Genomic DNA, 228,708 nt, shown 5'->3' with positions numbered 1-228,708 from the left:
GCTGGCAAACAACAATTACTATTGGTTCCCAGGCTGACTGTCCCAAATTTCTAAGAGCATCCTTGTGACTCTAGCTGTTTCTTTTTTATTATTTGTGTTTTTCTTCATTTGCAACATATATCAGCCATAAACAGTGATTCATACACACCTGGTTTTTGTTTGGTTTTTACAATCCACACCCCCCCACACACACACACAAGCACCAGGTGTCTATTAAATTACATTTAACTTTTAAGTAATTTCAGTTTTAAACTAATGTACCATTCTGCAAATCGCCATGTGTTCTCAGAGGCCTATAGCTGATTGTGGCTGTGTCATGATTTCAGGGAACTTTTAAAGGTTTGTGATTATAAGCTTTTGATTAGATCAGGGGGGAGTCATTTCCTTCCATTCTCTTACTGTTTTAGAGGGTTCTGTGACACCTGACATTTTAATTAATAAATAAACCAGCTGCTCTGAGCACAGAAAAGGTAGGGGAGGAGGCATTTAACCCTTACCCACTTTCTGCTTTAGAAAACCTCTCCTACACACAAGCTGTTTTTCTCCACTTAACAGAAAGTATATATCTTTTCCAATTCAGGTGGCAAGAAAGCTGAAGGGGGTTTTGAGTTGTAGAAAAACAGTCAGAGGCAAAATTTAATGTTGTTGTTGTTTCACTGATCACGCCACAAGAGTTCCAGCCTTTTCTAAAGACTGAATTCCCTTAAAGTCCTGAGGGGGCTTCGCCATTTTTTCATTGCAAACACAGTTTTTTAAAAAAATGTGCAAGAGAATTTGCAAAACCTCTGTGTTTGAGACGTTAAGCTGGGCACCTGTTATGCCCCCAAAGAGAGATCAAAGGCAAAGAAATCAGGGACAAAGAGAATACTGAAGAGTGACCCACACAGGTTGAAAATGGCACAACCCTTCAAGCTGGCAGGCCAATTATTTGAAAGAAATCTTGCCAAGCGGATAGTACCCTGACCCTGTGGGATTACATGAGTGTGACCAGGGCCATAACATATGTTAGAATCCAGGTTGGTAGCCTTTTCCTTGGCACTGGCACCACATTCAGCAACCCAACAGCTGAGAATCCTGGCATGACTCAGTGTGTTTACAATGCACCATGTTGTGTGGGACAGAACCCAACGCATGTCTCACATTCGGCAGCTTAGTTATCATTCCAAAGAGCTGGGTCTGTATGAGGGGAGGGTCAGGGATGCAGCTGCCTCATGAGAAGAAATTGGCTGAATGGATAAGGAAAGGTTGTGGAGAAAAGAGAAAGACAAGGCTCCTCCTTTCTCCTTTTGGAATCAGCTGGGTTTCAGTTCTCATCTCTGAGGAGCACGCAAGAGACCAAAATGATCAAGGGGCTGAGGCAACTACAGCGGAACCTCAGTTTTCGAACGTAATCCATTCCAGAAGACCATTCGACTTCTGAAACATAAGAAAACAGAGGATCAATGGGCGGACGGCAAAATCCATTGAAAAAATGGAAAAATATACAGCGGAAGCCGTTAGACTTCCGAGAAACGTTCAGAAATGGAAGCAATTACTTGCGGGTTTTCGGCATTTAGGTTCCAAATCGTTCAGCTTTTGAGACTCTCGAAAACCGAGGTTCCAACATTTGGGTTCCAGCATTTGGGACTTTCTAGGTAAGGAAAAAAGGCAATTAAGCGGTGGATATAATAGAAGTATATAAGATTATACACAGTATGGAGAAAATGAACAGAGAGAAGTTACTCTTCCTCTCTCATAATACTAGAATTCAATGAAGCCAAATGTTGCAAGTTTCAGCAGAGACAAAAGGAAACACTTCTTCATCCATTCACAGTAAAACTATGGAACTTTGGAACTTGCTATCACAAAATGTAGTGGCAGAGGATTAGACAAAGTCTGCGCTAGGGCCACTTCAAAAGACCTGGCCTAAAACACAGGCCTCACGGTATGGCTGCATGGCGTCGTAGGGTGCTATGGCAAGTGGGGAGCAACTGTGAAGTGATGCGGCCAAATTAAACACGCAGGAACAGGTTTGTGGGCTAAGCACCACCTCTTTCGTGTGTGCAGTAAAGTAAGTGCTAAAAACATAAATTTTGAAGTGGCTTCTAAACTTGGCTTGTTTGATCCTTACAGGCCATTTTCAAGCTCTCCTTCTTTCCTTAGATCATCCCCATTCCTTAGATCATTTCAATGCTCAGACAGCTGTCATTCCTTTGGTTTCTGGTTGCTGCTGCCTATCGCTCAGAATCCATCTCCTTCAGAGCTCTGCCCCAGAACAGCCACCTGTCTCATCACCCACTGCCTTCTCCAGATGAGAAAGAAATCTGTGTCATCACTGTTTTTCCACATATACAGAAAGAGCCAAACTGTTGGGGGAGGGGGTTTGCACCGGCACAGAAAGTGCAAAAGAATATGGAACCCATCTTATATAATCAGGTAGACAACAGTTCTGTGAAACTGTTTAGCCTTTGGCCAGTTCCAGTAACAGCAAGCAAAGCAAGTCATTTTAAGAACATAAAATGTGGGCCTATCTGGAGCACATCCACACCATACATTTAAAGCGCTATGATACCACTTTAAACAGTCATGGCTTCCCCTCAAAAATTCTGGCATCTGCAGTTTGTTAAGCATGCTGGGAGCTGTTAAGGAGGCTCCCAGAGCTACAATTCCCAGAGTGATTGACCAATAAATTTCTCTTCACAGGGAATGCACATCTGATCGACATTTATTGGTTTCAATACATTTCAGGTGTGTCTTTCAAGGCACATTACAGAACTGTTCTCTTCAACCATCAAAACACAACAATACTATAAAATATAATTTTCATAATTAAAAACCAGCAGAAGTGAAAGTTTCCCTGTACACCTAGGCTATCCACAAAAGGCTGATCACAGGTGATAATCATAGAATCATAGAATCATAGAGTTGGAAGAGACCACAAGGGCCATCGAGTCCAACCCCCTGCCAAGCAGGAAACACCATCAGAGCACTCCTGACATATGGTTGTCAAGCCTCTGCTTAAAGACCTCCAAAGAAGGAGACTCCACCACACTCCTTGGCAGCAAATTCCACTGTCAAACAGCTCTTACTGTCAGGAAGTTCTTCCTAATGTTTAGGTGGAATCTTTTTTCTTGTAGTTTGGATCCATTGCTCCGTGACCGCTTCTCTGGAGCAGCAGAAAACAACCTTTCTCCCTCCTCTATGCCTCCTCTATGTGACATCCTTTTATATATTTGAACATGGCTATCATATCACCCCTTAACCTCCTCTTCTCCAGGCTAAACATGCCCAGCTCCCTTAGCCGTTCCTCATAAGGCATCGTTTCCAGGCCTTTGACCATTTTGGTTGCCCTCCTCTGGACACATTCCAGTTTGCCAGTGTCCTTCTTGAACTGTGGTGCACAGAACTGGACACAGTACTCCAGGTGAGGTCTGACCAGAGCAGAATACAGTGGCACTATTACTTCCCTTGATCTAGATGCTATACTCCTATTGATGCAGCCCAGAATTGCATTGGCTTTTTTAGCTGCCGCGTCACACTGTTGGCTCATGTCAAGTTTGTGGTCAACCAAGACTCCTAGATCCTTTTCACATGTACTGCTCTCAAGCCAGGTGTCACCCATCTTGTATTTGTGCCTCTCATTTTTTTTGCCCAAGTGCAATACTTTACATTTCTCCCTGTTAAAATTCATCTTGTTTGTTTTGGCCCAGTTCTCTAATCTGTCAAGGTCGTTTTGAAGTGTGATCCTGTCCTCTGGGGTGTTAGCCACCCCTCCCAGTTTGGTGTCATCTGCAAATTTGATCAGCATGCCCTTGAGTCCATCATCCAAGTCGTTGATAAAGATGTTGAATAAGATAAGTTGCAGAGGCTGTTATTGTGTGCATTTTGGGAGGTGACTACAGGTTTTTACCCTGTCCCCTGCTGTGTAACTCCATGTAGATTTTAAACGTTGTCATCTGGGACCAATGGCACCCAGGAAGAGGTAGTTGCTCCAACCGTATTTTGGCAGAGCATCTGTTCCCTTCACTTCAGGCTCCATTGAGGCTTCCCCTTGAACCAGCACAGTTAGAAATATTGTATGTCAGCACAGGGGAAGGGGCCTGTTCCACATTCCGCAAGAGGGGGGCTGAGGGTGGGTGGAGTCAGCCTAGCAAATTGGGGAAGGCTAAGAGCAGCTGCTCCAAAATATGTTACAACTTGTCATTGTCAAAGGAGCAATAATATATGCTAAGTGGGTGGAACGATGAGGGGACCTGGATCTTCAGAAGAAGAGAAGGGAGGTAAATGAAAGCCCAGGTGGGGAGAGGCTGAGTGATTCTTTGAAGACTGGGAGAAGTAGGAAGGGTACAGTCGGTGATCCGTTTGATAGACTAAAAGCAATAGGCCTTTCAGTCAGGAAGACAGATGCAATTATTCCAGAGCAGTGGGGGCAATTTTGAAGGGATTTGAGTGGTAAATATACCTTTCAAGGGGTTTTTTAGCACAAGAAGAAGTTGGGTTTATGCTGCTGCTACTGCTGCAGGATGTATTTTTTTATTTTTTATTATTATTATTATTATTATTATTATTATTATTATTATTATTAGATTTTATATACCGCCCTATACCCAGGGGTCTCAGGGTTCTTCACAGAATAAAATCAAGATATAAAACCACAAAATACCTAATAAAAATAAAAATAACAACTCAATAGCCCCCCCCCACAACAAAACACATTTTAAAAGGGCATAGGATGTAAATCGGATCAACCAAAGGCCTGGTTAAAAAGGAAAGTTTTTGCCTGGTGCTTAAAGGTGTATAATGAAGGCACCAGGCAAACTTTCCTGAGGAGAGCATTCCACAGATGGGGAGCCACTGCAGAGAAGGCCCGTTCTCATGTTGCCATCCTCCGGACCTCTCGAGGAGGAGGCAGGTGAAGGAGGGCCTCAGAAGATGATGTAAATTGTCCCCTGCCATGTCCGGGTAGGTTCCTATGGAAAGAGGTGGTCCTTGAGGCACTGCAGTCCTGAGCCGTTTTCACCTCATATTACCTCTGAGACTGGAGTCCTTGCCAAGAACAGCCTGTTGGATCAGGCCAACAGCCCATCTAATTCAGCACCCTCTTCTCACAGTGGCCAACCAGAGGCCTGTGGGAAACCACACAAACACAGCTTTATTGCGGTCCATAGACCCAAAATGCACAGTACAACAATAGGATATGGGTAACCTGGAAGCAGGACCTGAGCGCAAGAATCCTCTCTGCTCCTGCGGTTTTCAGCCTCTGGTATTCAGAAGCATGGCTGCCTCTGACCACGGAGGGAATGCATTGCCTCCATCATGACTTGCAGCCGTAGTTAGATTTATCCTCCATGAATTTGTCAAACCCCTTTTAAAAGGCCATCCAAGCTAGTGGCCATCACTGCCTCCTGTGTGAGAGAGTTCCACACTGTGTGTTGCAGGAAATCTCAGTCCAGGCCAGGGTTAAAGGTTTGAGATCCCAGTCTTCGTTTGTATCTGGTCTCATTATAAAGACTTCTGTCAATCCTGGCTCCGGAGGTTATTTAAGACATGACTGGCCACAGATGAAATTCACATGTAAATCATTTGGATTGTACTGTATTTAATTAGCAGGGACACAAAGGAAGAGATTGATGAAAGGTTTGTGGGCCCATTGTATATACTTTTAAGTAGCAGATTGAATCACATTATGCTAGGTTTTGTTTTATGTCAACTTCAATAAGTTTCTGGGCTCAAAGTGCCAAGATTATTATTTGTTTATTTATTAAGGGGGGTGGGGATTACTCAGTTTCTGAGGCCGTCTTGCTATCCCCTCCTCTGACCAAAGTTCAGCTGATAAAGATGTGGTACTCAGATTTTGAGAAAATCTACAGAGAGATGGTTGGCCTCTGGATACTGAAGACTATATTTGTCCAGGATGCATTTTTAAAGTTAATTCTCTTCTAATTGTTTGTTTTATTTTTGCTCTTCTGCTCTGCTGTTTTTAGTGTTGCTTTATTTTATTGTCTGACTGAATCTTTGCTTACTTTGTTAGATTTTACGACATCTTAAACTATGCTGAGTCATAGCTGTCAATTTTTCCCTTTTCTTGCGAGGAATCCTATTCGGAATAAGGGAATTTCCCTTAAAAAAAAAAGGAAACATTGAGAGCTATGCCCTGAGTGGGCTGGCTGCAAATGGCTGCATTGCCTCTCTGGGGAATCCGTCCTCCTCCCCTTTCCCAATTAACTTCCATCTCCAGGGCTCAGGTTGCCGGTTTATTAGACTTTGTGTTTTTTATTTGAAGGACATGCTCCCAGTGACTGTTGTCAATGATTAATGAGTCATTATTGATGACATCACAGGGGTCCACCTTGCAACATCACTTGGGCCAACCTTAGATCTCAGGTTTGGTACCTGAAATCTCAGATTCTGGGATACTCCAGACCTGACAACCCTAATGCTGCTTGTAACTATGATGGAGTGTTGTGTCCTGCGGCAGCCAAGGAAATTTAGTGTGAAGCTTGTTAAATCTCCCACTGTCTCCTGTTAAGGTGATAACTTGACATAGAAAGACAGTGTTGCGAATGACGCTAAGGCTTTTGATTTACAGTAGGGAATGAGTGGAACGGAATGGTTCTGCTCTAGAATCATCCTGAGTTTTCAGCGCCTGGAGGATTCCCAATTCAGTTGAAACCATGCAAAAATCCATCTTTCCTAATTTCAGGAAGATGGAACATATGCATTGCCCATTTTTGAAGGTTAGAAATTTAAACAGCAATGAAGCAACTGCACATCTGTGAAATATGATGCAACAGGGGTAGATTGATAGTATGAAACCCAGTTCTCCCCCAAAAAGAACCCCCCCCCCCAGTTAGGAACAAACAACACCAGCAACTGCAAAGCCTAGAGCCGGGGGGGGGGCGGTCACAGTAGTGGAATGTTGTTTCTCTATCACCTTACAAAATCTCCCTATATATATATTTATATGGGAGTTGCCCACAGCAATATTGCACTACTGCGACATTTTGCAAAATGGGAGGGGGGTTAAAGTGTGTGTTTAAAGTTTTAGCAACTCCAAAAACATTTCCCTCCTAGTTCCACCATAGTGGAAATACAGAACTTGTCATGACCTGGCAGGACAATGGTGGGAGGGAGGAAAAGGATCCCAGCGAGGGGTGTAGCTGAGACTGGGGTAAACTGGAGAAGGGGAAGGAGAGGTTGGGGTAAGAAGTACTTGTGGGGTGATGGAGGGCAATGAGGGGATGGGAGTCAGTGCACAGGAACCAGAGCTGCAGGACCAGAGCCAAAGTGGCGCCTGTCTCCATGAACACAGGCTCTGAGGCAGGCATAGGCAAACTCTGGCCCTCCAGATGTTTGGGACTACAGTTCCCATCATCCCTGACCACTGGTCCATCTGGAGGGCAGGAGTTTGCCTAGGCCTGCTCTGAGGCATAGAGAGCAGTGGACAGGCTTCTCCAGGAGGCTGAGGCAGGCAAACGCCCACAGCCCAGCTCATTAGCTGGCCAGGTGGGGTTCTCTGGGAGAAGGTGTGTGATTCCTCACCTGGAGTAGGCTTAGAACAGGGGAGGTCACATGCCTCATCAAGCCCAAATGCTGCAACCAGCAGGCAAAATATAAAAGGTCAACTACCTCTGTTGATGGACCTCAGCTTGGATGCTCCAGAATCTCTGCAGGACTGTGCTTTGGACTTTGACCGTGTGGGTTCACTCTAGACTGGGGATTTATCATACTGACTTGCTGCCAGGTAGGCCAGGGGTTCAGGACAGAACTTTTCTTCCTGTGGTTTCCTCAAAAAGTTTTCCAGTGGGTTTTCGTTGTGTTTTTTTAAAGTCAGGGCTCATCTCTGCCCTGCAACTCCTTTTCCTCCTTGATTGTGAGCTGCCCCCACTAAGGGCCTTCCCCCCACCCTCCTCCTTTTAACACAAAAATGTCAGCCCATGACGGATTGGAACACGTTCGCCTCTTGCACACACAGTGTTGCCTTTGTGCTGTTACCATCAGTGACCATCCATCATGGTTTAACCTGACAGCCGGCAGCAGAACCCTAATCCCTCAGGCCAGTTTGGAATTACGCGGCCACAGAAGCCACCTCCACACAGCAGCCTCCTCCCAATGTTGAGGGAGAGCTGAAAGAGCACCAGCCCCTCGGTCAGGAAGCTTTGCTAGTCCCCGGGCTGCACTCAGTGCAATTGCTTTCAGACAAGTTGAGGGCTGGACAGCCCTGCCAAGTGGACAAATGAAGGAGACTGCTACACATAAGGCACAGGTCTGCACAAGCGTTGGCAGGTTTGTGTGTTGCCATGTGCACATAGGAAGGCAGTTATGAGTGCTGAAGTATGGGATCATGTGACTGCTTGGCTTAAATTGTCTCGGTCACATTGTCCTCAAAGAACAAGAGATTGTTGGTGGCGCTGTGGTCTAAACCACTGAACCTCTTGGGCTTGCTGATCGGAAGGTCGGCAGTTCGAATCCCTGCGACAAGGTGAGCTCCTGTTGCCCTGTCCCACCTCCTGCCAACCTAGCAGTTCAAAAGCACACCAGTGCAAGTAGATAAATAGGTACCACTGTGGCAGGACGGTAAATGGCATTTCCATGCGCCCTGGCTTCCGTCACGGTGTCCTGTTGTGCCAGAAGCGGTTTAGTCATGCTGGCCACATGACCTGGAAAGCCGTCTATGGACAAACACCTCCCCCCTCAGCCTGAAGTGAGACGAGCGCCACACCTCAGTCACCTTTGACTGGAATTAACCATCCAGGGGCCCTTTACTTTTACCTTTTTACTTGTCATTATCATCATCATCAATAATAATAATAATAATAATAATAATAATTAATAATATTTCAGGAAATTTGTACACTGCTTGATTGTTAAAAAAAATTACGTGGTTTATAAAATATGGTTATCACAAAGTAAAATTAACAATAATTAAAAACCTTTGAAATGTTAAAATGTCAATAAACAAAATTTTTTTTATCAGGTGCCAAAAAGAGTACCACCTGCCACGTATCAATAGGCAGGGAGTTCCAAAGTGTGGTGAGAAAGAAAGAATAATGTTCTGTAAAATTTGAAAGCTATCCCTGCTTCTCATTGAGAGAGGTAGTTAGGCAGGCACCATTGGTGGACTGCAAAGTTGCCAGGAGTTGTGCAAGTTCAGAAAGAGTATTTGTTGAAATGAGAGAATGGTGGATGTGTACAAAACCTGGTTTGTTTATTTATAAAGGGAGGAATGCTGTCATTGCGGAGTGCAGGACAAGGTCAATATGACAGAACAATGGTGGAATAAGAAACAAAATGTGAGGTTTTAGTCACCCCAAGTGCAGGAAACATTGCCGGAAGATTAGCATCCATTTTAAGAAGTTCTAACTTTAATGATAAGAAACTCAGGAGGCCCATGCTGATCAAGACTGGCAACGAGGTGTAGACAGCATGAGCTACTTAGATTTTCTCAAGTACAAATAATTTGCAATTAGCCGTATCCCCAGGGAGGTGTGATGTTACATGACTGATTCAAGATGGTATAGGTAAGACTGATTTGTGGCGTAGGGTAATGCAGTCGAGAGCCATGAATGGAAGGCGCAATGAGCAAGAAAGGAAAGCTCTGCCTGGAAAATTCAGACAGGCTAATGGCAAGATGCCATGCTGAGACTGCCATCCTATACACACTTACTTAGGATTAAGTCCCATTGAACTCAGTTGAACTTCCTTCTGAATAGGCATACATAGGATTTTTGTCTATCACCCCACCCTTCAGGCCAGCTCAAAATGTGCAAACTTAGATTTCACAAAAGTTATATACAGTGGTACCTTGGGTTAAGTACTTAATTTGTTCGGGAGGTCCATACTTAACCTGAAACTGTTCTTAAGCTGAAGCACCACTTTAGCTAATGGGGCCTCCTGCTGCTGCCACACCGCCGGAGCCTGATTTCTGTTCTCATCCTGAAGCAAAGTTCTTAACCTGAAGCACTATTTCTGGGTTAGCAGAATCTGTAACCTGAAGCATATGTAACCTAATGCGTATGTAACCCGAGGTACCACTGTAAAACAATCAAGCAATGAGACAGGATGGGGATGCAGTTAATAGAAACATAGGAAGCTGCCTTATATGGAATCAGAGCTGTGGTCCATCTAGCTCCATACTGTTTACACAAACTGGCAACAGAAGCTGCATTGCCTTACCCTGACTGGCAGCAGTTTTCCCGGGTTTCAGAACAGCTCAATCTCAGGGTTGTGGGTTTGAGCCCCACCTTGGACAAAAAGGTTCCTGCATCGCAGGGTGTTGCACTAGATGACTCTCACAATGCCTTCTAACACTACAAACCTATGATTCTATTACCTGTTTCTCTCCCAGTCCTACCTTGAGATGGTGGGGGTTGATCTGGGACCTTTTACAGGCAAAGCAGATCCTCCGTCACTGAATTAAGGACCTACCAGGGATTATTGGGAATTAAATCCCATTGGACACAGTTACCAGGATTAAACTCCACTGGATTTAGTGAGGCTTACTCTGTGTAAACAGTCACCTCACTGAAATTAATGAACATGATTAATTTAGCTCCACCAATGGGTCTACTCTGAGCAAAACTTAGCTGGCTACAAGCCAGTAAGACCCATTCAATGCAATGGGGCTTGTTTCCAAAGAAACATGTGTAGGACTGAGCTACAAACTAGCCCTGGCTTCTGCGCTTTTACATATTTATTTATACGAACTATATTTATACCCTGCCATCTCACGCCAAAGCACTAAAAAAAGTGGTTTATGACTAAATAACAGGAGCAATGTTTTTAAAATGAGCTAAAACAATAAAATAGGCACAGGTGCAAAAACATTACTGGGGTGACACGTTGCCAAAAGAGGTCAGATTTGCATATGTATAGAGGCGAATTTAGAAATATCCTAATTTAAATAGAAACGCAATAAATCTCACCACAGTAGGGAAGAGTGGGGCTAGGGGACCTGTGTGCTTGCTCCATCTGCTGCCCAAGTGCTCGCTGTGGATGGGCAACTTCAAGGCCCTCTTGCACCCCCTTCTTGGGGGTCCTATATTTATAGATGCTGTGCATGGTTCTAGACAAAAGCTAACGGTGCTGAGATTATGGAGTAAATGGTTGGGAAAGAGGTCCTTAAGGAAATTCACATACCTCACCTCCTGATCCCTTGCTGGTTTAGCCAGACCAAGCCGCACTGTAACCTTTTAAAAAGGAAAAAGAAGTGTGCATGCACGTGAAAGCTCATACCAATAACAAACTTGGTCTCTAAGGTGCTACTGGAAGGATTTATATTTTTTTTACTTTTAAAAACAGTAGTTAAAGGGGCTGCCATGCAGGAAAAGCTCCTCCCTTGAAACACTGGAGCTGCAGTCAGTCTCAATTTTATATGGTTTTCTAGAGAGCAGATACTGATCCTAAATAAAAAGAAAGAACAGGGTCTTAATAGGGAACCTATAGATAACCTTCCATTGGACCTTATGCACAATTTAACATATGCTGTCATACAACCCAATATTTTCATATTCAATTCTGAACCACAAAATTTTAGCTTCGTTACTAAATTTTCTAAGCAGACTTATCACAATGCACCAAAGGTACAAATTTCACATCTGTGAAGTCGTCCCACTGAGTTTAGCAGAACTGCTTAAGAACGTTGAGTTGAGCGTTCTTCCTGCACAGACTGTGGTGTTGGCTTTTAAAATTTATATTGTCCTTCCAGTGGTTTTCGCATACCTTGTAAAACAGTCTGTCTTGAGATATCAGACAGTGCTGCTTTTTCAGCAGACAGAGGATTTCAGTTTGAGGATTGGGTTACAAAGGCCCTAGACAAAAGGTTTGTTCCCGTTCCATGGCTAAACCCTAGTGAATCTTCTGTGTTCTTCAGCCCACTGGGATCCACAATCCACTAAAAGGATGAGAGATAGCAGGGGCAGAGTTTGGTAACGGCGCCCTGAGCGAGGACAAAATTGGGGAGGGGGCTAAATATTTCTTAATTTCATAATTCCTTTGGGTAAAGTTGCTTTTTATAGATCTTCTTAGTAGGTAACTGTATAAGATAGTAGTATCTTGCACCCCCTTGGTTTGATGCCCACTGTAGGGGAACCACCTGCACCACTGTAAAGCTGGCACCTTGAATGTTAGGGTGGTAGCATAGTATGGTTTACATTGCAGCCATGCCAAAGTAAGAGATTTCTATGCACGCACATCTCCATCCTCAATCCAGGCAAGCAAGTAGCACCAGCACAGTTCAAGGACACATTTCAGCCAGGCAAAAGTATTCTAGGAGGATGTGGGACAGAACTAGTGAAAGATGTAGCCCTCCTGAGAGGCCTGGAGGACTATATTTGACCTACAGATCTGAGGTTCCTCCCCACTGGTTCAGATGACTGTCCAAACCCAGCCTGTGAATTGTGGCAGAAGAAGAGATGACTAGCCAAGATATTTTGCTGCCAAAGGCAAAGGACAAGATCAGGGCTGGATTTAGGTTTGATGAGGCCTTAAGCTACTGAAGGTAATGGGGCCCTTTATATGTCCAGCTGTCCTTTGTCAACAACAAATTGTCGCTTTTTTGTGTTGAATATATGCTACATGGTAATTTATGGACCTAATAGGTATCTAAAGCCATTTGCACATAACAAAATATGTATTTTATCAAAGTAATTGTTGAACTGAAATACAATTAAGAAGAAGTATATTAATAGTGAAATTTGGGGGGGGGGCAAGAGAGTGGGGCCCTAAGCTATAGCATGTTTAAAGGTAAAGGGTAAAGGGACCCCTGACCGTTAGGTCCAGTCGTGGATGACTCTGGGGTTGCAGTGCTCATCTCGCTTTATTGGCCGAGGGAGCCGGTGTACAGCTTCCGGGTTACGTGGCCAGCATGACTGAGCTGCTTTTGGCGAACCAGAGCAGCGCACGGAAATGCCATTTACCTTCCTGCCGGAGCGGTACCCATTTATCTACTTGCACTTTGACGGGCTTTCAAACTGCTAGGTTGGCAGGAGCTGGGACTGAACAATGGGAACTCACCCCGTCGCAGGGATTTGAACCTCTAACCTTCTGATCGGCAAGCCCAAGGCTCTGTGGTTTAGACCACAGCGCCACCCGCATCCCTTTATACGTAAATCCGGCACTGGCCAAGATGCATCTCTCATAGCTACTTCAATAGCTACTTCTCTCATCTCTCATAGCTACTTCATAGCTACTGGGACCGCTTCCCCCACCCTACCTCAGGGCAGCAGGCTAGTTTAGAGAGTGTTCAAAGCTCTGTCGGGGTGATATATGCAACTCTGCCCTCCAGTAGAGGTGAGCGGCTGTGTGTGTTCAGTGGAAGAACCATAGCTCAGTGGCGGGACATCTGCTTTGCGTACAGAAGGTCCCAGGTTCAATCCCCAGCATCTCCAGGTAGTAATAATAATAATAATAATAATAATAATAATAATAATAATAATTTATTATTTGTACCCCGCCCATCTGGCTGGGTTTCCCCAGCCACTCTGGGCGGCTTCCAACAAAGATGAAAAATACACTAAAATGTCACATATTAAAAACTTCCCTGAACAGGGCTGCCTTCAGATGTCTTCTGAATGTCAGGTAGTTGTTTATCGCTTTGACATCTGACGGGAGGGCATTCCACAGGGTGGGCGCCACTACCGAGAAGGCCCTCTGCCTGGTTCCCTGTAACTTGGCCTCTCGCAGTGAGGGAACCGCCAGAAGGCCCTCGGAGCTGGACCTCAGCATCCCGGCAGAACGATGGGGGAGGAGACGCTCCTTCAGATATACTGGACCGAGGCCATTTAGGGCTTTAAAGGTCAGCACCAACACTTTGAATTGTGCTCGGAAACGTACTGGGAGCCAATGTAGGTCTTTCAAGACCGGCGTTATATGGTCTCGGCGGCCGCTCCCAGTCACCAGTCTAGCTGCCGCATTCTGGATTAGTTGTAGTTTCCGGGTCACCTTCAAAGGTAGCCCCACGTAGAGCGCATTGCAGTAGTCCAAGCGGGAGATAACCAGAGCATGTACCACTCTGGCGAGACAGTCTGCAGGCAGATAGGGTCTCAGCCTACGTACCAGATGGAGCTGGTAAACAGCTGCCCTGGATACAGATTTGACCTGTGCCTCCATGGACAGCTGTGAGTCCAAAATGACTCCCAGGCTGTGCACCAGAAAGGTAGGGCCAGAAAATATCTCAGCCTCAAATCCTGGAGGGTTGCTGCCAGTCAGTGTGGTCAGTGTCTTCAAACTCTGCCCTCCAGATGTTTTGGGACTACAATTCCCATCATCCCTGACCACTGGTCCAGCTAGCTAGGGATCATGGGAGTTGTAGGCCAAAAACATCTGGAGGACCGAGTTGAGGAAGCCTGGTTAAAAGGTATGTTGCTTTGTTCCTATGGACAATATGAAGGGGGGACTGCTGCCACTCTTCCTCCAACCCTAGACATCTGCCTCACTCTCCCTTACTATCCAGGCTGGCCCTGAGACGACAGCAAAGTCCAGTGAATTACACACACAAGATGATGATGACTTGTAGGGAAGGCCAAAGCTCCCATATTTGTATAGAAGAGAGAATTTTGACAGGTTGCCACTATTGTCACCCTGCAGCGCGATGACATGAATAGGTTGCACTTGTTGAAATTCCTTGGTTGAATACAGCCAAAATTTCAAGCGAGGGAGAGGAACGCATTCTCAAACCAAGGATATTTGTGCTTTGTTTAAAATTAAACCTAAGATTCTGGTCTTGTTCGGCAGCTCAGCTATGAACTTCCAAAAGGGGCCCAGACTTATCAGATGAATCATAGGCAGGTTTGATGTCTAACTGTGAAGAGGCAAACTTGAAACATGCGAGCCATCTGCCCAAAGTCCCTCCCCATTGAGCTTGTGGGCTGAGAAATGTGAATAAAATAGAAAGTCCCTCCCTACTGGTAGGGGGATGTTGAAAGGGAAAATATTATCACATTTTTGGCTGACATTCTTTCCATTGACCAGTCCCTTGGCTGGTATTTGGCCTAAGGGAAGTCTGTACCCAGATGTATGAGCAGACAGGAGAGACTCTGACAGTTCACTCCAATGCATGTTGACTCAGACGTTAAGTCCCACAGAGTTCAATGGCACAGACTTCCTAGTAGGCATGCCTAGGCTTGCAGCCACAGACCTTGAAAGTGGCCAATGGAATTATGTGGGGAACAACTGAAAAATAAAAGCTTGCTTGGTATTGTAGTATAGCAGCTAGAATTCTGGGCTTTTGAAAGAGGGCGGAGACTTGGGTTCAAATTCCTGCATGGCTGTGAAGGTCACTGAGTGGTTTTTGTGCAACTTCTTGCCTTGTAGGCTAAGGGTTATATCCAAAAGTTAAAGTCATTGACTAGTATACTTATTTGCACCAGCGGAACATTCTTGTGCAAGAGAATGCATAAGCAGTTTGCTGGCAGCTTAATTGCGCAATGGATTGCACTATCATTGCACAATGAGTTTCTGCTAGTGCTAGTGTTGTGTTGGATTCCTCTGTTGTGGCACATAAAAACTCACCTATTCACTAAACCTTGCACTAGTGCACAAAGATCCCTAATCTACCTCTCACAGGGTAAAATGATAGAACCACACACATTCTTTCTGAAGCCCAGCTGGCACTGCCATTGACATTATTCCAGCACCAAGGTAAAAGGTAAAGGTACCCCTGCCCGTACGGGCCAGTCTTGACAGACTCTAGGGTTGTGCGCCCATCTCACTCAAGAGGCCGGGGGCCAGCGCTGTCCGGAGACACTTCCGGGTCACGTGGCCAGCGTGACAAAGCTGCATCTGGCGAGCCAGCGCAGCACACGGAAACACAGTTTACCTTCCCACCAGTAAGTGGTCCCTATTTATCTACTTGCACCCGGGGGTGCTTTCGAACTGCTAGGTTGGCAGGCACCGGGACCGAGCAGCGGGAGCGCACCCCGCCGCGGGGATTCGAACCGCCGACCTTTCGATCGGCAAGCCCTAGGCGCTGAGGCTTTAACCCACAGCGCCTATTGACTTAAGCATTTGGGTGGCATTGACTTCCATTGTATTTGTTCTGCTTATGTTTATTCTTACTGCTGAGGACTGGGATTTCAATTTATAATCTAATCACCATCACAAATATGCAGTATGAATGTTTGTGATGGTAAGGTTGTATGTTGTCATTTTATGGATTGTAACTCTCCCTAAGATCATTCCATATAAATAACAGCAATGTCTAGAGTCGTGGAGGCAAGGGAAGGGTCAAATGATGCTGAAACACATAACCCTGTTCCCAGCCACATAAGGCAACTACTTAAAAACAACAGAAACCAATCACAATGTAGTCAAACAAATGCCAATATGAAATACAAGCTGGCACCAATATAAACCACCAGAATGAAGTATTAGTGCTTTTCCTGCAAACATCTACCGCCTACCATGAGGTGATACTGACTCAGGCATACTTCCCCACAGAGCCTATTCTGTCATCTAGCTGCCACTACTGAGGAGGGTCCTCTTCCATATATCTGTTCAGTGAAGCTGAAGTTTCTGGGCCACATCCATGGGCAGCCCCACAGAGAACACATGACAGGATCCCAACCCTGGTAGTGACAAGGGCGTTAATAACTTCTTGCCTTGGGTTGCTGTTCATCACCTTTTTTCAGTGGACACAGGCACCTCAATCTTTGACCCAGGTATCATGGTTAGGGTGGCCATCTCTAGAGGCAGAAATTCCATGCCCCTCACAGTTACCTGCGAGACAGAAAACCAACTCCTCCAGAAGCGTTAAGAAAGGGACTTCACCTGTTGACTTTCAGCCTCTCACACCGCTGTGTTAAGGACACATGGTTTCTATTCATAAACAGGTGGTGCAATGCTAATTATGCCACCTGAGCCAAGGCAGAAGCAGAAGTGTTTGGCAGGCAAATGGCTCTTCAGCTCAGGAACAGCTTTGGAGCTGCCTTTGTGCCTGTCCCTGCATTGCTGCTGTTCAGGAGGGCCAAGAGGCCTTGGGACTGGCAGGGAGCAGTAATTGAAAGCAGCAGATGAGGCAGGAATGCTGTGCAGAGCTGCCAGCTCAGGGAGCCGACTGATCATCAAGATCATTGTAGGAGAGCAAGTGAAAATAAATCCAATGGGGCCGTTGTTTGAGAGGCGGCTGGGCTTCTCTGGAGCACATGCCAGCTCTCCCCCCCCCCACCCCCTTCAGCCACACAGCACTACCCCAACCAACAGACTAATCCCCACAGGGAGAGTACATGAAATCAGATGGACAAGTTTTGATGCGAAGCAGCAGCTTAGGGCAAGCTCAGGTTTCCTGGAGGTTTGCTATATTTATCTCCATGATTTAATGCCCGCACGGGGTTTAAATGCCACCAAGCAGTTGGTGCGAGGAGCCAGAGTTTCACTCCCTGACGCAGGCTCTGCCTTGCCAGACGCTCACCATGGAACTCCTCGAGACCAACCCTTACTTTTTTGCAGACCAGAGGTTTTACGACGGGGAAAACTACCTGAGCCCTCGCTTGCACGGCTACGAGCAGACGGCCTACCAAGACCGAGCAGCCATGACCCTGTGCCCCGAAGTCAGGGCTGGCTTAGAGGAGAAGGCCTCATCCCTGCCAGACCACAGTCCCGGCCAGTGCCTGCCCTGGGCGTGCAAAGTGTGCAAGAGGAAAAGCGTCTCCATCGACAGGCGCCGGGCTGCCACCCTGAGGGAGAAGCGCCGGCTGAAGAAAGTCAACGAGGCCTTTGAAGCTCTGAAGCGGAGCACTTTATTGAACCCCAACCAGCGGCTTCCCAAGGTGGAGATCTTGCGCAGCGCCATCCAGTACATTGAGCGCTTGCAAGCTCTGCTCAGCACTCTCAATCAGCAGGAGAGGGACCAGCGAGAACTGCGCTACTGCAACTCCAGCACCCAAGCAGTGGTAAGTGCCAGGGGAAGGGTATGAACAAGCTGTTGCCATCAAGCGTAAGAGCACCCACACCACTGTCCGACTGTAGGAGTCAAATGACTACTCTACTGGTCGCTCTTACCGAATGACTATTTTGGCCCATGGACATAGGAATATAGGAGTTATACCAAGGCAGGTAAATTATCCATTTAGCTCAGTATTGTCTACACTGACAGTCAGCATTTCATGCAGGGGGCATCTCCATCCCTACCGAGAAAACTTGGGGACCTTCTGCATGCAAAGCAGAACTGAACTATGGCCCTTCCACAACAGCACCCAGCAAGATGTTTCTAATTTCTAAGTTGGCAGTGAACACCAGCTTTTCTAGTTTCAGTCATTGGCTCCTACACCATACCTATCTTGCATAGAATACATATATTTTGAGTTAGCTGTATCTTCGCAGGGAATAGCATGCATCATGTTTCCTTACGTGTTCTCACAAGGGTTTTTTTCACCGGAATTCAGTTCCAGCACCTCTCAGGTGGGCACTATTGCCATTATAAAGAGAACAAAGGAGGTGTCCGTGGTGAGTTCTGGAACCTTTTTTCCTACAAAAATCGCACTGGTTCTCACCATTTATGCAGCCTAAGGCAACTGTAAAGCCAGCCTGAGAATTGATGCAGAAAAGTCAGCATGGACTGGAGGATTCCCCCCCCCCCAAGTGAATTTATCACAGTGAGGGAAAGTTATTTTAGTATTATATTGCCATATAGCATTGGTTGAGTTACAGCCTTCATGTTCTCAGCATGTAGTGCTAGTGGATAACCTGCAGGAATATATTATATTTCTTCATTGCGTTTCTCCAAAGTGCAATTGTGGCTACTTTGCTACCTCCCACTTACAATTAAGTACCATTCAGCTATTTAAAAGGCTGCAATAGAACTGTGGTAGTCAAAGCTGGGTTGAATTAAAAAAAAAATCAATTTTGAAATATACTTAAAGTGCATTAGATGCTTTTCATACCAACAGGATGTTCCCTTTATTGTCTACATAGAAGATGGGAATAAACAGCAGAACCATGACTGGCACACCCCTTGTAACCAAAGTGACCAGCATACAGGACTTTATTCAACAGATGACAATTCAGAAGCGAGTTCTAGCATATGTGCCAATGAGAAAGTATGGCCGGGGGGGGGGGGCTTTGATAGCTGGACACCTGTCGAGTTCAGATGGGTTACTGGGTCTCCGTTTAAAGATGCACAAGGGCATTTGGGTACAAACCTGGACCTACAGTCCAAAGGGGAAGAAGAGGTGCTTAAAAGGTGAACAAATGCTTTAGAAACATTACTGAGTTTCTCTTCTGAAGCTTCCCTGTAGCCGAGGGACTTGCATAGCTCCACCTTTCAGGGCATCCTTTTCAGGATATAGATCTTGTTACACATTTTGTTTCATGGTTTTCTTGACATTGACATGTAAACATCAATAATGATGGAATGCATAGGTGGAGAATATTTTTATAGCTTTATTATTTGTAAATGTGATCTTTGCATGAGTTAACACTATTATTCATTTGGAGCTGCACTGTACTTTCCAGGCTGTGACACTTTATGGTTTACATTTTTTATTTTTGCTATGTCTGCACTTAAAAAATAATAATACAGAAATCAGGAAGACAGCTGTTGATAAAAGAAAGAAATGTGTGAAAGCAATTGTTCTTCCTGTCTTCTGAAAGCTGTTTCACACTAGCTGCTGTCTGAACCAAAACTGTAAACTTCAGGGCTGGTTGCACTTATACTGATCTTCTCCTTCCATTGTGTTGAGCAGCAACAAGTGTTTTGATGTCTGTTGATCAATTTCAAAAAGGGTTTGGGAGGAACAGCACTAGAGAATTTTTGAGGTATTTTGCAACATCTAACAGTTCTATTTAAAAAGCAGGGTGAAGTCTTCCTTTTTAAATAGGAAACTCCCATTTCCTCTACATTGTCTTTAAGAATAAGAAAACTAGTGTTTTGCATGGTCACTTTTTAGCCCAGGAAATTCCCAGCTGTTAATTAGTTGCAAACAGAGGATAGCTACACTTCTGTTTACTAGCCCTGAAGGATTCCTTATGTTTCATACCTGGAAAATTTTCCACACATCCAAATGTATCCTCCTTACTGCAACACAAAGAATGTGGTGGCCAGGTATAACTTGATTGTTGTGGGGGATATTTTGTGAAAATCAACAGAACTCCCCCTTTCATATCTGCCTCACTTTGCAAAACTTGCCCTCTGGCTCTGCTGGACTAAATTAAAAACTCATCCACGAGCAGGGGTTTCCTTTATTTTTAAGGTCAAAGAGCAGCATGGTTACCCCATCTTCTTTCCAGCTACCTTATCATTTCAGGAGTCTTTACTTTTTGTAGGCTGCATACTCCCATATAGCACAAAGCCGGCTCTGGAATGCTCATCCAGACTGATTTTTTTTTTAAGAGAGAGTAATGAACAGCTGCATGCTACCCACCTGCCCCCCCCCCCAACTCACATGCACACAGCATGGCTGTACACACATTGCCATTGAGTGAGGATAGGTTACTGTACTACTGGCTCGGAATTCAGCTTACAGGAATTCCCCCCCCCCCAACACACATTTATGGCACTTCTTTAATTATGCAGACATAAAGCAAAAAGAACAGTGGGAACATCAATACCACATGCTATAAACTAAATCATCATCTCTCTCACACACAAACACCCACACCCACAAAAACAATAAGCTCATGCACACACGCCAATCTAAATTCCAGGGTGATCCTGCATACAATGCCATTTCACTGCCTTTAGGACTTTGTCAGTATTTTCAATCAGACAGCTGAGAGACCATTCTTGGCAAAATAACAAATAAATTCCATACAGGATGCTAAAAGGACAAAAATAACTTTTGAGAGTTAGTGAAGGAACAAATGCAAGGGCACATTCCTAATGGAGATCCTTAAATGTAACCAATCCTAACAGCCTCCATCTTCCAATTTCAGGTGACTAGTGACCATGGATCCAGCAGCACCTCATGCAGCCCTGAATGGAGCACCCAGCTAGACTTCAGCACTCATCCTGGAGGTAAGCAGGAAGCCTTGTCCAATGACCAATTCCTCTTTGGAGGTTCCGCCCTGTCATCAGCCAGCACCATCACTCTCAAGAGCTCCTTCCAGGCTTTTCTGCTCTCTCCCCTCCACCTCTCTAGGCATGTTCCTGCTGCCTGCTTCCAAGGTCCTAGAGGCAGGAAAGCCATGCACAGTCATGAAGCTTCTGGGTTTCTAAGCACAGGCATCCCAAAATGTTGGTTGATCATTAAACCATTGTTTTTCCATAAGCAGTTGACATCCAATATAAAAATCCATTGGTCTATCAAGATGTCTCTTTCTCCCTCTGATCTGAATCAGCTTTGATTTTAAAAAATCAGAATTGAGAGACCATTTGATTAGGAAGAGACAAGCTGATGGGCTTGACTCCATTTGTCCCCTGATAGAGCACATATTTTTTTTGGAACCTGTCTGTTCCATATTAAAATATGCCATATCATTCTGACGGACTTTCAAAGGTGTCTACCAACAGTTTGATGGGATAAAAAGCTCTGCAAAAGTATCAATACAGTTGTACGGCATTGTTAAAGTGCAACAGGAAATTAAAAAACCAGAGCAATAGCCCAAACCAAAAGTCCCAGGATTCATTTTTGTAACCATGCAGTGGAATGTCATCAAGGGCAAAGGATCTTCCGCACCTTATATTAAAATTAAAAACATTTTAACTTAAAATGCATTTTTTAATAACCATGTTTAATAACATGCTTCTTAAATTCCTGTCATTGTACAAATGAATAGAGTTTCCTCTGTAATTAGAAACCAGAGGAAATTCAAATGAACTGGAACAGAATCCTTTCTTGCAGGTGCAATGGATACTGAGTTGTACAAAAAATGGGGTTGGTGTGCTTTAGCCTGCAATCAAGTATCATTAAATTTAGTATGAAGGTTGTGGGGTGGAGTAAGGGGGAGAGAACACATCCTTCAGACAGAGAGAGGCATACACAGCACTAAGCTACATTCCACAAATAGTCTGAGCCTTTATTTCCCCCCACCTAGGATTCCCTCTACCCTTGTTCAGCAGCAACCAAATTCTCAGAGAAAGCCACCTGCTTAAGGTCACTCTCTTGTTCTCCGCAGATCATTTGCTGAGTGATGATTCTTCCGAAGACCACAATCTTCACTCGCTGTCTTCGATTGTGGACAGTATTGCTGTGGAGGATGTGGCCGTTGCGTTCCAAGAGGAGAGGGCTCAGAACTGAGGATCCAGAAAGTGATGTCCATCTCAGTCTTTCTTTATTCAAATAAAACCCAAAGTCATTACCCCCAGATTGTAGGGTAGAAGAAACATGATACTAGGACTTTACAATTAAGAGAAGTTTCTCTGCTCTCCTCACTAACACTGGATGATGTTCCAAAGGGGGGAAAGTTCTCCTTCCCAACTAACACTGGATTTTTTTTTTTAATTTCCCATGCCAAAGTCATAGACTTTAACCACTGAAGCCACTTATCCAATTCCATACACTTGAAAAGTGGTTCTTTTTTCTTCTGCTTTCCCCCAGTCAGAAGCAAGCTAATGAGAGAGGGGCCTAGTAATTTTCATAGTCTGCTTGCTTTCTAGAAAGGAAGGGTATCGTGGCTTTACTGATAAGCTTATGGATCTCATTTCCTCTGGAAATTGGGCTGGAGTTGACTGATCAAAGCATTCTGATGTATTACTGGGAACACTAAGTGTGTGAGAAATTACACTCCTGTGTAAAGGAAGGATTCCAGTGTGGCCTTTATTCTTTCTTCCGTTTTTGTAGAAGTTTTGTTTCTTTTGGGGGCCAATGGTCTTTTTTCTAAAGAAATGTGGGTGTGTGCAAGTGTGTATTTTTTTTATTTTACTTTAAAAATACTGTCTGACCAACTTCTTTTGGCAGTCTGCAATTTCCAGGCCCAGAAGCCATATAAAATGCTGCCTCTGAAGTCTTTTCTACTGTGTGAAGTTGCAATTTTTTTTGTATTTTTGCTAACTTATTGTGGGATTTCTTTTTTTAAAAAAAATAAAGAATTTTTTTGTTTGAATTTCTTTTGAGATTGTGTGGAAAAGTTTTGGTTTCCTATGGAAGTCTTGAATCAAACTAACTGAAATGTATTGGGCAATATAACTTTGTGGTCTTTGCCCCCTTCTTACTATAATTGATGCCTGCCCTCATTCATTCCATCAGAACAAAGCAAAATATGCTGTGTCGTACCAAAGGGGCAGTACACATATATCCCAAGTGTCAGACACCCAGCTAACACCAAGAATTAGCTACTGTCATGGACCCTGTGACAAACTGCTCAAGGTTTACTTTACCTGAACAGACAGCAGGAGGAGAACATAGTCATGGAAATTTCCCTTTTTCCAGCAACCATTCTGAATTTTGTTGTTCCTCTGCATTCATAAAATGGAACTCTCAAGAACTTCCAGGGACATAAAAGCTGATCCCTGCAAAAGGAGGGAAGTCCAGCCACAATTTCCAGTGCTACCTCTTGCAAGAGCATAAATGCTCAAGCATACCCTGGTTCAATGAGAGAAGGTAGTGATTGGACTTTGGGGTGGCTCTGTGCATTCGTCTACCAAAAAATCACCCTCTTTAATCCTATTTCATTTTATACTTTGTCATTCAACCTGTGTTGTAACTGATAATTATCTCATATCTCTGTACTGGATACGATTAGATCCATCAAAACCCAGTGTAAAAAAAACAAAACAGCAAAATTGCCCACCCTCAAATAAACCTGTCATTTGTTTCTCTGCATGAATTATAAATTAAAGAGCTATACTGTATCAGATCAAAGGCCCACCTAGTACAGCAGTCTCTTTTCCACAGTAGCCAATCTGATGTGCATGGGAGCCCTGTAACTCATACACATTCCTCAAGTAAATCTTTTTTTTGAGAGTATCCCTGTATTTAAATGTGCTTCAGCTATTGGATGTCTAGGGATCAACTGCCCATGTCTGTTATGTGTACTGCTACGGGATCTACATATGTAAGATCAGCGCAAAGGATGTGCGCCTTGTGAAATCCCAAAAAAGGAATCGGTGCACCCAAGGCCCCAAAATGTTTTGTGCACACAGGCCCTTGAAACACCCCTGATGCAGATGCCAAAAGAATAGCATCATTACATCTTCACTCCCTGGGCCTGCCAAGGGACTCCTAGATGACTGGTCTAAAACCTTCTGAATGACATGTCTTGTTGAAGTAAGGAGACTACAATGAAAAGGTGGGTGGCTTTGGGCTTTTCCTTACTTCTCATCCCACCCAGCGATAAGGATGTAAGATGGTGCTAAAATGCTCCATCAAGCCATAGGAAGTGTTCAGTCAACTAGTGGGCCAATTAAGCATCATCATTATCGGGCCAGATATGGCTCACATGCCACCAGTTACCACAAACATCGTGCCCAGAGAATCCGTATTAATGCAGAAGAGAATTATGAATCCACCGAGCCTTGCTTTAAAATCAGATTTATTGGAACACACATACACCCATTCCTGACTTTTTTTGCAGGGTTTGGAATCCATGCAGTACCAATAATATGACAAAAGAAAGAGGTTGTTGATATAAAGGGATCACTTACTCTTTAAATTAAAAAAATATTTAATACTGTATTAGGCAAGTCGTACACCAAAAAGACATTGCAACTGTACAGTCTCTTGGATATTGCACTTCCAAACAGCACGGTATGAGTATAGGGCATTCCAGCCACCAAGAAATACCACGTCAGTAATAAGAGGGCCACACTAGGCAAAAGGCAGCATGAGGAGACAAACGGATCCTACCCTAGAAGGAAGAAACAGCTAGGAACCTTTTTGGATCACAGGCTATCTGTAAATGTAAAGAGAAGAAAGGGGAGATTTTCTGTTTGTCTACAGGGAAAGATAAGAGCATTTACTGTTTACCCAACAGAGATCTGAGGACATCACTTGAACTCCCAGCGTCAGATTTCATTTCATACATGACAAAGGGACCTGGAAGACATACAAACTTGTTTGGTAGCTACTCTCTCCTTCCCACCAAGCACCTCCATGCCCTGCTTTCAGCCCTGGCCCTTTCACATCAGAGGAACAATACTGCCCATTGGCAGACGTTCCTTGTTGCCTGTGGCATGGTGGGCAGTCCCAGCAGAAATGCCTGCTGCTGCGCTTGTGGGAGAGTTCAGAGCTGGAGTCTCCCATAGTCTCATCATTGCCTTTGTCTCCTTAGCGATTGTCTTATGGGGTCCGAGCTGTATGGTGGGAACAAGCAGCTACTGCTGCTCTCAGGCATATTGGCAAAATGAAACACAGGCAGATAATGGTGCAGGGACTGCTGCAGACCAGTATTAAGGTGCTTCCATGTCTTACCAGACCTACATCAAGATCACTGCATCACACACAGTGGGGAGAGAGATGTCTGTTCTCTTTCTCAGTGAGAGCATGTCTAAAGCCAAGGGAACGGGGGAGATAAATGGGAAGCCACAGATATAATTGGGGTTTAAGGACACCAAACAGGAGATCAGGGGTTGTGTACAAGCAGGAGGAAGAATCTTCTTTTGGCCATGTGGCCTGAAATGGTTGGCCTGTAGCTTCTGTTCTTTGGAGCCAAGGAGCAGGCACAGTCTGGTCTCTGGCCTAATCTCGGAAAGCAGCCAGTGTATAACCATACAAGTAGTGGGAATGTGCTGCAAAACAAAAGGGTACAATGTCTACATTAAACATGAAGGATGTGATGCTGTGGAAAATCTGCTCTGTGCCTGTGCTCCTCCTACGACTATTCACTAGGGACCGAGTGAAAGATTAGGCATTCAACAAAGCCCCAACAGATACAACAAGGCCCAATGCTCCAAGCACCTGTTTGCATGGAGTACCTAAGAGGGTCAGAGAAAGGTTGAGAGAATCCGCAGTTTGCACACCCCACCTCTGCCAGGTTAGGAGATCCCACTGAAGCTGCCTTGCTCAAGAATCCTCAGAATCCTGATGCTGGCAAACTGCTGTTCACCAGCCTTTAGCACAGATTTAGAGTCCACACGGATCAGCATAGAAATAGCAGAAGCTAGACACAAGCACAGTCATGGCTGATCCATGGATTTTGACTGTGAGACCCACAACATGGCCAAGTCTGTTCTTGTCACTGGAAGCGTCAGTGCTGATGTTGCCTTGGGGAGAAAGGGATAAACTTTGCTATCTTTATCCAACAGCTGTCCCCTTCATTTCTATAGATGACTCTCCAGCCCCTATTCAGCACATTCCTCCTTCCTCCTCCTCTTTGTTAGTATGATACATTAAGATTTTGCCGACACTTCAGTCCCCGGAATTTCTTGGTTATTGAGCTTACAGCATGCAACTTGACTAGAAAGTTTCCTACTAGGCAGGAAACAGCTTCTATAATAATCTGAAGGAGAAGGTATCCAAATGGCTCAATTGTAGCAATGGGCCCTGCCTACAAACACCGTAACTATTAAACCAGTCTTGGAGGACAGCTTTATAAAAGGGTAGCAGTTTCATCAAAATGAAGCTTCTGTTGGAATAACAGCTTGATAGTCAGGCTGAATATATTGACCTAAAATTCATATGTAGGCAACTTGTGGCTCTGTAAATAGTGTTGGATTACAACTCTCATTATCCCTGACCACCTGCCATGTTGGCTGGGGCTGATGGCAATTTGGGTTTAATAATACTGACAGAGCCACAGGTTGCTCGTCCCTGGTAGGTAGGTAGGTGCATCTGCTAGGCAAGATCCAAGATGTTTTGTCATGTACTATCAGTTCTACTATATATTCATGTTATAATCCTATTCTTCCTTTCTTCCAAGAAACTCAGAACGACATTTTAACTTCACAGTAAACCTGTAAGGCAGATTAGCTTGAGGGAGAGTGACTTCCCCAAAATCATTCAGAGAGCTTCAGAGCTGAGCACAGAATTACAGACAGGTTTTCCAGATCATAGCCCAACAATATATGGTTCTCTGCTGAATCAAACACATCTAAAAGTAATGTGTGAACTCCATTAAAGTTTAAGAAACTGTGCACAATATTTTTTCAGAAGCTATACCCTCTACCATCAGGAATATCAGCAGTTCTTCTTCGTAGAGAACCCAGGTGGCCAACAATTAAGCCAAGAGTGAACTGCACTCAATCAAGTATAATAAAAGAACAGCTACTATGGCAATTAAGTTCTTTCCTGCACTGTGCTATATAGAATTGGGTGATAACCAACTCTGGAAAACAGCTTGTCAATATGTTTTAGATGATTATTCTCTTCCTGAACTGAGCTCTGCACTGACCTTAAATAAGTATCAACTAAGGCTCTTCTGGCAGAAAATGTTTGGTTTCTTTTCTGGCTCTTCTGGCAGAAAATGTTTGGTTTCTTTTGAGAGACAATAATAGCTTCATAACACACTGAGTGGCCCTCTATGTACTGGCTGCAATATATATATATTACAAATCAGGAAAAAGGAGTTAGATAAAATTGCTATAAGTTGTTTTGGTAATTCAGAGGTTTAATCTGAAATCAAGCTAGATTTAAGCTTCTTGGTGTCTCTCCTCTCTTTCTTCATGGATGTTGGCTTATTTTATGGGCTCCATGGCTTTGTCCACTTGTCTTTGCTTTCTATTATTTAAATGTTGGATTGCAATATCTCTGAAGAAAAATGTGCCTGTGCCTTATTGCCCTATAAAGAGAGGCCACTGAAGCAGTACTGGATGTTTGGTGTGCACTGAGAAATCACCTATAACACATGCTAGATATTGCTGTGCTAACAACTGCTCCTGCAAACACCAAGACAGAGCTAAAGTGTTGAAGCCCATGTTTGTTGTTGTTGAGACTAGGGTTGTTGAATGAATAAATCTGGCACCCATCAGATATATAACAACTGTGCTGGGTCCTCTGGTCTGACATGGACTAGAGAAATTGTGAGGCCACTGGGGTGCTGAAGTTCAAACATGGGAATACAGCACAATCCCCTGTGCAACTTCTTTTGTCATGATACTGACTCTCACACATATAGCACAAAAAGCTGAACTGGTGATACAGGAAACTTCCCTGCAAGTGAATTAAGGCAGACAACAAAAATTGTGTTTAGAAGCCTGAAGACAAAGAAATTGATTTCTGGTTTATTTCATTAGTTTCTAGAAGTTATCTAGACTACTTAGAATATAGCTGCTCTACCCTAATTTCTACACTTACCTGGGCCCTGGGCCAATGGTCCCATTGGAAACTGAATCTCAGCAGGAATATGTGCGAACTGTGGATGTCTCCAGCCTTTGGGACCCAGATGCACCAACTGCAAACCATTTAGCAACAACACATAAAAAGCATGCAATTAGTGAGATCAGAGCTCTCATGCAAAGCACACCTTTAACCCTTGGTTCCCTGTTGCCTGACTGCCTAGCTTGGCTTATTACAAAGGTCAGGAGCAATTAAAGTCAATTAAGCAAGTTTAGTCAGTTAAAAAGTACTAACTAATGCTTTTTAAAAGGCATGAAAGTGTAGCTGCCTAGCACCAGAGGTATATGGCTTCAGAGCTCAATAAGAAATAAAATGTCAGACCACTGAATGACTAAAGCAGCCAAGGGTGCTATTCATGGAGCAGAACTGGAGGGAGAGGAGTTGTTCTATTACATGAGGGTGTAAATTCACATCAGTTGGACACCACAGAACAACATACCCGATTTGCAAGGTCAGATCCTTGAAAGGTCCTTTCTTCCAGACTGATTAGAAACTCATCAAAATATACAAAATAGCTTTCTCATTTATCTTTTCATACCTTCATCCCTGGGCTAAAGCAACTAAGCAAATCCCCTGCATGGGATTCAGAGAGGGATAATCTTGGCTAGATCAAATGGGACATCAACTGTTCTCAGAATTTTCTGTGCCTATCTAAACTCTCTGATACCAGCATCAGATGCAGGGAGTACAAGAACCAAAAGTAAGTTCCATATGTAGTCTGGGCAGCCAAACCATGTTAGAAATCCAATTAGTAGTTACAATCTTATTCAGGAAAACAGAGTGTTGGGCTTCTTATCATCAAAGATCACACACCATGCAGCACCCAAACACTTGGCGGTTTGAAACTGTCTTATTCATCTCTCATGAACAAGAGCAAAGCTGGACCTTACCTTCTGGCGGCATTTTCTTCGGTGGTGCTGAAGGAGGTGGAAGGGGCACCAAGGAGGTCACTCGGAACCCTGCTGGGAGCGTCTCTGCTGATCCGCTGAGCATGCTGATGCTGTGAAAGTCTCGGGGGCGGAAGCGCTTTCGCCAGGAGGGAGTTCGCCGAAAAGTCTTGTCATCACCCTGTAAGGAAAGAGAAAATTATACCACATACCAAGCAAAGCAATCAGGTAGGCCTTCCTCAGGGAAAAGTAGTAAGTACTGGCATTTGTGGAAAGGAAAAGACTCGTGCAGGTCTCTTATGCTACAGGAAGATCAGCAAAGTCTGAAAAACATTGACAGAGAACTCACTGAAGGGCGTTGGGCTGGTTCAGACCAGCTAGTTTTCCTGGGTTTGGGGCATGCCTCTGAGGCAACATCTCTCTGAATCTTAGCTAGCAGCACTGTGCACTGTGAGCTGTCCAAGGTACTGACAAGCTGCCTTTTGCTCTGTCCTGCTTTTCTGGCTGGAAACAAGCAGAATTGACTCTGACTGGATTACCCATTTTGCCATGATCCTGCTCTTTGGCACACAACTTCTGTGCTATCAGTGAGCACCCTGGCATCAAACTGGCCTCCCCTGAAACTTTAAGACAAGACTCCACAGTGCACATTTTGTTTCCTGCAATTAGTCTTCCACATACTGGTGTATATCTGTTCTTAATTTGCTCAGTGCGCCATGACAAAACCCATGTTTCTTCTACATTTTGTCCACTGGCTGAATCTTCATTACCAAATAGGCATGTTGATAAAGTAGGTTGTGTGATTGCTTCATTATATATCCACCTCAACTCACATAGACTACACTGATGCAAAGATTTTGAAAGTGGGTTAAAATGTGGTACAGTGGTGCCCCGCAAGATGAACGCCTCGCAAGACGGAAAACCCACTAGATGAAAGGGTTTTCCGTTTTGGAGGCGCTTCGCAAAACGAATTTCCCTATGGGCTTGCTTCGCAAGACGAAAATGTCTTGCGAGTTCCTGCAGGGTTTTTTCCCTCCCCCCCCCCCTTTTCCTAAGCCCTAAGCCGCTGATCCGCTGATAAGCCGCTTATCAGCTGATCCGCTAAAAGCCGCTGAACCGCTAATAGCGCTAATCCGCTAAGCTGTCAATGGGCTTGCTTCCCAAGACGAAAAAACCGCTATACGAAGAGCCTCATGGAACGGATTAATTTCGTCTTGCGAGGCACCACTGTATTGTAATAAATTTGGATTCAGTTGCAAGCTAGGATTTGGATGAAATAATCTATATTTCATGCTGAACACAGCACAAATCAGCTCAATAAAATTGTGAATAGGCCTTCAATCTCCTTTTTATGGGGTCAAATAGTACAAAAACCTCAACATTCAGTAAGAAATCTCTCAAGGATTATATTCTAATTTTCTAACTGAGTCGCATACTTTTCAGAAATTGTCTCTCTTTCCCTATGGAAACAATCTAGAAATTTGGCCATCCTACAAAGTGGGATAATGAAGATAACAATATACCAAGAGTGCTTTAAACCAGCATTTGTCTTGGTCAAGTGATAATTCTATCTCAGATACAAGGAAACTTAAGCAGAACACAGTTTTGGAAAATTAATAAGAAGCCCTTGGGGGCTTTATTCTTTATACTCACTGACAAATACTGAGATGCTGATGGCGATTAACAGAAATGTGAAAGAATTCAAATTTACTTCAATTTGCTTCAAGTAGAAATAAGAGTTGACTTGCCAGAATAACAACAGTAGATGTTGTTTACTTGAAATGACCAAATCCCTTTCTTAAGTACTTTCTAATCCGGTGTCAAAATTTCTGATTCAGTATCAGTTTTTTAAAAATGTTTGCCTTGAGTTTTCTAAAGCCAGCCTCCTTGCCTTGAACCCTCAGATGTTTCCCTCTTAAAATTTTAAAAATTCATCACAAAAGATGATTTCAGAGTGTGATAACCCAAAGAAGATTGCCCAGTGTCATCATTCCTCATAGCCCCTTATTTTCTTCCTTTTGAAGTTTCCTCATTGTGACCTCTAAAACAAAAATATTGCATATTGCTAATGGTAAATAGGTTGTTTAAGCACATAGATAGCTGCTGAAGATTCAAATTCAGAGGTAAAATTAAAACACCTCATTAAAAGAGATATATTCATTTTTAAGGCAATCAAAGCAATTGGAACGCAGTACACAAAATGGAAAAAAAATTCTAAAAATCTCTTCATCCTAATGGGATGGGGCCAATAACTGGGCTTTGAATTAGTCCATTTCTAAAATCATTTAGAGTCTAGGAAACAGACCGCTAGCCTCTCTAGACTCCAAGCACATGACACTAGTTCCATGTTTGCATTGATGGCTTCCAAAATGCATTTTTACAAAAGAAGCCAATAATGTTAAGCTGGTGAAATCTTAGCAATTATGACCAATATTCACTCACATAAATTGTACAGGTTTCACAGTTCAGCATCCAGAGCTATTCTCTCTGGCCTGTCACTAGCCAATTTCTGACTGCTGAATACCAATGGTGATGCCACACCTGTGGAATTCTCCCTCTAGAGAGATCAGAGGTGTTCCCATCTTTTAAGGCACAAGAACATGTTTATTCTAGAAGGCATTCAACGATTAACTCTATTTTTATTGCCTTCTGTTGGTTCTTAAAGCTACTGGGTATTCTTAGTGTTTTATTTGATTTTTAATATTCTATTCTATTGCTGTAAGTAGCTTTGGGAAACTTGGCCAGAAAAGCCAAGTATATAATAGCTTAAATAAATAAATACAGGCCAGGATCTTCACAAGTTCAGAGCAAAATTACCATTTCCTTATCGTTCTTTATTTGCTGAAAATCAAAGACCTGCCTTTCCCAATATAAGCGTCCTCGAGTATTATGATCATCAACAGAGGCCCTTCTGCTCTCTGTGAGGAGGGGGCGGACTTTTTTGGTGGCTGAGTCCGGGCTCTGACACTCCCTGCCCAGATAAGTCTGCCTCGTTGCTTCTTTGATGGCCTTCCACCGCAGTGTGAAAGCCTTCTTTCTTATATCTTTAGTGGCTTAAATGAAACCTGCTTTACTAATTTCAGTGGTTATTCTTATGGTTTTACCAGCTCATCATTGGCTGCTTTTCTTTTTAATAACAATGCATTCCATGTTTTCATTGTATTTGTAACTTTTTTTACTGCGTGTGTATTCTCTTTTTAGTTAGCTGCCTTAGAATAAATGTTTTAAAATTTAAATGCATCTCCAGTTGAAAATACCACAAAATTGGTTGTTATTATGGGATGGACTAGTACTATGAGATGCAATATTACGCGAGATACATTCACTCCCTCTTCCAAAAGGGAGGAAGTCCCCGTAATGTACTCTCTCTAGCTACTTAAACATTTAAAAACACTTAAAAACTTTAAACCAAACTCTGTATATGGCATTGCCATACTCCCTTCAAAATTTCCATGCTCATTTTTTTCAGCTGTATTCAAAATGGCAACAGCAGAACAGCTTTCCGGGTGGCTTGACCAAACAAAATGCAATGCCCACTCCTTCACTAAATCATTCCTTTAAGTTATGGGTGCTCAGCTTTGAATATGGTAGAACTCATGTTCTACACCTTAAAAACCTTGAAGGAGATCAGAAGTGGGCAATCATAGGCCTAGTTTCAAAAACCCTGTGCAAGTGACTTGTTCAGGCCTCTGGAAAGTGTGATCTGTCTCTCCGCAGCAGCCTACTGAGTAGAAAGGGGAGAGAGGAGTGTGTGTCAGAAAAAGAGGGAAAGGGTGGCCTTGTCCACTTTTGGCTCTGGTCTCACTCATCTCTGGCTTTATCCCTGTCCAGAGAGTCAGCATGCAGTCCCCCCAAATTATCCCCACGTGAATGCAGCTTCTGACAGAAAAAAGTTTGCCCATCCCTTAAGTAGATTAATAAATGCCCCTCAAGGTACAGAATACATTTCTTCTCCCCAGACAGACATTTCAGTCAAGAGTTGGGGAGAGAAGTATTAGTGCCTTAGGAAGCCACAAGGTTGGTAACTAGATTTTGAAGACAGATGAGGGACATTTACTGCCTAGGCAGAGTCCTTTATGGATAAGCAGAGTAGTCTGCAGCTCCAGTGCTGCAAAAGAGAGAACTATTCCGTGCCAGCAGAGTCTCCTAGGTATGCCCTTGAGAAGGAAACACAATACAGCAGTGTGCTAAGTGGGCTAGAGCAGGGGTTTTATTCCTCCAAAGTAGCACATATACATGCTACAGGATCATCTCTATGGGATGGGAATTGGGGCACAGTGTTACAATGGCTCCAGCACTATCTACAAGACCAGCATTGGAAGAGTCCTTTTTAGACGCCAGGCAGTTATGCTAAGGAGTGCTGCAGGGTACTATTTTAGCTCTAATACTAGAGGATGAGGCTATGTGGAGCATGATGCTATCAGTATGCTGATGATACTAAGCACAGTTTCTTTATATCAGAATTAGGGGATTCTGTGCCTGAATGCTGCTGTGGGCTAGCTGCGGAAAATAAACTGAATTTGAGTCCCAGAAAGATGAAGGCGCTCTGGGGACGTGGTCCCGGTTTCTGAGAAACTAGTCAACTGCCTGCTGTAGAGAGGGTTGTACTCTGAAACTACGTAGTCTAATAGGGATCTAAGCTTTGTCACTAGAGGCGTAGGCAGCCTCAGTGCACCTTTTATCAGCTCCAGCTGGTACAACAGCTGTTGCCATTGCTGGACTGGGATAGCTTGACCACATTTGTCCAGGCACTGGTAATTTCAAGACTGGATGACTGCAATGCACTCTACATGGGGCTTCCTTTGTCCTTGAATTTGGAAGCCACAGTTAGCAAAGAACATTGCATCATGATTACTGACAGGAGACCTTATCAGTATATTATAACCCTGGTCAAAGATCTGCACTGGTTGCCTATTTGTTAGCAGAACAAATTCAAGATATTACTGGCAATATATCAAGCTGCCAACAGCTTAGGACCAGTTTGCTTGAAGCATCGCCTAACCCCATTTGTGCCCATTTGACCACCCAACATTTATATGTGCTATATAATGTCTGTTCCACACTTGCGATGAATTAGTCTTTTACTGAGGCAGTACCTAAGCTCTGGAACTGACTGCTTATTAATATCAGGCAAGCAACTCAGTGATACTGTTTTCAAGACAAGCTAAAATCTTTTTTCTTTAGGAAAACCTACCCAAGCATGTACATATTTTCATTATGTGAACTCAGATCTTATTTATATAGTTTGATCATTTTATTATGTCTACTTGTTTTTAAAGTCTGCTGATATTTTCAGCAGTTTCTTATGAGTATTTTATACTATTTGATGCAAACCTCTGAGAGATTTATTTAATGTTTAATTGAATGGTCTATAAACCTTGCTGAATATGAACTGACGGGGACCCTGTGATCATGATCTTCATGTGCCACCTCCACCAGAGGTCCAGAGGGTGGCAACACAAAAATGGGCTTTTTCTGTGGTTCTTCATTTGTGGAATGCTTTCCTCATGGAGGCTCACCTGGCACCATCATTATCTATCTTTAAGTGCCAGGCAAAACCTTTCCTCTATAACCTGGCCTTTGGCCTGTAACTATCACTTCACCTCAGTAAAAATTGGGTATATGAGATCAGAGTATCTGGGGGATCTCTCCCCTCTATCCCATTCCCATTGTAGCACAGAGGACTGAATGTTGGATGTGATGTGGTCAGACCTAGGTTCAAATTCCAGCTCAGCCGCGAAAACCACAGAGTAACTTTGAACCAGTCACAAATTCTCTGTCTAATCCACTGCAAAGAGATAAAGTGGGATAATTCCCATATATGCTGCCTGAGACACTCGGGGAAGGCTTGTTGGTTTATACACCACCCTTCAGCAATGATGCTCAATGACAAAAATGAGATAAAATGCAAGATCAAAGTGACAGCATACTAAACTAACAATACATTTAAAAGCCTGGGATTTTATTTTATTTTATTTTTTATTTTTTGAAACTTCCTTCTGGGGTCAAAAAGATAATGGGTGGAGTTCACCTAACCATGTGCAAGGGGCTTTTCCTCCATAGTCCCCCCAAAATTGGTTCTGGAGGGCAGTCAAGAGAACCTCTGAAACAGCATGGGAGGGGAGAGGCTATTGTTCCATCTGGCAAACTGAAACGCTTGCATAGACAGAAAGTTCGTAAAAAAATACTGTGATATTGAATTCCTCCCAATTGCAGAATTCGGGCTGGGCTACAAATATTGCATACAAAGCACATGCTCCTATTCTGGGCTAAAGTGTATTAGTTATGCTGTGATAGCCATATTATTTGATTTCATTTCTGAAGTGGAGATTATGGGTCTCTATACAGTTATTTGCAACATACTTACCAGTACTGAAGCTCACAGAGATCTGTGTGCTTACCTGTATATCACTTAGAAACTTCCTCCATCTCCAAAGATTTGAAGGTACAGAATCCATTGTATCTGATTGACAGAACCTTCCCTATATTGTGGAAAGCTGAACATACCATCCTATGTGTCCTCTCTTCTCCTAGAGAATGTTGCTTCTTACTTTATGATCTGCTTAACATCACCTGCCTTACCATTAGGCTGTACCCAACCTCAGGTAGTAGATTGTGCAATTTCATTAAATGGTTGTAAATTCTTGATGATATAGTTTATTATACATCTACCCACTAGAGGAAGTTTGGATTTTCTGCCTTCAAAACTGACACTTTGGTGAAAATAAAAGTGTGCATAGTAATGATGTCTGAAAGTGGCACAGTACTCAATTTTGCTTCAGTTACATGAACATTGAATCTGATCTGTACACCAGTTTCCATCATGAGTAACTGTGACAAAATAAAGCTATTGCCTTCCAAAATTGTAGTGTACATGGTGTAAATATTACCTGCACAGAGATTATCTCTCTGTAGAAAAAGGTTGCTTTAAAGATTAAGCCACTGGTATTTCTTCACTCTGTAAACAGTGGATCACCCCTTTAGAATGAGTAGATCCTCACAAGGGTTTTTATTTTTGACCCACAATTTGCACATTATGAGTGCTTTAGAAGTATCAGCAACACATATATATTCCTCAGGGCATGTTTTATGGATAGTCTATGTGATAATCTTAATGTCAAGATGACTCTGCATAAGAAAGTAGAATAGGTTGCAAAATCTTATGAGTGTAAATGTTGAAGTGGAATAACAGAACCACTTGAAAAATAACTCCAAAGTACTCCAGAATATTCAGCCCATGCAGAAAGTGGTACACTGCAACTAGTGCTACTGCTTTTTATGAGGACTAAGTCACAAAATGATATATTGCCTAACTCACATACAGATAACTGAGCGTATCTCAGATTTTATCCTAAAGCAGCCGAATGCAGTTATGGATAATAAGGATGCACCATCAAGAGAAACAGGTTGACATAATACTAGGTAACCAGTACGTATATATACCAGATTTTTCTTCTTGAACAGAAAATAGAATTTTCAGCTTTGGAGAACCATTTGAATAATTTCTATTCCACTTTGAAATTTTAGGTGGTAATATTCATCATCTAAACCGGTGGTCTTCAACCTTGGGTCCCCAGATGTTTGTATGTTTGTTTCTTTATCTATAATAGTATTCCTATACAGCCAACATTTCAGTGAGGTAATGCACATGCAATGCTCAGGTGTGTGCCAGTTCTTTTCACTTGATACATTCCCTTCCTGAAAATGCAACAGATTGCTGGTGATATCCATACCTTACCCTTGTCCTTGAATAATGCTTCATTTCAGAGTTTCTTCTCATGAATGGATCATTTCATGCATTACACTGAGGAAAACCCTCAGGCTTATACTCAACAAGCAGCTGCAATCAACCCAAGTTCCGTAAGGAGGATACCTGTGCACTACTCACGCTTTCCCCATGAAATAGCTAATTTCTGGCCAAAAGTAACTCCTCTTGGTAGAAAAACTGCTGGGGAGAAGATGTGAGGGGAGGGCAAGTAAGTGTTTGGCTCTCCCTCCTGCCTCCCCATGCTGCACTTTAAAACTCCCCCTACTGCCCTTTGCTTTAGAAGAATTTTGTATGACCTGTGTTAGGATGCGCTACTGTCACCTACAGCTTTGCGCTAGGATCACTGAGGGAACAATTAGTGTCTTCTATTGTTGCACTAAGCATTCCAAAAGATACTCCATCCTCCCTCCCATATCCCTCCCTCAACTATGTCTGCAAGATGTGTGTTGATATGATCTCATAATGATTATTTAAAAGGCTCAGCCAGAACTGGCAACTACATCAAGATGTTCCCAGATCCCCAAGTTTAAAGAAACCCTTCAATATATTTCCAGTCCAGTGTTTATAATTTATTGACTGACCAATACAGATAACTTTGGTACACCAAGCAGTGTGACAGTGATTCACAAAGCATACAAAAAGGTTGTACTCCACAGAGCAGTGTGCCTGTGTAAACTCACTTCTGTTACAATAGTACGAGATCATGCTGTTGACAGGGAGAGCAGCTTCTCGCCTCATGGGGTTTGGTTCACAAGAAGTTAGGACAAAGGAGGGCTAGGAGGTCCCAGCTGAAGGTAGGAGTGTTTTCAACATCACTGGTCTTCAGAGCTTTGTCCAGAGCAGTATGAAAACATGATTCCTACTACTTAAGGGAGTAGATTTCAGATAGTCCACAGGCTGAGCTTTTGTCTATCAACATACTTACACCATTTTGACTAGTGGAATGAATTTAAAATGTATGCAACCATGTTACTGCTCAGATTTTAGTTTATAGTCCTATTCAACTGAAAATGGTTTATGGTAAACTAAAATAGGAACATTCATGTGGGGATGGTATTACATTTCCTAAAGGAAAGAAGAGCAGGTTTGTTGGAGCCAATGCACAAATGAATGGCAAGCAGAATTTCCTTGCAGATTTACAAAAAAAAAGTAAACAGCATAGGCTCTACTAACACCAATCCTTTCTCACATAAGAAGTGAGAAGGCAGCCTGGGTTCCAGCTCTTCTCACAGCAGACAATTTCATAACAGGGGATCCTATACCTGTCTGCAAGTTGAAATCTCTCTGGCTTACCAAATCCACTTGCTCTCTTCATGAACAGAATTTCAGCCCTTACAATGTTCCTTCATGGAAGATAACTGAACTGCCAGTCCTACTTGCAACACTTCTCTTGCTTCATCAGTTTCTTAGCCAACAGTATGGGCCCAAAATTTCTCAAATTCCCAGCATGTTTTAGTCAGAGGATAGTACTTTGTACTCACATCGTCAAGCCTCCTATCAGTGCCCAAGGCAAGCAGATTGTTGAATTCTCTCTCCATCACTTGTCGTGCCTGCAAAAAGCATTAGATAAGCCAATAATAGTTGTCTATCAAAACAAAAACAACACTAACAGTGCTGCCAAATTTCCAGGCACAGTAAATGAAATATTTCTTGAAAGTTGCTTTCTCTCCATGGAAAGGGCTATTGCCTTTATGTCCTGTTTGTGGTCTTCCCAAAGCAGCTGGTTAACCACTGTGGGGAAAAGGATGGTGAACTAGATAGATTTTCTGCCTTGTATGCAGTATGCACTTTGGGGAAAGTCATTCATTTCTCAGCTTCACTAGTGTGCCTTCAGTGAAACAGATGTTGAAATAGATTGCTGCACAATTGTAGGGCCAAACAAGTGGTTGATATTTGCTACTTCAATCCCAGCTCTGTAACTTAGTTTGTGGCCTAGGACAAATCACTTGTCTCTATCTATTCCAGAAATTTGTTTTTAACAGTGCCCAGACAAATGCCTTTGGGAAACTCATAAACAGGGAATGAAGACAACAGCACTATGTCATTCTGCCTGGCCAATAAGCTGGGTGGCCGGGGTCTTCCATAGGTGAAGTCAGTAGGAACAGTGTTGGGGAGAATCAACCAAATGAGGCACGTAGGGGAAGTAACTTAGCAGGGAAAGTTGTAGACTCCTTATTTTTTGGAGATGCCAGCTGCCACTAATAAAAACACATCCAACTCAGATCTCTTTAAAAAGAAACATATAATGGTCATCCTAAAAACATCAGTTTCCTACCTGAGTATTCTGAGTGGGTATTTGTAACACAAGTGCCAGACTATTATAATCAAAATTTTCATCCAATGCTATGAGGGCTCCATGGACACCACTCTCAACAATATTGTTTGCATACTCTCTAAGTCCAATAGACTGAATCCAGTGAATTACTTGATCATTGGTCCAAACCAACACATCTAGAAGGAAGTGAAGCCATACATTCAGGACAAAACACAACAATATTTAAGTCCACATAAATTGGTTAAGAAAAAACAGAAAAAAGCACAATGACTGATATATTGTTTAAAGTTTGCAATGGAAGCCACAAGATTAAAAACAGACAGGTGAGAGCATTTTCCTAAGCTTGCACCTATCAGTCACATTGCCCAAAGTGTAGCAGTCTCATTTGTTCACATTATCATACACCAAAAACAGAACGGTCAGAGCTCTAGCATTGAAGGAAGAAATCCCAGGAGGACAAAATTAAAATGCAGAACATAGAAGGCTGGTGCCCCAACCACGTAGTAAACATGAGCCAATGGATAAAGATAAATCCACAGAAAACTATAATGAACAAATGCAGGTACCATCTGACTGCAACAGTTTTTCAGTAGCTGAAAAGCCTCTAGAAGTAATAGAAGTAGAGGAGATGCCAGCTTCCCCTTCTCTGCAACTGACAAATGTTGAGTTTGTAAAACAGCACTGATGATGCCTCAAGAAAGGGAAAGCAAAATGGCATCAAGAGCTCAGTCTCATTGTCTTGTTCCTTTGAAGCCTGCCACAAGCAGATCTCTTCATTGTTACCTACCTTTGATTTCGTGCTGACTTTCCTCCCGCCTCCTCTCCAGCTCTTTTCTATCATAGTTTAGTCTTTTCAGGCACATGATACCATATTGCAGGCTTGTGCTGCAATGAATTAATACAGCACTTACTTCAATGCATTTCACACCAAAACCTTACTATTTGAAACATCATTTATTATATTTAATTGCAGCAATTATAACACACTGTGAGGAGGTTGCAGCACTTGTGCCATGCCTCTGTGAGTCCTTGAAGGCTCAACCAGTGATAAACAAGGTCTGTCTCCTCTCCCAGTGGACAGAGATAAAGCACAACTGTTGAGGGAGAGGTGTGGAATTGAGGGGGGAAGGAAGGAAGAAAGGAAGGAAGGAAGGAAGGAAGGAAGGAAGGAAGGAAGGAAGGGGAAAAGAAGCAGCTGCAGGGAAAGCCCCAAAGCATCTGGCCCTATTAAGAGCACAGTCATGCATAGACAGGCAAAGAAGAGAGTAGCTCCTTCTGTGTGAGTGTTGCAGATTTCCAACAGCCTGACAGGTTTAAGGAGGGTGGCAACCACAAATCCTAAGAACTAAAAGAAAGCCTAAGAAAGTGCTCTGGACTATTCAGCAAGGCTAATCCTAACTGTGTCATCTAATTCCACACAAATAAAACTTGAGAATGCATTGTAACCATCTCAGATTGCTGTATAAACCACACAATCCAAAATGTGTTTCTGTCCCCCCCCCCAATTACTTATGCTAACAGAGGAAACTCTTCACATCTATTTCCAAAGGTTTTGTTGCTGTTTTTTAAGTCTGTGGCAAATATGCATAGCAATATATTGTAGTTTCATTGCAAATGATAACCACTGCACTCATCTCCTCTTCTGCTTTAAGTATATTGTTGTTGTTGTTTAGTCATTTAGTCGTGTCCGACTCTTCGTGACCCCATGGACCAGAGCACGCCAGGCACGCCTGTCTTCCACTGCCTCCCACAGTTTGGTCAGACTCATGTTTGTAGCTTCGAGTATATTATAACATGCAATTTCTAATACATATAGTAAACACACAAATCAACCTCAACTTCATCAGTGTGCTTCACTCCAAAAGAATAAACTGAATGAAGGACTTTAGGTGAGATAAATTCAGATGGGGGCGGGGCGGGAAATGAGCACATTAAACTCCTCTTAAATTGGTTGCAAGAAATTCTAGTTTCCTGCAATGAAACAATAACCCTCCAAAAATTTGCTTACCGGTGGAAACTGTCCACCATCTTGAGGTGCACTCGAAGATCTTTCTTAGTCAGATGATCCAGCATTCGTGCATCCACAAGACACTCCATGAAATAGCTGCGATATTGTGGGAGACCCAGACTAGGAAGCCATTCATTCCCTATCCACTCATGATTCATGTCCCCATAAGCCAATGTCTTTGAAAGTAAAGAAGAAGAATGTAAGAGCAGGTCCCGCAGAAGCATTAACAGAATCCTATTGGGAAGTCTCAGAAATGTAATTTAGAATAATTTAATAAAGGTACAGTAATCTCATGTCTTGGATTTATCTTGATTGTTTATTGATGCCTTGATAATATATATACACTATTGTGTGTGATTATCACAAAGATGAAAGATTCTCATATTGTTGGTGATACCACATTGGCAAGTTAAGTGGATCAACCAGTGTCCTAAATATTGCATATCTTGAAAACCTTAATCATGAATAAAACATACATAATCTGTGCTCCATTTTCAGCCCCTTGGGCAGAAATATACCACAAAATATAAGGAACAAAGCTGCAAAGTACTGTGCAGGGATCCTTCCTTACAAGCTCATTTGGATGCAGTGGCTTCTGGGTCCTGCTATTAAGTCTAAAGAGCTAGGGCAGTGGGCTCTATTATACATACTTCCCACTGAAGCCAGTTAAGATCAGCCATTCTCACTGAAGGGTTTGGATAAACTGAAGGGTCTGAATCTATCTCTACCCTGTATCTACTTTCAGACTTTCCAGTGATTGGGAAGAAACATTTGAAAAGAAAGGAAGCAGTGATGGTCTAGTCATGCATGCCAGAATTTTATTATGTCTGCCTTCTATTGGCAAAATGAGGACACATCTGGTAAGGAAGCAAAAGGCCACAGGTATTTGCTCCCTTTGCATAGGAATTTAGAGGTGTTCCAAATCTGGCTGAGAACAAGGAATACTAAAATTAATGTGGGAAACAGCAGTAAATCAGTAGAGTAGATCTGTATGGTTTGAAAAACTATAGCTGTAATGGAACTAGGTGAGGGGGTAAGAAATGAGAGCTCTCTTATATTATGGAAACTTTTTCTGTTTGGAGAAAACTGTATGGCATTAGTAATCAGAAAGTGTAAGCAGGGTTAAGAGCATTCTGCATCTGTCTTCATTGAGAAAAGTCTTCCCAGCTTATTGAAACAAAACCAAACCAAAGCAAGGTGATATAATCAGATTGTAAGTGTCATTGTGGAATCAATTTTGATGTGTTCTGACCATTCACATAATTTTGTGTGTCTAAGCACAGTGGAAAAAGGCAAGATAATATACAAGTCTCACCTGTGCCCAACTGCCCTCCTCAGTGTCCTAAATGTAACAATGCAGCATGTCAACAAAACAACAGGCAAAGTAAGTTATCACCATATGGGGGCTGACAATATTTAAGATACAAGCAGAGACTCCTTTATTTTATTTTTATTTACTACATTTACATACCACCTTTTCCTCCAAAAAGCTCAAGGTGCAGTACATGCTCGTTCCCTTTCCATTTTAACCTCACAACTTTGTGAGGTAGGGTACGCTGAGAGAAAGTGACTGATCCAAGGTTACCCCAGTGGGTGGGAATTTGAACTCTGGTCTCCCAGGTCATAATCCAACACTCCAACCATTACACCACAGTGGTTCTCCAATGAGTGTAAAACAAAATAATCAGGATACTTTCACACACAGACCACACACATGGCACAAGCACAAAATATGATTTCACTTTCAGGCTCTCATTCTTCAGCACACATAACATGAGGGATCTGACTGTAGGCAATATTTTGAATCTCTCAGTAATGAGCAAAAGAGTCATATTATACTGCACATGCCACCATAATGTTACATGACTCAAACAGAGAAGCATATTCAAAACTCTAGAGATAAATAACAGATGCTGCACTAAAGGAAGGAGCAGGTGAAACTTCCTGGGGATTGACTGATTGTTTATTAAATTTCTATATCACCATTCACATAGGGCAGTTTACAAAATAAAAACACAAAAATGCACTGCATAGTAACAAAAACATTAACATCCATTCCTAAAAGACTTATTAAAATGGGCAGTGTGAACATAAGCACTGTTAGTAGATGGTTCCCTAAACCGGATGGAGGGGTGGTGGCCTGTTCTTGATGAAGCTACACTCCCTCTAAAGTACTGGGTACACAGGTTGAGGGTACTTCTGGATCCATTGTCACTTGATGCTCATGTGGCCTTGGTGGCATGGAGTGCCTTCCATCAGCTTTGGCTGGTGGCCCAGCCGCACCCCTATCTGGACAGATAACCTAACTTCTGTTGTCTATGCTCTGGTAACCTCTGGGTTAAATTACTGCAATGCATGTGACGTGAGGCTGCCTTTGAAGACAGCTCGGAAACTTCATCTGGTACAAATTTCTGCTGCCAGGTTGCTCACCAGGGCAAGAGGGTTTGAGCATGTAATACCAATCCTGGTATGACTGCACTGACTGCCAATTAGTTTCCTGGTCCAATTCAAAGTGCTAGTTTTGACCTTTAAAAGGCTTGGGACCAAAATACCTTAGGACCACCTCTCTCCATATTAACCGACACCATCCCTGCAATCATCATCTGAGTCCCTCCTTCATGTGCTTCCTTCCACAAGAGGTCTGGAGGGTGGCAGCACAAAAATGGGCCTTTTCTGGGATGGCTCCCCATTTCTGGAATGCTCTCCACAGGGAGACTTGCCTCGCACATTCGTTATATATCTTTAGGTGCCAGACAAAAATTCTCCTCTTCTCCCAGGCTGACGTGGGTGAACAGTAGCCACAATATGTCAATAGCCACAAATTAATTTGTTTTCCTGATAAATGTATACCTTTCATCTTCAACCGCTAGTGCTCGCAAGCAGTAAATACAAAAAAGGAAATGATGCTGACATGTGCTGGTGAACAACTGCTAGCTACCTATGGCTGCGGTCACCACACAAATAGGTGAACAGCAAGTTGCCAACTACATGAGACAGATAAATGTGCTTCTTGTTAGGCATAACCCACATACATTACACTTGTATCTGCTTAATTAAGAGCAAGAAACCTGCCAGTCACCTTACATAAATATTGGCTGGGCAAAGGCACAGCTGCCAGCCACCCTTTAGGGATACATCTCAAAAGAGACCCTTTACTGTTATTTATTATTAATAATCTACAGGATTCATAACCTGCCAAACCAAAAAGGCTCTCAAAGCAACTTTCAAAAATCAGTTCTAAGATGGTCCCTGCCCTCAGGCTCACTATCTAAAAAGACATGACACACAAGAGAAAGGGAATGGGAGGGAAGAAAAATAATCAAGCTTAAGCATACGTTCTTAAAAGTTACAGTTAACTAGAATAAGTCAGTTACAATGCATACTGAGGGGGTTCCTAAATATTGTGGGTCATGGTTACGCGATAGAAAAGAATAATATATTTAGTTATAGCTCACATTTCCAATGGAGTAAACACCAAAGATGGCTCAAAGATTGTTGAACCCTCAACAATACGAACAGTGTCCTGAACAATACATTTTGTATTTTTATCAAAGAAATGAATCACCTGGCCAAAATTGAACCAACCTCTTATCATGAGTAAAGTACAGTGGTACCTCTGGTTGCGGACACAATTTGTTCCAGGGTGCCATTCGCACCCCGAAAAGTCTGCAACCAGAGCAGTGCTTCTGTGCATGTGTGAAGCACAATAGAGCGCTTCTGCGCATGCGCGAACTGTGCAGAATGCTTCTGCGCATGCGCAAACCATGTAGAATGCTTCTGCGCATGCGGCAAAACCCGGAAGTAAACACTTCCAGGTTTGCTACGTTCTTAACCCGAAAAAACGCAACATGAAGCATTTGCAAGAAGAGGTATGACTGTATGCTGAAATAGGTATACTGTAGTATTAGTCCTGAAAAAGCCTTACATTTTGACTAGATGCAAAATTATTTCCCTGCCTGTTTTTATGAGGATGAGATGGCAGGGATCTCAGACACTAAAGGACAAATTATACAAAGGAAACTATCACACAGAAGAAACTTACCGTTTTGGTTGAAGTTGCCATAGTTTCCATCTCTTCGTGTGTCACCCAAACATTTCCAGATGACTAGGGGGAAAGATGAAATAAATTAATGAGAGGGGAACGAACAACTGTGATCTTGTCAGTAAAGCATTTTAAGTTGAAGTCAACTTAAATTAAACCATGGCTAATGTATGGATGAAGATAGTTTTCAGTGGCTGTGGAAATGACAATAATGCTGTGAAAAATCATGCTCAACTTACATTAAGATCCTGATTTTTTTGTACATTAAGTTCATTCAGAAAAATATTTGAGGCTTTTAAAGAACAAGACCTCCTTTCTTCCCAAATGGTAGACATTGTACCAAGCCATCTGAATGAATATGCAGTTCTCTTTAGAGTTTTCAACAATATTAGAAGACCTGTAATTGCAGCCCCGTATTTCCTGTGCCTCACTGCCCCACTTACTGTCTGCTCTGCCCCATTTCCTTCCACCTCCCCTTATTGTGCCAAATTCTTGCATTAAGTCACCATGCCCTTTGCTTCTTCAGGAAAAAAGAAGGGGGAAGGCGAGATCTCTCAGCATATGTTAGTTAGTCCTTATATTTCTACCTATTGCTACTTCTCACCCAGTAAGCAGGGAAGTCAAAGCAAGAATATGATTTGAGTTTCTGAGAGAGCCAAGCACTCTTCAAATACAACCAATCCAGCTAGTGCCCTGGAAATAATGTTTGTTTGTTTGTTTGTTTGTTTGTTTGTTTGTTTGATTGATTGATTGATTGATTTTTTTTATCTGGCCCTTCCTTCCAAAAGGAGCTCAGGGCAGCAAACAAGAAAATAAAAAGTCAATTTTAATATTTTTAAACAGAACCTAAAATAATCACAACTAATATATCAAAGGTTGCCAAAAACAATAAGTTTTAGTATTCTTCAGCCCTCCAAAACCTGGGTGAACAGGAACAGGTCACTGTCACTAATTACAGGGACAAGTCTAGAACACCTAGCACTAGAACAGCTACAAGCCAGAGAGAAGGTTGTTTTGAACTGTCTACTGGCAATGGCAAAACAGGTGGGCAAGGTACAATACCTTTGAGCAATTTTACCTGCCATCTTGACAGAAAGGCTACAGGCTCCCACTACAGCCAACAAATAAGTATGTTAAGTTAAATGATCCCCTAGTAAAAGCCACTGGCTCTCACAAGGTGAAGAAAGGGCCAAGCCTTCTTGGATCATTTTTACCAGTTACACCCGAGGCACAAGATTTACCAAACTCTGACTACAAATGTTACCAGAATACAATATGCTAGCAACAGCCTGCACTACACTGCCTCTCACTAAAAGGCTTTAAGGCTTGGGTTTTATCCCTTTACGTTGGCTACAGAATGAGCAACTGCAGTTTTCTAGGCCAGTTTGTAAATCTCAAGAATGCAATATGAAGCACTTACTGTCCTTGAAGTAGGTGGAGCTGAAGGGCTTGTTAGTGATACCATTTCCTGAATGGCCAAACGCAGTTTTAATCGGTGAAGAGCATTACTAATGCCAATCTCCCTCTGGATCTCTGTATCCGACAAGGCAGACATGATAGCACCACTCTTTACATTGGCTCTGCAGGCTGCAACATACCAGGCAGGCATGCCTACCCAAAGCTACAACACAGAAGGTCACAGGTGAGCTTATGTTTACATCTCTACTCAGATACTCATCCTTCCCCACAGCAGAATTATTGTTACATAGATGAGAGACAGAAATTGGTTCAAGTTTCTTAAACCACTTTGTTAGTCTGAGAGTACTGATAGGGAGCAATAGGAGTGATTTCTCACTATTGTGACAGTAGCTTTGGTCCAGTATTGGCAGCTTAATAAACAAAACCGAGAAAGAGGGAAGGGCAGATTTTCTGCAAGAGAAAAAAAAGTTTTCCATTCCATCTTTCTAATTGTGGCTGCTTTTCCTAGTTCAATACAAACAAAGTGATAAAATTGACTCAAGCGGTTTCTGGTCTAGTCAATTTCACCACTCTAGAGTGAGCTTCAGGTGCTTTTTTCTGTTTTAAAAGACTATACATCTATGCTTTCATGAAACAAATGGACTTTCTATGTCTCAGAAAAGATCTACAGCCCTGACCTGTGACACATGGTAGCATTAAATTGTTCACTTGCTTTGAAGAACAAATACAATAAGGCTGCAATCCTATACCAACTTACTTAGGAGCAAGCTCTCATTGGGAATTCTGCATAGACATGTTTAAGAATGCATTGCAAATCTAATTAAAATTTTCTCAGCAACACACCTGCTGAAACTGGCAGAGGCAAATACAACAAATAAATAGATGAATAATTGGGAGGCTGAAGCCATTATTGAAGATAGGAACCAGGCTGCAATTTATCTCCTGGTGGGAAATTAAAAGGCAGCTTCTTTAAATTAACCACACAATACTGTACCATTGATATGCAACTTCAAATAGGTTAGCTAAAAATATATTCTAATTTAGGGACACAATTTTAAAGAAGATGCGAGAATTCATTTCAATGTGTGGTAGAGAGTCTGGTTGTTTGAAAAAACACTAAGTCAAATAATTGAAATAAATGGTAAATAACCTGTCTACAAAGAGCCAGTCATCTACTAGATACCATTAATCATCTGCAGAGCTTGAGGCAGGCTTACCTCCAGCCAGGAGACTACAGTTGGGCCATCCCACTGAGCAAAGGGAATGCCCCTTCTTCGAGCATCTTCCAAAAGTTCATGTCTGGAAGGAGAAGCAGTAAGCAGTAATACAACCATTTCCTTGCTAGCTAGCTATGCACTCAACAGTTCACAGCCAGTAATTTATAAACTGATATTAAAAAATTATACTGTTTTCAGTCCTAACAAGTGGTTTACATTTTTTTTAAATCAAGTAGCAAACAATAAAGCTAAAACCTTGAAATAAAAACGAGAAGAATGAAAACCTCCAGTCATATATTAGACACCATTAGAAACCACATAGAGTGTGTTCACTGCCCATTTAAATGCCACCTGGAATGGGGCTAGTTTCACCTCCCTTGGGAGAGAATTCCATGAGCTACTCTAATAAACCATAGATTTAAAAAGATAAACAATACTCTCTTGCAGAGTGTAGCTGCAAGAAAGTAACTAGAGTCACTTACAGACCAAGTGTGATAGTTCTACTAGGGCTGGCTGGTGCCCCACATAAGAATTTACCCTGGCATACCTCCCAGAATCCTCTGCACTACACAAAGATTCTGTGTTCAATGTACAAAAGGTACATTTTATTTGGCAGCCAAATAAATGTTCTCTGAAGGTAGTATGTTTAAACAACATATCTGAAGGGAATACTAAAGAAGCATTCTCACTTTTTTTTGAGCCGTCGGTCTTTTTCTGCTTGAGCTCCTAGTTTGCCAAGACCAAGAGAGTCCTGTATGTTTATCTCTGAATCTGTCAACATAACTGAGAAACACAATAGATAAAGAATTAGATTAGATTGTGACTCACAAGTGCTAGGGCCCCCAAAAACTAAAAATAAGCCAATTTATCTACCCAACAAATATTTTGCATCATTTTCCCAGTTGTTGCATTTCCTTTGCTACCAAGAACTTAACTATGACTTAGTGTTACATGTGAATACAGGCAGTTTCAACTGATCATGAAGCCATCAACTTTATTATCTGCTCTGCATCTCCAGAATCCACTTTGGCTACAAACCTACACACAGTTGGACTGCGAAAATCACATTGATTTCCATATGCTTTAAGCAGCCCAAATTCAGATAGGCTGCAGTGTTTGCTTTTAGTGCCTTGTATGGATCTCCACCAGTTTTTGTGCTGCCTGCTCCTCATCCCCTCTGAGTCACCTGTCCTTATTTCCTCCCTTATTTGCACTGTGCTACTTACTTACATGGGCACCATATAAAGATGATCCACACCAGTACTAAAGGGAAATATAATCTGAGTCTTACAATAATTCAGGGAAAAGGTATAACTGGCATAGAATCCCGATCTTATCACTTAAAATCATGGAATCATAGAATTGTAGTGTTGGAACAGATGCTGAGGATCATCTAGTCCAACCCCCTGCAATGCAGGAATATGTAGCTGTCCCATATGGGGATCAAACCTGCAACCTTGGTGTTATCAGCCCTGCACTCTAACCAACTGAGCTATCCAGGCTGACATCTATTTTTCCTTTTTACTAAGGGTGGGTGAGAGAAAAAAGGAATGCACCCTATCTAAAATGATCAGCTGCCCCAGAAACCTTTCTTTAAAAGGAGTGAAGAGAGTCAAAGACCTTGCCCAGTAGCGCCTTCTCTGCTGAGCTGGATCAAGCGTCCTTTCTCTTTCTTTCCAAACAAGCGCCCAATAGAAGATTTGATGCCTTTCCTTTTGGAACCTTTGTGCAGAGAATCCTGGCTGCTGTTACTGCTGCTGGGATTACTTGCTTGGTCCTCTAAAAAGCTAAAGGATGTGAAAGAAACAGCAAGATATTCAGTCTGTCAGCATCTACAATGAAGCAAATGCCATTGCCCTCTTGGAGTCAGTCCCATTTCTTCTTTTTACAAAAAACATCCCTAATACATTTCACAGTGAACTGTTCAATCACTCCCTGTTTAGGAGGACAGCAGTCAGCATCCACATGTGCCAAATGACTGGGGATAAGAAAACGAGAGAAAGACAGAAAATAGAGTTCTGTCTATGGAAGGGTGGTGAACCTCCATGGACCTAATTAGACCTGACACATGTCCCTATTTGGCCATGAAGCCATTCCCCATGGCCACTTACCCCACACCTGATATTGTATGTGACATCAGGTGTGGGTCGGATCTAGACATGCCTACAAAAGAAGTATCAGAAATTTAAAGTGAGCTCCCAACTGTTCCTCTGCAATCAGGGCTGAACGGCTCTGACAGGGAGCCCTGTTAGGTTGGCTACACTAGAGAGTTCCCTATTGGAAATTCCCTAGCATAACCAAGGGAGGAAACAGTTTTCATTCAAATTGCTTCCTCCAAATATAGCATTTTTTCCTCTGCTTCCTCCAAATGGGGCTTCCAGAATCTGCCGGCTACAGCATCCTCCTCTGAACACTGACAGCTGTCAACCACCAGACATCATTATGTCCAACTGTCAAAGTTGGCCTGCACGGGTATGGGAATTAGGAATCTGGCTCACTAGTTGGATCCAGTCCCCTATCCCTAGTGTAAAGGGATGTGTTATTCTTTCAATACAGGGAATGATAGTTATCAGAAAGACCCTAGAAATTCCCTATGGACAAGTCTTAGAAAACATCAGTCTTCCATTTCCGAACAACTTTGCCTTCATGGGAAGGAGAGGTACTGTTAGAAAGTTAAGAGGAACAATGAGAAGATAACAGCCAACAGTCTGGAGAAGAGCCAACCTATCACCTGGCAGAGATCCCCACCCTTCTTAGGAATTAAACAGAGACTCTTACTGCCTTAGGGAGCCTCACTGCCTTTGTGACATCCGCAGTCATTAAAACAATCACCACACACATCTCAAATTCACACCTATTTGCATGCCATGCAATCAAGGAGCAAAGAATGTCATACTTACAGGCCAGAAAGCAAAGGGCCAAGAACAAAGTTGTGGGCATATAAGGGTGAGATACATCACTGACCCAACCACTCAACTACAGCTGATGTTATAGCCACATTTTCATGACCATTCCTGTCATTTAATGGACATTTCAGTGATTAGATGTAATGATCCAATTTGTTGTTGTTTAGCCGTTTAGTCGTGTCCGACTCTTCGTGACCCCATGGACCAGAGCACTCCAGGCACTCCTGTCTTCCACTGCCTCCCACAATTTGGTCAAACACATGTTGGTAGCTTCGAGAACACTGTCCAACCATCTCGTCCTCTGTCGTCCCCTTCTCCTTGTGCCCTCAATGTTCCAATTATGCCTCATCAATCCTTTACTAGGAGTTTTCTCCACAAAGGAAAGGTCAGATCATCTACAGGACATTCTGAAGAGCTATTGCCATCTATCTTTGAAGGAGCTCAAAGGAATGAAAAGTGCATGCTTGGGTTTCTAACAGCTAGTTGCAGACTGCAGTACACATTTAATTCTGGTACCTTTCTCATCAGAATTGGGACACAAAATCAGCTTTAGACACAGGAAACTTTTGTAGATTTTGATCAAGTACTTTATTCTGCAGGAAACTTTTGTAGATGTTGATCAAGTATGTACTTTATTCTGCAACACCAATGTGACACTCTCCTAACTGAATTGGAAAAGATTTCAGATTACTTTTCCATAACCTCTGATCCACCTGTCAGTGTAACTGAACATACAGTACGCTACTGGCTACCTACAGTAGGCAGAGCCCCTCCTCCCCTCTCTTGTCAGCCCCCTATACCTCTTGCCTTCCTCCTGGCTCAGAGCAGGATGTCCAAGCTTCTCCAGCCGCAGTGTCCTGGGTGAGGAAGGAGGAGAAGTCTCACATTTTATGGTGGTTTTATCTTCTCGACTCTCATCTCGACCAGCTGGTGACTGAACAAATAAGGGGAGGTCAGAGTGCAGATCCCTGTCCAAGCACCTCCCTCCCATCTCTATCTCACTCACCATCAGCATAGCTCACCTGCCAGTTCAATTAAAGGAGAAGGTGGAACAGGGTCACATGCATTTTCGGGGGCTGCTGCTCACTGCATGCCCTAATCCAAAGGCCTGGATGACTGAGTGACAATTATCAGTGTCACTTGGAGTGATGTAGCCCTAATGGGAGGGAATGGAGCCCAATAACAGCAGGAAGGAGGAGACAGGTTGCGACCCATCACCATCGTAGCAACAAGGAAAGCAGCCTCTGCCTTCCCAAGGCCTATGCTCTAACTTAGAAGCAACACATATACAGAGCTGCTTTTGAGTCTGACCATTCAAACTGCACAGATCTCTCAAGAAGGTAAGTGTTGTCATCATTTAGATGAGCATATTTCCATCTGGTACCATCAGGTCCAAAGTAGCTTCCCACTGTTATAAGGGTCATCCTTGAAGTATCCTTCCATAGTATGTTGTCCACAACTGGGAGCAGGCAATTTACTGCCTAAGCCAAGGAACAATCCTCAATCAGCACTATCCAAAGATTGACAGGAGGGTGAACATGTACCCTGCTTATGCCTCCTTTGCAACAGCAATTGAAGGGGCAGGCTTAAAGAGCACTGCATGCACTAAGTCAAGATGAGAGAAAAGTGGTAAACATAAGCTAAGCATGTGCCAAAATAATGTATTGTTCTCACAGACAAGAGCCTCTTACGGTCTCTTATAAATATGACACGATTCTCAGTGTTATGATTATCTTAGGACTTCCATTTCTGTCATGCTGAACTATAAACAGGAAGTCAAGGGAAACTGCTTTGGCTTCCCCAAAGCATTCTCCTTAAAGTAAATAGAATCTGACACTACAAGCAAGATCTAAGCACCCAAACAGAGGAAGTAAACATGCTTCTAGAGACATAAGGCATAGCCACTGGGACAGGAGGTAGGTGGAGAGAATACACGCTACTGTTTAAACAGGAGTCATCTCCAAACTCATTTGCACTGAACAAATCACAGGCAGGCACTGAAGCTGAACACAAAGACAGATAAAAATGAAGAAGCGGGCGGAAGCATGCAGGGAATGGTAGGGGTATGCTGCTGCACACTACCATAGCCAGCCAGGCTGCAATTATGCTATTCATCATGTAGAGTGGGTTTTGAATGCAAAATTGGTAGGGTTTTTTTGTTTTTTTAAGAATCCTAAAACTGTGTATGGAGGTAATTTTTCAGAAGCAAACGGAACACTTCCTTGTGTTAAGGGCACTCATAGATAGAGCCCCAATCCTGCACCAATAGTGGAAGATAATTGGCCAAACTAGATGGGTGTGGAGGGGTCACTATGAGGAAGAGCCACTTTGCCACCATTTAAAAAGGTTAAACAGGGCAAGCACATCCTGCCAAAATAAAATGGGTTTGTAGATTTCTCCCACCAAAACGTTTTTTACTTGATGGAGAATTGGTTCTTTTTTCTTGGTTCTCCATGTTTTAAGCTCTACACAAGGACTGCAACACTGCAGTGAAGAAGTGCTTCCTGAGAAGAATTATTTTTAAAGAACTAAATTCAACACACATTCCCCCGCAAGTTCCTTGTCATCAATAATGCCATAGCTACTGTATACTAAGGATTATGAGGCTTAGAATTGGGAACTTCAGGGTCCAAGGCTGGAGACTGGTCCAGTGAAGTTCCATGGGTTGTGCTAAGGCTACAGAGGGAAACAGGGGTGTGCATCAGTCTCTGCCCAGGCATGGCATAGATCAGGCATAGGCAAACTCGGCCCTCCAGATGTTTTGAGACTACAATTCACATCATCCCTGACCACTGGTCCTGTTAGCTAGGGATGATGGGAGGACTTCTGCCTTTGCTTGAACAAAATAGTATATTCCATTTACTGCACCTCAGGCTTCAATTCTCTTCTTCTTCTCAGACTACTGATGTCTGGGACCCCTGAGCCAGAGAATACATTCTCCAGGTTTAGTTATGGCCACAAACCAGTTCTAGCCTCAACCTGACAATCTCTAATCTAGTGCTTCTGACAGCCATACAACCAGCACAGCAGTTTCAGGGAACTGTCTGAAGTGCCCAGTTTAGGTATTGGGGAAATGGCAACAAAGCTTGAATGAAAATGTTTGTATCCACTGTAATTAAAAGATGGCAAGGTTTTCTTCCTTTCTCACTGAAGATGTTGCCTATGCACAGCCCAGAGATCACATTTTTAATCTATCATATGTTAACCATTATGTACTTTGAGGAGATGCACAGACTTGAGAAAACTACATTGGCAATGTATGCGTAGCACAGCATAGTGACTTATCATAGATTAAGGTCCTCTTATGCACTTTATTTTTAAAATAAATAATGGCACAGTCATGGTGGGTAGAGTTATGTTTGTCAGTGATGTTACAGACACTGACCAATATGAATCTACAATAATATTTGCATAGCTACACCACTCTATAAACTGCAATATCTGTTCCAGCAGAAAAGTACATTCAATAGATCTTGGTTTGAGTGCAGGGTATCTTGGTTAAAGACCACTGGATCCTCAGCAACCAACTCAGTAATAGCAGTGTATTTACTGCTTGACATATAATTATCTATATAGCATTTACATGGAGAACCAAATAGTACCTGTGACTACAGCTACAGGATAAACTTTCATCAGCATCTTGAATGTCTCACCTTAAGCCAACTATAACAACAAATAATTGAAATTTCCTATGCAAAGATTCTTGTTTAAAGCATTTTCAGTGTAACTATCTTTTACAGATGAATACAGTTGCTAGGTTGCAATCTAAAAAATTTGATTTTACATTTATCATTAACAGCATTAGCAGAGGGAAACTGTCCTGCAGCCCTGCTTCTGACGATTCCTCCTCTGATCTTCCTGTTGCAGAAGATTGTAATATTCCATTACAGCACACAAAGGAAGAAGGTACACAGAAGACAAAAGTGAAATCAGATTCTCCAGGTTGCAACTTGGGAGCCCTAAGGAAGAATTTAGCCAATTCTCTGCTTTTTGTGTGCAAACGTAACATGAAGGCTGTCAACATCAACCCTGCTGTGTGGGAATCCCTTGCAGAAGACCACAGTGCCTGGAGACAGGTTATTGTGTCATGCAGCCACAGCAGTGACTAGAAGGAGAATGATGGCTGCGAGGAGCACAGAGAGAAGAAACACCATGGTGCATCTGCAGCACAGCAGCAAAACTGGATGCCTTCATCTGCCCCAGCTGCAACAAAATAGGTCTCTCCCATATTGGTCTCTGCAGCCATAAGAGGCACAGTAACTCTCCAATGGTTTGACTTCACCCCCAAAGGCGCACTCCTTCACTGTCTCCTGAAACAGATGCCAACAACATTTTGTGGAAGCAATGAAGGTAGTATAAGCAAGTTAAGAGTCCCTACCTAAAACAAATCAATATTTTGCAACCTCCACCACTTCTCTTTTCAGCATACAGAGGTTTTCCAGAATAAAGCCAGCTCCACTATGCTAGTGCACTAGACCTGCTTGACAATAGTTATGACAGGGTTAGCGAGGGAGCAGAAGGGCAACGAGGTTACAGAAGTGGAACAAGAATACAAATAAAAGAGAAAATAAACAAATAGACTCACAAGTAGCTTCCTCCTGTGTTTCCTCAAGTCACTGGGCTGCGAAAAACAAGACACAAGAGTAGAGAAATTAATTTAAAATAACAGTATGAAGGAGAAAGCAAACTGTTGATGCTGTAAAAGGCCTGCTACAACTTGGACTGAAGAGAACATCACGAGATTGTGGGCATCAGCCAGAATAGACAAGGCCTCCTGAAGACAAACAAAATGGCATATAATTTTGTCATTGAAGTAAATGCCTATGCACGATAAATAGAACCCAAGTGGAAATGCTAAAGACCAGAAGTCCTGCAGTCTGCACAAACAATATTTGGAAGCAACAAGACAATTCTATGGAGAGCATATATAATCAAACAGCCGACCTGTCTATCTGCATTATCACCCCTCCTCTTGCCCTGCTTACCAGGGTCATGCTGCATATCCGATCAAGATCCTGAGCTGCGCTGCGAGAGGTGAGCTTGGGAGTAGAGCGCCCACTGACAGGAGGAGATGAGCTGGCCAAGGATAAGGCAGTAAGGGAGGTGGGGATAGATGCTCTTTTGCGTAGCTGTGTTAGATTCAGGGCCTCCATGCTACCACTGGTGACACGGCTCTCCAACTGCTCAGCCCGCAGCTCAGTTGATTCTTTCTCCTCCTGGATCATTCTAAAGGAAAACAGGCATTTCAGCTCCGCTTGCAATGCATTTTAAAACATTTATTTAGACAAACACCACTTGGAATTCTTATCCGCTTACTCGTATTATGCAGAAAAATATAAAGGTATTCAATGGCTCCAACTCAGAACCATGTCACCCAGAGGGCAGCAATCTACCCCACTTCTCCTTGATGTGTTAGTTACCTCCATCTCCCCAAGGGCCTCCCTCAAGACTTACTCCATGGTTTATGCATCTACATGATTCAACAAGCTATAGCAGAGTTATTCAACCTGGGATCTCCAGATGTTGCTGAACTACAACTCCAGTCATCTCCCACCATCTTAGCCAATGGATAGGGATTATGGGAGTTGCAGCAGTGCTTTTTCCTGTGGGTACTCAAAGATACGCAGCACCTACACCTTTTTTCTGGAAGAAAAACCCTGATTAAAGGTGTGGCACTTACTGTAACAACTTCATGCTGAGTACTGTCACCTTTTATCTAGCAGAAAAGTACTGAGCTGCAGTATAACCTTGGGCACCCAAGGCTGAAGAACTCTGAGCTAGAACACAGCTTCTGATATTTCACTAAAGGACTCTATTTCCTAAGAACTGTTTTGCCAGGCTCTCAAGCTCATACTCTGTAAACTTACATATGCATCACATTTGTAATACTTTCAAAATCCATAGGGCTAACAAACTAATATTTTTATTAAAAGTTAAGCTTCGCCTCCCTATGCTCCATAAGCTCCTTTGGCATATTTATTGACAAATGATAAATGCAAGGTAACTTGGGGTAGGATTCACCTAACAAGTTCCATCAGTAGAAGTCCTGCATGAAGACTTCTGTTTGTGCAAGAGAGCTGTCCCCTCCTCTTCTCCCTTAGCACACACCCTGGCTTTTGGAGTGGAGTGGTGAGAACCCCCAGAACAGTGCATGTGGGAAGAGTGGAGGGAGGGCGTGTTCTGTCTGGCAAACATGTTGAATTCTTCCCTTAAATGAGAAAATTAAAGCAGGAACTAGAAGCCACCCTGTTCCTATTTTATCACTTTGCAGAATCTAGGAAAATATTTGATGGAAATCACCAAGCTTCCTGCACATTAGTTTCCTCAACCTTAAAAAATAAACAAAAAACTTCACAGTTGCACTTGAAGGCATTAGAATCACAACAAAATGTTTTCTGTGGACTTGCAACTATGATGTTGAGTTGGGGACAGATGGAAGATTACTCATTTTTCTTTAATTAATATAGCAATGTTGTTTTCTTAGAGCACTTGATGAGAATATGCTTCTATTCAGTACTACATTCAAACCAGTGCTGAGACAACATTAGCAACTAATCATGTGCCTTTATGTGGCTAGGTTACTCTGCAGCAACCAAAATTGGTTGTTTCAAGTCTTCATCTCCCTCCCAGGTTCAGCTCTTCCTCCCATCTTATTTTGTTAAGGTTTCCAGAGAGAATGCTACAAGGTATGTCTTCAGGCTTTATGGATTATGCAGACTACTGTATCTTTTTTTTATTTCATCTATACTATGCTTTGAGATCTTCAGAAGGTTGAGATTAGAGATGACTGAAAGCAGTTCACTTTTTCTGAGAGGTAGTCCAAACAAAATTATTTAGATTTTTTTCAGAGTCACTGTGAAAATATAGATTCAAGTCAATATCATGAGATAGACTGCTCCATTCCATACCTGATCTCCTCATTGATGGCATCAAGCTGTTCCTGCAGCATCATAGCAAGGGTCTGGGCATCAGAGTGACCGCTTGGAGACAGCATGTCCATGGAACTAAACACAGTCTCCCGATCATCCTCATCAACATCAGAGATCTCTGGGTCACTATCAAACGTGTGAGATGTAGCGGCAAGGACCCCACCTGGCTGAGCAAGGTCCCAGTCCTGAACACATAAAACCACAAAATAACTCATGCAACCAACACAGTGTTAAAACTCCAATAAGAAGGAGCCAAAGGGAAGAATGCCATTTCACATAGCTGTACTCTGAAATGAAGTACCTTCATTTATCCTGCTCTATGGGTGATTTCACCTAGCCAACCTTGACAGAAGTATGCTGAGACTAGAACTTATGGGAGTTTGGATTTGTTCCTCTGAAAAGCTCCAACTTTTGAAAGGTATAGCAGCATCAGGAGGACTTAAGGAAATTATTTTGTGGATTAAGCAGCCTTCATTGGCATTCACTTGGCTACAATAGAGCAAAGTGTAAATGGAAGGCCAGAGAAATGGCTAAGAGAAACATAGTTTATTTTGTTTAATGCAGTCTGGGAATGGCTTGCTATAGCATTGGAGTTGCCATATTTGATACAGGTCAGCAGCATGCCTTTAAATAACTGTGTAGAAAGACGTTCAGTAGGCTTACTAAACCATCTCAAAGTAAGCAAGCAGTACCGGTATGTTGCTTTGTCTGGACCACATATTGTTAAAGCACAAAAACACAATTTATAGTCTGCCAGAACATCAAGCAAAACAAGGTTTTAAGTGTCAATAACACATTTTGATATACAGTACACATAACAGTCTACTATTTATATCTCAGCATAAATATGACAGTTTGCTCCCAAAAGAATAAGCAACTAATTTTTCTACAGTATCCATGTCTCTGCTATTAATTTCATAGTTGCCCATTGTCTAACTGTATTTGTGAGCTCCATACAGAGCTGTAAATTCATTACACTAGAGTAGTCTTCCCATATTTGGTTTACTATATGATGTAGGACTACAACTCCCATCATCTCTGACCATTGGATATACTGGGCTGGAGTTGAAATTGAACATCTAGAGATCCAAATTTGAGGAAAGATGCACTAGAGCTTAACAAGAAAATCCTTGTTCCCTGCAACTACGGTAATTGGTACTTTGAACTCTTCCAATAATACACTCACTACCTTGAGTTTCCTGATGGAAAAAAGGCAGATACTACATCTATCCACCCTTGAAACAAACAAACAAAATTCACCAAGGTGTTCACACTTTGACTTTTGCCTGTTTTAAATGGACTGAATTGAGCGACGTCCACTAAAGCAAAACTTAAGTGAATTCAAGTTACATTTAGGCTTGGAAAGTGGGCCTTAAAGGGATGATATGCAACACATTCTCATTCTTCTCAACATGTAGCTACATCTATAGTATTCAAGCAAGTCCTGTGGCTTCTAAGAGTAATTACTGTATAACAATACAAGTAAACGCTCAAACTAAGCAGTAAGGCATAAGGCTTCTTTCTTGCCCAGATTTCACAGCATAGCAAAGACCTTTGAAACTTCATCTCACCATCCTCTGCAGAAGCCCATCAAATAAGTACTATCCTGGCCACCATCCAGTGGCCTTTCTGCACAACAGGGAGTCTCTTTCCTTCAGAAGGGGTTTAGGTCTGCAGCTGTTACTGCCGAGTGAAAGGCCAAAGCCCCTCGTTTAAAGGCACAGGACAGCTGCTGCAGCTGCTGCCATCACAAAGATTTTGTGATATGCTCCAAGATACAGGCGTAACTGGAGCTGCCCGCTAAAGATTAGCTGGAGCAAGGCAAACATCAGGAGCTTTACCTTGGAGGGGTCTTCCCGCAGAGTTGTAAATCGGCTCTTTGGTGCCCGGTGAAGACTGGAGGGTGTTCCAAAGGGCTCGGCTGGTGCATGGACAATAGTACTCAGGGGATACCTGAGGTCTGGAGTGCTTCCAACAAGCGACCTACAAAAAAAAAAAAAAAGAGCATGAGAGGAGAAAAGTCCTAAGTAAATAAATCGCATAATTTAGTTTTGTTTAATGGGAATAATCCATGATAAATAGTTTTAATATTTTTTACTTATCTTTTTAACCACTAGTCTAAAAATAGATAGTAATTTCAGATACTGACAGTATAACACAACACACAATGAGAAACACAGTATGCTATCATTGTCTCACAGCCAAAATATTCAACTAATTGTAAGTCTGGAAAAGCAGGAAGTCCATACAAGGATGAACAGTGAATGTAGTTTTGGATAACTGAGATTCAGACAGCAATGTGGGTCCATAGCCAGTATCAGGGAAGTCCAAACTGGGTGGGGAACAGGGTACAGCTCTGGCCAACACAGGTCCATCCCTTGGTAAATGAAACACCTTGAATTTAGTTCTACTTTAAAAAAACCAAAAACCAGTGACCTTCCCTCAGTAAAATCAGGAAAGCAAGCTATTCAGTAGCGCCCTGATTCCCAAGGGTGAAAAGAACAGGAGTTTATTTTTTTTACAATGCTTTTTACTCTATAACAAAATAATTTAAAGTAGCCACAAGAAGCTTAAAACAATAAAAACATAAATGCCACAACAGACTTTAAATAGTAATCACTAAGTTGGAGTTAGAGTGCTGCCAATCATCAGTCAAGGAAGGAAACCTCCATTTCCTACAAATAGATGATCAGTGGTATTCAAGATCTTGCTCCAGAATCTCTTCATTGCTGGGAAACACATGTGCAACACCCATTTCCATGTCCCTTCTTGTTGGACAGAGGCCAATATATATAGCTAAACAAGCACTTAAGAGTGCAGGATGTGACAATCCAAACTTTGAAGAACTTGACCCTGAATATTAAAGAAGCATTCTGTTGATTAGCAAGTAATAAGCAGCTCATAATTTTCTACTTAAAGTTTAATGCAAGCCCACCAGGTCAATTGAAAGGGTATTAAGTTTCAGTTCTTTAGAAGCAAGCTTGAAATGCAGGGTCTCTTATTAAAGTACATGTGTGTGACAGTGCACAAACACACACTTTTGAAATTTAAAATCATACTCAAGTAATATTTTAAATGTTTATATGCCAAGCTTATCACATGCCACACCAGGCTCACATACAGGCTACCAACCCATCTCTCATCACACTGGCTGAGCCTAAGAGCCTCATTTCAGTCTGGAGAGAAGGAGATCAAAGTGAAAGTGACAGCTGAGATCCCCAGTGGGTGCAGCACTTTCCAGCCCTATCATTTGAGCACTCCAGTGTTCCAGGATATCTGGGGGTGAGGGAGAATCCAACACAATTATCTGCCTCTGAAATACAAAGACACATCCTGTAGCAAAACCTACAGAGCCAGTTTCAGTCCCATCTACTCTTCCATTCACTCTTTGGATCAAAAAGACTGCTAAGGTTTATTTTGCAGCATATCCCTAAACAAGAAGTTATTCTAGATTGCTAAGGTTAATAGCAGAATATGAAAATCATCACTGAAACCCCAGGTATTCAAACAATGGTGTTTGAAGAAGTTAGGGGCCTGTGAGAAACTGGGGGGGGGGGAGAGAAAAATTATTGTAAAATCCCCTCGTAGTACAATACATGTAATGTTAAGACTGCAGACCCCTGTGGCTAAATGAATAATTTACAGAGTGTATGGAACCTGAACACAAAAACGGACCATTAGTAGGAACATATTCAAGAGTAATTGATGTGAGAAGGTGAAAGACAATAGCGTTTCACTTTCCCCCTTCAAACTCCAGTATCTATAGTACATGCACCTTCTTGTTCTGCTTGGAGACAGCAGTAGGGGGACATAGTATCCACCTCTGCAAAGCAGGGGAAAGAAAAAGCTGTCAGGTGTTCCTTAAACTAGGCATGATTCAGACAAAAGAGGCTGAATTCAATCCATAATGGCTGAACAGTGTAGAGAATTCAGGCTGCAATCCTACACAATATTTACCTGGAAGCAAGCCCCAATTACCTCAGTGGGGCTTACTTCTGAATAGATATGCAAAGGATTATGCTGTCAGGGATCTGTCAGTAGGCTGTTTGAACAAGCAATGATAAGTGAACATGGAAGGGATATCATCTCTTTTCTTCCAATGAAGAGACTGCCACAAGTGATGGATTAGGAGTGAAGTGACATTATTTCATATTTCATATTTCATCTTACTTTTCTTCCTTATCTCATAAAAAAGCAGAACATGTCATTATATATGAACATAACAGCCACATATTCAACTGTATGCCTCTTATTACCAGAAACTGTGATCAGACAACACGGCACATTACAAGGCTTGGGGTTTTTCTCTGAAGATTACAGTTTCACAGATTACGGATTACAAGGGTTAGCAAGACTCGGCACGACAGTTCCAATGGCTTCCCTTTACAATACGGCTTCAACTTTCTTTTCTCACCATCATCCCTTTTTTCCTGACTTGTAAGTCAATTTGCATGAATAGTCATGGTTAAACACAGCACTCGCAGAAGTAATGCTGATTTGATTCCACAGTGAAGCTACTTTAAAAATGGGTTACATACTAGCAGGGTAAATGTGGGCTGAACTGCAATAACGTGTTCACTGTAGCAATCACATGACTGCCAAAGACAGAACAAATTCCATTCAGAGCTGCATTATTCCAAATCATACCAATAGTCCATCTAGCCCAATACTACTTTATCTTCAGCATCTCAGGAAGAGTTCTCTCAACAGCTTGCTTACTGGAGAATCTTTAATTGGGCATGCCAAGGATGGAAGGAGCTATGGGCCACCACAAAAGGTGCAGAGTGGGCAATTATATTGTCTACTAAGAGCAGGATTAGCACAATGGCGTAGACAACCTACTAAAGGTTACTGTGTCCACTAAACCTATTAAAGGTTGCAATCAAAAGACAATACCTGAGGATCAATATTTATTTTAGATTAAATTACAGAGGTTTAAGAGAGGTAACATTTAAGACCACAATGTACTGACTAAATAAACTTTAGCAAGATAATCAGGTACAAAATGAAACACACCAAAGTTCCCTGTTAAAAATACAGGTTTGAATTTCACCCTGTTTTATAAACTGAAGTACTATCAACATATGAAACATGTAATGTGTGAAGACAACAGATAATAATAATAATAATAATAATAATAATAATAATAATAATTTTTTATTTATATCCCGCCCTCCCCAGCCAAAGCCAGGCTCAGGGCGGCTAACAACAATAAAACAGTATAAATGTACAGCACAAACAACACTCTAAAATCATTCATTATAAAATTAATTAAATTCAAGCCACTGGCCACCATTGGGCCAGAGCTCCGTGAAGATTGCCGAGGGAGGGAGTCAGGCTGTGCCCTGGCCAAAGGCCTGGCGGAACAGCTCTGTCTTGCAGGCCCTGCGGAAAGATGTCAAGTCCCGCAGGGCCCTAGTCTCTTGTGACAGTGTGTTCCACCAGGTCGGAGCCACAGCCGAAAAAGCCCTGGCTCTAGTTGAGGCCAGCCTAACTTCTCTGTGGCCCATTGGAGAGGTCATCCTTCCTATTTACCAGTGAGGCTCCAAAACAAAAGCAAAACACTGGTAGCTAGAGCACTCCAGGTGCTTGCTGTCTTATCTATTTTGCTGGCATGTTGTGTAACTGCACCCTCTACTGGATCACACAGTGATAGCAAAGAGTCAGATTTTGCTTTCAGATAAATTTTATTAGGCCAGTTTAGCATTTGAAGAGGCAGAAGAGAGTGGGAAAGCTTCTTTTGTGTTATTTGCAAGAAGGACTTGCAACAAAACATAGCAGTCTGCAGTGTTCCTGTTCAGATCTCCAGGATGCCCAAAAGCATGAGACTTTTAATCTCAGGTTGTAGGTTTGAGCCAGATGTCAGGCAAAAGATTCCTGCATGGCAGGCAGTTGTACTAGATTACCCTCAGGGTCCCATCCAATTCTACAATTCTATTCTATGAACCGTGCAGCTAAAACCCAGTTGGACCACCAGAAATCAGGCTCTGCTATGATACAACAGTCAGGTATGCAGAAGACCTATGTTTTAGTTGTCATTAAGATGAAAACAATTTGTGACACAGCCACTTGGGCTCTGATAGCCCTTCCATTTCAGCACCATCTATCAAAGTTACAGAGGCCAAAACTAAAATTTTGCCAAGAACATTTTTACAAGTTTCAATAAATGCAGCCCACCTGATTGCACATTCTGCCTCAATGTGAAGAACTCTGGGATGTGAGAAACATCAATGAAAAGTCTGCAGATACAGCAACACAGGCTGAGGCATTGGTTCAGAGAGACAACCCCCCTCCCATCAGTATTCATTGGTTTGTGTTTGTTTTACTATGTATTTTGTATTTTTCTGTTATGAACTGGCCTGGGATCTTCAGATGAAGGGAGGTATACAAATTTAATAAATGATTAGGATGATGATGACGATGACGATGACAACAAAACAACAACAACAACAACAACAACAACAACAACAACAACAACAACAACAACAACAAATTTTCACAGAGGTATTTGCCATGAAAAATAAATAATATTCTCACCTTGTATGTACACTGTCAAGAAAAGATCCACTTCTTGTCTTTAACTGGTCAATTTCTAATCTCAATTTGTCAATTTCATCTGACAGCCTTCTCTGTTTACAACAAAATAAGAAATAGTTTCTCTATAGCCAGTACAACTATGGTAACACACACATTTCATACCATCTGTGATGTCAAAAGTCATGCAGCAATTGTAGATTATCATGCTGAAGGGAAAGCAGGGGAGAATAAGGGGACAAAGAGGCAGGCAAAAGGGTGTGGGAAAAGCAGGCACTTATTGGTTGTTGGCTGTTACATGCAGCAAGTGAATGCTACTTGGACACTAATTGTATTCCTGTTGTTGCTCAGAGAATGTATTTGGTCATGCTAGCAAACAGTGAGAAATCTATAGCTGTAGACAGAAGTGATCAAAAAGCCATGGCTTATCCTAAAAATCATTGAATGCAAGCATCAATACCATAAACAAGAAGATCATGCAATATAGTGCCATTTTTGTCCACATATTAAAGGTAGGGGAGTGAAGTAGTCCTGCTACATCTATACAAAGGGTGGGAGTCAATTACTGCGCCCTGCCAGCAGAAGCCTGCACAAGAACTTTGGCGAGGGCAATGTGGTTGGATAGGTCTCCAGTTAAAATGTTGAGATGACACTAGACAGGATTCCAAAGGGAGTTATTTGCAGCTTACTTTAATACCTTTTAGCTAAGATCCTATCCCTACTAAAATCCTGCCCCAAATGCAGTGTTTGTGGGCAGAACAGAACCACTTCAGTCCTCTATGAGGACATCCTGCTCACTGGAAATGAACAGTTTGATCAGCTTCTCTTCTAAAAGAGAACCCAGCAGGGAAGCAAAAAACTATTTATAGTGATCTATAAAACTATTTATAGTGATCATGATACAACCATTTGACAGTTTCTGATCATGCAATTTCAAGGCAACAAAAATGCACTTAACAAATATATTTGCCACTCCTTCCTCAGTTCCCCGGAGTGGCATTTACCTTGTCATGCTGCTGCTCCTCTATTTGTTTTTGGGTATTTTCCAGTTCTTGTAATAATGTGTTCTTAAAAAGCAAAGGTGAGTAATTACAAGAGAGAGAAAGGGTGCTTCAAATTTGATTTAAAATTGGAGCTCTTGGAAAACAAATCTACTTCCCCAAATGATCAAACTTTTGCGGTAAGGAATATGACAGAAAAATGCACTGGAAAGTGTGGGCTAACACTTTCTTGATGCAATTCATCTAATCTCCCCACAAACAAATCAGACTGAACACTCATTAAGAAACCAACGTTGTCTCATCTCTCCACAAACCAATCAGGCTGAATGCTCATTTAGCAAGGGACCAAAGATATAGGTCTCTAAGTAAAGCTGTTCAAGTGGCTTTCTGGAGAACTCTGAGTATTGAGATTGAAAGCCATATATCAGAACAGACATCTGCATTGTCCAAAAGATAATTGTAGAAGTGATCCCTCCACAAGAGTTCACATGAGCCTCTAGGGAGGATGCCAAAAATTAACTTCCAAAGGCAGCAGTATGCCAATTTACAAAACAAATTAATATATTTATTAGCATTCATAAAGGCAAATGGTATTGGGGAACCTACAAGGCTACTTAGATTTGACAGTGACAAATCTGAGCCAATGAAAGTTCTTTATGCCAAGTTTCTAAACTTGAGACCAGTAGAACAGGAGGGGTTCCCAGATGGTCAAACAATTAGGATTTCAGCCCACAGCATTACTCCCTAAACTCACATAAAATCACTTACACCTGGATGCAGAGCATGCAAAATGCTACTATTATTATTCTTCAGCACCAGTATAAACGAGATAATGGAAGAGGTAATGACCCATTGGTGCCCTAAATTCTGGGCTCATTAGCTACAGAGGAAGAATTTGCTATAAATGGCAATGAGTGCTATCCTTGTTGATAGGAAGAAAAGCTGGCTCCCATAGAGCAGATCCCTACATGGTGGAACTTTTTGCAATTCAGAGAGGAGATGAGCTCAGCCTAATGGTTGCTTTGTGTGTTACCTGCCCATACACCTAACTCCTTGTATGGGAGTTTCCTCTGTTCCCTTTTCCATGGGGGGAGGGGGGGAGAAAGAGAATAAGTGTATCCTTAAAAAAATATGAAGAGGTGTGAGTCAGGTCCAGAGCCGTCTTTCCCATATGACTTAGTGGTGTGTTGTGCCAGGGCCCCGGCCTCTCAGGGGCACCCCAGTCAGTGGGGGAGCTGTGCAGCTTTGCCGGCAGCCTCCCCTTTCCCTGCACGCCCACCAGCTGCGCCCCATCAATCATATGGCTGGTGGGCATACAGCTTGCTTCCCAAGCCTCTGTGGGAGGAGAGCAACCCCTGCAGAGGCTTAGGATGGAAGCTGCGCCCCGCTAACTATATGGCTGGCGGCTGCGCAGCTTCTCTCCCAAACCTCTGCGGGGATTGCTCTCCTGCAGCAGCATGGGGGAGAGTTGCGCACCCCTCCCATGGCTGGCAATGCGCAGCTTCGCAACCCCCCCCCATCCATGGTTAATTTGGGGGCGCTGAGCGAATATTTGCACCCCGGCACCACATCTGCTAAAGACGGCCTTGGTCAGGTCTCTATCATACTGGCAACATAGCAGAGCTAGGGCTGAAAATGGGTAGGCTTCAAAAATGCATTCCACCCCTGAAAATGTACTGTACTGAAGAAGTCCCTGTCTTTCCCTAGCAGATTTCAGCCAGGCAATTGTGCCTCACTGACTGCTGTTATGGCTCCCTTTTGTGCAATTTGGAACTTGTCACACCCCAAAACCAATACTACAGAGCTGACTTTCTATGATAAGCATAAGGTTGTCCAGAGTGGCTGTCTCTGTTATGCCCCTCCTCATGGCATCCATTTTGCATTATGCCGCACCACACACAGAAGGCAAGTTTTGACTGGTGCCCCCAGAACACTCTCAAAATTCTAAATGTGCCTGTGGGTACAAAAAGGTTTGCAGCCCCTGGCCTAACACAATCAGAGCTCAACAGACAACTAGACCAAACGAAGATTATTTTCTTTATGACATTCTTTTTATCACATTTTTGACATGTCCAATACAGCTGATCATCATTGCACATTGTACATGATAATAATTAGAAGAGAATGGAGTGATTGATTCTTACGGAGCTTATTCTCATTGAAGTTGACACAGTGAAGATCCAACTTCACACAGTATAGATATTATCATTGCTACACACTAGCAGAAGAAAAAGAAAGTGGTAGGGACACTTAAGACGGTTCAGCTGAGGTATGAGGTAGTAAGTGAATTGACATCTGTGCCATCCAAATTACTAACAAATATTTATAGACCCTTTGCCATTACAGCAGTATTTATCTCAAAAGTTCAGGCTAGACTGCCCCTTCAAAACCATGCACATGAGGTAACAATTTGGCAAAGTAAAGTAACAAAAACATTTTAAAAATCCCCCCCCATCCAACCAATTACCCATCCATCCTCAATGAACAATGGTTTTTTGATACCACTACAAATACTAGATGCCAATACATGATGATGTAGGTAGATGTGACTTGATCTCACACAAGAGAATCCTAAAAGCCAAAATTTTATTCCACATTTATTGCAGCAGCCAGTTAAATTGTACCAACAAATCATTCAAGAAGCCATCAGTGCAATCCTCTATCCCTTAGAATTAGTTAGAATACACTAAGTCCAAAGGAAGATGCAAAGGGACCAGCAGAGCCCAAGGCAACAAAGAAGGAGGCCTTCTCTGCAAAACCACTCTCTAAGATCCTCTACTTGTGGCTTCCAGTTAGCTAAGCCAAACCATGGACCCCCTACTTTTGAAATTTTTGTTATCTCTATGGTAATTTTTGTTACACATGAGTAGTGTCACAGACTCTCTGGATGGGTTATGCGGACCCCTTGGGGTCAGAAACCACCACTTGAGAACCACTGCTCTACTCCATAGCAATAGTATTTTGCTAACATTCATTTTTAAAAGAATATTGGGCCTGACTCAATAGTTGGAATTAATTGATCAAGAATAGCTATGATCTCAGTTTCTTTTTAGGATGGCCCCAACATTCCAGTCAAACCCTGACTGTCAGCAAAATTATCTTTTCGATCTTAAACATAGCATGGCAAAAAAGCCACTTGTGTCTGACACCCATAGAGCTAATTTTATGAGGTGTCTAATACATACATACCTTTTCTTCAAGGGCTGCCATCCGTTCTTTCAAATGAAGCTGAAGCCGCTCATTGGACTCACTCAGCAGTCTATCCACAGTATCAGACAACCGCTTGTTGTGTTCCTCATTCATTTTCTCCCTCTGGCGGGCCTGTTTGGGAGTTGAGGGGGAATCATGATCAACCAAGTAATTCAAAGAAGATTGGCCTTGAAATTGCTGTAAAATTAGCCCTAATCATTGAAAAATCTCCTCCAAAATAACCTTCTTTCTAACAACCTAATGTAGTAAAGTTTTCACAAGCATACTATGTCCACCATATTGATTGGAAGATTTGAGAATCCACTTTCCAAACTGTTATTGGTTCCACTACATCAGCTTATACCAGTGGGGAGCCCAATTCCTATGAATATTATTTACACTGCAAATTAAGAAGTGATTTTATATCATTCAGTGGTACAGATTTATTCTTGTGTACAATAATGACCAAAAAACCTTTCCTTGCAACTATTGTGAAACTGCTTACTGAAATTAGTATTAAAAGTCTTTGAAATGGCAACCCAAAACAAAATAAATGTTTTGTTAGTATACATTATAGGGCTATCAGGAAGGAAGATGAATAGATTTTGGTAGGAGTGAAATTATAAGAAGTCCCATTTTATTTCAGAACTTGGATTGAATTCAGAAGTGCTGACCACCATCTGTGATACAACTATTCCACTACGCAGAGCTGAATTATAAAGGAATTATAAAGGAGTTTCCTGTGTGCCTGGGTGTCACAACTTTAACCATGCCATCAAAACTCAGCCTTAAAGAAGCAGGCTATAACAGCGTGGTCAAAGACTTGCAGAAACCATGTGATGCAACACTTGTGAATAAGACACTGAAATCCTAGTAGTAAATGTAGAAGCTAACTCCAAATCATCTTTCTCCCTCCCACAACAGGATCCTGACCTAAACTGTGGTGCTGTAAATAAGGTGTTAAAAATGATAAAAAGCAGTGCTATATACTCTACAGAAGTCAACCTACCCTTGCTAGTTCTTGGTTCTTCTCCTCCAACTGAGTCTCCAGCTGCCGCAGTCGCTCTTCAATACTTCCATGCCTTTCTTCTGCCTACACAGAACAAGACAGTCCCAAAGGAATGAGCAATTCTTACAAGCTCTGGGAATTTGGATAGGGAGCAGAGATAAGAGATACCTGTTCTTACATAAGAACATACTGACACAGCAATCAGGCAGAGTGCAGTACTACACAAAAATATAGGAATGTGACCATAGTGGATTTGTTCTCATGAGATATTTGGGTGGGTGTTAAACATAAGCTGAGGGATGCTGGGAAAGGTCTCTCTCAAGCACTAGCACATTAATACACTGGAGATTCTTACTGAGCTCAGCTCTAAAATAACCTTGCATCAAGCTAAGCTTGAGGAAGTGTCATATGGACCTTCTGAATTTTGCTGTACAAACTTCACAGCAACTTCCTGGTCCATATCACTCCTCGCAATGCCTATTTCATTTAACAGCTGCACAATTAGTTTAACAGAGATTTATGCTCCTGTCCCATTTTTTAATGCCTGTATAAAAGTAGCAATCTCTGAGGTAAAAGACTCAGGAATGGTAAAGGGACCTCAAGCCCTTGTTCTAAGTTTGCCTAGCCCAATGCTGTGCTTGGCTTCTTGGTTGAAAAGAATGCACTTTAGGTTATTCTTGAGAAGCAAGCCCTGCCTTCAGATTCTGGGTGCCTAAAACATACCTATGAAAAAACCCAGCATGACCTGCTAGAGCATCATTTAAAAACAAACAAACAAAACCCTCCTTAGGAGAGGCCACCATCCAAAGAGGTGACTCATGATACCCAGCTACTGCAGAAGAGACAATACAGAGCAGAAAGGAAAAAGTAACACTTGTAGCATGAATTAAAAAGCTCCTCTTTCTTCCACCTTTCTCCTCCATCCCAGGAAAGTTCTGAGTTCTGGAGAAACACTAAACCCTTTCTGTACCCTGGGCTTTGAAGCCAGCTTCTGGTTGCATACTTACCTTGGTGAGTGCTGCTATCCTTTGGGCCAGCTCAGCTTCCACCTCAGGCAGCGTCTCAGCTTTCCTCATTGTCTGTTGCAGTTTCTGCTCTGCCAGTTCGAGAAGCTCCTGGAGATGCCGTGCTTTCTCCTCACACTGTAGAACAATGCAGAATGGCAGTCATGAAAAAGGGGGTGACCAAACACAGCTTCAGCCTGCATCCGTTCCTGGACAGGAATAGTCTGGTTACAGTAGTCCATATTCTAGTAAGTTACTCACAGGCTTAATGTAACAAGTTGTACATGGGGGCCGTCCTTAAAGATGACCAAAGCTTCAACTAGTGCAGAATGTGGCTGCCAGAATGTTAATGGGCATTGACTAAGGGGATGCTATTGCACCAATTCCAAGAGAACAACTTGGGCTGCCTATTTGCTTCTTGCCTCAATTAAATGTGTTGGTTTTAATCTTTAAAACTTTAAAAGGATTGGAACCTGGGTATCTTGAATATTTCTTCCTATATAGCTTGCCTGTATCTTAAGATCTACACACAAGTGTATCAACCAAGCTAAGCCTTTTCCATCATGGCACCCTCAACACAGAGATACAGTGGTGCCTCGCAAGACGAAAAGAATCCGTTCCGCGAGTCTCTTCGTCTAGCGGTTTTTTCGTCTTGCGAAGCAAGCCCATTAGCGGCTTAGCGGCTTAGCGCTATTAGCTGCTTAGCGGCTTTTAGCGGCTTAGCGGATAAGTGGATAAGTGGCTTAGCGGCTTAGAAAAAGGGGGGGGAAGGGGAAAAAAGTCGGAAAAACTCGCAAGACATTTTCGTCTTGCGAAGCAAGCCCATACGGAAATTCGTCTTGCGAATCACCTCCAAAACGGAAAACCCTTTCGTCTAGCGGGTTTTTCGTCTTGCGAGGCATTCGTCTTGCAGGGCACCACTGTACAACTGGTGCAAACTTATTGGTGTCAAGTGAAAACGTTTCTGTTTCCCCAGGCATTTTATTTGTGTATTTTGACTGTATTTTATTGTTTTTCATTTCATGGTTGCACTTTTGGTTGTATGACCTTTTTGGCCTTATACTGTACACCATGCTGATACCTACTTGTGGTTGATTAGTGTTAAAATCATCAAAAAATTAAAAATTAAATATATATATATTCAAGAGAGTATGTCAAAGGAGGGCCTTGAAGTACCTATGTCTATAGCCACACATGCCCTTGACTCAGGGAAAGGAAGCTGGCTTTTCAGACTGCATGCCATTAAAGCCTGTTACCTGGCGATGGAGAGACTCTTTATTGGCCAGCTCATTCTCTAGTTTATCATTGAGGTCATGAATGGAGGTGGCTTCTCTTTGGGCTGCCAAATAGCGCTTCTCCAAGGTGGTGATCCTCTCCTCCATGTCTTCTTTCTGTGCCAAAGCCTGGTAGGATGAGCCATGAAGAAAGTCACGAACTTTGTGGTTGTATGGCCCTCATGATGATAGAAAAATCTGCCTGAACCACAGCATGAGAAGGGCTTGTTATGACTATTGAGGTACTACACTGAAGCTCAAAATGCAAATTCTCTCCGCATTAATAAGCTGTCCCCATTTTGAAAGGTTGTATTGGAACCATTTAAGCTGATTCCAAATGAAAGTTGGGCTCACACTTGCCTCCACCACTCTCCAGCCCTGCCCAACAGCCTCATCCATCTTTTCCCCTCTAAACAACCATAACTTGAGGGACAAGGCAAATGGTGGTGGAGGCTCCCACCAGTCAAACCTCATGATTGCAAGAAATAATGCTCTATGCACCATTTGCAGCCACAAGGCCTTTCCTGTGTTGTTGAGAACCCTCCCACTATCTGTCATGTCTTTCTCTTCCTCAGGGTTTTTGGCTTGATGAAGTAGAGAGCTGGCAAGGAAGGGAAAGTGGCAAGAAAATGGTAATTGTACTTTTAGAGTACAGTGGTACCCCTGGTTACGTACTTAATTCGCTCCAGAGGTCCATTCTTAACCTGAAACTGTTCTTAACCTGAAGCACCACTTTAGCTAATGGGGCCTCCTGATGCTGCCGCTGCGTGATTTCTGTTCTCATCCTGAAGCAAAGTTCTTAACCCGAGGTACTATTTCTTGGTTAGCGGAGTCTGTAACCTGAAGCGTATGTAACCTGAAGTGTATGTAACCCAAGGTACCACTGTACTCACAGGGAACACCTGAAAAACTGGTCCCCCCACCCCAAAGTATTCTACTAGAACACTGAAAGCCCAATTAATTGTCTGGGCAAACTGGGAGGAGGCAGGGTCGCAAATCTCTAGTTAAGATTTTAAAAAAATACTTTGACACTGAATAACTAAGCTCACTGCTAGAAACAGCAATAACTTTCTGCAAGCAGATGCTCAGACTATTTTATTTTTGCCTGGAAAAAATAAGATGGATTTTAAAGTTGCTTCAGAGATTCTCTCGATAACATAGTTTATGCTGCTGGAACAGAACTCTCTCACCTCTCTTAGGTCCCTCTGGTACTTGCCGCTCATTTCTTCTGATTTGATTAGGTCCCTCCTGGCCGTACTTAGATCTTCTTCTAGCTCAGCAACACTGGCAGCCAAAGCAGCTATTCGTTCTTTAGCTTGCGCCACCTCAAAGTTTTGCTTCTCTAGAAGTTCCTGCAGTTCCACAGTCCGGCTTGCCTCATCATCCGGATGTATAGAGCCGTTAGGAAGTCTCTGTGAAAGTCATATAACACAGAACTATGTTTCCAAGGAATATGCACTACCCAGTCAAACACAGTACCAAACAAAGGCCACTGAGCGACATTTCAATAAATTAGCTCACCAAATGAACTATCGGTTTTTCTTCTTTCTAACAGTATGCAAGAGATGCTAGATTGCTACTGTAACACTGGTCTTTTCTGAAAAGGAGGCATTTTGAGGTAGCTGTAACTTGCCACTGGACATTTATTCAACGGGGCTATTATTGCAGAGTTTAAAAATAGTAAGGGAACATAAAATTTATCAGTAAGCAAAGGGTTCCCATTTTGTACCTCTGGTTGAATGACCCACAGCTGTAAACACATAGTACTTCAATATTACATTAGATACTCTCCACTTCCAAGAAAGATGGCTCTCACCTTCCAAAGTAGCTTCTGCCCAGATTCTTTTCCCTCAGTCCTTTTATCATCTTCTCCTACAGGTGCTTCCCTCTGGGAGGGGCCTTGCTGAAGAGCACTTACCTGAAAAATACATTTTAAATAAACACTTGTACTTAAGGTTTCCTTAAGTGTGAAAAATAAGAATGCAGAACATGCTGAGCTTCTTGTCCACCTTCTATTGTTGCTGTCACTGTTAAGAAGCTGTCATTGCACACACTTATGAAGGAGAGTTCTGTAAAAGCCAGGATTTTTACTATGCAAAGTGATTCAATAACTTAGTGTGGGAGCATAGGTAACTGGCACTGTAACAGGTAATTTGACTTCTTTTTGTGTAAGACCAGCCTGGAAATTAAGGGCCCAACCACACAATATTGTAAAAGCATGAATACATTTAATGTGTCCAATTATTGTTTTTCAAGTAGAAGCCGTGAGGTATGAGCTGATCAGGTCTGTGACATGCAGGGGTGTATCCTGTATCTTCCTTTCACCTTTAATCTTGTAATATATTTTTTTCTTTCTGCTACCTAGTCACATTACTTACCGCAATTATTTTTGGTCCCCACCCCCCTTTGCAATATTCTCTTGACATAAGTTTGTTGCTGCAATGTGTGCTTCTTAGCAACTGGTCCTTCCTCCCCCTTCCTGTACATTTTTTGTTTTTTCCATTTATGAAACCCCATGTAGCTTTCCACAATTATTTTAATTATCTCTCATAACAATGGCTTCAAGTTTACCTTGGTTGTTACCAAAATTCCTTATATAAGTATAAAATAGCTTTAGAGGAGTATTTAAAAAGGGATTCTTGTCTAAAAAAAAATAAGAGAGGAAATATACAGGAGTTTGTGTCACAAGTCCAACAACTGAAGCAAAAATATAAAGATCGCATGTCACATAGTGCTGCAGATAATTTTTTTCTGCAATCAACAGTCTTAGTTTCTTTTATTTCACCTCCCTGAAATCCACAGTACAATCTAAAACCCAGTATTTACCTGTTGGTGAGCACTAGAAAGCTGTTCTTCTAGTGTAGCTACTCGTTCCAGTGCTGCCCGTAAGCGCTCTCTCACCTGAAAGGAAAAAAATAGATTTTCAAAGGCAGAGTTGACCCTTAGAGGTGCTTCAGGCAGTTTAGTGGCCTACCACCACCACCCCTGCTCCCAACCATCAGGAAATCTAGTTCATAACATAGATAATTCAATTAAGCCACGCTCCCCTCATCACAAGAAAGGGCACAAAAGAACAGTACGTGGCTCCAGAAGCCCAGCATCTCAGCTAGATTTGCAAGCAATAAGAAACACTAGGTATGATGAAGAGGGCTAAAGCCTGGAATCTTGAGTTAACCTGCCAATTAGAATAAACGTAAAAGGATCTCAGCAGAGATCTGCCTGACTTGGAAGAGCTACTACACTAACACCATATAGCAATATCACTGGGTGTAGAGCTGAACTTGGGTTGGGAGAGTGGAAGGCCAGAATACTCCTTCAAAGGAGAATTGGCACAGATTGAATCCTGCTAACATATTTCTAGGATGCAAAGCAGTAATTTTGGGGACCATTCTTCAAGGGGCAAATGACTGGCTCAGGCTGGAAATTACTCATAAGCAGAAAGTTGATAGGAGATCTGCACGATAGCACTGACCAAAAGCAATACTTTGGGCCATTAGAGACCAGTAACTTAAAGGTTGTGGGTTATAAATAGCTGGTTTTGCTGAAGCTATGCAGTCACGTCCCAAAACAGCCTTACCTTCTCATCCAATGCTTTATGATGTTCAAACAAAGATTTCAATGCTTTTAGAACTTCAACTTCACTGGAGACACCAGATGGAGACTGAGCTTGCCGCTTCACCACAGTCATCCTCAGGGAGCGTTCGTGTCTTGAGACCAGGCACTCCAGGTGCTCTAACAAAAGCTGCAAGGCAAGGAACAGCTCTAGACATTTCTCATTCAAAGTCAATGTGAGGTAAGAAAAGGCTTTATCTGTCCTCTTGTTGATTTCAGAGTATAGCAAAAATAAATATTACTAGTTTTACTAGCAGGCAATTTCTGCCATGAGCATGACTTGAAATAACTTTGCCAGGATCTCTAACAAAAAGCACTCATAAACACATTGCTCAAACAAAACTATGATGACACAAATGACTTTTTTTTCCAGAGCTGAAAGCATTTTGAAAGAGACTCCCTTGTCACTTTTGCCTCAGGTTTTTGTAATAATAATAAAAAAACACCGTGTTGTACCACAAGCAAAAGTTGGACCAAAAAATGTATGTACACATCATAGGAAGCAATGCATTCTCAAGTCATTTTCATATCTCTTAAAAACAGCTATCTCCAGCTAACATCAGTAGCAAGCTGCTTTAAACTAAATTAATGATGTACATTCGGAACAAGTGTGATGTATGTCATTAAAGAATATCAGCATGCAAAATATGTTACATAGATCATTTTGTTAAGTAACAAAACATTATTTCTGCCAGTGTCCGATGAGCAAGATTCCATGTCTTGGGTTACTACAGCTAAATTAATAAATGTTATGTGGTAGATGCATACAATATCTACTGGCTTACAGGTAACCAACTTCTTCTTTCAAGAATGTGTGTGTGTGTGTGTGTGTGTGTGTGTGTGTGTGTGTGTATTTTCCAGTAGCACCTTAGAGACCAACTAAGTTTGTTCTTGGTATAAGCTTTCGAGCGCATGCGCACTTCTCCAAGAACAAACTTAGTTGGTCTCTAAGGTGCCACTGGACAATTTTTTTGTTTTTTTATATATTTTGACTGTGTCAGACCAACACAGCTACATACCTGCTTCAAGAATCTAATCAGTGATGTTCACATTTGTTAAAAAAAAAAAAGGTGATGCAGTGAGATGTGGGTTCAGCAAGCAAAAATAGTCGAATATAGCAATCAGCAGGGGCTTTTTGCGAGTCAAGGATTTGCCCTTCCCTTATAAGCCCAGACCTAGGGCTATCACAAAACTTGATTTCTGCAGCACTTCAAGAGCATGCCAGAAAAAGCATCTGAACAGTAAAGGGTGGGTGCTAGGCAGAAATGGTCCAGTAACAGGCATATTCTGGAAGTGTACACAAAGCTATTTCCCTAGAAGGGGCAAGTTTAAATCTGCACACTAGTAATGGATGCTGCAGGTTGAGGTTTCTTAGCACACCTGGAGGCTCAGGATTATTGAGATGTAGGGCAAAGATAGTTGTGACAGAGGACTGAATCGTCTCTGCAGGCATAAACATAAGCTGTACTGGAATAAGAATAAAAAAACAGCAACATTCTATAGAAATTAAATTGGATTTTACAGAGATTATGCTAAACCCTCCCCATTCAATCAAGAATACAAGTCTCCTATCAAACTCTATTCACTGGGTGGGAAATTCCATAAAAAGCCTTCTATCCTGTTAAACTTTATCCAGAGGGCAAATTGGATACCTCTGGCACAACCAAGAGAACTTGAACTATGCTGGCATACCTTGAGCCTAGGTCAAACCAAGTATTTTTATCTATTTGTGTTTGTTTCATAAAATTTATACATAGCTTGATTGTTTTAAAAAACGTTGTCTTTGAAGGTGGAGGGGGTGTTTCTTTCAAACCAGGCAGCCAACTGGGCTTCTCTACTCACCCTTGTATTATTACGCTCTGCTTTCAGTTCAGATATTTCCTCTTCCCTTTCCAACAGCTGCTCTCGGCATGCATTGAGTTCCCTAGTCAGTGTTGCAAATTCCTGCAAAGAAATCACATTTTTACAATCATGCGGAGCCAGGTTTCCTCAGATTCCCCAGCTTTAAATTAGCTTTTTTATGAAGAAAAAGAAGCATCTGCATGAAAAAACATGGTTGCATCACATGCACCCAAGAGGATCCCCTTGTATTACCAAAAATGGGCTGTCACACAAAAGAGGACGAAAGTCATCAAAACAATAATCAGAATTAACAACAACAGAAAAGTAATACAACTTTTCATTCTGGGACTCCTTGGTGGGTTTTTGTGACACTTCAAAGGTAAGCAAAGGCTCTGTTTAGTGAATTACAGTACTTTGACATACAGTGGTACCTTGAGTTTCAAACTTAATTCATTCCGGAGGTCCGTTCTTAACCCGAAACTGTTCTTAACCTGAGGCGCGCTCTCGCTAATGGGGCCTCCTGCTGCCACACTATTTCCGTTCTCATCCTGGGGCAAAGTTCGCAACCAGAGGTACTACTTCCAGGTTAGTGAAGTTTGTAACCCAAAGTGTTTGTAACCCGAAGCCTTTGTAACCCAAGGTACCACTGTATAATAAATGATATTCAGACTAATCTGTCACCCAGCCAGCTTATGTATCTGCAAAGCCAATATCAAAACTGCCACCCCAATGCATTCTAATAAGGCAGTACTGGTTCCACCAGAACTTCTCCCCTGGGTAAGAGCTTCTCACCTGCTCCCCTTTGTACCAATTAAGGAAAGTAGAAACAGCAGGTAAAGCATTTCATTCCAATCAGTTAAGGCAGTGCAACATGCCAGCAATCAAGTGTATCTTCTGGACAGAAAACAGCTTGAGACTTACATGCCAGCTGCTGCCACATGTGAATCACAGTAGTGCAGATATACAGTTTTTTGTTTTGTTTTTCTCCCACATCCAGCAAAATTCAGAATACCCTCTTTAAAAATAAGCAATGTGGGCATCTACTTTTTTAGCAGTAGAAATCAGACATCATAAAACTAAACAGTTTTATGTAAGTCAAAGTATTGTTGTCCCAGCCAGGGAGCAATGTCAAAGGTGCCCGTCAATGCAATCTTCACAATGAGCATGAAGTATGTTTCCCACAAAAGTATTCAATAACTACTGTTTTGCTTTTTATAACAGGGACATATATGGACTCATTTGTTACAGAAGCTGCTGTGATTATGTCTGTGCTAGGGGTGTAGAACCTCCCTGGCAACACAAAGATATGCACAACTGTCAGGGGCTCAGGAGCAGAGGCACAGGGAAGAGAGGAGATGGAGAGCGAAGGGGAAGAATCCGAGGGGAGCGTAGGAGAAGAGGACAGTGGACCGAGGGATTCCATGAGCCTCTCCAGCGAATCGGAAGATTCACAGAAGGGGGCGCCAGTGGCCAGGGGTAGGGGGTTCCCAAGGGGAACGCCCCAGGAGCAAGGGGGCAGCAGGGACTCCATCAGAAAGTCGGACAACGGAGGAGAGGTCAGATCCGGCCAGTGTCCCGGAAGAGGGAAGCAGTGACCGAAGTAGTGTAACGGTTAGGAGAAAGGTCACTGGGTTGGCGCGAGAGGCAAGTTCAAATGTACAGGAGCGCGGGACAGCAGAGAATGAGGATTGGGAACCGGGTCCTAAAGCCCGCCGGAGGGAGGGGGAGGAGCTAAGCGACTCAGCGTCGGAAGAGTCCAGAAAGGGCAATGACCCAGCGGGCAGGAGGACCCAGAGGAGGAGAGAGCAGCGTAAAAGGTGGAGCAGGGCTAGGATCTTAAACTGGTGTCATAGGGGAGGAGACTCAGACGGGACTTCGCCGATCTAGGGTTTAAGACGTAGGGCTGCACGCTGTGGCTTTGAAATGGAAACTGAACTTCAATAAAGACTTTTGTACATTACCACAGCCTAGCGTTGGTCCTCTGTGAGCTGGGACCTAGAGGCAGCTCTGACAACAACAAAGCAGGTAGTTAAGGAAGGCGGCTAGGGAAATTAAAATAACAGCAGACACTTCCCAGCCAGCCAGCCCTTCCTCATTGTCCCTTCTCTAAACTGGAGGCCTTACAAAAGTAAATTCCAATTGGTAAATTCTAACAGCTGCAGGGATTACTTCTGAAAGGGCAAGGCTGAACCAAGTAGAGTTCAAAACAGGCAACCAAAATAAGAACTGTGCCGGGAGCCCACCCACCCACTTGATGAAGCATTTGAAATAGCTTGAAGGGAACCGAGTGGGCCTGTCGCTTTGTTTCCTGAGCTTCAGAATGCAAACAAGGGAACAGCATTTATGCAGTCATCCTGAATTATCACTGCTTTGTAGTTCGGCATACAAATTAAGATACTGTAGTAGGAGGAGAAAAATTCCTGTGTGCATGTTGATTTTTCACTGAGACACTAGAGGCCTAGCTTGAATACATGCATATTAGATGTGGCAGTCTGTAAGAGGATTCAGACAAGTTAATGGGAAAGGATCCAATAAGCTTCATGTTAATTTTAATATTCCCGACTTTCAAGAGTAGAAATTAGTCTAAGATTTCATCATCTGCATATGCAGAAAACCCAATTCACAACATTCCAGCATATTTTTAAAGTGACCAAGAAACAGAATCCAGAAAGAAACTATATAAACGAAGGCGCTGGGCTAGATATAGGAGCAGACTTGCTTCTCAATGTTGGGTCAGTAGAAGCAGCAGTGGTGTGTGGTCAATGGACTAGGGGGACTAGGCTAAATGTTCTTGGTATATTAGACTATTAAAGCCTAGTGCCTCCTTCCCAAAGTCCAGGAAGCTTCTGCCCGGCTTGGGGGGTGGGTTGTGATGCTTGGGTGAGGTGCAGGGCCCTCCAGCCACCTTCTCAAAGCCTGCCCAGCTTTGGGAATGAGGCAGCAGGGCTCCAGCATCCTGTCAGAGGCCTGGCGTTTCCTTTCCAAAGCCCAGGAAGCTTCTGCCCAGATTAAGGAGGGAGGTGTGATGCCCACACATGGGGCATCAGGACATCGACCCCCTGAATCAGCCTCACATACTGGTGCCTCTGGCCCTAACTGTCCCCTATGAAAAGAATTCACCGCACGACACTGAGAAGCAGGGTACATTTTCAGCCCCTTCTCCAATGGTATTCATGTGCATTTCTTATACAAGTGAATTGCTGCCCACAAGGCACACATGTAAAAAGTATGCAGTATACAATTCCTTTGCAGGCACACACCAATCATCATGACAGGCATTATGCTAGTTATTAATAATAGTGCTTTTAGAGAAGAATTATAGTAGCAAGCTCCATTAACAGAAACAGGAAGATATAATAGTCTGCTAGAACTGGACTATATGCACTGCAACCAGTTTCCAAAATTAATGAGCCATCCCATGAATGGCCTGTCACTAAAACTTAATACATAATTTTATCATCTTTCTTGGAAAGACCCAAGCAGTTTTCATTACATTTCCAGTGGTTTCCCATCAAGGCATTGATAAATAAAACACTGGGTTTTGATGGATCTTGATCATTTTCTGATAACTCTGGAGGAATTACTAGCTAACATGGCTGGATGTTCTGTGAAAGCAGCCTTTCCCAACCTGGTGCCCTCCAGGTGTTGTTGGACTCCAACTCTAAACAGCCCCAGTCAGAGCAGCCAATGGTCAGGAATGATATGAACTGTTATCTAGAACAAGCATATCCAACTCCCAAGAGACTGTGATCTACTCCCAGTATAAAAAAACTGACAGTGATCTACCCATTGTCATTGCCCAGAGTTGCGATTGACCTGTTGTACATGCCTGATCTAGAACATTGGGAAGAAGGCTCCTGTAGTGGATCTTTAAAATCTAGAGTATCTCATGCTGAAGACATGGTTACTCACACACGTCATCTCACTAGCTGGTAGTGATGAGTCAGTTGGGAAGGCAACATGAACACAAACAGAGAAAAACCCATGACAAATCTGACCAACCACAAACCTATGTGAAGGCACCTTGCAATGGTGATGGCAATGAACTATACATTCTTTACCACTAACACTTCTGTTCAATGCCATTTAGTAAACTTCACCTTGTAATACTTCAAATACCTGCATCCTAATCCCTATACAGCATTAAAGGACTAGCAGGCCTTTGTTCTGATCCTGTAAGGCTCATCTCATGTTCTTGTAACCGTTTTCCCAATACCATCTTGAGGAATCCATGGCACAGGAAAAGCTTGAATCCAAGTCTTGACAAATCTAGGAGTAGCAGGTATTTTGAGACATTTTAGAATCCTTTTTGAAATGATAAGTCTCTTTTCTTGATTGCATATAACGGCAACTGCAGAAACATCCCAAGAATAGTTGTCGATGCAGCTAGATCTCTGGTGTTATGGATCTAAATTAAAAATGCCCTGTGTTTTGCCAGCTAGCAAATGACTGTGAAATGTCATGGGGGGAAGGGAGAGATTTTAGCTCCATCCTCCATCATTCTCCCCATCCCTTCGACTCAGCTCTATCCTGCCCTCAACACAACCTAAAACTCTTACCAGGACTCTCTTCTTTATGCCCATCCAATACGCCCTGGTTCTCATTCTTTTTATCCCCTGCCCTTTTGTTGCATCTCTCTGGCACTCCCACCACCACCACCCTTGGCTTTCTCCCCTGAACACTGCCCCAACTATTCCCTTGAATCCCTTCTCTTCTCCAGCAACATGTTGGTGCTCTAATCTTCCCTCCCTACTCAAATGCAGTGCTTTACATTTCCTCCCTGGTGACACCACACATACTGTATATAAACCATACTCCTTCCTGCATAACCATATCCTGGTTTCCATTTCTTTACCCTAAGTGTGATGGAATGTTGCATGATTGCTTTTAAGATTTAGTCTAACAGATAGACAAATATGTCCCCTAACTGATCAATAGCCCATCTTGTATCATCTTAATTTCTGGGAATGTGAAGTCTCCTTGAGAACTGGGAGGGGGAAGAGGAGAAAGAAAGAAAGAAAGAAAAATGTTTTCACACCTTTTTTCTGAAGTCCAAATTTGCTAAGGATGTATACACAAAGGGATTAAGGCAAGTGACAAATTTTACTTCAAACTCTTTCTCTGGGCCTTGCATGGCAACAGAGAGACTGTGCAACTTGTATGTTTAAACCGTCAAAGAATTGGTCATGACAAATTTCCTGTAGCCAAAACGAAAATTGCCCTAATCATCAACCCTGTGATCAGACACTAGTGCATGTAGAGCATCTGACTTGTACTTTACTTTTTGGCTAGTAACTTTGTTTTTTTTAAGTTAAATAAGCATTTCCTTAAATTCAGTTGCATTTATCTTTAGGTTCAAGAGACTGCACCGCCACCTATAGGAATGTTGCTTGCTACTGATTGCCTTCATGCCTGAAAATGAGCTACGTGCTAGAAGTGGTAAAAGTGTTGGACTAGGACCTTAATATGGTATGTCACATGGTGTGCTCAAAATATAAAATGTAAGTTACAAAATTTAAAAAGTTAAAAGGCAATTTTAAAAATTAATATAATTTTTGTTACCAGTAAATGTATTATTTAATATTTATAAGAGCTACAACAAAATGCATATCAAACAAAATTAGAGAGGCGGATTCTTACACATTAAATGGGGCTGAAAACATTATACTTTACACCAAACGCTTTTCAAGAGCACTGGTTGCACATTTCATTTTTTGTCAAAGTGTGGGTGCGGCCAGTTGCAGTCCTTGGTTCAACACTTGTTGGAACTTGTGTTCACCTTAACTTAAGTACATCCTGACTAGATGGGTAAACAAATGATGATGCTGGCCCTGGCGGGTGTGAGGTCACAGTTGCTTCTTCACTTTCATAGTCCACCAACAGCATATAAGTTAAGCAACATGTTTTATTGTATCCACAGGTCACATACCCAGTTATCTCAGTCATATCCAGAGATTTTGTACCTCCTTCACTGTCAAACTTCTCACTCTCATTGTTAAAGGAGTACACATTGGTCACAATTTCTGTTGGACTGGATGTAGCAATGAAATCCTTGTGTTCCCCTGATCACTTTCACTCTTTCAAAGCGTCTTTCAGGAACATTTCTTCTTTTCTGTACTCATTTGTTGAAAATAAGAACTGGATAGAAGGGATGTTATCTCAGCACCAGTTAAACAGTTCCAGCCGTGTCATAATTTTGTTTGATATGTATTTTGTTGTGCTTCATGAAATAAAGTACTAACAATAATTCTTTCAAAGTGTTAATTCTATCATGCAATAGCAAGCTATCACTCAGCTTTGGAACACATTTTTAAAAGAAAAGCCTGACTAGCTTTATATAACTTTATAACTTTATAACGAAATGCCTGAAGCAACTAATATTATGGTTGTGGCCTTGTTTATTCTGTTATATTTTTCTTTGAGAAGACCCATTTATCCTAAATAGAACCCAATAAGGCAGACATGTATGTACAAAAAAAAAAAAATTTTGTAAGGTGATCCCATTGAGATCCCAAGATGAAATTCTGCAGGTAGCTCTTAGAAATATTAAATGATCAATACTGTACAATTTTTTGGAATTTTAAAATCATATTAATTTTTTAATCACTTTAAAATTTTGTAACTTAAATGTAAAATTTAAAGTAAGTTCATCATGTGACATATATTAAGGCCCATGAAGTTCTGAAGAGATTGGTGTTTTAGGTCTTGACATATCTCAATTTTGGGCTGAGCTTTTAAGGTTTTTGTGTAGGTCTGGGAAAGCCAAAATTGTCAAATTTTTGAAATTTCAAACCCTCATAACTCAAAAATGGGATGAGATAAAAAATTAAAATTTTAGATTTAAACTTAGATTTGATCATTCAACAAGTGTACAAAATATTAAGAAAATTAGACGACATGAGATTTAAAAGTTGGATCACTTGATATGGAATGATCCCATTGAGGAAGAATGTCTCTACAATATCCCCAGGCAGGATGTTCTAATCGCCTAACATAGAAGCAAGAAAACAAAAAGGCTGCAGCTTTTAGAGATTAACTGGTTTATTATGGCATGAGCTTTCATTCAATTAGATGAAGATTTGGGAGATTTATTCTAATGTTAAGCTAAATACTACCTTTCAGTCCAATGCTGCCTAGTCACTTTGGAACCATGTTAGAAGATGGTTGTCTTGTGGACAAGTTTAACAAGTCCTTCATCCTCAAGTTACTGAAATCCCTTATAAGCTTATACTTTTTCCAACAGACATTTTAGATTAGACCTTACCAGACCTTTTCTCTCAACCCTTGGATGGTAAATTGCATAGCCATAAGCTTTCCAGATTAGGCAGGGACACCTATAAATGGATTAGAAAGTGAAACACGGATGCCTAATCTTGGCTCAGTTAAGAACTCTTAAAAACTTAAGGCTACTGAGAAACGTCAGAAGACACCAAATGCGATTGTTCAAGTATTCAAAAGCAATGAATTATTGGACACATTTTATATCAGAGATCTAAAACCTATACTTGCTTCTCGTTTGCTTCCCGGTGTAGCTGAAGGTATCAAGTTTAATTTTAAAGCCTTAAGTGGATATGGCACAGGCTACCTTAAGGGGTATCTGTCACACCTCAACTGTTTAAGCAAAAACAAAAGAACTTGTGATTTTAAATGTTAAGAGCATATCAATTATGTAAAGTGATTTTCTTAATATCGGAAGAGCCAAACACAGCAATGACTGAGAATGTGGAACATTTTTTTCAGATACAAGGACAATTCTTCTTTTCCCTACTGATTTGCCTCAGAGTTCAAGGAATGAATTGGGTCCATTTAGGATGTAAGTCACATTTTGGGCATCTAACTGGAATAACTGTTTGTGCCAGGCATAGTGGATCAAAACAGATACAGAAGCAATCAGTGTTATTAACTGCATCACAGATAATAATTAGTCCAGTGTGCACATAGGAGAATTTTAAAGGAAAAAAAAGACTGTCCAAATGAATCAGTATTGGACTTAAGGAACCCATCTCCTGATGGATCAGACCAAAGGCCTATCTAGTTCAGTACTGTGCTTCCCACATTACGCAGCCAGATACTCAGAGGAAGACCACAAGCAAGACATAAGGGCAATAGTTCTTTTCCATGGTTAGTCCCCAGCAGCTGGTATTCAGATGTCTGCTGGCTCTGTGCAGGCTGCTTGTAGCTGCTATGACTAGTAGCTTTGTTGTAAATGAATTGGTCTAATTCCCTTTTAAAAGATTGGTTTTTCCTACAATCCTATGACAACTGCCCACTGTCAGGGGAAAAGCCACTAGGTCGGGCTAGAAAATGACGAGATGTAAGGTAGACCATTATGCAGTCACCTTTCTGAGAGATATCAGGGGAGAATAAAAATGAGACTGCCAGGTGCAATCCATGGTGCTAATCACAGCCTAATTCCAAAACTAGTCAAGCATATAGAGCAGGTAAAGAGACTTTATTATTTCTCTTGGGTATATCCAATAGATGCCCAGGATGGTCACAGGAAAATAAATACAAATACGTTGCAGCAGCAACACTGGTCATGCTCCTGAAGGAAAATGTATTGTCTGTTCACAGGCTGCCTGAGAGGTATGCATACATAAAGACAGAAATGAAAGGAAGGAGTAGGCAGGTTTGAGGGTGGAAAACAAAATTTCACACATTTTTTGATAGGTGTGAATTTTTAGGTATCAGTCCCACATGCATGCCATGTGTTTTGTCCAGTTCCATGGTGCTACCAATCAAAATTCTAGGAGTCTGGTGACTATAGAGTCCCTGGGATTTTCTCAGCCCTCATAGTGGGCTTGGGGAAGTGCCTTTTGGGGCTATGGCAATTAGTTCCAAAAAAGGTAAATCACGTATGCTCCACCAGGAAGGAAAAACTTCAGCCCTTTGAAAGTATGACCTTAGTTCACATGGACCCTTCAAAATAGAACAAAGAACTAGCCATTTTACCATGATGTACACTGGGCAGCTCACAAAGTAGTTTCAAACAGCAGGGGGAAAGCAACAGGCTATATGTTCATACTTAGGCATTTCCCACTTCTAAATTCCAAACCTGCAGGTCTGTTTGTTCAAGCATGTTAAGGTAAACAGATCACTATAAATCAGAAGCTCCCAAAGGTCAACTGCTCTTTTGTTTGTACTCAATGAACTTTTCATTGAGGGTTCAGCGTGGTAGGAAATCTCTGCTCCATGCAACTCTCTAGGAAATATTATTTGTCTTATCTGTCAGGGGAATCACCTGATAGTGCTAACTGTGCCCAATACTCTTTCCCAGTGCTTCTTTTCTGGGGGGACACGGGGGGACGCATACCCCTAAACATTTTGTGAATCTAAGTTTGGCCTTATTGAGGAGGAGTATTTCAATATGAATAGGAAAGTGAGAGTACCCCTAAACATTTTTTAAGGAAAAAAACACTGCTCTTTCCTCCTCTCCCCCCAAGACATTTGGAGTAGCCTATAGCACTGATACTTCAATTTCTTAACAAACAAATATGAACAGAAGTTCATGCCTATAGGCAACACAACTCCTGAAAGACGTAGAATTAGAAGAAAAGCAGCTGCTTGTGGAGGTTCGGATAGGCCTCAACACTTGCTTGAAGAGCCTGGAGTATTTCCATCTACCAAGAAAAGGTGAAAAGCTATGGTGGGCAGACACTGCAAGGGGTATCCTGCTTACCTGATACATGTACATGCTGAAATTAATGCCATTGGACAGATGGATGGTTATGGATTTGTTCCCTGTATTCATGCTGGGGAATCATAGCCAGCTTGATCTGTAAATCCATAGCTCTGCCAGGCCGAGGGGAGAACAGCAACTAAATCCAGAGATGAAGGGTAGAGGCAGCCTAAGTTCCATGTCCTGCTGCAGACCCTTGTGCCTGAGATTCAAAGCAGCAGGAAGTTGCTTCTTGCAGAATCTGTCTGTCCGGGAGGAGGAGGAGAACTGGGCACTGGAATAGTGTCAGCGAAGCCCTTGTCAAGAGGAGGTATTTGGAGCTCACGGAAATTTCCCATCTGCTGCCTGTGCTAATCACATCCCTTTTCAAGATCCAGGGGAGGCAGCAGTGCGACTTGGTAAGGGATGCAAAAATGCTACAAGCAGAAGCTGGGAGCCGGAAGAGCCAGCAGCCTCCCCCAGAGGATCTCACAGATGCACAAAGTCCCTTTGCAATGACCTAGTTTGCTCTGCATTGCTTGCATGTTCCCTATACAGAATGTCGGAGGGAGAGGAATTGAAGCAAGAGCAGAGAGTAAATCCGCATAGCCCCTTAATCCAAGCGGCTGCAGAGCCCGAGAGGCGTAACCCTCCCTTGGCTGACCTGGCATGCTCTCTGCCCAGCTGCTCAACAAGGATGAGTTCAGACACCAGAGCTGTGGCTCTCAATCCAAGACGTGGGCATTGAGCATGTGAGGCCACAAAGGGGCGTGTGCCTGAAAATCAGCCACGGCAGAGCCCATTTAGGGCCAGGGTACCTTTTGACCAGCTTGGATTTATTGGATCTGGCTGACCCAACTGGGAATTTGCCAAGGGCAGAAGGTCATTCAGCTCAGTGAGGAAGCAGAAAGACCAAAATGTGTCAAGGCCAGAAGGTGCTCATACTGGGCATGTAAGCAGCCTGTCTGGCTGAGTGCTTAGCTCTCCCTCCCTTGCCAAGCTCTTGCAGACTGATGTCGCTGCTCAGCTGAATGTGAAGTACCCTGGGGTTGGTAGTACTATAATGCAAGAAATATTTGAGTTTCTTTCCCCCTTCTAAAAATACAGGTCCTCCCCCTTCTCACTACAAGCCAGAAAGTGAGCTGTCATACCCTTATAGCTAGGCTCTGCAGCATGCTGCAGGGCCTAGCATCTCAGTTTGGGGTTCATGGTTGACCTGCTAAATAATCACCTCAGAACATGGCTGCCAAGGTTAATCCCAACCCTGGGCTCTCTTCTGTTCTGAAAGATATGCACATGAGACTCAGAGCCTTGGACACACAATATTAGTAACAGCCACTCGCACTGTTTTCAAATAATCTTGTCTGCATTTTACTGAAGGTAAACTCAACCATCCCCACTCCACACACATACACATTCAATCATCTGCATGAAACAAGGAGACAGTGACAACTACATTTAGGATTGGCTTATTATCCTCCTGCCTGGAAGCTGCCAAGTGCTACAGTGTCATGCCTACCAATTTTCTTCAGTGAGAATGCTAAGACCACAGGTAGCCAAACACAATGCTCTCCAGATGTTGATAGACTACAACACTCATCAACCCTCACCACTGGCCATGCTGACTGGGACTGATGGGAATTATAGTTGAACAACTTCAGGAGGGTATCACATTGTCTGCACTTGTTTTAGACAATAAAAGTCCATGTCAGTTAATGTTGGACTTTGTGCAAAATCTTTGTAATGCTTTAAAACTGCAGCTGTTCCTAGTGGCAAGGAACCTTCACTGCACTCTTTTTGGTGCCTGCTAAAAATATTTTCATTTAGGCAAACCTATCCAATATGTAAAATGTTGACACACACTTTAACCTGGCTCTTAAGCATATACCGTAATTGAATTTATTTTTTTTTTGAATGTTTTAAATTGTTGTTTTTAACTATTTTCTTTACTGATAATTCTTACTGTAAACCACTTGGAGGTTTTATTGCAATCTAGCTGTGAAATAAACAAACATAAATATACCTAGGTATATGGATTACTTTTGATTCAAGCCAATGTCAAACTTTGGCTTGGATTTTATGCATCCTTTGAGTAAAATTATAATGTGTGTGGGAAGGGTAGAATACTTACTCACATCTCATTGAGAGACAGATAGTGGTGTGCCCAGAAATCAGGAGCAGCTTAGTACACCATTGTATGACTCAAATACTCGCAAAAAAAATTTCCACTTTCTGATTTTGTATGAATGACTTATAGATTCAGCTCCAGGAGGAGTAACGTGGGAAGTAGACCAAATATATCCCCTTTGAAATCTTCTAAGCACTGAAGTTTAAATAATAAATATATGGGAGACACCCATTATGGTGCCCGAATTTCAACTACCACCTAATGGGGTAGGCAATGAAAAGGCCATGGCCCCAGAGACCTGCTCTGTGCAAGATCTGCCTCTCTGAGGTGAATTTCACAACCTCCACCTGTTTGACAGTATACAGTCCTCCTCCACTGCCGACAGTGGCAAAGGTGGAGGAGGAGGAGGAAGGAGCAGCCCAAAAGGGCTGCTTTCAGGCTGCTTGTTCCTCCTCCACTGACAGCCACCAACAGCTGCCAACAGGGACCCTCAATCGAGTATAAACTGAGTGGGACTTTGTCAGCATAAAAAATGTGTTCCACCCACAGCATCTTTGGTTGGGTAAGGTATGCCTTTTCCTAGGCTGTTACAGTAAACATCGAAAATTACTGTGCTAGATGATGTAATAGCACAATACTCCATTATTGGAGTATTTCCGCAGCCTAGAAGTCTGCAAGATTTATGATAAAACAAGGTATTAAGGACAGGGCTTTCTGTCTTCTCTTACCTTTTAAGTACCGTGTGAAGCTGGATTGAGCAAACTATTTTCTCTGGGCTCATCCCTCCATGGTCCGGATCGTGGGTGCACATGAGCGCCCGCGCCTGCAATTTCCAGCATCTGCGCAAACATGTTTTCCAGCGTCTGAGTCAACGCAATTTGTGGCACTGCACTGTGCCGGTTTAGTGCAATGCGCGGGGACTCGTTGAGCAGGCGGCTTGGTTCAGGGGCAGCTCATGAACTGGTAAAACAATCCCCATGGGCCGCTTGTGGCCCATGGGCCTTAGGTTGCCAACCCCTGGTTTAGATAATCTGCTTCCTTTAGGTGTACCTGCAGCTGGCTTGCCACCACCATCTCAATCACCTTGCTCAGGAAAGGAATACTAGAGAGGGGACAGTAATTTTCTAAGACCTCTTGATCCAGGGAGGCCATCTTTAAGACAGAGGCATTAACCACACCCTGGAACTGTATTACACATATTTTTCCCTATGACAAATATTGTCATATGTATGTATGTTGTTCCTTTGCAAGAGAACCTGAATGCCTTCTGTCAAGCTTCCAAGTATAAAACACTGTATCTTTTCCCTATATAAACTGTCTTCCAAGTGTAAATCTGTATTTAATGCCCTTGAATCAACTGTAAATGGTGTGAGCAAGGAATAAATGTTTGGGTTTGAAAAGAATGCACGAAAGAAGCAACAAATGATGTTGATAAGATACAATGCTCATACTTGGAATTGTGACTGGAGGCATCCAAGTTCTCTTATAAACGAAGAACACACATAGTATGTTATTATGCGTGTACCTAACTTATTAAAACGCGTAACAGAATGGAACAGTTTGGGAGAAAATAAACAGGCAAAGGCATGATTAAGCAGTTCCTGCAGCATTGTAAATGAACACCTCCGATTCCACCTGAAAGGGGGGGGGGAGCTAGCATAAATAAAACATTACCCTGGGCACCAGCTATGATCTTCCCTAGATTTTAGCACCACCTGCTGGTACTACCACGCCACAACACTGTACCAAACCTGTTCAGCTTCCCCTCAGTTATCAGGGATGGATTTTCATGAGAATAAACACTCTATAGCATCACAGTATTAATGTTAGAGTACCTGTAGAAAAAATGCTAATTATGAATTTGCACAGAATACAATTATTGTGTCAAAAAGGTTTATTAAAACTTTCATGAGTTTAGGTACTTGTGCTAAGGGCACACACAAAGTCCATGCTGGGAAGTTTGTAGCACTGCTTTTGACAATCTGTTTATAAACATACTGCAAAAAGATGGTAAGTTCTTCATATCCTATAGTGCTATGTGCTAGCTTAGAACTTCACATTTGGCTCTCCCTCACGTAAAAGGTAGTAATACAGGTAACTCGCATCTTGCACAAGGGTTATGCTCCTGGTCATTTAGTGTATAAGCAAAATTGTGTAAAACCAGAGCAACCTCTTGAAACCTCAAAAAACATTGCTTCACTTACCAATGAGGAACAAATGCAGCTCTTAGTCTCCCTCCTCCTCTTCTTTGCTAATTGATGCTTTGGGGGATTATGTGCGGACGAGAAAAAGTGCTTGGCTGTGGTTTGGAACCACAGGTGGGTTGCGTGGGCTCATCTAATGTTGCTACTGGTAGTTTCTTCATCAGGAACATTGTGATTGGCAACTGCCACTGTTGTTTCTTGGGTTTGTCAAGCATTTCCTTTTACGGTCTCATAGTGTCTGTAATGCCACAGATGATCTTGAGGCTGCATTCCATGGAGGCATGAAACTCTGGAATCAGATCATTTGCGTGCTTTGTTACTTGAAAGAGTTTATAAAATTCAGGTGGGTAGCCGTGTTGGTCTGACACAGTAGAAATATATATAAAAAATAATAAGAAAATTGTCTAGTAGCACTTAGAGACCAACTAAGATTGTTCTTGGTATGAGCTTTCGTGTGCATGCATACTTCTTCAGATATGAGTTTATTAAAGTTATGCAGGTTCCAGCTTGCTGTCTCACACTCACCATCCTCACATTCTGAACTTGATCTGACCAGTTCCTCAAGCTCTTCAACAGTCAATACCTGTTGGCCTCCAATTAGCTTTTCCCCTAAATATGGTCAACAACGCTATCACCACCCACTTGCCTGGCACAATGTCTCCTCAAGCTCAGTGGCAATGCTTGGAAATCCTGCAAAATCATGCAAATACTGTCAGAATTCAGGGCCGGTCAGAGGTATGTGCCTATCTCTCCAGGCACCGGCTGAATTCTTTGACCTCCCTCCGGCGACTCCCGGCAGTAAAAACACACGAGGTCCGTTCCGGCGATTTTTCTCAGGCTGTGAGAAAAACACACCAACTGCTTCCCCTCCTCCCTGCTCTCCAGCATATCCCCAGGGAGGGGAATCAGACACAGACAGAAATGTATCTACATGTTTTATTCCTGTCTTCAGCAGTCATATAGAGAAAACATGTCTGCTCTGTTCAACAAACAGAGAGAAACTCCAAACTCCACCTATGTACATCCTGTACAGGTCATATGACACACACACTGAGCTAACATCCGGTGCTCAGTACAGAATGGACTGCCCCTTTGTTTCCATGGCAACAGTCACATACATCCTGTTTGGCTTTCCAGCCACAAGCAGCAGACTTGGCTGCTATAGCCTTTGCTTGCTGCTGCATTGCTGCTTTAGAATAACATACTCCCCCTAAAGTATCAATGCGTGCTGCGAGCAAAGCGTCATCCAGAGAAGAAAACAAACAGTTGTTATACTTATAACACTCCCCTGTTGTTTCAGTTCCACCCTTGGAACTACCCGCCACTGGTTTTACCAATGTACCTCTCTGGTCGTGTGACTTCCAAGGAATGAGTGCTTCTGCATTACCTTGGTTAGCAACTCTCTGTTGTGCCTTTGTCTCTGACTCAGACACAGCTTCAATTTGACCTTGGTCGTTTACAACAGCAACACATGCAATAGCTTGGTTGGCAAACTCTTTTGAATACCTCTTGGGTGGTACACCCTTCGTTGCTCTCTCAGACCTACGTAAGAGGTGCTGCTCTCCCTTGCTTTCTGGTTCAGCCTCTGAACTCTCTGAAGAACCAGTACTAAGCTTAATCAGTGGTTCATCCTCCTCTTCTGAGGGTCTAGTCATTACGTGAGATTTCCTCTCAATGACTGTGACAACTGAGCTGTCTGAGCTATCGCTGTCATCATCAGTACTACTGAACTCAATAAGATCAAACTCATCATCATCATCATCAGAATCATCATCATCTCCTGTGGGAAATGTGTGAACAATCACTCTCTCCTGTTCAGGAGCACTCTCTAGAAATTTTGTGAGAATCACCTTACCAGATTCAGACAAAATTACTCTGTAGAGACCCTTTTCATAACCCACAAAAATGCCTCTGGCATTCTTTACTCCACCCGGAGCTTCTGTCCTCACATGAGACCCAAAAACTTTGAAATGGGCAACAGAAGGTTTTCTGTGGAACAGTTTCTCAAAAGGAGAACATCCCAAGTCTTTTGAAACCTTTCTCAACCACGTGTAACAAAATGACATTAGTGACTCAGCCCAGTACTCAAGTGGCAGATGTGAACTAAGCAATTGCGCTTCCATTCCCTTTTGCAATTCTTTGTTCACCCTAACACAGACACATCTGTTCCAAGCTTCTTCGGAAGCTGCAATTTTGTGTCTTATCCCTTTCTTCTTCAGGAACCTTTGGAAACCCTGTAAGAGAAAAATTGGCTTCTCATCTGTGCAAAGACAATCTATGTCAGCATCATGCATATTTTTAACCTTGTCACAAAACTCTTTAAAACTTTCTAAGGCTTCTTTCGGTCTCTCCAAAAGATAAATCCAGACAAAACCTGTGAAAGAATCAACACATATTAGGTAATACTTTGCATTGCCTCTAGATGGTGCTAAAGGACCAATCACATCAGCATATACCCGCTGAAATGCCCTGTCGACCCTCGAGGTGACCTGCTTGGCGTTCTTCTTGGCTACACCTGCAAAAGAAATCATGTTAGAATCACAAGAATTACATTCTATGTAATCACTTTGATCAAAAGTCAACAAATACAGTCCATCTTTCTCTTTGGCAGAAAGATACAACTCTCCATCTTTGTAGATCTCGCAGTGCTGATCATCATAGGACAGTTTTAGTCCCTTCTTGGCAATCTGCGAAACGCTGAGCAGATTGTACTTCAACTCTGGAACCAAATAAACATCGTTTATAGTCAAGTTCAGACTTTTAAGATACACAGTCCCAATTCCGGTGGCTTCCAGCTCTCGACCGTTGGCTTGTTGTACAACGAAGCTTTGCTTCTTAAACGACGAAAACAAATCCCTGCGATGGGTCATGTGAACCGTCGCTCCCGTGTCTAAAATGAAGGAATTCCCCACTTGTGGTGTGGCTTTTAGGGACATCAAAGCCTTTGCAGGCTTCGCCTGTGACTTGGCATGACTTCTGCCTGACGCCTCAGACTTCGTGGAGCTTCCCTTGGCTCCTTTGTTCTGACGTGGCTTCCTGCAGTTCCGCTGAAGATGCCCAGTCTGTCCACAATTGTGGCATTGGACAACGTTCAAAGCTACAGCGTCTCCTCCAGTAGCTACAGCAGTGGGGGTGTTAGAACTCCGTTCTTGTCTCCCCCTGTCCTTGACTTCCAGGGCGGCAAGTCTGTCATGTTCGTTCAGAACCACGGCAAAGACCCTGTCCGACGTTAGATCTTGCGCTGGGAGAGACCCCAGCTGACTGGCAACCGTTTTGTAAGTCCGATTCAGGCTGTTTATCACCATGAAGCAAAACACTTCCTCATCCAGATGGAAATTGCGTTCCACCATCTGCTGACGCAAAAATTTCATTTCCGTCAGGTGCGCTTGAACATCTCCATCAGGCGCAAGCCTCAGGTTAGTCAGCTTTTCAAAATACAGCAACGCTGAAGAACCTGCATCTCTCTGATGTGTCCTTCTCAGCGTGTCCCAAACATCTTTCGCGTGCTCTAAATCTTGTATATGAACAAGCTGAGAGTCTGACACGCACAGAATTATAGCAGTTCTGGCCTTCACATCCTGTGACTCCCAAGGACGCGTTGGTGCTGCAGGGATGGGGTTCTCAATCACCTCAAACAGTCTCTGATTCTGCAGCAGGGCCTTCATCTTAATAGACCAAGATGCATAATTGTCACTGGTCAAGAGGGTTGGAGAAGGCAGGCCTTCCCCCTTCTTGGCATCCATTTTGAGTCCTTGCATTGACTCTCAAACACAAGCCTCTAAAATCCAATAGCTGGCTTGTTTACACTCTGAGCACCTGGCAGCTCTAACACTGGCCGCTTGGAAAGTCCCTTTCCAACAGTTCCTTTGTAAGGCCTAGTCAAAACACGACTTCCAGCCCTTATCTTGAAACTGGCCTGCGTTGCTTAGCAACCACATTCCTTTCCTTGGACAGGAAAAACCACAGGAATGTTTGGAATGCAGACTCTTCTCTCTCGGAGCTGTTTTCCCAAACGTTGCTCCCATGAGGCAGAGAATTAATCAATCTGCATTCACACTTCTAAGCCCGAAAATCTCATACCTGGGCTCCGTAGCTTGGCTTTCAGCTTCTTCTGGTCAGCTTCTAGCTGCAGAGAATCAGCTTCCATCTCAGGCATCCATGGAGAGGGATGAATACAGTCCCCTTGATGCAGACTCCCATGGATCGTAGCAACCGTCAACTGCTACCAATGTCAGAATTGCTGCTGCATTGCTGCTTTAGAATAACAAATACATGTTCTGTCAGCATGCATTCACTGTTTCAGCCCTGATTGCATTCACTGTCTGTTTGATGCAGGTGATGCAATGGGCAATATTGAAGGACTTCCAGCATCCATCACATTGATCATCCAAGAGAAGGTGAGCTTCATGTAAGCAACCTTGAAGCAGTGAATCACACCATGATCCAGGGGCTCAATGAGGGAAGTCGTATTGGGAACTATGTGCAAAGCAGAGTGCCTTGGGCTACCCAGAAGCAGTATCCACAAGCAGCATCACTTTAAACTCCAGGTGAGACTCTCTCAGTTCCTTCCAGTCCAGAAATGATGGGAAAGTCATCCAGGCCTTTTTGTTGGATTGCCAAAACACAGGAAGGAGACCTGTACAGCAAGCATGGCTTTATTAGGTGTCCAGGCACTTTGCCAGAGAGCAGCACAGTCACTGGATCTTTTGCAAGCCAGGGACTTGTTTTTCAGCTTTGGCAATCTAAGTCACCTCAGGCATTTTCTTCCAGAACAGCCCCATCTTGTCTGCACTGAAGACTTGCATTGAAGATATACCTTGTCATACATCAGCATCTTTAGTTGCACGTGGTATGTTTTTGCAGCCTCTTGTCTGCAGCTGCAGTTTCCCCAGTCATTTGGACATTCATGAGGTTGAAGTGGACCTTAAAGCTGTTATGTCAAACTGGGCTGGCTTTCCACAACTGTGGTGGAAGGTTTGAAGCAGTCATAGAGGCTGAGAGCCTTTTGGAGTAAGATGCTGCCCTCCACAGGAACACATTTACAGTTCATGTCTTCCAGCCACAAGTTCAGTTCCTTCTCTGTCTCCACCAAGGCCTTGTCCCACACCTGGCTGGTCACCTTTGCAGTTAGTGATGTGCTTGCTGCCACAAATCTCCTTCTCACGCACCTTGATGGCACAGGGGCTGGACTTGTTCTGTCCATATTTGCATGCCGCAGCACACACAGGCATGCCATCCTTCATACAGTCCAGCACAACCACTTTCTCTTCCAGCATGGGAGCCACCCTCTGCTTCTTTGGTTTCTCAGTAAAGGTAAAGGTAAAGGGACCCCTGACCATTAGGTCCAGTCATGACCAACTCTAGGGTTGCGGCACTCATCTCGCTTTATTGGCCGAGGGAGCTGGCGTACAGCTTCTGGGTCATGTGGCCAGCATGACTAAGCCGCTTCTGGCGAACCAGAGCAGCACACGGAAACGCCATTTACCTTCCTGCCGGAGCGGTACCTATTTATCTACTTGCACTTTGACGTGCTTTCAAACTGCTAGGTTGGCAGGAGCAGGGACCGAGCAACGGGCGCTCAGTAGCTGATAACAATGATACCTTGTGTTTGGGGGCTGTTCTGCAGTCTGCAACTCTCTCCAAGTACCTCCTCCACATTCCAACCTCCCCCAATGTCTTTCCAAACTCCTCCACAAGTCTCTCTGGCCTCCACCAATCTCTCCTCAACCACCTCCCAAACTCTCTGCTATCTCCTCCACTCTCTCTCCACACTCCAATTACTTTCTCAACCACTCTCCCAAAGACTGACAGATTGCTGGCCATTTTTTCCTCACTCTGCCTCCTCCCACCCCCATGCACAAAATTTATTTATTTAATGGTGTTCAGCATAAAGCTGTACTCAAGTACAGTATAATAAGCATAAGATGCAAGTTACCTGTACTTCATTTAATTAGTTACAGAGTAACCTTCACTACATGTACATACACATCATGCCCCATCCAACAGGTAGCACACTGCTGCATCAAATTCCATGAAAGCTGAGTCAGGAGGGAATCACAGAATTGTAGAGTTGGATCATTTAGTCGAACCCCCTGCAATGCAGGACTATGCAGCTGTCCCAAACAGGGATTGAACCTGCAACCTTGGCATTATCAGAATAACGCTCTAAACAACTGAGCTATACAAGCTGACTTAGGAAGAAATGAGAACCAGAATTAAAAGGACTATGAAGATCAGAGGAAATCTGTTATTGGCACACTACTAGTTAAGGTGTTAGAAATTAATTAGAACTCTGGAAATAAAACTGCAAACAATTGTGACTGAACAGTTCTTTTCCTTGGAATTTAGCCTGGGGCACTGAGGCAGTCTCTAGTTTTAAATAAATAGCTACAAAAAAGACCAACATTCAGTTGCTAAATGTAGTATTTTACATGTGGCAGCTGGCCAATTCCCCAAGAACCAGATTTTATGTTCCTTACACAAGCTTTCAGAACAGCCTTCCTGGACATGTGGAGAGATTAAGCTCCATCGTAATCAGACATGGGTGCAGTTATGGCCATTTGTGACCTAGGCCTATAATTCCTGAGCCCCACAAATCCTGCTTGGAACTGCCTGCAATCATGATAGACATATGAAGTTATGACTGTATATATAAAGTTACTACAGCATGTATAACAATGTCTAGTTTTTCTCCAGCAAACGATCAGCTGGAAAAGTAGCTGTATTGAGCACTTCCAAATTGTAAACCTACTCATTCACAGGGAACTGCAACCCCCTCCAGAAGAGGCAACCCACCTGCTCCTAGGCTGACTGGCTCATCCATTATCAGCTCCCATCATATCTTAATTACACTTAAGCTTTTTCTACCTCATCTAGCCCACCACCAACTTCAAGCATCAGCTCAGAGAATCCAGACACACCTGGATCCGAGGACAAGGATAAAAAGAGTTAGGCATCACTGATATGTCACCTCTGGTTCCCTTATGTTCTTACCCACAAGTTTCATATGGATGTTAAATTTCTTAGAAGGCAAGATTGGACTCTTATTACATCCAACAAGATGAATTTCAGTGGAGCCAACTGGTGGTCTTCTAACACTATCTCCTAGTCAGAGCAAAACCACTGCAGAGTTGTGCCAGTCAGTCCAGAAAGACACTGTTGTCAATGCTACTGAAATATTGGGAGCAAGAAAGTATTAACACAGATAAAGTGATTGCTGCAATTAGAGCTGGAAGAGGCCTCAAAGATCACCTAGTCCAACACCTTGCTAAAGCAGAAAATGCCGTATTATATAGTACCCGCTATAAGCAGCTATGCAGTTAATTTAGAAGGAAATTAGAAAAGGTTTCAAAACTCCATCCCTGGCAAGTGCCTACAGTAATGAGAAACCAATGTATAATGCTTTACATTCATGTCCAACTTTAGCCATATCCTCTCAAATTAGACTAAGAAAGCCATGCCCGCTGTCCTGGCATGCCAGTATCTTTGCCCATGACTTTTCCTGCTGTTGCCATCTTTTAGTTTCCATAAAATCTGTGTATTTATCTTACCTGAGGTAAAGCAGAGTTCAGTTGCCTCTGCAGCTGGTCTCTCTCATGCACGGTCTCCTGTAGCCGGCCCTGAGTCACAGACAGAGTCTCACGTGTTTCCCGGAGAGTCTCTAGCAGCTTGTCTCTCTCATCAAGCATATTCACCATCAGCTGTTCAAAGTTGGCATCAGAATCAGAGCCCGGCTGTGACCCCAAGGGGTCACTCTCGCTGATGGTAGGCATTACCTCACACATCATGGCAATACTTGGCAAATGCCACGCGTTACAGTAAGATCAGAGACTGGCAGGGAATTCCTCCTCAGGATGCCTCTTAAGGCTCTATAAACAGTAAGCTAAGGTCACATGGTTACTGTAGCCAACTGCAGGTTGTGGCAACTGTCAAATGCAGGCTGCATGGTAAGGTCCGTAAACCCTCCATTTCTCTTTGCAAACAGCTGAAGTTTACATTACATCTATCAACGTCTGAAAAGGTCATCAGAGCATTTTTAACATCAAATACATAAAGTAATTAAGACCAGCAAGATCCCAGGACTGAAGGGTAATCCTGTGAGGGTTGTTCCAGATAACTCTGGCATATATTCCTGAGACCCCTCCAGTGATGGTCACCAGCCATGGCAGAGCTCTCTGTCATTCAGAAAATAGGATGTCCCCTTTCAACACACATATACACACACATTTGCTGCCTTGAAAGATTCAGAAGTATTAGGAAGTCCATGAAATATTTCATTTTCCTTGATATCGTTAGCAGGAAGTCAGCTTGGACAGATCAGCCAATGGCTTGTGAAGTCTTGAGTGGCATCAGAGCAGACTGATCACTCTCCAAGCAAGGTTACGCCTTTGCCAAATACCCGTCGTACTCCGCTCTTGATCTTGAATCTGTGGGAAAAGAACATTTTATGCATTAGAAAAGTGTCCATCTATTGCTTTGCAATTTTTTTCCTCTCAAGAACTTAGATTAGTATATTGCCTTTTTTATTTCCATGAGATAATCCAAAAGAGGGTGTTTTTACAGCAAGCTCTGCACCACAGGTTTCAATTAACTTGTTTACCATCTGTTTCTTGTTACCACCCTTAATTTAGACATGATATTTCTATGGATAGATTCTAGATGCCATGAACCACTTCCCCTCATTTCGATTGTTTTTATCTTGTTTGAGGTTCCATTTCCTCAGCCCATTTTTATAAGGTTGTGTCTTGGAGTTAAGTATCACGTTCACTAGCATCATTCCACCACATTTCCAAAGAAGAATATTGTATACATTATTTCTATTTGCTATCTTAGTTATTGGCCTTTCTGCATGACCAGATAACAGGTACAATAAAAAAGCAGTAATGTTTATTATTTATTGAGCACTTATAGTAAGTAGGTATGATACAAGCTGAATAAAAATACAAGGACCTGCCACAAAGCTTAATTCAAATAAACAGAAAAGAAAAAAAAAGTGGAGGGGTAAAAATAATAAAGTCAAGATACACTATATCAATTAAAATGTTCTTGTAAGAATCAATGAGATGCAGATGATCATGCTTTGATATATAATATACCGCAAGTAGCTAATGAATGGACATGAAACTGATTTAAACAAAAGAAAATGTAAAGCTTTTTTTAAAAGGAGAAAGAACCAGAAATATGAAAAAACAGGGAGGACAGAGATAATAATAATAATAATAATAATAATAATAATAATAGCAGCAGCAGCAGCAGCAGCAACAACAACAACAACAACAATTTTTACCCTGCCATTCTGGGCAAATGAAGTAATAAAGGTATAATAATTTGTTTAAAGCATTTCTATGCCATATTTATGGCTTAATAGAAACTCTGTCAGCCACCTCTACAAAAGAAGGAACTGAGAAAGCATTATTTCACATTCCTGCTAGATGAGCCATAACTATTAGCAATAGGGACCCTCCAGATTATAAGAGAGTGGGCAGATTCATGTTAGGAGACTTTTAGATATCTTCTTCCTAAACTGTATGTGGCTTTAAAGAGAATAACCAGCACAGAAACACATCAGTAACCAGTGCAGATAACACAACTCAACCATATGCCCCAATCACAGACTCAGGTATGTGGTGCTTCTGCTGTGTGTAGGTGCTCATGTACCCACATATGTAGACACACACATGCCTGTGGACTAAGCAGACTTTTGTCCTTTCCAATTCTATGATTTAGTAATTCCTGCGCTAGCAACTTCAGGCACTGTTACACGAGTGCAATGAATTGTTTTAGCATCAAACTAAAATCAGTAACAAGCTAAGAAATCAGTTATCTTTTAAGGAATTATTATCCACACAAAACGGAAGGAGTTGCAAGGAGAATCTAGCCATAAATTTGATGAAAAATACACTCAAGGGGAAAATTTATCACACTGTTAGAGTCATTCAAGCTGAAACAGTTCTGCTTCTGTTACAAGAAGATAAATGTCAAGCATTTCTGGGAAGAGGTTTTTCAGCACCACTTTGCCCGGAAAGAGGGTACTAGATGCCACCAGTAGAAGACAATATGCATTCTCAGAAAGAAAAAAAGTCTGCAATTTATTAGTATGTAAATATAGATTCAAATGCCAAGCTTTACTGAAGAGGATGCTACTGAATGCTAGAGCTGCATGAAGACCCTGATCAGCTCAAGTTCTTGTGGTCTTCATATTTGACATAGCAGAAGGTTGGAGATAGCACCATCACTAACACAGCATTTTTGTGTCATTTCTTCCAGGGACTGAAGTCAGTATGCTTCAATGACATACTTTTCTGCTGATGGAGAGAAAGTATTGAAGAGGAAAGGAAGCAATATTTATTTACAAAGAGATTTGTATCTCACTATTATAATGCAAAATCTTTACTCAGGATGATTTACTATCCTTAAAACAATAATCTAACAAACACACACAATACACATAAGAGTATAAAGGAAACCAGGGACAGGCTCAGCAAATAAACTAGCGCCTGGCAAAACAAAAGTCTTCTGGAATAAAAGTTTCCACTGCCTGGCAAACAATGGCAAGAGGGGACCTGAATCTGTTCCACTACCACCAGATTAGGTTTGGGAGGTTTTTGTGGGGGGTGGGAGTGGGGGTGGGGAGATTGAGGGGAAATTCCACCATGTGAGCAGAAGTTATTCTACAAACACTGTTATTGTGAAGGATACAACCCTTAATTTCACAGAGTACGCTTTCCTGATCATTAGTTATAACAGGAACATTTTCATGAACCATGCTGCCTCCCTCTTAAACCTTGACCATGTTTCATTCTTGAATGAGTGAGCCGTGCCTTAACTACTAAAGCTAGGGTAGCCAACATGGCCGCAATGGCAACTTTGATAACTTTCCCTGTTCACAGAAAGCCACACATAAATAGCCTACAAAATAGCAATAAAAAACCCAAAAAAATAATATGCAGTCATCACCAGTCCACTAATGAATACCCGGATGAACAGGTGAGCTTTATCCGGGCACCAAAATGCCAGTAAAACTGCTGCCAGGCATACCTCTTGGGAGAGGGTTTCCCAAGTCAGGGTACTACCCCCAATATTCTTGGGACCTCCATGTATATGCCATTCCACCAAGAAGGATGCTGTAAATACAGTATTATTTGTTGCCTTTCAATCAAATAATATCAAGGCACCTTAACAATTCAAATGTTTGAAATTTGACATAATGAAGATGGGGTGTTTCACTTATTAAGACAGTGCACATTGTTTGTGACAAAAAAGAATGGGGTTATAAGGATTGGTCAAGAATATTTTCAGTTTTAACTCTTCCTTGGATACAGTGGTTCAGATTCAAGCTATTTCTCCAATGACATGAAATGCATTTCAGCTATGAGCTGTACAATTTATAACCAGAAAGAGGCTGAAATATAGAAACTGATTTCATTTTGCTATCTTTGCATCACACATTCAGAATAAATAATTATGACAGCAGCAGACCAAGAATGCAAACCTCAAGACTTTTCATCTTGTCCTGGAATAGAAACTAGAGCTAGCTTGCATTCTTGGATGTTTAGGACAGAGCAGACCTCTAACTCCAGGATACCTGGTTAGGAAGTAAAGCAGGCAATTTTCTTCTCTTTTTCCCTTTTTGTTTACTTGTTTTCACCAGACCTCCTAACATTCTGCATCTCTACTGCCCTCACCCATAGACTAAAATTATAGATCCACATAATTGGTCCAACTTTTGATCCCTTTAGACTTTCCACACTCCCCACAGCAGAAATGAGAAATGCCTAGAAAAATAATAATGGTGAATTCCAACACATACCATTTACTTTTTTAAAGCCATTTACACAATTGTCTGGTTTTCAGTAAGATCTTTATTATACCATTGTTTTTAGTGGGTTTGTGCAAATAATAATAATAAATAAATAAATAATAGAAATACTTTATTTATACCCTGCCCATCTGGCTGGTTACAGGTAGGTAGCCGTGTTGGTCTGCCATAGTCAAAACAAAATAAAATAAATAAGATAAAATAAAATAATTCCTTCCAGTTGCACCTTAGAGACCAACTAAGTTAGTTATTGGTATGAGTTTTCGTGTGCATGCTCACTTCTTCAGATACTCTAGGTGGCTTCCAATACATATAAAAACATAAAATGTCAAACATTAAAAACTTCCCTATACAGGGCTGCCTTCAGATGTCTTCTAAAAGTCAGATAGTTCTTTATCTCCTTGACATCCAATTAGAGGGTGTTCCAGAGGGAGGGAGAAACTGTGTAAAGTGCTAGCACTTTCAGAACCTTCAATGTGAATATTCTCTCCACCCTAACCTGCAAAACAGGAGAGACTCTAGAAATAATTTCTTATTTCTTATAAGATAATGAAATGACAGTTAGTGGAAGAAGATCCTTCTCTGGCCAATAATCCTGTACCATAATTTTCTATATGGGAGAAAGGCCAGCTGAGTTATGTCCCATCTCTCTGATATAGAGGAGTCACAAGGAAACAGGTTACTGGATCCAATTTTTACCTAGGCCCCATGGGAAAGTGTGTGCTCACATGTGAAGATAATTCTACACTGGAGGGTTCTTCTCAGTTGAGCTGTCACTTTTCCTGAAAGTATGAGTAACAGCTCAGGATGACATAAGCAGCAATGGAAAGAGCTGAGGGGCTCAGTTGTACTGTGCCAAAGGAGGAAGCAAAGAAGAGCTCAAACTATTTTACATCCAGATTCAGGTAGGTAGCTGTGTTGGTCTGTCACAGTCAAAATAAATTAAAAAATTGTCCAGTAGCACCTTAGGTAAAGGTACCCCTGACCGTTAGGTCCAGTCGTGGACAACTCTGGGGTTGCACGCTCATCCCAGCCAGATGGGCGGGGTACAAATAAGAAATTATTATTATTATTATTATTATTATTATTATTATTATCTCACTCTATAGGCTGAGGGAACCGGCATTTGTCCGCAGACAGCTTCCAGGTCAGGTGGCCAGCATGATTACGCCGTTTCTGGCGAACCAGAGCAGTGCACGGAAATGCCGTTTACCTTCCCTATTTATCTACTTGCACTTGACGTGCTTTCGAACATGCACATGAAAGCTTATACCCAGAACAAACTTATTTTATATCCAGCGCACTTTGAATACTTCAGCAAAGCTCACATTCATATGCTCAATTAAAACATAATTCAGTGACACACACAGAGAGCATCAGAAAAAGGAAACTATATCTTTCAGTTGCTTTTTCAGAAAGCCATATGCTTCAAGCAATCTTGTAGAAATACGATTTCCTAAAGAAAACAAAGAGAATAATCATAACAGTTGTTCCATAGCCAAGTAATTCCAAAAACACGGCACTGTATATACCACTGGTGTTATAAATGTTTATTTATATGTGCACTTAAAACAACTGACTAGAGTAAAATGTGATACACATGTTGGTTTTTAAGATCAGCTTTCTGCAAATGATAAAAAGGGACTAAAAAAAGACCAATCCTAGCCCCTGCCAGATGGCTGATGGACATGGCAGTGTGGTGCAGCCGCCACCACATCCACAGTTCTGCTGCTCATGCCAGCCAGGGTGGAAGGCAGGGAAACTTATGCCAGCTGTGTTTTGGGCTGGGTGAAATGAGCCCTCTGCTCCATCCTCCACCACAAGTGCAAAAGATTGGGGATTTGAATTGCAGCTCAAGTAAAAAATCTCTCCAGTGATAAAAACAACCACCACTTACTTCCCAAGCTATAGTAATAGGAATAGGAGAAACGGTTTCACCAGACAGCAAAGCATATACTGTTGTCTAATTTAAGGTAGAGTCATTAAAATACAGCATTCTCTGGTAATATTTCAACAACAGGTAAACAAAGCACTTCCCAGTCCCAACTCTGACTTCACTCTTTGGCTAAAAACACTGACAGGCAGGAGCTCCCAGTCTGGCTCATTTAACAAAAACAGCACATTATACTTCATTATTTCTTTCTAGAAGGACTAGAAACTTAAATTTAGAAAAATGAAAGCTCAGAGCCTGGTGCCCCATTCTGGGGCACCAATTAAGGCCAACGAAGGAATTGGGTTGGCAACCCCTGTCCTAATTGACAAGCCTCCACAAACTTTAGAATCATAAAGTTGTAGAGTTGGAAGGTACCCCAGGGTCATCTAGTCCAACCCCCTGCAATGCACTTTAATCAGGAAGTAGTACAAATAAAGAGTGGAAGCAATGAAATAAACTGAAATAGCAGAATTCAACAATGGCAATTCATGGTTCATAGGTTTATGTTTCAAATGTTAACAGTCTCAGTTAACAATGTACAGTCTACAAATACCGGTAACTTTGGGTGGCCATCAGCTATAGGGAGGTCTAATTCTACACATACCTATAAATCCACCTATAAATCCACCACTGGCAATATGGCTCTTATAGGGTTACAATAAATATTTACATTGTGTGTGTGTCTCTGGTCTAAACAATGCTTCAGCAGTCAAGCTAAACATTTTGTCTCTTTTGACTTGCAAGCCTGAGAAAGTATTCCGTATTGGGGTGAACCAATGAAATGTGGAAGTACCACTTGGTAATGAGTGAGGGTTAAATATAAAAAATCATTTACAAGCAAGCTTCCAAGCTGAAGACTACACAGTTTCAAAGAATTATTGATTAAATAATGTCAGAACTACCAAGGACCACTGATAAATGATAGGATGCGGCAGAGTCCAAGCTGCTGCTTTTCTGGCTACTCCAGCCAAAGGAAAGATCAATGTTCTAATCAAAACTCAACATTCTACCATGGATTCTGGATAGGAATCCACAAGCAGCAGCTCAGAAACTACAAAGCAAATGCACAGCTTTAAATAGGGGCAAGCCTTCCTTATTTCAGAAATGAGAAGTGGTGCCAGCACTTATTTACCATTCACCTTTCAGACATCAAAGCAGAAGGAGCTCCCAGTGTCATGCAAGTGCCAATATATCAGTGAGTAATTATCAGTATCACTGTGGAAATGGAGCAGCTCTGCAGCTAAAGCAGTCACTGCTTTCTCAACACACAATTCTTCCTCTGCATTACTGAGATCATGACAACAAGTGCTAATTTATTCAGAGTCACCAGCACTGAGCAGCACTGCCGAAGTCTATGCTATAACGCACTAAAGGTTTGATGAGACAAATAATTATGCCTTGCTCTTCATCAGTTGCAAGCTTTAACATATCACGCCCCCTGCCTTAGCACCCAAGTCACAGTGGGGAGTGATTTCACCTCTAGATCACAGACAAGAAAACTGTTCTTGAGAAGGAGGGGTCCGGCCACCCATTCTATTTGGAAAATGAAAAAGCCAGCATCAGTAACAGCATTTGCCACCAGCTGCCTCTTTCTGTATCAATAGAACACATTGGTCTGCAATGACTGCAACAATTTAGCAGCTACTCAGCCTCAAAAAATGAACCTATTTTCCATGGAACTCACAAAATGCCAAAGCAAGCCAGAGAAACCAAACAAAGAGCTCAAAATACAAAAAGCATCATTATAAAAACATGCAGATAATATCTCACTCAAATTCCTGTTCTAATGTAGGCTATATGTATTGGGTGGCATTCATCTAATGCACTATCAGTGGTAATTCTGCACAACTTCTGCTTGTGCAATGGGGTTTTACCTTACTCTCCTCCTCCTACACCCCCCTCAGAATTGGCAGGGGGGCAAAGGAGAACCCTGAGACCAGCACATTAGGGAGAGAGTGATCGTCTTCCACAATACTCTCACACACAGACAGAACATTTGTCATAACACAGCACTGAATTCCATCTTTTATTTCTAACTTAACCCATCAACCATGCCGTGCCAATTACATGACTTTTTAAACAAGTGCTGGCATATTTTAGCGAGACAGACCAGGACACTGATTTTCAGATAGGCTGAAAAGGCCAAACATAGCCTGTTTTATCAACCACCAAGACTGACATGAAATTGCACCAGAAATGGTTCACGTGTAACCTTCAGGTATAGTAAAGGTGTCATAGAAAGCGAAAGACACAGAATCTGTCTCTACAGGCCTTCCCCAGAACTAAAACAAGTAAAGAAGGGACATGTCCCAGCTGCATTGAAAGACAGGCAAATGTGTCTCTATGCTGTCAATTAACATAAATGTCTATCTAAGTGTGCCAACAGGCTTCTCAGACTAGAAGGAAAAGCCCTGCCAGCTGGATACTAGCAGTTAGCATGTGACAAAACATCAAGAGGCAAAAATAAGCAGGCACATTGAAATTTTAGAGATGGGGATCTTCAGGAAGGGATTACATGGGCATTCCAGAAGACAATCTGCATGCCTATATACAGGATTTTTTCATTGTAGCAGGCATCCCACTCTATTGTAGATTTTAAAGACAACTCTTTGGCAAAACAGCAGATCCACCCCAACTACATTTTCCTGTGGCTACAAATGGGAACATATGCATATAACTGGGGAAGGGTTTGGAAAAGGGGGAATGTGTGAAAGTCCCTATACAACCCCTCATAATCTGCTTTAAAATGTAGGCAAGCAATGCAAGAAGTTGAGATATCCCCAGCTGTCTTAGAGACACCTCCTTCCACTAGATGCTTCAACAGTGCTTGCCAGTCCATACTGCTTCTCTCTCCACTAGTACAATATGACTGTAAACTAAAAATCTGAAAACCTAATATTGCAACCAAAGCAAAGCATAGGAATTAAGGAAATTCATGAAAATCAATCCATTTGCACAATTTGCTCCCATTACAGTTCTATACCACCTCCCATGTTCGAAGGTGGTGTGTTCAACAGTATTTAAATACATGCCAGTACTTTAAAACACAGGAAGAAAATGCGGTTGAAAAACTAAGGCAGAATTAAAATTATAATATACAGAAAACAAGCACCAGTGAAGATCTGCAAGCAGAAATGTGTTTTTAAAAGGTGCCCAAACATCATTAATGCAGGTGCTCACCTAAACTCAGGGAGAAGGCGGTTCCATAGTACAGGCACTGTCACAGAAAAAGCCTTCTTTCTAGTGGCTACAAACCATGCTTCCATAGGCAGCCACACAACCAGGAGTGCCTCATCAGTGGATTGTTACAATTCTGCAGACCAAAAGGGAGAGAAACACTCCTTCAAGTATCCTGGGTCCCAAGATATTTAAGGCATGGAACACAAGGAAGATTAAGCACATGGGGACACTGAGGGTGGAGCTTGCAAGTGCGCTGTTGTCCTCGTAAACACTTTCAGCATTTGTGTGTACAGGCAAATTGTCAAGAATTGCTGTATTTCTGACCTCTCTGAGGGGAATTCCATCTGTCTGATCATCCTCACTCCTCTGTCCTGATGTGAACACTGACCAGGCAAGGCTAAAGTGGCATGGCTAAAATGCTAGCAAAGCTCTAATGCTCCTTAAGGGTAGCAGTTCTGTCACAATCACAAACTTAGCTTTACAAAAATGTCCCTCTTCAATTAAAGAGGTCCAATCTTTAAAGGAGGGGAGGATACTCTGGCTAAACTCTGGCTTCTGCAATGATGTCCTGTTCTTACCATGGCCACCAGATGCTCAAGGGAGGCCCCAAAGAAGAGCCTAAGCACACCAGCACTCTACCCACTTGTGATTCCCAGCAACTAGCAATCAGAGGTCATGTTCAGTACATGCCCAGCAATACTATATGCATTTTGTTTTCCTTCAGTAGCTTCCAGTGAAAAGTCCCTTATGCATTTATCTTCATCTCTACCCACCACTTTCAAAACCAGTTTCAAAGTCACCTGCCCATAGCAGTGTTTTTTCTTGCCACAAAAAAGAATTTAAGAATAAATACAGTGGTGCCCCGCAAGACGAATGCCTCGCAAGACGAAAAACCCGCTAGACGAAAGGGTTTTCCGTTTTTCGAGGCGCTTCACAAGACGAATTTCCCTATGGGCTTGCTTCGCAAGACGAAAACGTCTTGCAAGTCTTGCGAGTTTTTTCTCTTTTTTCCCCCTTTTTCTAAGCCGCTAATAGCCGCTTAGCCGCTAAGCCGCTAATAGGGATGCTTCGCAAGACGAAAAAACCGCTAGACGAAGAGACTCGCGGAACGGATTATTTTCGTCTTGCGAGGCACCACTGTACTCTCATAAAAGGAACCAAGTTGGCATCATTTACACATATGCACAATTTGTTAGTGTTGAGCTTCCTGGATGAACATTACATAGATTCTGTTCACACGTTTTCTTAGATTTTACTTTTTTATTTCCACTAGAAGATAAGGTGTGTGCTCAGTCCAACCATTCAAGATTCAAAGCTCCAGGAATTAATCAGACAAGCTTCTGCTTTCCCACCAGTTTAAAAAGCTTGTTAATGGTTACTTTCACTATCCACTTATTTCAGACAAGAAAAGTAGTCAGCACAATAGCAAGGCCGTTTAGATGCAATGTCAGAGAACCAATTAGTATTTCATGGCTAAGCTCATACACTGGCAGGCAATTATGAAATTGCCTCCAAAGCGAGTTCTGACTGGCTCTGACTGAGCTTTAGTTCTCCTGGGCATGCATTTAAAAGAAATCCCACTTGGGGTTTCTTAAACCAACACTAATTAAGTCATATTCAAGTTAACAGCTTCCCTGCTGGCATACTCAACTGGGACGTCCTCAATTATAGAGCTTAATTTTGGCCACCAAAGAAGTTGGGAAATAGGAAAATGGGCTGAACATCTGTCTCACCACAGGTCTGAAAAACCAGAGACCCCAGAGGAAGAAAAACAAGTTGCTTACCTTTAACTGGGGTTAAAGGTCATTAGTGCTGCCACACATACAGGATCAGAACATGTGCAGAGCCATCCATGGAACCTTCTAGCACTTTAACTAAGGAGATGGTCTCCTGCCCACCCACCCTCTTAGGAAAAGCATTTTGACTCTCAGCATCTTGACTTTCATCACAATTGCCACAAAAAGAGGAGTACCTTCTAAGAGCAAGACACACGTAAAGCAGGAAATGACGATGGATTGTGGGACTAGACTTATGGCCAAGCAAAGGGAGCCAATTTCAGGTAAGCAATGTATTTTCTTCTTGGGTCTTTGCAGTCTCATGTAAGAGCGCCTAGGGGGCTAAAACACAAGAAGGAATGTACCTATGAGAAAAGTGTATAAAGAACACCATCAAAGGCAGTGTTTGATCTGGCACACATAACCAAGGACAATAGTGCTTTATGGATGAGAGCAGAATGGACAATCAGTCAGGGTTTATCATTAGACAGAGTGAGACTACCGCTTCAGGCTGCGGATGCTGGAGGATGGGGACTTGTAGGGAGATGTTGGGAAGACAGAGCTGTGTGGGTCAAACACCCTGCCCTCTGTCAGCCTGTTGTGATGCACATGGAAGTGGGCACCAGCCACAAGAAATGCACAAAGAGCTGAAACTGTCCTCCTGAGCAGGAGTGACAGCTCCCTATCTAGTGCACTGGAACATTCTGGAAAAAGTTTGCACAGGCACATACATACAGATCCCATTTGTGTGATTAAGAAGAATGCAGGAATCCTAAATATTGCGAATATATTACTTGAATCATTTCAAAATCCAGAACCTTGGCTCCCCTTAGCTCAGGAGTAGGCAACCTTTTTTCTGTTGAGATCTGCATTCCCTGGGGGATAATCTGTTGGGAGTTGCATACAGACAGTGGGTGGGGCTTAAGCCCAAAGTAGGTAGGGTCACCTTTTCTCTCTGCCACACCCCCCCCCCTTTATTCTCTGCCAACCAAAAGTACTCAACTACAGTTGGGAGATTGAAAGCATTGTCCTTTTTTGCAGCATATGTAATAAAACAAGTCTTTTACAGCATCTCTGAAATTTTATAATGTCATCTCCGGGTCTGTCTGCTGCCCTGGGCTTAGGGTAAAGGGTTTTGTGAGCTCCGTCAATATCACTTTCTGTCAGCTCCATTTCAGGAAACAGACCATTCAGCCATACAAGCAGATCAGTATAGCAATTTATAGCATTATTTTCATCATCAAACTTACCCTAAGGTTGTCTGCAGCAGCATTCCTTCCAAATCCCCCATTTGTCTCTTTAAACCTAGCTGTTCCTCTACAAGGTTTCTAATGGTTTCTAAGTCCAAATTACTTTTCCTGACCCATCAGAAGGAAGAATAGAAGGGCCTGATGGAACCTGCTGTCTTAGGACACTGTGCAAAGGCGGGATGGGGATCTTCTTTGCCCTGGCAGACCAGATGCTTATCTCCTCCCTACCACTGCAGGCCACCTTCAACAGATAGCTGGGAAACCCCACGTCAATCATCTGGCATCACAATAGCTGACATGTGTCAAAGTCCCTTATGCAGCACTTTTTACAGTACTTTCCAAATGTTCAACAACCAGTTAAAAAAATGGCCAATCCAGTGTACAGTTGTAGAAAAACAGCAGCATTAGCAGCACTGGTTCTGCAATACAAGGATAAATCTATTTCTTTAAATTCTGGGTCCTTGTTCTATACAATAACAAGTTTTTGTTTCCAGATGTTTTTGTTTCCTCATGTTTGCAAAGAACCCCAAATCATCTTAATGAAACAAGTGTGAGGAATCTTTGGCCCTCCAGATGTTACTGCACTACAACTCCCATCAGCCCCAGCAATCATGGCCAATGGCCAGGGATGGTGACTGTTGTAGTTCAGCAATATCTGGAGGATGAAACATTCCCCATACAGTGGAACCCTGGGTTACATACCGTCCTCCTTACGAATGCTTCGGATAACGAGCTCCACTAACCCGGAAGTAGGTCTCCTGGTAGCGAATTTTGCCCCAGGATGCAAGCAGAAGTCACATGTTGGCAGCACGACGGCAGCGGGAGTCCCCATTAGCAAAAGCACACCTCAGGTTAAGAACAGTTTCGGGTTAAGAACGGACCTCTAGAACGAATTAAGTTCATAACTGGAGGTACCACTGTACGTACTTGTAATAAAAGGTAAAAAAGCCTAAGAGGCATTGGAGGTATAATGAAACATGATTTCTCATCCCTTGCCACTGTTCATGTGATTCTGCATTTTAAAAAATAAATATAAATTTCAGGAGCTTATATCAAATCTGTGAACCAAGTTAATCATGCAGTGTTACATAAACTTGAATTTATTATAATCCAGGTAGCAGCACTACAAATGTCTAGAAGAGAAGGACTGCAGAGGCATGACATCAATGCAGAATTTTGCTCAAGGACTGCAAAACTGAAGCCTTTAGACATTAACACTGCAGCTGAACAAGATGTCTATGGTTATCACAATATTATGAACACAGAGAAAGATTGAATGGTACTCCTCTTATACCAAATTGCCCAGGGGCTACGATGCGCTTTGGGAATTCATGTGCGCCTCAGTCCACCATACATAATGAAATTTCCTGGAACCAATACAGAGTCACAAAGTCTTGACTTCTAAAACCCTGTGGGAATGAGTACTACAATCCACATCACTGCTGAACATATTTTTATTTTTTCAAAAGACAGACACCAAGGCTTAAACTACAGTATCAAATCAATGGTATTACTTTTGCTATTCTGTTAAACTTGGCTGCCTGTAAGTTATGAAGACGCTTCAGCACAGTGACTATTTTCATTTACATGTGTGAAATTTTGGTTTAATCAACAAAGAATTAAGTTTGGGAAACATCAATAGACAATTATTACTTTTGGGGGTGGAAGACAAAACACATAAGTCTCGTTTGCCAGTATCGTAACTTTCAACCAGGGAAAGGACAGTAGGTACTAGAAGATTCACATGAGGAAACTGCACCATATGAATATATTTTTTGTATTACAGCCAGCAGGAGACATGTGCCTACCCCTTGACATCCAAAGAATTCCTGCACCAGAAGGCTCATTCTACATTTATCTGTATATAACATATTATAAGCACTTAACTACCCAAGAGGTTCAATACACACTTATATAACCCTCACTCTTATCTATTAGATTATAAAATTCCTACTTTCCTAGAGGGCATGGTAATTGATATCCCTGGCATAGAGAGTTTGTTCCAAGATCTGACAAAATGCCACTATGGAGAGAAAGTTTTACATGGATAAGGCAGGAGCTGCCACTACAGAACCCAAAACTAGTTTGGAAATGCAGGAATAATCTATAGAACATTAACTCCTTGGGACCCAAGTCTCTCCAGTCTGAGTTTTTCTGAGTTGTCTTTAACACAGACCGACAACCTGCCACATTCTTGTCTGCTAAAGGAGGAATGAATGAGTCATAAGATTCTCCTACCTCTGGCCCTTAAGGTTTAGCAGATGTTTGGCTCCCTTAGTAGCACAGAAGTACAGTACTCTGTTCAATTAATTCTGTTCTTGGTAGCACAATATGCTCTTAAGCATAAAAGTGGAACAAAGCCAAATGAGGCTTTGAGTGTTTATTCTTAATGCATTAGGCCATCAAAGGTCCACTTCAAAATCAGAATTTACACTCCTGAGCCAGTGGCGGAGCTTCATGCTCTGGCACCAGGGGACGGAGAGCAGGAGGGGCGGGGCTGGTGTGCGTCCCGGGGGCATGGCGCGCCGCCTGTAGGGGCGTGGTGTGTGTCATAGGGGCGTGGCGCGCCACTCGTTGGGGTGTGGCGCCCAACGTGGGTAGGGGAGCAGCCGCAATGGCATCCTGCCAGGATCGCGCTGCCAGGGGTGGTGCACTCCTCCCGCAAGCCTCTTCCTCCGCCAGTGTCCTGAGCATCATGCAACTACCCTGGGATCCTATGGGAGGAAGGGCAGGATATAAATTTAATAAATAAATCCAAGCACATAGATAGGTTAGTAACAGCAACAATTGTAGCAGCAAAAGGATTTCTTCCCTATCTGGAAAACGAATTCTATGACTATGAAAAGAACCACCTATTTATTTGATTTTTATGTTGTGTATTGTTAATTCCCTTCAGAGACCTACATAACAGATTTTGCTGTTTGCTTCCTAGCAACGCAAACTAATTTAGCTGCTACATTCCTAAATGGAGTTAATATTTTTAACATTACGTAAGTGCAGCAGATACATTAAAAGTCAAAAGAGACATAGGATCTTATGTATCTCTTATGTGTCCTGGCCTTTTTTGTCCTATTTTTCTATAGCCCTTATCTCATCTCTGCCTGCCAAGAGTAACACTTTTTCTCTGAGTAAGTGGGCTCTGGTCTACAATTAAGAAGTAACAATAAATCTGTTGTTTTTAAAGGTACAAGAAGATTTATTTCTGCTGTAACGAAAGTGCTTTCTTTCAAGGAACATTGTTTCTCAAACATGAGCAGAAGCAGATCTAGGCATGGTTTGGCTATTTAATAAGTGCATCATCTGTAACAGATGAAAACCAACATATGCAGTGGTCTGGATTGAGAAACATTCTGCACTAAAGAAGATCACAAATGTCACAGCTGCATATTTGAGTTTAAACTAGTTTTCTATAAATACACACATAAACAACATTTGTTTTCTTCAAGGTATAATACAGACAATCTACACAAAAAATGCAGAAATGTTCCAACTGACAATGTCTTAACACCAAAAAGCAGTGTCAAGCCTTTTGGATCAGTAATAGAGCAAATCCTTTGCATGCAGAAGGTCCCAGATTCAATCCCCTACATCTCTTGTTAGGGCTAGGAGAGAATCCTGTCTGAAATCCTGGAGAGCCTCTACCAGTCAACATAGCCAATACTGAGCTAAACAAACCAATGGTGACTCAGTATAAACCCGCTTCATATGTTGCTATGTAAGTAGTGTAAACCAGTTAGCTGCCTCAGAGGTAGATACTGGGGGGAGCAGCAACCCCCAAACCATTCCTTCTGAACCCCCTCTGCACCTCGCCATATACCTCCTTAACTAGTCTTATACCATCAGCTGCAAACCTTTTCCTAATTTTGAAAGCCAATGTAGTATAGTGGTCAGGGTACTGGACTAGGACCTGGGAGACCAGGGTTCAAATCCCCACTCAGGCATGAAGCTAACTGGGCAACCTTGGGCCAGTAACCATTTCTCAACCTAACCTACCATTCAGGGTTGTTGTGAGATACAATTATGACTGGTGAATAAGAAAATAAAAAGTTACCACGTCTGTAAAATTTATTTTTGGGAAATTAAAAAGAATAGAAGACTAATTAATTTGAACAAAACAACCCTAGTAGTCAGCAAGCAATGCAGTGGTGACAAATGGCAAAGAAAGCTTAAAACTAGTTAAAATAAGATAGATAATATTATATTCAAGAATTTGGTTTTTTACAGTTACAGTTATCAAATGAACAGGTGGACTTATCTCAAAAGAAACCCTTCAGAACTGACATAAGAATCATTTCTCTGCTCTTTCTGTTATTTGCTAAAATGACAATGCAAATTTCACTCCAAGGAACATAAATAAACTTTTTGAATATTGGGTTTAAAACTTCCTTACTGTTAATATTTGAAGAAGTAAATTACTGGACTTATAAGGCTCCATTATGTTATGTCTGCAGGGCTCATTAGATGACATTATCTTACAGAGTTTTTCTCATCTTAAGTCTTTTAAGTCCTGTGTTATTTTAAATTCATTTGTGAGAGCATTTCTCACACAGATGTGCTTAACTGTAAATCAAGTGGCTTTCTCAGATTCTGCCATCTCAGGAACAGCATCTAGAGGTTGAATATCCTCTGACATTTGTTCTCATCACAGGTGTGAAAACTACTCATAAGGATAACTGTTGCACACCCCTGGAAATAGTTTAATTGTGTAAAATAGTCATTATTCCCACATCTTTAGACTTCCACCCAAAAAGCAAAGCTTACACTGAGATGCTTAAAGAAGTAAAACTAATCTAGCATAGCTGAATTCTGGCCTAGCCAACATAATTTTGAATGGATACCTTCCATTGTTTGGAAGAGGCTGGGAAGGCTAAAAGCACTAAGAGAGGCAAATTGAGCTTTACATGCTGATCAAATTTGGGATCTGGGGCAATGAGAAATAGCAGTACAGTGGTACCTCGGATTAATTCGTTCTGGAGGTCTGTTCTTAACCTGAAACTGTTCTTAACCTGAAGCACCACTTTAGCTAATGGGGCCTCCTGCTGCTGCTGCTGTGCCACGGCTGCACGATTTCTGTTCTCATCCTGAAGCAAAGTTCTTAACCTGAGGTAATATTTCTGGGTTAGCGGAGTCTGTAACCTGAAGCATATGTAACCTGAAGCGTATGTAACCCGAGGTACCACTGTGCGGCGACATTCTTAGGATTCCCCATTGTAATGTTTGCCAAAGAATAACTCAAAAGCTTGATGACGATCATAGGTTGAAGTATATATACCATTATCATAAAACAGCAAGATGGAAGGGACAATAGGGCTTGCGTGTCAAGACCCCGTAGCCACGCCTGCAACTTTATTGATTACAGATTGTGAGCGGTATTGGCTTAGGCATTGAATGGACCCGACTATATCTGACTCCTGCCCGATGCACAGGAAGTCCGGCAAGGGTAAACCACCAGAAGGGGGAGCCCTGTCGATGCATACCAACTCGAGCTGCCCCTGGTGTTCCCGTCGGGGTCGTGTCATGGCTCTAGTTCCTGACCCGGGCTTCGGACAAGATCAACACCCCCAGATTCCTTTAACGAAATACCCTTAAGCTTGGAGGGGCAGGTGATGGCCATACCTCCCCTCCCCCACCACAAAGTCATAATGCCTAACCGCAACCCTAACCAAGTTGTGACGATTGCTACGAGGTAGGCGAAAACCAAATGGCCAGTGCCAATTTGCCATGTGGAAAAATTCCTACCAGGACCAACCGAGGTCCATAGCAAGGCCAGTGCCTAAAACGTGCAAAATAGGGAGGGAGGGTGGGTGATTGAGGAGCAAGCCAAAGAGGAAGCCCTCCGGCTTGCGCCTCAGCTTAAACGGACCCGGCCACGCCCCCCCCCCCCCCCCCCGGTCAGCGGGTTGGCTGGCCAGGCTCTGACATGGCCGGGATTCCCCAGGCAATGGGGGACAAAGTCCCCCGCCCCCGGTGGGGTGTGGGTGGCCACGCAATCCACCGCAACTCCTCCCCACTGGGAAGTGGAGCAGATTTGTATGTCAAGACCCCGTAGCCAACCCCTCGTTGGGAAATAACTCACACAAGGAACTATAATGCTTATCTTATCTAGAACTCAAGGAAAGAGAGATGCTCTTGGATATTAGTGTTGGCTACATGCTTACAGATTGTGCTCCTGTAACAAATAAAAATAGAAGGTCAACTCCCAGCACTGTAGCATGCACTTTTATATTCAAAAAGCTCCAATTACACACCAGGTAGCAGTTCTGTTTCCAGTCAGATTCTGCTGATGTAGTTTAACTATTAGATTTCCAGAAATCAGCAGAAGTGCTGATCCTGCCAATTAGCCAATTTCCACCTCACACTCTCAACATCAAGCAATTATTGGAGTAGTTAATGAGGAACATGCATTCAGCTTCTAAGGCCATCTTCAGCAATGTCCTGAAAGGTTGCTGTGCCAAGAGAGTACTAAATAGAATGACTGGACCTGTTTTAAACTTTAGGAATTATTTAGTTCACAATCCTTCATATAAGGCAGCCACACCATGCTAAATGCAAGTGAGCTTAAAAAAAAGACAAATATGCTTGCTTCAGGATTAGCATATTAGTTTTAGAAGGTACAGGTATGCATGCCCATGTCCAAACATGTGTTAATATTCAACTAACCACCGGAGGGCAACAAGTATATTTCCCCAGAATTCAAGGCATATATTTTCTAGTAACTGGCCCAACCAGTATCTTCTTTATAAAATGAGCAAATAGACTTATTTAAGATAAAAAGGGGAAATATTCATAGAAGTCTGAGTGCATTAAGCACGTTCAGAGTGACAAAAAAAAAATGTCCTTATGCATTTCTAAATCATTTACGGATCACAGAAATAAATATTACGGTACTTCAGAAAATTTGAAGTCCTATATTGAATTTCAGAACACATAGCTGCTAGTGTTCTGCCAAAATGGTGTGCATAACAGAGAAGTAAAAGATCTACACTTAAGCTGCTTGCAAGTGATCATGCACATAGGAAGATGTATGAAGAGTCTGATGCTACAAGGTGCTGCTAACTCCACAGAAAGTTCTTCAAGTACTTCACATTTATTTTTATTCATATGCAATTAGCGTATGTCCAACATGAGTTCAGAGCAGAGTACATGGGATTCCAAGTTTGTCTCCAACCAAGGACTAGCTTGGCTTCAATTTACTTAGCTTTAGAAAGAGAGCTACACCAGGTGCCATCAGGCTGTGATGTGGGGCTATGAAACCATTTCATTGTATGAATGCAGCATGATTACTCTTAATTATTTAATAGCACTGCTAACAGTATTTTTAGTTTGAATTCTTGTGGCAGGCGATGAATTTGGATTCAAAATTATCTGGATGCAGTATTCACAGACCAGATTGTGATCTTCTGTTACCCACACTGAGGGAACAGATGATGTACAACAGTGGTCTGTTCACATGGAACTGTGCCCAGATTATTGCAGGGAAAAATATTGTACTATCTGCAGGTCTCCAGAGCTACTATGGTGGATTCAGGCATGCACATTTCCTCACCAGCAGAGGAAAAAGAGACACATATGTTGTTCATGCAAGATAATGTGGCTTCTAAGCCTAGGTAGGGAAACTGTAGTCAATTCTTGCTCCACAGTATTTGCGGAAGGCCACCCTGATTAAAATATGTTTAATGAGTAAAAAGCAAATACAAAGGAGCACCGTGATGCTCCATGCCAGAAATACTGTGGAGAATTCTCTATGGTGCCATACAGGTTGCAAATGAGAACTCTGAAAAGAGCTGCTGGGAAGCAGCAGCAGTGGGGGACTGTCTATATTAGGAAAGTACACTGTGTTACTAACACAGATTAGCATTCTCTGTCAAAACATATTTGTTCACACAAATTTTCCTTGAGGACTGGTAACAATAGGGTGTTATAGCTCACTTAAAGTTTTAACAGAACAAACAATGTATTACCATGCTTTTAATGCCTCAACAAGACACATACTAATGGGCTGGTTCAGAAATAATATTTCTAACTTCATAATCCATGGAAGGCAGTTTATGAAGTTTCTAACTTCAACAGGACTGAGAGTCCTGCCACTGTGCACCAGTTTTAAAGCAGATATCCTGTTTCTTTAAAACAAAGTTCCCCACTCTGCATGTAATCCAAAACAAATAAAGATCTCCAAGTCAACACTAGTGAACAAGGGGAAGAGACCACATGAACAATGCTTGTTCCTGGCTTCAAAACCATAGTTTATGGTTTATGAAGCCAGGAACATGACACTTGAACTGTTCTATTAACACATGCTGGTGGTACCTCGGGTTACATACGCTTCAGGTTACAGACTCCTCTAACCCAGAAATAGTACCTCGGGTTAAGAACTTTGCTTCAGGATGAGAACAGAAATCTCGTGGCGGCGGCATGGCAGCAGCAGGAGGCCCCATTAGCTAAAGTGGTGCTTCAGGTTTAGAACAGTTTCAGGTTAAGAACAGACCTCCGGAATGAATTAAGTACTTAACCCGAGGTACCACTGTATATTGTATTACGCTTGTGGCATTAAAGCCTTTGGAACAGTTTGGCTAATGGTGTGAAATATTTGGGAAATTAAAAAGGGAAACGAAGAAAACTGCAGCCTGGCTTTTCAGAGAGAATGCAAAGTTGTCAAACTGATTAGTTTTCAAAGCCACATACAGGGTAAGTTGCATTTGGAAAAGAGGTACTGTGTGGGACATAGTTACAGGTAGGTAGCCATGTTGGTCTGCCGTAGTCGAAACAAAATAAAAAAATTCCTTCCAGTAGCACCTTAGAGACCAACTAAGTTTGTTATTGGTATGAGCAGTATCTGAAGAAGTGTGCATGCACACGAAAGCTCATACCAATAACAAACTTAGTTGGTCTCTAAGGTGCTACTGGAAGGAATTTTTTTATTGTGTGGGACATAGTGAGGCTAAAGGACAAGGAGAAAAGTATGGAGTAAGCAATGGCTTGAAGGGCAAATATGAAGGATAGATAGTTGGAGAAGATTTGAGGATGAAGAACAGAGGTGGCAAGGAATCTGTGACACAAACTAATAAAGGAGGAGATTCTGAATAAACTTTAGAAATACTCCATGACCCTCCCTGCAAACAACAGGCACATTTGCTCTGTGATCACAAGAATCAAAAGCAGAAAGAGCGACATAGAATTTGATCCCATGTCAGAAGACCATTGTGCCTAGCAGCATAAAAATCTACCTGTGCCCCAAAGATGCTTTGGTCAGTGTCATTATCTTATGTCCCATCAACATCAGTTTATCATGAGTCTAGAATCTTAGAATCCTTTGCCAAGAAAAAAATGAAGCTGTAGTCTCCAAGGCAAGCATCATAGATCAGAACTGCCTCTCTTATTCATTAGATGAGACACAACAAAGATAATTTGGAACAGTATTTTGTTTTGTTTTCATTAACTTACAGACCAAGATGACAGGTGATAGATCTAAAGTTTAGATTCTGACAAGGAAATTCAGTTGTGGTTTCTGCTGTCACTGCAACCACCTTGCATGGAAGTCCCCCAAAACCATCAGTCTGAGTCCTCAACACCACCTTGGAGAACAGCTCTGTAAGCTCGACTGCTGGGCAGTGATGCTGGCAGTAAGCCAGCAGAGACTGAATTTCTATAGACCACAGTAACTTCCCCTTCCTCAACCCTCAAGTCTGCCCTGATGCTGCACCATGTACACAGGTGGGAAAGCTGGATAAGACCACCCTGCTCACCCACCCAGGACTCAGTGATACAGAGCAGATCAGCTCTTCATCCACAGTTGGATCATGGATAAGGGATATCTTATTCAGAGCCAACCTGGCATTCAACAGCAGCAGCAGCAGACTTGAGGGTTGGCTGATAAGAAAAGGTACTGATAAAGTATGTCACTTGTTGGGTACCTAGACATTGTGTCCCAGGTCCTCTAGCTGAAACCAGTAAACGGTTGGATGAAAAGAATACTTCTTGCTGTACAAAAAACTCAAAATTTGTTTTCCCTATGGTTTCTGAAACAAATAATGACATCAGTAAAATGTTTAGCAAATTTAAGTCAAAGCACAAGGGGAAAATGCAGCTTCACATCCCCAATGTTCAGCTGATTATTATTTAATAATAAGATGCTCACTGGCATACAACACCACTTGTTTTGGAACCCTCTATCTCAAAATCACTACTGAAGAATCTGTCACAATTTTGAAAAATTAACATACCCTACAAGCAATTTGACAGACCAAGACTTAGCAGTGCAAATGTGGCATTAAGCATTTGTGAACTGTAGATTTCTCTCTAATGTACATAGCAAGAACAGAACATGTTATCTCAATGCAGGCAAGTCTTGGAATGAACAAGCAAAAAACCAAGAAGAGTGCTCAACTGGCTCCTCTAGCCAAGACACCAATTAACGGCACACACTCTTGACTGCATGCAAAGACATGAACATGTGCAGGGCTTGAAATATTCTAGGCATCTGCCCACCAAAATGCTTAACATGATGCTGGAACTCAGAGAGACAAAATATTTCTACCTACTGAATATATACAATGAATTTCAAAAATCTGGTGGCTGTTAGATTCAAAACTGACTTTAATTGTTTCTATCAGAAAACAAAAAATAAAAAGAGTCATAAAAGTGTGTCAAACCCACACAGTGTAGAACAATGTCCACTGGCCTCTCAGCTCATATGTACAGCCATCTGACTCAAAATAGTAATAATGCTGAAAGTACAGAATCCAGTACTCACAGGCCCAATCCACATACTACCCCTCAGAGTCAATGTGTGTGTTCAGCCATAATATATACCAGCCCTGTGCATACTGGAGTATGTGCATAGGCCCTTTTCCAACATTATCTTCAATGTGTGGCTATCAGATATGCCTAGTGGTCAGAGATAGCAGGTACAGTCCCACTCCACACTGCATGGGCTCCACACAACTGGAGCTCTCTGTTGATCAGTTCAGCAATACAGAAATAAAAGCCAAGGCTTTGGGGGGAAAGACCTCAGACAATAAGTAAAATAGTAAGAGAAACTAAAATGAGTTGCTAGGAGTTTACAACCATACCCTCAAATAAAATAGCAAGTTAATTTTCAGATGGAAATAATTTATTATGAATTCTTCAAAACTCCAAAGAGAGTCAGATACTTGTTAACAAAAGAAACTGCACTCTACTACCATCAGTCTTGCTCCCTCGTCATGCATGCTTGCTCTACCTACCAAAGCTGCTTTGGGGTTGCTGAACAATGTCCAAATGATCTAGCCTTCTAGGCAATCTCTACTGGCTAACAGATTTTATGCTTGTCAGTTTTCAGTGCTGACGTTTTTGACACTAGCTGAAGTCTGAGACACTTCAGAACTTAAACATTCCTTCGTCCATGGTTGCAGATGCATGCTAAGTAGGGATGCAGCCAACATTTACTCTTCAGCAGTTTGAACAACACCCTATCCCCTCATATTCCAGCCAGCTAAATCAGAATACTTGGTTTTAAGAACAACTTAGTCTCCCAGTCAGTCTTGGTGCCAAAGAATCTACTCATTGTCACAGTCATGCATTTTATTTTTTAATTGAGGAGTACTGGATGGAAAGCATGGCTGAAAAAGCTCTCACTGCTAATTCCAGATACTAATAATAAACCATTACAAAACACGCCTTTATAAGCAAGTGACTACTTTAGCTGCAGATCTTATGTGGATAATTACAGAGAAATATTTTCTAAAGATATTGCTTTTTATATTAATGAATGGCATAAGAAAGAAAGCATTGTTCCCCACTTTACTTTAGAAATAATCCTATTGAGGATATGAAATATTTTGCTGTAATTTCTTTAAGTAACTGCCTGAAAAATCCCTAGAGTTGAACAGCTTGGGCAGTGCAAAGTAGGGGTGAGGTGTTGTTGCTTTTAAATAAACAGAAGGAATGCAATGCTATTTATGAATTGTGCTAGAGAAGAAACTGTTTTCTGTCAAGGTAAGGGAGCTAACATTCAGGAAAATAACTACAATGAAAAGGTACAATGGCCATGAGTTTTGGCACTGGCTATAACATTGTTTTACTGTTTTTAATGTATGCTGCTCTGACCTCCCCAGATAGGAACAGCAAAATATAAATTATTTTAAATTAAATAAATAATGTGTTTTAAGTTTCAAAACCACTGCTACAAAACACTGGTAAAAGGAAGTGTGGAAAGAAGAATATGAGCAGGACTATCTGTCTGCTCATAAACATAATTAGATCATGAAGATTTGCACTTTAGCAACAACTAATTCAGAGTTCAGTGATACTGAGGGCAGCAACTGTTATTAAGCAAAGATAATATCTAGGACTTCAAAGCAATACTTCTGCAATGTAGTATTTCATGGCTGAACTAGCAACGTTTAGGTACAATGTTATTTGTTCAGCTCTACTGCCATACATTCTTTGAGGACCTGGATTTACATAACCGTAGCCCCTACTAAGACTGTAATGTCACCACCCACTATCCTCGTCTTACAGTATTTCCCACTACCATAATACCATTGCTCTACAATTCACAAAAGCATAGTGTGAGACCTCAAACTGTATTAGATTACAAACATGTGGGGATACTGCAACTATTCAACCTTTGTGCAAAGATTATCTAACTATATAAACGATTCCACCAATCCAGTTTTAGCCACCTCAAAAGCATATTATTTCCATGGATCGGGAAATACAAAACTAATTCTTATGAAAAGAATTATCATTATAATTTAGAGAATGCCTCCCCACAGCTTGGTGGATTAGGGCAAATCAAACTGTAAATGAATGGTTGAATCCATTTAAATCAAGTGTCCAATTCTAAAAGTCAAGTGTTTCCGGAATAAGTATGCTTTTTCTAATTAATTTGCAACTATACCTTTTATACCACCTAGCAGTGCAATTCAATATATTTCATCATACAACCCACAAACCTTTTGCCCTGCACATTAATATCCATTCAGAGGTGAGACAGATTTCTGCTTGGCTTTCTGTGTATACAAAAAGAATGTATAAACATTCTTGACTGGTGCCAGTCATACCTCTTAGGGGAAGGTATTCCAAAGCTGGGATATTACAACAGGAAATACTCTCTTGTTTGTGAATACATAGGAAAAGAGTCTCAACTGAATATTTTAAGACCCAGGCAGGCAGGTATGGAAAATAATGTTTCAGTGTCATGGCAAACAGCATTGTTTCATCAAAGCCAGGCCAGAGTCACTATAATGATCAGCAGATGCAGTACTTATGCTCTCCAAACTGAAATAGAACCAGTGAAAAGTTTCAAATGGGGGGGGGGGGATCAAGCATAAATACAGCTGCAGAGCAGCACATGTGTGACTCAATGCTTCATTAACACTCCCTTACCAGAAAGAATTAAAACTGAAAGGTGGGAAGTGTTCACAAAAGACAGTACTAAAGAAAACACAACGCACTGGGGAAATCAAATGGTGACAAAATAATCAGCATAACTACCGGTATATCATACCATAAGGGTTGCAATGCAATGCCAATCTCTTGCTTAAACCACTTAAATGAGGCCAGGATCAAAACCCAGTGGTAACAAGTAAGATCTTCCCAATACTGCAAGACAGTTCAAATACAATGAGTTGGGGAAGAACTACGGTACGGTAATTAAAGCAGTTGGATGGAGAATTGTGATTGACACAGGAACTGAAACATAGAAATGGGTGCTTTGAGACAATGCATTTTATATAGAATATAAGTAATGCCATATATGATGAGCACCATGACCAACTATGAGAGTCCTCAGCCCCAGCTATTATTTATGAAACATCTAACTTTGTGCTAGGTGCCAAATTCTCACTTGAATGCTGGTATTTCATTATAGAGGAACACAGAAAAATAATTTTACCTGAGCAGGATGTATAACACATATGCTCTTGAATATTATATTTAAACAGAGAATCTAGCATACTGAGACTCTCAAGTTCAAATTTTAGAAAAGCCCATTCCTAGCCCTTACAAAATATTAATGGTAGGCTAGTAGAGTTGTTGCAAGGTTAAATACCATAAACTGTAGACAGGGGGCAGCAACAGGGCTTCAGTGTCCTACAAGCTCCTTCCTCATCTCATAAATGTTGGAAACAGAATACATTATTGAAAATAAGCAGAAAGACATTAAATTCTATAATTCTGGCCACAGAATTATGCTTGATATAGAATTATGATCTTTTTTCAAAGTAGAGAACGCACACACTTTATTATCAAGAGGAAATATTCAGAACTCAATTATGTGCCAGAGAACAACCAAATTACCAGAGCCTCATTTCAACCACATTCTGTGACAATGAGTGCCATAATACAATTAATTGCATATATTCATGGTTTAGTTAGGTAATTTTAGTCTCTTGACTAAATAGACTCACAAGAGCCTGCTCTTTAGATGAGTTTCTATAATTTCAAATACTTCAGAATATGCCAGGCCCAAGGGAGCCTTGGTGTTACTGACCTACTACATCTCTCATCTTGCTGAGTGGGGTCCTAGACTTCTCCCCCAGGTGTTGCCTAACAGCATAACTTATAGTAATTTTTTAATACCAACTAATACATGTCAATCCTACACACATTTCTTAGAATTCCCACTGTTTTCAATGGAACATACCGGTACAAATCACGCTTACTTTGAAGTTCCTTTGTCTCAAAAAATGATCTCATAAGCACATAGTTCTCTTAACTACTATCAGCAGGTGGTAACATCAGCAACTCTTTTCAATGTATAAAATTTAGAAATATCAGTTCCCTTATCTACTAATTCATCAACAAAGAATTCTCTTTGCTCCATATGCTTGCTAAATAACTGGTGATTTCAAGAGACTCTAATTTATCTTTTAATTTTTTTGTTTAATTTGTATTAAATTCCACTAGTCTACACTGCAACTATGAGATATTAAAAAATGTTGTTTGTTCTGATTCAATGGTAAAACATGGTTTTCCTAGGGAAAGCACTGAGACAAAAAACTAAAACAAAAAACTGCCAGGACATGGAGCTTTAAAGCTTGGCCCTGTACCTAGAAAGGTAGCATAAAAGGCAGTCCAGACGAGCCCTTGGGTCATGGTACTCCATGCTCTGGTCATTTCCAGACTGGATTATTGCAATGGGGCTACATGGGGCTGCCCTTGAAAACAGCTCTGAAACTTCAACTGATTCAAATTGCAGCGACCAGATTACTGGCTGGGGTTACCTTTAGAACTCGTATAACCCTTGTTCTAAAACAGCTGCACTGGCTGGCAGTTCATTTCAAAGCCCAATTCAAGGTTCTTTGGTTACTGTTTAAAGCCCTGAATTTGTGAGACTGCTTCCTTCTCTACAAATGTTAAGATCAGAAGAGAGAGCCCACTTGGTAGTTACCAAACCCTAGATATTTGGAAACAAGGTGGCCCAGAAGAATGCATTCTCTGCAGCAGTCCCTAAATTGAGATGTGTCTGGTGCCTTCACTATACAGCTTTTAGCAAATCTTTACACTGGCCTTTGAAACATGAGGTGGTGTTTTCAAAACCCACCCTATTTCTGTGACTGTAATTAATTTTAACTGTTTTTAATACTGAATTTTAAATTGTTGTAGCCCACCCTGAGGCCTGCTGGTGAAGGGTGGATAATAAATTTAATAATAACAACAACAACATGCAATACTTAAAGTTACTTATAGAAGTAAATATACAAAACAACAATTATCTAATATCTAAGAGAAAATAGGAATAAACAAACAAACAGGCCATACATCTTTACTGGCTTAGTGGAAAACACTACTAAAATAATGATTTCCATACTCATGAAACAAGCAGGAGTGTGCACGTATGATGCAGAGAAGGGGAGAGGTTTTGCTGCAGGGCAGCAGCCTTGCTACAGAAAAAAAATCTTTGCTCACCCTCCTGCTAGTTGCAAACCTGCCAGGAAACACGTTCCATGATGTTGAGAAGTGGAGCATGTATTCAAAGAAAAGTTTGTTGAAATGCTGTGTGGAAAGGGGGAGAAAGTTTCCTTTATTACCCATTTTAAAATATCCGCATCAGGTATGGGAAGCCTCTGACTATCCAGATGCTGTTAGACTACGACTTTCATCATTCCTGACCGTTGGTCATGATTCCTGGGCTATGGAGAGTTAGAATCTAACAACATAAAGTGGGCCACAATTTCCCCATCTCTGGTATTTTTGAATGCTGATTTTGTACAAAGGCAAACACTAATACAGTAAAGACTGAAGACGAAGATGAAATCTAGTCTGAAGTTTAGGTTCCTAATATGTTAGGCAACTCTAGAAATGTGTACATGTATTCACTGGCCTGAATCCGCAGTACAGGCAATTTCAACACTAGCATAATGTCTCAGTGAAAGCAATGTCTCATTCCTAGAAACATAAGAATGCTTAACATTGGAAACAGGCAGAGAAGGTTCTTAAATACTGCAAAGAACTATTTCATGGTGCAGCAAATTAAACTGCATTCATTTTCTGTGCCTTTGCAACAGATAGAAATAAAATAAACACGCCATTATGGAAAGTCAGTACATGAAAAACCCTGAAATTTCTCCAACCTTAGAATTGCTATGAAAGGAGAACTGCAGCAAGAATTAGATTTATTTAACATTTAACAAATCTGACTTAATTTATTAAGCATGGAGTAAGGATTTATGTGCAGCTCTCTCACTACAGAAAGCTAGCCATCTTCTATTGATTACACATTCAGATTTAGCAACCCAGTTACTATTTTGATTGACTTAGTGATTATTTCATAATCTGATGTAAATATATGGCTTTAAAAACTAGTTTGAAAGAATTATCCTAAAGTCTTGGAAGCCCAACAAGCTGATAGCTACACAGATTACAGTACAGATTAATTCCTCCAAGAAATCTGCCAATATAGAGTGGTATCCAGTGCTTCTATTCGGTTAGCATAAGAGACTTGCAGTAGCAGAACGGAAATTGTACTACATGTGCCCTCAAAATCAGCTCCAAAGGGAACCCTCTGGAGAATATTTTGGGTGGAACACAAAGGAAAAAAATGAAATGGAAATATCACTACACCAGCAAATCTCTGCTGGCATTGCTTTAGATACAACCTTCAGCCTTGATTTCAATATACTCCAGTGCTTACCTTCTCAAGAAAGAGATGAGAATTGTCTTGAGACAAGAAAACTATGAGGGGAACCCAGACTAAGTGAACTGAATATCTGCTATTCAAATCAATGGAACAAATCAGTCCTGACATATTTGTCATAGTTCATCTAACTTATTCTGGATCCAGCCCAATGAATTTAAATTTCAAGGATGCAGACATACGGCTAGAATCTCTCTCACTTTTCCTTCTTTTTTCTGTATCACTTTAATTCTTTTAACTGAAATCACCTTAACAAAAATAAATATGAGAATCCAAAGTACAGTGGTATCTCGGTCGACAAACTTAATTCGTTCCGGAAGTCTGTTCTTAAACCAAAGCATTCTTAAACCGAGGCGTGCTTTCCCTCCTGCCACCGGTGCCCTTCCACTGTTCAGCTTCCATTTGTCTTCCGGGGTAAAGTTTGTTAACCAGAACACCTACTTCCGGTTTTGCAGAGTTTGTTGCCCGAATAGTTCATTAACAGGACTGTTCATAGACTGAGGTACCACTGTATATTCACTATGAACTTGTTTATTTTACTCGTGGTAGGCAGGCAAGAAAGGGACAGGAGTCCAGTAACATCTGGAGGGCATTATGTTGGCTACCTCTGGCTTAGATACTGCTGTGCCTAAGCCAGAGGTAGGCAACATGGTGCCTTTCTAAGCTTTGCACATGTGATACAAGTCACAGAAACATAAGAAACTGCCTTATAGTGAATCAAACCATGGGTTCATTTAGTACAATATTGTCTACACCAGAGGTCAGCAAACTTTTTCAGCAGGGGGCCGGTCCACTGTCCCTCAGACCTTGTGGGGGGCCGGACTATATTTGGGGGGGGGAATGAATAAATTCCTATGCCCCACAAATAACCCAGAGATGCATTTTAAATAAAAGGACACATTCTACTCCTGTAAAAACATGCTGATTCCCAGACTATCTGAGGGCTGGATTTAGAAGTCGATTAGGTCAGATCCAGCCCCGGGCCTTAGTTTGCCTACCCATGTTCTACACCGATAGCAATCCTTCAGGGTTTCAAACACAGGCCTTTCCTAATCCCTTGAAATGCCACACAGTATGTACTCTTCCACCGAACTATGCCCATCTCATTTTTCAGGAACCAAGTTCTAGTAGTCCCCAATATCTTAAAGAGTACAACCATCCATTTTTTATTTATAAATGTGAATAAGGCAAGGAAATTAACACGCAGAATAGAAAGGGAGACCCATATGGCACAACTCAGGTGGCTGGGTTTCCAAAAAAAGTTTGGCAACCCTATAGAAACCTGAATACTTGTGTAACACACTGTGAGGGCAATATTGCAAGGTACATTTCCCTGCATTTACTAATGGAGAAACATGCTTGGGATCATGTTTTAAGTCATGTTTAACAAAAACTCAAAACTAAATTCTGTTTTTCTTAGTATACATTAATTGAGTGTAAGTATTTAATATTTGGATTTTTGGAGCCCAGAATATACAAAACTCTGCCCAAAGAAAGACCTCTACTTCATTCTTTCTCCAATTATTATTTCTAAAGAGCCTCCATTAAATAGTTGCTATCCATAAATCAAACTGAAACAGACTTGAAATCTAAAACAACAGACCCACAAGGCTGAAGAGTGAATTATGACAGCTATCAGTTTGATAGTGGGAAAGCAATGAGTACACTTTTAACAGGCAGCTGGAAGTTAATCTGTTGCTGTTCTTGCTAAGATTAAGGTGATGCAACTACTCAGAGGTCCTTGGTTCTTTAATCTTTTTATCAGTCCCTCCATCCCTATGAGCATAAAACTTTTGAGGTGGTATTTTGGAACTGAGGTAGGAAATAAGGTCCTTGCAGCTGCTCATTCCCTGAATACTGAGCCTAGGATGTTCTTCTCCTTGTTGTGTGCTCTTTATGGAAGACAAAAGGTACAATCTCCCTTCTGTCTAGTGACAATTGCTAGACTGCCCACTCCCCTCATTGGTTTTACCAAGTCCATGTTTAGAATAAAAGTACTGGATGCACTGCCAGAAAAGACAGTCTTTCTTTATTGTAGCTATTACAGATGAGTTGTTTTACAAGCAGCTCAACCCATTTGTTTCTTGACTTCAGGAGACCAAGAGCTTGTCTAGAAAGCATATTCTCTTTTGGCTGCAGCAGAAAGCTAGAAGCAGAGGTGAGACACTAAGCCATTGGTTCTCAAAGGGTGTGAAGCATCATGCTGGTGTGGCAGGAGAGGATGGCAAGTGTGGTGAGAAGATTCAAGGACAATCAATATTATATTTTGGGAATGATTCATGTTCTTAGTGGTGCAGCAATGAAACTGCTAGCACATTTGCAAAGCTAAGCAGTCTGATATGGTTTCAAACATAATGGGGGACCACATGTTGAGTGAGGTTCCTGTATTGAAGGGGATCCTCAGGGTCCTTTCCAACTCTAAGATTCTTAAGTATCTGCATTGTTTTATACTTTCTGATCATATGATAGAGTAGTCATGTTATAAATCACTGCTAGAAGTTGTTTCTTTTTATTTTCCCATGTATTTCGTATCAATAAAATATTCACTGTGGCATGAACAAATTTTTATTCTGAAAGTGTGGCCCAGAAACAAAAGTTTGAGAACCACTGCAGTAAGCACTGCTGGGTAGTGCTACAATCAATTTGTCTCTGCTACCTATGCCAACCCTATTCATCCATTCACACTAGGCTACGGTGATTAACAGGGGCATCACCAATAGACCCCACATAGCTTGCAAGCATGGATAGAAAGAACACTCCTAGCACTTAAAAAAAGCTTCAGATTAAAGAGCTAGAGTAGGAGGCTGCAACCTTGTCATTTTTATTTTATGTAGGACTGAATTTTATTACTTGATACTAAAAAGCAAGGAGCATAGTTTCATTTAGGCATTCATTTGTGACATCTGAGTGTAGATGAAATCACTTATTTTGTCTAATTCTGTGTGTGTGTATACATACATACAGTTTAAAAGCAACCATGATGCTTACAGAATGCTCAAGAATGGTTCAGCAGCTGGTGTGTTATAACAGCTGTTTCTCTTGTTCTGTACTATCATGCTCTCCCCTTGTGTTTCTTTCAACCATTTGTCACATCCATCTGTTCCTCCTTATTTCAGGCTTCATTTTAAGATTTTCGGGACAAGTACTGGAGAGGGAGGGGCCATTTTGCATATCACCTTTGGAAATTATGGCAATGCTAAGAAGAGAGGGATCCAAGTAATTAGAGTATGCAAATGTTCCATGGTGTAGTGCTCCTATTTCATAGGAATCATATATACCAAAAAAGCATATCATTCATATTTTAGGAACGAATACAGCCCTGTGACATGGGCTGGATTTCACAATAGCCTATTATACACCACCCAACAAGCAAATAATAATTATGCAATAGCATGACACCCTAATTGCCAACTGAAAGCAAAGTCGCAGTTTGTAAAACAGTGAATATCAACTGCAGATTTCTATGTGCGCCTCAAATTACAAAACCGAAAGAATCCATCTCTAAGCTAAATACATTGGGTTCTAATAATAATCTTCCAAGTGTTGAATATAACCCCTCCCTGAACCACACATAAGCAGCTGAAACTGAACACCTTCTAAGAGACACAGGGAAAAGAATTCATACTCCTATTGGTAGAAGCAGGTGCCAAGGTTTAAAAAGAAAATAAACCAGCAGGAGCTTTTTATTCTTTTTTACTTTTCCACAATGAGAGCCACAAGCCACAGCAAACATGGCACCAGGCCCGCACGTCCCCCTTCTCACTCTGTGGGCATCATCAGTATCAATACACTGGACTGTGGCGAACTGGCAAGGCCAGGCTTGGCTACACGAGCACGGTACTCTTTCCCAGCACTTGAAGCGTCGCGGTCCCTGAGTGACCGCCGTCTACGCCCATCACCTTTACCTCCAATGCTGTGGAAGCGAAGTAGCTTCAGAAGAAGAGAGGCAGGCGATATCTGCTAAGCTCAGAAGACTCCCCCCCCCCCCAAGGTTTGGAGGGGCTGAGAAAGACCGTCGCTTCGCATTCCCACCCTGCCCGGCTCCCAGCATCCCTGGTATGACGCGAGCCCGAGAAGCCAAAGGGACGGCGGCGTCGATGGATGCGCCTCCGCCCGCCACGCTGGGCACCTGCTCGCGGCCTCATTCGCCCCCCGCAGCAGCAGCGGCGGCGGCGGCGCGAAACAGGCGAGGGGGGCTCTCTGACTGACATGCTGCGGCAAGGACGGGCAGGCAGAGGCCTGGAGAGAAAGAGCGGGTGATCACGCTCGCTTCGCCCGCCCGAGCCGCCTCCACCCCGGCCGAGCCGCAGCGCCTCAGAACGGCGAGGCGAAGATGGTACTGGGCAGCCACGTTTCTCCACCGCCCCGCCGCCTTGCATTCCTGACCACGGCAAAATGCCCCCTCAGCCAGACAACGGCTCCCTCGCTTCGCCTGCTCCCGCTTCCATCCGGGCAAGTCGCCCTCAGGCGCGCTGAGGTAACCAACCTGAAGGCAGCACCCCGCGCTCTCTTTCTCCCCCCCTCCCCCCTCATCATCTCGTTCCCCTCAGGAGCAACCGCCACTCACCGGCTTCGGAAAGGAGGCTTTCGCGCACCGCAGCCGCTACCACGGCAGCGTCCCTGCTCGCGGAAGGCCCCGCCCCCCATGCCGCCTCACCCTTCTCTGCTCGCCGGAGGCCACGCCCCCGTGCCGGCCTCTTGCCTGAGAGGCCACGCCCCCTTTTATCCCACTATTATTTCCCAGCGCCGTTTCAATAGGACGAGGCCCCGCCCCCTCGCTTACCCCGCGCTCTCAGGACCGCTCCTTCTGGCCCCGCCTCTCCGCATGCGGAAAAGGAGAAAGCGGCGCTGGCGGTACGGAGTTTTTCTTACGTCCCTTGTCATCTGCTAAACGACAAGCTTAAACGCGGCTGCCTGGCAAAAGGAGTCGCGTTGATGTCAGAGGGATGGACTTCCTCCAAGCATACTGAGAATCAGAGCATTTGAGTGAGTGGCTGGCTGGCTTGGAGTCAGAATGCTCCTTGCTCCTTGGAAGTGGGTGCTGATGCTCATGCTCAGCGGGACATAGCAGTGCACACCCACCTGCTTGCATTTAACAGCCCGATTCTGTTCGTGTTTGAAGTTCTGTTGAGCTCAGTGGGGCTTCCCCACAAGCTAAGTGAGGGAACACAGGTTTAAGGGGTTTGGTTATTGAGTAAAGGCGCATAAGATCATGCCGTCCTAATAATGTCAGTTGGAAACAGTGGGAGCTACCTAAAAGCACACAGTAATTAATGGGATTATATGGACGCCTATCTGAGAGTCATAGCTGTCAACCTTCCCTTTTTTTGCGGGAAATTCCCTTATTCCAGCGCCGTTTCCCGCTGCTTCCCGCTGCTATCCCGGATTGTTAGATATCCCATAGACTGTCCTTGGGACAGGTGAAGCTACTGATCCCCTTATTTTCAAATCTGAAAGTTGACAGCTATGCTGAGAGTCCAATAAATAGCACTGGGGTGCAAGTTGCACAGTACAGTATTGCTATTCAATTCTGGGAGAAGGTCCTGATCATTCATATATATACACACACACACACACACACACACACACACACGATCCAAGTAAAAAGATTGAAAAACTCATTTTCCATGTGCTAATCTAAAGGAGAGTCTAGCTAAGGAGCTTATTAGGCTGGAGTATGTACTTCTGCTAGGAAATGGGCCTCTTTCCAAGTTTTCTGTATTCTGCCAGAGACATGACTTCTAGCTGTACTTGGGAGAGGAAGGAAGGTTCTGAATTATTAGCCAGTGCCAACTTCCATAAATAAACATTTAATTCATGATGCAGTATGAAATATTGAGATATCCTTTGGCATCAAGGCTAAGCTGGGGCAGAGAAAGGTGAAATAGGAGAGGAAACCAGTTAATGTTAGGCAAAAAAATAATGTCCAAGCTCACAGAAAGTGCCAACACCTGTTTTTAAAAATCTGACATCATGGTCTGAGCGCATCAAAGCACAGTGTATATAATACAGACACATAAGGTACTGAGGATTAAGTCCCACTGAATTCCATACAGTACTTCAATTTTTTTCCCAGCCTTCTGTACTTTCTTCAGTGGCACAAGAACGGCAGTAGGGATGAAGACCTGCGGCTTTAGGGCTGCAATCCACTGTAGCAGACCATAAAGGTAGTCTAGGAGGATGAACACAGTATTTATATTCACTACAAAGTACCTCCTTAATGGTATAGTTCTCATACTCTCTGTAGCTGTTTAAGCTATTGTTAAATCCCTTTACTACCTTTTGAGCTAAAAACCATTACAGTATTTTTAAATTTAAAAAGGAGTTTCTTACAGGCAGCCTAAATCTAATTAGGCCTTAGGATGCACACCAGCACAAAGTAAAGCAGCTTCCTAGTGTCTAAGTTCTGGTGTAGATTACATTAAGACATTGGAGCACTTAGCTTGCTGCATTCTATATAGCAAATCATCAGTTAAATTTGAATAATTAAATTTCCCATGTGAGATAACTGCTAAACTTTGTCACAATCCTATGCACGTTTACTCAGAAAGTGCATGTTTAGGATTGCAGTCTTAATTTATCTGAAATTAATTTTAAGCATGAATGGCTTTAGTCCTCTAACACTGAATATATCACTGTGTACACATTTTGCAGACAATGATTGAACCAAAATGGGCTTTTTGTTAGATCTTCTGAGATTGGCAACACATCTATATTTTAATCAGTTCCTGCAGCTGTGCCTTTAACAGCAGCTTGATCTACAATTAAGCAGGAGACAATGTTAAAAAAAATTCACTTGCTAATATTTGCAGATCAACAAACTGCACTTATGAGAAAGCTAAGCTTTCCCCCCTCCCTTATCTGTTTGCAGCATATTTATGGTCACCCCCACGTGGTAAATTGCATAAAGAATTCTGCTCTGTTGGTTTCGTTTTTATAGGCTTTCTTAGTCTATATAAATCAAGTAATTTCGTTACTGTATAACAAAAAAAAATCACAGCTCTCTAAATATGTAATTCTTGGCAAAGTTGCTGGAAGTAATGATTTTATCAGCAGGAGCAGCTATAGCTGTTTAGAAGATGGGAGGGGGAACTGTAAGTGTTGTGTGAAAGAAGAAATGAGTATTGATTCCTCTCATCTAGAAAAAGCTGATAGTAAATGAACTAGGCCAATATATCAGAATTTAATGCTTTCAGGTTTATGCTAGAGTGAGATCCTTTGATATTATAATACAAATTCATTTGGGGAAACTTGGGAGAAAAGATGAGGCGACTGTTTGAGAGAAAAAATGTAAAAGTTATTAGAACCTGAGTGGGGAAGGTTGAAATAAACAGTACACTGTACACTGTACAGTACACTGGCAACTTACATGCATTTAACTTGTGCACATTCAGCTTTACGCAGATGGCAAAAAATAAGGCGGACAGGTGTCCGAGGGGGAGGGAACTTTAGCAATCCCACCCACCATTGCACCCAATATGCTTTGATTATATGCAGTTTTGGCTTTGGTACAAACCCCGAAGTGTAACCCTCACTTAAGTTGCGGCCTCCCGTAGGTTAGTGGATATCACCCATTTTACTACCTAGCATGGGCATAGCTGGGGGCGTATGTTTGCCCCATGTTTTTAAGGAGTGTTGTATGTAAAAGCTACTCTAATCTGTGGGGGTGACCTTGGAGCAGACATAGGTGAACTCGGCCCTCCAGATGTTTTGAGACTACACTTCCCATCATCCCTGACCACTGGTCCTGTTAGCTGGGAATGATGGGAGTTGTAGTCCCAAAACATCTGGAGGGCCAAGTTTGCCTATGCCTGCCTTGGAGGAACTCTGTTTAACTTTCTGTAGAGGAGAGTAATAAAAAGATGTACATTTCATTATCTCGCCTATCATGCTGCAGAACACTTTTAAAAGTCGCTACTTCGAGGTATCAACGAAGTTTGCAACATTTATTTCATCAGTGAGTGGTATGGAGTTACTGGATGGGGAAAGCCCCCAGAAGGCAATTCACAATATATTGGCGTTTCATCCTGAAAAAGATCTCTCAACAACTTTGTTAAATGGGGTAGCCTGAGAGTGATTTAAAGCTTAAGCTGAACGGAAATCTGATCGCAGTTCTTTATACGGTGCCACCCTGTCTCTTTGAAAGGGGCGCACTTGGGGCGCAGGATCGTGGGAAAGCCTTAAAAAGAGGAAGGACCCGTGGTGTTGTTTTCAAGAAGAGATATCGCATGAAAACGCATCGGCGGCGGCGGCGCACAACCACTTTCCCGTCGGTGAGAAACGAGGCAAGTGCAGCGGTGAGAAGCCACACTGCCCTGCGCGCCTCAACTAGCCGCCGCGACTTTCGCAGGCTGATGACGTGGCGGGTCGGCGTCGTCGGCCGATTGCGTCCGTCTCGCGCGCCGGGGCGCTTCTGGATGTCGCGAGAGTTGCCGGTAACGTCGGTTTACGGGGCCGGCCGCAGCGGGGATGGCTGAGGAGCTGCCTGGAGCCGACGAGCGAGGCTCCACGGCCTGCCTGTCGCCGAGGACATGGCGCCCCGAGACCGGCCAGTAACCGCGTCCACTTTGCCATGCGTAAACGCGGGGCCCGGAAACGTCTCAAGGCTCGGGCCGGCGACGTCTGCTTGGAGCGCGGTGAGTCGCTGAGGCCCAGTGCTAGTGACGGGGGGGGGGGGAGTCGGCCATTATTGTTCCGGATCCTTAAACTCTCGTTTTTTGCCCGTAGTGACCGTAGCCGATTATGCGAATTCGGACCCCTCCGTGGTGAAATCCGGCCGCGTGAAAAAGGCTGTGGCCAACGCGCTGCAGCAGGAAGGTGAGTTCGGGCTTGAATGGCCCGCGGAGAGTTTTTCCCCCGACCTGGAGAGTCGTTACAGAGGCCACTTAGAGCATGTTGGCATTAAAAAATTAGCAGTCTGTATTTTGGTGTCCAACGCTTTCGGGTGCCCTCTTGCCTTCCTCTACCCTCCCCCCCCAAAAAAAAAAATATCGTAAACACTGCAGGATTGAATTAGGTCCCAATGTATGGTCTAATCGTGGCACCTGGGACCACCACATTGCCCACCAGGACAAGACACTAAGCAACTATATTGTTTTCTTCACTGTAGACTTATCAATGTAGGAGGCTTCATGTCTCCTTGATGCATGTATATGTAGGCCTTTAGAACAGAAGAATGAGCACATCCCTGTAATCTTTTCATTCTGAAGAAATGGTATGCTCGCTATCAGAACCGTAGAAAACACTGTTATAGGCTAACAAACTATTAGAGCCCTGTAGTCAAATAACCAGATGGTTAGTATAAATCAATAAATAAAATTCAGCTACTTGCTTTTATCATATCTGCTTTTTTGCCCCATTACTGCTCTAAATGCACAAACAGCTGAAGATGCAAATGACAGAATTTCTGTGTGCAGTTTAGATTGAGTAGTGCTATCCCCTCTCATGTCCCGAGTCCACAATGCTCCAAATCTCCCTTCCCCATTTTACATCTTATGATTTATCTGAAAAATGCTTGATTTGGTTGTGTACTTTCGGCTGTTCAATTATTGTTTATGACTACCTTAATTATGTTTGTAACTGTGTATTTTCTTGTTGTAATCTGCCTTGAGCATGGTTTTAACTATGGGAAGGCGGAGTACAAATAAAAACATGTATGTGTGTACACAGCTTCTCCTCTAGGTGTAGGACAAACATATAGCATTGCACCAGTCCCATTTTCTTTTTGGCTCTTCTTATTTCTTCCTCCCCAACTCCATTTTTCAATCATCCATTGACTCAAGTTTCCTGCTTTTCAGACCACTACTCTCTTGCTTGCTTTCTGTAACCAGAATGTGTTATGAGCTAGCCTACCTAAAAGTCCTCTGTATACTAAGCAAACTTTTCTTTGATTCTTCTTGTATCAGTTTCCCTGTCACCTCTGAACTTTTTCTCAAGCCCCATTCTCTCTTACCATATGTTCAGATTTCTCTTACTTAGTCTGTTGCTTGCTGTTTACCCTTCCTTCAGACCCGCTGCCTCTGGACTCCCTGTCTTGGCTTGCCTAATTCCCATCATAGCTTCCCTACTCTTGACCTTCTCCTGTGTAAAGTTTTAATCAGAGCCAAACCGGTAACTTCCATTCCTTAGGGAATCTGGACCGTAAACTAATTTACTTTGAAGCTGAACATTTTGTGCTACCACACTACTTCCAGCAATTGGAAATTTCACCACCAGTGCAGATAGCAAATCACGCTTGGTAAAATAGGCTCCATGTTGTTTTTGAAACTACCAGTTGGCTATTTATTTTTCCTCTAACAGTTGGATTACTAGGATAACATTCAACATATATTTGCCAGCTCTTGTATCTTAATATGTTCTTTGTGGTTTTAGCAAAATCACTTTGTGGTTTGGAAGCCTCTTATGTGCCTACTGATGAAGTGTTATCAGTGGCAGAATCTTGTGATAGTTGTGATGAAATGGATTCTAAGGATATCACCAATGATACAATATTGTCTGGAAAAAAGAAAAGCAAGAGGCATAAAGGTAAGAGCTGAGTTGATTTAATCAGTCATTCCCGATTGTCAAATTAATTACTTTGTGTGAGAGAGAGCTATATAGTTTCTAAGTTTCTATCCTTATTTGGCATGCAAGCTTCCTTTTTACTACCTCTGTAGCTGGTAAAAACCTTAGCCAAAAGCCATTGTAGACATGTTCCAGCCATGAAACTTACTGGTTGAACTTGAGTCAGTTAATTGGCTACCTGAAATACGATCTTAGAAGATGAAGTTGTTTGAATGGGCAGCTCTTTATATTGCAGCTAACTATGCTGATAACTTCCTAGCACTTGCTGGGGAGCAAAGACTAACTGCCAGGTTCTTGATTGTAACATACTTGACACTGTACATTGCCTTGAGGCGTGTGTGGAGATATTAAACAGTCAACCAAGGAGGTTGGATCAACAATTAAAAACAAGCCTAAAAACATTTATTAACCACATATGACAAAAGCCTGCCAGAATAAAGTAGCCATTAATAATCAACCAAGAAAAGGGGCAATGGAGAGGGCCAACTTTACACCATGATGCAAGGTGTTGTAAATTTCACTTTGGAGCCTAGTTCTAGCAAAGCAATGTCCATGTCTTGCTAGCCTTGAAGACTTGATAGGATGAGTGTCAGTAACGGTTTCCCCCCCTTTCCTTCAGATGATTCTGATGAGGTGATAGGCAAAGACTATCCCATTGATATTTGGTTGGTGCTGGCTTCCTACATACGTCCAGAAGATACTGTGAATTTTTCTCTTATCTGTAGAAAAGCCTGGATTGTCACTTGTACTGCTGCCTTTTGGACCAGACTTTATAGAAGGTATGACAATTTATAACTGTTTTTTTGTCAGTAATAATTCATCATACAGGAAGAATGGAGAATGGAACTGTAGGCTAGTTTTGGTGCAGGATGTGGTCTGCAGTCCTCCCATGTGCATTACATATAACTGGCACACTGCATGGAGGTCATATTAATGGAATTCTTTTCTTGTGCAGCAGTAGGGAGATATTATATGGCTCACTGGATTTTGACACAAAGCTTTGCATTGGCTTTATGAACAGTGGACAAGGAAAGCACACCAGTGTCTGCATCACAGCAAAGAGGCATCATTGGCTATATCACTATGCTGACCAGCTCAGTGTTTTGTGTAGTACTGGTTTTTTTCAGCTTCTGCTAAAGTAACTGTAACTGTAAATATACTAATTGCTGTTAATGTGACTGCACTTGTATTTAACTGTGTGAGGGAGGGTATTAAAATATGGGTGAGCAACGCTTAGACAGTCTTATCTCTTCCGCTGTATTAGCTATTGTACTGTTCTTTTGCTTTTACTTCTGCCTGTTCTCTCGGAACTGGAGAGAGAGGACGCCTGAATCCTTTGTCTGTACATGGTGTGTAAATAAATACGTAGATTAGCTCTACAGTCTCTCACACTTCTTGCTATGTTAAGCTAGAAGATTAGCGTGCATATATCATTTGATATATGTCGCTGAAGTGTACTGGAGAAGAAGAGAAATGCCTTTTCCAGAGCTGCGCATACCAGAGGACTCTTGGAGTTCAGGGTTGCAGGGGCACCCCCAGGGCATTTTCCAACAATCTGGTTATCAGAAGTATATGGTACATGATAAATGGATGAATGAGAATGGGGAAAGGCATAATGACCTGGTACATTCAGCTAGTATTCCTTCTTAATTTTTTTCTATATTAATCTTACTAACAAGATTTTTCACGTAGGTATGATCAGCATTTTTAGAATGCTGAACTATCTGGTTCTCCACTATAAGCCTGGACTTTGATTATCCATATGTTGACGAATAGTGCAGGAGAAAAATCCATGGTGGCGAACATTTAAAATAAATGTGATGGGGGGGTGTTATAGGGTGGTATATGACTTTCATACTTGGAGCAGACAAAATAAAATGGTGAACTTTACTAACTTTAGTCCATTGATTTCAGTGGGTCAAATCTTAGTCTGACTTTGTCAAATACCTGCCATTTTTAGTATTTTTCTGGGTTTACCTAAAAGGGCAGGGATGCTGAGGCAGATGGAACCTCCCTTCCCTCACCAACTAAGATATATGAGTGGGCTGCATGCGCTCTTCACATTAGTTTTAGTGAGGGTCATTGCTCTTCCACTTTTTTTATTAGGAGATGTTAAGATGCCTTGTGGAGTTCTCATTCTAATTCCAGTGTTGGCTTAGTGCTCCAATCCATAGATCTCTTTGACACACAACCAGGCTACATGAACATAACTTCAAAGGAATCTATGCTTGACATTATGTGGAACAGATAGTTGGTACTGGATTTGGAGAGGGTGTGGCCAAAAACAGAATACATCTCAAAAGGGGGAGCAAACTCTGTCTGAGAAACACTGGTTTAAGTAGTCTTTGCATGAAATTTAGTATTTGTCTTACATGAATTTTTGTTTGCATTTTAGGCACTACAACAGAAATGCATGCCTTCCGGTCCGTTTACAGCCAGAGTCAGTGGAAAAGTTGTATTGCCTTCGTGCGTGTGTAATTCGGTCTTTGTACCACATGTACAGACCTTTTGTTTCTCAGGTAGCCAGGAATCCAGCTATCCCAGAAACTACACCAAGCACTCTCAAAAATTCAAAAGTAAGTTTGAAGAAATGTGCTCTTATCCAAGTGGCGTGGTATTGTATTTCTGTTGAAGCAATGAAATGCATGTGTTTGAGCCTACTTCTCAACTTACATTTTGGACAGGATTTGTTTTTGCCAACAGCACATTTGTGCATATTTACTTACTGTTTATTAAAGCCTTGGCTCTGGATTTCTAAGGGCATCTTATTCTATGAGTGCCTGATCTTTGACCTGCCAAAGCAGAAATTAAGATGTTTACTCTTAAAATACAAGATTAACATTTTCCTTGTCCATTGGCAGTTGTATGCACAACTAATATCTGTTTCAAAGCAGCTTGTACTCCCTTGTCAATTTTTTCTTTCCTAGGAGGTTGTGAGCTAGCCAGTTCCCAATCTAATGGAAAAGAAGGATTGACATCTTTGATTCTTCATGTTCACATCACAACGGCTTTGGTGTCCACAGCTAATAGTGCAGTCATACTAACAATCTACATCCCGTGTATTTGTAAATTAACTTTATAAAAGGAAATTAAATGTCAAAAATCTGTGTTGCAGTAACAGTTATGGTTTTGCTTAAATTCTGTAAGCGTAGGCATTTGCCATCAATCTTACTTCATTGCACCTTTGCATTATTGAAATGCAAGTTACGCATTTGTGTATATAGCAGTGTGTTTGCGCACTGTGCAGCCACAGAGCCTCTACACTTTGATTTGGGTATTTCTCATTTAGAGTCTCTCTTACGGGAGATGACCGCATTGAGCATGCAAGGCAGAGGAACTTGGACCCTTTGGTTACTGAATCCAGATCTTGTATTTAATTTCCCTTTCTCTTTCCCAGTGTAGCTTCTGTGGGACACTGGAGCCGTTGTGGTGTCAGCAGAAGTTTGCCCTTAACGACATCCCCACTGTTTGGAGCAGCAGGCCACATGGTACACATCTGAAGGGTAGGGCAGCTGACATGTGGATGACGTCCTCAGCCCCTTAGGAGGTATTCATGTGTTAAACTACTTTCCTCCTTGTAACTCATACCCAAGGCTGCTCAGAGGAGTGGGATAATTAATAGGGGAGCATGCTTCTGACAAGCTATGAGGAGAGGCAAGTTTGCATGAAAGCTCCTTGCTGCATGCTTCTGAACTTAACTAAAATTTGGCTTGTGCATGTCTCCTTTATAAAGAATGAAGGTTTGTTGCTTACAATAGATAGACTGTTACTAGTGTAGGCTCTTATCTATACAATAGGTAAAGGTAAAGGTACCCCTGCCCGTACGGGCCAGTCTTGCCAGACTCTAGAGTTGTGCGCTCATCTCACTCTATAGGCCGGGAGCCAGCGCTGTCCGCAGACACTTCTGGGTCACGTGGCCAGCGTGACAAGCTGCATCTGGCGAGCCAGCGCAGCACACGGAAACGCCGTTTACCTTCCCGCTAGTAAGCGGTCCCTATTTATCTACTTGCACCCGGGGGTGCTTTCGAACTGCTAGGTTGGCAGGCGCTGGGACCGAGCAACGGGAGCGCACCCCGCCGCGGGGATTCAAACCACCGACCTGACGATTGGCAAGTCCTAGGCTGAGGTTTTACCCACAGCGCCACCCGCGTCCCTATTATCTATACAATACCTAGGTCTAAAAGGAAGAATCACCCTTGAATAGAAGAGTGTCTCCCTCTTATTGTCTATAAGAAGAATGAATCAGCAATTGTTGCCTTTGGACTTGGGTCTTTTTCTCTCTCTTTTGGAGGGGATTGTTTAATAATAATAAAAGCTCAGCGGTTTACAAAAGATAAAACAGTAAAGTCAAGAAAAATACAACTCAACTTGAAAACATACACAAGTTAAAATACATAACATATTAAAATTACCTCAACTTTCTAAGCATCTGGATAGGCTTGTACAGTGGTCTCGGAAACCAAACATTTCGGTTTTTGAACACCGAAAACCCGGAAGTAATTGCTTCCATTTTCAAACATGCCTCGTAAGTCTAACGGCTTCCACTGTGTTGTTTTTTTCAAATTTCTCCATTGACTTTGCAGGCTGCTCTTCACGCCTTGGTTGTCAAACAGTCTTCCGGAATGGATTACTTTTGACAACCAAGGTACCATTGTATAAACAGGAATGTTTTTAGCAGGCACCTGAAGAGTACAGTGAAGGTATATGCTTGATCTCAATTGGCAGGGAATTCCAAAGTGCAGGCTCTGCCACATTGAACAATCAAGTTCTAACAAATGCAGAACAGGTAATATGTCACACCTGCAGAAGGATCAATTCTGCCAATCAAAGCAGTCAAGTGGATGCATGTAGGGTTAGGTGATCTTGTAGGTAAACTGGTCCAAAGTTGCTAAGGGCTTTATATACCAATAATAACACCTTGAACCTGGCCTGCTAGCAAATCTGCAATCTGTAGATCTCTGAGTGTTAAGATGCTGACTAGTCTTTAGCCCTGTCAGCAATCATTCTGCACCAACTGCACCTTGATAACTGTAAGTGTAGGTGTAAATTGCCCCATAACTATGTGCCCTGAAGCTTCAACTAATAATAAACCACTAGTTCATCTTATTGTCACTTTTCTGCTCTTGGTTTCTTTACTTTCAGGTGTTTCAATGTGAGTGCTATGTGCAAATAGCTATATTGCATGACTGGTTTGTGTCATGATTGACACAAATTTCACATGTAATGTTTGGGGCAGAAGCATGTTTTAAGCTTTTAGCAAGTGTTATGCTGCCTCATAGCACTGTAAAAAAATAAAAATTTGATTCATGGGCAATGCAAAGTGTATTAATTTGACTATGTTTGTACAAACTGCTTTAAAGCTATAATGTTGTTGTTGTTGTTTTAAAAAGAAACCTTTCTCTTTTCTGCATCAGTGTCTGCTTTTCTGGTCTAAAAAAGTTGGTCGACAGCCTTCACTGTGGGAATTCAGCTTCAAATTCCAAAGGCAGGTATGAAAGCTAAACAACTTAGCAATTTCATGGATGTTATTTATATCCCACAATATAGTAAAATAATAAACTTATAATATTAAACCACAATAAAAAACAGACATAAAAAGCAGCAATCAAATATTTCAGGAATACTCTGCAGTTATGAAAGTTTATAGATATGGAATCAATTTCTAGCAAACTAATGGGTATATTTCTTTCAAGAATAAGTCTTTCAAGAATAAGTGTTCGAAACATCTTCAACCACCCATCCGGTACAAAGATGTCCACATGAACCCTGACCAAGACTGCTGTCTGCTGCAGATCACTACTCTTGATTTCATATATATTCCTATAGTCATGGGCATGACAGTTACTTTGGTAAGTGTTAGAACTTCTGTACTTTTCAACCATAGCTTCAAAACTATGTCCTGTGCAATCTTTCTACCAGTTTTGCTAGAAAAATTATTATATTGTGAAGAAGTATTTCCTCAAATGATAAAGCTTATTCTTAAAATTTGCACATTCAAATCCTATAGTAAATAGCGTTCATATTTGACAGGTCCAGATCTTGATGTTTCTGATTTATCTTATTTGCAGTTCACGATAAATGTGAGCACCGACATGAGGCATCACAGAGTGAAAATGGTGTTCCACGATTCTCCAGTTTGGAGTGGCAAGAAACACAGATTTGACCATGGAGTGCAAGTTGTAATGGACCCTGTGCACAGTGTGCGCCTTTTTGATTGGTGGCACCCACAGTTCCCTTCTTCATACACCTGAAAACTCTCAAGTAGTTTGTCATATGAACTGGAAAAAAATTCAAGAATCCTGGTTATATTTGTAGACTATATACTATATACCATCTCCATAAATGACTAAACTTGATATGCCAAGTCTCTGTATTTGGTCAGCAATGGGAGGAATATTTTATTATAAGGTTGCAGGAGCACTTACGGAAGGCATTTTATGATCTTGGGGTGGGTGGTGTGGGGGAAGCTTCAGCTAAAACTTGTCTGGTGCCAGTGAAAATTATCACCACCTACATGAGAAAAGCCTATTGTTTCTATATAGAATGACAGTTCAGGTACTAGTGGTATATCCAAGTTAAAGTGATAGTTTCTGGTGATCTTTTTACAGCATACTTAGACTGGTGTACTCAGTAAGGAAACTACAAGGACTGCAGGGTTATATATCCTCACCAGTCTTGATTACACTTAGCAGGACTTACTCACTCTATGCCTTGGACATAGATAGTTCACAGACTATCTTTGTAGAACAAATGTGAAATAGAACTGAGAGCTGAATTGCTTAAATGTGTGTCTTCAGAAGATACTGGCTGTAGTAGAAAGTTCTCTTTAGCTCGGTCTGCTTGCACATGCTATTTAACTACTTCCCTGTGTACTGTACTTCAGGGAACTGTTTAGTTTCCATTTTGCAGTAATTGGAGGAATGCTTACTACCTTGCTAGCTTATTAGGATTTCTTGGAGTAATTGGTCTATAACAAAGTCGCTTCTGACTTGGATAATATACTAGCCAAAATACTGGAAAATTCTATAAGCAACTTGCTCATAAGGCTCCATTTTTCTTAGCTATAGAAAGAAGATACATGGTCACCAAAGTGTAGTGTTAGGGTAGACAGTTGGGCAAAACAAGTTTTAACATAATGTCATTGGGTTGTATTCACAGAACATTTTCCCCTTCTCCTCCCCCCGTGCACCAGTTAAATATGTTCTGTGGCTTTCCCTAATACTTTGAAGTATATTTTGGTTAGGGAGGGGGAGGGAAAGTCCTGTTGCCCAGGTGGAACTTGGGCTTGCACAGTTACTTAATTTAATACCACCCATTAATTGTAGAAATTATTAAACCTCTGCAAGTCTTGCCTCTTCCTCTTGAGCTATTCAGTAGCGCAGGCCAATGAAGAGCCCATTGACAAGATGTGAGGAAGTAAGAGGAGGGCAACCAAAATGGTCAAAGGCCTGGAAACGATGCCTTATGAGGAACGGCTAAGGGAGCTGGGCATGTTTAGCCTGGAGAAGAGGAGGTTAAGGGGTGATATGATAGCCATGTTCAAATATATAAAAGGATGTCACATAGAGGAGGGAGAAAGGTTGTTTTCTGCTGCTCCAGAGAAGCGGACACGGAGCAATGGTTCCAAACTACAAGAAAGAAGATTCCACCTAAACGTTAGGAAGAACTTCCTGACAGTAAGAGCTGTTCGACAGTGGAATTTGCTGCCAAGGAGTGTAGTGGAGTCTCCTTCTTTGGAGGTCTTTAAGCAGAGGCTTGACAACCATATGTCAGGAGTGCTCTGATGGTGTTTCCTGCTTTGGCAGGGGGTTGGACTCGATGGCCCTTGTGGTCTCTTCCAACTCTATGATTCTATGATTCTAAGATAAGACAATAAATATGTAGGAAATCTGCAACCTTTCATCTGGCAAATAGTGTCTCCCCCCTGTCTATTTATCACCTTTGCTAAATGCTACTTGAGGGAGACCCTGCCTTTTCATATTCATGGTCATTACACTACACCTGACCCTCACTTCCTACCCATTTAGGTATCAAACAGGTGATGCATAGGAAGGAAAGGGGTCTGTGACTTGCATTAACAAGCCACAAAGTAAAGGATAAAGAATTGAAGCTGGGCATTCAAATGAGATGGCTATTGTCTGGAAGTACTATCTCAGGCTTGGACATTGCAGTACAGTGGTGCCTCGCAAGACGAAAAGAATCCGTTCCGCGATTCTCTTCGTCTAGCAGTTTTTTCGTCTTGCGAAGCAAGCCCATTGACGGCTTAGCGGATTAGCGCTATTAGCGGCTTAGCGGCTTAGGAAAAGGGGGGGGGGGAAACCCCGCAGGAACTCGCAAGACATTTTCGTCTTGCGAAGCAAGCCCATAGGAAATTCGTTTTGCGAAGCGCCTCCAAAACGGAAAACCCTTTCGTCTAGCGGGTTTTCCGTCTTGCAAGGCGTTCGTCTTGCGGGGCACCACTGTAGTTACTTTGCTAACAAATTGAAGGTGGGTTCTATTTGAATAGGAAACAGCTAAGAGCAGCAGATGTATGCAAGTGAAGGAACCAATGGGAAAATCACAGGCTAAGGAAAAGAAAGTGGTGTGGGAGCTAGCTTTAAAGGGAACCTGAATTTGTACTATCCCTCCCACTCGGGTGCAGCTCTTTTCTCCTTATATACACACACACAGAGCACACTTGGTGGGCATTTTATGTATTCATTCAAAGCATTTATAGCCCACTCTTCAGCCAGAAAAACTGCCAGAGTGGCTTACAAGTAAACAGAAATAACATCTATATATAATCCTACTTTGAATACTGTTAAGACTGTTATAATAAAGATCAAATTCAAACTACACATAACATGGTTTGAGGTGAAACTGGTGACTGGCTCAAGAGATTCTTGCACTTGCTGCTTCTCTTCACTGTGGTTTTGACTTCTACAACTCTTGCATTTATTAGATCTTGTATGAGTTTTTGCAACAGCACAGTTTCCTCACATTTCCTTTTCTTGTATTTGATACCCCTATTTCAGTTCTCCTGGGACCTTTTATCTGATTACCACCTTAATAGTGGCAGGCTTTCTGCTTGGTGCGTAGTTCTTCTATATTGCAAAGATCAGTGTGTTTGGCTTTCCAAGCAGAAGAACATTTCAGGTGTTGGTGTCAAGTGGCATTTGGCATTTTCTGAGTTAAATTTTTCCTTCCTCGTGAGCCATAAAACTGAAATACAAAAAGCAAATTCTTGTCATATGAAAGGCAATCAAAGTTGCAATAGCAAGAAACATGTTAAAGAGTAAAATCAGAGACAAGTGGGACAAATTTAAAACAAAATAAGGCTAAAATTCAATCATGAACCTAGAGCAGCATCCATCCTTTTTTTTGCCTGCACTAGAGAATTTACGGATATATCCATTACCTTATTCTACCACTTTAGTTGATCATGTTTAATTTTGTGCTCATAATCTTGTCTCTGTGCATATCCTCTCCTTTCATAACTAACCTGATAATAATTAACCTGAGATTTGTAGGTGCTAAATTAAATTAAGTTACTGATTATTTAAACAGATAGCAATTAGGAAGATAAACACAGGACAGTCCTGCCATAAGGAAATACTGGACTGTCTTTTAACACTAGCAGACAAGACATTTGCCAGAGAACTGGATTTCAGAATGCCGTCAGAACACTGGATGGTAACACTAAATAAAGTGTTCTATCCGCTTCTAGCAATAATCGGGATCCCATGTAAGTATGCTGGACGTAAGCAGCAATTAGAAATGTCTTCCAAAATTGGGCTGTCTTCCTGAGCAAGGGATGCAACCACGGAGGCAACAAAGATTTAATGTCTGGTAGAGCAACAATCAGCGATGCGGGCGGGGGGGGGGGGGCTTCTCACTGAAAGGGGAGAAGAAAAATACAGTTTTGAATGAGGAAAGAAAAACAGTCCTTAAAGCTGGGTTGTGCTTTAGAAGCTGCTCTCCCTCTTGTGTCCTTGGGATTTCTGACAGCCTGTATAATGTCTGTAAGTGATTCTCATGCAGTTCTTCCATCTTCTGACAGCCATTAGAGATGTTTACAAATCAGTATTCCAGCTGAGCCTGCTTTGAGCTTATTTCTCGGTGATCTTCAGCTGACATATCATGACTTGCAACTGTCTTGAAATTTACTTCAAATGTGTTTACACTGATAGCATTGGAACCATTTAAAAATAATATGAGAGAAACAGTCATAGATGTTTTAGGATGCTGAATGATAATCTAAATAACTCTTCTTCCCAATTTGCAGGGGATAGAACAGGGTAGAATTTAGCTCCTGAAGGACCACCAGTGGCCTGAGAAAATTCTGTTGACTTATTCCACAGTTGTAGTGTCATAACATAAAAAGTGCCTTTCTGCCAATGTATACACACAAGGTGGTTTGGTATCTTTATTTTAGATACCTTGTGTGAGTACATTGGCAGAAATGCACTTTTATATTCTGACTCTACAACTGGAGAACTTGTTGAAAAGCTTACTCGGTTGGATGCCAAATGCTGGATACAACCCCTTAGCATAGTGCTATGAAAGAGGAAGCTCATTGGCTTTATTTTCTCTTGGAACCTGATCCTTGGTTGCCAGCTGAGCAATAGTTTACCCAACATGTACGATGGACTTATCTGCAGTAATAATTGCAATGGGGAAGCCAATTGAGTGAGCTGATGGGACAGTGTTTCCAAATATTTGAATTGCTCAGGGAGAAGGAAACTGCAACGGAATGTTTGTAGCTCAACATCTATGAGAGAGGAGAATGTCGTATATTTGGGATCCATACTTCATACAGATTTTGGGGAGGTATGTGGAGAGTAAACGGGCTGCTAAACTGAGACGAGGTCCCTCAGTTGAGGTGAAGGGTAGCTGAAGGAATAAACAGAACAAGCAGATATAAGGGTTAGCGGAGGAAACAGGTCTAGGGAACGGCAGAGTGGAGGGGACACAAGAAGACAAAAGTGTTGTGAAAATACAGGGCCAAGGCACAAAGCGGGTGGGGTCAGGGCTACACCAACGTGTATTGGGCATACGGTTTATTGATTACAGGCTTCCAGGTACGGAATTTGGTCCTGGTTCTTGGGTTACGTGGTCTTGTTTTTCATTGCAGCAAATATTATGACATTGTTCATCTTGTGGCGAAAGAACTGTCGTATTGCCCCTTCCAGTCGGTACCACCTCATGGCCATGTCCTTCTCAGACACAGTGGTCCTTGTTCTCTTCGTCCTCCTTGAGATGGTCACAGAACATTTCAGTGAAAGACCATTCTGGTACAGTGACCCCTGGTGTACCCTGCGGGATGTTTTCTGTTATGGTGCAGTCAACACTTCTGTCTGGCTGGTGGTCTCCTTCACCATTGAGCGCTTTATCACTATCAACACCTTCAGGCTAAAGATGAGAATCTGTTCTGCCAGGAACACACTGTATGCTATTGGTGTGATCCATGTCTGCAGCTACATTGTGGCCATCCCCCATTACTGGTCAAACTATTCGGCGGTGGAGAATGCTACAGGACTTTCTATCTGCAAGTATAACCCTAAGCTCTCCAGAACATATGTTGAAGCGCTTGTGTGGTTTCAGACTTCTCTGCTCTATATTATCCCATACACCATCATCATCACCTTGAACAGCCTCATTCTAAGACAGATAATGCGCCATAACAAAGTGCACTGTCTCTCTCGAGAGATGTTGCATAGAACCCCACCTAAAACCCACTTGGGGAAACCAAAAAAGAAGTCCGTGATCCTCCTGGTGACAGTTTCAATGACATTTGCCTATCTCTGTACCACAAGGTTTGTTACCCAAATCATCATCAAGACCTGCTACTATGACATAGAAAGGAAAGATTACTCCAAGACCATAAACATTGTGGCAGATATAGGGACCATGCTGGAAATGACCAACACTGCTGCCAATATGTATCTCTATGCCTGCACCCAATCTGCCTTCCGAAGGGAGCTTATCCAGTATCTGAAGATCATTGTGCATCCTTGGCAAGCAAAAAGAAAAACCCTACCTGTTGTTTTCCAGGCATAGAACAACATACCATCCAACAGAGATGTTAGGATACATCTATTTTGCAGCTGAGTCAGGCCACCTGAGCTCTGCCTTCAGTGCTCTTGCAAGTGGGAAAATACAACTGGTTCCATGTCCCAATGGCTCACAGCTTCAGCCTACCTGGATGCCTGCTTTTCAGTGACAGCAGCAAAGGCACCCAAATGGATGAGTTTCTCCCATGATTTTGAAAGAATTTGCTGGGCCATTACCAATCCACTGATACATATATTTTCACACTGCCTCCCATTATTTAAACAGCCTCTGCACATACACACACAAACACCACATGTACCAGCACCGTCTGCTTCATTTGATCACCAGCCTCCTACTCTTTCAAGCAGAGAGAAGGGTCTTTATTTGTGAACCGCCCTGATATCTTTTGATGAATGGCGGTATATAAATTGAATAAATAACAGCAGCAACAACAACAACAGTACTGTTGTTACAGTACAGTGGTACCTCAGGTTACATACGCTTCAGGTTACAGACTCCGCTAACCCAGAAATAGTGCTTCAGGTTAAGAACTTTGCTTCAGGATGAGAACAGAAATCGTGCTCCAGCTGTGCGGCGGCAGCAGGAGGCCCCATTAGCTAAAGTGGTGCTTCAGGTTAAGAACAGTTTCAGGTTAAGAATGGACCTCCGGAACGAATTAAGTACTTAACCCGAGGTACCACTGTAAGTGCATTTTAACATTTGCCGGGGTGTGTGTGTGTTGGTACTGCATACCCTTATGTACCCCCAGAAAAAAGCACTGAATAATAATAACTATAATTGTGCATCCTGTGTAGCTGAAGCCCAGCCTAAAATAGCAACAGCCCACTGCCTGAAGTAGCGGAAGCTAATAGCGCTGACTTTGCTTCTTGTAGAGAAATCTGTTTCTTCCTCCCACACACTACCAATAACCCTTACATTTGCTCAATAATGTGTACCTTTCTGAATATAGCAGAATTCTACTGCTTAGTTCTGCTTTGCCTTGGTGTCAAATTGTGTACGGTAAAATGCTCCACTTGGTAAGGTTGTCCAACCTTGTGGTGGGTTGGACATCTGTATTATTTCAGAGCCACAATACAGATCTAAACAGCACAGCCCTGACACTGGAAGCAGAAATCATGGATTAAATGGCCGCCTCTCTGCCCTTGTACTTGATTCCTGTGAGATTTAACACCCACATGCTTTATTAATGCTGAACAAACATACAGGGAAGCGGGGAGGGAAATATATTTGTACTATCAGTTCCCCATACATTTAATTTCCTGTAAGACTGCCGTTCTTTCCTCTGTTGCCAAGAATATGCTTGCTGGGAAACATGAAGGAAAAGATGGTTATTGGCATTGTGAAAGGAAGGAAGAAGGGGTGTTGCTAGATACTTCAAAGAACCTGGCACAATTTGTAAACAGGGATGCGAACTTAGGCTTTCAGGGAGGGCAGGGGATGACAGATGCTGGTTCTCATCCTGAACTATGGGACATGAACAGGATTTTCTGCTCCCAGTACGTATGTGGATTGGGACCTCTGCAAATTAAAGTGGTGAGTGACTCAGTTCTCACTGGCACTGAGCTTTGCAGCATGCCCAGCAGCTCTGTAAGTATTTTAAAATATATATCAATAAACAACATGTTTTTAAAAGGCAGCAAAAGTTCTGGGGCCTGGTGCAAGAGATCTAGAGGCAGGATTTTTTTGGCAACAAAATCCTTGAAGACATGTTCATTGTATGTATATCTTATGCTTGAAACAGCTGCTTTGATCTTGCACAAAACAGCTGTATCAAAAATACAGCAGGAATGTGGTGATAGGGACCACCCACTGAAATATCACCAGACACATGACAAACCATCAACCCGCCCCCCAAATGTGCTAAAGGTTTCCCCAACAGCAGCTACTGCAGATGTATCACAGATTATTTTTGCTTAACAGTTTTTCTGTAGTAAATGGAAATCTGAATTAAGAGCACTGTTGCCAGTCAGTTTAAACAACACTTACCTAGATGGACCAGTGACTAGGCATAAAGCTTACTCTGATGGGCCATTGGTTGTTAACAAGTATACAAAAACCCAAAAGGTCTCCCTCTCTTCATTTGGTACAACCAAGGGTTGGCATACATCTGGAATTTCCTTGACATAGCTGGAATACTGCAGTCGGAAGCAGTGTCCAGGCGGAAATCTCTAAAAATGTCCGGGAAAATCCGGATGCATGGCAACTCACATTGACGGTGTCATTTTTGGCGATTTCCCTTAACAATAGCTCAAAAACTTCTCTCTCTCTTTTTGCAATTTTACACTTTTGTGCCTGGATTTGCACCGGATATGGCAACCCTAGCACTACCTGTTTTGTTTTATTTTGTTTATTTCTTAAATTTATGCACCACGTTTTCCTGCAAGGAGCCCAAGGTGGCGTATATGGTTCTCCCCTCCCCTTTTAATCCTCACAACAACCCTGTGAGGTAGGTTAGGCTGAGAGACAGTGACTGGCCCAAGGTCGCCTAGGGAGCTTCATGGCATATAGCAATATAGTTGGGAAGGAACTTAATTTAAAAGAGAGAGAGAGTTTTTCAAAACAACCCATTGCGGGGGGTGGGGGGGGACAATAACCAACAACCACTTGCTTAGCCATCTAGAAAATGCACCAAATTATCTTGCATTCCCTAACATAACTTACTCCTGAAGGTCAGGCCTATAAATGGAGGAGCCTAGAATGTGCCCCCTGGTCATGGCTTTCTCTGGATTAGTGGACAATGTGATGCCTAGTCTTCTTCCTCTTTACCTTGTGCTCATTCATTTTATTCTCCTGACTGCACTCCTAGACAGGCTGGGGAGCTTGAATAATGGATAGGGGTAAGGTCAGCTGTAACCTGATTCAAGGGTGCTGCATTCCTCCAGAGTCGCTTTCCAGCTTTCATCTTATCTGCTCTTATCCCTACTTTTGTGGGATCAGGTTAGTCTATTGTCTTTGTGAGTTCTAGTGAAGGAGCAGACTGAGTGCTTGGGGCTGCAACATGATGCTGCCTCTAAACTCAAACTGCTCCTGTGATGCATACCAAAACAGCCCTGGAGGCTGGAGAATTCCTGGAGGCTGCCGAACTGCATTTCTTAACATTCCTGGCAGCAACACCCAATAGCCCAGTGGGAAAAATTGAAGTTCAGGAGCTCATCGTGGCAGCCTTCATAGCAGCGCTTCAAAGGTAAGTCCCAAAATGCAAGCAAGATCCACTCATGCATGCATGCATATAAATCACAAATAAACAATTTATTATTAATCATAATAATTTATAATTTATATCCCACCCATCTGGCTGGGTTTCCCCAGCCACTCTAGGTGGCTCCCAACAGAATATTAAAACACGATAAAGCATCAAACATTAAAAACTTCCCTAAACAGGGCTGCCTTCAGATGCCTTCTAAAAGTCTGATGCAGTAGTTTATTTCCTTGACGTCTGATGGAAGGGCGTTCCACAGGGCGGGTGCCACCACCAAGAAGGCCCTCTGCCTAGTTCCCTCACAGCAAGGGAACCGCCAGAAGGCCCTCAGTGCTGGACCTCTGTGTCCGGGCTGAATGATGGGGTGGAGACGCTCCTTCAGGTATACTGGGCCGAGGCTGTGTAGGGCTTTAAAGGTCAACACCAGCACTTTGAATTGTGCTCGGAAATGTACTGGGAGTCAATGTAGGTCTTCAGAGACTTGAGACAGCCATGCTGAAATCCATCACTGCATGGTGTTAGAATAAGTTGGTTAGAGTGTGGTGGTGGTGGTGGTAATGCCAAGGTTGCAGACTTGATCCCCATAAGGACAGTTGTGTGGCATTGCACGGGGTTGGACGAGGGTTCCTTCCAACTCTGTGATTCTAAGAAGTGGGTCTGCACCTTCACCAAGGCGGAATAATTTTTTACTAGCAGCGTCCAGCATGGAGGGGTGCAGTGCAAGCACATGGACTAGAGCACTAAATGAGCTGCACCAGTGTATCTGGTCACCATTCCCTCCACCTTGCCCCTCCTGGTAAGCAGCAGAAACTGCTGCAGGAGGACCAGGTGCATGGCAGGGCTCCTCCAGACCAGGCGCTGCTTGTTTCTGCAGTTTTTGATAGACCCTGCATGAAGCATGCCTGCACATCCTCCGTGAGTTCAGTTTGGCAGTTTGGAGGAGACCTGGAGAAGTTGGAAGCAAATGTTATCTATGCAAACCGGAAGATTATAATAATGCGGTTCTCCTGCATTGCACTGGTGATGAAGCATTTGAGCAGTGCCAGCCCCGTCCATGAGGCAGGGTGAAGCCGTTGCCTCAGGACCGCAGGCTCCAGATAATTGGGAGAGGTGGCAGATCCATCTCCTGCACATGTCAGCCCCCTCCTCCTCTGCACACGCACCCTTATCTGCACACCCACCACTGCTTCCTCCCTTGAATATCTGTTGCAGTTGGCAGGTGGTGCACAGCAGAGGAGGAGGAGGTGGCGGCTGTGAGGGGGCACATTTTCCTCCAGCAGCAACAGCTTGTCCTGTATTCCAATCTTACAAGCATCGCTGGCAAAATACTGCTCCAGAAGATGGCGCCATTGCTCCTACTATGAAAAATAGAATTTCGTCTCACTGAGGAAATTCCCTTCCTCAGTGACAACTCTGCATGGAGACGCTCCCTCACATGGCTTTCTATGTCTTTTACTTTACTGTATATTGTTGGGCGTGGACGCAGGTGGCGCTGTGGGTTAAAGCCTCAGCGCCTAGGACTTGCCGATTGAAAGGTCGGCGGTTCGAATCCCTGCGGCGGGGTGCGCTCCCGCTGCTCGGTCCCAGCGCCTGCCAACCTAGCAGTTCGAAAGCACCTCCGGGTGCAAGTAGATAAATAGGGACCGCTTACCAGCGGGAAGGTAAACGGCGTTTCCGTGTGCGGCTCTGGCTCTGGCCAGAGCAGCGATGTCACGCTGGCCACGTGACCCGGAAGTGTCTCCGGACAGCGCTGGCCCCTGGCCTCTTAAGTGAGATGGGCGCACAACCCCAGAGTCTGTCAAGACTGGCCCGTACGGGCAGGGGTACCTTTACCTTTACCTTTTATATTGTTGGGCAGGCATGGAGGAGGAGGAGGAGGCTGGGTCCTGTGGGACTCAAGGACCCCAAAATTGTTAGCCCGCTCCATCCCCTGTGCCAATCTAATTAAGAGCCAAAGGAAGAAGAGTCTCCAAAGGGCACTGCTGTCCCAAAACCTATTTATTTACATTTATTCTTTCTCACCTTTCCTCCAATGAGCTAATGCAGCACGCAAGGTGTTTTCACACCCCTTTCCCCTCACAACAACCCTGTGAGGTAGGTTAGACTGAGATACAGTGACTGTCCAAAGGTTGCCCAGTGAGCTTTATGGCTGAGTGGAGATTTGAATCCGTGTCTCCTGCACCCACAGCTCCACAAGGGACTGGATTTTCCCTAGGATTCACCCGCAGTCGTGCCAGGGTGATTTTGAGAAACAGCAGTCCCCACAAATGCAGGTTGTGGGATACTGCTGGTTACTACTGGGATCTCTTAAAGATATCGCTCCACTTTTCAGAGAATGCAAGTAGCCATTAAGCAACGGAGTCTGTGTGGATTACGGCTTCTCTCCCACTCAAGTAATATAATAATAATAATAATAATAATAATAATAATAATAATTTATTATTTATACCCCGCCCATCTGGCTGGGTTTCCCCAGCCACTCTGGGCGGCTTCCATAAAAACCAAAAATACACTAAAATATCACAGATTAAAAACTTCCCTGAACAGGGCTGCCTTAAGATGTCTTCTGAATGTCAGGTAGTTATTTATCGCTTTGACATCTGATGGGAGGGCGTTCCACAGGGCAGGCGCCACGACCGAGAAGGCCCTCTGCCTGGTTCCCTGTAGCTTTGCTTCTCGCAATGAAGGAACCGCCAGAAGGCCCTCGGTGCTGGACCTCAGTGTCCGGGCAGAACGATGGGGGTGGAGACGCTCCTTCAGGTATACTGGGCTGAGGCCGTTTAGGGCTTTAAAGGTCAACACCAGCACTTTGAATTGTGCTCGGAAACGTACTGGGAGCCAATGTAGGTCTTTCAAGACCGGTGTTATGTGGTCTCGGCGGCCGCCCCCAGTCACCAGTCTAGCTGCCGCATTCTGGATTAGTTGTAGTTTCCGAGTCACCTTCAAAGGTAGCCCCACGTAGAGCGCATTGCAGTAGTCCAAGCGGGAGATAACTAGAGCAAGCACCACTCTGGCAAGACAGTCCGCGGGCAGGTAGGGTCTCAGCCTGCGTACCAGGTGGAGTTGGTAGACAGCTGTCCTGGATACAGAATTGACCTGCGCCTCCATGGACAGCTGTGAGTCCAAAATGACTCCCAGGCTGCGCACCTGGTCCTTCAGGGGCACAGTTACGCTATTCAGGACCAGGGAGTCCTCCACACCAGCCCGCCCCCTGTTCCCCAAAAACAGTACTTCTGTCTTGTCAGGATTCAAGTAGTTTAAAATATATTCCTTATCTGAGATGCTGCTTGCATGGAAGAATGGGGCAATAATCAATCACTTGGGATTGACTTCGTTCTCCGACTGCTTCAGCTAAGTATGTAGCAGCCACTCTGTTAGCTGTGCAATATAGAACCACAACCCATTACTCAATCTTGCTTTGTGGCTGGGGCTGGAAGGAATACTCCTAAGTATTCAGGGTCATTTGAACATGTTTTAAAAACGAGGCAGGCTTAATATATAGAGTGCATATATTAAGTGACTGTGCAGCGTAAGTGACTTTTCTTACATTCACCAATCTATCTGTCTGTATGTCTGGCTCCAGGCGAGTTAAGTCTATAATCTGAGGTGACATTTGCAAGCTTCTCTTTGCAACCAGCAGGAAGAAAACCCTGTTAAAAAGTCCTTTAGAGTAATAAAGGCTTTCAGAAGCACTTGAGACTGGGACAGTTCAGGGCTGCCAACCTAGCCTGCTTAATTGTCTCTGAATATCTTTGGCCTTTCATTCTTGTCTGATGATCATAGGGCGTAAGCATTGTGGTGTTTTTCCAGGAGCTAGTGCTGTAAACTGATCCTTGCAATTTGGTTTTACAGTGACTCTGTTCACATAAAAGTAAGCGCTTCCTCTCAATTGTCCAGGCAACTGGGTCATGTGAAGCAGACAAGGCAGTTTCATTAGGCAACAGCAGATGGCCAGCTGGAAATGTTTAAGGGTAAGCCAGCCTCCTTGATATGTATTAATTGCCTTTCTAATAATGGCTTTGTGTGTGTGTGCATTTTAATAGATTTATATTTTGGTTTTTAAAACTACACAAGTGGGGGACAGTGATCACATTTGATTTCCAGAATGTTTGTGAAGATTAAATACGCACTGTTTCAGAAATTAAAGCAAAGATTCCCCTTCTTTCTATTGTTTTGTTGAGTACAGTTAGGGAGACTGGAAATACAAACAACTGTCATCTCAGTGACTTTTGACTTTAAACACCCACCTAGTTTAAGGGAAGTTTATTTCAACAAAAGCTGCATGGCCGGAAAGATCTGCGGCACTGACACACTAACACCACAGTCATTGAATAGCGCTACTTGCTCCTGTACTGTAAAAGAAAGGAAGTTCCACTTCTCAGGCCTGCAATATCACGAAAGGAAGGGGCGGAGGTGAGTCTAAAATAATTCATGTCAGGAAGTTTAATACAGTACACAGCAAGAGATCAGCCCTGCAGGCATTCCAAAACAAGATGCTGACAAGCCCTTTCCAGGTAAGTTACAATTTCATTCAAGAGAAGCAACAAGGACTCATGTGGCACATTAAAGACCAACACATCTACTATGGCATAAATTTTGTGAACTGCAGCCCAATTCCTCAGAGTCATGAAGTGTTATGCTAGGTTCCAGGAGACTAACACAGCTTCCCCCTGGAAACGATTCAACAAAAGGGGATGCAACACAGAAATAAGACTCAACATGCAACTACATCACTTTTGGAGGTTTTTTTTGAAACCAGTTAAGGTATTTGCCAGGTTACAAAGCAGCACCAGCTGTCACAAGAAGTCTGATTTTTTGCAACATAGATCAAATGCCACACACACACAAAGAGAACAAAAAACCTTTAGAACCTGTCTCCAGATCTCTGGCTAGGAAATACATTTTTTATGTCAGTAGGGGTTTTCTTTCCTGCTAAGTGTATTCTCAGTCATTTAAACTTTTTCAAGGCATATTTCCTGTATTTTTATTGTTGCTGTGTGTGTGTGTGTGTGTGTGTGTGTGTGTGTAAAATATATAATTGTGTTGTGCTTTTAAGTAGTTGTTAATTGCCCCAAGTTGTTAATTGCCCCAGAAGGGTGGCACAGAGCTCTTAAACAATATATACAATAATTAAAAAGGTGTGGCAGGCATTGCTGGTTTGCAAAAAGCTGGTTTATTCTGTGGCTCTGAATTATGAAGGATGCCTGATTCTGTCAGGAAGATGATGAAGTAGATTCTTTATTCATCCTGATACCTCCAAACTCCAGTGTGAAAGAGAAGAGTTTAAGCCCAACTGGGTCAATGTTGCTGGTGATGAGCACGCAGTGTGCACATGGGACTTAAGCAGGATTTTGCATGATGTGGTGTTGATTTGTCACTGTGCTGCACTTCCTTGATTGTCAAGCCATTTTAAAAAAACAAGCACATTTGATATCATTTGCTCTTATGCTGTCCCTCGTTCTGTTGTTCTTGCCAATCTCTACATTATGTTCATGATTTCGTGATGAAAATCGCCTCACTTCTTACCTCCGCTGTGCTTGACTTGACAGCTGCCTCCTTTGAAACAAACTTCCCCACCCATGCTTTGTACCTAATTCAGTTTACTGAAGGTGCACTCAGTAATATAACCGATAAGAGGGGGCAAATGCATATTTGCAGAAAAGATTTTCCAGGTCTCTGACGCAAATTCACAGCAACCCGTGTGCATTTTTTGCCATGGCTTGCCTTCTTTCAGTTTTAACAAATCTTACATTACTCTATGCTATAGACTTGATCTGGTTAGATATATTCCGCTGAATAATTGAGTACAGGACATAATAATGGCTTCTTCAACTGCATCAGATGGCTGGATGAACACAATGCAGGGAGGGGTGTCACCCCTCTCAGCTCCCCTAGGCAGAGTTTGGTGAAGGGTTGTGGGTGGAGCTAGTGAGCAGAGTTGTTTCTGAAGGCACATAAAAAGTAAAGGCAGCAGTGTTAGTCCATGTGGGGGGAGCGGAACCATGCATGTAGCCAAGGGGGGCAGGAGGGCAGATGCCCCCCCCCCGATCAAGTAAAACAAGAGAAATACTTAAGTAACTGACCAATTACTTCAGTTCTGCCCCCCCAACAAAAGTCCTGCCCCCCAAAAATATATTGGCTACGCTCATGAGGGGAACCCTCCAAAATCCACAGTTGAGCAGTACCTTTATTAAAACCAAGCAAACTGTCATGAAATAGTGGTATGTGGAGATGAGGACAAAGGAAGTAAGGAAGGAATGCTTTTTTTAAAAAAAAAAACCCACCTCAAATTTCCTGCTTTGTGCATGATGTTGCTTGGTGTTCTGGAGAACTTGAAGACATGCCACCATTTGGGGCATTTTGGTTGGTCCTTATAAAGGTCCTTGCCTATTTGTAGATTTTACAGCTACTTTTGGTGGGTCTGAGGGCACAGCCCAAAGGGTTTTGGTGAGCCTAGGAGGAGCACCCACGTCTCTAGCATATTTGGGCAGCACCTTGATGAACCCAGCACAAAAGGTGCATATTTACCATAAATGTACATCTGTTTTTAAACACTGCTATAAGCATGGGATATGGGTGGCGCTGTGGGTTAAACCACAGAGCCTAGGACTTGCCGATCAGAAGGTCAGCGGTTCGAATCCCCGCAATGGGGTGAGCTCCCGTTGCTCGGTCTCTGCTCCTGCCCACCTAGCAGTTCGAAAGCACATCAAAGTGCAAGTAGATAAATAGGTACCGCTCCGGCGGGAAGATAAACGGCGTTTCCGTGCGCTGCTCTGATTCGCCAGAAGCGGCTTAGTCATGCTGGCCACATGACCCGGAAGCTGTACGCCGGCTCCCTTGGCCAATAAAGCGAGATGAGCGCCGCAGCCCCAGAGTCGGTCACGACTGGACCTAATGGTCAGCGGTCCCTTTACCTTTATAAAGCAGGGTGGGGAGGAGGACAGCCTTGTCCCTTCCTTTCCTGGCAAATGGCCTCAAGCTGGTTGACAGGAGCCAGGGGGGCGGAGGAGGGGGGAAGAGCACAAAATACTTACTGTGCCAGTTTTTTGTGGTTGCTTGGCAACAAATTCAGACGTTTGTTTTTCTGTTATATTGTTCACCTTTTGGATTATGTACGTAGGTAATTGGATCTCTTCACCACCACATGCTCCTCATTTATAACTTGACCTTGCTGGTTTTGCTGACATGACTCACAGGAAAGTCAATTTATGAACAGGCAGCGTTGAGGAAACTTTGAACTACAAGGTTACCCCATGTAGAACCAAGAGCCACCAAGCTGGAACAGGTACCTGGGAGATTACTCAGACCTACCCTAATCCTGTAGCAATGTCAAAGAGACAGTGCCAGAAGCTCTGCAGGAAGAGAGAAATAGAATTTTTAAAACCACTTTCTTGGATTTCCTCACCACCACCTAAGCTTCATACTGTTGCACACCTCCCCCGTCTCTGAATAGTGCAAGATTTCAGGGGTTCCAGACTCAAAGTTTGTGTCGCCTTTTGGGAGGCACAGCAGAAACTGGGGTGTCTTTATGAAATATGGTTTATTTACACATATATATATAACCTGAACCTACGAAGGAGGGGTTCACAGCATCAATAGCCCCAAAGGGTCTTGTTTCTCCCATAGCCACAGCCTTGGACTCCAGCAGAAATCAGCAGACTCCAGCAGAAATCTACTGGAAGGGCTGCCTAGTGGCTCCAATGCTAAACAAAGATAAGAGCAGGAGTCTTGAAGCTGTTCATCAATGGTTAATACCTAATGAGCAGACTGAGAAGCCATGGGCAAGTCACTTGCAAGTCACTTGCTCACAGACTTGCAAACCTGCCACTTTTCATTTGTGATATATAGTGTGCATACTCTATTCTTCTGTGGTCTTTCAAGTCTGGACTGGACCTGGTACCATCTGCTAGCCTAGCTGTGCCATGCCACTCAGCTGCAGCCTTTCCCCAAAGCATTGTAAAAGAAAAAAGACTAGTGAGCTATAAAACTAGTCCATGAGAATGGATTTGATCTAGAAAGCTTTGTTACCTCTGTCCCGAAACAAAACAAATTCTGGTGGAAAGTTGTGCAGCCCTTGGAGTTACAAAGAATGCTTGTCAGCCGGAATAGAAATCTCAACCCAGAACCAGAATCTGCTTTAGAGCAGATTCCCGGCATATGCAGATTGAAAGAATAAATAGACTTTACTCATTATGCTACAGGGCCCTACTACCGCTCATGACATTTCTGATTCCCTCGCTTTCACTCATTCATCTCAAGAATGGAAGTTGTGACTCACATTCTCAACCAGCCCACATTTGCTTTCCTTGCTGCCGCTTCTTCTTTCCGGTGAGATAACAAGAACTGTATTTGTACCCAAACATTTTGTAAAGGAATCTCTGGAGGCGGGTAGGGAGGGATCCTTCCCTGGAAATGCACCTCGGATAACAATGAAATTGCACAGAGCATATGAGAAAAGAGCTGCCTTTGGCGCTCAGGAGAGGTGTCAGATCAGAATGCAAGAGGCAGTAGGAGTGCTATGGCTTTGTGGCAGAGGCCCAGGGGCCTCACTCCACAGAATACGTAGGAGGGTCCTCAAAACAAGGTACTGTACACAGCAGACTGGCTCATCACACTTTGAAGAAAGTGATGTAATACACATTACCATGGAGGGAGGGTGAAGACCATTTAAGAAAAACAAAACACATTAGCATCTAAAGAGTCTCCTCCTATTATGTCCAGAGTCTACACACACCGTTGATTTAAAGCACCCCCAAATAATCCTGGGAATTGTAGTTAAGGATGCTGGGAATTGTAGCTCTGTGAGTGGTGTACTATAGTTCCCAGGATTCTCTGGGATGGGACTTTAAATACACACCATATATCTAAAGTTCATTTACAGCAGACCCTGGCCCTGGCCCCCATTAGCCTAGCCTGAACCCCCCAGCTTGCATTAATCAGAGTGGCAGCTGCCCACATGGAAGAGAATTAGGCAACCCATTGAAGTAATTTTATAGGAGGGGATCTAGGAGTGATTTGGAGTTTTAAAATGATTTATTCCTTGCACAATGTTAGTATTTCTATGCTAAATTTCATATACACATATATGCTGTTTTTTTAAACAATACAAGCAGTATTAATTTTGGAAATGCAAGTGTGGGGAGAAGCAGTTTCTTCTTGCTTTAGACCAGCTTATCATTTGTCTCTCGGTGAAGGATCTCCTTCCCCATATTTTTTGTGGTTGCAACTGCGGTCTCTTTAAATCGTTGCTTTCGGATGTGCTCCCCCACCTTTTCAACCCTGCTGTGAGCAAAAGGGCTTCCTCCCAGCACATGCAGAGCATGGCTGCCTCCACAGAGGAGGATGGTAGCAGGAGTCCTGGGGACAGCACAGGCAGGCAGTCAGTGGGTGGCTCAGGCTGGGCTAATCACTCAGGAAGGAGTGGAGTCTGGAGGAAGCAGAAACAGATGCTTGATTGAACAAAAATGGCGAGAGAGGGAGATGGATAAATAAGAGAAAGAGTAAACAAGTGCTGGACAGGTGAACTGAGTCCTATTCAGTCATTCACCTGCCGCTATATAAATATTAAAAAAAGTGGCCAGCTCCCTTTGTGGTGGTTCCGGTCCTGCTTAGATTGCCGTTTCCAGAGGGGGATGCTTTTCAGCCCTGTGGAGCTTTCAGTGTGGGGTTCCTCAGGGTTTGATTTTATCCCTCATGCTGTTTAACATCAATATGAAACCACAGAGTGAGCTTATCCAGAGTTTTGGAGTATCTGGTCAGCAATATGCTGATGACACACAGCTCTACTCCTTTACATCTGCAAGTGTGGCTGTTGTCTTGCCTCAGTAATGGACTGTATGAGAGCCAACAAACTGAAGCTCAGATGATGATGATGATGATGATGATGATGATTTATATACTGCCCTATACCCAGAGGTCTCAGGGAGGTTCACCTAAAAGGATCACAGTATATAAAATAAAAATAAAAGCAATAACCCAATAATACCCCCCCCCCGCCGCCAAAAAAAGAGCCACATTTTGAAAGGGTATGGGATGTTGATCAGGTCAACAAAAGGCCTGGTTAAAAAGTAATGTTATTGCCTGGGGCCTAAAGGTGTATAGTGAAGGCACCAGGTGAACTTCTCTGGGGAGAGCATTCCACAGACAGGGGGTCACTGCAGAGAAGGCCCGTTCTTGTGTTGCCACCCTCTGGACCTCTCGAGGAGACGGCACCAGAAGGAGGGCCTCAGAAGATGACCTCAGGATCCAGGTAGATTCATATGGAAAGAGGTATGCACACTTTAAATGTATGGTGTGTACACAGACCTAGTTTGTAACCCATGTTCCTCAATACCTGCTGAATAGGTATGGACAACGCACCTCACAAAACTCCCAGAGATCTGATCGCTCAGCTCAGATCTCACTACCTCATTGCCTCTGGAGTTCTGATGGCTCTTTAAGTGACCTGCAAGCTGCATGTTGCAGAAGGGACCATCTCTCCATACCTGTTGGAATAACTCACCCACAAGGCAAACCATTCCTATCCTACACTTATGTCTTCCAAATGTCGGTTTTGTCCATGTTTATGGAGGATGGAATTTTATGCCAACTCACCTGGGAGTAAGGACACTTTCAGACAGTTGCTATTTTCTGTTGGGATTCAACTGCAAATTCGCGTTTCACAATTGATGTTGATTTGGTGTTCTTGCACTACAAGCCTGCTTTCCCCACCCACCCAGAATCAGACTTTTTGCAAACAGGGAAGCAATGCACAGGGAAGTGTAGGACAGCACTTGCTTGCCACAACTTGCTTGTTTAATATCCCTGCAAATGAATCAGAATGAGTGCTCAATAAACTGGATTAGCCAGAATCTCACACAATTCAGTGGGGCTTACTTCTTCTGAGTAGGTATGCGTAAGATCATGTTCTTCTAAATACACAAGTGCAGGCTGCAGATGTTTATCCTGCTCTGGGTTTCAGTGTCTTGAGAGTTGCTTCCTCCAATTCTTTCTGTATTTGCTTTCCTTTCTTCAATGTACAACAAAGGCCTTATTGACTGGCTCTGCCTTGGGCCAATGGGGAAGCTTCTGACCACACTTCTGTTCACTGATTTGTCATGGATAGTCTCTGCTGAAACTGCCGGGAAGTGGTTAAGCAATAAAAGCTAAGTGGAAGAGCATTAGCTGTGCTGACTCCGTAGTATAAATAATATATGGAGAGAGCTCTATAGGTGTATAATGTTTCTGAGACAAACATTTGCTTTCTCCGCAGGCATTTCCCCTCGTATTATCTGCCTAAGACTGGGGCAAAGAGCCACCTGATGTGGAGAAGAGAGCAAATGATGAGAGAATCTTGAAAATACCTGGGTCCTTGCCAGCTGCCAGTGGAAAGGATGGTTGTGGAAGTCTGGCTGCATCACTCGGCTCTTGGAAGAGCATTCTGAATCCTGTGCTTTGCTGGAAAGCACTTGTCCCTCCCTTGGCTAGGATGATGCCTTTCTCTATGGCCAACCTATCTGGGAGACTCTGAAGACTGGGGTCCTTCACAATACAACACTTCTCAATGGAGCATGACTTTCAGGTTCCTTCTTTTGCTGCTATCACCTCCAGCCACCTGCTCAGCCACACCCATGAAAGGAACCCGCTGGATGAAGAAATAGAGAGGTGCACTCTGCCCTGCTGGGACGGGACAAAGGTCTGTGAAAAGGTAGGCTTAGTAGTGCCTGGGCGATGCTAGTTTGCATCTCATTCTGGTGCTAAATGGAAACACTAAAGTCTGATTGCCAAATGCACTGAGCAGGAAGTGGCTGGGTAAGAGCAGCACTGATTTTGTTTTTGGGCTGGGAGATCATATCAAAGAAAGGAGAGCTTGCCTTGTGTGACTGTTGGCTGCACAGGGAATAGTATTGTGGGCAGATTTGCAGCCCAGTCCTGTGCTTTTTTTACTTTGAAGCAGAGTCGTTGGATTCAGTGGGACTTCCTCCTGACTTGAAAGGGGGTGTAGAGTTACAATCTTAAACCTCTCTAGCATCACTTTAAAAGGTGAGGTGCAGATATTAGGCCAATCAGAATTAATTAATATTTTTGGATGTTTTATGGCTGTTTTATTAGTATTTTGTTGACATTATCCTGATATTTTGTACTCTGCCTTGTTACATATTTATAAATGTGCAGATTATCAATTTATAGAAAAAATAAAATAAATGAAAATATTCTACCACATACTTCGTTTGTGGTCTAACCTATTTTGCTTTCATTCCCTTCTGTTTATTTTCTTTACAGGGGGTTTCCCAGTGTCAGCCACATACTAGTTCAAGGTAGATATTTATAAAGAGAGTTGGGTAAAAGAACCTTAAACTTATGTTGTTTCAGGGTTACTATATATGGCAATGTGAAATTCTGCATTTTATCTGATCTATCCACTGCAATTATTAAGTTTGCAGATGATAGCACCATAATAGGTCTAATTACAGGTGGAGATGAATCAGTGTATAGGGAGGAGGTTCAAAAAGTCTCCACATGGTGCCTAGAGAACAACTTGCACCTAAATATCAGCAAGACAAAGGAGATGGTGTTGGACTTTTGGAGGAAGAGAGAGGAACTAGCCCGTTGTATATCGGGGGTGGGGGGTGGAGAGAGTCTCTTCCTTTAAATTCCTGGGAGTTTACCTTAGTGAAGACCTCACTTGGAAAATCAATACAACCCAGGTGGTTAGGAAGGCCCAACAGAGACTCCATTTCCTCAGGGAAACAAAAATTGATGATCTCCTTCTACCGGGCCACAATAGAAAGTGTCCTTTCATACTGTATAACAATGTGGTATGCTGGTTTGACAGCCATGGACAGGAAGTCCCTACGGAGGGTGGTGAATACAGCACATGACATCATGGGCTGTCCTCAGAGTTCACTAGATGACATCGTGGGAGACCGCTGCCTCAGGAGAGCAAGGAAAATTCTTAGAGACGACTCACACCCTGGCCAGCACTTCTTCAATCTCCTACCTTCAGGCAGGAGATACAGAAGTATAGTCAGCCGCACCAAGAGATTAAAGAACAGTTTGGGCTGTTGGGCTGCTGAATGGAAAAAAAAATAGTGGTGTAATTGACTTCCGACAAGCACACAGAGCGTGAACAACACTGAGTGTATAGGGGGGCTTGTTTAATTTCACTGCACACAGGTGGTGTAGTGACAATAAAGGTTTATTATTAATTATTATTATTATTATTATTATTACTATTTATTAGAAGAAAAGAAAAGAACACAGATCTCAGCCTTTCTACTCAGATCTTCATTACCGCCCCCCAGGTAACAGCGTGAGGACCCAGGGCCTGTGGAGTTGCCAGCCTCTAGGAAGGCGCCCTCATATCCAGGCTTCCAGTTGCCATGCGGTTCTTCTTAAGGCGTTCACTTGCAGCAGCTATTTCCCTGCTTGTGTTCCTGCTCCTCGTAAGTCTGTCTCCTTGGACCCAAGAGGATTCTGAGACGGTGAGTATAGCATAAACCACATGTTCTGGGCAGAATAAAAGGAAACTGATACCCAACAGGCCTTGCTACTCCCATCCTGTTGTTCTGCTGTTTGGCTAGAAGCCAGGGATTCTGTCGAGACATTTCTGCAAAATATCTTCAGGGAATATAGGGACCTGACTCCCCACCCCCACCCCCGTCTTTTTTGGCAGGGGGGTGGGGATCCAGATTCTTACATTTAACTGGTGACACGTCCTTCATTGGGGAGAGGGGATCAAAGGCAGCTGTGGACACTCTGATGACTGAGGCAGAAAAGCCAAAAGGTGCTTCATTGGGGATAAACAATTAATAACTGATGGGATTGAAAATGTTAAGCCTTTGTAATAGTACCCTGAAATCAGATGTAGGGTCTTCTTCCTCTTTTCCTCAGAAACTGGTCTTGCACCCACTCTCTCACTCGATAGCAGGAACATGGATTGAACGTGACAGGCATCAAATCACCATATATATCTTGGATTCTGATTCCTCATTCTAATCCTTCCAAGTGATTCCTACAAAAATACATTGTGGTGAATCCCCACCCCCTAAGAAAAGTACTCTTGTTCAGGGCTGCTTAGACCTCTTGGGACAGGGGGAGGTTTTGAAAGGTAGAAGGGACTCCCACACCCACCTGTGTTATGTAGCTCTAGAGGGCTCAGGTTGCAGCGGACGGGCAGTGGGGGAGGAGGAGGCTGCCAACCCTAAACTTCACATTGTATTGCTAAATAGCAGCGGGTGGAGTGTGACTGGCTCTAAAGACTAGGAAAGGCAAAAGGTGTCATTTCCTTCTTTTCTCCCTCCTGAAACATGCCACAACATATTGCAGGGAAGTCTTGTACCCAACAACCTCTCCTCCAGCATTCTTTCTCAACTGCAAGCAGCTCGAACAAACCATTCTCTCTGCTACCCATTTTCTTCCTACCCCTCTGAAAATTAACACCCAACATTATTATGTGTGTCGACTTCCCTTTGTGGTTTATGTCATTGATAGGCACACATAATCAGCTGTTCATTACAGATAATGGAGAAACCCGGGGTTTTCATGAAGCTGTGGCTAGGAAGCAAGTATGCTTACACACAACAACAACAACAACAACAACAGGAGTTTATGCTGGCTGCATACACACCATACATTTAAGGCAGGTCCCTCTCTGCAATTCTATGATTCTACAAACTTATCATTCCGCATACCTTCAGAGTCCCTTGAGTATGAAGCCCATTTTCCACCTGGACCTGGGGGCAGGTCCCATACTCACCACCACAGCTTATAAGGCTCCAAGGAGGCCTCAGGGTGGGATGGATGTTTAGTCGGGTGTGGGAATTTGTTTAATTTTGGTGTGTTTGTATCTTTTACTGTTTTTGGTTTTTATTGTTTTATTGTTGTTGTATAGGTTTTATTTTGATTTTAAGGGGTGGGGTCAGGGCTGCCTGGGAGTGGGTCCCAGCCAACAAAATGGCTGGGGCAGGTTCCACAGGGGGGGATGAACTGGGACAACCGATCTCAGTGATCACGGGTAGGAGGAGGAGTTACGCTAAGACCAGACCACGTCTCCAGGTCTGGTCTTGACCGGACGGTTGCTGAAATCAGCAAGGGATACCCACACGACCTGAAGGTGCTGCTGTGCAATGACAGGTCAATGATCCATAAAACCATTGTGATCCATGACTTGATCGTGGATGGAGGACTTGATCTGGCATGTGTAACAGAGACTTGGTTGGATGAAGCAGATGGGCCTGTCCTAGCTGCTGCTTGTCCATCGGGTTTCTCTTACGCACAGCAACCCAGGCCTTGTGGGTGGGGGGGAGGGTTGCAGTGATTTTTAGGAAGTCATTAGTTTGCACCAGGTGTCCTATTGGGAAGATCCAGTTCTCTGAGTGCATGTTCTGGAGGTTGGGCAATAGGGACTACTGCAATGTGCTTTATGTGGGGCTACCTTTGAAGGTGACCCGGAAATTAATCCAGAATGCTAATCCAGACTGCAGTAGCCAGACTGGTGACTGGGTGCAGCTGCTGAGACCACATAACTCCAGTCTTGAAAAACCTACATTGGCTCCCAGTACATTTCCAAGCACAAATCAAAGTGTTGGTGCTGACCTTTAAAGCCCTAAATGGCCTCAGTCCAGTATACCTGAAGGAGCGTCTCCACCCCCATCGTTCTACCTGGACACTGAGGTCCAGCGCCAAGGGCCTTCTGGCGGTTCCCTCACTGCAAGAAGCCAAGTTACAGGGAACCAGGTAAAGGGCCTTCTCAGTAGTGGCACCTGCCCTGTGGAACGCCCTCCCATCAGATGTCAAAGAGAACAACAATCAGACTTTTAGAAGACATCCGAAGGCAGCCCTGTTTAGGGAAGCTTAATATTTTCTTGGAAGCCGCTAAGAATGGCCGGAGAAGCCCAGCCAGAAGGGCAGGGTATAAATAAATTATTATTATTATTATTATTATTATTAGCCATCCCCTTTCTGCTTCCAAACTGATAGGCACTCAGCTACCCTGTTTTGAGCAGTGATAGTGGTAACGTTGGGAGTTGCCAAGAACCTACCTTGCTTGTTGTCTCCGTATTGTGTTGGTCCACAGATGTGCTCTGGAACATATACTTTCTTCTAAGTGTTGTTGTCCTGTTTTTTCACAGAGGGAAGTACGACAGTGGGCCCAAGATGTGGGGCTACAGCAACTGCACACTGACTGGAACCAACGTAGCCTCCAAAAGCTAGGGAATGCCACCAACTTCCCGAACATCTCTTATCGCTATCTTGCTGGCATCCCCCCACCCCAGAAAAGTGAGTACGGCACACCTCCCAAAAGGCAGATCAAAACTTCAGAGGTGCACAGCAGGCAATGGGTCCATTTTAGAAGTCCATGTTTGCATAGAATAAATTCGCATTTCAGGCTGTCGCAAGAGACTGTGTGACTGTGCACGCACAGATCTGTCACATCGGCACCATGCATTTTATGTACTCTTGTACCACTTTAACAGTAATGGCTCTCACCCAAAGAATCCTGGGAACTGCAGGCCTTTGTGGTCAGTGCCCTTAACAGACTACAGCTCCCAAGAGTCTTTGGAGGAAGTCAAGACAGCTAAAGTGCTATGAGAGTGCTTTAAATTTACGGTGCGGATGTGATCAGAGAGAACTGGGAATGTGGGATGCCTTTGTGGGCTCACTACTAGGATCTCATCTTTTGCTAAGCGCAGGCTTCAGCAGTGGAACCATGTTTCTGCCTTTAATTCTAGGGCAGGGGTCAGCAAACTTTTTCAGCAGGGAGCCGGTCCACTGTCCCTCAGACCTTGTGGGAGGCCGGACTATATTTTGGAATTCCTATGCACCACAAATAACCCAGAGATGCAACAAATTCCTATGCCCCACAAATAACCCAGAGAAGCATTTTAAATAAAAGTACACATTCTACTCATGTAAAAACACGCTGATTCCCGGACCTTCTGCAGGCCAGATTTAGAAGGGGATTGGGCCTTAGTTTGCCTTTGTTGCTGTTTAGTTGTTTAGTCGTGTCCAACACTTCGTGACACCATGGACCAGACCACGCCAGGCACTCCTGTCTTCTACTGCCTCCTGCAGTTTGGTCAGACTCATGTTGGTAGCTTCGAGAACACTGTCCAGCCACCTCGTCCTCTGTCATTCCCTTCTCCTTGTGTCCTCCATCTTTCCCAACATCAGAGTCTTTTCCAGGGAGTCTTCTCTTCTCATGAGGTGGCCAAAGTATTGGAGCCTCAGCTTCAGGATCTGTCCTTCCAGTGAGCACACAGGGCTGATTTCCTTCAGAATGGATAGGTTTGATCTTCTTGCAGTCCATGGGACTCTCAAGAGTCTCCTCCAGCACCATAATTCAAAAACATCAATTATTCGATAATCAGCCTTCTTTATGGTCCAGCTCTCACTTCCATACATCAATACTGGGAAAACCATAGCTTTAACTATACGGACCTTTCTCAGCAAGGTGTTGTCTCTGCTTTTTAAGATGCTGTCTAGGTTTGTCATGGGCGTCTTTTAATTTCGTGACTGCTGTCACCATCTGCAGTGATCATGGAACCCAAGAAAGTAAAATCTCTCACTGCCTCCATTTCTTCTCCTTCTATTTGCCAGGAGGTGATGGGACCAGTGGCCATGATCTTCGTTTTTTTTATGTTGAGCTTCAGACCATATTTTGTGCTCTCTTCTTTCACCCTCATTACAAGGTTCTTTAATTCCTCCTCACTTTCTGCCATCAAGGTTGTAAATCTGAGACAGAAGAGAGCCCCTTGTGGCTGCTTCCTTCTTTACCTGGATGGGTAAAAGTTGGATTTTCTGTCCATTTCTGGCCTTACACTGCCACCCAGTGGGGAAACAGAGCTGGAAGCTTACAGTGTACAGAAACGCATAAAGGTAAAGGTAAAGGTACCCCTGCCCGTACGGGCCAGTCTTGACAGACTCTGGGGTTGGTGCGCCCATCTCACTCAAGAGGCCGGGGGCCAGCGCTGTCCGGAGACACTTCCGGGTCACGTGGCCAGCGTGACATCGCTGCTCTGGTGAGCCAGAGCCGCACACGGAAACGCCGTTTACCTTCCCGCCAGTAAGCGGTCCCTATTTATCTACTTGCACCCAGGGGTGCTTTCGAACTGCTAGGTTGGCAGGCGCTGGGACCGAACAGCGGGAGCACACCCCGCCGCGGGGATTCGAACCGCCGACCTTCCGATCGGCAAGCCCTAGGCGCTGAGGCTTTTACCCACAGCGCCACCCGCGTCCCCTTCTGTCCATTTGCTCATTTTCTGCACGTCCAAGGCAACAGGTGAGGATGTGGTTGATGCATCTCATAAGAATGGAAGGCAAGCCTGCAGGATCAGGCCTGTTCCCATCTAGAACATCATCCTGTTCTCACAGTGGCTGACCTGTGGGAAACCTGTAAATTGAACATGGGTGTATCAGCACTCTGCCCACCTGCAATTCACAGCAATTGGTATTCAGAGGCATAGTGGCTCAGACAATGGAAAATCTTCCTTCCCATCCCAAAAACATATTTTTGCTCACTTGCCTTCTTTGTCCACTGTACTCAGGAGGCCACTGGGTTCCTATAGTACCACAGATGTGGGGAAGGAAATGGAGGGAGAGGCAGTGGAAAGGGGTATGAGGCACTGCAGCTATATCCTTTCCCACTGCCTCGGTGTGGGAGGATCTCTGGCTTGCAATGCACCAAAAGTAGTCAGGTGTGCATGGGCACAAACAACAACACCTTCATGTCCTCTTTGTGTGCACGCACATTCAAGGTAACCTATGCCCTGCATAGACACATGATGGTCCCTCACCTCCCTTCTCAGCAAATGGAAATGATAGCGGAACAAACCTGGGCCATCCTCTCAGCCTTATGCTCACCTGTGCTTTGCTGTCACTTCATTTGTGGGTGATTTTTCCTATGTTTTCTGATTTGATGCTGGGACAGGTACAGAAACATTCGTGCTGCTGTACCACAGGTAAAATTCACAGGGTTTTTTTTTTAAGAGAGCGAAGGAGCATATATATCACATTCTTTTCACTTTTGCTCAGATTGCCCAGATCTTCCAGGCAACCTGGTTTCAAAACTTATAATTGTCGTGTTTCCTAAAACATTCTGATTTTTAAAATCCCATTGGCACTCAACAATGTTGTTGTGAACCCGAGCCACAGGCTCCGAGCTGGAAAAAAGCCTATGGGGGTTCGTGAGAAGCAGGAGTTCCAAGAAGAGTCTTAACCACCAGAGTTCTGAGGCTTTATTGAAGATAGGTATGGGCTTACAGCAAAGCAGCCTGCCTGTTCCCCTTGCCCTGGCTCAAAGCCTTCTGTGGGACGGACTCTACAGCAAGGAGACAGATTGTCTGCACTCAAGCAAAGATATATACAGTATTTATACAGCAGGGCAGTCTGTGTCAGCCACCTGACCAAGTTGCAGATAGCCAATACTCAAAACATGATAGCTAGTTCTTCCTCTGGGCTCTGTGCCCAACATCCCAGTTCCCACTGATAAGGGTATCATCAAAGCAAACCAATTAGGATATCAAATCAGGCATGTGTAAACATATATGAGCTCATAGCCATAGCAACTACCAATTAATTGTAGGCCTATCGTGAGTGCCAAGATGATGTAAGCATAGCTTCCAGAGCCGTTCACCTTTGGTACAACACAACCATCTTATGGGTCAAAGTGCACACTATCACTTTCTTGCTACTAGTGAATAGGACTTGTGCAACAAACTTGTCTATGTTAGCCAGGACCTATCTAAATTTGAAATTTAGGATTTCAGAACATTCTGAAATTAGCAGAAGAATCTATCTCCAGGCAAGTTACATAAAAGCCAGTTGAAGATGTAGAGCACAAAGGTTTTGATCTGGGCTGATCATTTCATACACAAAGATGGGTCATTTGTTGGCCTCATCCAGGCGCATGTTGAGTGGGCAGAGTTTGAAATCCAAACTCATAAAGCTAACAGGGTGGGAAAAATCATCCCTACAGACATGCAACCCTTTAATGGTAGAGTTTATTTTTAATATACTAAGCTGACCTTGAATTCTTCATATATTCCAAGTCCGTTTTGTCAACTTCAGCAAAAAATTATGGTCAGAAATGTCCTGAGATGACATTTTAGCAGAAATTGAATAACTCTGCATCAAACAGTAACAACACTGTACTTAGCCTTTTCTATTCTGCAACTCTAAACAACAGTTTTGCTAAATGTTGGTCTGACATTAGCTAGAGATTTTTCCAGAATAAAATCCTGGATTCACAAATGCATGCTCTGAAAGAAGCCTACTTCAGTGAAAAAGCACTTTCATTTGTCTGTCTTGAATTTACTGCCAGCCACTTTGATTTAGCGATGTTCTTACGGATTTGTGTAGATGCAAGGAACTGCTTTTCCCATTGATTGGAAACAATATGCCTGTTATAATCTGCTGTCTTGCATTCATGAGGTGTCTCCCCTTTGGCTCCTGATTTCAGAGTTTCTGACTGTGGGGCTGTGTTCTGTCAAGCGGAAGCAAGAGAACTACCTTCTGGAAACCCTGCAGTCCATCTTTCAACAATCAACGCGTGAAGAGCTGAGAGAGATGGTGGTGGTGGTCCACTTAGCTGATCCAGACCAGGAGTGGAATTCTCAAGCACTGGAGAAAATTGCCAAGAGGTTTGCTCCGCAAGTCTTGCTGGGCCGCCTGCTGGTCATCCATGCGCCTTCTGAATACTACCCTCCTTTGGAAGGCCTGAAACGGAATTTCAACGATGCCGAAGACCGTGTGCGATTCAGATCGAAGCAGAATGTGGATTACGCCTACCTCATGAACTTTGCAGCCAACCTCTCCACCTACTTTCTCATGATTGAGGATGACGTCCGTTGTTCCAAGTCCTTCTCCACGGCCATCAGAAAGTCTGTGGCATCTCGGGAAGGCTCCCCCTGGGTTACCCTGGAGTTCTCCAAGCTTGGCTACATTGGCAAGCTTTACCACTCCAGCGACCTGCCCCGTCTCGCTCAGTTCCTTCTGCTCTTTTACCAAGAGATGCCCTGCGACTGGCTTTTCGTGCATTTCCGCCTCCTTCTTACCCAGAAGGACGCGATCCGTTTCAAGCCGTCCCTCTTTCAGCACATTGGCCACTACTCTTCCTTCCAGGGCACAGTAAACAAGCTGAAAGATGAAGACTTTGAAGAGGACCTCTCCACACACCCCAACAACCCTCCTGCAGATATGATTACAGATATTAAGACGTTTGAGAATTACCTTCCCAGCAAGGCTTACAGCAACATGGAAGACTACTTCTGGGGCAAGGACCCCTCTGCTGGGAATTCATTCACGATTGTTTTTAAGCAAGCTACCCAAATCTTCCGCATCCAGATCCTCACAGGCTCCAAACAGCGCCCAGGAGACTATCTCCGGGCGGGGATTGTGGAGTTGGGCACCCAGAAGGGCCGGGGTGGCTTGCGCTGTACTAGCTACACCCCAATTGGACACTTTGAGCATGGAAGCTTTGACAAGCAAGGCCTGGAAGGCAGGACTGCCTCTGCCCCTGAGTGTGTGCGCATTACAGTAACTACGTCTCAGAGTGAGTGGCTGATCATAAGCAGCATAAGCATCTGGACAAAGGCTGGTCCCTGAACTGGATGACAATTTTAGTTCAAGCGCTCTCATGACAATCTTGTGATACTATGGGTGGTAGGCCGATGGGGTTTTAATTTAGCCAAAGCCAGTAATTAAACATCCTACACCAGATCTGTAATTCATCAGAGGGGAGATTAGCCTCCAAGCGCAAAAAAGCATTTGGAACACAGGATGGAACAGAGAAATTTTTTTTGCCTGAGGAACTTAAGATTTTCAGATGGCAATCAACATGATGGACAGTACTAGAGCTAGAGAACTGGAGGACAGTGTCCTTCCTTCACTCTTTTGCCTCCCTGATGCACAGATGTGATTGCAAAATCACAGCTCACTTCCTTCCCCAGCTGAGTAGCTATGGGTGGCAGTAAGCCAAGAAAAGTCCTGTGAGGTGGTTTCTCTCTTTCATCCTCCAGTTATGTTAACATTTCTATGTGCAGCTACACACTATTTTTAAAAAAGGGAGTGTCAATGGGATCATGAATATGAAGATGGGCACAAGCTGTGCCAATCTGGCGACACAGAGAACTTAAGGAGAGAATATCACTCTTTGGGTGCAGTTGAAAATACTGCATTATTGGTGAATGCAAAGATTTGTAACTACCATAGCAGCTTATTTTGACCAAGAATGCAAACTCTGATGTTGATGATGATGATGATTATTTATTACTTATATCCCACCCATCTGACTGGGTTGCTGCAGCCATGCTGGGTGACTTCCAATAGAATATAAAAAACATAATGAAACATCAAGCATCAAAAACTTCCTGAAACAGATGTTACCTTAAGATGTCTTCTGAAAGTCATGTAGTTGTTTATCTCTTTGACATCTGATGGGAGGGCATTCCACAGGGTGGATGTCACTACCGAGAAGGCCCTCTGCCTGGTTCCCTGTAACCTCACTTCTCTCAGTGAGTGGAAAGACACTTATGCCCATTTGGAGATGGCAATATTGAGTCTGTAGCTCATGTGCTTCTAGCTTGCACTCTTTATAAAGATATTAGGAGTGAGGTTACTACTATCCATACCAGGTCACTCAACCATTGCTATTGTGTCCTTTCTTCTAGCAGATCAAGATCATCAGGTGACAGCAAAAACTGCCAAGTTCTTACCATCAGAATAAGATCTATTATTTGATTATTAATGTAAACTTCCAGAATGTATTTTGTATAGTTAAGTTTTTACCTCTGTCTTCAGTACATTGTCTTTTACTTTATTGCTACGGCTACCGGCTGATGCAAATAAAGATTATTCTGATTCTGGCACCTGATACAATGTACTAGGGTCAAAAATGTAGCACAGCGACCCCACAAATGACAGTGCAACAAGACAGTAGCAGTGAGTGGTATCGTACTTCTCATCAAAATGACTTGAAGCACATTTTTGCAAAAAATCTGTCTCTAAAGATGTTTCCCCTAAACAGCCATGTTTGTTCACGTGTGTTATCCTTGCTGCATTTAAGATTTCCCATTATTTAGCCAGATAGGCTCTATTGTTCGGTGGGGTAACGAGATTTAACTTTTTTAATTCTATCATATTGTCTGCCTTTTAATTCATCTGCTCGACTAGTGCTCAAAATGCAGTCCTGAACTAAGCCACTACCAGTTTTGATCAACATGAAATAGTATGTCATTGTACCTTAAATCTATGTCATTGTACTGTAAATCTGAGAAACCCCTTCCTACAAAGGACATACGGTACTTCAGTCTCGTATATCTAAAAAAACTCTTGATGACCAGGAGACTTTGCTTTGGAAGAATATATGTTAATGGCACAGAATGACTGCTAGATTTTTAGAATGCATGGGACCTGAAACAAAAAGTTTTAAGTATGGAGTGTTCCTGCTCAATGCCAGCTAGCCAATCCTGCCCTATTCTAGGGTGCTCCATTCCATCCCCCCTTCCAGATTTCCATTCCCATTCCCCTCAAACACCACTCAGCATTGTGTGGCCTTTGGGCACCATTTTGGAACTCCCCGTACACAAAGTTGTTTGTACTTCTGCACACCCAAAACCTGCTGCTACCTCCCTTGTGCACATATGGAACCACACCCAGTGATCTTTGCTATTTGTATCTATGATGGTTGAGCAGATATCAACTCTGAAATGCAAAAGCTCCCTCCCTGGGCTACTGGTAGGTCTCTCTGTGTGAAGTAACAACGCAAGCAGTTTCACAGAATCATAAAATTGTAGAGTTGGAAGGGAACATAAGGGTCATCTGATTCAACCCCTGCAATGCAGGAATCTCTTGCCCAATGTGGGGCTTGAACCCACAACTCTGACATTAAGAGAATCATGCTCAACCAACTGAGCAAAGAGGAGGCAGAGAATTAGCAAAGAACCTAGGAGTATTTTGGGGTGCAGTGTGCCTCTCTGAGGATCTGATGTAGGACAGTGGACTATGAATGCAGTGGTGCTTGTATCCATCTATGTTCTACTACCTCTATGTTTTTGTGAATAAACCAAATCTTCCAACATGCTGTAAGTATCCAGTGTTCCTTCAGGAGCTTAATCTCACTTAGGGAAGTTGTAATTGGGAGGTATAGTCCAATAATGTATTGGGGACATCATGTTGGCCATTAGTGCTCTAGGCCAAACTCATGCCACCTGCTTCCATGTCAGCCATTTTCTTTTTCTTTTTTAAATAATTTTTATTGGGTTTTCACATTTTAAAAACACACACAGATGAAAACAAAAACAAAACATGTATAATTTCATAACCTTACTTTCTTAACCCCACTCCCTGACTTCCCCCCACCCCCCCTTCATACATCCCAAATCCAATAATTAGCTCAGCAGGTTCTTATCTCTCTTCTTTAACATATTATTGTTATTTTTAAAATTAATTCTTATTACTTGGCCAAATTTCACTTGTCCAATTTTCTTATAAATATCAAGTCCTTTTCTAAGGTCAACCCAAATTCCCTTCCACGAATTTCCCCCTTTTTATATTGAATGTAGGTCATAATAGCCAAACACAAAAGTCATAAAAGTTTTAAAATTCTGTTCTCCCCTCCCTCCCTACCCCGGTTTCTGTCCCTTCCCAAGTAGATGTCCACAAAACAGTTCTTAGCCTGGATTCCTCACATCAGAGGCCTTCAAATCTCTGTCAGTCTCTCTCTGCCGGTTTTGTTGGTAGCCCTCTTTGTTGGTCCTCAGTTCTCGAAGGAGCTCTGGCACAGTCTCATCAAATTTTCTTCCATCCAAAATACTTGGTAACAGCTGCTGCAACAAGCCAACTGATCTCCCATACTCAAAGAGGAAGCCCCAATCATATTTCTTGTTTCTTTTAAGTTCCAGTATTCCAAGTGTTCCATGGGCTTCCTCTTTCTACTTTCGCATCTTTCGCAGATTGGTAATCCCAAGATCTTCTTCTTTATGTTCTAGCAGTGTAGGCTTCAGATTGGTACTCTCCTGTAGTTTCTTAAGTCCTTCTTCCCTCTCCTCCAGTTCCAAAAAAGTCTCCTCTGGTTCAGCTGCAGATTTTGTTTCAGTCAGATCCTTTATGCATTCAGCAGGGTTGCTTGTTTTAGAGTTCAAGGTTATAAGTTGTTTGTTCATAGCCATGCTTTGCTCTTGCAGTATTCCCACGAGAAGAAACATTCTTTCTATCTCTGCCTGTAATTTTCCATCTGTAGCCATTGTAATGTTTCAAAGTTTCCCCTAGGGGGATTCTAGTTACTTAATAGTCCTTTCCCAACAATCTGTTGCTTTGTTATTCGTAACTACTTTGTTCCCAAGCACTTTAATTCAAATATAGCAAATTTAGTCCAGAGAGATGTTAAACAATAAAAATTTTTAACTTTAACTGCCCGTTTGACAGCTCCTTTGACAGCTGTCAAACTCCTTGTTCCTTTTCCTCCAGCTCACACACAGGGGCACTCCCGGGTCGGGGGGGGGGGTTAGACAAAAGCTTCTAAAGTTCGACTCTTACTCTCCAGCACAAATCTTCTTCTGTCAAATTCATGGAATTAATGTCTTTTAACTCGTACCGAAAAAAAAAAGATCTCTCCACCTTAGTTCTCCGATCCTTGCTTTAAATCTTTTGTAAATAGAGGGGGTGCGGACTTCCCTTTAGCACATCCCCCGGTCGTACCGAATTTAAAGGTAAAAATTTTAAAGTCCAATTTCCATTCTACTCACGGGTTATTTCAAGTCCAAATTTCAGGGAAAAAAGTCAGCGCTCTCCGGCCATGGCTCGCGGCTTCGCTCCACTGCAGTAGCGGTCTACTCACAGCACCACGCCACTCTCCGTACCCTCTCCGTAGCCTTTAAAAAGGCTCTTCGTGGGTCGAGGGGGCGCTTGAGGTGCCCACCGAGTCACCAAGTCCGCAGGCTTCCGCGCCTGCGGTTTCTAAGGGTCCCCGCGTCGCCGTCGCAGTGAGACCCGTCTGCAGCAGAGCCGATTCCCTCCGGAGCTCGGAGGGAATCCGCCATTAGCCGATCGCGCCATGTCAGCCATTTTCTGTGGATTAGCCACACTTTGTTCACTCACTTCTATGAGGCGTTAGCATGACATTGTGCTCAAAAACATCCCTCTCCCTTGTTTTCCCTGTTCAGTTTTCTCCAGAGCTTATAAAAGCCAACATTTTCAACACTACGGAACAACTGCACGATTTTCTCAGGTGCAGGCAATCCATTGCATAGCTATTCTGTAGGTTTGGGGCTAGTTATGGGCCTATATGGATTGCTCTTGCCTGATCTGTGTTGTCTCTTTAGAAATCCGCTCTTATCGTTTTTACCATTCCCTTTCCAAAGACTAGTGTCAGGGGTTCAGGAGCAGAGACACAGGGGAGAGAGGAAACGGAGAGCGAAGAGGAAGAATCTGAGGGCAGCGTAGGGGAGTATGACAGTGGCCCGAGAGATTCCATGAGCTTCTCCAGCGATTCAGAAGATTCCCAGAGGGGGGCGCCGATGGCCAGGGCAAGGGGGGTCCCAGGGGGGACACACCAGAAGCAAGGGGCCAGCGGGGACTCCCAAAGCAGCAGCGGGAGATCAGGACCAGTTCCCCCACCAGAGCGGAGTGGGGGGGAAGAGTCCCATGAATCAGGGCCAGCGTCTCCTCCAGTAGGGAGAGAAGATGAGTCAGAGCTGGCCACGCCTCCATCGCAGAGTGAGGGAACGGAGGGGAAGTCAGGTCCAGCTAGCCCCCCCGAGGGGGGAAGCAGTGACAGGAGCAGTGTAACGGTCAGGAGAAAGGTTGCTGGCTGGGCGCGCGCGCCAAGTTCAAATGTACAGGCGCGCGGGACAGCAGGAAGCACGGATTGGGAGCCAGGTCCTAAAGCACGCCGGAGGCAGGGGGAAGAATCCGGGGACTCAGCATCAGAAGAGTCCAGAAAGGGCAACACCCCAGCGGACAGGCGAACCCAGAGGAGGAAAGAGCAGAGGAGGAGGTGGAGCAAGGCTAGAGTCTTAAACTGGTGTCTGGGGGGTGGAGATTCAGACGGAGCTTCAGCGGTCTAGGGTTTAAGACGTAGGGCTGCACGCCGCGGCTTTGAAATCAAAACTGCGTTTCAATAAAGACTTTTGTATATAACAACGGACTGGCGTTGGTCCTTCGTGAGCTGGGACCTAGGGCAGCCCTGACAACTAGTTTATCTGAAAGCCATGTGGATTTATCTGGGGCTAGAGTCTGACAATATTGCTTGCCCCTCTTGCCATGCCAAAGGGCAGGCTGGTGAGTGAGATCCACACAAGGTTTCCTCCCAATGCTGGAGCCACAAAGGGGGGGGGTGATGCCAATTCCCTCCGCAGCCCCCAAATTTGTATCTCTGCACTTGCTGAGAGCCAAAACAAACCTCTAATTGACTTGGCTTCTGAAGCCTTTCACCTTGTACGTTCAAGTTCTTCATTCACATAATTAGGTCAAAGACAAATGACATTTATAAATAACCACATTTAATGGAAAAGCACGGTCAGTAACAAGGAACACTGAACAATGCTGAATGTCTGGAATAGCAGGAGTATTTCAGCTTGTTCAATTTTCCACCTTTATAGACACCTGCAAACAGATTTTAATTTAGGCAAAAGTAATCATCATTGATCCAGTTAAGAAGACTGTGGATGTAATATATTGTCAATTCATATTTGGATGTGGAAAGTCCATTCAAAGTGTTAAAGAGATATTCAGGCTGTGCAAGTGTTGAATATGTTTTGGGGTAATAGATTTACTCTGAATACTTCTCTTGTTTGAGAAGTAGACCCTACAACGTGCAAATTACACCATAAAATGATCAACATTCCACTCTTACATTAATATGTGAATTACATACAAGATCTAATTGTAAAGGATGAAAAATGGCCATTCAAACTTGAGTGTCCTGTAGCCCAGGACAACTCTGGAGAAAGCAAACTGAAGTCCTTAGGTACTCTGCAAAGAAATGGTAGAGTTTTTATGAACTATCTTCAGTAGTTCTGCTATAAATATATCCCTTTGAGTGCTTATGTTGGACCACTGTATTAAGAAAAATAATTACCACCTCTCACACCTGTCTGTGCATTAAAGATAGTAAGGAGGAGGAAGAAAATAAATACTCCCTATTCACTTCTGTCCCTAATTCCAATTGTCTAGCATAAAACTGAAAGCAGACAGCCTCATTTGCCCTGATACTAGTCCACTCTTTGTGGAAGACATCAGATCTTGGGCTAGGCAGCTCTGTTGCAGTATGACTGTTCTTTTCCTTAAAATGGGGGCACCAGTGTGACAAATGCTACACTGTAAAGGCCACAGATTCCTTTCTTTCTGTAATACATTGCTTGATCCTCTTACCACAAGGCTTAATTAGAGAGTTTTTCAAGCACCTCATGTCCACTTTGCAATAATAGAATCCTACTATTCATAATTATCTTTTAAATATTGTGAAAAGTACAGAAAACCAAGGTGCACACATCCAACGAAAAGTCTTCAAATAACGCTGCATTTTGCTCGTTCATAAAGGATGACAATTTGTTGTACCGCACAAAACAGGAGGACACACAAAATCATTGATACTGCCTATAGTCCCCAAATGGAGAGGGCTGCAACTGAGATGGGTCTTCTGTAAACTGAGGGCCTGCATTTGAAACACAAAACAAACATTAAGTATTCAATGCTCTGCAGCATGTTAACAGTGGGTATGTCTTCAGATCAAGCATTTATAACTTATTCTATACACTTGTTTTAAGTACCTACTAGTAGACCAAACCGCCTGCCAACCTAGCAGTTCGAAAGCACCTCCAGGTGCAAGTAGATAAATAGGGACCGCTTACCAGCGGGAAAGTAAACGGCGTTTCCGTGTGCGGCTCTGGCTCGCCAGAGCAGCGATGTCACGCTGGCCACGTGACCCGGAAGTGTCTCCGGACAGCGCTGGCCCCTGGCCTCTTAAGTGAGATGGGCGCACAACCCCAGAGTCTGTCAAGACTGGCCCGTACGGGCAGGGGTACCTTTACCTTTTAGTAGACCAAACATAAACTGCAAACACAGACTGAGATTAATCTGTTTCATACCCAGTGCTGTGCAATAGGAGATTTTGAGTATGAAAAGGGGCATGGATTAGCTCCTCAGCACTGTAAAATAACACTGGAGCTGACGGAAAGGAAGCCAGGCCATAGAGCCCACAAAGCATCTAGAGGATCTACGGTGCAGGCTCTATGGCTGGAAACAGGAAGAAGGAAGATCAGACAGGGCAGCAGGATCAAATATGAGTTTAGTGCAGCAATGAACCACCCCTAAAACTTCTGAGTGGGAGGGTAAGCAAGCAGAAGATCTTTTATGTTGAACTTGGCTGCAGCAGCAGCAAGTATGGCAGTAATGGTGGCAATGGGGAACTGGCAGGCCACACCACATGAGGGGTACATGCAACTTACTGGTTGCTCACGTATGCCCTATCAGCTTATAGTAAGGATCTTGAAGGTGGGAATTACGGTCAGGAGGATATAGTGCAGGAGGTTAGTGGAGAAATAGTGGGCTTTCAGCTACAAGCTGTATATTTCAGTGGGAAGTTAAATGCACATGGACATTTGCAAGTTGCCAAGGAAACATTCACAGTCCTGATTGTAGGAGTGCAAATATCCAGAGTGTGGGGTCAGGTGGGATTATTATGAGGAATTACAAAATATGCATCAAGCCATTGTGTCCACGATGAATGTGTTGTGTTGACTGGGTTTAATTCATTGACAAGAATTTCTGATCAAACCCCACAACCCTCTGCATCTCTGGCCATTTCCTCTACTGCCCATTTCTCTTTCTTGACAAGTCACGTACACAGCATACACAGCCCAGTTGCTTTGGCAGGCATGCATCCTGGGCTGTGAAAGATAGTGGGCAGCTTCTTTTGATGTAGCTTTTCTGATATGTTAATCTTATGATGTTAATCTTAGGGCCAGGAAACCGATCTCACCTGAAGGTGATAATGATCGCTGTCTTCCTGGCCACCCTTCTTATCATGTGTATTGCTTGTTTCTGACCTCAGGGGTTGCCAGATGGCACTCCTTTGTAGTTCTGTTCTTTATTTACCCCAGAAGTGCATGCTTAATTAGTGTTTGTAGTTTAACTTCGTCCCCACGTGGGGTTTGTTGAAATGCTCAGAAGAAATCTGATTGGTTCTTACGAACACTCTGTAAAAAGCTCTTTTGTGAATAAAATGACCTGGGCTGGAGATTATTATACACACCCTTCCCAGAGTCTTGCTGGTTCAAGCCTCTGTATGTATTCTTATTAATCAGAGTTCAATCCTTCCTTTACTTTGAGAACGCCTCACTGATGAAGCAGGTAAGACTCAATGAAATCAACTGGACTACTCCTGGGTAAATCTGCATACTTGGACAATTTAGGCTATTCATACATATCTTTCCAAAGCATCTTTGCTGCTTTGGCTAAACAGATCCCATTACTGATTTTCATAGGCACTACACATGCCATTGTGGGCATCTTCCCATCAACTGTAAGCACAACCACTTATCCCACTGTATCCTCATGAAAGCCTAGGATAAAACCTGAAAAGTTTTTCTTTCTGACCATTTCTGTTAATAACCCAAGCTTTAGTGTAAATCATTAAAAGTTTAACAGTGTGCATAAAGGCAACCACCTCACTGAGAATTAATCCATCTATGGTTCAAGAACCATGGTTCTTAATAGTTGGTTTATATCAGTTTGCATTTCCCAATTCTGTGAAGATCTCAAGATATTAATCTTATGGATTAATCCATAATTCATAAGAAAGCTCATCTTGTCACACTCCTGGTCTCCCAGATTCCTCAATATTATACCATCTTAATTTCCGTAACAAACCATTTGGTTTAAAGATCTTTATATAGTTTAGAATAGCCTTCCCTCAGATAAACAGAACTCAAATGGCTAAACAGCGGAAAGTCTCAAGGAATCATGACTAACATCTTGTGTTGCATCCCAAGCTGTGGTAGGCATCTTACCATTTGGAAACTGTGTAGACGCAAACCTCGTTAATAGAATACCAGCTCCTTCAATTAAAGCCAGAAGAATTCCTCCCATAGCTGCAGACCCAACCATGGCAACTGGCCCATCTGAAAAGAGGTAGAATATGAAAAAGGTTGCTTTTAAAAATATTTTATAATGGTACAGCAGATTATTTCACAAACACTATTGGAAATGTCAGCTATGTGTTATGTGCGCATCTTTGCTAGGAGAATAATTGAGCTAATACAGGAAAGAAATAGCAGTACGGATTGTTTACCAAATAAAAGGCATTCAATGATTCTATTCTTGAGTGAATTTACAACTCAATTTTTTTCCCTCTCAATGCTAAAATTGTCGAAGTTCCTATCTTAGCAATATTGATGCAATCATGTGTTCATTATAAATTCTTACTTTTATAAACAATACAACCCTTACCGCGGAAAGAATGGTCAAGCGCATATGTGCACATAAGACTGTCTAACATTTTTTTTAAGTGACATTAAAATATTTTCAATGAAATATTTCCAATAAACATTCACTCCAAACTGGTGTTCTTACTTCTTGCAGCTAATATAGCTCCAGTTAAGGCACCACTAGTGATGGAATTCCAAGGATCTTCTTTTCCTCTTGCTTTCACCATACTGCAGTCAATCATGGAGAAGAGACCACCCCACACAGCAAAGCTACCTATTTGAAGGGGAAAGATACCTGGGTTCAGAACTGGCAAAAACAGTACTTAACAGCAGTTTCCTTATTTGGGTTTCTGGATATTAGTTTCATGTTCCCAGCAAAGGCAATGGTTACTGTAGATATTCCGCTTCTAGCCCACAACAGAAGCAAAGGCAAATTCATGACAAAATCTGCCAATAATTATTCAGGAAGCTGACAATACACAAATGTCTTCATAAGTATAATTCCTAAAAAGGTAAAGGACCCCTGACTGGGGTTGCGGCGCTCATCTCGCTTTACTGGCCGTGGGAGCCGACGTTTGTCCATAGACATATAGCCAGCATGACTAAGCTGCTTCTGGCAAAACCAGAGCAGAATACAGAATCACCGTTTACCTTCCCGTTGGAGTGGTAGCTATTTATCTACTTGCACTTTGATGTGCTTTCGAACTGCTAGGTTGGCAGGAGCAGGGACCGAACAACATGAGCTCACCCCGTCGCGGGGATTCGAACTGCCAACCTTCCGACTGGCAAGCCCAAGGCTCAGTGGTTTACACCACAGCGCCACCCGTGTCCCATAATTCCTATCACGTTAACTAAAAATCCCGAAATAACAATAAAGCCTCTCAGTATCCAGATTCTCCTTTCCTAACAGACTCTGTTCACTGCACTCTACAACTGAATCTACTGGCCGCCACCAGTCGTTTCTCATGAACAGTTCAAAGCTCTGGAGTACTATATTCTGTGCAAGTCCTCAATCTGCTTAGAAATATTAATAAAATGCAATTAGTATGTGAAAAACCAGGCACTTCAAAACAAAATCAGTTGAAACAAGATAATTGTTTTATTTGGCTGCCTGCCCAGTGGCAGGAGAACAGGAGCAAATGCCTGATGTTGGCTGTGCTTGCACATTGCACTAAACCACAGTTTGGCATGACATGCATGAGTTATGAGACGTTGATTTTTAAAAACAAACAAACATGAGAAAAGGCACCCTGCTCATTTTCAGAAAAGCACCAAGTAGATATTTTGGTCAGGGCCACAATCCCGCACACATCCTTAAAATGTGTGCAGGTGCCACTGATTTCCATAGATTCTACGTACAATTACCTGTGCACATTAGATTCTTTCATTTTAAAAAATGGAAGCATAACCCTGAACAAGTCTCATCTGCACTTTTTCCAGACCGTGCAACAGTACATATTATTAAGTACCTCATAAAGTTGGAGAACAAGCTATGTAAAGCCCAAGATAGGCTTACAGAGCTAAAAACTGGTATTGGATATGGGTTGTGTTTAAAAAAAGGGAAACGTTAAGAGGTAGCAGTGAGGGGAAACATAGAAAGCAGAAAACAACATAGTCCATCAGAAACCAGTTGTATGAATCAATACGCATGTGCTCTTGAAACAGAAATGTTTCATCATCACATTCATTTCAGAACGATTATGTACTGAAGGTAAACTAAGGGAAGTGAGAACTGTTACCAATATCCCTTTAAAAACAGAATAGAAAAAGATTGTGTAAATAGTGCAATTACCTCCCAACTGTGGTGCTCTGGTTTTAATAGCTGTCAAACTACCCCGCAACCGATAATTTACACCCTGCAACAGATAAAAGAACGAAATTGGAACAATTTCAATAGTTGAAGCTCTTCACATACTGAATTTAGGATGCATTTAGCCTGAAAACAACACACTTCATATTTTGTTTGCTGCAAGTTGCATGTTTTGTCAGTAAATAGGGTTGTTGGTTGTTGGTTTTTTTAAAAAAAACAACCCTGTTTTTATTTCCATATTGGTGTCATCTTCTGAGCTAAGCTCAAGAGGTTCTAAGCATCTAATTTTCTCTCTCATGGAAGGCCCTTCTATGCCTGATTCTGCCACATCCTGAAATAGACCTTGATAGAGTTGTCTCCGTTTAAAAAAATAAGTGCATTAATTTTCACTATCACTAAAATAAATATCATCATAAACCTTACCCACAATAAATCATTTTAACTCACCACTGGGGAATTTCTGAATCCTTTGACAGCTTGAAAGATGCCACCGCCAATGGCTCCCATTGTGAAAGCACCACCGCAGTCGTCCACTATTCTCCAAGGGCTAAATGAAAGAACACATACATTAATGTACTCAGTCTCGCAAACATCACATCATAGTAAAACAAACAAATGGATCACTTTATTATTTTATAACCTTATTCACTAAACCTAAAAAGATTATCTACCTAAAATACTGTCTCACCTCTTACATATTCAAGAGATCACTGCGCTCTGCAGGAGAGGGCCTACTGCAGATTACATCTCATCAAGGCATCTGTTCTGTATAATGTCATAATTGGCCATTTCGTGTGGCAGTGCCCACCATTTACAATACTTTCCCATTACATATCAGGCAGGTGCTGTCTCTATTGTCTTTTTGGCACCTACTGAAGACTCTTCTTTTTCCACAATCCTTTTAAGTGGAGATCCCCCCCCCCCCACCAGGTCTGGTTTTAAACGTTGATGTTATTATTGCTAATTGCTTTGTTATGTTTCACAGGAAGCTATTCATAAATGGAAATAAATGAAGGAAGGACATATGACATTGTAAAAGTATAACAGCAATTTCCCATTAACTATATAATCAAAATCTCTCCTCCGTTTTTTGCCATTGCAGAAAATTATTGGGTCTGGAACACTTAAGCTTTAAACTATACTTCAGAGCTCAACAACTAGTTTGGACTCATCTGTAAACTAGAGAAGCTGCTGTGAGCACAACACACCACGAAGCAGAAATATGTATTATATTGGCTATAATTTCAGGACTATTTTTTTCCAAGAGGGGGGAAACCTGTGGGTGCCAGGGAAGGTCTTTGAAGGTGATGTCTGTCTGCACACCCTGTGTCTCTCCAATTCTCCATCCACTATGGTCCGTCCCCCCCATTCATTAACACAGGTCAGAACTGATGACTTGCAGAGGTTTCCCTTCTTACATTGCTCCAAGCACTTCAATTGTCCCCCTTCCATTCTCCTACTCTCCCCTCCAATACTAGGCCAAAGGCTGCATGCTCCTCATGAATGATTTACAAATGCAAGCCATCTCCCCACCCCAACCCATGTACAGTGGATCTAGCAACCTCATCCATAAAGTGCTGGCAAGGTATGCGCTGATACCACTGTTCTGCAGTATTATATTTTTTGTTTGCATAATCCTACAATGTGTTTTTAATCTTATAAAGCAAAAGTGTACACTCAGCATCTCTTAAACCAACCCGCTTTTAAGTGTAACCTGAGCATGCACCATGTTGCTGAAGAATACACATAATGCACTGGTGGTATCGGTGCAGCAATTTCCTACAAAGCCTCAGCAAATTGGAAGCATTATGGGTGAAGGACGCACGAGAAAGTGGCCAGTATTGTCCCATGGACCTGCAGAGCACCTTCTCTTATAGCCAGTTATAAACCCGAGTTGCCACATGGGAGATTAAAAGGGCACTCCGAGGAGCTTCCAGTTTAGCAAAAAGACGCCCTCCTTTCTGCAATTGCGTTCCGCCAAAGGACAAAATGGACCTGCCCATTTTGCCCGGGCACAGGGAGCTTCAGCCCATCCCGCGTCTCTAGGATCCCTTGGGATCGGGTACTTCATCCACCCGCCAGGGAGCTGGCCAAGGCAGAAGCAAGGCGCTCCCCGCCGCCCCGGCCAAGAGTGGCTTCCCCGGCCCCTGCAACCAGTCAGGCGGCGGCGGCGGCTGACCCACTCGCGGCTCCCCAAGGTCACTTGCCCGCCGCCGGTCCCGAAGAAAGGGAGGCTAAGCGGGTCTGCCAGCCCTGTCTGCTAAGGACCACACCCGCCGCCCCTCCGTCCCGCTCTTCGTCTCTCCCGGGAGAAGCGGGAGGCGGAAATGCGGCTCCTCACCAAGGCTCGCGCGCGTACTCCTCCATCTTGGCTCCCGGCTTCCGTACCTAACGCGCTCGCTCAGCCGGCGGCCGGCATGCGAGTCACGTGGGCCCCGCACCTCCGCTTCCCCGCGAGACTCCTCTGAGCAAGGCCATTGGTCGTTCGGCTTGCAGGAGCCGAGCCAATAGGAATGAGTGGAAGGGGGGAAAGAGAGCGACACACTGTAGAATGATACTACCTAGACAGCATCTTAAAAAACAGAGACATCACTTTGCCAACAAAGGTCCCTATAGTTAAAGATATGATTTTCCCAGTAGTGATGTATGGAAGTGAGAGCTGGACCATAAAGAAGGCTGATTGCCGAAGAATTGATGCTTTTGAATTATGGTGCTGGAGGAAACTCTTGAGAGTCCATGGACTGCAAGAAGATCAAACCTATCCATTCTGAAGGAAATCAGCCCTGAGTGCTCACTGGAAGGACAGATCCTGAAGCTGAGGCTCCAATACTTTGGCCACCTCATGAGAAGAGAAGACTCCCTGGAAAAAACTCTGATGTTGGGAAAGATGGAGGGCACAAGGAGAAGGGGACGACAGAGGACGAGATGGTTGGATAGTGTCCTCGAAGCTACCAATATGAGTCTGACCAAACTGCGGGAGGCAGTGGAAGACAGGAGTGCCTGGCGTGCTCTGGTCCATGGGGTCACGAAGAGTCGAACACGGCTAAACAACAACAAATTAACATTTGGTGAAGGACGCGGGCTGGGGGGCGGGAACGGTCATAATTCTGGCAAGTGTGGTGTCGCTCACGTATGTGGTACACCAAGAGTGGGACACTAGTTCGATTTGAGAGCAAGAGTGCCGATTCTGTCTGCGAAAGAGCGTGACTCCACATTTATATCTCTATGTTTACAAACGAGGAGCGCCTCCTGAAGAGACGGCAAAGTGGGGGCGAGAGGCTAACACGGAGTCTCTTTTGAAATTCCGCCATAGAACTAGAAATAGTATAGATATGTTCTTCCTTGGTTTTCCACTTGCTCTTCCAAAGCAAAAGACAGAGAAGTCTCCGACGGTGGAGATGCTGCGGCAGAACAACTCTGAGTCAATGTCGGCAGTTTTTTATGGGGAGTTCATTTCATGCGCCGCTTTAAATATTCGAAAAGCAACAAATGATGTTTTACTAACGCATTTATTATGACATAAACCTTCCTGGATTACAGCCTATTTCATCAGATGCAGGAAGAGTTATCCTGAGTATCTGGCGCCCAAATACATGGGGGCGGGTTAGTGTAGAAAGTGAGGTGGTGCGGGAGGAGGGAGGAAAGGAAGAAAAGCACAAACAGGAGTACCGTAATTACGTGGCAATTCACGAAACAGTTGAGTGAAAAAGCAATGTTAAAACAAAGCAAAACAAAAAAATACTTTTAGATCCAAACCAGGTATCCTCAAATGATCATAAAAAGCTGTGGATGGGGTCCAGTGGGTTTCTGTTTGCTTCTTTTTTCAGAAGAAAAAATAAAATAGTAATAATAAAAACAAAAAATAACAAAAGCTGCCAGCAGATGGGGCACATAGTTTGTATTGCTTCTGGGCTCGTCCACTCTGGAATTTAATGAGTGTTTGCAGCTGTTTGCTTTTCCGTTTAATTTGTGTAGCCTACATGACATTACCTCACGCAACACCAGCACCAGTGTTGATGCTTTGCTCCTAAAAAATCAGGATTACTCAAAACAGGGATAATCTGATAAGGAGGGGGGAAATCAGGCTCTAAACTGTTCTACTATGGATTGCAGGCTATTTGTTTTGGTGTTTTGAGTTGGTGGTTTAGTTGTCACTTTCTGCTACTCCCCTTTCTGTGCCCACTCAATGCTTTCATTTATTTTCTGGCTTTGCTCATAACTATCTCCAGTATGTTCCTGATTGGAGGATTTTTATTTTTTTATTCCTCCGATTTGCACAAAACCAGAAAACTGCACAAGCAAACCACAAAGTCCTACACCAAAAATATTGAGCAGCAATCTGAAAGCGAGTGCTGAGAATTTACAGTTAATTTCTTTTTCACTGGTCAGGAGCTTAGCCTTTTGATGCCTAAGATTGCAGAAAACTGGAAAACTGCAAAAGCAAAAGGGAGAAGTAAGCAGAAGGGAGAAGTAAGCAGAACTCCATGAGCACTGGATGGGAGAGGCTGAACCAAGAGGTCAGGAGCCATAGCTGGCTGCTGCTTTGGACCCAAGCTTGCTGAAACTATGAGAGGAGCAAGGAGAGACACTCTTGCAGTGTAATTTTGTGTGCCTGCTCCATTGAAGGCTTCAGGTGTAAATATGAGTAAAATAACCATATTTATCTGTGATTCTCGCACTGCAGGGTCTTGAACTAGATGACCCCCTGGGGTCTCTTCCCGCTCTATAGTTCTATGATTTTATAATTCCTTTGTAAATCTAAATAACAAATGTAATGAGCCAGATTCAACTACCGGGTCCCAAGAGCCTCAGAATGCAGAAACTGATTGGATGGATGATCTGCAGTTGTGATTGGTGGGGGAGGACAGTGGCATTAACCTAACCTCCCATCTCCTGCATCACTGAAGCTTACTGGTAGCGAAAGGGGCCAAGCAGTGCAAGGTCAGTACAGTGGAAACACACCAGTGGTTCCAGACTGATTCTACTGGTGTGTCAGCACCACACCAGTCTTGCCGCTATCTTGCCCCTCTTCCTACTGGTATCCTGCACTGATGCCTGTGACAGGAGGTCAAGTACCGTAAGTGCCACTGCTCCACTCCCTTGACCACTACTGCAGATCATCCAAACCATTTCTGTGTTCTGAGGCAGTAGGAGAAGATGCAACTGTCACACCTTCTTCATTGTACACCCTCTCCTCTTGCTTGCTGTAGTAGCAAAGTAGGACTCCAGTTTTGTCCCACAGCAGCAGGCAAAACAGGAAGACAAGCAAAGGAAACTCTGGGGAAATGGGACAGGAAGGGGAGCTTTTGCTTTTAAATGGCGTTTGAGGAACCTGTGGCCATCCAGATGTTGTTGGACTCCAAATTCTATCAACCCTACCCAGCATGGCCAAAGGTCAGAGAGGATGGGACCTGCAGTCTTAACAAGATCAGGAGGGTCACAAGTTCCCTATCCCTGATTTAAAGGCATAGGCACCTTAGGTTAGCTTAAGGCCCGGCAACCTGCAGGGTAGAAGAGATGCACCATTTAATTTGCTCTTCATCTCACCAGATCAGAAAACCATATCAAAATACGTTTGACAATGTGAATTAAACCATGTTCAAAGGAAGACTGAATGATCTAATTTGTATTTTCACATGCACATAGTGACAATGTACTAGAAATGTGTAATCTAATATTACAGCCCTAATCTGTGTGCTTGGTTGGAGTATGTGTGTGCTTTGCAGTGCTTTGAAAGTGTGCCATACCATACATAGCAGAGAAATGGCTGTCATTTTCTACAGAGGAAACTGCCTTATACTGAATCCATCAGTCCTCCTAGCTTAGCATCCATGGACAGGCAGCAGCTCTCCAGGATTTTAGACCTACCGGTAGGTCCCACCCAGCCCTACCTAGAGATGCCAGATTGAAGGAGGAAATGCTTGCATGCAAAGCAGAGGCTCTTCTACTGAACTATGGCCCTCCCCCAATTGTTTGTTTCGTTCATAGAAGCACATTGTGTTGCATAACATTCCACAGAAAGACCCAGATGCTCATATACTATAAAGAGCAGAGCATGTGTTATTCTTTTTAAAATGGAAACATTTAGTGAAAATGAAAGCCACAAGCATGTCCTGGATCTCCTACATTCTCTTGCAAATTGACTGTTAATTAAAAGGATGCTAAGTGCCAACAATACTTTGTGAATAAATGTGATGTTGAAGTAGAGGATGTCCTGCAAACAGTTCTGATACTTTTCATGCAGCGTTTGTTTAATCTCTTGTTTGGGGGTGGGGTTTTTTTCTTCTTCTTTTTCTTTTTTACATGTTTTCTTTCCCATTTAAAAAAGCTAAATGTGCAGGACTAAATTTGGTCATGCAGCACTTGAAGATTCCCTGGAATGTCCTCAGGTTTCAAACTCCTCTGATAGACACCAGCTCCGCCTCCTGCCATGTCTGATTGGCCTATCTGAACCAGGCCGCACCGCTTTGACTCTCATTGGCCAACTGTTCTTCAACTGCATATCCATTATACTCAAGGCTGTGGGGAAGTCACAGCTGCTTTCATGTAACATCTCAACACCTCCAAAGTAAGAGAAAGAAGAACCTGGTTTCACTGGACTGTTTCCCCTGAAAGCCTATTAATTTGGCACTTTTCCTTTTCAAAATATAGACATACTGTGCTTCATCTGCAAGCTACCAAAATGTCTAGGGTAGCAAGATTCCGAAGTCAAGTCAGTGAGGATCCAGATATTGACAACTTATTGTCTACGCTCTCTGCTGAGGAGATGGAAGAGCTAGAAAAAGAGCTGGATGCCTCTGATACAGATGCAAACATTCCTGTGGGGTTGCGGCAGAGAGACCAAACTGACAAGCAACCAAGTGGCAAATACAATCGAGAGGCAATGCTCAATTATTGTGAGAAGGAGAGCAAGAAAATTCTTCAGAGGGAACAATCAATGGATGTAAGTTGTTGCTCTTACTGAGTGTTGGGAAAGGGAGTATTTGTGCAATTTGGGGGGTGGGGAGGCAGGAACAGGACTTATGTGTTATGAAAACCACTTAAGGGACACTAGCAAATCAATGAGCCCATAGCTGAGCACTGTCCCTCCTAGAGAGTAGTAATGAGCATGGTAAGATGCAGCAGAATTAATACAACCATCTTTTAAGTGTTAGCTCTTCCAAAAGGGGATAATCAAGAAACCTAGCAGGGAACATCAAGGTGTCAGTGTTTTACTGCTAACTGCTACCTCTATTATTTCATTGTATTAGTTAGTGCTTCACACATAAAAAGTCTCCAAGTGGCTTCAGAATTTTTAAAGCATAACAAACTCAGCGAGGAAAGAACAATGCATCACAATAAAAGGCATACAATAAGCTGTAAAACAAATCCAATGGAACAGCAGCAAAACATTCAGCAACATACACATGCCGTATATAGATAGCAATAATCCATCAAATGGCTGGGAGAAGGGGTGCGTTTTAACTTGGTGCCAAAAGGATGCTTATGATTGTGTCAGGGGAATCTTGTTGCCTTCCACTCTCGCAAATATGTCCCCAAGAGTTATGAAATATAAGTCACTGTCACAATACAGTATCTTTGTTTCTGCCATTTGGACTCTGCTGCTCTGTGTCCTCCAGCCCAGCAGGCGGCAGGAACATATAAGGATCAGGAGGGCATTCTGTCTCAGGCCTGACTGGGGTTCCAGGTCTGTTTGCTTCCTGCCACCTTCCTTACCAAAGGCTGTGATACTGACCTTGGGAATCTAGCCTTTCTTCCTCAATGGTTGTACCAGCTGTGCCTGAGAGCAGAAACTGAGGCAACGGCACACAGGTACTTTCTGGTACTCTGATGGGGTGGAGCATGTTGTGGGGAGGATGACACAAGCACCAAGTTGGCGGGGGTGGCAGGTTCTCATGTATCTGTGCCCACCACTGCCAGCCCGATACCCCTCCATCCCTACCACTGCTGTGCCTCATCCTGGTCCTGGCAAATGGCAGCATCAACACAGCTGGTGGGGACAGTGCAGTTGCAGTGACACTCAATTTCATACACACTAAAATGGTAAATAAATGGGATAAAACAGCAAAATGAGAAAGGAAAGCAAGGCCATGGAGGAGTCTGACAGCAAGAGGAAGAAATCTGAGAACAGACAGGAAGCCAGGGCAGGAATAAAAACTGGTGTAAAATAAATGATCTACCTTCATTATTGTTGATGTATTTTATAAAATTAGATAATATTGTGTGCATAGCAGTAGCCTTTGCAAGCTGTCCAGTTCTATATTCTGATAGGATGCCTCCTGCTGCTGCTGCTTTGATGCTGGAATTTGACTTGGGGTAGCATAGGCCACTGAGCAAGAAAAGCTGGAGAAAAGAGATGTGTTTATTATCAGTGGTGATTTGCTTCACAAAATCAGAGCCACAGTAATGTTGACTTCACACAACTAAAAAGTTGCAATATTTTGTCTTGGAGGGGTTGCTACCAGTCTGTGCAGGGTTGTCCGTGGTTTTTTTAAATAATTGCATAGCAGGCAGAAATTCGTCAGGTTAAGTAATTCCCATAATTGAACCTCCGTGCTTAGCGAAGCGGGACCTGTTCTATTTCTGTCTGCCATGGAGCTGGAAAAAAGTGGCTTGATCTCTCCCCACTGCACACACGCTGATCAGTTTTGCAGAACTAAGTGTTCACTACACAAGCGTGTGGTTGTGGGGGCTCAAAAGAATTTAGTTACTTGCGAGGGAAGTGGGGAATTGTAAGAGCTTCCAGGGGCATAGGCTTATCTTTAACATTAACATCAGCAGTCCTGCGAAATTCTGTTTGTAATTTGGGGCACAATACCACGTTGAAACATGCTTTTATTCTGTTTAAAAGCAACAACAGAAAAACTTACGAAATGTAACAGACAACTTATAAAAAACCATTTTCAGTGACTTGGTCTCTGTTGAATTTGTTTTGAGCCAACAGGGAGCAATCCTCCCCACAGATCTTCAGTGCCCATGATGGATAGGCATTATAGCTTGAAATCATCAACACTGAGTGGCAGTGACTGTACAGGCAGGCGTCTTTCCCAGCCGTACCTAGAGAACCCAGGCATTGGTTGGCATCTAGCTGTCTCGGGAGACAATAGAGGAGTGTGCTTTTTGAGGTGAACTCAAACTGTTTGAAGGTTGCAGCGCCTGCTGTGGCTGTAGAGACTGATGAGGGAAAGACATGCTTTGTTGCAGCTGGGGCAGAAAAAGGCATTCGGTTGTGCTTCTGCAGATGCACCATGGCGTTTCTTCTCTCTGCGCTCCATCCAGCAGTCATTCCTTCTAGGCTGGGCTTTTGCATGCAAAGAATGGATGTCCTCTTCCACTGAGCTTGGACCCTGTGTTCGTGCATACGAATAAAGTTGGCAATAGTTATATATCAAAATATATAAAACGTGTTTTTCTTTGCACTGGCTGTTCTGTTTGGAAACTAAAACATGTGATGTGTATGAAACTAGCCACAAGGAAAATGTGGCTTTTAAAGTGTAGGTTCTGTATTTGTTTGTATTTAGACTGCTAGGCTATTTGGTCCAGCCTAGGGGCTTGGAGCATGTAACTGGGAATGCATGCCTGTTTTTCTGCTCCAGGATGAGCTGAACGAAAGCCAGAAGAACAACAACAACACAACTGTGGTATTTCAATGAACAGTCATTCTTGACAGTTCATTTTTCAGTCTCGCCCTAGATCAACAGGAAGTGTTCTGAACTGCAAAGCTGATGAAAACCAATGAGACAAACGGAAAACATAGCGGCTTGTGGATGGGGCCTTGCATGGCTTGTGACCCACCAGACTCAATCTAGCCCACCAGCCATCCTTGTCAGCCAGGTGCTTGATAAAACCCCTGTGTGTTTTCAGTCCCAGGAAGCAGCAACGAGTTCATTGAGCCCCTGGGACTGTGGGCTGATTGGCTGCCTTTTGGTGAGTCACAGGCTCTTTCATGCATGCACAGTTCATGCCTCCTTTATAGCTCTAGTCCTGCAAATAATTATGCAGTGTTTCTATTTATTTCTTTGGTTTCCCACTAGATAAAGTTAAGCACACTGTGTATGCAGCACAATTCTTTGTAAGCATTCAGTTTAAGGGCATCTTCTTAAAAAATGAGTTTAATTAGAGCATGCAGGATGATTAAAAAAAACCTCCGTAATAGGAAGTAGACAGTTGAAGGCACTGTTAACCCTTATTATTATTTTTATTTGTAGCTCAGGGTTGAATTGAATGCTATGGAGAAAATACATCTCTCCTAGAGAGTGTTTCTTTAGCAGAGGAGCTTCATGAACACTGTCCTGCCAAGTTGTGTGCTGCAAAGAGTGCACAAGCAGTTCAATCCTATTTAAAGCTTCCATCATTGTAGCCAAACATTTCCTTCCACCCAGTTGCTAAAGCAGCTGTGCCATCCTTTGCCAGGCAAACAGGGCAGGTGGACAGCTCTGTCCCACTTGCCTCTCCTTAAAACTACGCATGACATTAGGAGATTTGTGATGGTAAGAAACTAAGAGGAGCCTTTTGGAGGAGGCAAATAAACCATTTAGCCCAGCAACACTATTCCCACAGTGGCCACCCGGACACCTGTGGGAAACCCATGAGCAGAACCATACACAAGAGCAGTCTCCCCCACTCCTCCATGGGTTCCAGTATCTGGTAGTCAGAAGCATCACTGCCTCTGACCATGAAGGCAGAGCACAGTCATCACTGATAGCCTTAACCTCCACGACTTGTCCAGTCTATAGTGGTACCTCGGGTTAAGTACTTAATTCATTCCGGAGGTCCGTTCTTAACCTGAAACTCTTCTTAACCTGAAGCACCACTTTAGCTAATGGGGCCTCCTGCTGCCGCCGCACAGCTGGAGCACGATTTCTGTTCTCATCCTGAAGCAAAGTTCTTAACCTGAAGCACTATTTCTGGGTTAGCAGAGTCTGTAACCTGAAGCATATGTAACCTGAGGTACCACTGTACTTTTAAAGTCATCCAAGTTGGTGGCCATCAATGCCTCCTATGGGGAGTGAGTTCCACAGTTTATGCACTGAGTAATGAAGTACTTTCTTTTATCTGCCCTGAATTCTCCAGAGTTCAGCTCCATGGAAATTATCAATCTCATGTTTCTTTGTTTGTAGGGAAATTTGACCACAGCCACAGCATTAGTGATGTCCTGAAAGAACTCTGGAAGGGACTCCCTCGGAAGCTGGTGGACTCCCCTTCCTTGGAGATTTTAAAGCAGAGATCAGATAGCTTTAGTTGAGATCCCTGCATTGCAGCGGATTGGAGTAGATGATTCTCAAAGTCCTTTCCAACTCTACAATTCTATAATTTTCCTACAGGCCATTTTTGTGATCACAATCGCACACATACACCCAGCTGGTTTCCCGTTGGTCAGTGTCTCTGTCTGTGTGTGTGCGCGCGTGCGTGTACATGCACACACACAAACACACACACACTTGTGTGCAGGGAACTTCCTTACTAGCATCAACTTATGTTGGTGCCAAGATTGTGAGGTTGCTATCAGCCCTCATGATTCGGTTCAAAATGTTTCTTATTCTACCTGCCCACGACCTGGTCAAAAATCAAACACACATAGGACAGAAGAAGAGCCTTTTTAGATCAGATCAAATGTCCATCTGATCCAACATCCTGTTTCTCACAGTGACCAGTCCAGGGATGGAGAACCTGTGGCCCTCCAGATGTTGCTAAACTAACTTCCATCATCCCTGACCATTGGCCATGCTGGCTGAACCTTATGGAAGTCTCAACATCTGGAGGGCCACAGGTTCCCCATACTTGGTCAGGTTAGATTCTTCTAGGAACATAAATGCAATAGCCTTCCCCTCGTGTTTTCCTATCTGAATACTGAGGTTCCATTTAACGTTTGTTGCTAATAGCTATTGACAAGACTACCATGAATTTGCCTCCATGCCTTTTTAAAGCTCCTGAACCACAGAGACGTCCCCCTAGGATCAATGCTGTAGTGTCAATGGTTGGTGCTACCCCAGTGTTACTTTTATATTTGTGCACCATGGGAAGTCATAAGCTTTGCTCTGTGATTGTCTGTTGCTGTGAAGCAAGAACATAGGGTTGGTTTCAACATTGTTCTGGACTTAAGAGCCAGCTATAGAGAATCAGTTAATGTAAAGCAACCAAAGTCCAAGGAATAAATACTTACAATATAGTGAGAGTAAAAAGGGAGTTAGAAGAGCCAGCGGAAAGGCATTTAAAAAGTGCCAATTGTAGCTACTCTTTGTTTAGTAGATTTTTGTTACTTCAGGTGATCAACCTCCCTGCCTGTTTATTGCTCCATCGTTTGTCTTTGATGAAATCAGTTTCATGTGTAGTCCTACAAAAAGTACAGTGGTACCTCGGGTTACATACGCTTCAGGTTACATACGTTTCAGGTTACAGACTCCACTAACCCAGAAATTGTGCTTCAGGTTAAGAACTTTGCTTCAGGATGAGAACAGAAATCGTGCTCTGGCGGTGTGGCAGCAGCAGGAGGCCCCATTAGCTAAAGTGGTGCTTCAGGTTAAGAACAGTTTCAGGTTAAGTACAGACCTCCAGAACGAATTAAGTACTTAACCCGAGGTACCACTGTACTTATTATTTCATTGAGGTTTTGTTCATAGTAATAATACTGATTAAAATAAGCTGCTCAAGGGGTTAGGTAATACAGTATAAGAAGGGCTCCTTTCAAAACTTCAACTGTTCAGCAAGTTATTTAAGGTATGACAGCTAAATTTTGCTGAAGGTGAACCAGGTAAGTGTAAAATGTAAAGCTTTTGAAGTAAGAGAGAAATCTGGGGTTGCATCCAATGTCAACCCTACTCAAAGCAGACCCATTACACAACTAAGTTTGCTCCATTAAATTCACTGGATCTACTCTGAGTAGGACAATCTGTACACATTTTTTTAAAAAATCTGTCTCAAGGGCGCTCCCACCTCTGGTGTTTGGAGTCATCAGGTGCATAGAATGTAAGCTGCCATCCATACGTATCCTGTAGTTTCTTGAGATATACTGCTGGTTGGTGCCCTTTCTCTCAAACTTCCATCCAATTTGAAAATGTAAGCCACATTCACTTCTCAGTTCAGCTGAGGTGTGCACATTTGAGGTAGCCGTTCTGTGTGCACAGATGACAGCTCTCGTGCAGATGGCAGCTTTGTGAATAGGAGTTCGGGGTTTTGTGTGCAGCGAAACCAAACGGATAATGTGCATTGGGTGAAAGTGTCCAAACCCCCTCTCCAGTGTGTACAGCAATGGGCAAATGCAGCTTGAAACATAATGAAAGGAAACAACCTCATTGCATTTTAGGCCACTAATGTATACATAGCCTTAGTTGGATACAGCCCCTACTAAGGTCCCCATGTGGACAGCACATGTCTGCCTTCATGGTACCTTGAATAATATAACCCTATCCACACAATAAATGTGTACTGAATCATCACATGGAGGATGGGGCCAGGATCATACCTGATGCCCCCCACCCCAATATCCTCATATAGATTATCAATGCTAGAGGTCAGTGAAGCATTATTTGTTATTTTTAACAATGTTCCCTCCTCGCCCCCCCAAAAAAGTTTGTTCCTAAGAAATGATACGGTGTGCCTTTGGATCATATGGTTTTGTTCCTTTTTCTTTGAATGGTGAGTCCAAGGGTAAGGTTAAATGCCACCAAATAAACTGGTCATTTGGATTTGTTTTATTGCTCTTAAAAGCCTGGGAACCTCACCTTAAGATATCCTTTGCCAGAGGACATCTGCAGCCTATTAAGAAAAGAATGCATATGGCACAATCGGATTTCCAAGTTTTTGCTTTCTAAAATCCATTTAATAACAGTATCTGAAAGAAAGCACATTTCCAAATAGCATACCCAGTTTCACTGGATTTACTTCCATTGTAGTGCAAAGCTCTGCAAAGAGTAGATTTCATGGAATAGTTATTTCATGGACCAAGCTAAAGAAAGGCCCCAAATATACATTTTTAAAATATTGAACGGCATCTTCAAAGAGTTACCAACTTGCTTAATTTGATGTATGTACTACAGAGCTAAACTGTAGAAGACAAAGAACTTATGCTGGTGGTCAAGCTGCCTGGTAAATCTGCCCCTTCAGATCATGTTGCAGTAATAAGATCTTGCCTAGCTGACTCTCTTCTCTTTCCATCCCCGGAGAGAAAGAAAAAATACCCTGTCCAATCCCTTCCTCCTCCTTGGGCTTGTTAGTAATAGGGGGATTAACACTCCTGAAACCCCAGATCCCAGCAGCAGCGGGGCTGAAACCAGGGCCAAATTTCTTATGACATGAAGATCTCTCACAGGCTGAGAAGTTCATCATCCAAATGCAGTCTTCCTTGTGCTCCTCTGGTTCTTCCATAAGTAGAGGAGGGACTTTAGCATTCTCTTGTTTCAGCCGAACCCTTTTGAATGGTTGGAACTTTTTAAGTTCTGTTAGTTTGGAATTTTCTCAAGGCTGAAATTAATTCTGGGCTACTTCAATCTAGTCACAGCTGAGATTCTAGTGTCACTATTTGGCATGTTGCTATGGTCTCCCCCCACCCTTCGCTTCACCCCAGGTATGCAGGACCTCCCATCTCCCCTGGGTTATACAAGAATAACATGTGAATCAGCCTTTGTTAATGCTGTGACTTCTGTCATGATCATTTGAGACACTGGACTGTATTTTGAGCATTGATGGGCAACCTGTGGCCCTCCAGCTGTTTGTTTGCTTGTTTATATATTTATTGTATTCATATCTTGCCTTTCTCCCAAATTGGAGTTCAAGGTGGCTCACAGCATTTTAAAACACCATTATAAAATACATAGTACTATAGTATAAACAAGCTAGTTAAAAACAATACAGTGGTACCTTGGTTCTCAAACTTAATCCATTCCGGGAGTCCGTTCGACTCCTGAAACCGTTTGAAAACCAAGGCACAGCTTCCGATTGGCTCCAGGAGCTTCCTGCACTCAATTGGAAGCCATGTCGGACAGTCGGCTTCTGAAAAACATTCACAAACCAGAACACTTACTTCCGGGTTTGTGGTGTTCAGGAGCTGATTTGTTCAGGAACTAAGCCATTCGAGTGCCAAGATACCACTGTAGTTGAAATATATTGAAACACATGTAACATTATAGTTGTTCTATAGTTTGTAATGACATGAAGATCTCTCACACATTGAGATCATCATCCCATTTCTCTTGACTGGAGACCCACAGATTCCCCATCAGTTTTTCTCACCTCATGGAAATGCAATATGTCAAACCATAGAGCTTTTAGTCCTGTGTCAGTGGTTTGTTCTCCACGGCTGATTAAGTGAATTAATACAATAATGAAACAGATGTAGAAGACCAGAGTGAAGGCTTGGTTGAAGGCCTGCTTAGCAGGTGACAGTGCTCGGGCTGAGACTCAAAGCATCCTTAGAGCTGAGGGATGGTCCATAGAGCTGCCCAGTTCACGGCTACTTCCTTTTCTCTTAGCCCATGCAAATCACCGCTTGTGGCAATGCATTTGCCTGAAGCAAATATTTCCTCATTGATTTGCCAGGAGCGACCCTCCAGTTATGCTGCAATAATCTCTGTCTAAATGCTCTGCTTATAAGTTCCCCAAAGGCATCTTACTAGTGCTGTTGGTGACAGAGTGTGAGATTAAGTGGAGGTTTGATCTGATCCATCAAGGCAGTTCTTTCATATTCAGTTTTGCATGCCAACAATTGACAGGCCTTTGGGTGGTATTTATAATGTGCTTATTACATTTTTATCACACCCTGCAAGGCAGTGCACCTACAAGGAGCCCAGGGCAGCATATACTGTTCCTTCTTGTCCCTGCTTGTATGCTCACAACAAATCTGGAAGGTAGGTTAAGCCGAGATATAATGATGAACCAACAGCAAGTTTCGTGGCTGGAAAGGGATTTGAGCTGACAGCTCCCCCAACCTAGTCCAACATGCTAAGCACCATACCACACGGGAGAAGCAGCACCTTCTGCTTGTGGCAGATGAGTTCATTGCAAGCAGAGATGCCCTAGGTGGAGAATAAAGCCACTGCCGCAACTCAGGATAGCCACATGCTTTGCCTCTACCTTCAAGTCACCAAAGTCTGTGTGATAAATGCACACAGGAGCTTCTTAAAGTCCTTAGTTGGCAAATCAAAATCAAACCAGACATGCCGGAAGCAATACCTCACAAAAAGGTACCATGTTGAGTGGTGCTTTATACACACTATTCTTCTGGGTGGACCATGCAACTTGCATGTACTCCACAATCCCATCATTTGCTTGAACTGCCCCATCACAGCATCCTTGCTCCCTTTCCCAACTCTGTGCACGCATGCACAAGGGCCATAGTTTAGTGGTGGAACAACTGCTTTCCATACAGAAGATCCCAGGTCCCATCGCTGGCATATCCATGTACTGCTGAGAGACACTCCTTGTCTGAAACCTGAAGAGACACTGCCAGTCGGTGTTGACAGTCCAGAGCTGATGGACCAATGATCTAACATAGTAGAAACCAGCTTCCTGTGTTCCTCTGTTTGCCTCATGTTTCCACCTCCACGCTGGATGTCAGTCTGCAGCCTTTTCTTCTGTGTAGGTATATGAGTTGAAGGAACCCCATATATTATTGTGATGTTTTCAGATGGTGTTTGGTTAACAAGGCAAAATATTGAAGGGCTGAGAGATACTTCACAGTAAGCTGACTAATCTGGAGTTTACGACTTTGCTGCTATCTAAAATATGCACCTTTGATCAGACCAGACATCCACAATCCAATACCTGCCAGCTGTGCTGGAGATTGCTAACCCAATGTCCATTCCTCCCAAACAGCTTTACCTACTCTGCTCCTTTGAGCTGGTGGAGGAACGGGGGTGGTCTTGCATCTGCTTAACCTTGTATGGGAAATACCAATCATTTTCCTGGAATGAGAGAAAAAGACAGAAGCCAGGTCCATGAGGTTCTTTTGGAATTTATCAGGGATGGGAAAGTAGCAGCCATTTATGATCTTGGTTCTCTACTGAATCTCAGAAGAGCAAGTTATATTTGGAACTACTTTGACTACATAATAACAGGTCTTCTTTTTCTCTGATGGTTAGGACAACCATAGGTAACCAAGAAGCTGTTTATAAACAACCTAAAATAGAAATGAGCATCTCTATGACTTCTTCATACTCAAGGAGCCAAATGCACACAGCTCAGGAGGCGTCAATTAACCTTATTGGTAGTGAAAGGATTGCTATTATAATTGTGTTTATTCATCACTAACTACATAAAATGTTTCAAAGCCTTTCCGCTGTGGACAAACACTGGCTCCCTCTGCCTGAAGCGAGATGAGCACCGCACTCCACAGTTGACTATGACTGGACTTAATCATCCAGGGGTCATTTACCTTTACCTTTTACCTTACCTAGTTATCAATGAAGTTTAACTCAGAACAGACCCACTAAAATTAAAGCACATTAGGTCTGTTACTTCTAGTGGGTCTACTACTTCATTTCATAACATCTGCAGAATACAAAACTTAAAACATCCAAAAGATAAAACTCACCCAGCAACGTTATAAAAAGACAAATCTACCCCAACCTACTAAAGGAGGAACATGATAAAATTATTTAGTAAAAGAGCTTATCCTGCAATAAAGGGTGAATTGTGCCATACCCTATTAAAAGACTGGTCCAGACTAGAGTAACATACCACATGATCCCGGTTAAGAACTGAATGCTACAGTAAACAAGAATGTATTTGCCTGGTGTCTAAAAGCTGATGATGATGGTGCTAGAGACATCTCTCTAGAGATGACCCTCTCACTCCCCAATTTTAGCAAAGCGTCTCTCTAGGAAAGGACCATAACAGCTCTCAGATCTGCAAAGAAAATCAGGCCCAAGGGAAACCTAAGAGGTGACCAGGTTGTGTAGCATCTACACCAGAGCTTTCCAAACTGTGTGTCACGACATGTTAGTGTGTTGGCTGCAGTGTGTAGGTGTGTCGCACAAACGCTCCCCGTGCTCCTCCCAGGGCTGGAAAGGGATTAGTTTAATCTCCGGTTTGCTAGTAAAACTGAATTACTGTGTTGCAAAATTATGCATGTGCATCACCGACATGAAAAGTTCGGAAAGCACTGTTCTAATTATTTCCTCTAATAGCAAACTCAGGCAGTGAGTTCCTATTCAGGCATATTGCCCAAACTGAAGAAACAAAAGGAAGATATTTGATTAGAAGCAGGACCTAAACAGCCTTTCTCTGTGGAACCAGTGAACATAAGAATTTATGAAAGTACTTAAGTAATTCTCTAATACTTGTTACAATCCAGGAAAAGAAGCCAAGAGAGGTACCCGAAAGCATATTCTGTTGTGTGTGACCAGGGTCAGAATGAGGAACAGAGTTAACCTCCGCGACATCTCCGGCTGATGCTGGTGTGGCAGCCAATGTCAATTCACCATTCCCAGAATCACACTATGTCCAGCCAGAAAGTCCAAAGACATGAGTCAGCTGGAGCCTGTGAATTGCTTTGTTGGGGGGGGGGGATAGAAGGACCATAAAAGGAAACTTCTCAACGAAAAAGGACAATTGAGGTTAGTGGTAGCGTATAGGAATCTGGAAGGGGTTTATCAGTTACTTGTCCAATAGGTTGTTGCTTATAGGGCCTACAAACGTGGTCATGCAGAAGGAGAAGAAAGTGTAAGTAATGCTTGCCGAGGCCAAAAATCTTGATTTCTCATATATACTCATGGTGGTGACTGACTGGGAATGAGACCTAGGGGTCATAGTGGCCACCCCAATAAAGATGCCAACCTGGTAAGGCTTCAGAAGTCATGCTTCTGAATCAATGGCTACCAGCCGCAGTGGCATTGTTCTGCCTTCACTGCTGGAGGCAGTATGCTTGGAGGATATCAGTTGGTGGAAACCACAAGAGGAGAAATTGTCCCTGTGCTTGGCTCCTGCCTGAGGGTTTCCCTATGAGAGCAGGATGCTGGACTGGAGGGGCCATTGGCCTGGCCCAGCAGGGTCTTCTTATGTTCCTAGTGACAGGTGTCTGCCCCAGGTTTAGTTGCTCTGTTAGCTCTTTCACAATATCCATTGTCTGCAAAGTCATTCAGGCAGAGAATGAGCAAGTTACAGTATTTGAATAGGGGTAAACAGCTGGATTCAGAGAGAGCACAAAAACCAGCAAGCGAATTATGCACCTGACAAAATGATGAAGACATCAAGTTGACCATCCTCAAGTTTGTTTTGGGGCAACAATGTTATTTAGCCATATTCTTTTTTTCACACCGTCTGAACGGTTCACATTGAAAGGTAATTGAATATCAGTTGACATTTGAGGAACTGTTGACACCTTCAAGTTGAGAGATGCAGTTGGCACTGCATAAGCTGTTGCTAACTGCATAATCTTTCTGCAGCTTGGCACCACCCACTCATCTATGATGGGAGTGCATTGATCTGAATGCGGTAGTTTAGCTGGATGCTGCACAATTGAAATGTTTCTTAATGGAAATAGGCTTTTGGATGTTACGGAGCTAGTTCTGTGGTCAACATTATCCGCAGTCATGTTTCTGAATGCATCTCTTCTCAGACAAGAAGAATAAGCTGCACTTTCTTGTTAGCAATGTTCATAAATAGCATTAGAGAGATCCGTTGTGATTGTGAGTAGTCATATAAAATACAGTGGCACCTCAGGTTACATACGCTTCAGGTTACATACGCTTCAGATTACAGATTCCGCTAACCCAGAAATAGTGCTTCAGGTTAAGAACTTTGCTTCAGGATGAGAACAGAAATCGTGCTCCGGCGGTGTGGCGGCAGCAGGAGGCCCCATTAGCTAAAGTGGTGCTTCAGGTTAAGAACAGTTTCAGGTTAAGTACGGACCTCCAGAACGAATTAAGTACTTAACCTGAGGTACCACTGTACATAGACCAAGATGAGTTATGGAATTAGTTTTCATGACTTAGATACACTTTGCCTCCTCTGAGTCCTCCTGTAATGAACATCCTCAGATAATGTGTATCATGCCCCTTTTCCCAATGTGAAGTGGTGTTTCATTTTCTGCTGTGCCATGTGGTGTGTGACTGGCTTACTTCCTTGGATTATTTAGATTGTTTTACTGAATTATTACTCACAAATCCTTTTCTTTAGAAAAAAAATATCCTGCAGCCAATGAAGTTTTCCATCTCTATGCTGAGAAAATGCCTGTTGAGTTTTGGTCTTACATCTGTTAAAAGCAAATCTTTTCCTTTGTAAAAGACTTATTCTTATTTGCTCGCCCTTTTTGGGGGGGGGGGCGAACCTCACATTTTTAATAGCAACTGGAGACTACCACAAAATATTTAACAAAGGAAATAGAATAGAATCTCAAACTGGGAGCAGTCCTAAGCATAGTGCATTAGTGTCAGATTTATTCTGGACTGTCCACACATCATTCTGCTTTATTAGTTGTTCTGTGATGCTTTCCCAATGTCACCATATTGTTGCAGTTGAGAGGGACACTCTTGCACCATAATGCAACAAAGAAGGACAATGAACTCACTCTAGAACATTTGTGGTCTGAAAAGTTTCAGGGATTCAGCAAGAAGCTATGGTACACATGCACTGACTGGAAACGAAGTAGTATGTCTGCCCCAAAACTTGCAGATGCAAACAGCATTGAAATCAGGATCCCGTATAACCACCTCCATACCATCATGAGCACAAATCCTTGTAAGTAAAAAGATGTCCAGAGGGAACAATGAGGAGAGGCAGGACTGAGATTTGGAAATATGCTTCAGAGGTCCAGACTATGGGGAGCCCCCAAAAAATCAACAATTATAATTTGGATTATAATTTGGTCTTTTTATTTTAATTGGATTATGATTGGATATGTTAACTGGATTTTTTATTGGAAAATTAATAAAAGAGATTTTTTTTTAAAAAAAAAGATGTCCAGAGGGGCCTTTCTTCTTTGTTTAGAATTGGTGCCTGCCTTGCGTCTGCATTGCAGAGATGGGTGGGATAGATATTATTATTATTAAATACATAATTAGAGGGTTAATGTGGAATACAGAGATGCTTGTTGGGGTGTGTTTATATGTGACAGCATACATTTTTTCCTTGGGTGCTCTTATAAACCCTCTGATTATAGTCCTCTGATAAATGACTAGGTTGGATCGGGTCAGTCAAGGTATGTTCCCATTACCATTTACTCCACATCAGCGCATTCCCACTGCTAGTTTTTGCAGCAACATTCACATGACGATCGATATCGATCCCGTAGTTCCCTCTGCAAAGGTGTTTTGGCTTGGAGAAGTGGAAGAATCATAGAGGTGGAAGGGACCGTGAGGGCCATCTAGTCCAACCCCCTGCGGTGCAGGAATCCCGCCCACAGCCATCCCTGGGTGGACTCGAACCACCAGCATTCTGCTTAATAGCCAGATGCACTGACCTATGGTGGCACTGGGTAGTTAGTAGCAGGTGATGTGGTAGAGGGTGCATGCCTCTTGCTCAAAGGGTTCCACGCAACCCAACACAAATGTGGCCTGTATCTGAGGAAACCATTTTGAGCTCCTCAGTTTCAAATGTTTGCCCTGTGCCTACTTCAGATCCCAGTTGTAAGCCAAGCAACAATGTGGAAAGCCCAATTTAAGACAGGAATGAAGACCAGGAAGGAGATCAGATTCATGCTTTCCAGACATATGCTTAATGTGCACACGCCCATTCCAGAAATAGTAATGTTTTTTGGGGGGGAGGAAATCCCTGCCCAACCATCCCTGCGCAGGCACTTCTTAGAGTAAAGGAATCATTGGCAAGATTTGATGCCTGCCATAGTTACCCCTAGGAGTTATTTCCTGTCCCATGTGGGCCGAGCCGGTGACTCCTGGGATTCTGGGTTTCCTGACCTTCAGAATTTTGCCAAGGTCATGTCTTTTCAGGCTACAGCTTAGGCTGTGTACACATTACCATTTACTCTGGCTCTCGCGTGCTCCCACCACTGGTGTTTAAAGTCGAGTACCCATGACCTTGGCCACAATCCATATAGTTGTAGTTTCTCGAGGAATACTCCTAATGGATTGCAGCTTCAATCTGATTTGAAAATGCAAGAAAGGCTTAAGCTGTGTTCAGACACTTGTGCAGACGATGACTTCTTTGAATAGGAGTGCAGGGGGTGTTTGGGCACATGGAAACAAATAGGGTAATGTACATCGAGTGAAGACCCTCCCTCTCTGGTGTGTACAGCAAGTGCAATTGCAACTTGAAAGATATACACCCTTTCTTGCACTGTGTACACACACACCTTTTTTTTTTTTTTTTTTACTTTGCATCCATTATGCTCCAGCTGCTATTTTGGGAAGCAATGTACACACGGTGTCAGCCACAATCCTGCATCTATACTATCCTGCATCTATCCTGTCACTCCTTACAAAATACTGCATTTTTATATGTTCTTTCTCAAACCAGCATCAATCCGAATTGAGAGAAAGAACTACCTAGCTGTGTTTTAAGCTGGCCCTGTGTCCACAGCCTTAATTTAAGGATAATTGCTTGAGGGTTATTGAGGACTGTTTTAGCGTAGTACTGTCTTCCACTGGATGTTTAATGCAAATAATCTTTTCTTCTCTGTGACCAATCTAGATTTGCTGCTAGGGGTTGCATTCATACTTACATAGTCGTTGTTACTGACTCTCTGCAAGGCTGAAGAGCAGAGATGTCACTTAGTAAGTATTGGCTGTTAACAACCCTCGAACCCAAGTGTGCCTTTCACATCCCTTGCCAAACACCTGCCAAGCTCTGCAGCTCAGTTAAGTCACTCTGTTGGTACCTGCAGAATAATACCACTTGCACACAGCCACCCCTGGGCACCAGTCCAGCAGGCTAGCTGCACCAGGGAGAGGACCAAGGAGGGGATCATTAGTGCCTCAATGCCCAGATTCCAAACAAGAAGTTCCCAAGTCTCCTTTTCCTTTTAAGGAAACATCTGAGTGGGGCTGCGGAACAGTAATTGCCAGCAAGCAGCAGCAATGCTCATTTTAGTATGTTTAGGAGGAACTTGAAGCGCTTTAGTTTGTCAAAACATTTGTGATTAATCGGCGCAAGCAACAGGCTGGTTCTTTTTAAAGAAAGGCCAGGGTCAGAGCATAATAAGTCTGTGCCAATCGCTGCAAGGCATGGTGACTAGGGAGACATTTTGTCCACTCATGGGATGGTATAAGAGGGTAGGTCAAAGGTAGGGCTGCAAGTGAATTGCATAGCCTCCAGCATTTCTCCGATGAAAATAGGGGTGTCCTTTTCAGCGACGACAACAACAATTGTATTAATTTATACCCCACCCATCTGACTGGGTTGCCCCAGCCACTCTGGGTGGCTTCCAACGTATATAAAAACATAATAAATTACGGTTTAATCTACTGTCAAAGCTACCAATATAGGTTCTTGCCTCTTGTCCCTCTCTGCTTTTTCACTTTGGCATTTTTTTAAAAAAAGGAATTATCCTATTTCCTTTCTTGTTTTTAAATTTAAAAATAATTGTAAAGGCTAGCAAGAGAAAGGGCTGTTGTTGCATTTATAGGTGGCATGGGGCTATAGGTTGCCTTTCTGACCCAGCAGCAAACCATGTCTGAGGGTTTGGTCCACTTGTTTGCGTTCCAGTCCTGGAAGGGCAGCTCTACATACTGGACTCAAATGAGTCTCGTAATCTCTTAACTAAATACAGGGATCCTTGCGTTTTCAAAGGGGAGTCTGTTTATGGCCATAATGTAAATAATGTCTTAAGGCAAATTTGTTTTAACTATGTGCTGGGTTGTTGTTTTTCCAGATTTCTTAGACCAAAGTCATATAAAAGATTGCCTTTTCTATGGGTGTCCTTTAGCTAGAGGGCATGTTGAAGCTGGATATGCAGATTCTAGAAAGTTTGGGTCCTGGCCATGTCAGAAATGAAATCCGTGTAAGCCAAAGAGATTCAGATGTAGGATTTTGGCTCATAAGGGACAACAAGACCTGATGTTTATAGAAATGCTCATTGAGATCCAAAGGGCAAGTTCATTATGTGGAGGGTTTGGCATGAGCTGATCGTGGATCCACGTCAGAGTCAAATGAGTGTTAATAAGATGTCTCTCTAGTTTTCATTGTACACATTCCTATCTTAAAATGCATCTAGGTTATTCTTCTTCTCAATTCTAATTAAAGCTGGTTTGGGGAGGAAATGGATAGGCTCTCCTTAACCACTGTCATTTTCTCCTATTAAGTATGACAAACATAGCCTCCAGGAGCAAACTGCATTTTTGCTGCTTTGTCAGCATGCTATTGTCTCAACAAACATTTCTTTCTGCATTTCTCCCCCTGCTCTAGGAAGAGAAAGCAGCAGAGAGGAAGAAAGATGTGAAGATTGTTGAAGAAAAACGAAAGGAAACCCATGGTATAGATCTGAAAAGAAACAAATCTTCTGATCTCGGAAAAGAAGGGGGGAAAGAAGAAAATGTCCAGAATGCTAATCAGAAAGGGAAGGATGAACTGGACACTACTAAGAACACTGGGCCAGTCAATGAAGAGAAGAAGGAAGCAAAGAAGTTACCCAAAGACAAATACAAAGCCATCTCAGTGGACAACAATGAAATTAAAGGAAGATGGGAAGACAAGGGCCTGGCAGCCAAGATCAAAGCAGTTGAGGAAAAAAGGAAAGAAGAAAAGGCTACAGAGCTGAAGAGGGGGACTGAAAAGGACAAAAAGATGGGGGAGAAAAAAGAACCCGAAAAAACAGGAGCAAAGGGCTCAGCTTTAAAGTCAGGCTTAGACAGAAAGGGAGAAGACAAAAGGGAACCTGAAAAAACTGGAGAAAAAGGTTCCGCTTTAAAGTCAGGCTTAGACAGAAAGGGAGAAGACAAAAAGGAACCTGAAAAAACTGGAGAAAAAGGTTCCGCTTTAAAGTCAGGCTTAGACAGAAAGGGAGACGATAAAAAGGCATCTGAAAAAACAGAAGAAAAAGGTTCCGCTTTAAAGTCAGGCTTAGACAGAAAGGGAGACGATAAAAAGGAATCTGAAAAAACAGGAGAAAAAGGTTCCGCTTTAAAGTCTGGGTTAGACAGGCGGAGAGATGACAAAAAGGAATCGGAGAGAAATGGAGAGAAAAGTCCAGCTTTAAAGCAAGGATCAAAGGTTGGCAGTGAGGCAAAATCCCCAACAGATAGCAAAGGAACCTCTGAGGGGAAAACCTCAATGTCAGGGCAAGAGAAAGGGACAACAGAGGCTCCTGAGAGCAGCCCCTCTAAACTGGCAGACGGCTCTTCCAGCCAGGGCACGGAAGAGGAAGCCACCAGCATCTTTGATGAGCCCTTGGAGAAAGTGAAGAATAACGACCCAGAGATGATAGAGATCAATGTCAATAACTCCGACTGCATCAACAACGAGATCCTGGTGCGTTTTGCCGAGGCCTTGGAATTCAACACTGTCGCCAAGGTCTTTGCCCTGGCCAACACACGCGCAGATGACCATGTTGCTTTTGCCATTGCCATCATGCTGAAGGCCAACAAGACGCTGACCAGCATCAACCTGGATTCCAATCACATCACGGGCAAAGGGATCCTGGCCATCTTCCGTGCTCTGCTGCAGAACAACACTCTGACCGAGCTCCGCTTTCACAACCAGAGGCATATCTGCGGAGGGAAGACGGAGATGGAGATAGCCACTCTGCTGAAGGAAAACACCACCCTCCTGAAGCTGGGCTACCACTTTGAGCTGGCAGGGCCCCGGATGACCGTGACCAACCTGCTGAGCCGCAACATGGACAAGCAGCGGCAGAAGCGCCTGCAGGAGCAGAAGCAGGCTCAGGGAAAAGGGGAGAAGAAGGACTTATTGGAGGTGCCAAAGGCAGGAGGCCTGCCAGCTGCTTCTTCACCTAAGGCCTCACCAAAGCCATCCCCCAAAACGTCCCCTAAAGTTTCCCCTAAGAAAGCTGGAGCCCCAGAAGTACCACCTCCACCTCCTCTGGCTCCTCCTCTGGCTCCTCTCCTGGCTCCTCCCCTGATCAATGAAAACTTACGGTTGTCGCTCTCTCCGGCATCTCAGAGGAAGATGGTAGAGAAAGCTCTCCCACCGCAAGAGAAGAACTCCAGAGACCAGCTTCTGGCAGCCATTCGCTCCACCAATGTCAAACAGCTGAAGAAGGCAAGTAAAGGGCAAATGTGGGAAGCTTCCTGGGGTGAAGTCCTTGCTGGGTTCATTGAAGCTACACTCTTAATAATGCCAGCTATCTAGGATTAGTGCTACATACACACACTCCCCCTAGCCCATCCCAATCTCCTGTGTCTGATAAAAGGCATATTTTCCATCACTTGCGTTCTAAAGAAGTATGGAGTGTTGTTGAGAACTGCCCAATGAGTACCAAGCCCAGAATGGCTCATTACTGTTAAATAACATGTGCATTTATTTATTAATAGTATTTGTAGGCCACCTTGCTCTAAAAGCAGCTCACAACTTATGATATTCTTCTGGAAGCTGCCCAGAGTAGCTGGCAAAACCTAGCCAGATGGGCGGGGTATAAACAATAATAATTATTATTAAAGATAAAGCCACTGAAAACTCAATAACAATTGAACAAGCACAAGTGTTGTGCTATGTAAAAATGCTTCTAACAGAGACGAAAAAACACCTTAAAGCTGAGACAGCTTAAAAGGCCTGGGAAAATTAAAAGGTACCAAAATGGCAACAAAATAAAAGGAAATGAGCCTCTCTGGGGTCCTTGCAAGGATGGTAGCTGGATTATCAGGTTCACACTGGGAGCTGATTTCATAGAATACCGGTAATTTAAAGGAAGGAAGAGGGGAAGAGGTGAGAACTGGAAACAAACATGATCCCTTTTTGATACATGAAACGTTTCTTGCATTGATGTAAAATCCACAAAATATGTACACACATATGACAGTTTTGTGACATCTATACATCTGCTCAGCTTTCCAGTATGTGAACTCAGGGCTAAATAGATACTTTCATACTTCACCATTGATGCACTACACACTTCATACATTGCTTCCTAGTTCAGACAACATGCCAAACCATGGTAAAGGAAGCTTTGCCATGTTTGAACACCATTGTTTGCAATTGACAAAAGAAACAGAATCATAAATTACTGAATTGACAAACTAGACTTTGTGCAAACAAGGTTCAATTGATAAGCTATAGTTACCGTGGTAGTTCTGTCTTCAGACTGCTGAGAGTGTCATTGTGGATCTTAGGTGCTTAAAGAATGGAAAATGAAAGCAGACAAATACTTCTTAGCCATGGTTTGCTGTACATTTGGAAGCTCAGACCATGGTTTGGGACGTTCAAATCAAATCTGGTATGATGCCTGAACTGAGTCATTGTACAAAATATGTAAACTAAAATATGAGGAACTACATGTATCTACTTTGCCAGTATTATGCATGTTGTGATGCTCATGCACCATTAGGCTTCTTAAAACATTTCCAGGACATATTTAATCTTTAAAACCCTAATTGATCATGAACCTGGGTTCCTAAATGACCACCTGCACTCACATGGACTTCCTGGTTATTAAGATAATCCCCGAAAATAAGAGGTGCCCCCCACAGTGCCCCACCAAACAGGGATATGAACTATCAGGTGGTGGCTCCCTTTGTTTTGAATGCTTTCCTGGTGAATATTACCTTGAACCAAGTTTCATGTTCTTTGTATGGGTAAATCAATTATTTACCTAGGCCTTGTGGAGGTTTTATTATATCATGCCCTGTTAACACTATTTTTTTCTGCTTTGGTGTTATACTGTATATACTTTCAAAAAATACTGCATTGGTTTAGTTATGCTCTGGGAGTTTTAACTGAAGAGCAGCTTATAATATCTCAGACCACTAACCAACCAAATCCATAATAATTATAACAACAACAACAACAAATTTATTATTTCTACCCTGCCCATCTGACACTCTGGGAAGCTTCCAACAGAAGGTTTAAAATACATTAAAACATTAGTCATTAAAAACTTTCCTAAACAGGGCTGCCTTCAGATGTCTTCTAAATGTCATATAGTTGTTTATTTCTTTGACATCTGATGGGAGGGCGTTCCACAGGGCGGGCACCACCACGAAGAAGGCCCTCTGCCTGGTTCCCCGTAACCTGGCTTCTCACAGTGAGGGAACCACCAGAAGGCCATTGGAGCTGGGCCTCAGTGTCCAGGCTGAATGATGGGGGTGGAGACTCTCCTTCAGGTATACTGGACCGAGGCTGTTTAGGGCTTTAAAGGTAAGCACCAACACTTTCAGTTGTGCTCGGAAACATACTGGGAGCATATCCATGGCATATACCTCAGAGACTGTGTTCTTAAATATATGTTGTAGATGCTTGTAGATCCATGCAGGAAAAAACACATACAGAAAAATAAAATGAATGGCCCTTCATATGTGAAGCAAGGTTCACATAGATGCAATTAACAGGCACATTTTTATAATGTAAATAGCAGATGTGGTGCACATGGGGAGCACTACTAGGATTGCAGCTCTGGATGAAAATTGCTCCCCCTTCCTGCAAGCTGCTATTTGCATCACCAATAGCTTTCTTTGGTCTTAGATCTTGCATTAACAAGCACACCTTTTATCTTGGCAGGTGGAGGTTCCCAAGATACTGCAATAGGGAGCGGAATCCAGATTTCCCTGGAAGGACGAGATTGCCAAGGCTGAATCACTATGTTTGTCTCTCAGGTGACTGTTTACACGAGAAGGACTCAGCAGGAGCAGGAAGCTGCCTTGCTCCAGTCCCAAATGAGCAGTGTTCTCTACGGGGTTGAACTGAATTGGATGGAATGACTGAATGAGCTGCCAAGGAGACGTTGTGGCAGGAAGAAGCAATATTTATTTTTAGAGCTTTTCAACCACGAAACTTTTTTCCCCCGTGAGAGGAGAGGTCTGCAGATGCTCAGAGTGTTATGTAGCTGGGTTAATTGTCCAATTCCCTCCCCCCTTTTCCGAGTTTTGAAAGGAAAGTGGGAAGTATTGAAGAAGCCTATATTTGCAGCATCCCTGCTTATCTTAAGACAGCACGGCAATCACTTGCCACTAGAAATATATACAAGAGTAAAGCCACACTGGGGTAGCAGCACAGAAGAAGAAAACTGCCAGGCTCATCTTCAGCACAAAATGACTCCAAAATTGTGTGTGTTTGCGCACACACACACAAAGCAGCAGCATGTTCTTGCCATTTGCTGCTAAATCTAACTGGTAGCACCAATGTTACTCTACCTGGAATATTATGAAGCAGAAGGTTGGAGGAGAAATCACTGGGCCAAATCTGATTTCCTAATGTCTCTGTGATCTCAAGGATTCCATTTCTCTGATAGATGATCGTGCAAAGGCTGGCTTTGTTCCCTGAAGAAGCATGAAAAGCATTGCATGTTTCTGTGTTTTGAATGTGTGTGTATGTAAATGGCTTCTCATCCTACTGCAATCAAACCTTTAAGCACACGCGTGGGCAATGGCTCTGAAAGGATTACGGATTGTGCTGCCGTGGTGGGGGGAGGGGGGGAGCTACATGGTGCTTGAACCTCTGACATAAGCAGCATCTTCCAAACTACTATTGTGATGCCTAATCTTAAGAGGCCTGATGGGAGGGAAGGTGCACATTATGGTTGGCCATGTAATGGAGGTGATGGCAAACGCAAACAGTGGCTGTTATGTGTACAAAAGAATGGGACGGGGGGAGCTTGAAAGCTTGCATTGGGAAACCTTCATTCAGAATCTCCAGTGCTCAGGGCACACAAGTTCTCATTCATATATTTCTGGCACTCGGGACTTGATAGTCAAGATCAGGCTTCCTCAATCTCGGCCCTCCATATGTTTTTGGCCTACAACTCCCATTATCCCTAGCTAGCAGGACCAGTGGTCAGGGATGATGGGAATTGTAGTCTCAAAACATCTGGAGGGCCGAGGTTGAGGAAGCCTGGTCAAGATGACAGTAACCTAGCAGAGAGTACAGAACTCCTGCTTCACTCGTTTGCTACAGAAACAGCATAAGGCTTGTTTTTGGGACCAGAAGGTTTCTGTGCCAATTCAGAACTTTTCAAAATAGTTCAACATCTGCTCATTTGAAGTGAAAGAGGCACTCCCAAGGGAGTAGCATTTGTGGCCTGTTGACCAGTGTCTCCTGAACTATGGTCAACAAGCCATGGCATGTGGGCTGTGAAGATACTATGTCTTCCAACCAACCTATGTGTCAGATTCAGCTTCCGTGTCTCTTCTCTTTGCAGGCAAGTGGAGCCCAGCTCATACGTTACCTTTGCAGCATGGTGGCTGCCCAATGCTCTCCTGAGGTTGCTTCCCATTATGCACTGGTAACATGTTGGTGTTCTGCATCTCCACAGATAGCCTGGATTGCAGGAGTATTTCCCATGCCAGCAACAGCAGTTCCAGTGGAGGGGCACTGCCAAGGGAGGTGCCCATGTACATAATTCAGACTCCCTGTGTAGTGTGCAGGAACATCCATATGCTGCTGATAGGCATTTGGGTCAACCACATGGAAGCACTTTTGAAGTAGCAAATGTGCCACAAAGAGAATGTATGGAGGGGGCCTGCAAGAAGAAGAGTAACCAATGCCATCATCTTTCTTCCTTACTCCTGCATGGAGTGAATGATGGATAATAGAGCAGCTGTAGCTGTATACCAGTTCAGCTACAAGGATGTTGCCCAGTTCAGTTCCCTGCAGCTTAACTAGTTTGTGGCTCAGCCTGTACATAAAGAAAGATTATCTATGCATTTGTGTGGCTGTAAGAGTTTAATATATAGACAGATGGATATATATCTTAATAGATGTACTCTCTAAGGAGCAGAGTTTTATTTCTCACACAAACTGCCAAAGCTTGTCTGCACTGAGATGGTGCCAAGTGACTGGGAAGTGATTTGCTTACCGGTCTGTTTAAATCAGTTTCCAGATCAGGAAACTCATTCATGGTTCCTCTGCGGTAGGAGAGAAACCAGCAAGATTTCTCACCCAGGAACAGGTAGTATAGAACGCTCTCTCCCCCAAGCTGCACATGTGTTCATCCTTCCATGAAGGACAAGTGGAACTCCTGTTAATGTGTCTATGGAGATCCTCGCAACTCAAAAAGGCTTTCCCTGCCTCTTCTCTTATCCAGCTGAGCATGCAAACTCTGCAGTTAGAGGGGTCCTAATAAGTGAGGGTAAAATACAGGAGGGGGTTTATGTAGCACTTGAAAGAGAACTGTTCTTTGTGGGTTTTAGTTTTTTTAAATCAGTCTTTGGAGAGGGAATCTGTGCTTGCTTACTGAAAAAGAAAGTAGTATTGGATTTAGATCTGTAGCACATTTTGGACAAATGTTGGAGAAGGAGAGAGAAATAACAAGAGACAAATCGCTTGAGCAGGTGATCTCGGGTGCAGAAGCTGCTGCAGTTTTCAGTTCCAACTCATGAATGTAAATCTTATTTGAAATATGTACAAAATCACCCACACTTTCATTAATAAAGCTCACAAAATGCTGCTGATGGCGAGTAGTGGAAAATTCTGAGGCTGTGGGCAGTGAATACCTTTAGACTTATGCAAGTACGTGCAGATTTGGACAGCCTTGTAGGTGTGTCAGCGGGCATCTGGCATCAGAATCATGTTTCAAATACCCCATGAACTCATTTGTTACTGATACCCACTTGACACGTGGGCAACTGAGGTTAAGAAGCAATGGTTTTCTTGCAATTGTAGTTGGTCTGATCACAGAGTCCAGAATTTTCATTTCGGGTCAGGCTCAAAATAGGTGATAAAGTAAGTGGAGAATTGGTTCCTTTTCTCTGTTCTTTTTAAAAACTAACGAGAGCATGTCAGGAACTTGCAGAAATCCACAGCTGGGATGGGACGTTTCTCTTTGTGTACAAACACAAGAAGCCCACCCTGCAGCCTGAGTGTGTTGGGCACTGGGCCAGAGAGGAGCTTCTCCCTCCTGTTGCTGCCAGTTCAGAGGGTTGCCTGCCAGCTCTGTGAAGAAGTCAATCACTGCTGACGAGGGTCTGGCTGACTCCAAAGGCAGCTGAACTGCTCCTCAAGAGTCCAGAGAAATGTCTATATTTGGGCATTTTGCATAGACTAGCCCAAGCAAAACTTCATTCCTTTGCTCTTCCTAATAGTGGGAAGCCTTCCAACTGCCCAGAGCGGCCAAGAAGAGGAGAGAAAACAAGGCTTAGTTCACAAGGACCTCTTCCTTGGTTACCAAGCTACACTCACAGCAGCACTGCGGTCCTCCCTCATCTGGTGCTTCTTCCACCTGTGGTTCTCCTGTCATTGCCACCAGGTTCTTTGCCATCAGCACACAGCTGTCCTCGGTCATAAGAGCACCCAGCAGTCTCTGCTATCCTATCACAGATGCCCCTTGACTTCTGTAAGTCAGTGCCACATTGCAAACAGTCCCACAGGTGGCAGATGAAAATAGAAAAAAAGGGCAAGTGATGTGAAAGCAAAGGAGGAGATTTACTTTCATGCTATTGGGTTGCATGACCCGCCTAAAACGACCGGCTGATGAAGTCACAAAGACTTCATTTCCCACCCACCTAGAAAGCAATTCCCCCCCCCCCCTGCAAATCCTCAGTATGGGTCTGAATTTCATGGTGTCACACAAATTCTCCCCTGTTTCTCCCACACTGCTACAGTGATATCTAAGACCAAAATGTTGTCTGGTATTGTCCCAGCCAATGAGGTGAAGTTGGAGAGAATGCCACAATATTAGAAACAGATTCAGTGCACACCACCAGCCATATTCCGAGGTATTTCAATAAACATAAAATTGGAAGACTGAGCACTCGGTGGCATGAGGAATTTGCAAGTAAGCCAGGCTTAAACACTCATATGGGGTGTTCCTATTTGCAGACCCAGACTTCATTTTTTCATACAGTTTCGTAAATGGAATTGCTTATATTTCTATGATATCAGTGAGTTTACACTGTTTTGCACACAAAACAACCATGAAAAATTGTGGCTAATGTTGAGAAAGGTAGTGGAAGAAAAGAGGGATGCCTAACTGATTATTTGGGGGGCGGACTTTTCGGTCTGTGCAGGCCAAATAACTTGTGCCATAGTATTTGTGTCTGCAATCTGCACAGAACTTGGGAACTTAATAAATGAAGATGTTTACACTTAAAACAGTTTTACATGAGCATCTATGAGGGAGCCATTCCAGCAGTGACTCAGAGCCAGATAACAATGTCTCGGGGCTACGGAAAACCATAAATGCTAATTGCTTGAGTGGCGCAGTCCCTTAATGGAGCAACTGTAGTCACTTAAAGAGGAATTTCTGTGCTCTTCCCTTCCCTCTAATATTAAAAATGTACTACTACTACTACTACTAATAATAATAATAATAATAATAATAATACCTTAAGATACCTTGAGATACCTTGAGATGAGGACAATTCCCTACCCTTGGTGGTCTCTCTCTGCACTGCAGTGCATAAAATGAAGCAATTTGGGGTCATAGCACCATCACTTCCCCTTGGCCACTCAGAGCTGCAGAACTTCTGCTTTCCACTGAAAATAATGAAAAATGGATGGCCTTGTCTTTCCTCGGTAAACACTATGGATTTCTCCATCTAATGCTGGAAAGTATACAAGGGGACTTTAGCACCCTTTGTTATTTATGGCACTGAATTATGCTGTCCCAGGATTACTAGAGGGATTTCCAAAGGATTCGCCATGCTGGTTTGTTGCAGCAGAAACAACAAAGGTGCCTTAAAGATCAAAAAATGTTATTACGGCATAAGCTTTCATGAACCGCAGCCCACATCATCAGATGCAGGGCAAGTGGTCCTCAGTTGTCGGGTATACTGTATATACACACGGACAAGGGTTATGTAGGAGTTATATGGCAACTGAATTTTAAAAGTACAGTCTGTGACAATTCAGTTACATCACAAATGTATGCAAAATGACCCCAGCAGAAATGATTGGGTATGGACTCATCTTAACATTGTGGGTAATTTAATACTTTAAGTGAGGCAGAAAACCACAATCTCTATTCAGACTCAGAACAGAATTGAATGTTTTGATAATTTAATTTGGAAAAGAGACCCTGTTCTTTGGTTTGATCAGTGACAATCTCTTCTGCCCCTTTTCTGGGTGGATATCTGCAAGTTCCCTGGAATGCAAAATATAGCTTGGAAGTGGGAATACTGATCATGAAAGCAGTAGGAGGAAAGGAGTTATCCTTTCCAACACCACTGTCCCACATGCACAATTTTTAAATTTTAAAAAGAATGAGGATTATTGGATCATGGATCTCCCAATGTCTCAGGAGCTCAACATGACATAGCCATGGTCTTTTCATCTCTGATTCCCAATTACTGATTTTTAAAAAAAAATGGGCAGAAACCTGCATTCCAGGAAGCTTTCTGTCCTCCCAAGTGCAGCCACCCCATGTACATCCAAAATCTGTTTCATAGACTCATAGAGTTGGAAGAGGCCACAAGGGTCATCTAGTCCAACCCCCTGAAATGAAGAATACTTTGCCCAACATGGGGCTTGAACACATGACCCTCAGATGAAGAGACCCTCAGATGAAGAGCTCTACTGACTGAGCTATCCCAATCCTCCAGACCAAATTTTGAGGGCACACAGAGGGCTGCAGGGAGATGAAAGGAACATGGGTGTAGCCAGAATTTTTGTTAGGGGGGGAACCTCAGATTCATATTGATTTTTATCAGTGCAACCCCCTTGACTACGCCCATGGAGAGGAAGGTGAAGTTCAATGGGGCTAGCGCACTGTTTAATCAGTTATCACTTTTTTTTTTCTTTTTTCCAGAACTGATTAAAATGTGCCGGGTTGCCAGCTCTTTCTGAGTGAATATTGTCTGCCAAATTCCAGACAAATAGATGCATTTGTTTTTCTGCTGGGCACCTTTTAAGTAGGGGTTGTTGTTTTTTGTTGTTGTTGTTTTTGCAGGGGGCAGTAAAAATGGAATCATCTGTAAAGGGGCCTGCTTTTTATTGGGAAGAGGGCAGAAATAAAAGAAATATATGGGAATTCTTGTTCAGCTTCATTTCCACATTCCCCTCCTGGTGAAAGGATCAGTAGAAAGATCAGGGTCCTTAGATCCCACTTTCATTAGAGCACCGGTAGTAGTAACCATTATCACAAGTTGTGGAACACAACACTTAGGGGGAAAACACAAGTGGCAGGGGCGGAGCAATGGATTTTAATCAAGGCTGGACACTGTCTTACTCCAGTGTTAGTTAATCTTGAATAACTATCATCAATCCCGACACTTTGATTTCACCAATCAGCATGCACTGAAAGGATGGAGAAATAGTCTGGGACTTCGCTTTCCGCTTGGCTAATGCAGCCCTGCCCTCAAGTGGTGGGATTCTTGCCTCACATGCTCAAGGAAAAGCACATTGCTATTGGATTGATTTGCAGAGGTATTTTGTTTTTAATATTTTGAGATTCAATTAAGGCACAATCCAGGCACAATTATGGACTTTTAAGTCCAATTAAGCACACGTTTAACTGTGCAAATGACGGGAATTTATTGAACCAAGTGATAGCCCTAATGCACGCAATGTACGACGAAGGAAATCCTTAACCAACCTGCTCCTGGCTAGAGCTGAAGGAAGTTGAAGCCCAAAACAGTGGCGGCTGCAGAACACCAGGTAAGCTAAAGCGGAAGTAAGTTCATCTCCACGCACCAGACAAGCGGGGTTCCCTAGTCAACAAAAGTTTATGTCACAATATATTAATTAGTCTTTAAAATGGGATTCTGGGGCTTTTACTACACGTGTGATGTGCAGGAGGAATTACAGCAAGGAGACCTTTCACATCACTGCCTCTCCGTGAAAAGCATCACCTGCTGAACTTCTGCCCGCCACGTGGGAGAACTTCTGCCGGGTGGGAGAGCGGGGATTCCACATGGATCAGATTTAGCCTGCAGGGGGACAGAGCCGGGGTCCAGCTCCTTTAAAGGAGCAAACACAAACACGCGAACACCGATTCCCACGCCGCCCATCTCCTTTCTCTGCGCCAAGTGCCTCCGCCAGGGGGCGAGAGACGGGCTGGCCCGGCGCAGCCAGCAGCAGACAAAAGGCCCTTGCGCTCTCGCGCTCTCTCCGCGCCGCCGCCCGCGCGTTTCTCCCGCCGGCGGCGGAGAGCGATGTGTCTGGGGCGTGCGCGCGATGGCCGGGCGCCGCGGGCTGCTGAAGCGCAAGCCCAACTTCACGCTGCAGGAGATCGACGTGCTGATGAGCGAGGTGCTCCGCTACGAGCAGCTGCTCTTCGGCGGCGCCACCGTCAACGCCTACGAGAAGCAGAAGATCTGGTGGCGCATCACCCACAAGATCAACGCGGCTGGGCGCAACCAGCGCGACATCGGCGAGGTCAAGAACCGCTGGCGGGGACTGCGGCGCCGCGCCAACGACAAGATCGCCCGGCACCGCCTCCTGCAGCGCCAGGCCCTGGCCGGGGGGCGACCCCGCCTCGCCCACCTCCCCGGCAGCGACGGCAGCAGCAGCAGCAGCAGCGAGCCCCACAGCTCACCGGAGCTCGGCCCCGAGGGGACCACGCCCAGCGTGCGCCCCTCGGATGCGCCGCTGTCGCCTGCCGCTATGGAGGTTGTGGCTCTTCAGGGTGAGTGTTCTCCGCCCACAGCCAAAGGTGGGGGAACCCTCAGGCGCAGGGACCCAATGAGGCCTCTCCATTCGGCCCGCTGGAAGCCATTTGGCCCTCGGGATGCTCTGGTTTAGCACTGCCCCCTCCGTAGGCCACGCCCCTCGCAGACCCTATGACGCCTTCTCATATGGCTTTCTGGAATGTGTGTCCTTTGGGAGTGACGAATACCTTTTGCTTGCCTGAATAGATGTATGAGTGTGTGATATGCCCTGTGCACTTCAAAGTGCATGCGGTGTGCTTTTAAAGCACATGGCTTCCCCCCAAAAGAATCCTGGGAACGATAGTTTCCCACCCACAAACCTCACATTCCCAGTACGCTCAACAGAGTTCTGAGGATTGTGTGTGTGTGTGTGTGTGTAGAAACCTCTGGATTTCATCTCTAGAATGTAGCTTTCCTCTCAAACTAGAAATCACAGCCATTGGCCCACTCATCACTGACATGTGGCTCCTGGAAGGTTGGCCCACAAAGCCTCCCCACCTCTGAACTGACCAGTGACCCTTTTCATCCACCCAGCGGTGGCACCAGAAAAAAATGTTTCTGGGTAGGAGGCACAGAAGGGGCAAAGTATATTTCTAGATGGGCAAGTTGTTACCCACATCACTGAAAGAAAATCAACAGCATATATTGATGACACGAGTCCAGCAATGGGAGTGGGGCTTGTTTGGAGGGTGATTGCCCCCCCACCCCTCTCTGGCGCCACCCATGTAGCAGCCTCATGGAAGTTGAGTCATCGCTCTAGCAGCACTTAACTTCGTTTGGCCTAGCATACTCACAGCATGCCCATAAGGCACATGTATCCAATGCACATGACTTCCCTCAAAGAATGCTAGGAGCTGTAGTTTAAGGGCACTGTGAATTTTAACTCTGGGAGGGGAAAAACTACAATTCCCAGGAGTCTTGGGGGGGGGCAGGAGCCATGTGCTTTAAATGTACAGTGGTACCTCGGGTTAATTCATTCTGGAGGTCCGTTCTTAACCTGAAACTGTTCTTAACCTGAAGCACCACTTTAGCTAATGGGGCTTCCTGCTGCTGACGTGCCGCTGGAGCACGATTTCTGTTCTCATCCTGTAGCAAAGTTCTTAACCCGAGGTACTATTTCTGAGTTAGCAGAGTCTGTAACCTGAAGCGTATGTAACCTGAAGCGTATGCAACCCGAGGTACCTCTGTATGGTGTGGAATTGCCCCTGGACAGGTTTAAAACAGGGATGGGGAGCTTGCAGGCCTCCACACATTGAATTACAGTTCCCATCATCCCTCACCAATGACATTGCTGGCTGAGGCTGGTAGGAATTGGGCATACAGGCACCTGACCACTGATGTAAAAAGTCACCTGGGGTGTATTTGTTGGACCAGCAAAACAAGATTTTGGTATAGCTAAGAAACACGAGCATCCACTTAGCGGTGAGAAGTATTTTGATAATAGGTTTACAGTTGCTGAAATTAGAGAAGCAAATTTATTTTCCCATGTATCCATTTGTCCAATAAAAATCAATCCAAAATCTCTTTAGTAGTTCCATTATTGCACACCCAACATAAATTTGTTATTGCTGCTTGCAGACACTGTGGGGAGGCGTGTGAAATCAAAGCCCTATCAAAGGGCTAAGCTGCACTGGGAATAACACATTTAAATACCTCTGCTTACACAAAGCCTACCAAACTGGAGGCATGTGGGGAAACAGAACTGTAATTAACTAGCAAGTTGTTATCACATTTGCCACTAGTTTATATATACCGGTATAAAAATATAAAAAGTTCTCTTACTGCTGGAGTGTGAACTCTGGAAGTCTCATTGCACTTTATATTATTGTGATGTTAGGTGAAGGCAATTATTTTTCCAAACAGAAGGCCACATCCGCACCCTGATTTAAAGCGGTATCATCCCACTATAAGCAGTCATGGCTTCCCCCAGAGAATCCTGGGAAATGTCATTTGGTAAGGGATGTTGAGATTTGTTAAGAGATGCCTATTCCCCTCACAAAATTATAATTCCAATAATACTCTGGGAAGAGGACTTGATTGTTTAGCCACCCTGCCAATTGCAGCACCCTTAACAAACTACACTTCTCAGAATTCTTTGGTGTGACTAAAGTGGCACCGTAGCACTTTAAACGTATGGTGCGAATATGGCCAGCATTTGCTTTCATAGCCTGCTCTTTCAGCTTTCTGTTCATTTGTGCCGCCACCGCCTCTGCCTTGATGTATTTCCTGTTCTTTTGCCCTCTTGGCCTTCAGGCTAGGTTCATTTTTATCAAAATCACTATTTTTAACAGCATGGATTGGTCTTTGAAGTGCTGACATTGCCATGCATATCACATGACAAGATAGGAAGAAGTTGCATTGATGATACAATGTAGTAGAGAGTGGTATCCTGATAATGCGGAGAGTTATTTCTTCACAGCAACAACAGATGAGGGAAGTTAGATACAGCAAGGCAAGAGCCTTTTAGATTGAGGGGTAAAGCATTTCTTCCAATGGCTATGTACACATATTTTTGTCAAACTGTTTTTACAGGTTGTTGACATAGTGGAAAGCTCGTGGTTTTTCCCCAGAGGTAAAAATGGCCCAAGGGCATGCATACAATTAGAAATCCCTCTTTCAAGCTACCTTTGACTGCCTGAAAAAAAACCTATTACAAGGACCAGTGGTCTAACGTGGTACAAAGCAGCTTCTTATACTCCATCTTGCAGTGCATATTTTTCTTTTCCACTTTCTTGTCTCCCTGTACCAAAACATTTCTGTATGATGATAGAGCCTTTGATATAGGTTCTTGGGACAACTTGAAGTTGGCTTTCTCTCTCTACACCAGTGTGGTGTAGTGGTTAAGAGCGGTGGACTCGTAATCTGGGGAACCAGGTTTGCATCTCCGCTCCTCCACATGCAGCTGCTGGGTGACCTTGGGCCAGTCACACTTCTTTGAAGTCTCTCAGCCCCACTCACCTCACAGAGTGTTTGTTGTGGGGGAGGAAGGGAAAAGAGAATGTTAGCCGCTTTGAGACTCCTTCAGGTAGTGATAAAGTGGGATATCCAATCCAAACTCATCTTCTTCTCTCTCTTTTTAACTGCATGTTTGGATGTCAGGAAAGCCCTGAAAGGGCTCGTGGCTCTAGCTGGCTGCTACTTTGAGTTAACCTGATCTGTCCTCTCTGCTCTGGGCAGGTGTGAAGGAGGAGCCAGTGAAAGAAGAACCAGTAGATGTGAAGTCAGAGCCATTCCACTTCCTTCCCACTAAGGCCATCCACCAGCGTGGGAGCCAGGGGGCTGAGACGCAGCTGATCAGGAGCTGTGCCCATGCCCCCAATGATCCTTGTGAGGGCTGGAGGAGAAGCCCCTCAAATTCCTCACAGACTGAGCTCTCAGAGGCCCTGGGTTCGGATTATGCAAGCATCACATTTGACCATGAGTCACCACCACCTGGGCACCTAAGCGACTGCAACATAGGAGATATGGTTGCTCCTGAGACTGTGCCGATTCAGGAAGGGCTGTCAGAAAGCAGCCATCTGAGCCAAGCAGAGAGGCGGATTGTCCAGTCAAATGAGCAGCTGGCACAGGAGGTGCGTGCCTTCCGGCAGGAATATACTGAGAGCCACAGGGAGACTGCCTCCATCTTGCACAGCATTGCTGAAGCCCTGAGAGGCGTCTGCAGCAGCCTGTCCGAGATCCGGGACCTCTACCTCCGCCAGCAGGTGGTACCCAAGCAATGAGGGGTCCACCGGCAGAAGATCCCGAGCAATCTGGATGCACATGCCCTTTCACGGAAAGGTGCCAGCTACTCCAGAAGTGACTAATATGGGGAAGAATTTATTCAGCTATTGTGGAGTTACAGGTTTGTTTGTTTTCAGGACAGGTTTTCCTTTGGATTCTCCTTCCATTCCCAGCTCAATAAAACAGTGAAATTGATATCTCTGCTTAAGAATCAGTTACCGTATTTTTCGCACTATAAGTCGCACCAGACCAAAAGACGCACCTAGTTTTTGGAGGAGGAAAACAAGAAAAAAATATTCTGAATATCAGAGGCCAGAACAGTAAGAGGGATCGCTGCGCAGTGAAAGCAGCAATCCCTCTTGCTGTTCTGGCTTCTGTGATAGCTGCGCAGCCTGCATTCGCTCCATAAGACACACACACATTTCCCCTTACTTTTTAGGAGGGAAAAAAGTGAGTCTTATAGAGCGAAAAATACGGTACCAAGCAGAGCATGTCTGTGCTATTGGTGGACCATCTAGCTAAACAGTAGTTTGTGCACTGCGTCACCCTGCTTCTGTCTCCACTGAAAATCCAGAGTCCTTTTTCTAAGGAGTGAACAACCCTGATTTTTCTACCTCCATTTTACTTACTTGGTCTTATTGCTCCAACTGTCCCTCCACAGTGCTCTTTTTTTTCCTCTGCCGATCACAGTTATCAGCAGAAGGGGCTTGGTTTGCCCTGCTGAAAATCATCAAGAGCTAAAACTTGTTGTGGAGTCCACTTATGGTTGCCCTGGGGGCAAGAACAGTGCCCACTACAACAGAATTATTGATTGTTGATCTAGATGGCAACATACAGTACTTTTAAGCTTACAGCCTCAGGTTGAAGTGGCAGTGGCAGGAATACAGAGATCCAGTTAGATTCCTATGGCTGGGTAAGACACCATTCAGAGGCAGAAGAAAGATTTCTCATGACAAAATTTGATCCAAAATTAAAACGTCTGTTAAGTGGTTGTCCTTGCAAATGAAGTCAGTTACATGGGGGAAATGAGTGCCCATTTGGGAAGGAATGCTTCAGGGGGGGAGAAAGAGAAAGCTCTGAGGGTCAAGGAGGAGAGCAAACCTGTACCTCTGTGATGGGGAACATGAGTGCCTTCACCTATTGTTGGACTGTCAACGCCCATCAGCCCAACTGGGGAGACTGATGAGTTGCAGTCCAGTAACATCCGAAGGTCTACAGGTTTCTCAAACAGTGCTGTAATTAAAACATGGGGCTGCAGTTCAGGGAAACG

At 43.1% G+C, this 228,708-nt stretch overlaps 8 protein-coding genes and 1 long non-coding RNA gene across 20 annotated transcripts; 7 read left to right on the top strand and 2 right to left on the bottom strand.

The window, feature by feature from the left end:
• Positions 1-17,312: 17,312 nt before the first annotated feature.
• On the top strand, positions 17,313-22,950 carry MYOG (myogenin; the record flags this gene model as incomplete). Of its 2 annotated transcripts, XM_079982536.1 has the most annotated exons (4): positions 17,313-17,867; positions 18,864-18,983; positions 20,848-20,929; positions 22,030-22,950. In XM_079982536.1, 4 exons carry the CDS (start codon positions 17,313-17,315, stop codon positions 22,149-22,151), a joined length of 879 nt encoding a protein of 292 aa, XP_079838662.1. In that variant the 3' UTR covers positions 22,152-22,950. The 2 variants fall into 2 exon arrangements, with proteins under 2 accessions (XP_079838662.1, XP_079838663.1); XM_079982537.1 differs by lacking the exon at positions 18,864-18,983.
• A 1,417-nt stretch (positions 22,951-24,367) lies between these two features.
• Positions 24,368-132,769, bottom strand: PPFIA4 (PTPRF interacting protein alpha 4). Of its 8 annotated transcripts, none has more exons than XM_079978914.1 (31): positions 132,673-132,769; positions 98,581-99,456; positions 77,041-77,142; positions 75,164-75,328; positions 74,413-74,487; positions 73,403-73,504; positions 72,777-72,998; positions 71,569-71,715; positions 70,316-70,450; positions 69,309-69,392; positions 68,300-68,431; positions 65,114-65,176; positions 64,113-64,204; positions 59,417-59,558; positions 57,555-57,760; positions 55,632-55,872; positions 55,232-55,267; positions 51,447-51,580; positions 49,361-49,527; positions 48,430-48,523; positions 47,741-47,822; positions 46,525-46,725; positions 45,105-45,167; positions 42,378-42,404; positions 41,063-41,238; positions 39,842-39,939; positions 39,055-39,230; positions 38,261-38,329; positions 29,015-29,192; positions 28,083-28,179; positions 24,368-25,579 (listed from the first exon to the last, which is right to left on the bottom strand). In XM_079978914.1, exons 2-30 carry the CDS (start codon positions 98,815-98,817, stop codon positions 28,121-28,123), a joined length of 3,705 nt encoding a protein of 1,234 aa, XP_079835040.1. In that variant the 5' UTR covers positions 98,818-99,456; positions 132,673-132,769; the 3' UTR covers positions 24,368-25,579; positions 28,083-28,120. The 8 variants fall into 8 exon arrangements, with proteins under 8 accessions (XP_079835040.1, XP_079835041.1, XP_079835046.1 ...); XM_079978915.1 differs by lacking the exon at positions 132,673-132,769 and adding an exon at positions 126,878-126,985; XM_079978920.1 differs by lacking the exons at positions 98,581-99,456; positions 132,673-132,769 and adding an exon at positions 86,720-86,980.
• A 3,750-nt stretch (positions 132,770-136,519) lies between these two features.
• TMEM183A (transmembrane protein 183A) lies at positions 136,520-145,024 on the top strand. Its single transcript, XM_079979773.1, is given in 9 exon segments — positions 136,520-136,672; positions 136,675-136,741; positions 136,833-136,922; positions 138,477-138,629; positions 139,288-139,447; positions 141,064-141,244; positions 144,083-144,157; positions 144,362-144,517; positions 144,737-145,024. Coding segments are annotated over 9 exon segments (1,101 nt in total). The 5' UTR covers positions 136,520-136,636; the 3' UTR covers positions 144,920-145,024.
• A 3,199-nt stretch (positions 145,025-148,223) lies between these two features.
• On the top strand, positions 148,224-151,175 carry LOC307218422 (putative G-protein coupled receptor 139). Its single transcript, XM_079980688.1, has 2 exons — positions 148,224-148,392; positions 149,782-151,175. The coding sequence occupies exons 1-2, from the start codon at positions 148,320-148,322 to the stop codon at positions 150,705-150,707; spliced, it is 999 nt and encodes a 332-aa protein (XP_079836814.1). The 5' UTR covers positions 148,224-148,319; the 3' UTR covers positions 150,708-151,175.
• A 14,295-nt stretch (positions 151,176-165,470) lies between these two features.
• LOC307217758 (alpha-1,6-mannosyl-glycoprotein 4-beta-N-acetylglucosaminyltransferase-like) lies at positions 165,471-177,981 on the top strand. Of its 4 annotated transcripts, XM_079979605.1 has the most exons (5): positions 165,511-165,607; positions 166,183-166,215; positions 167,204-167,384; positions 170,034-170,181; positions 174,362-177,981. In XM_079979605.1, exons 3-5 carry the CDS (start codon positions 167,283-167,285, stop codon positions 175,504-175,506), a joined length of 1,395 nt encoding a protein of 464 aa, XP_079835731.1. In that variant the 5' UTR covers positions 165,511-165,607; positions 166,183-166,215; positions 167,204-167,282; the 3' UTR covers positions 175,507-177,981. The 4 variants fall into 4 exon arrangements, with proteins under 4 accessions (XP_079835729.1, XP_079835731.1, XP_079835732.1 ...); XM_079979603.1 differs by lacking the exon at positions 166,183-166,215 and having other exon boundaries at positions 165,471-165,607; positions 167,205-167,384; XM_079979606.1 differs by lacking the exons at positions 165,511-165,607; positions 166,183-166,215 and adding an exon at positions 165,635-165,711 and having other exon boundaries at positions 167,205-167,384.
• A 3,397-nt stretch (positions 177,982-181,378) lies between these two features.
• Positions 181,379-189,607, bottom strand: TIMM17A (translocase of inner mitochondrial membrane 17A). Its single transcript, XM_079982506.1, has 6 exons — positions 189,479-189,607; positions 187,585-187,684; positions 187,120-187,183; positions 185,473-185,601; positions 184,911-185,021; positions 181,379-182,554 (listed from the first exon to the last, which is right to left on the bottom strand). Exons 1-6 carry the CDS (start codon positions 189,502-189,504, stop codon positions 182,484-182,486), a joined length of 501 nt encoding a protein of 166 aa, XP_079838632.1. The 5' UTR covers positions 189,505-189,607; the 3' UTR covers positions 181,379-182,483.
• On the top strand, positions 183,444-185,003 carry LOC307219372. The gene is made up of 2 exons (XR_013840386.1): positions 183,444-183,542; positions 184,252-185,003. It is a non-coding gene; the product is annotated as an uncharacterized lncRNA (long non-coding RNA).
• A 4,026-nt stretch (positions 189,608-193,633) lies between the features above and the next one.
• LMOD1 (leiomodin 1) lies at positions 193,634-218,582 on the top strand. The gene is made up of 3 exons (XM_079982215.1): positions 193,634-194,080; positions 211,432-213,243; positions 215,695-218,582. The coding sequence occupies exons 1-3, from the start codon at positions 193,820-193,822 to the stop codon at positions 215,719-215,721; spliced, it is 2,100 nt and encodes a 699-aa protein (XP_079838341.1). The 5' UTR covers positions 193,634-193,819; the 3' UTR covers positions 215,722-218,582.
• A 4,660-nt stretch (positions 218,583-223,242) lies between these two features.
• On the top strand, positions 223,243-227,633 carry LOC307219052 (uncharacterized protein; the record flags this gene model as incomplete). Its single annotated transcript, XM_079981902.1, has 2 exons — positions 223,243-223,693; positions 226,893-227,633. The coding sequence occupies 2 exons, from the start codon at positions 223,243-223,245 to the stop codon at positions 227,435-227,437; spliced, it is 996 nt and encodes a 331-aa protein (XP_079838028.1). The 3' UTR covers positions 227,438-227,633.
• Between the last annotated feature and the right edge of the window lie 1,075 nt (positions 227,634-228,708).

The sequence above is a fragment of the Podarcis cretensis genome (assembly GCF_951804945.1).
Source record: "Podarcis cretensis genome assembly, chromosome: 6".
Taxonomy (NCBI): Eukaryota; Metazoa; Chordata; class Lepidosauria; order Squamata; family Lacertidae; genus Podarcis; species Podarcis cretensis.
The sequence above is the reverse complement of the archived record's forward strand: the minus strand, read 5'-3'. Positions and strand labels throughout refer to the sequence as shown.

Bases quoted from the DNA above. Each gene is read 5' to 3' on its own strand.
- PPFIA4 (XM_079978914.1), bottom strand. From the start codon at position 98,817: ATGATGTGTGAGGTAATGCCTACCATCAGCGAGAGTGACCCCTTGGGG. The intron at 42,405-45,104 runs GTAAGTTTCTTC...TGTTACATTTAG, and splicing joins TGGCAACTTCAACCAAAACG to GACACTGAGGAGGGCAGTTG. The intron at 29,193-38,260 runs GTGAGTACAAAG...CTTTCCTTACAG, and splicing joins CTGATAGGAGGCTTGACGAT to GGTGATGACAAGACTTTTCG.
- LOC307218422 (XM_079980688.1), top strand. From the start codon at position 148,320: ATGCCGTCAGAACACTGGATGGTAACACTAAATAAAGTGTTCTATCCG. The intron at 148,393-149,781 runs GTAAGTATGCTG...TTTTCATTGCAG, and splicing joins AGCAATAATCGGGATCCCAT to CAAATATTATGACATTGTTC.
- LOC307217758 (XM_079979603.1), top strand. From the start codon at position 167,283: ATGCGGTTCTTCTTAAGGCGTTCACTTGCAGCAGCTATTTCCCTGCTT. The intron at 167,385-170,033 runs GTGAGTATAGCA...GTTTTTTCACAG, and splicing joins CCCAAGAGGATTCTGAGACG to AGGGAAGTACGACAGTGGGC. The intron at 170,182-174,361 runs GTGAGTACGGCA...TCCTGATTTCAG, and splicing joins CATCCCCCCACCCCAGAAAA to AGTTTCTGACTGTGGGGCTG.
- TIMM17A (XM_079982506.1), bottom strand. From the start codon at position 189,504: ATGGAGGAGTACGCGCGCGAGCCTTG. The intron at 185,602-187,119 runs GTAATTGCACTA...CCCTTCAAATAG, and splicing joins CAGAGCACCACAGTTGGGAG to GTAGCTTTGCTGTGTGGGGT. The intron at 185,022-185,472 runs GTAAGAACACCA...ACCTCTTTTCAG, and splicing joins AGCTATATTAGCTGCAAGAA to ATGGGCCAGTTGCCATGGTT.
- LMOD1 (XM_079982215.1), top strand. From the start codon at position 193,820: ATGTCTAGGGTAGCAAGATTCCGAAGTCAAGTCAGTGAGGATCCAGAT. The intron at 194,081-211,431 runs GTAAGTTGTTGC...CCCCTGCTCTAG, and splicing joins AGAGGGAACAATCAATGGAT to GAAGAGAAAGCAGCAGAGAG. The intron at 213,244-215,694 runs GCAAGTAAAGGG...TTATCTTGGCAG, and splicing joins ATGTCAAACAGCTGAAGAAG to GTGGAGGTTCCCAAGATACT.